At 43.2% G+C, this 288,358-nt stretch overlaps 3 protein-coding genes across 15 annotated transcripts in view; 2 read left to right on the top strand and 1 right to left on the bottom strand.

The window, feature by feature from the left end:
• The window catches only part of LOC311514991 (uncharacterized protein), a 78,630-nt gene extending 29,567 nt beyond the window's left edge, over positions 1 to 49,063 (top strand). Inside the window, exons 4-9 of one of the 2 annotated variants that reach the window (XM_084617766.1) lie at positions 33,689 to 33,781; positions 36,033 to 36,353; positions 38,793 to 38,852; positions 41,037 to 41,351; positions 46,354 to 46,455; positions 48,316 to 49,063. In XM_084617766.1, the coding sequence (XP_084473892.1) occupies positions 33,712 to 33,781; positions 36,033 to 36,353; positions 38,793 to 38,852; positions 41,037 to 41,351; positions 46,354 to 46,455; positions 48,316 to 48,341 (894 nt within the window). In that variant the 5' untranslated portion in view covers positions 33,689 to 33,711 and the 3' untranslated portion in view covers positions 48,342 to 49,063. The remainder of the gene's footprint in view (positions 1 to 33,688; positions 33,782 to 36,032; positions 36,354 to 38,792; positions 38,853 to 41,036; positions 41,352 to 46,353; positions 46,456 to 48,315) is intronic. The other variant, XM_084617765.1, reaches the window with a different exon arrangement.
• On the top strand, positions 12,887 to 22,731 carry LOC311514990 (cell surface glycoprotein CD200 receptor 1-B-like; the record flags this gene model as incomplete). The annotated part of the gene is made up of 7 exons (XM_084617764.1): positions 12,887 to 12,953; positions 14,307 to 14,621; positions 15,539 to 15,790; positions 17,613 to 17,729; positions 19,115 to 19,161; positions 20,843 to 20,961; positions 21,936 to 22,731. 7 exons carry the CDS (start codon positions 12,887 to 12,889, stop codon positions 22,117 to 22,119), a joined length of 1,101 nt encoding a protein of 366 aa, XP_084473890.1. The 3' UTR covers positions 22,120 to 22,731.
• Positions 49,064 to 78,213: 29,150 nt separating the features above from the next.
• On the bottom strand, positions 78,214 to 284,747 carry HTR1F (5-hydroxytryptamine receptor 1F). 12 transcript variants are annotated; one of them, XM_084611825.1, is made up of 6 exons: positions 272,304 to 272,635; positions 194,402 to 194,532; positions 104,203 to 104,365; positions 90,374 to 91,648; positions 80,597 to 82,910; positions 78,214 to 80,044 (listed from the first exon to the last, which is right to left on the bottom strand). In XM_084611825.1, exon 4 carries the CDS (start codon positions 91,608 to 91,610, stop codon positions 90,516 to 90,518), a length of 1,095 nt encoding a protein of 364 aa, XP_084467951.1. In that variant the 5' UTR covers positions 91,611 to 91,648; positions 104,203 to 104,365; positions 194,402 to 194,532; positions 272,304 to 272,635; the 3' UTR covers positions 78,214 to 80,044; positions 80,597 to 82,910; positions 90,374 to 90,515. The 12 variants fall into 12 exon arrangements, with proteins under 12 accessions (XP_084467951.1, XP_084467952.1, XP_084467950.1 ...); XM_084611826.1 differs by lacking the exons at positions 80,597 to 82,910; positions 272,304 to 272,635 and adding an exon at positions 284,731 to 284,747 and having other exon boundaries at positions 194,402 to 194,535; XM_084611824.1 differs by lacking the exon at positions 80,597 to 82,910 and having other exon boundaries at positions 194,402 to 194,535.
• Between the last annotated feature and the right edge of the window lie 3,611 nt (positions 284,748 to 288,358).

Below are 288,358 nucleotides of genomic sequence, written 5' to 3'. Positions count from 1 at the left end.
TTTCCAGGGTGGGGGCGAGGGGACACATTTGGAGTGTTGGCTATGGCTGGTCAAAAATTTTCCATCAAAACAGTTTGTCAATAGAAAACTGAACTTTTGAATGAATGAAATTTTCAGTGGAAAATTTCAACTTATTTAAAAGCAAGACAAACACTATCTCCCCCAGCTACACACACATATACACACACACACTCATTTTCAGACTTTTGGCTGAAATGTTGAAATTTTCAGTGAAAAATAATCCGTTTTTCTGATCAGCTGTACCATGGCCAAGCTACCTCATGCTGATAGTACCTAATTCTGCTGGAGAATTTCTAGACAGAACACACAGAGTTTTGGTCTAGGCTGGTGTTAGCCGACGGCCAAGGATGTTTGGTGAGGTGCCAGCTATGCCCGTTTATACCATCCGTGACTTTAACCGCTAGGACGCACTGTCCCTTCGCGGCGGGCAGCCCGGGCTAGGCTGACGGATGCCCCAAGGTCCTAACCACCCGTGACTTTAACTGCTAGAGCTCAGAGCTCCTTCGCAGCGGGCAGCCAGGATTGACTGACAGATGCCCCAAGAGTTTGCCCCGTGGAGGCGGCACAACTCAACGCTAGGCTCTTAGTACTCTCACCTAATGGCCAGGCTTTAGAGCCAAAACGGCTGAGGTTCTTTAATTGTGTTGGCTGCTTTACAGTAAACCAGAGAAAACAAGTCAGGCTTATGCATAAATGGTTACCAAAAATTTATTAAGCTAGATTCTAATCATGTGGTTACAAAATTGCTAGTGCCTACTTATTTAAATGTAGAGATGTTACACACACAAACAAGTTACAAAACTGAAGCCACAATCCCAAAGAAAGAAAACAAAGTATAGAGCTCTATGTCAAAATATGTGTACACTAAAGATAGGAGATCAGGTGTGGGTGCTTCTTACCCTCCTTGCATCTCTCGATTTCAGCGGTGCCAAGCCAGGATCGGTCACTCAATTCCGCGGAAAGACGAATAAGGGACAAGGCGTAGGGACCCTCTTAGCTGCAGAAGCCTTGGGAGGCTGTCACTTATCTGACCAGCAGATAGATAGTGAAAAGCACTCAAAAATCATGGTGCTGTAGGTCCCCTACTTATACCTCTGTACTCCTTTATTCTCTTTCTCCTTTCTTATGCCAAATTGAGGCTGGTCTGTCGGGGTGACGCCAGCTTTCGCAAGAGTAGTTTACACTTGCAAAGGAGAGAAACAATAAGTGTCGACGACTGGACATTTCTTTTATCAGGGTAAATATTTTCCCAACTAGGATGTTGGTGTGTGTGCATCACGCTATTTAGTAGGGGCTAACAGCCATGTCTGTCACAGGGCCTCTGCCTGCTGTGAGCTTAATCGTTGTATCTGTTCCCAGAGGCACATTGTAGCAGCACACCTGTGCTTTCACAGCTTCAAAGGCTGTGCTGGAATATATGTTAAGTGCCCTGTTCCTGCTTCCTCCTGTGTTTCCAGCAATGCTGGTCTGAGGGGGGGGGCTGGCTGTCTGGCTACAGCTGGGACACACAGAGTTTTGGTTGCTGACCCCTCTCTGTCTCTTAGTTGAGTAAACTGGTAAGTGTTAGGATATTGAGTCCAGAGATTATGGGTGAGATTTTCAAAACAGTTGGGAGACCTTTGTTAAATGTCAGTGACTCTCCCATGCAGAGATCAGAGAAGGCACCACCATTTAAAGTTACAGCACAGTTTAAATAGAGCTATAATGTAGGTAACTGTGTTATTAAAAGTGGCTTGCCAGAAGCAAGTTCTGCTAATACCTCCCAGTCCTCAAATTTATATATTTTTGGCTGTTCAGCAGTTGCAGTAACATACAGCAGAGTCTCCTCAGAAGCGAGCCATAACAATACACAGTGTAACAATCACACACAATTCAGACATTTGATAGTGGCAACTGTTCAAAAAGCCCAAAGAGCTCATTTTAATTTGTCATATACAAGCATCCACACCTCAGCAGGTTATTCTTGAGGGCCCTAGCACTGGTCTCTGCACTACTGTAGCAGGGTGGCTTGTCCTGTGGGCTGGAGAGCCTGGGGCTAAGTCACACCTGTTTACAGAATGAGCCCCACCTGAGCGGAATCAGGCAATTCCCCATGAAGAGCAGAGGTGGCTACAGCAAAAGGGGAAAGCTCAGGGAGAAAAAAGCATTCTGGTAGGATCATGATACCAGAGAGTTTGGAGGGTAACACCCAAGTGAGCAGGAGGCTTCTGAGGGGCAGAAAACCCTGCCTGTGTTTGGGACTGGATATCAGAGCCCCAGTGAGGGGGGGACTGGCTGAGAGATTGGACCAGGATGGAAGAGAAGCCCTAGCGCTGAGAGAACAGGCCAGAGCAAGTATGGACTTTTCTTTGTGTTGCTAGAATGGATTTTAGTTTGGGGCTGTAGATTGTTGTAAACTGCTTGTGGTATTAAACTAGCCCCATGCAGGGGTGCTGTTAACTAGAGAAAGCCTCTATGGGTTCTTAAAGGGCCCTGAACAGAGGAAAAACAAAGGAGGGGAGCCTGCAGAGACACCCCGGCCAGAATGGAGGCTCAGTAAGCAGCAGTCCTGCTACAACCACCACATTTCCTTCTCTAGGCTTTGTGCCCTTGAGCAGGTGCCTCCTGCCCATTCTGGACTTGATAGTCTATTTTAAGGCCTCTCCTATAGGGTTCTGGGATCTTCACAGAAAAGTTCTGACAATACCAACCAATCTGATTCATGATGCCCACATACTGAGGTGTACACATACATGAAATACAGCTCCCTTTTTAAATCTATTTTTAATGTATTTTTAAAAGCATAATGGGGGAGTTGGCCTGCCATCAAATGAGGGCCTGTTCACTGGATCCATAGCCCCAGGTATAAGGAAGATAGTGTGGGTATCTTGGTATAACTCGTGCAGGCCCAGGGGAACTATATGTACAGCAACTGGAGTGTGATGCTGCCCACCGTATACTGGTCAGCCTTAAACTGCAGCTGGCTCCTGGTGTTTCTAAGTTAAGTCTCCAGCATAACTTATCTCCAAGAGGCAGGGGTTCCCCTTAAAGAGACTTGCTGATCTGCCTCTGAAGCACAGAGCTCTAGTCCCTGAAGCGGAGGGCAATGGTGGATTAAAGCTGACTAGGTAGCAGAACCATGCTGCCTGCAACTAGATCTAGGGTAGATCCAGGTACTGCTGTGTGAGGACTCTGGCTGCAGAGAAAACGTATGGATGTTTAGGCAATGCAACTGTGTCTCATTCTTCTGGTTACCTCTACTGTTCTATACTATAGGACATGTTATGTTGTGCATTTAACAACAGGGGGCGTTAACATTGCTCTGGCCACCTTACTTTTTTTGTCTAGTTTTAAGAAGTTATAAAGATTGTATGAAGGTGCTCTATTAATAGATGACTATAATGGTCCCCCCTGCCCTCACAATGTATGGCGCTGTGAGAGAGAAGCTGCTTTGTTTTAGAAGATGAGTGTTGTTTTGAAAAATGCAATGGTGAGTGAGGCCATGATTACATGTAGACCGGTGTTGCACTGTCCTCATGATCTGCACTGTGGCATATCTAAGGATACGTCAGAGGAGCATGGAACACTTTAGATCAGTGGTTGCCAAACATTTTTTTTCCCTGCGGACCACTTGAAAATTGCTGAGGGTCTCGGTGAACCACTTAATGATCTTTCCAAAGGTTGTTTGTACTGTTAGCTAACTATTGTAAAGCGCTTTGGATAAAAGTACTATATAAAAAAACCTTAATAAACTTTTTTGTTCTACAAATAAAACTCATATTTTAATATCGGTAGTCTTACCTTTCTAATGCGATGGATGTGCCCTCTCTCCCCCGCCACAGCAGCCCCCGAGCTGGGGCTGAGAGGGAGGGGGGTCTCTCCCTGGCAGCCACAGCCCTGGAACTGGGGAAAATCGCCTCTTTCTCTGGCCGCCACAGCCCTGCACATCCCAAATTTTCCCCCATCCTTCCGATTTCCCCCATGGCTACCACCTCACACGTGCGTCTTCTCCAGGGTTCAGGCACCTAATTAGTGGAGCCATGCCTGCGCAGCTCCACTAATTAGTTGGATGGCCCTTCATTCTCTTGTGTGCTGCTGCCCAGGCTCTCACCTTAGAGGGATCTAACCGCGGACCACCTGAATGGAGTTCGGACCACTGGTGGTCCACGGACCACAGTTTAAGAACCTCTGCTTTGGATGTTATAAATTCTAATACAGTAGTTCTCAAGCTTCTGTACTGGTGACCCTTTCACATAGCAAGCCTCTGAGTGCGGCCCCCCACCCCCTCATAAATGAAAACCACTTTTAAATATATTTAACACCATTATAAATGCTGGAGGCAAAGCGGGGTTTGGGGTGGAGGCTGACAGCTCGCAACCCCCCATCTAATAACCTTGTGACCCCTTGAGGGGTCCTGACCCCTAGTTTGAGAACCACTGTTCTAATAACATTGATGCCAGTGTCTGCTTTTATTTAACTTTTTATTCTACTGCTTTGCACAGCGCAGGCTTTTGCAGCTTGTCTGTTAAATATGCACAATAGCTTATCTAAGTGGTTAGTTTTTGTTAGATTTTAACTGTGAGCCCACATCCTCCTTGGGCAAGCCTTCATGCTGAAGTCTGTTTGTAGCTGAGCTGAGTTGTAGCTGAGGGACAGTTTCTCTGAGGCACTGTTGCAAGACGTTATGGTTCTGTGAGAGGTCAGTAATCTTAATTACTTCTCCTTTAAAGTCGTGGTGATGATGGTAGAAAATACCATCTAAATCGCTGTGTGGCACACAAGCGCAGGACGGAGGGGATTGTGATGCCCATCTATGACCAGCACTACGCGGTCCAGGACTGAGATTGTTTCAGGCAGATCAGAATAGTCATAGAATCATAGAACCATTGGCTTAGAAGGGACCACAAGGGTTGTCTAGTCTACCCGCTGCCAAAATGTAGGATTTGTTGGTTAAACCATCCAAGACATTCATGGGCATCACAGTGAAAAAGAATGAGCAATGAGGATTTAGGAACCGAGTGAGAACAGAAATTGTTTCTAGTCTAGTAATAATGACTTTGAATAGAACTTTGCATAGAGTTTGATTAAAAAAGAGCACCCTAGAATATTACTCAGAGGTTCTTTAGGTTTTTCATTGTGACAATTGGATCTGGTGGGGTTTTTGGTTTTTAAAGGGGGTTGATTGAAAATGGAATTCAGAATATTTCATAGTTCAGGCTGATAGTGATTGAAAGCTTGTTCCTCTGCATTGGCTGTTTGACCTATGGCAGGGGTGGGCAAACTATGGCCCGTGAGCTGCATCTGGCCCATCGGACCTTTTAATCCAGCCCTCGAGCTCCCGCCGGGGTTAGGAGCTTGCCCGCTCCGGTGCTCCAGCTGGGAAGCAGGGTCAGGGGGCTTGCCTAGTTCAGTTCCACGCGGCTCCTGGAAGCTGGAGCAGCCAGGGGGCTCTGCACGCTGCCCCTGCCCCAAGCATCTGCTCTTCAGCTCCCATGGGCCAGGAACCACGGCCAGTGGGAGCTGCGGGGGAGGTGCCTGCCGACGGGGCAGCACACAGAGGGGCATGGCCTTGCCTCCAGAGAGGGGACAGACTGCTGTTTCCAGGAGCCTCTTCAGATAAGCGCCAGCCGGATCCTGCACCCCTGAGCCCCTGCCCCACCCCAGCCCCTTGCCCCAGCCTGATTGACCTCCACACCCTTTGATCCCAGCTGAGAGCACCCTCCTGCACCCCAAACCCCTCATCCCCAGCTGGAGCCTCACCCCCCATGCGCCCCAATCCCCTGCCCCAACCAAGAGCCCCCTCCCACTGTCCAAACCCCTCCATCCCAGCCCAGAGCTCCTTTCTCCACCCCAAACCCCACATTCCCAGCCCTCTCCAGAGTCACCCCCAGCCAGAGCCCTCATCGTGCCTCTGTGCCCCAATCCCCTGCCCCAACTGGCCCTCCACACAATTTCCATACCGAGATGTGGCCCTCAGGCCAAAAAGTTTGCCCACCCCGGCCTATGGAGATGAATTGGGGGTCTCAGTTCAGTTTCTAGTGGACAGGTATCCACATAATAAATTCCCATCACAACTAGTACCCTGATAGGGTTTTAGCAGGTGTGGGCGGGGGAGCAGTCAAGGATTGCACAGACACATCTCCAGTGGTGGTTATTTCAAAAGGCTGAAGCATAATGGTGCTGCTGCCTATGCTGCTCCTTCTCTGCGACCAGCCAACTCTACTGCAGGGCTGACAATCGGATTCATTTTTAATGAATTTTAGTGCTGCTGAAAGGTAGCAAAACAGCAGTGGCATTTTCCTACCGCAGTATCAATACAAATGGAAGGAGTAGAGCATGTGTTATAAAGGCTTTATCCGGCTGCTATGATCAAGTCTAAGTGACAGTTACAATTTATTTTAATGTTGCAGTAGCAACACATTAGTTAGCACAGAGTAAACAATACAAACCTGAATCTGAAAATAGTCCTTTTTTTTTTTAAATGGGTTCATTTCAGCTATGTTTGGTCCCCTTTTGTGTTTTGCTTTTCATAATAGGCTAAACTATTCAGGGAAAGTAAATCTTAAAAGTCACAAACAATTTTTTTCATTTAATGCCTAAACATCCAAACAAGGGGCAGAAACAATATTATCTGATTCCAGCTAAGCAACACCGTTCCGGTTTACAAGGGGTAAACAGTGAGGTGGCAAAATTTGCAGATGATACAAAACTACTCAAGATAGTTAAGTCCCAGGCAGACTGCAAAGAGCTACAAAAGGATCTCACAAAACTGGGTGACTGGGCAACAAAATGGCAGATGAAATTCAATGCTCATAAATGCAAAGTAATGCACGTTGGAAAACATAATCCCAACTATACATATAAAATGATGGCGTCTAAATTAGCTGTTACCACTGAAGAAAGAGATCTTGGAGTCATTGTGGATAGTTCTCTGAAAACATCCACTCAATGTGCAGTGGCAGTCAAAAAAGCAAACAAAATGTTGGGAATCATTAAAAAAGGGATAGATAATAAGACAGAAAATATCATATTGCCTCTATATAAACCCATTGTACGCCCACATCTTGAATACTGCATACAGATGTGGTCACCCCATCGCAAAAAATATATATTGGAATTAGAAAAGGTTCAGAAAAGGGCAACAAAAATGATTGGGGTATGGAACGGCTGCCATATGAGGAGAGATTAATAAGTCGGACATTTCAGCTTGGAAAAGGGACGATTAAGGGGGGATCTGATAGAGGTCTATAAAATCATGACTGGTGTGGAGAAAGTAAATAACAAAATGTTATTTACTCCTTTTCATAACACAAGTGTAAGCAGTGTCAGGATGAGCTCCACCCTGACATCTGGTGGTGAGGTGTGGTAAATTGTGGAAAAGAACTTTAGGGGCCGATCTCATTTGCATAGGCACACCCACCACGCCTAGAATGAGACCATAGCTGCCCAAATGGTCACTTTGGCTGCTGTGGGATCCCCAGTGTCTCTGTTATTGGGGCAGAAAGAATAAATTGTTATTACCCTGATTATGGGAACTGTGCTTGGAACTGTACGTGGCCTTTTGTTACGATGGAGGGATTCACCATCATCTAAGTAGCACTCGCTAGGCAAGGGTCATGGGTTCCAAAACTGTGTGAATGGAGAGAGGCTGGGGACAAGTATTAATACTTGGTGGCATGGGCCCCTTGGTGAGGGCCTTACATGCTGATTGCACTTCCTCCTCTCTCCACTGTGGAATATCAGAGCTAATTTTGATTTCATTAGAAGTCTAGTTATAGGCTGCTGAGCTCACTTTGGGCTGACAGTGCACCAGCACTGGGGCTCCCCTACTATAAGCTGAATTCACCTAAGAGCTGAAATCACTGAGTGTTGTGTTAAGTAGTGGGGGAGCCTGAAGATATATTGTGGAGCAGTTTGCGGGACGGCTGGTGAAGCAGTTCGACACGGAGCAGTGTGTGGATGGCAGGAGCTGCTTGTGGGCCGTGGAGCTGAGTGAAGGAGTTCGTGGGGCGGCTGGCAGAGCGGAGCGCAGCTGAGCGAAGGAGTTCGTGGGGCGGCTGGCGGGGCGGAGCGGAGCGGAGCGCAGCTGAGCGAAGGAGTTCGTGGGGCGGCTGGCGGAGCGGAGCGCAGCTGAGCGAAGGAGTTCGTGGGGCGGCTGGTGGAGCGGAGTGCAGCTGCGCGAAGGAGTTTTGTGGGGCGGCTGGCGGAGCGGAGCGCCGCTATGGAGCTATGGGGCGGTCAGCTTCAGATCACGTAAGGTGCCTCTTACCCCCGTCCCATTTCCACCCAGGTTGGGAGGTAAAGCTCCGCCGATAAACTTTCGAACTCTGGGGCTGCCCTGACCAGGGACAGAGACTTTTGGGGCATTGGACTTTTGGGGTTGCTGGACTCAAGAACCAAAGGGAAAAGGGCATGCCCCAATTTGCCTGGGGTGGGGTTGTTTTTGCTCATGGGTTGTGTTATGAATCCGGTTGGTGGTGTTTCCCCAACATAATGCCACATTGTTTCTCTCTGTTATTAAAAGACTTTTGCTACACTCAGACTATGTGCTTGCGAGAGGGGAAGTATTGCCTCTTGGAGGTGCCCAGCGGGGGTGGTATATATTTGTCCCAGGTCACTGGGTGGGGGCTCGAGCCGGTTTGCATTGTGTTATTGGAATCGAACCCCTAGATATTGAACCCGGCCCTTGTTGCTGCCAACTCTGACAGGCAGAAGGGTTACACAAGAACTAGGGGTCACCAAATGATATTAATAGGCAGCAGGTTTAAAACAAACAAAGGAAGTATTATTTCACAAAATGCACAGTCAACCTGTGGAACTCCTTGCCAGAGGATGTGTGAAGGCCAAGACTGTAACAGTGTTCAAAAAAGAACTAGATAAGTTCATGGATGGTAGGTCCATCAATGTGTATTAGCCAGGATGGACAGGGACAGTGCCCCTAGCCTCTGTTTGCCAGAAGCTGGGAATGGGCAACAGGGGATGGATCACTTGATAAGTACCTGTTCTGTTCATTCCCTCTGGGGCAGCTGGCTTTGGCCACTGTCAGAAGACAGGATACTGGGCTGGATGGACATTTGGTCTGACCCAGTATGACAGTTCTTATGTTCATTTTCAATCATTCACAACCATCCTGTCGAGCTAAAATTTATATGCATTGAATAAATTCAGGAAAAATCATCTGCTCATGATATTCCACAAGCAAATAATAAGGCTACTTTTAAAATAAATAAATAAATGATTTTGCAAATTATTAGCTGCATTGTAGCAAATGGTTAGTGAATTGAAAAGGCTGAGTTGGTGCTTTCATTCAAACTCTGGTTTTCAGGTGTTTGAAATTGTATTAAAAAAATTGCCTCATGCATGAGAAGTTTCAGCACAGGTTCTCAACCCAGATATGTGTGTGTCTTGCAGGAGAAAATTGTGAAGAAAATCCATTTAGCTGTGGTCTGAGCATGAATATTATTTTATATAAAATATATATTAAAACATGGTCGTTAAGGGAATTGGTGATATTTCTTACACTCAGATATCAGAAATGTAGCTTTATTTTGTTTATTTTTCTGTGCACCAAACGTTAGAGCTGGTCAGAAAAATGGAATTTTAAGTGTTAAATGATGCCATTCCAAATGACCTACTCATTAGTGTAACGCTTAGGAGGGTGGCCTCAGTGACATATCCCTCCCTTGACTCCAACATACCAGCACATGAGCCAGATCCTAAATCGTTATAGCTCCATTCAAATTGAGTAACCTTTTTGCCAGTTTATACCATCTGAGGCTTTGACCTACTGTGTGTGTGCTGTTATACTGATTGTTTAGTGTAAAGAGACTGTATCCTAAGCTGTTCTCTTTCCTCCATACCCCAAACTAAAGAGTGCGCTTACATTTAAATGCAAGGGTGATCATTCTCAGTACACACAGATTGCCCAGAAGAAAAGCTCTGTTGTAACATATTTGTGTTGCATCAATATCACTGTTTTTGTTTCAAACTGTGAAACTAATTCATACATTCACATACTAATATGTATACTTACAAATGTATCAATATTATGAATAAACATTTCTATGCATCATAACTGCATGGTGCCCTGCACAGATGATAAAAAACATGGTCCCTGCAACAAAGAATTTACACTGTTTTTGCCTTGATCTTGCAAATAATGATGCCCACTTGTATAGTTATGCTCAGTGTCCCACTGATGTCATATGCACAGATGCAACTATTTGCAGGATCGAGTGCTAAATTAGACAACTGTAGGCCATGAAGTTAAACAAAGGATAGGGAATGGGATGAGGGTTAAAACAGAAAATGAGTCATTGTGAGTGAATCATAAAAGTTTGATCATTTTAAAATAAAGACTTCTCATTCTAAGAGAAGCACTTGCAGCTTTTAAGATTCTCTCACCTAAGTGGCTGAAGCAGCACACCTGTGTGATTCTGGAATTAAGGTAAACAGACTGCTCCCTAATGCTGTGCTTAAACATTTGTCATTGTATTGCAAAACAAAAGGTCTTTTCAGAGCAAACACAAATCTAGTTGTTAGTTTATTGCAGTAGTGTCTGGAAGCCACAGTAGGACAAGGTCCATATTGATCAATGCTTCACAAAAACACACTAAGCCACAGTACCTGCTATAATGAGCTAAAGGGTAAGGCCTTGATCCTGCAATGACTCTGTATGGGCACAGCAGTGCAACCCTCGGGAGCCCCATCAATTTTTAACAAGCTATACAGTGGTGTGTTCCCACATAATCAGTTGCAGGATTGTGACCTAAACGGAAGTGATGCTGTCAATAGGATGCTCCATAAGTCTGAAAACTGGGACCCAAAGCATACATATATAATCCAGGACCATGTAGAACACACCAAGTCTTCCATTTAAAAATTAGTTATAGTTTTTGCATTGAGATATCACAGATATCACCAGTTTCCTTAACAACAAAAATTATGCTCAGCCACAGCTAAAAGGATTTTCTTCAAAATTCTCCTCTGCAAAACACATGCTTCTTGGCTGAAAATCTGTACTGAAAATTCTCATGCAGCAGGTCATCTTTTAATGAAATTTTAAGCACCTGAAAATAGCACATTTGAATGAAAGCACCATCTCATTCTTAATAATCAGTACTTCAGCATTTGCTTTAATGCAGTCAATAACTTGCAAAAGTAATTTCTTTAAAACAAAAGTCTCTTTATTTGCTTGTGGAATATCATGCATTGTGTGATATGTTACTAAATAGCATTAAATGCACCATGCCTTATTTCTCTGAAGAAAATAGGAAATAAACAAGACCTCATTTAAAAGGTTCTGGTCATTTGCAGCAAACTGCTGTCTATTCTGTTCTATTATGGAAATGGCAGCACTCTTACAGAAATTACAAAGAAGGAGGGCTTACATTCCCAGGGTTATTCTCATTAATGAATGTAGGTGCCCTATCAATTGATGGAAGATTAGATCCTGAATATTCTTATACATACATTTGCCTCAGTTTTCAAAATGGGATGCAAAGTGTCCAGGTTCTTACAAGCAGAGCACTCTTTGCTGCTGCTTTAGAATATTTGACTGATAAAAAGATCAAATAAAAACACAAAGAGATTTCTATCAGTGAATGGATGCATACTACTAGTACTAATAAATAAAAAAGTCAGCTGTAGAGAGATTGACATTTATTTGTGAAACAAGTTTCTTCATTTTCATGAACCTTTAGTCAAAGCTGGATATAACTTTTGCTGATATACCTTCTTGAGGGGTCAGAAAAAATATCTGAAATAGCCTGACAAAGGGTCTTTTACAGAACATTTATTTTGAAGGGAAGCCAATGATTTGTTTCATGTTCTAACTTTGCTCTTCTCTCAAAACAGGAAATTATTTGCGGGGACATACATAGTGACCCATTATTACAAGTCCTCGTCATTACCTTCATTTTGTACAGTTTCCCTGAATCCCCTCCCAACACATGTGTCATAAATATAAAGGGAAGGGTAAACCCCTTTGAAATCTCTCCTGGCCAGGGGAAAGCTCCTCTCACCTGTAAAGGGTTAAGAAGCTAAAGGTAACCTCGCTGGCACCTGACTAAAATGACCAATGAGGAGACAAGATACTTTCAAAAGCTGGGAGGAGGGAGAGAAACAAAGGGTCTGTGTCTGTCTATATGCTGGTTTCTGCCAGGGATAGACCAGGAATGGAGTCTTAGAACTTTTAGTAAGTAATCTAGCTAGGTATGTGTTAGATTATGATTTCTTTAAATGGCTGAGAAAAGAATTGTGCTGAATAGAATAAGTATTTCTGTCTGTGTATCTTTTTTGTAACTTAAGATTTTGCCTAGAGGGGTTCTCTATGTTTTTGAATCTAATTACCCTGTAAGATATCTACCATCCTGATTTTACAGGGGGGATTTCTTTATTTCTATTTACTTCTATTTTTATTAAAAGTCTTCTTCTTGTAAGAAACTGAATGTTTTTTCATTGTTCTCAGATCCAAGGGTTTGGGTCTGTGGTCACCTATGCAAATTGGTGAAGCTTTTTATCCAACATTTCCCAGGAAAGGGGGGGTGCAAGTGTTGGGAGGATTGTTCATTGTTCTTAAGATCCAAGGGTCTGGGTCTGTAGTCACTTAGGCAAATTGGTGAGGCTTTTTACCAAACCTTGTCCAGGAAGTGGGGTGCAAGGTTTTGGGAAGTATTTTGGGGGGAAGGACGCGTCCAAACAGCTCTTCCCCAGTAACCAGTATTAGTTTGGTGGTGGTAGCGGCCAGTCCAAGGACAACGGGTGGAATATTTTGTACCTTGGGGAAGTTTTGACCTAAGCTGGTAAAGATAAGCTTAGGAGGTTTTTCATGCAGGTCCCCACATCTGTACCCTAGAGTTCAGAGTCGGGGAGGAACCTTGACAACATGGCCCAGATGTGGCCAATTCTGGCTGACTTCCTTCTTTTCCTAATTAAAGTGGTTCAAGGGCCAGGTAAGCGTGGAAGATCATTAAATGAATGTAATACCATGAGTTCCAGAGGACTGCTATGTAGTCTCTTCTTTCAACAAACTGTTACTCTAAAATTGACAAGGGAAAACTACTGAATAAAGCAAGCCACAGTACAAACAAAGGAGAGGCTCTACTACAAAAGAAAAATAAACTTCACAGACAGATTTGGCCAAGGCAGCAGGAGTAATTCTGCTATTTAATGTGAAAGCAGAAGAGTGACACGAATTAGGATTACAGTACACACAATCTTTCTGCAAACAATTTATGGTCAGTTTCCACAAGAGGTGGAACTGACTTGAAAGTTATTGTACTCAGGAAAACAACCCACATCCCCTCACCTTCCAGCACGATTTAAAAGCAAAGAGGAAATTTTATGATAACAATCTCCATCCCCACTCTTGAATTTAGATATTCCAAGTTAGAAGAGACACCATCTTTGGCAGCGTTTTGATCTGTAACCACTGGTGGTAGGGAAAAGTGGCATGACTCAATTCCCACTTGTGGATGGCAGCACAGTTAATATGAAGGCCCCATAGAGTACAATTTAATGCGAATCACCAGGGTTGAAAATTTGCTGTATAGACAGGACTTTTCTGTGTCCCTGTAACTGTACTGATGCTGTGGGCAACCTGGGGTTTTAAAGATTGCTACAAGTGTGTGATTAGGTTCCATCTATATTACAGGTTGTTGGGTTTTTTTTAGCTGTGTTATAATCAGGTCCTCCAAGGAATTTCCTTCCTTTCTTGAGTGGTTCCCTCACCCTACCACTTTCTCAAAGCCCTCTATCAAGGTGAACAAAATTCCGTGGCAGTTGAGGCTTTCATTGTGACTTTAGCCCACCATCATGAATCAATAAAAGGCACCACAAGGCACTGTCTCCCAGGCACACCCAATTCCTGACGCCAGACAAGCAGGAGACTGGGCATGGAAAATAAACACATCTTTTATGTGGCAGCATAGAGCACTAACATAGAGTTGCCAGCCCATTGGATAAATTCTTGAGCAGCAAAGAAATGAAAGAAGTTAGTCTCCAACTTCATAGTGTCTGTAAATGGTGACCGAGGCCTAGGATCTGCAGTAGCAAGGTGCTTCCATAGAAGGTGGGACTAGTGAGGTCAGTCCTGGAAACTGATGTCACTCTGGCACATCTCAAGTTCTCATCTAATTTTTAAACCATTTACCATAAATATACAGAGAAGGGTCCAGGATCTGCTGCAGGAAGAGGTTTCAATACAGTATGAGAGCAGAGATGTTTGATCCTAATGAAATTAAAACTCCATAAACTATAATGTCAGCTTGAGTGATGTTTTTAATTCCACTTTTCTTCCCATGTAGCTGACAGCACAGTGCCTGCAGTGGTAGGTACCAGGGCTGTGCTGAGATGCCGTAACACCTCAGTGTCATCTCTGATTTCAGTAGTATGGAAAATAAGATCAAAGACTGGAAGTCACTGCTTGTTGGCATATAGAGCTGATACCAATAAGACAGACAAAACAAACTGCAATGAGAGGATGACTTGGGAATCTAGTCCTTATCATGACCCTGCCCTTCAGATTCACCCTGTGAGACTTGCTGATGAGGGTAATTACACCTGTGAAATTGCAACCAGCGATGGGACTTTTTGCCTAGTCTCTGCTCTCATTGTGTTAGGTAAGAAACACCTTGTGTGTCTTGTTTTTTGTGATTGAAATGAGGAAGAGCTCTGTGGAGCTCAAAAGCTTTTCTCTCTCACCAACAGAAGTTGGTCCAATAAAAGATATTACCTCACCCACCTTATCATAATTCATGTCACTTGACTTTTCCTTCTTGGTACTTGCCTCTCAGATAATGGCTAAGCTATTGTCTGTCCCCTGCCTCTTCTTAATCTGAGTTTTTTTTCTGTCTGATCAAGGGCAGAATATGTATTGCTGGTGTCTAGACTGAATAGTTCCATGTGATTCCTTCTTGCCCTGCCCACTTCCCTTTCCTACTGTCAAATTCTGAATTCTTCCCATGTATTCAAAAAAATTCCAGCTGTGATTTTTACCATGCTGTGTTCTCTTCAGTCTGTGTTTTGCTAACAGATAGTCATATCCCTTGTTGTAATAATAGACTCTAAAGCCAGAAAGAACCACTGTGATCATCTAGACTGACTTCCTTTAAAACACAGGCTATAGAACTCCCCTGAAATAATTCCCGTTTGAACTAGAGTATAGCTTTTAGAAAAGCATCCAACCTTGATTTAAAAATTGCCAGTGATGGAGAATCCCATGCCTTTCCTTTTGCTGCCTCCCCACTGCCATCATCATCATCATCTTCTTCTGTTTTTGCTGTGATCTTCATGCACAAAACAAAGGGGGTCAAGACTTTCAAAAGCAACTAGTGATTTTCAGGTGTCCAATTCAGGTCTTTTTAAGATGTCTTGACTTTTCAGAGGGTGGGTGTTCAGCACATTCTGAAAATCCAGCCCCTTTGAAGTGTCTCAGTTTGGGCACCCAAACATCGCTAGTCACTTTTGAAGGCCTTGGTAGGGGAATTTTTTCCTACTGCAATAAAAAAAACTCAACTATTTCCCCCCTCTCCTGCAGTCCCTCCTGCGGTGACTCTGACTCATGATAGCAACGGGGTTGTTGTGTGCCACGCGTCTGCAGGGAAACCAGCTGCAGAAATCTCATGGGCTCAAGGGAATGGTCGCAGCATAGAGAACAAAACTCATCACACCAATGGAACAGTGACCACACTCAGCAGTATGTCTATGATCAATAGCACCAATGCTCACGTGACCTGCTTAGTTATCCATCCAGCCATGAACCAGACCCAGACTATAGAACTATCACCCAGTAAGTACCACTTCTCCGTAACTGGTCTCTGTTACTCCATGTACATCTCTACTTTATCAGTTCAGACAAGTGCCAGTGCAAATGGTGAGGGCCAAGGAACTTTGCTGAGTTACTTTGATGTGCTACACTGAATGTTAATGGGGTAAAGCTCTAAAGAAACACTCTACAACAATAGACAAATGATGCATTTCTATACTCCACTTTCTACAGAATGTCTAGAGCATTCTAGAACGAAGCTGTTGTAATGGCCCTTGCAGCTCCCCTGCAGTGCTCGCTCTCTCCTCCTTGACTGATGTAGTGAGAGTTCCCCCTCCTGTTTCAATCACCGGGGACAGCCACAATGTCTCAAGTAGCCACAGATTTGTCACACTGGTTTTAGAAGTGGGATTTGAACCCCAGGTGCTGAATTATATCTAGCTATATAGAAAGATCAGCTTAGCACAGCCCTTGTTACTGGCTCAGCCAGGAGACATTTCCTTTGGGCTCATCTGATACAGCTGCTATCTAAGGTCTCAAGGGTTCTTGTCCAATGCTTGAATGTGGCACTGTGTAGGGTGCAGTCCCACAGCAAAGTCAGCCTCCAGACAGAGGTCACCACTAGCTGCTTAGAGTCCAAACCTGGTCTCTGCCAATGAGCTGGGCAGGTGTCCACATTGCGAACTCCCAGCACAGTGGACACCAGAAGACCCTTTGTCACAAAAGTGTCCTTGGCAGAGCACCCCCTTCAGGAGTTCCATGAGGAGCGCAATTGTGCAGGTCAAATTGCCCCCACCCCAGCAGACACTGTGAGATGTATCAGTCTAACAGGGGCCAGCCCTCAGCCCTCCAGCTGAGGCCTTTTGGCTGTTTCAGGGTTCTCAGGGTTCCAGGTGAAACAACAGGACAGTCCCCTATCAGCAAACAAGGTTAAATAAAAGGAAAAGGAAGAAAACATGCAGGCAGCTTTAGTCAGGATATTGGCCCCTCTTACTTCAGAGGGCCTTGGAAATATCACAGTCCAACTCAGAGTTGACTGGTCTCTAGTACAAGTCTGTCTCCTTCCCCTTCTTAGCCCAGGGAATCCATGTCGGCCTTCTGCAACGGCAGGACTCTGCAGGGTGTCAGACCTCTCTCAACAGCCTCTTCCCTTCCCAAGGTTGCCCCCACCTGAGTGGAGGTCCCTCCTTTTAACTCCTCCTCCAGTTCTGGCAGGATTTGCATGTGTGGAGGGGCAGGGCCACTGCAGCCCCAAGCAGCTCCTTACCCTCATCCTTGCTGGTATGGGGTTTATATAGCCTGTCATAGTTATTGTTAGAATTCACAGCAGAGAGACCAAGAACCAAACAGGACATGAAGACTGAGCTATGCTCTCCTTCCCTGAGGACAGTCACTTATCATCAGGGCTGAAACACAATGGCAGGGTGTGAGGGGAAGCTTGGTCTGGTGTCCACAGCACTAAATTTACTTGACTAAAGAGAGACACAGTACAATTGGCATTCCACCCACAAGAATGGATCAGGCTAACCCACCTGTAGGGTGATTCCTGAACACAAGGAGAACCACTGTGATTCTGGGGCTTCATCTGGATTTAACTCTTCCAAAGACACCATGTTAGGTGTCCATGTAGTTTTCAGAGGAGCCTGATGTAAGATATTGTAATAAACTGGCCAGAGGGGAGTGATTGAGAGTGTGTGTGTGTGTAGGTATGAGCTCTCTGTCTCATACACCCTAAGAGCAGAGGACAAACTCCCCTCTCCATGGCTTGGGTAAAATCCAATAGTTATATAATCTGTGGATTTCTCCATCAAGCTTTATAACTTTCATTGTATTGGTATCTTGGCAGAACTTTCTGCAGACATGACACTTTCACCCATACTCCATTATTTCCTGATATGCACCTCTTCGTGTGTCGCTGTTGCAGTTGTTGCTCTGATTTTATACCAGACTTTAAAATGCAGAGGAAAGCCATTTGGAACTTAGTCACTTACTGCTTCATAAGGGGTGGAAATGCCCCAGCATCACATTACTGACTCTGCATGTTTACAAGGAAATATACCTTATCACTGACCTGTTTGGCCAGGTTGAGGTTGAGGGAAAAGCTCAGGGCTCCAGTTACTGACGATGTCCAAGACCTATGGAAATGTGCTAAAGAAATAGTGGTGATTTTTCTACAGAACTTTTAAACCAACCCAAGAATTCCACAGCAGAGGTATAATTCTCTGTTAAATTCTATATGTGTCTGAAAATTTTTGTAGAACAGATATTCTTTATTTCAAGATGAGGGGTTTTAGAATAATTGAATAGAACCTCTATTGGTTTCATCTGCATTCAATCCTATGGGCTTTGTATTAAGGGCTGTGTCCCTGTTTAGATATACAAAAATGTTTCATTACCTCGTGGCTGACTTACCTAGTAGGGGGAAATATCCCTTTATTCTGCCACTGCCAGATGATGGAAGTGCCCCAGTGCTCTTACTAACTGGATGGGAGAAGTGCACCTATGCAATCAGTGATGGTTTTCTCGACCTCTTGTGAATGTTAGAGCTATGTCTGAGGGTATGTCTATACAGCAAAAGCTGGGCATGGGCTAGCCTACCTGAGCTAGCTTCAATCCAGCTAGCACCGGTAACCATAACAGTGAAGACAGTGCCGCACAGGCTTCAGAGCAGGCTACTGAGCTGAGTATGTATCCAAAGTCTATGCTGGGCTTATGCTTCCTGCACAGCAGTGAAGACAATGTAATTGTAACCCACGTTAGCTGGATTCAAGTTAGCTCAGGCAGGCTAGGCCATGCCCAGCTTTTGCTGTGTAGACATATCCTGATACAAGGGGGTTTAATATTTCCCCTGTATGTTTTAGAATGGGGCCAAAAGGCCATTGAATTTCACTTTCACATCCTGCCTGGGAGGTGGGTGGATGATCTGCCATTAGGTGTAGCATCTCTCTCTTCTTTCTACCATTTCCTTGTTATCGAAACTCCTGTGATAATTTCCTCCAGCCCTGGGGGCCAGATGTGAAACTTCTATTTAAGATGGAAGCCTCCACCCAATTAGACCTGTTCAATTCAATATCTGCAAGCTTCTCAGACAGCAGACTTTAACTTTCACATATTCTTACTTCTACTGGAGTATCTGAACATGTTCTAGAAATGGAAAGTAAAACAATCGCAAACCTGCTGGCAATAAAGGAATTCTAACAGAGACAATACAACTGTCAACTAAGCCAAGGAGTTCAGCTGTGTTGAGATGAAAGTTTTTCAACTAATAGCAGAGGAAGTATAGATGATAACTACAGTGTGTGTGTTGTCCCATCAAACCACTTTGATCTGATGATGTCTTATTTTCAGCCTCCTGGTTAACTGGACTGGCAGATACTGCCACAGTGCCGAATACAGTAATTAGAATTTGTTCTTATTTTGGGCTGACACATCCAGTTTCATTTTAACTTACTTGGTCTCACACAGCCCCCAGATGTCAATTTCTATGTTTTTGTGTCATTGTTTATGTGGCTATATATTAATGAAAATGTCTGTGACCTGTATGTTTGTGTCTGTTTTTGTGTTTGTTTAAAATGCACGAAGTAATTGCATAATTGTAGGCAAGGAATGTAATGCAACATCTGCCATAAAAATATCATAAATTATTTATTAGAAAGATAATGCAGCTTTAAGGTTGAGTTTTTGAATGCACTGACTTTCCTGAGATCAGAATTATGGTTCCCATGTCAACCTTAACTCTGCCCTTGTGTATGTAAGCAGTATACTAGAGTCTTTGATTCCACATCGCATTCTGCATGAGTAAACGGGTATTGCACATCCATAGCATTTTGTTTTCGTCTATAGGTACAGAAAAGCTGCACTTGCTTTCCCTTATGTTGTATTATCTGTCAAGCTGTATTATGTCACATGGGCCACTGCTGTGTGATTGTGTAGTGAAAGGCCCCGTGGTGATGCACACATTCTAGGAGAAAGAGGTAAAGTGTTTGTGGGAGCTAGCTCTCTGAACTCTCTGATTTTGTACAGTTAAAATCTAAATATTGACCTTCGCTTTTAAATATAATTTCCTTCAGTACAATTGAAATGCTAGATAGATACAGTATGAAAATACCTACCAAAGGTTTGGCCCCACTGAAGTTACTGAAGAAAACACCCATGGACTTCAGTAAGGTCAGGAACTTAAAGCAGGTTTTCACTGTAATTTTGCGGTGGTAGTGATGCCACAGTCTCTCTAGACCTTATTGTTTTTTACTCATCAGGCTGTCTAGTTTCAACCATCCTTGTTCAGCACCTCTCTCTGTCATCTTATTATCTACACAGCAGCTTCGTTACCCTCTGCAGATTAATAACATTCAGAATTATTATTGCACTTGTGCAGGCTGGCAGGGATATATTAAAAACTATGAAGCCTGATATGAACAGTGAGGAATAGAGGAAGGTAACAAACTGGCTAAACCCTGAGAGGTGAGGAGCACCTGTTGAGCTTGCAAAGCTCCCTTTGGTCAGCGGGAGTTTCAGGAAATAAGTCGGTGTTCAGCTCCTCTCAGGACCTGGCATAAAGCGAGTACATTACAAATGAAGAAATATCTCCTTATTCAGGGATGTTTGCATGCGAAAGCAAGGAGACTACCTATAGAACTAAAGGAAAATCTGGGGGGATTTTTCTTTCCGTAATAGTCCTGTATTTGTGCTGGAAATGGCCCAACTTGTTGATCACTTTAGATAAGCTATTACCAGCAGGAGAGTGGGGTGGGAGGAGGTATTGTTTCATATTCTCTGTGTGTATATAAAGTCTGCTGCAGTTTCCACAGTATGCATCCGATGAAGTGAGCTGTAGCTCACGAAAGCTCATGCTCAAATAAATTGGTTAGTCTCTAAGGTGCCACAAGTACTCCTTTTCTTTTTGCGAATACAGACTAACACGGCTGTTACTCTGAAACCTGAGAGAGAGAGAGCATTTAAGCAAAATCACCAAATATTATTTGATTACTTCTTAATGGGAACAACAATTCTGCTTAAGCAGATGCCTTTGTGTGATTTTTGTGGTTAGATTTTTTGTTTTGTCTCACTCTTCTGCAGTTTGTTTGCTCCCAGTGCCTTTCAGTAGCAGTGATACACGCTGAATTGCTTCGCTGCCTATTCCTAGCTGTTGTTTTATCTCCTTCCAGGTTGGTTACTATTGGGCCGTTACTCTGGAGGTCAATCAGCTGTCCCTGGCAAGGGCAAAGCTGAATGCACAGATCCTAACCCAGTGTAGCTAGTACCACTCCCGACTCCCTGGGTCTGATCAGTAGCACAATGGGCTGTGCAGCTTCTCAGACAACAGTGTTACTATGAAAGTAAAACAGCGACTTCTATTCATTGTAAATTCCGCTTAATGATGGCAGCGACCCATCAGAGTGTCCCAAGCAAGAGAATTTCACCATGTCCTCAGTTATGTTATACTGTTAGCGTCAGCATTTTATAAACAGCTTTGCATGTTGCTGTTGCAAAGTGAAGGAGAGTTATTGTATCTGTGAAAAGATGCCTGCTGGGCTCACCCTGCATTAAAGGTCTGTGCTCTTGACAACAATTCTAGGTGGGTGGAAGGACAATGTCTGAGTAGGAGGTGATTTGGCCCAAACCCCCCAGCAATAGCTACACCACAGTTTCATGTCCTGAGTCATATAGTCTCAGACAAGTGCAAATGTTGCTGTCCTAAACGGTGATATGGGGAAGGGGAACGAGATTACAGGGCCTGAACTGAACAGGTCTCTCATTCTTTCCTGTAATAGGTTGGTAATTTACGACATGGTGGTGGTGGTGGTTGGTATTCTCATAGTATGTAGGCAGGGGGGCTGGAACAACTTGTATAGTGGAAGTGCTGAGAGCCATTGAACCAAACAAACCCTGTATATATGATGGAAACCACTTCAAGTCAGGGGGTGCGGCAGAGCCCCTAGTTCCAACACTTATGTGTGTAGGAGTCTGAGTCATGGACCAGGTCCTCACTAAGCTGCTGTATTTCTCTCTACCCTCAAGTGTCACCATCTCTGCTCCATCTCTTCATTCAGAGTAAATTGTGATGGAACTTCACACGTCATTGTCCTGATTTCATCCATTTCACTTTGGTCTGTATTTGGGATGTTGTATAAAAATATGCTTAATGTATTGATTTTTCTTTGTATTGCAGACTGGGAATAACCTCAAACTCACATCCAGGCCTGGGACAGTTAACACAACTAACTCTTCCACCGTGGAAAGTATCTATCAGAATTACAGTGTACAGAACATACATAAAAAGGTTAATTCTCTTAAAACATAAAGGCAAAGAATCTAGTCCTAGCTCAGCTATTTTCTGTATCAAGAATATCTAACGCATCCTGGGACCGTTCTGAAATGGGGCTAGAAGTCCTGCAGCACATACATATACCTGCTCCAAAAATTCTGTCCTTTCTGTCAGGAAGACTTGGCTTTGATCCACCTATTGCAGATTCCTCTCGGAGTTGCTGAATTACTTTTCTGTGGTTGGCCTTCATAAATTGAAGGAGTTCTTATTGTCTTCATCGCTCAGGAAAATGGAGGCAGAAAGACGGGTGGGGAACAACATGTTTTAGTAAATTTTCTCCCTCTTTGGATGTCCATAAATACTTTTGTCTGAAATGTTAAGGCCCAAGCTTCAAAAACATTCATCAAAATGTCATCTGTAAGCTGGAGCCTTGGGCATGCAAAATGAATACCTGTGTGCCTAGTTGCCAGCCGACTGTGAGAACATGGGAATTGCATTTTGACAGTTGCACTACCCCTGGAATCCTGTGGTGGAAACAAGTGAAACTAAGGACCCCAAAAACTCCTAAGGATAGGGAGCCCCCCCATTACAGAAATGCAATACTTGTCTAGCTGGCAGAATTAAAAGAAGTTTTACTAGGTAGAAAAAATGGTTTACATTCAGAATTAGCAACATGGGACTGGTAGCAGCTGATCTTACATTATATCCTATGACTTTTTTTTTCTTTTTTTAATTTTTCTGATTGGCTTCTGTCATTATATATGTAAGGTCTATACAAAACAAATGCATTTGCACCTGATCTGTAAGTGGGAATGAGTGATGGGCAACACTGAAAAGTTTAGTTCAAGTAAACATCTAAAAACCATGAATGTGTGTCTGAATCTGCATCCAAACCTCTTTGGGTATACAGTTATTTGACCACTTAGAAATGAATGGCCATGCAGTGCTCAGATATTTATGTTAGGTACTCAGAGGACTTCAGGACTGAGCAACATAAAAATACAAAGGACCAGATTGTGGGCAACCTGTGCAGGGACAGAAAGGGGAGAAACTTGTTCCTTTACATCCTGGTGCAGCCTTCCTTGCATCTTGGTATGTGGAGATAGGTGGAGGTAGTTATTTACCTCCACCTATCTCTGTTTACTATTGGGATGATAATCTCCCAAGAACAGACTTTGTCATAGAGCTGGTAGAAACTTAGAATTTCCATTCTGCAGATTCCAGTTCCATTCTGATTTGGAATGATATCTAGAAAATTCCAAAATTTCCTGTGGACAGGAAACCCTGAAAAATTTTCAGTTTGGAAAAATCAGAACATTTCTCTTCAGTGGCCAGCTGCCTGCAGTAGGGGACAGCTGTGGGAATCCCGCCAGAATCGGGGGTGTCTCCTGTTGTGCAACAAGGAGCCGGAAAGCTCTGAGAGCCTCAGCTTCAGTTGGGGCTTCTTGGCTTCCATGTATGGCAGGGCTAGAGTGCCACTGCTAAAGAAACTGCTTCTGAGAACAAGTGACTGTCTGATCAGGAAGCGATCAAGATCCAGGGACAGTATTTGTCATTCGTTTGTGAAGGTATAACGGTAGCGTTGATAATGACCCCTGTCATGAGAGGTATTGCATTTGGATCTCTGACCCGGATTATGTGTTGAGACTGCACCGTAAAGTTTCAGTTGCTTGCCAGTGTTTCTGCATGTCACACTATTATTGTGCACTTGTACATACACACAGAATTATGGTGCTGTATTGGCTGCATAAGCTTATTGGCTGGGTAGTGCTCTGGTTCCTCCTGGTATGGCCTGCTGCCACCCTTGGACCAGACAGCGGAGTGGAGCAGATGCAGCAGTGGACAGAATTCCAACTATGGAACCCAGCACAAAAAGCTGGGCCCCAGGATTTTTCCAGTTTGTGGGTCTCTGCAGCCCCATCTCTGAGACATAAGGTACCAGGACTCTGCCTTCCAACTCCCTGCCTTATAGGTGATGTCAGCAGCTGCAGCCCACGAAGCTCACTGTGGACCCTGTGGGGTGATATTTAGGGGGTGGGGAGTTTCCATGAAGAAGAGGGAGTGGGAAGGAGGCACACACTGGGGGATTTCTAGGAAGGAATGGGAGATTTGGGGTTGAGGGAGTTCCTAGCAACCAAGGTGGTGTGTGTAGAAAGCGGAGACCTGAGGAGAGGTGAGGTGTTTTTAGGGTGCTGAGGCAAAGAAGGGGAAGGCAGCAGAGCTGGCTGATACCGGGGGAGGGCATTATGGGCAAGTTTAATAGGGAATGAGGGTGGCTGAGTAGTGGAGGTTCATTAACAGTACGACTAAAATGAAGTCTCCACTTTGTCCTGCCAGCCCAGCCACTGAGCTGAAAATGTGGCAAAACAACCTTTAACTTGAGTTTTGGGACCTAACTTTTAGAGCACACTCAAAAAGGAAAACAAATGTAATAATAAATATTGAACTATTTGTTTTGAAATATTTTCACATATACTTGAATGAAAGAAATTGCATCTGCTGTTTTATTCTTCTTATGGGAGAGGATCCCTTGGTCCCCTCTACATTTGTACAGGTTTGCACATTTAGATTCCTCAGAAGCAGTTGGTGGCAAAAAGGCTATCCAAGAAAATACAAAAGTCTACTTCCTGCTGCATCTGTCCCGAAGATTCTCTCATTCTCTTGGCCCCAGAGTTGGTAGTGGTGCTTTTTCAATCTGTGACTCCCAGGGATGCCTTTGTAACTCTTCATATCTAGGAATGAAACCACCCTTCCTGGAAAAGAGCCACCTGCTCCAAAAACCAGCAGCTTGTTTGCCTAGCTTCACAAGTTGTCATGAACACACCACCCTAGCTTTCTAATCTCTACATTGACTCCCCATTGAATACAGACACCAGTTCAAGATCTCGGTCATGTAACTCAAAACCCTCCATAGGATGGGCCCTAGGTACCTGAGAGAGTGCCCCCCCGTTCCTGACCACGCAGTCCGATGATAGCTATGTTCTACTGAAACCGCAAAACTGTAGAGAGAGATTCGCACATCAGAGACAGAACCTTCAAGAGCTGGACCTAGAGGATGGAACTCACTCCCACAAGCGACAAGAATGACCACACAACTAACCACTTTCCACAGCTAAATGCAGAACATATGACAGTTTTCTCTGTTTCTATACAGGCATACAAAAGACTCCCACACATACAAACACTTAAACACCATATGAACTATTCAAGCTATTTCTCTTGTAGACTGGAAGAGGGGAAAATAATGCATAATTTAAGTACTTGGAAGGCACTCAGATACTGTGGAGTTGGGGTCTGTAAGCCAACCTAGGCCTGAAAACCTTCAGAGAAAAAGCTGTACAAGAATTCCAAGATAAGATCAACTTTTCAGCTGAAAACCTAGTGCAAGAGTTACCATATTTCTGACCAGAATAAAAGATACGGGTTTAAAGAACACAACAAAGTCAGGTGTGGGAACAGCAAGAATGCCCTGCCAGATTGCCTTTGCAGAATGAGAATTCAGATTTGCCCTATTCCTGAAATACCACCTCAAAGATCTCCTCAACTCTCTGGAGGGACTATAACAGTCTGGAGGATATTTAATGCCACAAGTCAGGATGAATGTCATAAAAATAAAGGGAAGGGTAACCACCTTTCTGTACACAGTGCTATAAAATCCCTCCTGGCCAAAGACAAAACCCTTTCACCTGTAAAGGGTTAAGAAGCTAGGATAACCTCGCTGGCACCTGACCAAAATGACCAATGAGGGGACAAGATACTTTCAAATCGGGAGGGGGGAACAAAGGTTTCGTCTGTCTGTGTGATGCTTTTGCCGGGAGCAGATCAGGAATGCAGTCTCAGAACTTCTGTTAGTTAGTAAGTAATCTAGCTAGAAATGCATTAGATTTCCTTTTGTTTAATGGCTGGTAAAATAAGCTGTGCTGGAGGGAATGTGTATTCCTGTTTTTGTGTCTTTTTGTAACTTAAGGTTTTGCCTAGAGGGATTCTCTGTGTTTTGAATCTGATTACCCAGTAAAGTATTTACAATCTTGATTTTACAGAGGTGATTCTTTTACCTTTTCTTTAAATAAAATTCTTCTTTTAAGAACCTGATTGATTTTTCATTGTTCTTAAGATCCAAGGGTTTGGGTCTGTGTTCACCTGTACCAGTTGGTGAGGATTATTATCAAGCCTTCCCCAGGAAAGGGGGTGTAGGGCTTGGGGGGATATTTTGGGGAAAGACGTCTCCAAGTGGTCTCTTTCCCTGTTCTTTGTTTAAAACGCTTGGTGGTGGCAGCATACGGTTCAAGGACAAGGCAAAGTTTGTACCTTGAGGAAGTTTTAAACCTAAGCTGGTAAGAATAAGCTTAGGGGTCTTTCATGCAGGTCCCCACGTCTGTACCCTAGAGTTCAGAGTGGGGAAGGAACCTTGACAATGGAGTTGTGATAAGATCTTGTCAATTTACAGAGCTGACTGAGTGTGAAGCAGGGTCAGAGCGTCTAGCTTGTGTTCAGTTAAAGTTTGTCGTCAGAACTTGTTGGACTTTTGAGTATCCTTATTTTGTTCTGAAATGCAGAGGGAAATTGTGCTGGCTGATACTGCCTCACTTCTGAGTTCTGTCTCATACAGCTGCAGTCACACAGGCCGCCTCTGTTCCCCACTCCTACTTGCACTACCGCATGACAGCTGACAGGCAGGGGGAAGAGGAAGAAGGAGGAGGCTGCAGCAGCATCTGCTGCTGGTGCTATGTGGTAGCTGGGGAAGGTGATGCAGGGTGCAGCTTCATCTCTGTGGCATGGTTCATGTAGGCAGAGGTCTGGTTCTTCCACAATTCCAAGAAACCTCATCATCCTCCCAGAAAATTTCTCTGTAGCCCTGCGGGACAGTCCGACTCTGCTTCCATCACTGGCTTACATCAAAGCAAAAACCTGAAACACCATTGGACTCCAGCAAGTCCCTGCTCAGCTAAACTAACAGATGCTGCAAATTTTTGGAGGGATTAATGTATCTGTTTCTCAATCACTCGCTGTACCCAAGGGGCAAAGTTGACCCCTTGTGGTGTGAAGTCTATAACCTTGCTTCTCGTACACTACGGGCTAGATTCATAAAGGGAGTTAGGTGCCTAACTGCACGTTAGGGGACCAGCTTCAACAAGAGAGACCCACATCAGAATGCCCAATAGCCCAGGAGTTACAGTAATCACCTGAGAGATGGGAGACCCATGCTCTAATTCAGGGGTTCTCAAGCTTCATTGCACCGTGACCCTCTTCTGACAACAACAATTAGTACACGACACCAGGATGGGGGGGACTGACGCCTGAGCCTGCCCAAGCCCTGCCACCCCAGGGCAGGGGACAAAACCAAAGCCCTACTGCCCCAGGCTGGGGGCCTGTAACCTTAGCCCTGCTGCCCAGGCCTGAAGCCCTCAAGCTTGGGCTTTGGCCCTAGGCCCAGAAAGTCTAAGCCAGCCCTGGCAACCCCAGGTCGTGACCCACAGTTTGAGAACCACTACTCTAATTCTTTCTTCTCCCGCAGGTAGGTGGGGGAATTGAACTCAGGTCTCCCATATCCTGGCTAAGTAACCTAATCACTGGACTAACGGTTATAGAGGAGGCAGTGTCCTCCCTCCACCAGCACTCGCATAAGAAATGCCTTAGGTGCTTGGCTCTAGGAGAGACTTTACAGGTGTTTATAACGCTTGCCGATATAGGTGTCTCCCTCCAGCTCAGATTTAGGTGCCAAGCCCCCTGCGAGGGGTGGGGCTTAAGAGACAACCCTTTTGTTTGCCCCTCCCATCGTCTAGCTTAGGTGGCTCCCTGTTCAGTGTCCTGACTCTTAGGTGCCTAAGAATGGGATTCACATCTCCCTCCATTCATTGTATAGGGAGCCTGGGTATCTAACTCAGGCTTTGTGAATCCCAGTGGTTTTCTAGTTGCCTAAAAGTTAGGCATTGCAACGGTCAGTCCCTTTGTGAATCTATGTTCTGCTGTCATGCCGATGGCCAAGTGGTACAAGTTAGGTATGGCAGAAGATATATATTCTAGTCTGTCTTAGAAAACGAGACTCGGCCATTAGTTTGTTCTTGTGCTTATCTGTTGTGTGTGATAGAAATAAAACAAGTTGTGGTTAATTTTCTTTATTGTAAATTATTTCCCACATCCTGTGATGTACTGGTCAGTCTGATGTGTGTCATCTTTGAGCTGCATTAAGTAGGCGCAGTTGGTCTGGTGCAAAGTAGCAGATCAGTTGCTTTAACTTTATCTTCTCTGAAGTCATAGTGAAAAGGGAATATCTGGCTAACCAGACGGTGACTCTCAATGGACAGTCTGAATCTGTGAGCTGAGAGGTTTCTGGACAGATGCATAGAGCCGAGAACAGGTGGGTTGTCATAGTAAGAGGAACAATAGGAAGTTAGGAATCAAGGCAGAATGAGGCTTGCTTTTGGCTCTTATGATTTATTACTTTTACAATGTGATTCTGTTATATTTTGGTTTGCACAACATGTCCATCATGGTGATATCTGAGCACCTTTCAGAGATGCATGAAGTGATGTGACTGGTTTCTGTCACGTACGTTGCCGTCTATACTTCTCTCTTCTCTCAAGGTGTAAATGTGTCTATGGATTTTATTGTTATGCACTGGTATGCTTGTATTCGTTATGGCAAAGTCTAAAAGGTGCATCTTGCACTCGGGATGGAAAGTAGGGAGAATTGAGGTGTCTTAAATCAAACGTTGAGACAGCTCTGGGTCCTACACAGACTTAAACCAAATGTAATTAGGTCATTCTGTTTATTGTTCTCAGACAATATAGTTTTAAAAAATAAATATAGGTGACTCATAAATGCGCATGGAATAGTGCATATAACCCAAGTGAGTATTGGCTTAAAACAATTTCTGATTAATAGTTTTCTTGGTCCATGTACAAGGAGTTGATGGGATCAGATCAGTTTCCAGTGGACAGGTGTTAATGCCATAACAAATAATCACAGCTAACTTTAATTTGCAATGGCACTTTTATCACCAGTCTTGGTAGAAAAGCCAAGTACTGAAAGAGTACAGAGAATACTATTCTGTGATACCTTCTCAGCCATTCCCAGAGGGAGGGAGTTAGGACACGTCTACACCAGAAACTTTTAGCCAGGTAGTAATATTGCTTAGGGTTGTGATATTTTACAACATTTTTATAATGGCAAAAACCCTAGTGTAGTTATTTGGGGAAATTGGTATGAACTATACCAACAAAACTACAGTTATTGCTGGTAGAAGCTGCGTCTACCCTAGGAGGGTTTGCTGGTAGAGCTCCACCAGCCACTCTTTTCTAGTGTAGACTAGACCTCATTCATCTGTAAAATGGGGTGTCACGGGGGGTCTCTCATCACTAGGGCACCTCCTACTGGATGCTCTGGGGATTAGCTCTTTTCAGTTTTGATGCCCCCTTCTGCCACTCATTGCATGCCCTGATGGCTCTCTTTCTTACTTTCTGGATGCTCTCTTCCATGGCTTGGCCCTCCAGCCAGGTCACTAAGTGGTTTTCCCCCTTCCAGGGTATCAAAGTCTTTGCCTACAAACTGTCTTAGGCAGTCTTCCCATTCACTGCTCCAACTGTGCCACTTCCCCAGTGGCTGGTAGGGAACCCAGGCCCACCCTCTACTCCAGGTCCCAGCACAGGGACCCGTTAATCAGCAGCTAAGATCTGTATCGTCTTAAACTTTGCTGTCATTTCACTTAGCCTTTTCCTACACCCTGTCCTTTCCTCCTTCTCTCTCTAATGTTTAGAGAGTGGCTGCAGGCTCCCTCACTGCAGCCGTCTTTTGCTGGCAGCTTCCTGACTTTCTATTAGCCCCCACCTGTTCCTTCTCAGTTGGCTCCATCATGGTTTGTTTAATTCCCCTCAGCTGTGACCTAGATGGTTAATTGGCCCCTTTCCAGCCTCATTAACCCCTTCTAGGCTAGTGTGTGTGTGGGGTAATAGCACTTCCATACCTCACTGGGGTGTTGTGAGGATAAATGCATTAAAGAATTATGAGGCACTCAGATATTATGGTAACTGGGCCATATAAGTACCAGAGCTTCCAGAACAGGTTTGAGACATGGTATTGTGGTAATGTGGGGGAAGCTTTCAGAGCCAGTGCCTATTGTGCAGATAAAAGTCTTCAGTCTCCAAGGGTACCAGCCCTGCACCTTTTATCAGCACTAAATTCATTTTTAAAAAATTTAAAAGTGGCATTTTTCTGTTGAGGCATCAATGCCAATCAAAGGAATGAAATACAGAATATTTATTATTATGGCTTCAACAGTGTTCTAGCTACTATAATCAAGAAAATGTTAGTGAAATACACTGTGTAGCAGTAAATGATGCTAGAGCTAGTTCCATTGTAAAAACTCTATTTTTGGTTGCAATTTTCTCTGTGGTGGGGAAAACAGCACAGCGGCCCAAAACTGTAGCATTTAATTTCAGAAAGGGGAACTATACAAAAATGAGGAAGTTAGTTAAACAGAAATTAAAAGGTACTGTGCCAAAAGTGAAACCCCTGCAAGCGTCATGGAAACTTTTTAAAGACACCGTAATAGAGGCTCAGATTAAATGTATACCCCAAATTAAAAAACATAGTAAGAGAACCAAAAAAGTGCCGCTGTGGCTAAACAACAAAGTAAAAGGAGCACTGAGAGGCAAAAAGGCATCTTTTAAAATGCGGAAGTTCAATCCTAGTGAGGAAAATAGAAGGGAGCATAAACTCTGGCAAACGAAATGTAAAAATATAATTAGGAAGGCCAAAAGAATAATTTGAAGAACAGCTAGCCAAAGATTCAAAAAGTAATAGTAAAAAATTTTTTAAGTACTTCAGAAGCAGGAAGTCTGCTATACAACCAGTGGGGCCATTGGACGATTGAAATGCTAAAGGAACACTCAAGGACGATAAGGCCATTGCGGAGAAACTAAATGAATTCTTTGCATTGGTCTTCATGGTTGAGGATGTGAGGGAGATTCCCAAACCTCAGCCATTCTTTTTAGGTGACAAATCTGAGGAACTGTCGCAGATTGAGGTGTCATTAGAGGAGGTTTTGGAACAAATTGATAAACTAAACAGTAATAAGTCACCAGGACCACATGGTATTCATCCAAGAGTTCTGAAGGAACTCAGTTATGAAATTGCAGAACTACTAACTGTAGTCTGTAACCTATCATTTAAATCAGCTTCTGTACCAAATGACTGGAGGATAGCTAATGTGCCAATTTTTAAAAAGGGCTCCCGAGGTGATCCCAGCAATTACAGGCCAGTAAACCTGACTTCAGTACAGGCAAACTGGTTGAAACTATAGTAAAGAACAAAGTTGTCAGACACATAGATGAACATAATTTCTTGGGAAAGAGTCAACATGTTTTTTGGAAAGGGAAATCATGGCTCACCAATCTATTAGAATTCTTTGAGGGGGTCAACAAGCATGTGGACAAGGGCAATCCAGTGGATATAGTATACTTAGATTTTCAGAAAGCCTTTGACAAGGTCCCTCACCAAAGGTTCTTAAGCAAAATAAGCTGTCATGGATTGGTAACTGATTAAAAGATAGGAAATAAAGGGTAAGAATAAATGGTCAGTTTTCAGAATGGAGAGAGATAAATAATGGTGTCCGCCAGGGGTCAGTACCGGGCCTAGTCCTATTCAACATATTCATAAATGATCTGGAAAAAGGGGTAAACAGTCAAGTGGCAAAATTTGCAGATGATACAAAACTACTCAAGATAGTTAAGTCCCAGGCAGACTGCAAAGAGCTACAAAAGGATCTCTCAAAACTGGGTGACTGGGCAACAAAATGGCAGATGAAATTCAATGCTGGTAAATACAAAGTAATGCACATTGGAAAACAACAATCTCAACTATACATATAAAATGATGGGGTCTAAATTAGCTGTTACCACTCAAGAAAGAGATCTTGGAGTCATTGTGGATAGTTCTCTGAAAACGTCCACTCAATGTGCAGCGGCAGTCAAAAAAGCAAACAGAATGTTGGGAATCATTAAGAAAGGGATAGCTAATAAGACAGAAAATATATTGCCTCTATATAAATTCATGGTATGCCCACATCTTGACTATTGTGTGCAGATGTGGTTGCCCCATCTCGAAAAAGATATATTGGAATTGGAAAAGGTTCAGAAAAGGGCAACAAAAATGATTAGGAGTATGGAACGGCAGCCATATGAGGAGAGATTAATAAGATTAATTTCAGCTTGTAAAGGAGACGACTTGGGGGGATCTGATAGAGGTCTATAAAATCATGACTGGTGTGGAGAAAGTAAATAAGGAAGTGTTATTTATTCCTTCTCATAACACAAGAACTAGGGGGTCACCAAATGAAATTAATATGCAGCAGGTTTAAAATAAACAAAAGGGAGTATTTTTTCACACAATACACAGTCAACCTGTGGAACTCCTTCCCGGAGGATGTTGTGAAAGCCAAGACTATAACATGGTTCAAAAAAGAACTAGATACGTTTATGGATGATAGGTCTATCAATGGCTATTAGCCAGGATGGACAGGGATGGTGTCCTTAGCCTGTTTTTGTGAGGTGATGGTCTGTCCAAGACAGCAGCTGCATTGTGATGACTTTTATGTTGACCTGTAGGCCCAAGATCAGGTCCAGGGCAGGACTAGCTGTGTGGGATTGGATATTTGTAATTATTCCAAATCCAAGTATTAACCTCAGAAAATTCAGAGTAAAGGTTAACCTTACAAGAAATCAAAACTTGTTTAAGTTTGGAAATGCATGGTGAAGGTACCCAAACAACCTTAACACTGTCCTGTAGCGATGCCATGCAATAAACATACAATTATAGTTAATGCATATCACCTTTTGTGGTCTTAGGTAAAATGAAACTGATTTTTAAGGGCACAGCAGATTGTTTCATACAATTTTTATCCAATGATGTCACTATAGTTCAGGATAACAAACTTGTCACAGCAATCAAATGAATGAGCTAGCTGAAACAGTTGAGCTAGATTGTTCCTGGCAGTGTTTATGGTGGAGGACAAATAATATTTCTTGGTCTCGGCCCACAGCTTCACAAAGTTTCGAGTTATGAAGCAAAACTCTTCTGGGTTCATTCAGAGCCTGGACTATCATCTTTCTTTCACTCTAGCGCAATTCCTGTTCGCAGACTGTAATCCATATAGAGGCCGCAATTTTCAAAAGTGGCCTCAGGTTTTGGATGCCTTGCATGAGACACCGCACAATGGATTTTCAGAGTTCCCTGCAGCTTCTGTTGTTTACGACGGGAACTGCAGTTGCTCAGCACTTCTGAAAATCACATGACTCAGACTGGGCATCCAAAATGGAGAGGCATTTGTGACCGGGAAGTCTTAACGAGACCTCAGCGATTAACAGGAACAGGAAGTCATAATCGTAAAATAATAGCCTCTAAGTACAGAAGATCTACATTTGTTTCAGCGTGCTCATTGATTACATGGCTTCACTTCAGGGCCGAGTTAAGATTGTTTGGAAGCCTTAACTGTGGTAACATAGTTATAACCTATTGTTCCCTTCCCACCTCAGCCCCTGGATAAGCCAACAGAGAGTTCATAACTAAAGTTGCAATCCTGTTACAGAGGAAAGTTTGGGAACGAATTGCACAGTTCCCTGTGAGTCCAAGTGATTTTTCTCTATTTTTACCTCCTGCAGTTCACCCTGATCTTTCCTGAAAGATGTATGAAACACAGGCAGCTCTGGTTACTCTCCTCCCCCTCCTCCTTTTCAAACTGTTTCAAGTGGTAGGTAAGTGAGAAAGTTCACTGAGTAAATGCAATTCACTAACTACTCCTAACAACTTAGAGTCTCATCCAGCTGCCAGTGAAGTCAACGGAAAGAATCTTTCCCTGATTTCAGTGGGGGATTGCATCTGGACCCTTCTATCCAACTTTTCAAGATTGCTCAGCATGGAATAGCTCTCACTGTTCTCCATGGGAGCTGCTGGGTCCTGAGCACTTCTTGAAATCTGGCCATTACTGCTGTTACTGAGCAGTTGGCTGTGGAACAGAGGCCGGGATATGATGTATGTCTGCAGGAGTCCCCTCAGGGCTGCAGTCACCAGTGCAGCAGCTGGCTCCCCATCTAGTAGCTCTTAGGTGAAACTCTGCATCCCTGTGCTTTGGTGTCTGTCTGCCCCTTGTTCAGAGCTGCTGGTTCTGCTGCTGCTGGGGCAGCTGTTCCTTCTTCCTTCTCCTTCCAAACTTCTTGCCCTTGGTTTTTCATACCGCCTCTCCAAGTGTTCACTGACTCAGACTCTCCCCGGTGTAGGGTAACCTGATTTCCCAATTTTATAGGGACTTTGTCTTATATAGGCACCTATTACCCCCTACCCCTCTGCTCCAATTTTTCACACTTGCTATCTGGTCACCCTACCCTGTTGGTCTACAGGCAATTCGGTGTCCTTGTTTTGGATGGCACTCCGCCCCAGCGAATTAGGTTTGGTTCTCCTGAGGCCAAGTCTATACAATGGATTTCAGAGTAATGGAGGGAAAGAGAGGAAGGGCTTCATCCAGTCCCACTCTTGCAAACCTAGAGGGATATTTTGAAATTGTAACATGTTAGAGCAAGAGGTTACTGTAATTTACATGTATCAAATTAGAGTAAGGGATTTCTGTAGTTTACACATTTCTCTGACTTCTCAGCATGTAAATTACTCCAATTTGCTCTCCTAGTCCGAGTAGCTTTAAGAAAAGCCTAGGTTAATGTGTCACCAGCATGCCTCCAACTTGTCTCCTAAGAGGTTAGAGAGAGTTTAGAACAAGTATAAATCAGCATAATGTACACATTCCTCCAGTCCCCTCTGTGTGTGTTATGCTAATTTAAATAATTTCTTGGCTTTGTCAGGCCACCTAAAATAGTGGTTGAACTAGCAACATCGCTCAGGTGTGTGTGAATTCGCTCAGGGCTGTAAAAAAAGAGAGAGAAAATTGTGCCCTGTGCGATGTGGTTAGATAGAACTAAGCCCCACTGTGGATGCATTCTTCCCATTAACCGAGCTACAACCTCTCAGAGATGAATTTGCTACAAACACAGCAAACCCCTTCCATTGCTGTAACAAGGGTGTTAAGCAGCGTGGCTGTAGTGGTGCAGTTGTGCCTGTGCAGGCATATCCATAGCCTGATACTCACTTAGGGCTTGTCTACAAGGCGGGGGAGAAAAAGACAGCAGTAGCTAGTGCACACTGTGCACTGAGTGCCTTTGTGCGCAACAGCTTAATGCAATTTGAAAGTGCATTAAATTAAACCACCCCAGAGCACTTTGAGGGTGCCATCAGAGTGTCCACATGGGCAGTTCGTGAGGAGAAGCTAGTATGCTTTAAATTCACACCCTCATTTACTGCACACTAACTTGCACATGTAGTCAATCCCTATTACTCATCTCTGAGTTTGGCCTCATGTCTCTCTCCTATTTCTGAGTTTGACTGAACTTACATTGCAGTCACATCATGTTTCCACTTCCTGAATAAACTGTATTCTTTCTTATGTTTGCGCAGTGCAAAATCTTTTAAAAACTAAATTTAGGTATCTAATTGGACTTCCTTGATACATAACATGATATAAAACCTGGAATAAGTCAGAATCCGGTATTTAATTTACATAAGCATATCATAAAATCTAGCAGGTCTTTTTACAGCCCTTCCACTTCTAGTGGTAATCAAAACAAAATAATACCTTTAAAATAAGGAACTTGAGACCTAGCTGCAAGATCTGACTAAAAAGGATGTCATTCCATTTAGTAATCTACCTGCGCTACCATTTAAACACTTATATAATCCAGTAAGTTAACTAGCCCAGCGTGTTTTTCTAATTTCATAACAGCTAAAGAAATATTGATAAATAAAAACATTTGGGTTTCAGTGCAGTTATTATATTCTCCATTACATATTATTAAAACTTACACCTTGTTATTGTCCTCATACTCCCTGCTCTAAGATAAACAGCTAGAGATAAAGAGGGCAGAATTTCATAGTGTAATGTTCCTTTGTTCTTTTTTTCAGGTGATGTAACTGTTAATTGTATGGTTGAAGTTCAAGTTCCAAGAAATTACCAATATCAGGGCAAACCTGGGGACTCCCTGAGTATAGAGTGTCCAGTAAAGTACTGCACAGAAAAGCCAGCCATAAAGTGGTGCTTGATACAGGGGATGAAGTGCCTACTTCTGAAAGATGGGCCAACAAGACGCTCAGTGTGGAGAGAGGGGAATGTGGCTGTTCTGAACTTTATGTCGATTCAACAGAGTAACAGTGGATTGTATCGTTGCCGAGCTGTTGTGGGCAGCCTGAGCCATGAAAGCCATGCAATAAGGGTTATTGTTAGAGGTGAGTTTGGTACCAGGATCACGTATGCTCCTGCATATTAAATACAGATCTGCTTTTGGATGCTGTTTAATGCATCCCAGGGGGATAAAAATGGTGATGGATGTTCTACTGAAGTATGAAATCTGCACTCATCACTATCCCAGCACCTTACAAATGCACATCAGTCCCGACCTGAGAGAGGTTTGGAATTCTTTCATCTCTTTTAATCTGCATTCAGTTCGAGTGGCTAATGCAACTTGCCCTGTCTACGTTAGGGTTTTAAAGCAGGTTTGCTATCACATTTTACAAATGCACCTTTTTATCTAGCATGGATAAACCTGGATTGGGTCAGGCTCCCTTCAAAACCTGTCAGTGTTATTTTAGCTCCGTGTCCCTGTCTCGGGGGTTGACTATGCTGCCTTTTGAAGGGTCCCAGATGCTACTGGGTTGGAGATTGGGCGACCAGGCCTGAAAATTAAACCCAGATCTTTCTCATGACAGCCCGAGCATTAGTCATAGGGACAGCGCTATTTCATTAAAAACAGCAGTGTAGACATGCCTGCTCAGGCTCTGAAGCCCGGGAAGGGGATTTGGCTTCAGAGCCTGAACTGCAATGTATACACAGTTGTTTTTAGCACAGTAGTGTGAGCCTGAGTCTGTAGACCCAAGCTCTGAGACTTGCTGCCGCAGGTTTTAAAACAAAGTATAGACGCACCCTGTCGCACCAGGCACCAGAACCGAGAATAGGAATTCTTGCACCTCATTCAGGACACAAGATGTAGTATGCTTTGTAGATGAAACTCAGTTGTGTAGTGAAGGAGGCAGGGGACTGCAGAGAGAAAGAATGGTCTGGTGGTTAATGCAGCTGAATGCTGCCCTGGAGAAATGGATTCTATCCCTGCATCTGCCAAAGTTCCTGTACAATGCTAGTCAAGTCACTTAAACCACACTTTTCATGGGTGGTCACTAATTGTGTGTTCCTCATTTTTGGGTGCCCAGCTTGAGACCCTGATTTGCAGAAGTGTTGCTGAGTGCCCACAGCCACAACTGAAGTCAATGGGTTTTCAGTGAACAAAGTCCTATATGATGCTAAGAACTCTGAAATCAGGTCCTAAGCATCTCATATTGGGCACCCAAAATAGTGTATACTTTTCACCTTAATCTCTCTGTGCTTCAGATGTCTCATCTGTAAAATGTGAAAATAAATTAATGAGTGTTTGTGAAGCACTCCAATACTACAGTGATGAGCACCTTAGAAAAGCCCATCAGGAAATGACTAATTCTGTGTTCAGAGCAGGGTCTGAATAGTGAGCAGTAAATAAGTTGTGTGGCTACACATTGAACAATGAGGATAAAACAAAATATAGAATAGGTGATCGTTCAGTAAGTATTGTCCATCCTGTGCACTGAATGAGGCAGGGGCCCTGCGGCCAGATTCTTCCCTGTGTATTTTATCTGTCCTGTACTTGTCTGCCTTTCTTCTCTGTTCTTTTTACCTTCTCATCTCTCTCTCTCTTTCCCCTCCCTCTTCCACCTTTTTGTCCCCCCCCATTTGTTTTCTTATTCCCCCTCTCAGTTCCTCCGGGCAGCAACAGAAGACTACAGACTGCTTCAAGGAGGGGCATCCATTAGTGGCTTCATGAGTCTAGAGAGACACGTTCTTGTAGCTTAAGCTGAGTGCCAGATTTTGTGGCCTTGTCCCTGTGAGCTGCTCCCATGGCCACCTGCATTAGGGGCCACTGTAGGAGAAAGGAGAGGAAGTGGGTGATTTCCAAGGAGCCACCTCCTGCGTTACTCACAACCACAATTGCACAATGGGGAAGAGAAAATTTGATCTCATGGAACTTGTTCCACCACCCACTGGTGTGAATTCCTCACAAACCACTAAGCCTTGAAAACATTACAGGTGCTGAAACTTCTTAAAATTACAAGAAAGAAAATTAAAATAAACAAGAAAGGCAGTGCCTGGAAGAAAGAAAGTATTATCCCCATTTTACAGATGGGGCATTGAGGCAGAGATATTGATTGCCCAAGACCACACAGGAAGTCTGTAGCAGAGTCACAAATTAAATTCAGATCTTCTGAGTTCCAGTCCAGTGCCTTAATTGCAAGACTACCCATTTCTGTGGGATGGGACATGGGAAATTCACCACAAGTAAAAACAAATTAACAGGTGGCTGTCAGTCTTCTCTTCTCCCATCCTACATGTCACCCTCCTCTCCTCTCAGGAACACGGCCATTTCCTATGTTGTTGTCTTTCTAAATGTGTCTACTCTGGGGAGTGTTCAGCTGAGAAGGATAGGCACAAGAGCTGCCATACACCTTTCCCTTTCCTTCCTGGTAGGTAAAGTCATAATGCCAACTGTTCCTGAACTACTGTCGCACAGGACAGGACGCGTGGAAGACCAGGATAAACTGATTTACCAATAAGTCACGCTCCGTTATTTTTTTATTTTTCAGAAACCACTGACTTCATTCCCATGACTTGTGAGCCCCAGGTCCTGCCGGGCAACCTGGCTGGTAAGTGCCTCACCAGGTCCTGCAGCATCCCCTTGTGCTGGGCCACCGAGCATGGGATGCCCCCCATGGGCCTTATGCCCCCCATGTGGACCCTGGAGCTCCCACCCCAGCCTTGTGGTCTTCCTGCCTCCCCTGTCCTTTGGGGCTGGTATCCAGAGCCCTCTCCAGCCCCCTCCCTCCTTCCCCAGCTGGCCTCTTTCCCTCCTCAGGCTGCCTCTAGTCACCTGCTTCTGCCACATCCCAGCCTCTCCACACCTCCCCAGGGCTGCTGTCTCGAGTCTCTTTGGTCCCCCCACTACCCGGAGCCTCCTTTCTGCCCCTCTGCTATCCCAGTCCCCAAAGGTGAATAGTACCACTAGCTGGATCATAGTCCAATAGATTCATCTCCTGGCTCTGAGCTCAAAAGTACTCATATACTCATACCCTCCTTTGCTGCCCAGATCCCAGTCCACACCCATTCCTCTTCTCCCCCCCTCCCCCGACCTCCCATCTCTGCTACTTGGCTCAGTTGGGGGCACGGAGGAACCTTTGGGGATGGGGTGAGTGGCAATTCCAGGCAACTTGGTCCAGCTCTGTGCATCCAGTTTTCAGTTTATGGAAATATGGTCACCCTACGCACGGAGGAGCAGAGGGATTGTGTAAGTGCAGTTGCTCCCTGGGTTGCACTGGGCCCAGTGAAGGCAGGAAGAGCTGGAGGAGGACACTAGAGGTATCAAAACCCACTCTGTAATTTTACATATTGTCTCAGATGTTTCCACTAAATGACGGAATCCACAAAGTAAAATTTTAGTGCTACGTGTGCAGAGAATCATAGACTATCAGGGTTGGAAGGGACCTCAGGAGGTCATCTAGTCCAACCCCCTGCTCAAAGCAGGACCAATCCCCAATTAAATCATCCCAGCCAGAGCTTCTAGTAGAACTGGGTGGGCTGCTGAGACGAAAATAAAAACTGACTGGAACCCTGGCTCAAACCAAACGAAACCAAACCTCTTCTGAAGTTTGAAAAATTCAGTTCTTTATCCCTTTTCAGCTTTGGTTTCCTACGCATTTCCTTGTTCTCGCTGGAAGAAGAAATGATCGTACTGAAGTATTGCCAGAGGGCTTGAGTACTAAACTGCTGGGGTTGGGCTAGGATGTTTGTTTGGTTTTTTGTTATATCTATGGCAATCCAAACACACAGAAAGTATTGGAAATCTCAAGAAAAATTCAGTCCTCATAAGATTTCCAGCCCAGTCTTGCCCAGGGGCCAAATTCAGTGGGAATTGTACCTGCTTAAGATGAGGCTTCATTTAATGCATGTAATTCATCTAGATCAAATAAATTGGGGTGTTTATCTGAAATTGTCCAAATGTTGGGGTGTTTATTGGAACTTCTGAACATTTTAGAGGTTTACTTGTCACAAATTCCTTCACAGTGGTGCCACCCTGCAACAGCGTGAAGTAAACTAGTGATATGATCACTTTGATACCTGCTAGAATGAAGGAGTGACAGGTTACTGCCTCTTACCATCCTGGTTCTTATGGCAGCTTTGAAATGGCTTTTTTGGATGAGAATTTTCTAACATTTCAACATAACTCTTTATTTAGTCTTTTATGAGAGATTTGCCTTTTGCACTACCACATCATGGAGATCTTTGACTGAGGAGAGTTAGGTGGGACTCCCTTCAGAGCCTAGCAGTGTTATTCCTATTTTGATGCCCCTTAACTCTGGGGTGATCGTGCTACCTCTGAAGCGCTCTCAGATCCTGCTGGCTTTGATCAAGGGAGATCAAGCCTGGAAATTAAAACTCAATCTTTTGGGTGAAAGCCCAGAGCAATGATCTCATGGTCACCAGGCTGGCCATGATAAAATTACTGAGCAGGAGGGAAGGGAGAATACAAATCAGGCTTCATCCCAATAAAGGTCATTTAATGGTGATTATAGCCTGGCACAAAAAGAGGCTATGGGTCTGCGGAGAGATAAATCTTGTTGATCAGTATCTTTGTCCCACGCCTCACACAATTAGCTATTTAAAGCTGTGCACCGATAATACCTCCAAATGGACCTGGGATCTACTTCATGGGGAGGTTTCCATGGAGTACAAGAGCAGAAACATTAATCTGAGGGGAATTCAGAATTTGCTCATCTGTAATCGCATCCTAAGTGACACTTTTCATTTTTCTTTCCTTCTTGTATCCTCTCCAGATAACGTCGTGCTGTCTTCAGTGACTGGTTACAGGGCTGTGCTGAGTTGCTCTAATATGTCACTAGTGAATCTTATCTCAGCAGTATGGAAGATAAGACTAAGGGATGGAGCTTGCTGTTTATTAGCATACAGGGCTGATTTAAATAAAACTGTCAGAACAAATTGCAGTGAGAGGATGGACTGGGCAGCTCGACCTGATCATGACCCCACCCTTCAGATTCACCCTGTGAGACTCTCTGATGAAGGATATTACATGTGTGAAATTGCAAACATTGATGGAAGTCTCCATCAGAACTACACTCTGAGTGTGTTAGGTAAGAAACACCTTGTGTCACATTCCCACCCAGTGGAGTGCAGCCCAGAACTACAGCATGTAATGGGCAGGGGGCAACTGATGTGTCACTTCCCACGGGCTTGAGTGGAAAAATCAGGCAAAATTCCAGGGTTGGTGGGACCCAGGCAGGGAGGGAAGGAACAGCCTCCTTGCTCCTCCTGCTGCCACCTCAGCTTCATCCCCATCCCAGCCAGACCAGAGGTGGATGGGACACTCCCACTCTCTGGTGCTTTCTGTACCTGGCCAGGAGTTTCAGTCTCCTCAGTCAGAGACCTGTAGGGATACTCTGGGCTGCCTCTGTGTTTGTGGCCATTCTATTCAGGATGTATATGATCACTCTCCCTTCCATCTTGGACTCTACTCATAGAGATGCAGCCTCATACATAGTTCCCCACCCCACCCATGGCTATAGGCTTGGAGGTCGGACCACAGTAACACCGGGCAATGCCCTGACACCTCTCCATGACTGGGGGTGTCTGTGAGCTATAACCAGGGAGCATCAGCCAGAGCTACATCCCTACATGTGCCCCAGCGTTGCCAACTCTTGCAACTTGACCACAAGTCCCATGGTTTTGCCTTCGGCTGCAAGAGCTCTCATGATGATGTGAAAAGCTCCTGCCCTCACATGATTTTGGAGCTGGTGCCCTTTCTCACTTCCTTTCCACTTCCAGCAGCTACATGTTTCCTGATTCCTCCCTCAATGTTCCCAGCAGCCACCTGCTTTCCTCTTCCCCAGCCCCAGTAGGTAGCTGCTTCCCTTCGTCTCTCCCTCTCTCCAGCTTTCTGAAGCTCCTGCTCACCCGTCCTCATCACTCCTTGGCTCAAATGGGGAAGTGAAGTTTTGTGCAGCCACATTAGAGATTGTCTCACTAATAACAGCACCAATGTCCCTCACGTGGTCCCTCCAGCTCCCAAAGCAGCAGTAGGGGACATTAATGAGTTTTTCACACTAGTGAGAAATGCCACATCTAGAGCTGCACAGACTTTGGCGGCTATGGAAACAGGTACCTGCCATGGCCTGGGAGGCCGAGAGCTAGGGACAAGGACTTGCAGGCACTCAGTGCAAAATGGCATAAAGGTGACTGTGTGGGAACAGCTCTTGCAAGAGTTCCTGCAGCCAAGGGCAAAATCATCTTTGAACACATTCGCAAGAGCCGGCGGTACTGTGTTTGTCTCACACACATTGGAGGTGGGCAGAGGACAGACTAAAATCAGAAGAGAGACTAAAAAACATGATTTAATCTTTTTAAAGAATCTCATGATTTGTATGCTGGTCTCATGATTTGGGATTATGTATGGGAATTTCCAGGGAATTCAGAGACTCACTGTTCTGACATCTCGAAAACACCTATTTGGAGGGAAAAGATCTATAGAAATATTCTGGGGTCACTTCCCTGCTCTGGTACATCTGATTTACTGGGGAGTAACTACATTGATTTCAATGTAGTTACACTGGACAATCAAACCTGCTATAGCAGCTCTAAAGAAAAAGTGATGTATTTTTTAAAATCCCTTTCTTAGAACTCTACAGAGTTTCCATAAACTTTTTGATAGAGCTTCAACCAAATATTCTGTAATGATAATAAGATCTTCCCTTGGCTTTTGAGTCTTCAGCAGCAGAAACAATTTGCCTACAACTGATTTAACCAAGTATCCAGAGGTCCATAGCATCTATGTGGTTCACCAAATGCATTTTCAAGAAGCGCTCAGCGTTGCTCTAACTCTGCACCCATAGAAGTCAATGGGACTGTCACCACTGATTTCAGTGGAAACCACGTGGGCCAATGCCGAGCACTTTTGAAAATCCCACCCTTGGTGTCCAAGCATTAAAAATTCACAACTACATGAAAATTTTTTAAGGGGGCTTTGGTTATTCTGATACTCTGAGACCGAGTGGACTCAGTATTGCGTTAGTATATTTTGTGTGTATGTTTGCCCTCCTCAAGCTACATTGTTAGTAGCTCACTTGCCAAACTACAAAACAAATGGGAATCAGACTTCATTCTTCACTCCAGTTATTGCATGCCAAGAACTACACTGATGCAACAGCGAGATCTCGACGATGCAAAAGTCATGTGATTTCAGAATTAAGGCTGACAGCAAATTTGCAGAGAAACCAGATGTATGTAGTTGGGACTGAGGTACAGAATGTTTGAGTGAAGAAGAGTGGAGGTGCAGCCGTGTATGTATAGATGGGATTCTGGTTACTCTGTTTTTTAGTAGCAGCTGGCTAGACCTTGAATATCTGAGGAGGCCAATGAAGATTTATTTGCACTGTATCTTGTCATCTGTTGACAGCAAAAATATATATGTATTATACCATGACATCAGCCACTGCTGACCGCAAAATATGTCTTCACTAGGGCTGTTGATTAATCACAGTTAACTCATGCTAACTCAAAAATTAATAACAATTAAAAAAATTAATCATGATTAATTACTGTTTTAATCACATTGTTAAACAATAGAATCCCAATTGAAATGTGTTAAATATTTTTGATGTTTTTCTACATTTTCAAATATAATGATTTCTATTACAACAAAGTGTACAGTGCTTAATATTATTTTTATTACAAATATTTGCACTGTAAAAATGATAAACAAAAGAGATAGTATTTTGCAGTTCACCTCATACAATTACCGTAGGGCAATCTCTTTATCGCGAAAGTGTAACTTACATATGTAGATTTTTTGTTGTTGTTATATAACTGCACTCAAAAACAAAACAATGTAAAACTTTAGAGCCTAAAGTCCACTCAGCCTTACTTCTTTTTCAGCCAATCGCTAAGACAAACAGGTTTGTTTACATTTATGGGAGATACTGCTGCCTGCTTCTTATTTACAATGTCACCTGAAAGTGAGAACAGGTGTTCGCATGGCACTTTTGTAGCCAGTGTTGCAAGGTATTTACGTGCCAGATATGCTAAACATTCGTATGCCCCTTCATGCTTTGGCCACCATTCCATGCTGATGATACTCGTTAAAAAAATAATGCGTTAATTAAATTTGTGACTGAACTCTTTGGGGGGAGAATTGTACATCCCCTGCTCTGTTTTACCCTCATTCTGCCATATATTTCATGTTATAGCAGTCTCAGATGACGACCCAGCACATGTTGTTTGTTTTAAGAACACTTTCACTCCAGATTTGACAAAACACAAAGAAGGTACCAATATAAGATTTCTAAAGATAGTTACGGCACTCGACCCAAGGTTTAAGAATCTGAAGTTCCTTCCAAAATCTGAGCGGGACGAGGTGTGGAGCACGCTTTCAGAAGTCTTAAAAGAACAACACTCCGATGAGGAAACTACAGAACCCGAACCACCAAAAAACAAAATCAATCTTCTGCTGGTGTCATCTGACACAGATAATGAAAATGAACATGTGTTGTTGGTCCGCTCTACTTTGGATCATTATCGAACAGAACCCATCATCAGCTTGGACGCATGACCTCTGGAATGGTGGTTGAAGCATGAAGGAACATATGAATCTTTAGTGCATCTGGCACATATATATTTTGCGACACCAACTACAACAGTGACATGCGAACATCTGTTCTCACTTTCAGGTGACATTGTAAACAAGAAGTGGGCAGCATTCTCTCCTGCAAATTGTAACCAAACTTATTTGTCTAAGTGATTGGCTGAAGTAGGACTGAGTGGACTTGTAGGCTCTAAAGCTTTAGGTTGTTTTATTTTTGGATGCAGTTTTTTTTGTACATAATTCTACATTTGTAAGTTCAATTTTCATGATAAAGAGATTGCACTATAGTACTTGTATGAGGAGAATTGAAAAATATTATTTCTTTTTATACAGTTAAATATTTGTAATAAAAAATAAATATAAAGTGAGCACTGTACACTTTGTATTCTATGTTGTAATTGAAATCTATATATTTGAAAATATAGAAAACATCCAAAAATATTGAAGTAAATGGTATTCTATTATTGTTTAATCGTGCAATTAATAACAATTAATTGTTTAGTTGCTTGACAGCCCTAGTCTGCACTATATAAAAACCCACTGTATTATCTCTTCTAACTAGAAATCACTCTCATGGCCAACATCCTGAGAGTTTCACTTACCCACTCATTACTTATCTCTCACTTCTTCACCAAACAGTCACTCCTGGCTAAGTCACTACCGCTGTCACTCACCAATGTACCACTCCACAGTACTGTCTACCAGGACTTACGTTCCTGACTTTTGTGAAATATTATTAAGTACTAATAGCTGCCAGACCTGGGCAAAGGGAACAGTTGCGACCTTATGTTCTCCTGATCTTGAAAAAAAAGAAATTATTGTTCTTTTGTATTGTTCCTGATTTGCTTTCTCTTTTCTTTCTCTGGCCCATTTTTTCCCCTTGGAGATTCTTCCATGGCTGCACCTTCATGGATCCAGAGAACTGAAATTTGTATGCACATTGCTGATCTGGCCGCAGTATACCTCTAGCTTGCAGTACACCTATAATCTACTAAGATATACATGTTGCTACACAACATGTATCATCACTGGGTTCAGTAAGACAGAGATCTAATAGTGTTTTAATAAAAAGCCTGTTCATTAATGGAAAATAATAGTAGTCACCATAGGAAATGCTGCTACAAGAAGAAAATATGTTGCTGTTCATGGTGTTTTATGTAGCGTACGCATACCTATGGATGGAGATAGGAATTAACAGACAGTGAGCCTGTCCATGTCTCTAAAGTGACTCCCTTCCTTAAGCCACCTTTCTATGACTTTCGTCAATTAAAATCACCCCAGAAATGTGTCCTTGTCCGCCTAAACTTTCCGTATCATGTGTGCACACCCACTTTTCAATTGGTTAATGTAGAGATCAGGTGGATCATCTACCCATTTTATCCTGAATATCCTCTAGTCAGAGGATTTGTGACTTGATTGAGACACCATCTACCAGTGACACCACCTGTGGATTTTCTCTCCTACACTGTAACTATTAATATCTTTCTCTATCTTCCTAGAGCACGAGGGATTTTCCCTTCTACTTCACTATCTCCTGACAGGCAGCATCATTTCCTGTGTCATTATTGTGACTATTTTATACTGTACTTTACAACACAGAGGTAAGTCACTTGGAGCTTAGTCAGTGACTCCTGTCAAGCAGAAGACAACACCCTAATACCCATATGACAGGTAAGGGGAGTGGAGGAAAACACTTAGGTGCTTGGTCAAATTGTCTCTTTGTGCAGACGGTGGGGCATAGCTAGGCCCCGCAATGGAAAGACAGCAGAAACAGGGTATTAGTTAATTTAGTTGTAGACCAAACATTTTAAAAATTATATTAAAATCCTACCAAATATTCCCTTTTCTCTTTGCCTGAATAAGTTTCAGAGCTATGGGACATCTCCCTGACCCCTTTGTTTTGAAGGCAGGAAAGGTAAACCTCTAACCTCCACTAATAAAATACTATTGCTTTAAAGTTATACTACCTGACACATTGCTGAGAATGAATACAAAGTTTTATTCCTGATGGGCCATATTTTCCTTTCACCCTGGCCTTACACCAATGTAATTCTACTGACTTCAATGCAATTACTTCTGAAAGGACAATAACAGTAGTCACTGATATTCCATTTGGCATCCAATGTCATTTAGTTGAGAGTCTGAAACGGGAAGATTTTAGGAGTAAACTGTGACCATTACATACTATTGACATTTCATTAGTATTTCTGTTGGGCAGAGATCAGAGAGCATTAAATTTCATTCCCACATTCTGAAGAAGGTTGGCTTTAGAAAAGAGTGGATAAAAATAAATTTTAAAAATGTAAAAAAAATCTGATTTTGATTTAAATTAATTAAATTAATTTTGATTATTTAAATTAGGTTTATTTTTAAAAGAAAAATGTATTTATTTCAAATTATGACAACCTATGTTTTAGCCTAAATTTACTATAATCTATCAAAATCATTTAAATGAAATTAAAAAAATTAAGCAGTACATGTTTGCTGATGAAATTTTAAAGAAAGTCAAACCATTGAACTGGTGGAAATCACTGGCTAAGCACCTGGAACTAGACTTTGTTGAAGTGCTAAACCAGCTTTTGACAGCAGTAGCCGCCTCTGCAGGTGCAGAGAGAATATTTTCTTCATTTCAGTTTATTCAGCTATTCAGTTCAGTGACTAATTCACTCAAAGTTGAGAAACCGATTCGAGTTGAAAAAGCAGGGAAGTTTGTTCTACTCTTCCTATTTATGAATAAAAATGAGGTGTGGGGATGAGATCTGCTAGTTCTAAAACCTTGAAGGACATGAAAACAAGCCGTTCAATTCACTAACTACAGATATTTCCTTTGTTTAATAAATCAGTTAGTTTTAAATGTTAAACAAGTTTGATGAACTTACTTCCCCTTATGTAGCCAGCATATTTAAGGTAGTTTTATTTAACTAATAAATAAAACAAGTTTTAAATTATGTTTTTGCGCATTTTTAAATGAATTGCAATTTCCATCAGAATGCAGCTTGACAGTAATCGTGAGTGTAAAACTAATCTAGTAAATAAGAAAATCATCATTCACTATTTTCTAACATAATAAAAATGTAAAAATTAAAAATCTAAAATAAAAGTATGCTGAACTATACAATTGCTTATATAAATGTGTGTAGACATAGCTATCTTCCGGGTTAGCAAAAAATAGTACCATATTAAGTATAAAGACCATATTTACTTGCAAATCAACATGTTTTAATGGTTACCACCCAATGACAATCAGTCTTTCATTAGGAAAATAACTAAAAAGTAATAATGCAAAAAAACAATTAAAATGTATTATTTAAATAAAGGTTATCAGCTTGCTGATTTCAATTGTGATTAAAATCAGTGATTTAAATCACTTTGATTTAAATCACTCAACTCTGCTTTAGATTTTCTGTTTTGGTGGATTTAGATATGTATTTTTTAAACTTTTATTATTCTTTCCATTTCAGTGTTACCCCAGTTCCTGGTGGGGTGATGTAAAATTGCTGGCTTAATCTCTTCCTGTTTGGGTGATGCATCCTTCCCAATCAGATCCCTGACTAAAAAGATAATTGTCCCTGGAAACCCCGGTTCTGCTTCCTACTGGAAGAATTTACAGGGACTAGTTAGGTGGATCGTAAAGATGTGTTGTCCTCTGTGGAATATCCAAGGGTACTGATCTTGGGTCTGGTTCCTATCAAACAGAGAGCGTGCCACACTCAAAGGGGAAGACTGGATCTGAGATTGTATGAACATCCCATCCAGGCAGGTCCTGACTTTTGTAGTTATTTACATGGATGAAGCATATACCATAGCTCCCTCCCAGCCTGCTTCTGCCATCTGACTTCTAGTAAGGTGAAGAAGGAGCCACTTCCAGCTTCCTCCACAGGGGAAAAAGAGGAGCCAATTCCTCTACCACCTCCTTCTCCTATTCCAGGAGATGCTGGTGTACCTTACACACTCTCTTCTGTTCCCTCCTGAAGAGGACTGATTCTCCTTCTGGAGTGGAGGGAGGCGAACACCTCTAGTGGTGCCTTTTTATTTTCCACCTTCCACCCTAATAGTACAGACTGTGCGTGTAAGAGGGACCGAGAGCTACAGCATGAGATGTAATCTTTAATGGTCCCAGGTTACTGGATGCTTCTTGAATCAAAACATAGAGACTCAATGGTAAGGTAACTAGATCTAGTTGAATTATGTTTTGAATAATTCATCTGATAAATGTAGCCCTTTTTTCTGCTCATGAATGATCTATAAACAGGTAATTTTTGTTAATAATTTTGTTGTACAATGCACAGATTTTAAGCAGAAAATGTAAATTAGTGATTGCTTGCAAACCTGTCAGCATGAATATTAGCTATTAAATTTGCTATTCATGTAGTATGGTCACATGATATTGTTTCTGTTCTCTGAGTGGATGAACTAAGCTTTTATAAACAAGAGGATTTCCTTTTTCTGGTCTTGAATTACTGCCATGGATAGTTATTACAAAGTCATTTCCTACACATAATTGTTAAACAGACCTCTTGTGTGAGTGGTGGTGGTTGGGGGAGAGTATTTCCAAATGGCTCTGAGAGCACATCAAGGGTGTATATTCATTCACACATTCATTCATAAATATTCATTCACACAAGTATTCACAAATCTTTAGCTTGCTGTGAAAATTCTTGGGAGGAAACCTGACTTTTTCAAATGTTTGGAAATATATAGTAAATGGGTTGCAAATGCCAGGGAAATGAAGCAGAGTGTTTTATGTAGAAGAATATGCAATTTTTTTGCTATATTTGCTCAGAAGTAACTTTATGGGACATATGTGTATTACATGCATAACCACACTTCTGATTTGACTCCTAAATCTTGTCTTGATCCAAAATCTTGGTTAAAGATCAAGATCAGTTTGAGCATACATGATGTTTCCTAATAATATAAGTAAAATATACAGTAAAATAGGGGCAGGACTAGTATAAGAAGAGATTAGGGCTTTCTTTAATCATTTAACCAAACTTTACTAATTATTGTACCTTTTTTTTTTTATAGAAACAGAGCTCAAAACATTTACGAAGCATATTCACTTAAATGAGCTATAAAATATATAAAAGTGTAAATTAAACTTACAGGCTAAATTTACAGCATGCCATTAAAACACCTTGTGCTGATGGAATAACTCTTCTGACCTCTGGGCATTTCATTTTCAGTCCTCGAGCTCTCTTGACAGGCAGCTTCTGCTTCTGTGCTAACAAAGCTAAGTGATGTTTGGATTTGTTTTGTGCTGACAGCATCCACAGTCATATGTTAAGTCCAACCGATGACGATGTCCAGTGTCTGTGGCAGACTTGGATATGCCTTTACTGCAAGTGAAGGTGTGGTTGTAGGCTTACTCACATTAGCTTTAATCTAGCTAGCACAGGTAATAATAGCAGTGACGATATGGCAGCAGGGGCTAGCAACCCAAGTACGCACCCAGGTCCCTGGCGGGTTTGTATTTGGGTGGCTAGCCCATGCTGAAGTGCATACCATCACATCTTCACTACTGTTATTCCCCATGCTAACTAGATTAAAGCTAGCACAGGTGTGCCTACCCACACTATAAACACACCTTTGCTTTGCCATGAAGACATACCCTATGTGTACGCACTGGCATATGTGTGTGAGGCAGATACTGTGGGCCAAACACTGTAATATTTTCTAACTGATATTTACATCTGTTGAGTGATTAAAACCCACATTTGTGATCGCCCACATGAATGAGCACTCCTGTATGTACGCATCTGGTTTGCATGCACTCATTCCCATTTGTATGTGGGGTGTGTGGCACAATTCGGGGAGCCAATTCTTGAAAATTTAGACCTATGTGTTTTGCTGTTTGTTCGATCTGTACAAAGTAAACAAATGAGGAGAACTAGAATTTGGCATCAACTACGTCAGTGCAATGTTAATGCTGCTTTGTTAATCACACAAGTCAGGAAATTCAGAGTTTTGGACAGAATTAGAGTTTCCACAGCAACTTTAACTTTGAATGTCCTGCCTCTTGTGCAATCAAAATCCCAGCCTTAGTGTTTCATTAACGTCGTGTTTTCTTGAAGAAAAAGAGTCAGACCTGAATGTAGAAATGAAAATGACACCTGAAGGGTCTGAGTGGAAATAACATCTCGGTCTTCAATTTCTGTCTGGGTATTTTCAGGCACCTACACCACTGTGGTATGAGAGCACTAACACTTAGACTCATGGTGTCCATTATTCACCATCTTTGTCTAGTCTCAGCAACTCTCTTTAATGATTTACTTTGTTGATTTTAATGAGGCTACTTGTGGTATAAGAAACTACTCAATGTGAAGAAAGGGGGCAGAATCTGGCCCTTTACAAACTGCTGCACAAATGAGAAGTAGAAAAGCTAAGGGTTATTATATTGGAAAGAGAAGGAACAGTATTACCCTGAGTAAAAAGCATCCTTTTGAACTGTCCGAAAATCTTTGAAGACATGGCATTGTATGAGGGCTCTTGAGACAGGGCATTGACTCATATACTGAGTCACAGTGTCAGGAGGAAGCAGCTCCTACAACCGTATATCTCAGACATGGTTTGGTGAACAAGAAAGTGCTGCTGGACCTGAGCTTTGCAGGTACCAATGCATCCTGCATTGGCATGATCACAATCCAGCTGGTGCTATCTCTCCACCCTTGCAACTTTTACACTCATTATTCTCAGTTTTCACCTGTCTGTTTTAACTAATATTTACCTGTTAAAAAAAAAAATCTGTTCCTTTTCCCCCCTCTGTTTTTCAGACAGGAAATAACATGAGCCTGAACCTCATGGTTGCGCCAGATAACACCAGTGTGCACTCTTCAGGCATGTCGGGGGTCTTGCATGATAACCAGTCAGAGGACATTTATGAAAATTAATATTCTAACAATACAGAACCAAATGTTCCAATCCTAGGTCCACTCCTGGCTGTCTATGAAAGATGCTTAACAAAACTTTCCCTGTATTGACCCACTGCATTGGTTTAATTTGCCAAGAAGAGTGTGTTTGGAAAAGTAATAAATCCATGGCTCCATGGAGATGTCAGCCACTAGCTATATCTCATGTTTTCTCCAAAAGGCCAGAGTAACCCAGAAAACACATTATATAAAGTCATACAATTATTTAATAAACTATGGGCCAAATTGTGGGCTGGGTTATACCACATGAGTACAGTGGGGTTGCACATGTGTAATTAGCACAGAATTTAATCCTGTATTCTGAAACTAATCTATTTAAATCGCAGTTAAGGAGCCCATTTTCTAAAGTACAACTAAAGAGAAGACATAGAATTAACATATCAGTAAACACCCTGAACATTTTGAAAATATGGAAATCACAAACTAAGGTTACATAAGTAAGGATGACACCAACTTTAACACGGGATTCACACAGGGTAACCATTTAAACAGAAACATTCTCTGACCCACAGTCAAACAACCTTAACTTTGCCCCTCCATTTGTGTTATTATTTTAGGGCCCAATAACCCTTTGATAGAAGTCAATGGTAGTTTTTCTTTGACTTATAAGGTCCCACTTTAGCTCCTGTTAATGCCTTGTCAACATTGTAAATTTTAGATGATTGAGGATATGTGTATACTGTTTGTTCTGTAGTATCAAATGGGATGGTTCATGTCAACAGATAACTTCAATTATGCATTGTATCTACTTGAGTTTGTGCAGCACCAGACCCAAGGGTCCTGATCCTGACTGGGATCTTTATTTACAATAATGTAAATAAAAACCAGAATTGTTCATATCATTATGTAATGGCCCTAGATTTCTGACCTGTGTGCCCCCTGCTGGCACAAACTAAAAGGTACCTAGTTTGTATTAACATAGCCATGTTTGAAACAGGACTACGTCAACACGAAGTTGGTATTTTTAGTTCATGCTACCAGCAGGGTCCTCATGGGGCAGTTAGAGCACTCTAATGTGTTGTGCTTTACAATTCACACTCCTGTAGTGAGGAGTACTTCATAGACAAGACTAAGCTGTTTCCCTCTGACAGTATTGTTGGTCTATGGCAAATGAGTTGCTGGGCTCGGGGCAAATTCTAATAGACCGGTGTCCACATCATGCAAACTATAATCAGATAGCAGTAATCTGCAGTGGCACCTGTCTGATCAGCATTAGCAAAGGGGCCAAATATCGAATGAGTACAGATTCGCAAAAAGAACAGGAGGACTTGTGGCACCTTAGAGACTAACCCATTTATTTGAGCATAAGCTTTCGTGAGCTACAGCTCACTTCATCGGATGCAAATAAATTGGTTAGTCTGTAAGGAGGCACAAGTCCTCCTTTTCTTTTTGTGGATACGGATGAACATGGCTGCTACTCTGAAACCAGAGACTATTCTGTCACCCTGGGAGGGTAGTTTTCACACGAAGTTTGAGGCAGATTGTTGTGGCAGCATGGGGGAAATTTGCACTGCCTTTGCCAGTGCACTAGCTAGTACTATGCTATGGATATAAACTGAGGAATTCAGTCTCCAGACCTGTTAATCCAGCACTCTTTCAACAGCACTAAATTATTTTCTTTTAATTAAAAGAGGTGTTTTCTTGTTGAAGCTTCCATGCCAATTGAAGGAGTCTGGCATACAGAGTATTAGGATGACAGCAGCACTGTTTCAGATATTATATTCAAGGCAATTTTAGCTCCATGATAAAATAATGATTTTATTTATGTGCATAATATATATGCTCTATACCATCGTAGGGCAGTTATTGGAAGAAAGATAATGTAAAGAGATGGAAACAATAAAGTATTGATAATTAATAATCAATAATAATTTATCAATCAATAACCAATTGATAACTCATAACTGATAAAAATTAACTGGGATTATATGTTTTGTGAGAGGGTTTCTATCAAATCTGGATTAGTTTAATAATAACAGATCTTCGATAAATCAATGTGATTGGATGTATTGATTAACAGTTAGTAAAGACATCACATACACAGAGGGACATACAGTTACCAACAGCTGCGGAAGACCTTTCCCTGTACTTCACTGACATCCTGCATCCAGATTGCAGATGGTTTTACCTCCTCATTATCTTGTATGGTAATTATACCCTTGTCATCGTTATCGTGTTTCTTTCTGATCCTTTTCTATTTCCTATTTTTGGTACACATTCTTCTTCTCTTAGGCTGTTTCCAAGGTTCCCTGTTCCATTGCAACTTTCCAACTGTCTCAACACCTGAAGGTTAGTCACTATTTATGCCCTTTTCTAGACATATTTATTTGTTTCATACCTTAGCAATGTATTAACCACAAGATATCTCCTACACCAGTTTTCAAAATATGCTAAGGGTTACAGTTCAGTAAAATTCCACTCTCTAAAGTTAGCTTCATCTTAACTGTGAAGTGTCATGAGTATCTTGTTCCCAGGAAAGCATTAAAATCTTTTTTGGTCTATCTGAAGTGTCAGCAAAAGAGACCCTTAAAATACAAAAATGATTCTTGATAAGAGTAGCAGAAATGGTTATGATACTGTGATAATATCTTTGTAGGAATAAAAATTATCTTAGATCAGCTCATTTATACATTCATTTTTACTGCTGACTGAATGTAATTCTATAGTTTTTTGGCACTGGCAGATGTATCAGGAAGTATTTCTAATGATATCCCACCATCAACCTCAGCCTGGACCAGTCTACACAAGAGATCCACTTCCTGGACTCTACAGTGCTAATAAGCGATGGTCACATAAACACCACCACCAGAAACCTACTGACTGCTGTTCCTACCTACATGCCTCCAGCTTTCACCCAGGTCACACCACACGATCCATTGTCTACAGCCACGCTCTATGATACAACCACATTTGCTCCAACCCCTCAGACAGAGACAAACACCTACAAGATCTCTATCAAGCATTCTTACAACTACAATACCCACCTGCTGAAGTGAAGAAAGAGATTGACAGAGCCAGAAGAGTACCCAGAAGTCACCTACTACAGGACAGGCCCAACAAAGAAAATAACAGAACGCCACTAGCCATCACCTTCAGCCCCCAACTAAAACCTCTCCAACGCATTATCAAGGATCTACAACCTACCCTGAAGGATGACCCATCACTCTCACAAGTCTTGGGAGACAGGCCAGTCCTTGCCTACAGACAGCCCCCCAACCTGAAGCAAATACTCACCAACAACCACACACCACACAACAGAACCACTAACCCAGGAACCTATCCTTGCAACAAAGCCCGTTGTCAACTGTGTCCACATATCTATTCAGGGGACACCATCATAGGACCTAATCACATCAGCCACACTATCAGAGGCTCGTTCACCTGCACATCTACCAATGTGATATATGCCATAATCTGCCATGTACATTGGTCAAACTGGACAGTCTCTACGTAAAAGAATAAATGGACACAAATCAGATGTCAAGAATTATAATATTCATAAACCAGTCGGAGAATACTTCAATCTCTCTGGTCACTCGATTTCTGATCTAAAAGTGACTATTCTTCAACAAAAAAACTTCAAAACCAGTCTCCAACAAGAGACTGCTGAATTGGAATTAATTTGCAAATTCGATACAATTAACTTAGGCTTGAATAGAGACTGGGAGTGGTTGAGTCATTATACAAGGTAAAACTATTTCCCCTTGTTTATTCCTCCCGTGCGCCACCCCCCCCCCGCACATACTGTTCCTCAGACGTTCTTGTTAACTCCTGGAAATGTGCTGGAAATGGCCCACCTTGATTATCACTTCAAAAAGTTTTCTCTCCCCCCACCCCTCTCTCCTGCTGGTAATAGCTCATCTTAAGTGATCACTTTCCTTACAATATGTATGATAAACACCCATTTTTTCATGGTCTGTGTGTATATATATCTCCTCACTGTATTTTCCACTTTATGCATCCGATGAAGTGAGCTGTAGTTCACAAAAGCTTATGTTCAAATAAATTGATTAGTCTCTAAGGTGCCACAAGTACTCCTTTTCTTTTTGCGAATACAGACTAACACGGCTGCTACTCTGAAACCTAATGATCTTAGGGAATTTATTAGAAGTATTTGTAGACTGATCTTCTGCTTGGTAACTTAATGGATATTGCTTCTTTTTTATGCATACCTTTGTCTTGTGAGAGCTAAAATCAGGATTATGGATATAACTTTTATTAATTTGTTCACTTTAGGCCTTTTCCAATGACTATTGAAATAAATTGTGAGACTCCTATTTATTTGAGGGGGTTTTGGACTGGACCCATAAATTGGAACAATTCATACATCACAATGTAAAAGATGTGTTCAGAACTTCACTAAATAATAGAATTGTATGCCAGCTGACCAAGAAGAAACCATTTAACTGAATGTTATGCTTCAAGATTCATTTTTGGTTTTGTTTGGGGCCATGTTTCAGGTTAGCTGTTTTCTCCAAATCCGTTCATACATTGCAGAGTACAACAGAGGGGATGTTAATTATAATGTGCAGCATTCTGTCATTTGAGTTACAGGACACGATTATCATTGTACTGAATGTCTGAGGGGAATTTTGTTATCTCCTGTTCAGAGTGGGAGAGAAGAAAGAACTCTAGGCCTGTCAAGGTTCCTTCTCCACTCTGAACTCTAGGATACAGATGTGGGGACCTGCATGAAAGACCCCCTAAGCTTATTCTTACCAGCTTAGGTTAAAAACTTCCCCAAGGTACAAACTTTGCCTTGTCCTTGAACAGTATGCTGCCACCACCAAGCGTTTTAAACAAAGAAAAGAGAAAGAGACCACTTGGAGACGTCTTCCCCCAAAATATTCCCCCAAGCCTTACACCCCCTTTCCTGGGGAAGGCTTGATTATAATATTATCACCAATTGGTACAGGTGAACCCAGACCCAAACTCTTGGGTCTTAAGAACAATGAAAAATCAATCAGGTTCTTAAAAGAAGAATTTTATTTAAAGAAAAGGTAAAAGAATCACCTCTGTAAAATCAGGATGGTAAATACTTTACTGGGTAATCAGATTAAAAACACAGACAATCCCTCTAGACAAAACCTTAAGTTACAAAAAGACACAAAAACAGGAATACACATTCCCTCCAGCGCAGCTTATTTTACAAGCCATTAAACAAAGAAAACTTAACACATTTTCTAGCTAGATTACTTACTAACTTTACAGGAGTTGGAAGGCTTGCATTCCTGATCTGTCCCCTGCAAAAGCATCGCACAGAGAGACCAAACGCTTTGTTCCCCACCCCCCCCACCTCCAGATTTGAAAGAATCTTGTCCCCTCATTGGCCATTTTGGGTTAGGTGCCAGCGGGGTTACCGTAGCTTCTTAACCTTTTACAGGTGAAAGGGTTTTGCCTCTGGCCAGGAGGAATTTTATAGCACTGTATACGGAAAGGTGGTTACCCTTTCCTTTATATTTATGACAAGGCCTATATCACCTGTCTGGATTTATAGACACTTGAAAGGTACTCCGATCCTAGGGTTACGAGTGTGGTAGTAATACTTAGAATGTCCTCTACCAGCGTGTTTCTCCTGGGATGCATTAAGCAGCACACAATTGCATACCCAGCCCTCTCTGTAGTTAATATTCTCAGGAACAGTAACATTTATTGTATGACTCTAACTTCTCAGTGAATAACTTCTTCCTCAGTGAAAGCTTTCCCTCTGGAACCCACCACATCACGATAATCTCTCTTGGACTGAAGAGGGCTGGATGATGCTCCCTTCAGAGCCCATGACTGTTATGTCTAGCTTGGGATTCGCTCTCCCAGGGATAATGGTGCTGCCTCTAAAGCTTCCCTGGACTCTATTAGCTTAGGGTTTGTCTACACTTGCAGCGCTGCAGCTGTCCTGATGCAGCTCCGCCATAATAGCCCTTAGTGAAGACGCTAGCTATACTGACTGGAGAGCTTCTCCTATTGGCACAGGTATGCCACCTCCCCGAGAGGCGGTAGCTATCTCGAGGGTTGGCATAGCGCTGTACACTGGAGGTTAAGTCGGTATAACTGCAATTTTCAACACACCTGAGTGATGTCGTTATCCCAGCGTAAGTTGGTAGTGCGTAGACCAAGCCAAGGTGAGTAGGGGACCGGTAGTGAAAATTAAACCCAATATCTTGCATTTCAGCCCAGACCACTAACCACAGGTGCAGCAGACCAGGCCGGCCCAGTGGAAATATTCTTGCACAGCAAGGAGGTAAGAGGAATGAGAAAAAGCATCCACTCAGTAAGTGTATTAAATGGTGACTGCAGCTTGGCACACGGAAAGGCCCAGGATCTGCAGAGGTTAAGCCTGGGGCTTGGTGGATTTGTTCCAAATCTTAGTATTGGCCATCAGATATGGCCCTGTACCATACACACATAGAAATTGGTCCGGGATCTGCTTTAGGGAAAAGTTTCTGTAGTGAGCTAGAACGGGGCATGCAGAACTCCCTAGTCCAATGTTTCCCCGAGTGTGGTGAAGCTCAGGTTGGTGTTGAGGGGTCACAAAGGCCTAGCCTGTGAGGATGCAGACAGGCATCTGAATTGCTCTCCAGAGTCTCCACATCCATTTAAAATGAAAACTAACTGCTAGAGATTTATGGATGAAAATCTTTGAAAACATGACCAGATTGTACTTGATGCAACAATGTCTGCCTGAATCTGCAGGGAGTCTGAAACAATAGTGCTGAAGTGTGGCTGGCCCCATTCACTTAATAGAAATATAGAAATGTAGGACTGGAAGGGACCTCAAGAAGTCATCAAGTTCAGCCCCTTGCGCTATGGCAGAACCAAGTAAACCTAGACCATCCCTGACAGGTGTTTGTTCACCCTGGTTTTGAAAACCTCCAATAACGGGGACTCCACAACCTCCCCTGGAAGTCTATTCCAGAGCTTAACAAGCCTTATACTTACAAATTTTTTCCTTTAATATCTAACCTAAATCTCTCTTGCTGCAGATTAAACCCACTTCTCCATGTCCACTAAAGGTAGAACAAGAAGAACAACTGATCACAGTCCTCTTTATAACAACTCTTAACATATTTGAAGACTGTTATCAAGTCACCGCTCAGTCTTCATTTCTCAAGCCTAAACATGCCCAGGGTTTTTTAACCTTTCTGCTTGGGCCAGGTTTTTTATCCTTTTTGTTGCTCTCCTCTGGACTCTCTCCAGTTTTTCCACTTCTTTCCTAAAGTGTCATGCCCAGAATTGGACAATGTTCTCCAGCTGAGGCCTCACCAGTGCTTAGTAAAGCAGGACAATTACTCCAGGGTCTTACATATGACACTCCTGTTAATACACCCCCAGAATATTAACCTTTTTCGCAGCTGCAGCACATTGACTCATATTCAATTAATGATCCACTATAACCCCCAGATCCTTTTCAGCAATACTATCACCTAGCCTGCTATTCCCTATTTTGTAGTTGTGCGTTTGATTTTTCCTACCTCAGTGAAGTACTTTGCACGTGTCTTTATTGAATTGTATCCTGTTGAATTCAGACCAATTTTCCAAGGTAGTTTTGAATTCTAATCCTGTCCTCCAAAGTGTTTGCAACCCCTCCCTGCTTGGTGTCATCTGCAAATTTTATAAGCATACTATCCATTCTATTATCCAAGTCATTAAGGAAAATATGGAATAGTATCGGACCCAGGACCAACTCCCTGTGCGACCCCACTAGATAGACCCTCCCAGTTTGACAGCAAACCATTGATAACTTCATTTTGAGTACAATCTTTCAACTAGTCATGCACCAACCTTGTAGTAATTTCATCTAGACTGCATTTTCCTAGTTTGCTTATGAGGGCGGTGTCAAAAGCCTTACTGAAATCAAGGTATATCACATCTCCTGCTTTCCCACTATCCTCTAGAACAGTAGCCCTGTCAAGGAAGGAAATTAGGGTGGTTTGGCATGATTTGTTCTTGGCAAATCCACGCTGGCTATTTCTTATAACCCTATTATCCTCCACATGCTTATAAATTGATTGTGTAATTGTTTCAGTATTTTTCTAGGTTTCAAAGTTAGGCTGATTGGTCTATAATTCCCAACTATGTTTGCCCTTCTCTAGTCTTCTGGGACCTGACCTGTCCTCCAGGACTTCTCAAAGATAATTGGTGATGGTTCCGGGACTGTGTCAGCTAGTTCCTTAAGTAACCTAGAATGAATTTCATCAGGCCCTGCAGGCTTGAATACATTTACCTTATCTAAATATTTTTAAACCAGTTCTTTCCCTATTTTGGCTTTCATTCCTTCCCCCTTGTTAATATTAATTGTGTTTGAGTATCTAGTCACCATTGACCTTTTTAGTGAAGACTGAAACTTTCTTGATGTAATCAGTTATTAACTCTTCTTCCCTGTTAAGTAGAGGACCTACACTTGAGTCTTTCTCTTGCTCCTGATGTATTTAAAGAGCCTCTTCTTATTGCCTTTTATGTCCCTTGCTAAGTGTAACTCATTTGGGCCTTAGCCTTTCTGATTTTTTCCCCCTTCAGTGGGTGCTAACTCAGATGCCAGTGATGATACTTTAAATGGTGACACTCTTAACTATTTTCCTGCTCATCAAAAGCTTGTCAGAAAGGAAAGGTATTTACTTTGAGTAACATCCCATTTTGGTGCCATGGTGGGAGGGTTTGGGAGATACCACAATTCATCTCCTCCAGTCAAGAGGAAGCCAGCACACTGGAGCCCAACCCAGGGAAAACCAAACCCAATGATCCCAGTGGAACCTTTGGGAGTGAGATGCTTTGTTAGAGAAAAAAATTAATGTTGCCACTTGGCAATGACAACTATAGAGAAAGCCACTGTTAGGTAAGACTGTTACAAACTTGCAAGACAATGACTGATTTCAGTTTTAAATAATAAAATCACTCCTATTACAACATTTCTTAACATCCAACACTGAATATTCTATGTCATTCCTTAAAATAAACATTTAAGGACATGCTTTTAAAATTTCATTTCTTTTAATTCACAGGGGAGGAGATTGCTGCAAGGGGTGGGACTAGTTTCATATCCCTGATGAGGGACAACACATTGGCCAGTTAGGAAAATGCTGCCTAGTCATATATAATCACAGCTTGAGTGATGTTTTCATTTCGCCTTCCCTTCCTGTGTCCTCTCCATATAACAACATAGTATCTGCAGTGGTCAGTATTATGGGGGTGCTGTGATGCCCTCACATCTCAGTGGAGACCCTCCTTTCAGCACCGTAGAGGATGACTCTCATTGCTTATTGGCACATGTGTCTGATAAGAACCTGACAGGCAGAACAATCTGCAGTGAGAGGATGTCCTGGAAATCTGGAACTGATCATGAACTTGCACTTAAGGTTGAGCCTGTGAGACTCACTGATGGGGGGGAATTTACAGCTGTGAGATTGCAAGGAGTGATGGAAACCTACACTGAAGCTTCTATCAGATTGTTAAGTAAGGAACACCTTGAGCATAGGCCCCGGGTTTATAAAAACAATTTTGTGAGGCCCAAGGGGGTCAGGAGCTGAAGGTCCTAGCTGGGATGTAAGGGGCAAAGCCCCTACACTTGGAGGCCTGGGGGAATGAAGCCCCTCCAGTAGGTGTAGCATGACAGAGGTGTGGCTCTGCCAAATGTGAGTGGCATTGCCATCCTGTGTGCTAGGTCACAGTGCCACTCAAATTTGGGGCGGATGGGCAAGTAATGTGGGCCCCCTCCTTAGCAAAATTCTGGTTGTACCCCTCGTTCAAACATTGGTGCGATTGAGCCCACTTCCCAGAATATTGGACCCCACAGGTCCATATAACTCAGTACCTATGACCGTGTCTCACATTCTCAACAGTGGGGCAAAACCCCAAACTGGTCATGAGAATCATGCTGCTGAGTCACACCCCATGAGTGAAGGGGAGAAATTGTCTGTATTCTTTGGTTACTATCAATCACAATGGTCAGGGGAAAGAAAGAGCTGTTCACTTCCTGCTGCCTCTGCCACTGCTGCCCTCCGCCTCCCATCCCAGCTGTTTAACCCTCCCTCTTTCCCTCTGTCCCATCTGATTGGCACTCAGCTCTTGAGGAAGTGGAACTTCAAGAGGCCATAAAATTGATTTTGTAAATCTTGCAGTGGCGTTGTCCAATAGCAGAGCACTGCGCTGGTTGAGGTGGAGGTGGAGTGGTAGGAGGGATGAAAAGAGAAGAAACCTTCCCCAGAAGCAATCTTCCACCTAATAGCCAGCAGCAGCCCCCATGCTGGCATTGCCCCACCCAGAACCAATACCTCACCTGCCGAGCATGAAACTCAAAACACTGACACACAGGTCCCCCAAGCAGCACCAGCTCCAGGAAACAAGCGTGCACACCCCAGCTCCCAGAAGCAGGCATCGTTTTTGGTAAAGGCTCAAATTACATAATCACAGGATTGTGGGATTGTGTGGGTGGCAGCAAAAAGATGCTGATATATTTAGGATCCCTGGTGGAAGCAACTTGAGAACCACTAGTACAAATTACCTGATTGGCCTCTGACCAACAGAATCCCGCTCCTCCTCTGTTGCAGAGAATATTGCAGTTAGCATTTCACCACTGGAAACCTGGGATAAAATATTGGTTAAGTATTATGTGAGTTTGGTGTCTTCGATTCAGTTCCTAATAGTTTGACCCATGTTACCTCTAAAATTCAGGATGAGCACAAATGATCAAAGCTTCATCAGCCCCCTTTCCACGTAATTACACCACAGTGGAGCCTGTCTGATGAGTAGATGAGCTTTCAGTTAGGTCCATTTTGTTCCCGGAGTAGGAATTTTCCTTATTTACAGAAAAATTCTCTTGACTATTACGGTTCCCAGCTTCCTCCTTTGATGCTGTAGCCAGATCACACTTGAGTCCAAAATATGTTCTAGGACTGATGTAAATATTTATTCTCTTGGTTCTTTGCTTCTTATGTCACCAAAGAAGAGGAGCCAGAATCTGATTATGGACTCTGCAAGGCTTCATGCCCTAAGATATTATCTGATCCAGATGGGGGACTCCTGAGGTTTTCACTCATCCTGCATACAAGCACCTAAGCTTTTCACACGCCGGTGATTCTTAGGCATCTATGATATGACTGTAACACTTGATGGAATAATTCCTTTATCCCATCTGTCTGACTTCTCTCACCATCGTTATCCCCACTCCTTCCTGCACTGATCTCCTTACACAGGACATAGGTATGGGGCTTCTTCCAGGATAGAAAACTGACATGAACATTTTCCCTCTTGCCCTCCCGTACGGTCCATCCTGAGGTGACACTGACTCCAGGCAGCTGTGGGATTTCTGTGTACAAAGTTCCTGCAGGGATAAAAGCTGTACAGATCTCCTGGGTCCCAACTGGAGACCCATGCCAATGGGAGGTTGACTGTTCTAAATATATACAGGGTCAACAGCACCCACATTAACAGTGTGACTTGCTTTATCTAGCCTCCAGCAGGGACATGGAACAAGACCATATAACTCCTGCCAGGTGAGTATTTTCGCAGTAACTGGTTTTAACTTTTAGTTGGTAACTCCTTGCTCATCAACTCAGGCGAGTGGCTTTCTATTTAAGTGGCAATGTAGATTGACAATGAGCTGTGAACCCCTGTATGTTTTGAGACCTGGCTACCCTGTGAGACCATCTCTCTCCATATGCATTTTTATGGCAGTTGAGATCAGATGATTCATATTGAGTCCCTTCATGTGAATTTATGTCTGGAGGCTGCTGGCAAGATTTACTCAGTGGAGAACAGTCAGCTCTGGGACTCACTTCCCACATTTATCTACCAGATACCAAGACTGTTCTCCACCAAGGCCCAGAGCAAAACCCACCTATTTTCCAAGACATTTGTCTGTGTCAGGTGGAGGCATTTATTTATGCTTTGATCTACTATGTGGTTTTATTTAGCTAACATTGTTAGATTTAGTTGTTTGAATTGATGCATGCGTCCAGAGATGGCAACAAAGGGGAACAACGACGATACAATAAAAAGTGCCAGCTGGAACGGTGAGGCCATGCACGAGGTTGCTAGGGAATTCAGATAATTGCTGTTCCAATATGCTCCATAATACGTTCATAGATGGAATCGAGCCACAGAGCTATTCTTAAATGGTTTTAAAGAGAAGTGGAGATGTTTTAATTTGTCTTCCTGTAGAACGGCCTAGCTTTTCCATGAAGTGTTCTTTGCAAAATAATCTGCAGTGATGCCAGAATCTCCCCTTTGTTTTTGAGTCTTCATCAGCAGAAGTAATCTGCCTGTTGCTCCCTTAACCAGCTCTCAAAAGTCCACAGCAGACCTTCTACCTGAGTCACTAAGTGCATGGTCTGGTTGGAAATCTGGAGTGAAATCCTGGTCCAGTTGAAGTCGATGGGAGTTCTGCCACTGATGACACTCTGCCCAAGATTTCACCCCTGCTTTCCAAAATGTTTAAAATTCTTAACTGGGAAGAGGAGAGTTTGAGCTCAGAGCACTCTGGGGTGGGGTGGAAGTCAGCCTTACAGATGTTAATACAATGGGATGCATTTTATTTGCTCACACCAAATTCTGTTGTTAATTTATCATTATGGATACAAGTGGGAGTCACTGAATTCTATACTTTACCCCTATTATACTATGCCAAGAACTACCCTAATGCAATGTTAAGATTGACATTTTAACAGCACGAAGGTCAGTGAATTCAGAACTAAGGCTGACCCAGCATTCTTGCAATGTGACAGGATGCATGTATTGGCATCAGAATGGCTGCAGAAGTTTCAGGGAAGGATAGTGGAAATAGCTGCATGCTGGTGCACAGCATTGTTTGGAAGCAGCTGGCGAGGGACCAACTATCAAAAGTCACTGAGAATATTATTATCATTATATTCTATCATCTGCCAATGACTGGACCTCCTGGTTCAGCATTTGCTGGTAGCACAATATGTTCCTGACTGTAACATTTAAAAAAATGCTATATTAATTCCTTTTCTGGCTGTAAGTCACTCACATATATAACATCCTGACAATTACCCACACATTGCCCACCTCTCTCTTCCTTCCCTAACACTCGCTCTTTGCTAAGCAACTACCTCTCATACTCACAACTCATAGAGATCCAGCACTCCTCCTCTCACTCTGCTGTGCATCAAACACCCCGGCACCACTCGGTGTCAATTGCCCACCAGGGCTTATGCTTGTCACTTTTCTCTTCATTTTATTTCTTCCAGAAATTCTTACAGAGTTTTCAGAGGATGAGCTCGTTTCCTCCATACTCCATTATCTCCTCACAAGACTTTCGTTCTGTATTTTCATCGTAGTACCCATTTGAGGCTACAAGTTATGATGCCAAGGTAAGTCACTCGGAACCTAGACACTGACCGCTCTTGGACCTAGAGAAATGCCTCAGTGCCCTGATACCAACTAGGTCTCAACCCACAGAAATGCCCTCGTGCCTCATCCCTGACAATGTACAGTGGGAAGGAAACGTCCTGTTTCCCTCTTGCCATTTGTGCTGGGGTGCATGCTTGGGCTTTATTACACTGTCTGGGCCTTCATATGGTGGTTGTACCCTGATGTACAGTCTCTGACGTGCCCTTTTAGCCTCCAGCAGATGTGAAAGCCTGACATCATAGAGGTATTAAAGGTAAAAGAGACCAGTATGTGCTATTTGAGTATCATTTGTACTTTGGGGCTGAAGAAGAGGGAATCTGAAGTTTCTCTCTCCAGTTCCCTTCCTGGAGAAGAGCAAGAATGATATATCTGCTTTGTGTTTATAGCTTGGATTCTGTTACTACCCCCTCTTCTATGTTTCCTGGACTCCTGGAGTACATCCCTCTGGCACTGGAGGCTAGATTCACAACAAAACTTAACAGACTCTCAATTAACGTTTAGGCACCCAGAAAATCACTGGGATACACAAAGCCTGAGCCGTGTGCCTAAGCTCCCAATACAATGAATGGAGGGAGATAGGCACCTCAGAATGGGATTCACAAAAGCCAGCACACTAGGTTGTTCTTTGCCTAATTAACTAATGGGAGCTGTAAGGGACGTGTGCTAAGCCCCTCCCACCATTTGGAGAATAGGTGCCTAAGTCCAGCCTGCAGGGAGGTGACTCTTTTCGCTTGGGATTCTCAGCAGCAACCCTGGCTTGACACTATCTGTGCCATTTTTGCAAGAAGCGGAAGTGTGAGGGTAGGGAGAGAAGCCCACCTCCCTCATAATATTTAGCCTAGGGGTTAGGGTCCTCCCTTGGGATGTGGGAGACCCCTAGTTCAAATCCCCCCTGCCAGCTGAGGGAGAAAAGGGATTTGAACAAAGATCTGCTCTCTCTCTGAGTGCCTTAACTACTGGGCGATGGGATACCCACACGTAGGGTTCCCTCAGTCTCTCCTGCTGAAGCTGTTCCACTGTGGATAAATAATTTAAAAAGTAACTGGAGCAGGGGAACAGGATGCTGGGCCTCCTACCTCCCTGGTGCAGGCTACAGAGTCATTTTCATGCTTGTGTGTGCGCTCTCTCTCTGGCCCAATGATCCTTTCATTATTTATCCACAGTGGAACAGCTTCAGCAGGAGAGCCTGAGGGAGCCCCATAGCATAGCTCAGTGGCTAGGCCACTGGCCTGAGAGGTGGCAAAACCCTGTTCAAAGCTCTTCTCCCACTCAGGGAGAGGGAGGAGTTGAACCAGAGGTCTCCCACGTGAGTACTCGCAGGTGAGTACCCTAACCACTTAGCTAAAAGTTACAAAGGAAGTCAGCCTCCTCCCACCTAGCGTCTCTCTGTAAGCTCATCTATAGGCACCAGATTCAGGAGGCAAGCTCTGAGAATGCTTACCCGATTGGGTCCCCCAGGCAAGTTAGACATAGGAACACCTGTCTTCTGGTGTGTGAATGGCTTTGGGGATGAGGTGGGGTCCTGATGCCTGGAGGGAAGCAGCAGTGTGCATGCACAGGACGAGAAAACCAGGCACCCTAGGGAACTTTACTGCAAATATTTAGGTGCTGAGCAAGTTTAGGCTAGGGTGACCAGACAGCAAGTGTGAAAAATCGGGACTGGGGGTGGGTGGGTAATAGGAGCCTATATAAGAAAAAGACCCAAAAATTGAGACTGTCTCTATAGAATCGGGACATCTGGTCACCCTAGTTTAGGCACCTTCAGGGTTTTGTGGCAGCTGAATGGGAGCTTAGTGAATCCCAGTGGGGCCTGACTCTGGGATTTAGATGTCTAAGGCAGTAGTTAGGTACCTACGTTCTTTTGTGCCTATAGCTCTGGGGCTTTATGCAAAACTCCTGCTGGTCCAATGCTTTCTGAGTAGGATGATATCCTCTTCCTGAGCAGGCCTCAGGCACTTCTACTGATTTTCATAATTCAGGTCCTCTTTCTTCTCGAAAGGTGGCACAATGGCTGGTTAGGTGAATCCAAAGATGTATTACCTGTGGGATACCCCAGGCTGGGGATCAGTTCTGTTTCCTATTGTAAGGTGGTACAATAAAGGTGAAAACTGGAGTACAGCCAGACTTTAAGGTAGGTAGGTATTACCAAATGGAAGAACGGCAAAGTTACATGACACTTAAAGCCTAATCTTAACAGTTTCCTTTACATCTCCTGCTGCTGTTTTCATTCACAAACCTTGGCTTTTTGCTCTCATTGGTCATGTTTCTCAAATGACATTGTGAGTATCTCTGGGCTGGGAAAAGAGAAGACTGGGACTTTTTAAATGGGTTTCAATCAACATTAGAGTAATTAAACATTTTGTAGAAACAGGAAATAATACAATGATAAAATCTGTGGAAAGAGACATTAAAAGACTGAAAACAAAAACATAAATTAAACTACTGGGTTCAAGAGTGTTAAGCTTAGTCTTCCAGCTGGCAGTAATTGTGGGCAGGTGAGATACTAATTGTATCAGTGAAGCCAACTTCTTCCTGTCAACCCCGTCTTAGCTGTGGGGGTTTTGTTCTGGGTCCTCTAGTTCTCTGGGCAGAACGCTGTTGCTGTTGTACTGCTGGGGGAGGGTGTAGTGTGTCCCTGTTTCATGCAAAGTGTATTTGTTTTCATCTTTTTTTCTTGTTTCCAAATGTGAGGGTTGGAGTCTGTTGACTCACGTCTCTGATATTTGCTGTGCATGTGTGAGCCCAGGTTTCAAAACTGGCCACGTAAATTAGTACCTGCACCCATTGTGTAGCCAAAGTCTGTATTTTTGTAGACAAAATTGGTAAATGTGTCCACCAGTGGGCATTTCTGCATGTAAAGATTGCTGTATTTGGTGTTAGAAAGGAATTTCCCACCTGGGTCCCACCTTGGATTTAAACTTGGAGAGTGGTCAGTTTGGATGAGCTATTACCAGCAGGAGAGTGAGTTTGTGTGTGTATGGGGGTGGGGGGGGATGTGAGAAAACCTGGATTTGTGCTGGAAATGGCCCACCTTAATTATGCACATTGTAGGGAGAATGGTCACTTTGGATGAGCTATTACCAGCAGGATAGTGAGTTTGTGTGTGTGGTTTTTGGGAGGGGGGTGAGGGGGTGAGAGAACCTGGATTTGTGCAGGAAATGGCCCAACTTTATTATCATGCACATTGTGTAAAGAGTTGTCACTTTGGATGGGCTATCACCAGCAGGAGAGTGAATTTGTGTGGGGGGGTGGAGGGTGAGAAAACCTGGATTTGTGCTGGAAATGGCCCACCTGATGATCACTTTAGATAAGCTATTACCAGCAGGACAGTGGGGTGGGAGGAGGTATTTTTTCATATTCTCTGTGTATAAATAAAGTCTGCTTTTTTCATATTCTCTGTGTATAAATAAAGTCTGCTGCAGTTTCCATGGCATGCATCCGATGAAGTGAGCTGTAGCTCACGAAAGCTTATGCTCAAATAAATTGGTTAGTCTCTAAGGTGCCACAAGTACTCCTTTTCTTTCCACCTGGGTCAGATTGTCAGAGACCTTGGGAGGTTTTCGCCTTCCTCTGCAGCATGGGGCATGGGTCACGGGTCACATGCAGGTTTAAACTAGTGTTAATGGTGGATTCTCTATAACTTGATGTCTTTAAACTGTGATTTGAGGACTTCAGTAACTCAGCCAGAGACTAGGGGTCTATTACAGGAGTGGGTGGGTGAGGGTCTGTGTCCTGCAATGTGCAGGATTCAGACTAGATGATCCTGATGGTCCCTTCTGGCCTTAAAGTCTATGAGTCTATGTGTATGCAGTGACCATTTTTTTATGTTAATCCTAATGGAAAAACCCTATAGACTTTAATAGACAGGGATAACTTTTATATTGAAATTTTTAACCATCTCGTGAAATGCAATAGAAAATTACTGTATATCCCTGCTATAGAAGTCTATGGAATGGCTAAAACAACTATGGAAATGATATAATTCTTTCTTGAATTGTTTAGGTTTTAAGAGAAATTTCTGTCTGATCCTGTTGATTTTGTCCCTATTAAGGCTCAGATCCTGCAGACACTTACATAAGTGTTTAACTTGACTACCATGCGTAGTCCCACCGAAATCAATCGGCTTACTTATAATAGTAAAGATAAGCACATGGGTGTTTGGAGGATTGGGATCTAAATTGTAGGAGACATTTTTATAAGGGTGGTGAAAGGATTTAACATTTGCAGAGCTTATTGGAAAGTCCAACAAGCCTACGTTTTCCAAAGTGATTAGTAATTTTTGGTGCTCAACCTGAACCTCCTTCAAGAGGTCTGATTTTCAGAGGGTGAGTACTTCAGGTCTTTCTAAAAATCAGGCCCTGTTAAAGTGTTTCAAGTTGGAAGCACTAGATGTTACTAATGTTGTTGTCCCAGGATATGAGCAAGCCAAGGTGTGTGAAGTAACATCTTTTACTGGACCCGCTTCTGTTGGTGAAAGAGACAAGCTATTGAGTTCCACAGAGCTCTTCTATAGGTCTGGGAAACAGCTCTGTGGAACTCAAAAGCTTGTCTCTCTCACCAACAGAAGTGGGTCAGTAAAAGATACTACCTCACCCACCTTGTGTTGTCTCGCTTAAAGTTACCAGTCACTTTTGAAAATTTAGGCCACAAAATTTAGTAGGGATGAAACTAGGCCCTCTCCTTTCTTCTTCTATAAAATCAGAAGGAGTTAAGCCTAACCTGACTACTCCTACAACCAACTTCTCAAGCCATTGCTCCTTCGAATGGCATCTAGTAGGTTGGTTGGTTGGTTGATTTATTTTTTGTACTATTATTTATATTACAGTAGTGCCATGAGGTCCCATAATCTCTACAGTATGCTAGTCTCAATCTGCACCCATATTTCTGCAATATTTTATTATCACGAGTTTAACGGTGACACATTGCAGAGCATGGCTGTAGTTGCAGGGTAAAGGAGAATCATTAATTCAGAGAGAGGGTGTAATCAGAACGCACCTTAAATATGAGGGATTATTTTATAGCGCAATCCTTGAAGGATAGAAGTAAAATGTACAGAGAGATGACAGGCAGAGTAGGAGGAAGTCTGCTGCAATTACCAGACTGCTCATTCCTGAATCACAGCTTCACATGGAAGCAGCCCTCATATACATTTGGGGAACAAGTGTAGAACTTTGCAAGTACCATCCTTCCTTCACATGAGAGGTTGTTAGCATATTTCTTTCCCCCGGCCGCATTGTCTCATGGTAGATTGGTCACTCTTCTGTATTGCTACCTTGCTTCTCTCTGCCTGGCAGGGTGAGTTTTCTCTGGAATTTGTGAAAGAGGTTCTCAAACTCTCCCTGTGCGTCATTACTGTTCACTTCTCATCTGTGTTCTGACTGAGCTGGCTTTAGAGATCACAGATCTCCAACCAAGGGTAGTCAATAGACGGACTGGAGTCCAAATACGGACCGCCAGATGCTTTTCGGTGGATCCCAGGGGCAGAGGTGATGTGGGCGGGGTATGCAGGGTCATGTACCCCCTTCCCCCCTGGTTGCTCTGGATGCCTCTGAAGGGCATGCCCAGAAGCGAGGAGGTGGCAGTCCCCGTTGCAGCTGCAGTGGGGGCAGGGAGCAGGGCAACTGGCTGAGCTCCCGCCCCGCCCCACATGGGGCTGCTTCACCTTCTCTGCTCCTGGAGTCCCAGCACTGCTGCCTACTTTGCAGACCATCCACGGAGGTGAGTCGGGATGGAAGCAGAGACAAGACATGGGACCCCAGGAGCAGGGAAGGCAAAGCAGCCATAGGATCGTCCTGGAACTAGGGGTGTTGGGGATGCTGCCGCACCCCCTGGTGTGAAGTGGTTTGCATCATATACAGGGGTTACAGTTTCGGTCAATGGCTCTCAGCACCCCTACTATACAAATGGCTCCAGCACACCTGGAAGCAGCCCCATGTAGTGGGAGGAGAAGGAGGAGCTCAGCCAGCTGCCTGCTCCTTCCTCCCTCCCCGTGCTGCAGGGACACATGGAGAGCGCTGCTCCTAGGGGCAGAGCTGCTTCCTTGCTTCTGGGTGTCCCGAGAAATCGGGTGGTGGGGGGGCACGTGACCCCCCCCAGAACTTTTCATCTATGCCTCTCTCCCACTAGCCCCAGCTATGTGTCACCTCTGTGTACGGGCTTAAGCTGAGTTGGGGCTCGAGCCATGCAGAGTCATGCTTGTGCTCCGAGCAGCCCCGGAGCCCTCTGCCCCTGAGTGGTCCCCAGACTCCCCCCCCCCCCCAGCCTTGTGACCCCCACACCCAAGCAGTCCCTGGAGCCCCCCACTCACCCAGGTCTCATGCCCCCTCGCCCCAAGCGATCCCAATAGCCCCTGACCCTAGCCTTATGCCCTCCCCATCCCTGTCCTTCAGGGCCAGCCCCCCAACCCCATTGGCCTCTTTCCCTTCCCAGTCTGCCTCCAGTCACCCGCTTCTGCCACATCTCGGCCTCCCCCCATCTTCCTAGGGCTGTTATTTGGTGTCTCCTTGGTCCCTCCTGCTACCCAGAGCCTCCTTCCTGCCCCTTTGCTATCCCAGCCCCCAAAGATACATCACACCACAGGCTGGATCATAGTCCAATAGCTTCACCTCCTGGCTCCAAACTCACACCCTGCTTTGCTGCCCACACCATTCCTCTCCCCTTCAGCCCCATCTCAGCTACTTGGCTCAACTGGGGGCACGGAGAAATGTTTGGGTGGGCAAGCGGCAATGCCAGGTGGCTACGGTCACTCCCATGTGTCCCATTTTCAGTTTAGGGAAATAAGGTCACCTAACTCTCCAGGCAGGGCAGACGGGGAGCTGGCGGGGGGGGGGGGGGAGAGGCATTGGAGGGTCAGGGGATGGGAGCTGGGTGGATGTCTGGACCTTGACTAGACCTTGACCAAGAAATTTAAACCCTGACAAAAAATAGACTACCCCTGGGAGTCAGCAGTGCCAGTAATCTCCCGCAGGAGAAGTGGGACTGTTATTCTCTCGAAAGGAAACTGTATCCCAGCACTGCTCACTTGTAACACTGAAACTGAACTGAGTGCTTGATTAATGATCTTCACCTTGTGCCTCTGGAGACCGGATTGGTTCGGAATGGGAGTTTATTTGATTGCCGATGATTCTGTGTATTGCTGCTTCTTCCTTTGCTTTCATAAATGCTGATATAAAGACTGAAATCTCTGCATTGTGTAACTGGTGATGGTAAGAATCTAAATAAATGGACAGAGTTCTAATTAGTAGCCATGTCATCCATTTGAATAAGACCTGATAGGATATAGGTGTTTGTGGCAGGCAGCACAGACCCTTTGGGGACTCAAAAGGGGGTCTTTAGGGTGATAGCTCCCCTAATCCTAGTTCCCTTTGTGAAATTATGCAATATCTGTGTGAGAGTGAGATCCTAGAACCTAGAGGAACTCAGGTGCTCAAGGGGGAGGAAGCAGGGGCAGCTGGACTCAATTAATTTGCTAGCAGTTTGCCTGTAGGAAAACCAAGCAGAAAGGAACCAGCTCCTCTAGAGAGAAACAACTCTTTGTCCTGGCTTCAAATCGTATGTATTGTGTTAGTGATTTGGTTTGTTGTAAAAGTAGCTCAGAGGGACTGAGGCCCTTTATCTGGAGAGAGTTTCCTGGGTGTTTGGCTCTTTTTGTTCCAACAGGGAGTTTTCCTCAGATAATCTGTCTCCTGTGGGTAGGGTGGGGAAGTTTCTTATCTCACCTCATTGCATCTTGTAAGGGCATGAGGTCCCTCCTTTGTGTGCCCTCCCTGTTATTTTGTTAACTATAAATGTGTACAAAGTCCCCCCAAATCCCCCTCTACCCCTTTGGAAGGTTACTTTGGCCTCTGGTTCACAGTTAAATTTAAGTTAGGCCGTGTGGGTTTAGGGTTTATTTAATCTGACTTTAGTTTATTTTTAGGGAATTATTTTTTTAGAGGAGTAAGAATTTAGTTTTCCTGAATGGCTTTAAAAATGCTTTTCTAGGTTGATATAAATGAGCTCAAAAGGTCCATTCTTTCTGACTGAGCTCCCAGAGAGAAAGAAGAGCCTTCAAGAGTCTACCCACCTCCCTGCACCCACCCAAGTGACATCTTTGCAGTAATTTTAGTGTGCAGTTAAACCAAAAATTCTCAATTATTTTGCTTCAATTTAGTATTTGTGTAGTACATCTTATAAACCACTAGAGGGGACTACCAAACCAGGAAACAATAACTGTTGACTGTATGACAAGGTGTTTGAATGACACCTAGGGTGACCAGATGTCCTGATTTTATAGGGACAGTCCCAATATTTGAGGCTTTTTCTCATATAGAAGCATATTCCCCCGCCCTCCCCCATCCTGATTTTTCACACTTGCTGTCTGGTCACCCTAATGACACCAGAGTTTAGAAGGCAGAGAAATGCAAAGTTCAGCTTCTGAGATATGCTTAGCTTGGCATCTGCTTGCTCAGTCAGAAGATGATTTCCCCTTTACTTCACCAGGTACGGCTTCTGTCTATGGACTGCAACAGTCCTGGTCTGAGTCTTGGCTCTGTTAATGGAGTATAGGGTGTGTTGGTTGCACGATGAATATGTGGAGAGTATATTCATCAGAAGGAGAATCTGCTGATTTGTTCAGACTGGCTCTACCATCTGCTGATGACACCAACTCTAGACCCAGGATAGCTCTGGGGCTAGGAGATGCTGGGAGCAGGAGTCATGATGGGAGTGCATGGGAAGTGGGCAGAGAAAGGCAGAAGGGACTCTGGCTGATAACTCTCCCACTGTGTGTAGAGAGACATTAGAAAAACTTTCTCCTACCTTACCTGACATATGAGTCCTCTCTGCAGAATGATTGGTCCTGATAAACCACAGTGTTACCAAAGAGTTGCTGTTTTCTGTCTTGAGAACCGAACTAACATTAACAGAAATGTTTTGGAGCTGGTACCGGCAGCTAAAATGGGGGTGGCTCCTTTAGTTTCTCTGACAGATCTCAGAGGACAGCACAAGGTACACCCGCCCCAAAAGGCGTCTTGTGCTGTGTTCTACAACTTCGATCTCGTCATTCCTTGACTTTAATGTGCACATGATGCTCCTCGGAGAATTCGAGCAGAGGTACAGGCTGCAGTGCCTTGAGCTTGCTTAGAATACCCAGATTGACATCTTCAACTCTTCTGCCCGGGTTGGGTGAGCATCTTACCTAGCATCTCTTGGTGTAATAATTGTTCAGAGAGGAGGGCTAGCTTGCAGGTTGGGGGAAGCGATGAGAAGAAATGATGGAGGTGAAATGAGCTCCCTGGATGGAAGGAGGAAGTTTGTTGTTTGTTACTCAGACAAAGTGGAGGTCTTGTTAAGTAGCAGCAGTAGGGGAAGCTGCTTTTTTCTCTCTGAGCTTGTGTGGAAGGATAGGGCCCTTCTTTCGAAAATGGGCCCTACCACTGGTGGTCATGCTTGTGCGCTACACGGGGCTGCATGTTACAGGCGCTGCCTGTAGGTATCAGTGTGGAGTTCAAGGTGCAAAACCCTAATTGGTTTTGGAGCTGGTTACTTGAGACACTGCTTCTTCCCATGCCAGACCCTGCAGTTGTGCTCAGCAGAGGTGCTCAAAATGGAGCTTCCTTGATCTAGACAAGGGAGATGCTAGCAAGGAGGTGTTCTCTAAGAGCAGGTTCTTAACTTGGGAGGTCCTTTCCCTGTCTTGCTCTGACATAGTTCAAACCTCCTGGTTTTCAGGAGATGTGGAAAAAGTCCTCTGTTTTCCTCGGATTTGGGAGAATGAGGGGTATGGAGAGAGCTGGTAATCGTGGGTAGAGGGGAGCAGTGCCTGGGCTTGTCTTTCATACTTTGGTTGGTTACTTTCCGGTTTGGGGTGAGGAAAGACTGCTGGTTTTATCCTTGTTGGTGTGATTGGTTTATCAAAGGTCAAAAGCAGTAAGGCTCAGATCCTCAAGTTATTTAGGTGCCTAACTCCCATTGAAATCAATGAGAGGCACCTAGTGGGGTTTTCAAAAGCACCCATCTGCATCATTATCTATAATATCTTTTTTTAAGAAAAATCAGGCCCTCAAAGCCTTAAGAGGAGCTCCGTTCTAATATGTACACCCAAATACATAAAAATGAAAATCTGCACTGATGTGAAGAGAGCAGTAGAGCTTGAATGGCAAGGCAAATAGTATAGATTGTGGGGTCTGATCTGCAAAGCTATTCACTGCCAGATTGTTATGGTAAGATAGCAGAGATGTTACAGGGATCTTTCTGGGTGCTTTTTATTTTTATTTTTTTGATAGATTCACAGGTCAAACAGGACCACTGGGATCCTCTAGTCCTACCTATTTCACGTATGCTATATAGAACTTCCCTGAATTAATTCCTGTTTGAACTAGAGCATATTATTTTAGAAAAACATCCAAGCTTGATTTAAAATTTAAAATATGCCATGTGGTACCAACTTAAATGCCTTTGAGGTCTAAGTACATTACATCAATTAACTTCAACCAAACTAGCCATCTCTCTTTAAAAGAAAAAATCCAGTTAGTTTGACAAGATCTATTTTCCATTAATCTGTGTTGATTGGCATCAATTATATTACCATCCTTTAATTCTTTATTAATCAAGTCCCCATCAGCTATTTCATTATTTTGCCTAGGACTGATGTCATGCTGACAGGCTTATAATTACTCAGGTCATCTTCTTTACCCCTTTTAAATTTGAAACAAAATGAGCTTTTTTTCCAGTCCTTGTACTTCCCCAGGGTCCTAAAACTTACTGACAATTAACATTAATAGGACGGAGAGCTCCTTTTAAAACTCTTGGAGGCAAGTATCTGGGGACCTGATGATTTAAACACGTCTGACTTTAGTAGCTGTTGTTTAACATCCTCCTTAGTTACTGTTGCGTATTGGCTTTAGATGCCTTCTGAACCATTTTTAAAAAAAAAACTTTGTGAGGCCATTTTTATGCTCTGAAGGATCTTGTTGGATTTCTCTGTGGACTAGTTTTAACTCCCTGTGCAAGGTTTTGTAGTTTTTGGACCATGTTTGGTGGTCCTCGTTTCAAAGGAGGTGATGACTACAACTGAGTCTCTCTCCCACTCTCCTGGGAAGGTTGGAAGGTGCAAAGCTCCCTAGGTGTAGCAGAGTGGGGCTCTTCCCCAAACCCATTGCCAAGCATGCAGAGGTTGCCCTTTGTAAGGTCCACACCTTCAAAACCCTGTCAGAGCCCTCCATCTATTTTACTAGATTGTCATCCATGTACAACTGTGCAGTGATTCGTCCTTTCACTGCATCCTTTGGCTGTTTCTGAATCATTGGTAACTGAAGCAGTGAGATGGCGCCTGTAGAAATAGCATGGCCAGTGCAAACATGCTGTTGCTTCAGGTGCAGTTTTAGATGTCAGGGAGACTACTCAAAGAGAAAGGTACTGCTCAGCCTGAGTGAGTCAGGGTGGGGGTGGGAATCAAGCCCTAAATGAATAATCTGCTCTTGTCCTGTTGGATTGTCTCATCTTCCTAGATTATTTATATCCTCTTTCACAGCATGTACACAAATACTTAATTCCCCCACAACCCCAGTATACTCTTTGCCCCTGTACAAGTTCTACCCTCTCATCCTTTGCCATATCTTTTCTTTGATTTCCTACCCTACTTCATCCCACTAGAGATTCTTTCAAATGAGCTCTTTTGTCTAATTATTTAAAATAAATGAAATTCATGTCTCTATTTAAACCGACTCCCTTGCTTGCTCCATTGTGCACATTTGCTGTGGGTGGGAACAGCCAGGACTTGGAGCAGGGTAAATGGAAGGGATGGATCACAGAAATGTTACTCAATTTTATATTTCATTGTATGTAGGGAGAGCTCAAGTTTTTGTCTCTCCAAGCTTCAGCCTGCAAGTGAAAGAGTGTTTTCAATGATTTCTCATTACTTCAGTTGAGGGGGGGCGGAGGAATGCAGAAAGCAAAGTGAGTTTGGTTCTACTGTGTTGTAGTTCCACACCCAGTGAACTGGAGACCTGTGTAGGTTGGGCAAGAGAGGAAAATAGTTGTTGTGTGATTCTGTCTTTGTGTCCCATAACACACGTTATTGGCTGCACTGTCTCTCCTGGACCTCCTCCGAAGGTTGTGTGCATGCCGCCTATCACGTCCAATGTAGATGAGAATTTTGCCCTGGCTTAGAATTCCAGCATAATCTGATGTTGGATCTGCCTATCTCTAGGGGTGTTAATATGGGGGAAGACTTTTCAAGGGCACAGATGGCATTCAAGCATTAGTTTTCACTGGTTTTTAATGGCAGTTAGGTGCCTAAAGGCCATTTATGCCTTTGAAATTATCCCTTGGTCTGTACCCAGGCCTGTGGGAGGCCTGCAGATCACAGCACTTAGAAAGCTCCTAGGCACACACAAACAATGGACTAGCTGGGGCCAGTAATGTTATCTGAAAGGATGCAGTAAGTAAAGGTGCTAAGTGCAGTGGTGACTCTGAAGGGGATGGTGTCTGTGGCGGCTGGTCGAGCTCCCTGTTCAGTTCTCTGGAGATGTCGGCTGACTTTGGAGTGGGCCTGCATAGCTCGTACAGAAGTGTAGCAAAGTCAAGGAAGTGCCTTTGTGGCTAGTGGATCTCATTAGGAGACTCCTGCTGAGCCTCTCTCTCCCTCTTGCCACCTTCCCCTTTTCCTTGAGTCACCTCATAACAGGGTGGGTTGATCTAATCATAATTTCACCAAATGGAAAGTCTTGACTTAAAATTGATGATTTAAACCACATTTCCATTTGACTTCAGTAATTTTCTAAAGAAAGGTGCATTCTCATTGGTTGACAGAATTATTAAAATATGTTGATTTTTCAACTCAATAGAGCCTTTACACTAGCCTTGGTACCTCGTTTTGCTTCCTAGAAGGGAACACTATAACTACACACATTTATTCAAGGAATTGTATAGCTTAATATTTTCAGATTCTTATTAATTGTACATTTTTTAGTATACTAGAAAATGGTGAATGATATTTTTTTATTTACTAGAGAATTAACTTTTTGCTCATGATTTGTGTCAGGCTACATTAGGATGGAAACTAAAATGTAATTGAACACAAAACAGCATATAAAATATATTTTATTAAACAAAACAACCTTAAATGTTTTGGATACATAAATTTCTCATCAAAACACATTTCACATTTACAGTTAAATGATTTATTAAACAGAAGGATTAACTGTAGTTAGTGAATTAAATTGGTTATTTGGGGTCAGCCTGGGCAAATTTTCAAATATGCCTACGTGAAAGTGACTGGAACTTAAGGTCCTACTTGCCCAAGTCTCTTGAAAATGAGATTGTTTCCTAAATTACTCTAAACTGTCTTTCAAACTTTTCAACTAGTAGATCTCATCCTCTCCCTCCTTACTCTTATTCATAGACTAGAAGACACAGACAAGTTTTTGTGTTGTTGTTTTTTCTCCAACTCCCAATTGATTTCTCAGTTTGGAATGAATGAGTCCAAATAAAGAGAATATTTTTTCTGTACCTGCAGAAGAGGCTACCGCTGTCTAAAACTGGTTTAGCACTTCATCAAAGTCTGGTTCCAGGTGCTTAGCTAGTGATTTCCACCAGTTCAGTGGTGTGACTTTCTTTAAACCATCATCAGCAAACATGTACTGCTTGAATGGTTCACGTCCAGCCCTGAAATTTATTATTGGTATGATTAGTGATACCCCATGTCACAGCAGCTGCTGCTTCTTCAGCAGTTACATATATACCTGGTAATTGGCAAGAAAATTAAGTGCAGTAAGTGCTTGATCCATTTGTTTCTTTACTGCCTGCAATTTAACTTTGTAGTTGAGTATTTCTTTTTTTAATGTCTCAAAGTTCTTTCCAAATTTCAACAACTTCAGCAATACAGCAGTAGTCGTTCTACTGTTTGTTTAAGGCTATGAAAATAGATATCTGTATTTCAGTACATCATGTATATTCTCTTTAGTCTGATGTTGACTACTTTGGCTATAGTAGTTCCATCTGTTTTGTTGCAATTTTCTTCACAAATTGTCATCAGAATAGGACAATTCTTAATAAATAGCTCAAAACAGTCAACCACTGAATTCCATTGTACTTCATAGAGGAAAATTAGTTTAGACCCTCCTGTTCTCTTTGCTGAAGCGAACTGGTGGTGATGAGAATATTTTGCAATTTCAGCAACGTTTTCTCTTATTCTTGGAGTTGTACGTAAGTCTTTGGCTAAAAGATGCAGCAAATGAGCACTGTACCCATAATGTTGTACGTTTCAGGTTTCCTTCATTATCTTCTAGATTTTGTTTAATCTTTGCTACATTTGCAGCATTGCCTATGACAAAGGTATACACTTGAATTTTTTGTTCACAGTTTATCGATTTTACTGCTGCTTAAATATTCTGCTAAATGCATGTTTCCTGATGGATCAATTGTTTCTGTAAGATAGACAACTCCGTCTTTGTCACACAAGCACAGACTACTGGATCATTGTGTACATTGCTCCACCCATCAATTTAATGAATTTCCTGTCAATATTTATTACACACTATTCAGTTTACTTCTTATAGATTGTATCCAGGAACCTTCCAGGGATGTCTGCTCTGTTGGGTGGAGTGTTGACTGGTCGTAATGAGCGAAACTTGTCAATGAAACGTTTGTTCTAAACAAGACAAAAAGGAGGATGTGTTGCAAAAGTGAACCAAGCAATCTTTTCATCTCTGGTGTCTTGCTGGAATTTGCTGGTCCTGATTATTAAGTCATCTAGGGTGTTACCGGATGATGAAGAAAGGCTGTGTGGTGTTTTTTATTACAGGTAATTTACTGTCTGACAAATGTGTAGTTGCCATGCTGCTTGTGGTGTTGGCAGATGACTCTGAAGTTGCAGACGATGGACATTCGTAGCCCCTTATGTGTAACCTGGACTCTGGGAAAAAAAATATGGTAAAAAAAAAAAAAGTCACGGTCACTCCCTTAGTATTACTCAGTGCACTGCTTTAAAAACATGAGATTGTAAATGAAAGATTCCTCTTACTGCAGCTATTTATACCACTGTTGAAGCAATACAATTAATTCTAAACCCAGTTCATACTGAAAATAATTAATCTAGTGCAAGGATTATTTAAATCTGTTTGAACCCTTATCTCTAGCACCATACCAAACATATTGGGGGAAAAACACTTTTTATATGTTAAAATTCATAAGTGCCTAATAAAACTTTACTATTAAACAGGAAATCTTCACCTAGGATGATTGCACTATTGAGCAATAAAAAAATCACTTCAGAAGTCCAGCAGTATCAGTAAAAATGTAATTGATAAATACTCCCACAACTAATTAACTTACTAATTATATTTTGAACACAAACATTTTGAAGTTCAGAAGTAAGTAATCACCCAAAACACAAATGTATCTTTTAGCAGCATAGTAAGACATGGTGGGTCGTCCATAAGAATGGTGCAAAAATAAGTTTACTAACCAGTTGATCCAGATAGTTCAGACCTGTCCACATCTTCAAAGTCATTGCCTCTTGAAGAGCATTTTTCATGTTGTTTTATTCTGACAACCAGGCCTTGCAGCTCTTTCTTGCACTGCTTACATTTGACACATGTTCCTTTTTACCCAGAGGTACAGGAATTTCTTGAAAATATTCCCCGATAGGGGTCTTTTTTACAACCTGCCCCCATGGCAGGTTTTTTCCTTCAAGTTCCCAGGTGTTGAAATCAACACTAGAGGCTGCACTCTGAAGAATGTTGTCTCTTCTTCCCCTGGTGTCCTGCTTTGGCACCAGTTTTGCTCCTTGCTGGTTGCGCCCTCTGCTCCTGCTCCCTTGTTACGAACTCCTCTGCCCCCAGAAAAGCACACCAACTACCAGCAATTCAAGGCTTCTGCCCGTAATACCTACATGCCTTTTGCACTGCAGTATTTGATTGTTTAGAGATGGGGGGGCAGTTGAGAAATTAATGGATTTGTGTCTCTCTGCAAGCATGCAAGGACACAGACCAAGGCCATTTACTTGAAGTGACCAGTCACCCAGACACAATGTCTGGTAGTTACTGAGCAATCAGTGTTTTAACATGAGCTGGAGAGTAAGTGCCCATGGTGGTTGAAGTAAAAAAAATTGTAATTTATGAACTGAGCCAATCAGAGCTCAGGTAGGGAGCCGCTATAAAATAGGAGACTGAGACCACCCAACTGGGCTAAGTGGATGATCCTGTTGATGTCTCCTAGAGTAAGAGGCTGTCCCCCAATGCCTGTGATGACTTTGCCAATTTCTTGCACCAGCAGCACTGCCTCTGGGTCCCCTACCAGATCAAGCCCTTCATGAAAGACCTATTGTGCCCTATTTATAGAGCTTTGTTTCAAAAGTTTAGATGCTTTCCCCTGATTCTTTCTTTCTTTCGACAAGCACACTTTTCAGGCAACGTTTTTGATACAGGCTCATGGGTTCAGCATATTTTTTTTTAATTTAAATGTCTTCAGAGATTACAAGTAGAATAGGCCTTAACCCATTTTGTATTGAAATCAGGTTTCATTTGAAAGAGGTTTATTTTTTTTTAAATGTATAATAGATCTATTATTTTTTTAAAAATACACCGTGTCTCATGATGTATACATGGAACTTGGTTAGGTGCGATACTGCGGCCTCTCCACATTGCTGTCCTGCTCTCTCTCAAAAGTTGGGTATGTCAGCCACAGCCCTTTCTATCTCTTCCCGGCCTTATGTAGCCCCTGCCCTAATCCTGACTTTCCCTCCTTCCCTGTATTAATTCTATAAACCCTCACTAAATCCTGTGTTCGTTTTCTCTCTCTCTTCAGTGTGTATGTGGGTCATTGCTCTGTGCACCATCATGGTTTAAGGGTGCACAGATTGCAAGCAACCCATCAGGGCTGCTATTTAAATAGCTTTTGTTGCACCTCCTGGCATAGTCCATTCTCTTAGTACAATTAATTTTTGAGCACCTGGTGCAGACCTTTAGCATTTTCAGGAGTTCACGGGGACACCTAACTGGGTGCCTGTGCTCAAGCCATTGGCTGCTCAGTTAGCTTGGGTGTGGACCAGTCACCATCTTTCAGCCTCCTGAATGGCACCCAAATGACTATTTGCTGCTGTCCAAGCTTTTGAAAATGTTGGGCATTAAACTTTTCTTTTTTCTGTGCTTTTTCACTCATCTGTAAAATGGAGATAATACCTACCTACCTCAAAGGGAGGCAGTGAGGGTTAGTTACTTAATATTTCTTCAGTGCATTGACATCATAAAGTGAAATTATGGGGAGATAAGACTCAATAGTTGAGGTTGCAACAATCTTCTAATGTAAAGTTCAGCTTTAGCTGCAATAGGTTGCCCGCCTGGAGAATTGACTGGGGACATTGGAAATGATCAGATTTAACCTGAAGGCAAATGTGGAAGAAAAATCCATCAAACTATTCTTGAGATACAGGTTATTTAAAAAAATAGCCTAATTTGAATTTTGTACTTCATGCTTATTTGTCTTTCCCCATGTTTAGAACTGGCTGGCTGCTTTACTACCATTTCAGATTCTTCAGCATTGTGCCCCCTTAAATTGCATACTGTTTTCATTTGAAGAAAATAGGTTGTAATTTGTGGCAGTTTTTGTTGTGGGTGGCTAGAGACCCCCCCTTTGTTCCCACTGATTCAGGATCTGTGTGCTTGTGTATGCGAGTGGGAGAACATGTCCTCTTCCATCAGCTGTTTGCAGCACAGAAAGAACTCGAGACCTCCTATGGCTGATCTTTTAGCTCAAATAGTCGAGGACTATTCCTTGGAGTTCTGTAATATAATGGAAACTAATTGTAAGTAGAGTGACCGCTAGCAGGCACCACTAATTAGGTGCAGCCTTCAAATGCTGGGGTGTTGCCAATGAAGCTCTAGATATTGCAAAAATTGTCTACCACTGGTTATATCCTAAAGCATGAAGATTATTAGTTCTTCTGATTACACCTTAATTGTTTCACTAGTGCTATAAAAAGGAGTAACTGCTGTTTTTAAAAAGCTAAAGGATAAAGATTAACTTGAGTTTCAATGCAATGGATATTTAGAAAGAAGAAAGCAATGTTTAATTTTGGGATGGTGACACGTTACTATGGACCTAGAAGCCATCTTGGGCTATAAGTGGAGATGAGAACATATTTGCTAATACTGTTCATTTTTTATGTAGCAACTTCTTATATCTTCAGAACTGGAGCTAAAATTATACCTTCCCTAAAACATGGATTCAAGTGATTTGAACTATTATTGTATTAAAAATATCATCACTCAAATAACTGATGTGATTCACCACTTAAATACTTTTTTTGGCATTACTCTGTCTCGAGAATTTTAATATGCAGTTAGTATGTCAGCTATTTAACTAACCAAGCCAACTGTTCTTTTATCCAAAAATGTTTCTGTTAGAAATGTCTTCAGGGGCTCGAAGGTTTATAGTTGAAACAAAAATTGATTGGAACGTAAGAGAGAGGAGAAGCCTCTGGTTTTTTAGACTCCAGATTCAATAAGATTGTACTAGTGTTGTTACTTTGCTCCGCTAACATTATTGACTTGCTCAGCTACAAGGTTTGGCACCAGATCATTTTGACACAGATGAGTTTCTGTTTAGTGCCGCATTATTCACACTGACGTTACTGACTTCCTTCTGCACCATTTTATATGATCAAAATCTGTAACCTGGTGCCTCTTGGCAAACCTGTGCTGCATCAAGTTTCCCAAGTCTTGAAAATCTCCTAATATGTCATAAAGCCCCTGAGCCAGGTAGCTACACAAGAGAATCAAATTTCACTTCCAAAAATGTTTATAACCCTCATGATTGCACAAAAAAGCATGAAAATAAAATGTTTATAACCCTCATGATTGCACAAAAAAGCATGAAAATGTGACCTAAGTGCACCCTGTGGTTGGCAACAGTGGAAGGCTTAGAACTTGGATCTAACTATGCCCCTTTATTCAGAGACCAATCCCACCCTGTCCCATGTGGTGCATTGTGGGGTTTTGCATACCCACAGCCGGTGCATGAAGAAACACTCCAAGACCAAACCTGTACATCTACCCTCTGCGCCATGTGCTAACTCCTAACTTACCCCTCTGCTTCTCAAATGTGTGGCCATAATGGCAAGTCTGATGTGGACTGAATCTGGGGATACCGGTGGGCAGGCATCTTTGTAACATATCTGTGTCAGCAGGGATCCAGGATTAGGTATGCGTGTATTCATGTATAATTTTGCGTGCGGGGGATGGGGGAGGTGTGATTCATTGTCTTTACTTATGGCTACCCAGAAAAAACTGCCTCTGCACTCTCTCGCAGCTAGAGGAAGTGGCACAGGGCCAAAAGAGTGGGACGCCCTACACAATCCTGGTCCCTAGAATTCAATGGGTTTGCTGCTTTGGGCAAAACCTCTTGGCTGTTTCAGGATCTGACCCGTAGCAATGTAGCATTAAATGTTTGCCTTAATCTTTACAAGGTTTCTAACGGTCCTTTTCACATACCCTGTATAGGGGAAAAAAGGAATCTTCCCTCACACTGCCACAACCAGGGTTTTATACTGTCATAGTCACATGGACAGCAAAGACCAAGTGTATTCTGACAGGTATAATATGTTGAGTTTGGAGTTGCCTGTTGAGTGATTTTCCTCTCATTGTTACAAAGATGGCACTATTAATACTGCAACTAATGGCATTAAGAGTTTAGAGGATGGCTGCAGATCCTGATTGTCCAAAAGCACGCTCTGATCGATTGGATGGGGGTGTCTCTTGATGCAGTTGTGCCCCAGCTCACAATGGTATACAAGTGAGACCTCCTCACTAAAATAAACGTGCTCACAAATCTTCATGCCCTTCTAAGGGGGGTCAGGGAGACATTCAGGGAGAAAAAGAACAATAAAGCAACCTGGGGAGAGGAAAAAGTGACCCAACTGAGACTACCTGCTCTCACATACTAGGTGTGGCCTCTTCAACTACTTCATTTTTTACAGTAAAAATTAATTTAAACTGGGGACTAACTGTTCAGTATTCCAAATTGTTTCAGAATAGCAGGAACTAGTAGCACGATCTCTTAAGGTTGCCTGGCAGTTCCTAATATAAGACACTGTTTTTAATTGCTTTTACCTTTATCAAACCTTAACCATTTGGGCTAAAATGTTCCATGTGAGGTAGGTGTCTCAGGCTGAACATTTCTGGAAAACTTCACCCAAAAGGGCTCGGGTATTTCTGAGAATGAGGCTAGGAAAAATGTTGGTTTTGCACATGTTAAATTGTTGAGATTTTTTTTCTTTGAAAAGTTCTAGTGGCCATGCTTTAGGGCAGGGACTTGAAATATAGCAAGGAGGTGGCTGGTGTCAAGGATGTCCCTTTTGCTATCCCTGTGAAAATCCACCCAAATGTAGCCAAGGCATAAGGCTTGGCCGAATTCAATTTTTATTTTTTTCATGGTGTGGATAGGTTATATCAGTTGATTTCTAAGCAATCTTTTTTTTAAAAAAGATTTTTATAGATGTAAATGTTCACCATTGTGATCTGACCCCCTCCCATTTTCCACAATTGACAGTAGATGTTGAGAATCAAAAAGCTGAAGCTTTAACTGTTAAAACACAAATTGCCAACATCATATGTCAACATATAAAAAGTAAAACTGTGTTCTCAGGCAAAGAAAGAGAGAGTGGTATTTTATCTGTAAATTTCAATGATCATCAATGAAAATATTGTTTGTTTGGTGTATACACAGTGAAATGGATGTTTACCAATTAAATCTAATCCATCCCAGCCTAGTTCTAAGCCTTTGAAAAATCACAGTTCACATGTTCAGACTTCAGAGATTTTTGTCTATTAACATTAAAGATTCCATGCACATTGAGCATGCTCCAGCCTCTCATGGCTCCCATTGCTGATCAGATGGCATCTGTGCCATCCCCACAGAACTGAGCATGCTCGGGTCTCCAGCATCAAAGCTGAATTTTCCCTCTAATTAATCCTCCAGGTTGGGGTCAGGCTGGGCAGCTGCTTTCAAGAGCAGGGAGCCTGTGACACTCTCTTCCCCCAGTCTGTGCCCAGGCAGTGGTGGGGGACGAGAAAGATGCCCGATTTGAAAGCAGAGGGGACAAACAGCAGACTAGGGAGAGGAAAAGGAGATTGGGACTGCAGAAGGGGAGACAAACTGACTGAGAGTTTGGGGAGGGGGAGCGTTGGGACTAATTGGGCAAGGACACTAAGACCTGGTGAGGGAAATGGGGTGGACAGGAGGAGAGAAAGGAACTGTGAGGCAGTTGGCTGGGTCATGGGTAGAAACACTGAGATCTGAGGAGGAGGTGGGGGAAAGACTGGGACTGTTTGGACAAGGAGACTGGGCCTAGGAAGTCGTGTGGGAGGGAAGAAAGATGTGACAAGGCACTGGACTGTGGGGGGAGAACTGGGACTGCCAGGACAAAAAGCCGGGAGGTGGTGGGAGACAGATTAGATGCTGAAGGGAGACACGGACTGGAAGCCAGGGAAGGGGAGAAGGAAGGGAGGAACTGGGACTGGCTGGGCAAGGAGACTAGGACAAGGAACCAGAGGTGTGGAAGAGACAAGACAGGGACAGTTTGGAGGGGGTGGAGCTGATCCAACTGTGACCTGCTCCTAGCAGAAGGGGTCACACTTGATGGAATGGGGAGAAGTCTGTACCTATGAGAGACCACTCACCACCAGGACCTGGAATGGAACCCAAAGTTCCTGAGTCTCACCCTTTCTCTGCTGCCAACAAAGAGCTGTGAAATCCCCTGTGTCTATCCCCCTCAAGTGCTGGTCCACAAAGAGGATGATAACCTACTACTGCTATCAATTACTCCAGACAGAGAATGAGGGGAGGGGGCTATAAAAAGCTTCCTATTTTGATTTTATATATATCCATATACGCACACTTTTTCCCATTTACTAAGAACCTTTTCATAGGGGCAGGTTACAGGGTAAAATTTCAGTGAGACTTAAGTGCAGTCAAATTTTAGTTGGATGCCTAAAATCATGCATTTAAAAACAAATGAAATGTAAAACCAAGGTAGCCCATTCTGCTAGCAAAACGTCAGGCCAGGGTATGCCTACTGCTGTTGATGTACTTTTGCGTGTGAGTGAAAGCACAAGGCTGTATACAGCAGAGGTACTGAATCACGTGATACAGAACTACTTCAGTCCAAGAAGAAAAACTCTTACACACACGTACAGCATGCTGGAGAAACACCAGAGGTGAAACAAATCATGTGTGTGTATGAGGAGGGAGATCCTGGATGCTGTTAGAGAACTGGAGGTGATGGGAAGCAGCTAGCCACTAAAGAAATGGTACGCCATGATCTGCAAGTGGGGTGGTTTTTTTTTGTTTTTAAATAGGAAAATTACCCACTAATTACCATAGATTTGTTGGCGTCATATCTTTCACTACTGGTGTGTTCAATGATAAGCAGATGCAGTGCTGGGAAAACAATACAAGGAAACCACCTCTGCATCTTGTTTAGCAACTTAATTGGAGTTAGTGTATACTACTAGCAAGATGCAAAAATGACAACTCTCTCTTTATCTGTATATTGTGCCATTCTTTGAGCCTGAGCCATTGTATCTAGATCTGATAGCTTCAGGACCTTTCTCCTCAACAGCAATGCCTATTTTTGTCTGTCATCCGCTTTCACAATGTGTCACCAAGTTGCTTATAAGTGAAAGTAGTATACTCTGGCCCTCAGCACCAGCTCTGAAAACAGATGGGATCCACCACGCACTGCTCAGGTAGTAGCACTCTGACTTCTGGGTTAGCAGCTCTGGGTTCAAGACCCACCCCAGGCTATCCAAGCTGGAGATGGTGGTAGTCGGGAAGCACTGCACTGTTGGAGGTGAAATCCTTCCATTGAAATGTTACAGGGAGATGCCTTTGGTGGTGTATCTTTTTGAAAGTTGGATTCCATGGCACTGTTTGCAGAGAGTAGGGGACAAGCTATCGGGGGGAGGGATAGCTCAGTGGTTTGAGCATTGGCCTGCTAAACCCAGGGTTGTAAGTTCAATCCTTGAGGGGACCATTTGGGATCTGGGGCAAAAATCGGGGATTGGTCCTGCTCTGAGCAGGGGGTTGGACTAGATGACCTCCTGAGGTCCCTTCCAACTCTGATATTCTATGATTCTAAGTTATGTTCACTTGCAGCACAATGGATTTGGACATTACAGACTGTTGCTAAGGACAGAGTGGCTGCTGAGTCAGTGTACACTCACTGCGATGCTTTGGGTTACCTGGAGCATGAAAAGTATTTATATGCAGCCACGATCCATTCTGTCATATCCTAGTGTTTTTAAAATCTAACTCAGCTACGTAGATGGTATAGCTAAGCTTTGAATTGGATTCCTAGACAAGCTGGTGGATATATGTCTGGAATCAATAGTGAGGCAAATATGCAGTTGCTAATCTGACACACCTGAGTAACCTCAATCAAATCTTGGTGTGGAGGCAGGAACCCCGGCAATAAATTCAAAGTGGCAGAAACATAAGCTAAACACAACAAGCTTTGAATCCAATAGTTGTTTTGCAAGAAATGCCTCTTTTTTTTTTTTTTATGTTGTTGCTGTCTCAGCTGGTAACTAGCTGACAAAATACAAAAGGCTGTTAATTCTAGAGTTCAGCATACACGAAAAACAACACTGCTTTCCTTTGGTTACACACAGGATTTTTTTGTCTAATACTTTGAGTGCAATATGTCTCTTAAAATTAAAGATGAGCAACGCTTTATAGAAGCAACAGTTCTTCAAACCAAGGGTATAGGTACCAAGTACTGTACTTCAGGCTTTTGTAACAGATGCCCTAAATTACCGCACCCTGTGTTAGCTAGGAACCTCACTGCTGCTGCTTGCACTCTTGGCTTTGACATTAGGAGTAGCCCAAGTTCCAGTGGCTGTTAGAAGACACAGTTGGATGTTGTAGGCAGTGTACACAGGCTAATAAAGCCAATGGCTTAGCCTGGCAAACTGGTATATTTAGTCCTGAAAGGGTGTGAACCACTGGTCTGAAGTTTTTATAGCAGTCTAACAAGGGGCTCTGTTGTGGCTTTGAGCCATAGACCTGCATTGGGGGTGCAACCAACAGTCTTTCAGGGGTGGTAGTTTCCCTGCATACCCATAGGTGCTGGAGCGAGGGGTGCTGCTGCACCCCTGAGCTTGATGTGGATTCCATCATATACAGGGAAGATATGTATATGATGGAATCCACGTCATGTATGTATATTTTGGTTCAGTGGCTCTTGCATCCTCGCTATAAAAATTGTTCCAGCCCCCCTGGGCTAGGGCTGTACCCCAACCCCACCTTTGAGATGGCTGGGGCACTAAGGGGTATTAGCAGGGAGCAGCCCTGGGCATCGGGAGTACAAGGACTGTGCTTGTGCCTGTCATCTGAGGTCACTGGGGAAGGAGGCACAAGCAGGGAGGCATTTTACACCTTCCTCACCACTTGCACTCCCAAACCTTGGCCAGCTGCAATCTGACACTTCAGAGACTCTTCAGTTGCTGCTACTTGTCACCATTTAAACAATGAACTGTACTCCCCTCATCCTGGGTGCTCCGGCTGTTGGTTCATCTTACCTAGGTCAAGATTGCGACCATCCTCTGTGTGGGCGTGAGAGACCATGGAGAACACATAATGCTTGTTCTCACTGGACTACTTTGCCGAGGCTCGCGAACAGCTGGAGAGCCTTCTGTGCTGCAAGGGGTTAGTGGTCCCTCAGTGCATGCCCAGAGGTACACTTTATCTCAAAGGGAGGTGTGAGGAGACAGGGCAATAGCTGCACCCCAGCAGGCTCTGGTAGGATGCTGCATATCCTAAGAGTGCCCCCTACCTAGCGTGGGATAGGGTGGCTCCACACTGCCCCCACTGCAGGCCTGTGCCTAAACGGTATGATCGAGCCCTTAATGAAAACAGGTATTCTCCCTTTTCACAAATGCTTTATGGACCAAATCCTGGCTGTGTTTTACTCGATCGAAACACCCATTGATGGCGGTAAGTTTTGCCTAAGCAAAGCAACGCAGCATTTAGCCTTGTAGTATGATCAGTGAGTGATGTTTTAGGCTCCGATCCCGCAAAGACTTATGAATGAGCTTAATTTTAAGCATATAAGTGGTTGACTAAGACTACTTGTGTCTTAAAGCTAAGCAGCTGCATAAGTCTCTATACAGGATTGGGGCCATACGGAACCTCTCCTTTTCTAGCACAACATTGACCCCAGAGAATCTGTCTCTTTACAGCTTACCTTTGTATCAGTCGCACCTTGCCATGTATGTGTATGTCTTTCCTAAACACAACAAATGTCTCTCTTTAGAAGTCTTATCAATTTATATATATTTTAAAAAAAATCTCTTTTCAGGTTCAGTGTTAGAAGACCAAATACTCTGTCATTGCTTGCATTGCACAAGCTTCTGAAATGCTTTCTTGAAGTCTTCATTAAAGATTGTATAGATTAGCGGGTTAATAAGAGAATTGATGTATCCCAGCCATGTCAGGAAATTGGACATTTCTTCTGAAATGTGACATCTTTCACAGGTGTTAACAACAACTTCCTTTACAAAAAAGGGGAGCCAGCAGATCACAAATGCGCCCAAAATCAAGCCCAGGGTAGTTGCTGCCTTTCTTTCTCTCGTGCTGGAGATTCTTTGTTTTTTCCAGGTTTTCTCTTGTTTGGCCTCTGACTTAGGGCTTCGCAATGTGGTATGGATTTTATCCAAGTCTGTCGAGGGATCAGATGTTTTATCTGTTGTGTAGTGCGTCAAAGCCAATTTGGTGCTTCTCTCACTCGGTTCCAAGAGGACTTGTCCATTTACCTCCTCTCTTACAATGCGGCTTACGCTCCTTCTGTGAAATGTCTTTGCTGCTTTGTAGATTTTATAATAAAGGATCAGAATCAATGCCAGTGGGATGTAAAAGGCTCCAAATGTGCAGTAAATAGTGAAAGCTATGTGGTCGTGTTTGATGATGCATTCGTCATCTTTGCTGGTTGTCTGGTGCCTCCAGAACAAAGGAGGCATAGAGATAAAAATGGATATGATCCACACCACTGCAATCATGATGCCTGCATGTTTTGGTGTTCTTTTCCTGGCATACTCCACAGCATCTGTGATTGCTCGGTACCGATCCAAAGCAATAGCAGAGAGATGCAAGATAGAACAGGTACAGCACATAATGTCAACGCTCAGCCAAACGTCACACATTATTTGTCCCATGATCCAGGTCTCCTTCACAATATACACAATGCTGAAGGGCATCACTAGGACTGCAACTAGAAAATCAGTGACTGCAAGGGAGCAGATTAAATAGTTGGCAGGGTGATGGAGCTTCTTTGTCACAATTATTGCAGTCATCACCAGAGAGTTGATGGCCGTTGTCATTAGTGCCAGCACAGAAAGAGTAAATGAAACAAGAATCTTTGATGTCACTGTTTTAAACAGTTCTTCTGATGTGTAATTTTGTTCAGTTGAGTTTATGGGATCCATGTTTCCTTTTAAAGGTGACGTTTAACCAAGGAAGACACCTGTGGAAAAGGAAACACAATTCAGAAAGTGTGCCCATAAGGGTCTTAAGGAAAGGCAACCGGCAACATTTTAGAAGGTGCCTAAGTCCCAGTTACAAAAGCGACGTAGGAATCTGTCTGTCTGTCTGTCTACACTGGAGCTAGAAGGTCTGATTGAGTGTAGCTGTGGTGGCAGGAGCAGCTAACTGCCCTGAGCACAATCCCAACCAAGACCAGCGGTCCTTACTTGAGCGGCTACCTCTTCTACCGCTGCAGATACGCTTCTATTTTTAACTTGATCAGAGAGAGAGGGAATGTCTTTGCAAACTGGAAATGACACCTTCCAGCTCAGGTGCAGATATGCCCAATGTCCCATGGAAAGCCCCATAGGTTTTCTGAGCTCAGTCATAAACCATACCCTCACATAAAAGTAAACAAGGATTGGTTTACACACTATTAGAAGTTGTGCAGGAGAAAATTTAGCAAGGAAAATATATTGCACTTAAATACTAAGAAAATACATTTTAAAACCTACTTTAGGCTAGGTACAGTTTTCAAAAGTACCTAAATTATGAACAGAAAATTGGCATATGTATGTATAGTTCATACTTTAAACACAATGATTCATCTCTCCCTTTAAAAATATATAAACTCCCAATTTATTTTAAATGAACAGAAACATTTTTCCTTCACCATCACACCAGTATTATGTTAATACCTTCTGAAGCAATGGTAATTAGCAGGAGAAATATTATGGGGATAGTAATCTTTTAGGGACTTACTAGTGAAATAAAGTGTAGTTATTTTAGTTGAACAAAACTCATTTAATTGCTTTTAAGAACAGTTTTCTCAATATATTTCTTGGTGAGAAGATTTGAGAGAATCTGGCTTGATGATGTCCAGCAGCTAGTCTTACCTTAGAAAGCTTTAACAATCCAACATAGTCAATTATCTTATGCATTTCAGACTGCCTGATATTATTACTAAATTACCAGCTTGCAAAAAGCAATTTGTAAGTAATGAAACTTGAGTAACTGGTTTGGAAAGGTAGGGCAGGCTTTATGTAGGAGCCAGTGGAGCATGAGCGAGCTCTATCATTAAGAAAAGTGGCATAGGTAGATTCACAGAAATGGAGTCTGGGTTTTTTAAGATGACAGGCTGTGCATTCCTCCGGCTAGATTTGCACTGAGAACATACTGCAGGAGCTTTATGGGAGAATAACGACCATATGTCTCCTTACCAAAACAGCACTGTATATGCTTTTCTACTGGTCCCGTCTTGCACAGGCGTATGTGGATAGTTTAATACCTGCTAGTTTCTACAACACTACAACAGCCCTCCTACTACACTCGTGGTGCATATATACACCTTCTTGGGAGTCTTCTCTTCTGTTTAGAGAGGCATCTTCTCAGCTAAGCTAAGGTCTGTCCTTTTCCTGTTGTCCTCCTGGCAATTTACCCATTGTTTGTACTTGGTGATTTATAAGCTCTGCTATGGTTGAACTGCACTTCCATTAGAGCACTATGAATACCAGTCCAGATGTTGCTGTTGCACAACTAGGGTGTGCCAACTAATCTAGCAGCATCTGAGACAATGCGTCCTGGCAGTAAGAACTAGATTTGCCTTCCAGCTGGTGACTTCCAGCTATAGGTTAGAGATCCATCCACCTGCTCATGCCACGTGGGGTTGGATCTTTTGAAAATACCAAGCTCTGCAGGCAAGGCTTCTTGGATTTCCTAGTGTACTAGGCTGGTGAACCTGTTGTTGTGGAAAATGAAAACGAGTCACACCATCTATTTGGTTCAAACAGTCTGAAGCCCTTTTTTGAATAAAAGCATGCAGGGAGAAGGAGACAGATGGTCACATGCAGGTGCCACCCTGGTGTCTCTCTGCCCTGCCCCTATAATACCAGACTTATATAGGTCCAAATTCAAGCCAAATGATACATTTCCTTACCACTCAAGCATTATAAATAAAGCCTTATAAGGAATTAACAGAAGGGCAGTTTCATAACTGACGCACTGTATCATGAACAAGGTCAGCTCCCAGACTGCTGCACTGAGCAGCACAGCATGGGGAGGAGGTGACCAGCCCTCTGTGGAGAAAGAAGTGGTTTGGGACTATTTAGAAAAGCTGGACGGGCACAAGTCTATGGGGCCAGATGCGCTGGATCCAAGAGTGCTAAAGGAGTTGGCGGATGTGATTGCAGAGCCATTGGCCATTATCTTTGAAAACTCATGGTGATCCGGGGAAGTCCCGGATGACTGGAAAAAGGCTAATGTACTGCCCATCTTTAAAAAAGGGAAGAAGAAGGATCCTGGGAACTACAGGCCAGTCAGCCTCACCTCAGTCCCTGGAAAAATCATGGAGCAGGTCCTCAAGGAATCAATTCTGAAGCACTTAGAGGAAAGTGATCAAGAACAGTCAGCATGGATTTACCAAGGGCAAGTCATGCCTGACTAATCTAATTGCCTTCTATGATGGGATAACTGGCTCTGTGGATGAGGGGAAAGCGGTGGACGTGTTGTTCCTTGACTTTAGCAAAGCTTTTGACATGGTCTCCCACAGTATTCTTGCCAGCAAGTTAAAGAAGTATGGGCTGGATGCATGGACTATAAGGTGGACAGAAAGCTGGCTAGATTGTTGGGCTCAATGGGTAGTGATCAATGGCTCCATGTCTAGTTGGCAGCCGATATCAAGTGGAGTGCCCAAAGGGTTGGTCCTCGGGCCAGTTTTGTTCAATATCTTCATAAATGATCTGGAGGATGGTGTGGATTGCACCCTCAGCAAGTTTGCAGATGACACTAAACTGGGAGGAGAGGTAGATACGCTGGAGGGTAGGGATAGGATATAGAGGGTCCTAGACAAATTAGAGGATTGGGCCAAAAGAAATCTGATGAGGTTCAACAAGGACAAGTGCCGAGTCCTGCACTTAGGACGGAAGAATCCCATGCACTGCTACAGACTAGGGACCGAATGGCTCGGCAGCAGTTCTGCAGAAAAGGACCTAGGGGTTACAGTGGACGAGAAGCTGGATATGAGTCAACAGTGTGCCCTTGTTGCCAAGAAGGCCAATGGCATTTTGGGATGTATAGGTAGGGGCATTGCCAGCAGATCGAGGGACGTGATCGTTCCCCTCTATTCAACATTGGTGAGGCCTCATCTGGAGTACTGTGTCCAGTTTTGGGCCCTACACTACAAGAAGGATGTGGATAATTTGGAGAGAGTCCAGCGGAGGGCAACAAAAATGATTAGGGAACTGGAACACATGAGTTATGAGGAGAGGCTGAGGGAACTGGGATTGCTTAGTCTGCGGAAGAGAAGAATGAGGGGGGATTTGATAGCTGCTTTCAACTACCTGAAAGGGGGTTCCGAAGTGGATGGATCTAGACTGTTCTCAGTGGTAGCTGATGACAGAACAAGGAGTAATGGTCTCAAGTTGCAGTGGGGGAGGTTTAGGTTGGATATTAGGAAAAACTTTTTCACTAGGAGGGTGGTGAAACACTGGAATGCGTTACCTAGGGAGTTGGTGGAATCTCCTTCTTTAGATATTTTTAAGGTCAGGCTTGACAAAGCCCTGGCTGGGATGATTTAGTTGGGGATTGTCCTGCTTTGAGCAGGGGGTTGGACTAGATGACCTCCTGAGGTCCCTTCCAACCCTGATATTCTACGATCTATGATTATCAAGATCTTATCAAGATCTGCGGCTTCCTGTGGCAGTGTTTTGACTAGAGACTTTTTCAGGGTTGAGGGTGCATATAATGGACTGCTAGGGACTCTTCTGGAGGCCCTTTTGGTTCTTTTCTAGTTAGAGATTGGCCTCGTTCATTATCTGGGTCAAGTGCCACAGCCTAGCATACGTAAATGCTTTCGCTTAAGCCAAGTCTTAGAGGATACAGGCCTGTGGGCCTCTTGCGTTACAGCTTTTGCATATGTTGCATATAGCGCATAGATTTTGCCACAGAATGGGATGGGGTCAGTTTCAACAGCAAGGTTAATAGCAATTTCCCCCATACTGTTTAAGTCATTGGAATTTATACAGGCCCAGCTGGGCACTGGACAGCACTGAACAGCTAGCACACTGTATAATAGACACTTCCAGGATGTGTTAGCCTTGGGTATCAATATGCTAAATTCAAATCAATCAACTTCTCACTCTGCCACAGGCTTCTTGTGTGAATTTGGGAAAGTCACAATCTCTCAGGGAAACTAAAGCACAATGGTGATGGGTAGGCATGGCTGGGAAACAAGAATTCCATTTTGTAAAAGAGAGGTTTCAAAACTTGTTTTTATTCCACATCAGATCAGAACAAAGCCCTTTAAAAAAATTTTGTGGAAAAACCATGAATCATGCACCAAGATACCTGCCTCAGAATAGTCAATAGTCTAGTGGTTAGGGCACTGAGCTGGGAGAGCCAGGTTCAAAGTCCCTGCTCTTAATCAGGCAGTGCAGGGACTTGGGATGTGGAAGAGCCAGATCCCAGGTGAGTGCCCTAGGCTATTGGTGATTCTGGGTTGGATGTCTCCTCTCACTTGCAGCAGGAATTCCATCCTGGAACTGAGACACCTTCCTGATAATTTCATTGAAATAGAGAGGCTTTCATGAAACATAGTTTTGATGTTAGAGGTTTTTAAGGCCCGGCTTGACAAAGCCCTACTTGGGATGAGTGAGTTGGGGATTGGTCCTGCTTTGAGCATGGGATTGGACTAGATGACCTCCTGAGGTCCCTTCCAACCCTGATATTCTATGATGAATCTGCATTCTCCAGGAAGGAAAAATTCCTGACCTCCTCTGACACTATTTTCATTCTCCCACCCTTTCCTATCTATATAGTCCTTGCCCTGAAAAGTGTACGCTACCTACCACAATGAAGCTAATCTCAGTTGGTGTTTCTAGATGCTTTAATATTACTGAACATAGGGCTAAGTGCAGACTTTGTTGTTACTGCGATGGGATCACACTTGTGTGAGTAGTCAACTTCAACTTCCAGGTCTCTGCATGAAAATTTATCACAGTGCAGAGGCTGCATGCAAGGCCCTATTTATGACATAGGTCCTTACACAATATACAGAGCATTTTATAGGAGCCTCTTCATCTGTGGATGAGTCAAAACAAACCATCTGTGTTCATGCTGTATTGAAGAGGGTTCACATGGTAAAAGTGATTACGGAGACAGTAAAGCAACACACTCTATGTACTTATACAAAACTATTTTCAAAATCCAAGCTTCTTGCAAGCTTGACAAAAGTGGCCTTGAACTCCATGCTTTGAGAGGGGGACTAAGGTTACAGTATCCATTAGTCAATGGTATACTAGCTGCATGGAGAGATTTTTCACATATAAGGAACTGTGTTCCATTTTTAAAGGGCAAGGGTATAAGACAATAGCAGATATTTGAAAGACTTACAGCATCTGCTACAGGGTATTGCATTATGTTCTTCCTCAGAATCCGCTCAAGAATCCCTGCCAGTTAGCTTTGTATTTTCCCTGCCACAATAAACGTTAATGCAATTAAGAGTATTTTACAAAACCGCTATTAAAACATGAATTTGCTAATTCAATTGATATTCAGTTTCTGGCACTTAGACCAGAGCCTCTCTCAACCCTATGTGTGTGGGGAGGGGGGTGGAGAAGCTGCAATTCACTAAGAACATTCACATTTGAATCCGTTGTTACTGTGGATACTAATACTGCTGCCTGAGGAAGCATCCAGTTCTAGGAAAGGCCGTTATTATTACTTTGCACTGCAATGACTTGTAGTGTACTATGACAGTAGGTACGGTGTTTTACTATGCGAGTACATGCATTTTACCATACTGGCAATGTGTAGGATGCATATGGAAAATGCATATACAGTACAATGTAATCAAGAAAAGATGCATATAATGGGGTGTATTAACAGATGTGACATACCAAATCTGTCTATTGGGGAGCCAGAAAAAACAAGAACTGGGCAAGATTTCTCAATTTTGTACAGGAGTTCCCCTTCCCCCCTCTAGCCCCCTCAAAAAACACACCCCACCCATGTTTACATTTGATGCAGAAAACTTAACATGGTGTTAGTGGGACATGGGTTCAGGATGCCTTTGAGAAGGTTGAGCTCCACCCCCAGTGTTATAGATTAAGGTTAACCTCCAAGGTGAAGGTTTATCCAGAGTTATGGAATTATTTTACTTTCCTGCTATAAACACTAACAATCCTGGGAGAAACCTTGTTGACTGCAAGTTTTTCCCCATGATTTCATCTTGGCTTCCTGTCTGCAGGTATATTAAAGTATTGCAGTAAACAGCATGTCCAGCAATACCAAACAAACACATACACCACAGGGATATGTTGCTGGGAGAGCCATACCTCTATGTTTAACTCTGTTATGCCGTGCAAGTATTAATGTATTTTACTCCAGGAAATATTTATCCTCTACTGCATCCTTTATACTAAACAACTTGCTACATATTACAGACTAACACGGCTGCTACTCTGAATCTGCAAAAAGAAAAGGAGGACTTGTGGCACCTTAGAGACTAACACATTTATTTGAGCATAAGCTTTCGTGAGCTACAGCTCACTTCATTGGATGCATGCAGTAGAAAATACAGTGGGGAGATTTATATACACAGAGAACATGAAACAATGGGTGTTACCATACACACTGTAAGGAGAGTGATCAGGTAAGGTGAGCTATTACCAGCAAGTGGGGTGGGGGGAGATGATAAAACCTTTTGTAGTGATAATCAAGGTGGGCTATTTCATAGAATCATAGAATATCAGGGTTGGAAGGGACCCCTGAAGGTCATCTAGTCCAACCCCTGCTCGAAGCAGGACCAATTCCCAGTTAAATCATTCCAGCCAGGGCTTTGTCAAGCCTGACCTTAAAAACCTCTAAGGAAGGAGATTCTACCACCTCCCTAGGTAACACATTCCAGTGTTTCACCACCCTCTTAGTGAAAAAGTTTTTCCTAATATCCAATCTAAACCTCCCCCACTGCAACTTGAGACCATTACTCCTCGTTCTGTCATCTGCTACCATTGAGAACAGTCTAGAGCCATCCTCTTTGGAACCCCCTTTCAGGTAGTTGAAAGCAGCTATCAAATCCCCCCTCATTCTTCTCTTCTGCAGGCTAAATAATCCCAGCTCCCTCAGCCTCTCCTCATAAGTCATGTGTTCTAGACCCCTAATCATTTTTGTTGCCCTTCGCTGGACTCTCTCCAATTTATCCACATCCTTCTTGTAGTGTGGGGCCCAAAACTGGACACAGTACTCCAGATGAGGCCTCACCAATGTCGAATAGAGGGGAACGATCACGTCCCTCGATCTGCTCGCTATGCCCCTACTTATACATCCCAAAATGCCATTGGCCTTCTTGGCAACAAGGGCACACTGCTGACTCATATCCAGCGTCTCGTCCACTGTCACCCCTAGGTCCTTTTCCGCAGAACAGCTGCCTAGCCATTCGGTCCCTAGTCTGTAGCGGTGCATTGGATTCTTCCATCCTAAGTGCAGGACCCTTACTTCCAGCCCATACTTCCTTAACTTGCTGACAAGAATACTGTGGGAGACTGTGTCAAAAGCTTTGCTAAAGTCAAGAAACAATACATCCACTGCTTTCCCTTCATCCACAGAACCAGTAATCTCATCATAAAAGGCGATTAGATTAGTCAGGCATATCCTTTGTTGCAAGGATAGTCAGGCATATTTCCAGCAGTTGACAAGAACGTGTGAGGAACGGGGGGCGTGGGGGGGGGGAATAAACATGGGGAAATAGTTTTACTTTGTGTAAAGACACAGCCACTCCCAGTCTTTATTCAAGCCTAAGTTAATTGTGTCCAGTTTGCAAATTAATTCCAAGTCAGCAGTCTCTCATTGGAGTCTGTTTTTGAAGTTTTTTTTGTTGAAGAATTGCTACTTTTAGGTCTGTAATCGAGTGACCAAAGAGATTGACAGGTTTCAGAGATGGAAGTGTTCTCCGACTGGTTTTGGAACATTATAATTCTTGATGTCTGATTTGTGCCCATTTATTCTTTCACGTAAAAACCGTCCAGTTTGGCCAATGTACATGGCAGAGGGGCATTGCTGGCACATGATGGCATATATCACATTGGTAGATGTGCAGGTGAACGAGCCTCTGATAGTGTGGCTGATGTGATTAGGCCCTAGGATGATGTCCCCTGAATAGATATGTGGACACAGTTGGCAATGGGCTTTGTTGCAAGGATAGGTTCCTGAGTTAGTGGTTCTGTTGTGTGGTTGCTGATGAATATTTGCTTCAGGTTGGGGGCCAGTCTGTAAGCAAGGACTGGCCTGTCTCCCAAGATCCCAATGGCCCATCTTGATCATCACTACAAAAGGTTCTCTCCTCCCCCTTTTCCCCCCCGTAATAGCTCACCTTACCTGATCACTCTTGTTACAGTGTGTATGGTAACACCCATTGTTTCATGTTCTCTGTGTATATAAAGTCTCCCCACAGTATTTTCTACATGCATCCGAAGAAGTGAGCTGTAGCTCACGAAAGCTTATGCTCAAATAAATTTGTTAGTCTCTAAGGTGCCATAAATACTCCTTTTTTTAACTTGCTACATACAATTCATAGTGCATAGTCTTTAATGGCTTACAAATGTGTAAGCCCTGTTACTTGGCACAACATCTGCAAGAGAAGTTTACTGTGTCATTTCTTGGCAAATAAAGGGCCTGAGCTTGCAGACTTGACTCATGTGAGTCAGGGTTGTAGGATTGGGCTCCTAATACAGGTTTCAGCTTGTTCTTTTCTATAACGGACATGGTATGCCTCAAGGTGAACCAAACCACATATGCAGTCCTAGCTAAGGCAACTTCTGGTTGAGTGCCTTTATGAATGTCCTTTGATGCGGCAAATGACTGTTTTGAGTCATGGCATATCATTCAGTAGGTTGCTTGCACCTAGGGTGACCAGATGTCCTGATTTTATAGGGACAGTTTTGATTTTTGGGTCTTTCTTATATAGGCACCATTTACCCCAAGCCCCTGTCCTGATTTTTGACACTTGCTGTCTGGTTACCCTACCTGCACCTACAGGAAACCCACAGAGCATCTTACTCCGCGTCTATTTATGTACATCAGACATGCAATTTACTGATGCATTAAGAAGTTTAATCTAAATGTTTTACCCTTATAGGGGGAGTACCTATCATTGCTAGTAACTTTGGATGTACAGCAACAGATAGAATTAATCTCACTATTCCATGTGAGTTTGTATCTTCATGTTTCCCAACAGTGACCATCCCTGCTGTCTCTTCTGTTTATAATCTAGATGACTGATATTATAGAGCACTAAACTCTTTGTTTAGACTTTAACAGCCTAGAAGGGAGTTTTCAGCTTCTGATGTAGAGGAATCCCCCAGTGTTGAAAAGCACAGATGCACAGGGCCAGAAACTTGCACCACCAACTTCCCCATGCGGTGCAGAGGGAATGCTGGGGTGAGCTAGGACTGGAAGGCACTGTGCTTCAGTGTCCTGGACTGGTGGAACAGCTGGTAGAAGTTACAGAAACTGGCTGACCATTGGATCAGGGAAGGCCTCCCAACCAGCTGCACAGACTGAGGTCAGCACAGAAGAGGATCAAGCTCCTTCTCTTTGTATTTCCTGTAAAGCACCAGCTGTACTTCTGGCATAGCAACAGCAACTTAAAAAAACCCAAAGAACTAGACAGGATCTTTGTAGACAACGTATTTTGTTGACAACGTAATATGTTTAGAGTCAACATACCGTACAATAAAATATTTGCAAGTGGAACACATTTCAAATGAGTAGAAACTATCTGCAATATATTTCTAAGACAAAGGGATCTCCTCACATTTATTGATATACACTCACATTTATTGATATCACAAGGTATATGCAATTCCTGGTGGCAGGGCTCAGAGAACTATATTGCATGATATGTCACCCCACCCTATCAGCTTAAATGCAGTTGTTGGTGTGGGTGAGGGGGAGTTGAGTTTTTGTTTAAGGGATGAAGCAGGAATCAGAAAATATTTTACCGCATGGTACTAAATTGCCTGGTTAAATATACTTCAAAGGTTTAAGTCTGTCTTTTTCCCTAAAAGTAATATTCCCTATTTTCTGGCTGCAACCGATGTTATTAATGTATTAAGAAGCTGATTCAGGTATTTTTTTTTATTGGACATTTTTAGGGCTGAAAAGGCTGTAGGAGAGAATTTCTCTCTAAAATGAGGCTATTAATCTCTGCAGTTTAAATACCCCCTTTTCTGCTCCATATATTAAAAACTTACTAATATAATGTAGAAAGCTCTTGTCCATAACTTTATTTAGACCAACTTAATTTGGCCTGAGAATGATAAACTCAAACTTCTAATTGGACACCTTGTCCCTATGTCTTAAGGAAGTGTGACCTAGGGACCTCTTGGTTCCAACTGGCTTGTTTTCTTCCTTCTTAACCCTACAGGACCCATCCTAAGGCACAGCCATGTCTCCCCAATACCTTAGGAGTCAATCCTGCATACTACTCTTCCTCCAGGAAAGACTCCATACCCGTATGAAGGTCTATTCTGCCCTCCTGCTGGTCCTATTGCTAGCTTCTTTGGTCCAGGATGTAAATGAACTAAGCCTGGTTTCTGGATATCAGGTAAGTTCAATACCTAATCACCCACTGGTACCTAAACTAAGGCCATGTCTACGCTACCTGAAATCAATGCAGCGGTGTCGATCTAATGGGTCTGGTGAAGACATGCTAAGTCGATGGGAGAGTGTCTCCTGTCGACATAGATAGACTTACAGTGGTGTCTACACTGCGATAAGTTATGCCAGTTACGTAACTAAAGTTGACATAGCTTACAGCAATATTTTAGAGCAGCCCTAAAATGAGTTTTTGTAAATAAAAGATAAAATTATCAGGGCACTTAAAAGCCTAACTCACTTTTGAAAATGGGCTGATGCATTTTGACCATCCCCATGCCCAGACATCTACAAAACAAAAATCTTTGTTATCCAAATGGCAGTTGCCCAGTGAGGACCACACCCAACAGAAGGAATGATGGGAATTTACTGGAAGGCAAAGAATCCTTTTGGACTAAGCCAAGTAGGTAAACTCCTTCCTGACCTTCAGTCTGGTGCTCACTAGTTTCTGGTGTGTACCACTGTAATAGCAAAGGGGGAAGAGCCTGGCAACTCCGGAGCAAGAACACTTCCATCCTGGAGTGATCAATCCCAGAAGCAGTGGAAGCTCGCTTTGAATGTGGGGTCAGAGAGTCAAACAGAGGAGGGGAGGTTAGGTTGTCTGGGGATAGCTGCTCCCAGTTCCTGAGAATGAGGCAGGGCTTGGGCCTCAGGGGGCGGTGTGTGATTGATTGGGGGGGGGCGCAGAAACATAGAGCAGCCCCCACAATATTTCTATTGAGGAGGCACAAACCTACTCATCACTGTGTTCCCACACCTGCCTAAGACCCAGCTCCCAATGTTACGCTTAGCCAAATAGTGACAGATTGGGAGACTCTGCCATTCCCATGGTCCTCAGGCATCATGCAATTCTACCCCTGGACAAGGAGTGATAGAGAACATATGAGGTATCTGTGCACTGGGGGGTCAGGAAGCTGCCATCCATGGCATCCCGACCAGAGCCAGTCTTCTCTTCAGTGTGAACTACCCTGCTCAAAAGTAAGCTATCCAGTAACATTTGCCTTTTTTTTAAGCAAAGTATTGTAGTCTGAGGAATGTTCAAGGACACCTCTCTTGCTGCCAGTATTTCTAGAGAAACACCTTCTACGTCATCTGATTTAAAAAACAAAGATGATAACCTTTGAAGCAGCCCAAAGTGAAACACTCCACAAATAGCTTTAAAACAAATATTCTTGAGGCAGGTAGTGAAGCTGAACCTGGCTTTAACCAGATGGGGAAAACCCCTCTGCTATTAGCTTTTCTCCTGCTGGTATTTGGAGGAATGTTCAAGGGCACATCGGCTGTTGTCTGCATTTCTAGGTAGTAGATTTTGGACCTAAAATTTACTGGCCAGCTACAAGAACAATACTGCAAAACCAATTTAGCTCTCACAGCTGAGCCTCACTTAACTGGAATTATTCATCCTTTCAGCTTGCAGAAATGGGTCTATGGTGGCCTTCTAGGCCCATACACCAAAAATAACTGTAAAACCACACACGTATCAGCAGAACTAGTGTCAACTAAAGATAATAAAGAACTTCATCATCAAACCACCCTCTTGTGATAAGCCTGAGTAACAACAGCACATTGCATGGCCTCTGAAAGCCAGTGTACCAAGAGGTGAAGGTAAAGTCTAGAGTCCCCTGAGAATGCCTCCCATGCAAGATGTACAAATCCATGGGCTATTGACTTGAAGTCCGCCACACTCTGATGTCCGGGGTAATATACTAGATGTATAACAAACCTCCTTCAGGTATTTTTTGTATCTATATAGTAGGTCTGTAAATCTAGCTAACAAATTTCTCATCAATGTGTGTTGGGGCAGACACACTGTGAAAAGTGTTCCTTTTCAGACAGCTCTTTAAATGCTCACTTTCAGCCAACAGAAAAAGAACCGAGGCAGTCACAGATGGCTAGTGAACTCACCTCCATGTTTTACTGAAACTGTGGGCACTATGGAGTGATGTAACCCTGGCTGTCTTTTCATGACCGTCTTTTCTTAGTCTCCTCAGACATGTACCTCTCCGGAGTGGCGGAGTGCCTGCTGGGGTAATTTTCAGGGATTAGTGACTGCTCCTTGTTTCCCCATCTGTAACAAAAGAGCATCTTCAAGCAAGAATGTGATAACTGTGTACAATAAGCATTCTCAAACTGTTTGGTGTTTTAGCCTGGATGGGCTCTTATGAGAGCTAGTGCCTCAGGGACGCTGCCCCTCACATTTGTGATAGTCTGACTCATCTCCCCTCCCACCACGGTGGCAACGACAGCAATTGCTTACAGGGAATAATAATACTGGGAAAGTTATTTATGCATGCCTGACTGCTTCTTTTTTGGGGAAAAAAATTAGTCACGCTGTGTTTGCTCTTCGTTTCATCTCCCTGTGCCATCTGTTCTAAGCCGGCGGAGAAAAAACAAGGAGGAGAGCCAGGTCCTGTTAACCAACCAGCCCTCCATGGAAATTCAACAAGTATTCCATGGTCCACTGTTTGTGAAACTTGGATCTATGTAAACCACCTGATTTACTTTACCCTGTGTAGGAGGCTGCCCCTCACAATTCTCAACTGAACTGGAACAGGGATGGTTGAAGAGTGAACATACCATAAAACATCTTGATTTATGTTGTGAACCCTAGGGGGTCATGAAAGGCACTGAAAATTTACTATCAGCTAAAGCAAAGACACTTTTTCTTCCCACTCCCAACCTTATCCTTCATGTCCAAGTATCCTCTATCAACCTTTTGAACACACACACACAATTTCAATAGGTTTAGGATTAGTGCTACTGTACAAGAGTAAAAAAAATATGTAAGGGGGTTGGGAACACTTGACTTTGAATAAGGGGTCCCTAACCTGCAAAGGTGGTGGTAAGGAAAGATGGTCCTTTTCAGTTAAATATGTTGGTGGACCATCTACTTTGACTTTTATAAAACATGTGCACTCACTGCCTAAGCCTCTAGCAAACGTACATTAATACTTCACGGCAGCATGTCAAATGTGACCGGCTAACACTTAACTGAACACAGTGGAGTCTTGGCTCCTTAAAACATGTGTTTCTCGGTTTGATCTATAAAAACTTGGGCAGTTTAAATCATTCAAGTGGCAACAAATGAGCTCTATTAACACAACACATGGCACAGACAACCCCGTAACTGGCAAAGATCCATATATTTCAGTCTACAGAATTAGAAACCTGCACTTTCAGAATATTGACTGGCCCTCCAGAAAGATTCTATTTGCTCACCAAGATACCTTTGAGATAAAGCTGCTCTCATAAGTATTCCATTGGGGTCACAAGCAAAAACGAGCATGCCAGTATTCAACTGTTCCGTGCAAAACAGGAGAACATTAAGCAGTGTATGGTTAACCCTGGAAAACGCCAAAGTTAAAATTTGTATGTACAATCCCCACTTTGCTCCCTTTATAGACAATCATAATCCATAAGCATCAGTGATGAGCTGCCAAAATCTTAATGGGTTCCCTCCTCACCCCACGAGGGGGTCGTTGCCCACCCCCCCCCACCCGGAGCCCTGTCCCCTGAACCGGGCAGGAGGGTATTGTGGGCCACCGTAGTGAGTGCCCACCCCATCCCTAAGAGCCAGAGGCACCCGCCAGGGGGTGAGGTGGGGAGTCCCGGAGGTGCTTACCTGGGGCAGCTCCCAGGAAGCATCTGGCAGGTCCCTCTGGCTCCTGGGAGCAGTCGCTCCCACACTGATCACATCAAAAGTGGCACCTTAGGCGCTGACTCCCTGGGTGCTCCAAGACTGGAGCACGCACTGGCAGCTCCTCAGCCTGCGCCCAGGCCTATATCACCTCACCTCTGCTGAATGCGCTGCCCCACTCTGCTTCCCCCCCCAAACCACAGCTTCCCGTGAATCAGCTGTTCCGGCGGGAAGCCTGGGAGGGCTGAGAAGCAGGCGGCGGCTTCACACTTAGGCCGAGGGTGGAGGAGGTGAGCTGGGGCGGGGAGCGGTTCCCCTGCGCTTCCCGCCCCCCCCCCAACGGGTTAACTGCTGCGGCACGGGTGGCCCTCCTCGCGCTCCCCTCCGCCTCCTGAGCCTGAGCAGGAAGCCGCAGCCTGCTTCTCAGCCTGCCCCAGCTGATTCATGGGAAGCCTGGTGGGGGCAGAGAAGCAGAGCGGGGCGGCGTGTTCAGGGGAGGAAGCAGAGGCGGAGCGGAAGTGAACTGGAGTCGGAGGTGGGGCGGGAAGCTGCCGGTGGGTGCGCTTCATCCACCAAATTTTCCCAGTGGGTGCTCCAGGGCTGGAGCACCCATGGAGTCGGCGCCTAAGGCGCCACTTTTGGCTGGTTAAATTTAGAAGCCCTTTTAGAACTGGTTGTCCCTCACGGAACAACCGGTTCTAAAAGGGCTTCCAAATTTAACAACTGGTTCTTGCGAACCAGCTCCAGCTCACCACTGATAAGATTACATAACGCTTCTCAAATCGTATCATACAAGTGTGTCATCTCGTAGTTTTGTCCCTTTTTATTTACTCTAACTTCATCATTGTCTAATATCGCTAATATCATTGACTTGGACTTTTTATATGGTGGTAAGCTTTCCTCTCTCGCGATGGTGTCCATTTTACAGGTTCTGTAAACATTCATGTGAGACAGACAGGGATATGGTGATTTCAAAATGTGAACTTGCCCAAGGGCAGCTTGTTGTATTGCATTCTAGACAGTTGCTCTGCCTGGGAAAGCTGTTTGATGCCTCGCAGAAGTCCCATCAGTGAGAGCAATCTGGAGCTATAGCCTTTGAATGAGACTCACCGATAGCATTGGCTGTGAAAAACGTTGAGGTTTTGGAAAAGTCCCACCCTACCTGAGATGAAAAGCCAAAACATTCACCTTTTTGTGTGGAAGTCAAATTCCAAAATTTTGTTTCAGAAAGGATGGCATGTTCTGACACTGGGAATGTTTCCCAAATGAAATATGCTTCCCACACTCCCTGGGCTCCCGAAAGCCTGTGCTGCCAGGGAAGCAGCTGGGTGAGTTGGCCAAAAAACAGACAGGTTTCTGTCAAAAGTTTTGTCAAAAATCACCACAAACCTGTAGAGCATTTAGATTTCAGCAAATTGGCATTTTCTAACCAAGAGGGAGTGTCTGTTAAGAAATTCTTCTGCTACACCTGTGTTCCTTGTCTTTCTGCCACGTTACCCCGAAGGAGTTAAACTAGTAACCAGGGGGCCACAGCCTAGGTGCAACTTTGGAGAAGTTGTGCGTAAGCAACCAAGAGTGGGATTGGGGGAAAGCTCAGGAGGTCTTCCACTGACAGTCTAACCTACCTTTATAGTGCATCCCATGTCCCCAGGAAGGGAGTTAAACAAGTGATCTGAGCCTGGGAATGTGCCTTAGAGGGACAGTCCTAAAAACAGTGACTAGACTCTGTCTAGACCCCCATATTAGGGTTTTCTTCCTGGAAAGCAATTATTTGCTGCTCCCATGTGCTTTTTTGGTAGATTAAGGTCTAGCCTACGCTAGAAACTTGCAAGTATAATGGTGTCTGTTAGGGGTGTGATTGACTGAATTTACGACATTTCTATACTGGCAAAAGCCCGAGCGCAGAGACCGTTACACTGACATAAAGGTGCTTTTGCTGACATAGCTTATTTGTCTCTGGAAACAGGTGGGAAATGCCACAGTTAGAATGGGTAACACACTCTAATTCATGGAAATATATTTTGTACAAAAGTTTGCTTTTAAGAGGAGTAATACCAGCAGGAAATGGTATCTGAATGTAGACCAAAGAAACAGGTAAGAATTATTTTCTACAGGAACTTTTCTGTATTAATCTCACTTCTGGGTATGTCAGGCCTTCTGTTGGAGACACTTTGATTATTAAATCAGGCCTTTTAAGCTTCTAGTGCTTGGTGAACTCATTTTCATTTCTGATAGGAAAATAACAGACTGTCACACAAAGCCTTTTCCTTTGCATAATTTTCTAACATACTTGTGACACATGGCATAGATGACAGTGAAAGACTTAAAATTTAAGCTGATGATTCAGAATTAATAATGAGAAACAACTTTATTATTGTCTCGGGGATTCAAAACAGGTTGCTGATTGTCTAACACCATTTGCACAACTTTAAATGGCATACACACAAACCAGGAAACCTGTGCTTCATTAGAACTGCTAAAATCTCAAATCATATTGTAGCCATAGGATAAAACTACCTCTAGAAGTGTATTGCAAGTTTTTATACTTTTTTCTTTTACTTCAGAAACCTTACTAGTGTGATCTTTTAGAAGATATTCAGAAGAGTGCCAATAATGCTGCAATAGCAAAGCCTTTAAATACCTCAAGACAAGAAAGCTTAAATTCTGCTTTACGTTCGGACTGCCAAGGATGCCTGTAGACTGCTTCCCCACACCCTTTTAAGCCGCTGAAGTAGAAAATTCTTGGGTAGTCTGATGCTGTTATCTTTAGATCTAATGAAGACTTTCAAAGCCTGTTGCATAAGAAAATTCTAATGTAAAGGAATGATCATTTCACAAGCTTTGTTTTTTCTGGACATTAGAAGCTAAAAAGAACGGACATTTTCTATACTGCACAATATTTCTTTGAAATGCTTCACTTTGGTGCAAGACAGCACACACAAATTTCACAGCTGGGTTTGTTGACAATGTTTAAGTGAATCAGAAAGCGAAGAAAAAAAAGAAATACCAGAGATAAAGTAGACCCCGCTACAAAATGAGGGAGCCAAAAATCAGTAAGTCCAAGATGGCTAAACAACTGACCAGCTCCTTTATGATCAGCCTTTAAGAATATAAGGAAAAGAGGATTGAACATTTTGAAGTAACAAAGAGTTTGTCAACATGCAGAAGCTGCTGATTACAGAATAAAAAGATGAGGAGATGCTTGGGAAAACTGATGATTTGTAGTAAGACTTGTTTTGGGTCTTACAGTAGTACCCACTGGCCTCTGTAAGGATCAGGACCCCATTGTGCTTGGCACTGTAAGGTCATGTCTACACCACAGACTTTGGTTGCTGCAAGTTAAGTCTGCATAAAGTTGCTGCAGTCAGTATATTGCTTGTGCACACTCGACTCTTTGTGTTGGCAGTGTGTGTGCTCACTAGGACTGCTTGTGTCAGTGCACCATGGGTAGGTATCCCAGTGTGGAACCTGCCAGTGCAGTGTGGTTTGGGAAGTTTTGGCAATGCATGATGGGACAGAAGCAAGTCACGCAGGGGTGACTGGGAACAAGGGGTCAACTTCCCAGCATGCAATTGTCTCCATCCCATAATGTCCTCAATCAGTTTGGTGCCTTTGTTAAATATCTCATTAACCCGCATGGCCTTCCTTGCCGTCCACCATCTCTGACAGAAGCCTGGAGTCTGCACAGCTCCGCATGATTGTTTATAAGTGTTGCAAGCACAAGGTGTGTGATCCTCTGGAGTTTGCAGAGCCGTAAGAAGAACCTCATCAGTGTAGAGCATAACAGTTTCTTGGAGGACAGATTGCTCTGGGACCCAGCAAGAATCAATTCAAAGTCACTGGTGGCATTCTCAGAGCTGCTGCAGATGGTGGAGTGCTGCTTCTAGGCCTCAGAAACTTGGAGTAACTGGTGGGGTTACATCATAACACAGGTCTGGAATGATGAGCAGTGGCTGCAGAACTTATGAATGCTCAGGGACAGGAGAATGAGAGCTGCACTGACAATGGAGATGCGACTGGAGATCGTACTGTGGAAACTTCCACTGTGGGAGCCGTTGTTAGGCAATAAATAGTTTCCTGCTATGCAAGACAGTGATTCTTGGCAATGTGCAGGACACAGGATGGTTTTGCAGCTATGGGGTTCCTGAACTGTGGTGGAGCAACAGACAACCCATACATCCCTATTTTGGCACCAAACCACCTTGCCACAAGCGTACAATCAGAAGAAAGGGCTACTTTTGTATGCTTATTCAAGCACTGGTGGATTACCAGGGATGTTTCATTGCTGGCTGGTCAGGGAAGGGGCATGAAGCTTGCATCTCTAAAGAATACAGAAAGCTACAATCAGGGACTTCCTTTCCCCATGGGTGGATTATCATTGGCAATGTTGAAATGCCCAAAGTGATCCTGGGGACCCAGAATACCCCTTGCTCGTGAAGCCCTATATCAGCCACCTTGACAGCACCAAGGAAAGATTCAGCTATAGAAGAACCTCAGAGATACGAATACCAGAGTTATGGACTGACTGGTCAACCGGACACCATAGGGAACTGGAAGTAACCAATCAGGCAGCAGCAGAGATTTCCCCCCTGCCCCAAATACTATACTATGCCTGTATTCCATCTTAAAGGTAGGCACATCTGCGCTGCCTGTCCCCGTCCCCATCCCTTACTGCCCCTTGCACGGAGCAGCCACTTACAGGTAAGAGGTGGTGAACGCTGTTTTCCCCTCTCCCTGCATCCAATGCAATGTGGAAGAGTGGCAAGGGGTGTGAAGGGAGGCGCTGTAATGGAGTTCTCCATGGACTGCGAAAGGAGGTGAACCTGTGATTGTTGAACACGTAGGGCCACAAGAATCTGCAGCATCTGTGATTCCAAATTATGTCCTGGTGCATCTCCCTCTCCTTCTGCTGAGACTCTGGGACCTTTCTCCAGTCTACCTCTTCAAACTGTCTGCAGTATTCACCCTCCAAGCCCTTTGCGCACTGTCTTACAGGATCTCATTGAACAAGTCATCCCTCATCCTTTTCTTTCTCCTCTTTATCTGGCTCAGACATTCCATAGCTGTGGAGAGGGGAAATCCCTCAACGTTGCAATGGCAGCAGCTGCAGCTAAAACGCCTGCAGGTACCATTGTCAGTACTGTCACAACAGAAGTCAAAAGTTAAGATTTAGAACTTCCTTCCCTTGCTCCCCAGAAGTTTTACACGAGGCATGCTTATTGACACTTCTGCTTTGGAGTGCTTGTGCCCAGTGCCATGCAGAGCACCAGCCCCGCTGAGTATGGCCTGCCAGCAGTGAGGAAAATGAGGGAATTGCTCAATTGCATGAAACTATGAGTATAGGGTGCTGGCAATGAATACTGGCACCATCTCCCACAGCCCGGGATGATTCCAGCTGCTCGCTCACTCCAGAGGGTAACAAAAGCAAAGAAAGCACGATTGCTGCTAGTGCCCTGAAGCCACCCAGGCCCATATGGTGCATGCCTGTGTTCCTTCCCCTGCACTGGGACTAACTGCATTGGGGTGGAGTCTCAAACAGGTCAAGTGAGCTGTAGCTCACGAAAGCTCATGCTCAAATAAATTGGTTAGTCTCTAAGGTGCCACAAGTCCTCCTTTTCTTTTTCCGAATACAGACTAACACGGCTGCTGCTCTGAAACAGGTCCTGGTTTACCACACAGCTGCACCTCCCAATCTGCATGTCAACCATCCTCCACCTCCACACTGTTCATGCTACAGGCCCGTGACTCAGGCTCCACAGTGGTCTGTGGGATAGGAGTGGGGTCTCTGCCAAAAGGCTCAGCACTGGATTGAATGTTGGCCTCTGTAGCCTTCTGTTATATGCCTGCCGCAGTTCCTTTGTTTTCATGCAGCACTGCTGCTCATCCTTGCCGCATCCCTTACCCTGTCTCCCCCGTGCAATCTGCACTGCATTCTTACAGTGGATCCATAGTGGTGCTTGCACTGTCTCTTCTCGCCACAGGCCCAATGTCTCTTGTCTAGTCCAAACGGGAGTGTGCTTGGAGTGTGTAGCCAGCATGGTCAGCTGGGCAGCTGCACACCAGAATGGAGAGCTGCTACGTGTGCTCACCAAGCTGGGCAATCAGGAAAAGGCATTTCAAAAATTCATGGGGCTCTAAAGGAGAGGTGGCCCTTCCGGTCTCCGTGACCCTGGGGCAGTGGAGGTCACAATTGTGAGCAGAGCAGTCAGCATCGGGTATTGTGGTACAGCTGCTGGAGGACTATGAGGATTAACATCGTAATGTAGCGTCTACTCTTGCACTGTGTTGACCTCGGTACACATAGACTACGGCTCAATGCCACTTGGGGAGGTGGTGGTGCTGTGTTGCTGTAATGGGGCATATACGTTGGCAGGAGACGCATTTAAGTGTAGACACGTGCCCCAACTAGGTTGACACTAAGTGGCTTAGTCAACCTACCTTTCTAGTGTAGACCAGGCCTAAGAAACACCTAGTCCCTGCTCCTAAGATCTAACAATCTAATTTGCATGTCAGTTCCTAGGGGAGTTAGCAACTGCAGTCACTCAACCATGGCTGCTTTTTAAGAAAACAAAACAACCGAACAAGCAAAAAAAAGCCCCCAAGGCATTGGAAAAGAACAAATGTGACTCCACGTTTGTTTTTTTATCTTGTAACTTCAGTCCTTGGTAAAATAATTGATTAAATGAGAGAGAGAGCTTGAACTTCAGTATACGGGAACCATGTATAATAGACAATATGGATGTGTCAACAAATGCTGCAAGGCAAAGTTGAACGCTCTTTCATTATGGAACAGCAAAATTAGTGCACAAACAATTTAATAGGCATAGCTGCAGAAAGGAGGGTGAAGTGTTGCAGGGGGAAGACCCTGCCTATAAGCTGTGGTATGAGCCAATGCGCTGGAGAGGGAGCCAGGCCAGAAGCTGCTGCGGGGTGAGCTTCCACTCCAACATCACCCGGGACCTCTTGCCCCTGGGGACAGGGCCCAACACCTCTGCAGGCCTCCTGCCACACTTTAAATGGTGCTACCCAGCCGCTGATAGGTCTAGTACGCCTACTAAAAGAAATTATGGTTGAAAGTGCTTCAAAGGTATTAGTCTAACAGTACCACAAAATTAAACTTCACATACATTCTGCAGCTTCAAAGAATATACAATGTTAGCAAGTCTGGAAATGAGCAATTAAGGGATCCCGCCAGTTCTATGCTGCCATATCATCCTTCTTTACTCCACCTAATTTAAGCATTGCCAACCCTAAGCATTCAGTCATGAGATTTTAAAACAAAATGTTGGGGTTCTTTTAATTTGTCCTCTGGATTCTGAGCCTTTAGTATGCACTTGGGTTGCATTTTCAAGCTTTTACCCACAACTCAACTCTCCCCGCCGCCTTCCCAGAGATTCTCCTGTGATCACCTGGCTACAGGAGTTGGGGCTTTAAGAAAATTTTTTGTAAAACTTGCAATAAAATTGTTAGTTGGTAACATTGCAATTACACCACCCACCCAGCCTTAACTTCGCCCCCTTGTTTTGTTCTGTAATGGATATACCTTGTTGGATGCATTCTCCTGATTTTATATAATTATTACTGAATGTGTAGCAAAGATTTAACGGAATATATTCCCTGGGTACACCTGGATATGCCAGAGTTCTAGATGTTCTTATAGTGTGCTGTGTTGGTGGAGTGGAAAACTTGTATCAGTATAACTAACCATTTTGGTGTTTATGTACTATGCTGATTACATACATAAATCTAAAATATGTAATGTTATTCTTGAACGTTCATATTTTTAACTATACAAGCATAATTAAGTTTTATTGCAGACTCACTTAGAATTTATAAATGTTACTGTACCATATTGAAAATGGATCTCCTGCATAGAAAACAAGATCCAGGAGCTATTGGAGAGACAAGGTGAGATGCAGGACTGGATGGAAATAAGTCAGGAGTGGAGAGGAAACCCTGTATGTCACCAGCACAGAGCTGGCAGTTAAAGCCTTATGAATGGATACTGCCCTTTAGAGAGTGTATGTAGAGGAAGAAAAGGAGTGAGCAAAGGACATAGCTTTGTGGGAGGACCTACTGGAATGACTAGCGTTATAGAAGAGAACCTGGAATGAAAGAGTCCAGGTCTTCACTACCAAATTTTGCCAGCAGAGCTGTGTCACTGGGGGAGGTGGTTTAACTATAACGGCAAAAGAACTGCTTTTGCCAGTATGCACTGCAATTCTGCTACACCAGCAAAGTTATATACTGTAGCTAGCCCTGAGTCATGCAAAGCAAAGGAGGACAAGATTTCAAGAAGATGGGTATGAAACACAGTATCAAAGCAGATGGAAAAGGTGTGAGGTTTATGCAGACCACTTGAACACTGGGCAGGCACTGCCTGTCATAGATTGGCCACCTCTAAGTTAATGCACAAAGGACAGTTAGGCTTAACATTGCAACACCTAGCTGTAGGCACCGTGCCACCTAACAGAATCCACAGTCCCAAGTTAGATGTCCAGGCTCCCTGTACAATGAATGAGGCCACTTAGGGAACATCTACACCGCAAAAACAAAAAAACACCTCACCTGCGGCAGCAAGTCTGAGCCGAGGTCGATTGACAGGAGCTAAAGATAGCAATGTAGACATGGTGGGCTTGGACTGGTGGAGGGGTGGGCAAATGTTTTGGCCTGAGGGCCACATCGGGGTTCTGAAACTGTATGGAGGGCCAGGTAGGGAAGGCTGTGCCTCCCTGAACAGCCTGGCCCCTGACTCTCCCCCTCAGAACCCCAACCCACCCTGTCCCCTGACGGCCCTGACCCCTACCCATACCCCCCAACTCCTGACAGGCCCCCCGGGACTCCCAAGCCTATCCAACCGCCCCCTGCTCCCTGTCCCCTGGAACCCTCTGCCCCTTATCCAACCCCCCTTATCATGCAGCTCAGAGCAGCATGAGCTCACAGCCCTGCCGGAGCCAGCCCTCCCGGAGCCAGCCACGCCACCCGGGAGGAGCGGCGGGCCAGAGCGCGGGCAGCGCAGCAAGGTGGGGCTGTGGAGGAGCGGGGACAGCAGGGGAGGGGCTGGGGGTTCAGGGGCTCGGGCAGGATGATCCCATGGGCTGGATGTGGCCCACGACCGTAGTTTGCCCACCTCTGGGCTGGAGCCTGGGCTCTGAAGCCTGCCTCCCCCACTGGATTAGGGCTTTTCTTGAGAAAAACAACATGAGGTGGTGATGGCACCCCTCTTACACTCAGTGGTTAGAGCATTTGCCCAGGATGTGGGAGACCTGGTTGAAATTCTTCTTCTCCCTAGTTCAGAGCAGGGACTTGAAGCCACATCTCTTCCCACCCAAGTAAGCACCCTGACCATTGGGTTATGGAGTATTCTACGGTGAGTCTTTCAATCTCTCCTGTGGAAGTTGTTCTATTTTGTACAACATACACAATGAGCCAGAGATAGTGAGAATGACTCAATAGGTCAATGGTTAGGGCATTCACCTAGGAAAGCTGAGTTCCTGATCTGAATGGGGCCAACTGGGGATCTGAACACAGGTCTCTTTTGCCATGGAAGAGTGCTCTAACCAATGAGCTGTGAGACATAAAGGATTTGGGCTGCCACCACCAAAACCTCCTCTGTTTTGTGCAGGGCCCAAGCTAGTCGGCCATCTTTAAGGCAGCTTCTGAATAAGTCTAGCAGATCAGGCACCGCAGGTGAGACAGGTGGAGAAAGCCTAGTTTGTGAATTAGTCTGGGGCTTAGGCATGAGCTCAGTGTTGGGTGTGTCAGGACTTTGGGCATGCCTATCAGCAGAAATTTAGGTGTCATGGGGACTTTACCACTGGAAACGTAGGCACCTGCAGAATTTAGGTACCTACAGGGTTAGGTGGCAGCTGAGCAGGGGTTTGAAGGATATAAATTTGGGACTTGGGTACATAAAGTGGCAGACAAGAACCTAAATGGCTACGTGGAGCTTGCCCTGAGTAATTCATCCTACTGCTTTGGCTGGGTCAGACATGATTGAGACCTAGTAAGTAACACTCAGGTCTACAAGGGCTTGGTAAAGTGAAATTTCATAGGATGGGGGAACAGAGAGAAAAAAATCCTCTGGAAGAACATCTGCACAGTTGCCGTGAGGTTGCACTCACCCCTATTGTGTGGCCCTGATCTGGCGAGGGTAATGGTCAGCAAATTCACAACAAGCAGCCTAAACTCCTATCCTGCTCTCCAAATTAAATCCTGCTATGCAGAAATGTGACCGGAATCCCTATGTAACCATGCTACCTGATCTACATGGGTGTGCCCTCCCCTTCCCCATGCAAGCTCAAGAAATCTTTCACTTCTCTGTGGTCAAGTGGTTCCATTGGTGGTCAGAATATGCAGGATTTTACCTGATTTGCACATTGGCAGTCAATTTAACTGAATGTTCATAAGGAATATAAAACCACTAAACTAAGGAATCTCATAAGAATATTCTGTGTGAACCACAGGGAAGCAGCACACATGATCACAAAAAAAAAATTCTCACTAGGAGAAGACATTTACTCAAAATCATCAAACTTGCATATCAAAACACAAATACTGAACAATTAAAATACATATACTTTACCAGAAAGTTTATGTAACTCTAAGAAGAACAAAAAACAAGTCTGTGATAAATACAAAGTGATATTTTCTTGAACTACAATGATCTTATCAAAATCCCAGTATGGCTCACTTAGAGTTTTCCCTTTTGGCTCCGCAAGTGACAAGCAAATAATTCAGCGACTGATCGCACCTCTTTCCCTTTCCAGTAAATGTATGCGACTATCATTTGATGCTTTAAGTACAAGGGTAACCTACTTAAATAAATGAACAGGAGAAAACACGTTGTATGGGTGTTACACACAGTCCTATTTTGCCTCAAGTCTATCGCATATACAGATTCTTAAATGACCATTTAATATAGGACCCCTCAACATCCCAACCAGCTAAAATGTGACAACCATGATTCATTGCACATAAAATGGCACCTTATATCACAAGCTACATTAATTAACCTGTATAATTAATTACAAAATTTTATAAATATATTTTACACAGACACACCTGCAAATTTAAAATTGTAGGAATGACTCCTCTGATTCGCTACACTACCTTTCATCCTTGTTGTCTCTGTTTTTTCCCTTAAAAGTCTAACACTTGGTTTATCTAATTCCAAGCTTATTTTTTAAAATTTATAGATGATATTTTCCTATGAATGTTTTCTCTTGTTTATTTTATCTGCATTGTTGTTCTCCAGTAGTTTTACCTTAGCACTTAGAGGGGAAGGGTGGTCGAGTGGTTAGGGCACTAGGCTGGGATATGGGGTTCAATTCACTAAGCCATAGGTAAATCTTTTTGTGCTTCAATTTCTCACCTGACTGGGGGGTTGAGACTAAAAACATTAGACAATTGTGAGGTACTCAGGAGAAAGTCTTAAAAATCTCACATGATTCCTTCTTTTAACAATCTCTCCAGCTATTTGCATCAAGGCACTTCTCAGGACTAGCAATGCGCGGGCAAGAGATGAGCCTTGCAGCATGCCCTGAAGGCCACTGAATCCGGGCTTTTGTCTGAAGGGAGATCCCTCACTGAGAATGCCCTTCCAGTAGCCCTACCTTATTAAAACCATGGGACAACTAGCTTGGATGATCACAAAAGCCATGGAATCGCACAAGGAAAGAGAGGGTCTCTAAACAAGCCAAGCCTGTCTTTTGGGCTCGGTAGGGCAAAATCAACATCTAGGACTTCATTTGGAAATCAACTGGCAGCAAAAAAAGATCACAGGCAGGGCGTGCTCTTTGCATAAAACACTACTTATTATAGACCGTAGTTGTACATTTAGTATCTTTAATTTCCAAAATGGACTTATGGGGTAAGGGTACTTGCAGCCTTGTCCAAATATTCTAAGCTGCTCGGTGAGCTATTTGCTTTGTTGTTGAGTTTAGTCAAAGAATTTCTTGTTCTGGACAGAGGCAAACTGGAATGACACTGCCGTACAATTATACTGCTGCTCATCCATTTATAGTTTGAATACATCTGACATTGTTTAATTCTGCCAACATCTATAGCAACTTTGTTTTCTTTCAACTACTACTTTGTAGAATGAAGAATGAAGACAGCATAAAAGTCTAGTGTTAGACTGTGCAACTTAAGAGAATGTACTTGTGCAAGATGCAGCTATAGTTTGGCTGTCACCATTAAGCAGCACCGGGGGTAAAATTGGCACAGCCTGCAGGGGTAGAATCATAGAATATCAGGGTTGGAAGGGACCTCAGGAGGTCATCTAGTCCAACCCCCTGCTCAAAGCAGGACAATCCCCAACTAAATCATCCCAGCCAGGGCTTTGTCAAGCCTGACCTTAAAAACTTCAAAGGAAGGAGATTCCACCACCTCCCTAGGTAACCCATTCCAGTGCTTCACCACCCTCCTAGTGAAAACGTTTTTCCTGATATCCAACCTAGACCTCCCCAACTGCAACTTGAGACCATTACTTCTTGTTCTGTCATCTGCTACCATTGAGAACAGTCTAGATCCATCCTCTTTGGAACCCCCTTTCAGATAGTTGAAAGCAGCTATCAAATCCCCCCTCATTCTTCTCTTCTGTAGACTAAACAATCCCAGTTCCCTCAGCCTCTCCTCATAAGTCATGTGCTCCAGCCCCCTAATCTTTCCAGTTTTTCCACATCCTTCTTGTAGTGTGGGGCCCAAAACTGGTATTAGTCATAGAAGTTTATGGATGGGTAGGTGGCACCATAGACCCATCATATCCATTACACCATCAAATTTGTGAAGGGGGCAATCTGGCTCCACCTGTAATACAAGTATAGCAAGCCTCATTGCCCAGCATGATCCATTCTGGGAGCTATTGGAAAGCTTAATGCTCCAGGCATTGTCACATGCGTGGTGCATCTCCTCCCCAGGCCTAGCACTACTTTTCCTCATAAGGAGGATAATTGAGTCCTGAAGGTCCAGTTAATGACTCTCTTCATTAGAAGAAGCTGTTGGAACAGATAAAATTAATGCAGCAGCCAGCATCCGAAGAGATAAAATGTATTGCACAAAAGCTCTCTCCTTTCTACAAACATTTACTTCCCCATATTTTTAGGTCAAAATTTTTCTACAACAATTAGCTGCAGTTCAGAAGCTTGTCACTGCCTGACCTCTACTGCAATATTTATTATCCTTAAAGACAGTTCAAATGGATTGCATTAGGCAGAAGGAGAATATTGCTATTATTGAGATCATTTATTCCAGTGACTTTTTCCTGTTATATCTGATGGTAATGAAAAAACTTCATCACCAAGCAGATTAGCACAGCTAAATTGTATTCTCAAACCCTTTGAATTTGCTGAGTCAGAAATACAATTTTAATGAGAACACATGCTTATAATTTTTTCTCTGATCACTTTAATTTAGCTGGGGATGGCCACGGTGCTGACCTTCACTGCGCTTAATCCAGGTCAGGCGTGTACCCAGTGCTGTCCAGAAGAAAACCTCTTAAGGGAGCCATCTGCACAGCAACTAGTTGCAATTCAATTCAAATCATACAGGATGTTATGAGAGTACAGCATTATTAGCAATGTGCAAAATTTTTAATTGACAGCCAAAGAAGGGGGAAGTAGGAAAACCCCCACTGTACTTGCTGTCTTAAAAGTATTGAAAAGACTTAAGCTATGTCTACACTACTGCCAGATCAACACTCCAGCGATCGATGCACCAGGGGTCAATTTAGTGGGTCTAATGAAGACCTGCCAAATTGATCGCAGATTGCTCTCCAGTTGACCCCGGTACACCACCCCGAACAAGAAGAGTAAGGTAAAGTGACGGCAGACACTCTCCCGTCGACCCAGTGTGGTGCAGACACTGTTATTCACGTAGCTGGAGTTACGTAACTTAGGTTGACTTAGCCTAGTTGTGTAGACATAGCCTTATTCTCAATCCTGATCCTATACATTTTTCAGATAGCAATGGAGGGAGCACAGCAAATCTGGTCCACAGATTTCAAGCATTCTGAGCCCTACAACCATAGTACACATCAAACTGGATTTGAGTGCATAATCTAAAGATCATCAGTATTTGAGGGAAGCTCGTGACATTAGAAGCAAGGAATAAGCAGCTTTTTATTATGCCATTGCTATATGATTGGGTTTTAATGAAGGCAGTCTGTTTTGTCTTTTAAGAATTGCACACTGCATACACATTTGTTCCCTTTAGAACCAGTGTGTCATTTCTATACATTTGTTTCCTATCTCTATACTGGGAAATTCTTCAAGAAATGGTAACCTCTTTCAGAATGGTAGGAATTAAAGGGGCCCACTGTATACAGATAAATGTGCAGATCACAAATATTTAAACCACTAAGAGGTGGTATCACGTAGATCAATCAGAAGTTCTGTATAGTATAGGGAATAAATGTAAGCAAACACTTAAGTCAAATACAATCGGAGTTTTATTCCAACAAATCGTAAAAATAATGTGGGATATACAATTATGACACAGTAACTTCAGTTTATGATACACGTGGTTATGTATGTATAAGATGAATACTCCAGTTGCATTTAATAGGGTCACTAAACTACTACATACCAATCTTATGATATGTACTCATGTAGGGACTGCATGTCAACCTCATTTTAAATAAATGGGTACCAGACAAGACTATCTGTTCTTATTTCTGCTGTTTATGCTGGCTTTTCAATTTTTTGCTGTGCTCATGGGGGTGGGGGAGGGGGAATGCAAGGAAGACGTATCAACCAGTGAGGAGTATAAAAGTTGGGATGATTAAAAAAAATATGTTTATATGCAAATGATGCTTTGCTTCTCTCGACAGATTCAGAGAATGCTGATAGAGACAGTGATAATTTTCTATGCTGTAAATTGAGAACGAAGTCAGAAAAAGTGAGATACTGCAGTTGTCAGACTACTGTGCCCTTGTATAATACCTTTTCAGTGGCAGTTTAGGGATTCTCCTCAGTAGAGCCTTAAAAAACATTATGAAAAATATTTATCCACTGTGCAATGACATGCAGTAATAAATTCAAAAGAGATTCAGTTCACTCGGAGGGGCAGAACGCAAATCTTCCCAATGATAACTGCTCCCACATTTAATTAGGTTTTCAGTTTGGTATGGCACCCTGACAGAGGAAGGCTTTCATGATGGGTCTGGTCTTGTTTACACCACAATATATTTTCACATACATAAAGGCCACAATAAGAATATACATATTAAAATAAAACCATGAAAATTGCCCCTGTCTGATGATATGAATCAACCATGCTGCTGATCTTTTCCCAGACTGGCTGCTTGCGATTCTAGGAAGGCTCCGCAGCATATAGAGGAAGGGACTTTGGGTGTAAACTAAAAAGGTACGCATCTTACTCAAAGTAAAATGATGATTTCCACAAAAACTCTGCTGCCCTTCTATGCAAAGTGTGCCATATATATAAAACACATAATGAAGAGAACTGTCTTTATGGTCCAGTCTCGAATCATAGTAGCATTTCTGTCCTATATTCCCACAAGCAGCGCTATAAAGCTACCAGGGTGCACTACATTTCCCAGGCTCCTGGAAGAGACCAGATAGGAAATATCATGGGACATCTTCCCTCTTCCTTCAAGAGTTCCACCCGACTCCTCCAGAAAGTCCAGCATTGGGCCTGAAACTGGTGACTGCAGAATGGGCTTTTTATAGTAGCCCCATATTGCCTCCCTGAGGCCATTTCCTCCCCACAGTGACAATGACTCACCCTCCTCATCCTCTGGACCCCAGGAGAAAGGATGGGCTCTAGCCCAGGCCATGACACCGGAGTTCAATTCCTCCTCTTCCATAAATGGCCTTGGGCAAGTGACTTAGTCTTTTTGTGACTCAATTCCTTATCTGTAAAATTGGGATACCTGTGCTTTCCTACATCACAGGGGCGTTGTGAGGGTAAATACATTAAAGACCATGCTGCGCTCAAATACTACAGTGACTGGGGTCACATAAAGAAGATAGAATTCCTGAAAAGCACAGAAGCCAGGATCTGGTTCAAGTGGTCTGTCACTTTATATACAATCCATCACTCTCTCAGACCTGATCATGGTCAAGTTTTAATTTAATCAGCAGATCAATTTAATTTCAACAGACAGTACTCAGATACTTTGGTGCAAAGTGTCATAAAAATCTAGATAGTCCAACCACAGACTAGCTCTAAAATAACAAAATTTAATACTTACAGATATTGCCAAAGTAAAACGCTCACATGGTGCATGAGAATCCCTTATGGAGCTGAGTAATTATTGAAAGCCTGGTTCACGTCTAAATCTGAAACAAACCTGAGGTCCCACAGCCAGAGCCATTTAAGAACCATGGGAAGCCATTCCATTAGCACCATTTTCTCCAGTAAAGCAGCAAATACACCTCATCCCTCTCTCTCCTCCACCATCCTGGGAGCATAGATAGGTCACATGACTAAACAATAAGATGGGTTTTTCCCAAAAGAGCTGTCAGGCATTGGAAACACAAGCTGATTATTTCACAGCTCGTTCCCCGAGATAGCTCTCTTCCCAGCTAGTGAGACTGTGTCTGTTCCCTTCAGCGTTCCACGTCTATCCCATGCCCATAATAGTGTTAGTTAATCCCTTACTAACTTGCCGAATGGCTGCCAAGTCAGAGAGAGAATAGCAGAATTGTTTTTAAAGACACAAATAGTCTCTCTCATACTACTGTTACTAACCAGTCCCTTGGACCACAAAGCATGCTGCAAAATCTCCTCAAGATGGAATACCTACAAATGGTAGCATATGAGGTTTGATTGTTTCTAAGTCTTGTGCTCTGGCTAACATACAAAAATCAGAAAAATGGTACCTGAGATTCAGTCCTTACTCAAAAGAAAGCATTAGCAGAGCTGCTGAATGTTTTAGTGGGAAAAAATAGTAATAAACCTAGAATGCGGCTCAGATGCATGATGAAAAAGGAGTCATGACAAATGAATGTTTAAAGTATAATTGCTGAGATAGTGGGATGCAGACTATCAAACCAATAGTACCCTGGGCACTTGTACTATTTGCTTGATTATGTAGCAAGATGAAACTAAAGGATTTTTTCAGTCTAAGACTAAGAAGTTGTAGTTAGTAGACTAATGGACTTCTGTATGCCTTTTTCTTTAATATCAGAAACAAGAGATTATTTTGCAGGCTGCTTCAGCTGGTTTTGTTGGCTGTGCTGGAGGCTCATGATAAATAATACCTATTGGGTTGCAGATGGATATTTTCATATGGGAATATTTATTCATTTTAGTGCTCTCAATTTGTCATAGTTGATGTTTATGCACTTGTGACTTAAGATCAGTCATGAACAGCTAGCAAAAGGTACATCATGAGAAATACAACTGCCTTTGAAAAGTTTTGTAAGCAATGCTATTAAGTATTTATATGGGTTACTTTTTATCTATTATCTTCCTAAAGAATCTCACACATGTTGCTTGTGTCCCCCAGAAGTGATATTTGGAGTTTATGTAGCAAAAAAAGGGACTGTCAGCTTTCTTCTGGGTATAGTAAAAATGTCAGTCTAGGAAATTCACACAGTATGTTCATTTTTCAGCTTTTCACTTGGTGGTCCAACTGCCCTTTAAAAACATTTGATCAAAACACAAAAGACACATCTTCAGTCAGTATCCAGGGCATTTTTTACCTCCTGTATTTATCATTAATTCTTCGGCATCTGTAGGTTCAATGAAAAAAAAACAAACAAACCCCAAACCAAAACTAAAAACAGACTATTTCTTCCTCCTCCTGGGCTTAGTCTTATATGGCATAAATCAATGCTCTGCTGTATTTAAAGAGCCCTATAAACACTGTAATTATGGTAATCCAGGGGAATGTGAGAGAACCATATTTTCTAAAAAAATGACAGCCAACATTTTTCACACTTGTATTTGTTAACCTTAGCCAAAGGGAACTAGGTGAACCACTTGTTTTTGCTTGAACCTCGGTTTACAGATTCATAGATTTTAAGGTCAGAAGGAACCATTATGTCTGACTTCCTGCACAGCATAGGCCAAAGAACCTCACCCAATAATTTCTGCATGAAGCCCATAACTTCTGCTTTGAGCTAGAGCATCTCTTTAGAAAGACATTCAGTCTTGATTTAAAGATTTTAAGTGATGATAATTCGGTAACAAATTATCCCCAAACTTCAATTCTATTAATTTAATAGAATTAATAGTAATTTAACAGTGCCTTTGTCATCTGCTTATTATATACATCTGTTGACCCTCCTGTTACACTTAGAGCTTATCCACACAGATATTTAGTGTGTGGCTAACTGGGGTGTAAGGGCTAGTGTCACAAAGAAAGCTAGACGTGGTGATGCTGAGTGGCACCATGCCTAACTTTTAGGCACCTCGAAAATCACCGGGATTCACAAAGACTGAGTTTGGTGCCAAGACTCCCGATACAGTGAACGGAGGGAGACAAGTGCCTCAGAGGAGGATTCACAAAAGCCAACGTGCTGCAGAGCTCCCTGCTTACGCTAGCCAATAGAAGATGCCAAGGCAAGAGGTGTGTCCTAATCCTGCTCCTCTCAGGGGTTTGATGTCTATATTAGGGATGTAAAAGGTTAGCATTAGGCTTACCAGTTAACCAACCTTAACCGTTAACCCCAGCTGGGCCAGCGGCCAGAGCAACCCAAGCCCCAGACCACGCCATGCCAGGCCTGCCGGAGCTACCTGTGTAACTGTTAACCGGTTAAAAGATATAATTTTAATTGTTTAATGGGTTAACTTTAACCGATATTTACATCCCTAGACTAAATCAGGGCTGCAGAGAGGCATCTTCACTTGTTTGGGATTCTCAGCTATAAACACTCTCCTGGGGTTAGCAGCCTCTGACATTTTTACAAGAGGCCAGGCAGAGGAGGGGAGAGGAGGAGGACCTCCCTCATAACTTTTAAACCAATAGTTAGGGTACTCAGCTGTGATGTCGGAGACCCCCAGTTCAAGCCTCCCCTCCCCCCCCACAACTGAAGGGGAGAAGAGATTTGCATCTCTCAGGTGACTACTCTAATCACTGGGCTTTGGGATACTCTGATGTTGGGCTCCCTTAACTACAAATTGACAGAACGCTCCCTTCTTCCCCCCCCCTTCCTAGCCCTCACTAATGAGGAGATGAAAATCCAGGCTGTGGCATGATCATATATAGATCCTGAATTTAGTTAGAACAATGCACAGGTTAATTCACTGACTGTGTAGCAGATAATTCAGCATTAAATCATCTGTAAGTGTTCCCCAGTTTGGGAAACTTTAAGTACAACTCCTTCTGAACCTCAAAATAAAAGCGTAGCCTGCTTCCCTGCCTCAACAGGAGCTCAGAAAGGTTGAGGCTCCTTTTGTCAACTATTACAGTACTATCCTCTGAACTCTTTCAGGCTGTTTGATGTGGAGTCAGTGTACAGCAAAACACGCTGGCTTGGGTTACAGAGGGGATGAAAGTACAGTGGTGGGCTTCTAGAATTAGTAAGGAACACTGAGAACATAGGGACCATTTACGGAACCTGGAGAACTGAACACATAGGAACTTCAATAAGTTTCAAGGCTGCCCAACAAACCCACTGTGACAAGGAAATTCACAGTTATGGATGACTATTAATGGTTCTCTGTATTTATGTATTTCATCTCAAAGCATCTTCTAAGCCCTACAATATCTTGTGAAGTAGATAAACTGAGGCACATATAAGTGAGTTTCCCAAGGCTGCAAGTTAAGTTAGTGGCCAACTGGGACTATAACCTAAGAATTCTGCTTACTAGCCTTCTGCTCAAACCATGAGGAAACACTTGCTAAAAGAGCACCATCAGCTGTGCCATAATACTGAGTGGGATATAGTCATTAACTGTGAATTTGGTTTTCTGGATGTGTCTCACTATAGAGCTAACATTATTTACTTTCTGAATTTTAGATTTCCAGGCTTATAGATCCAGCCACCGGAAGGGGACAAAAATTACCATGCTCTAGGTAAGGCTGCAGTTAGTGACTTTGCCCCCTAAGCCAGGAGAGGGCAGGGAATGAATTGCAACTCCAGATAGGGTCTCGGTTAGACTAAAGTGGTGCATAGCTTTGTACTAGCTCTGTACACAGGTGTGAATTTCACCTTGTGGGTAGATGCTTATCGTGCAAGTACTCTCAATGATGTCAAAGGGACCACTCTGATGAGTAAATATTACTCCTGGTGAGGAAAGATGGTAGAAAGGGACTCTAGGGAAAATGGTTGTATTTTTTTTTTCTTTCTTCTTGTTATAGCTGAGGCAAAGCATACACCAGGGCTCCAACCATTCACGGCAAAGCCTGGGATAATTTCCAGCCAATAAAGTTTGAAAAACTTTTACTTAAAATCAAACTTCAACAGATTTTCCCATGAATGACTTTTTTGGTACTAAATTTGTATCAGTACCCCTTATATTGGCAACCTATGGCTGAAAAATGACAATTCACAGGGCCAGATTCTGGCACCCTTTCTTCAGTCACATCCAGCTCGGGTAAACAGGATTGAGTGAGAGCACTAAAAATAGAAGCATAGCTGTGGAGGCGTGAGTGGCAGGAGGGGCAAGCCACCCTAAGTACGATCCCATCTGAAACCCCAGGCATGGATTTGGTCTGGCTCGCCCCTCTGGGTGCTTGCATTGCTGCAGATGTGCTTCTGTTTTTGAGTTAATGTGAGCGATGTTTACCCGAGAAGGAAATTACACATCCAGATCCAATGTAGATGTGCCCTATGAGCTCATTCCTGCTCCCATTCAAATCAGTGGCGAAACTCCTATGGACTTCAATGGCCTCTGGCAGACAGCACCCCTGAAATCAATGGGGTTACTGGTGAAGGAAGGACTAGCCAATTGAAGTAACGATGGTGGAACCTGGCCCCAGATTAGGCAGCTTCCTTGTCATCCTCTTAGCAGTTATTCATCCCACACATTGTGTTACAGACAGTTACGACTCCTCTGTGGCCCATCTGCACACTTTTCTTGGCTTTAGCAAACAAATCATACACACTGAATTTAGAAAGGAGAAGCAGCCTTAAAAGCTGCACAGATTACTCTGACTTTTAAGTCACATTTAAAATTGGCAGACTCTCTCTCAAGTAGTGCTTTATCTCAGTGTTTCAGATGGAGTAGGCCTCAGTCTATCTCATCAAGAGCCTGGGGAAGGATTAAAGCAATAGCAAGCATAATTGATACTGTTTATATGTTTTGCCATTTCAGTCCCTGACATCTGTTTGCATCAGTGACTGAATACATAACTCAAACCCCATTTGATAAGTCAGCGAATATCTCATATATAGGAATACATACAAAATCTAGAAACAGACCCCCTCAAAAAGTGTTTTTGCCAGGGTAAGTGCAAAATGGGTCTTTAGGCATAAATTCCATGCAGTGGGGAAATGGATTCCTAATGCCACAAATTAATATTTAATACTAACAGTATCATAGCGCAGATTCCTACAGATCCAATAAAAATAGCCAGGTTTGTCTTTATCAATTGCTTATCACGCAAGGTATAGTCTTTTTGAAGCTCAGCTAGTTCCCAAGATGATGCCCTGTTGGAACTGGCTAATTTTCAGATGTTGTAAAACAATCAGATTAGGGGGTCAATGCTGTGGAGGAGATAGGTCTCTGGACACAGCATGTCAGAATCCTTGTTAAAGCCAATCTCAACTCAACTTGCATCCTCTTTCCTGGGAATGTCCTATTCAAGGACCTGATCCAAAGCCCACTGAAGTCCAATGGAGAGACTCTGGATCTGGATTCCGCCTGCTGGTGCCTCCTGCCATAACCCCAAGACTTGCATCTGTTAAGTCTAGGAGCAGGACTGAATCGGATCATGGCCCTGCCTCCTCTTTTGCACTGATCAGTGGGGCTGAACTAGTACAGTGGAGCAATCTATATTGTTCTTTATTAAAAAGTGTAGGAGTGGCTGCTGCGTTGTTCACTGTCCTATCACTCCTTGCATTCACTCCTCATCGCCTCCCCTACTGTAAGCTGTGGCTTGCAAGCCACCCTAACCCCCCTAGTGTCTAGTACTTGAAAGGCTTCTATCATAGCAAATTAAGTCTGACATTCGGAATTTATAAAAATAGAACAGTAGATAGCAAACTGAAAGTGAATTAAAATTTAAGATGAGCTACTAATGCACATTACTCAAACTGATCCATATTAAAATAAAATACCAAAGAGCATGAAGAAAGTTGGGCATATTATTAAAAAGAAGGCTAGAAAATGCAGAAAGACTAAAAGGCCACATCAGTCTGCAAATCCAGCCACTGTAGGCCTGCTTCATCAACAAGAGCAAATTAATGTTCTCATTGCCCGGTTGAATCTGCACTGTCAAAATGAGAGCATGTCCATAGCTGAATTATTTAGCATAGCACCAATTAAAATGCCATCCAATTACTGTAAAAGTAGTTAGCACATGATCAAATGAGAAGGGAAAATACCAAGTGTTAAACAGAAGATATATACCAAAGGTGACGAAGGGCTTCCAAGAGGAATTTTACTATGTCACCAACAGCATCACAAAAATCAATGCCATCACAACTGGCAGTTTATCGGAGAAGGAAATATACCATAGAAACATTTAGAGCCTCTGTAAACAATTTTCCAATCTAGTCTTGCCTAGCTGCACTAATGAAAAAGATAGCTAATCCAATATGAAAGTATAGTAAGGATATACAAGTAAAGGAACATACATTGATTTTTATTCTAAAACCAAAATTAACTCATCACTCTTCTGCTAGTCCTAGAACAATGCACAAATAGCTATTAAAAGTAGATCTGAGGTAAGGTTAACATCAGGGATTGTTTCTCTTGGAAATTTAATATCAGAAGAGTTTCCCAGTTACCTTTGCATCCTTACAAAATGGGTTTAACTTGGGAAGCAATTATGAGCTAAGGTTTCATGTAATTTCAGTTTATCCTCATGACTGTTTGCTTAGATCACCTGAGCTCTCCTATAACCCTTTCAACATTAAAACTTTCCTTCTCCTCCTCTCATCTAGTCAGAAAATGTTATACAATGCCACTTGGGACATGTCGTCATCCTACTTTTGGTAGTCTCTCAAAGAAAAAGAGGTATACCAGTTAAATGTGTGCTCCAATGAAAGATAACGGTCAGACAGTGGTGTACAAAATCTGCAGGCAAGTCTAAAATGAAACTACAATTTAAAATCTCAAAGAATTTACTAGGCTCATGCACAATCAATGGCATGCACTGATGATGGAGGGATTGAGGTGACAGTCTAATATTAGGAAATTGCCAAATACCTATTTAGTCAATGCTGTAAATGTTAAGGAAAAAAAAGTGTGGCATTATAAGTTGCTCTATGAGTTGCATGATTTTTCATCAACATGTGGGTCCAAAGATTTGTACAATGTAGATTGCAATTGCCCTTGACTGTGTAAAAACAATGATTCTCAGGAGATGGAAAAGCTCATGTCCCATTTTTAAAAGACCGGTAACTTTAACATGGCAGAAGTTGCTTCATATGAGACCTTTTTCATTTATTTTGTTAATTTTTTGTGACACAGAGAAACTTTTCTCTCACAGAGGAAATCATTGCCGGGGGGCTGGGCATTTGAGGCCAGGAGGTCTCACTGTGGTTTTGTTTGCAAAGCACTTGTTGCTCGTCCATAGTTTTAAGTCCACGTATACACAAGAACACTGTTTTAAAATCAAAGAAGGGAGAACATATATCCTTCCCACTGTGTCTTCATAGAATCATAGACGGTTAGGGTTGGAAGGAACCTCAGGTGGTCATCTAGTCCAACCCCCTGCTTGAAGCAGGACCAATCCCCAATTTTTGCCCCAGATCCCTAAATGGCCCCCTTAAGGATTGAACTCACAACCCTGGTTTTAGTAGGCCAATGCTCAAACCACTGAGCTATCCCTCCCCCCTCTTCCTACTCCCTATCCCAAAGGTATCTGCATAGAACTAAGACCTTGCTACCTCATTGTTCGTGGGATTTCCATGCGTTTCCTGGATACAGCTTGCTGCTGGAGAGAAACCAATGAACAGAGTCAGATGGGACAAGAAATCTCTTTCAGCTTCCCCTTATGGTGTTTCCTACCAACCATCCCTTCAAAGGCAAAGGGCATTTTGGAGTCGGGCTGAGGCCATAAGGCGAGAACTCCTAATCATAGGAATCCTTCAGAACCATAGCCCCATGGACACAGGAGCCATCTGCACAGACAGCTACCCTTTCATGCTACTTGATTGGCCCTTCTCTTGCTGACAACATAGTTCCACTAGGAGCCATGCTGCTTCTGACCTCTTAATTTGCCATTTGCTTGTGCTGCTCCGATCTCTTGCTGACAACTGCAAATGGGACACGGGGACAGTTAATACACCTCCATAATGTATTAACTCCTCAGAGAATGGCCCAGCAGAAATCCAGCAGGATGGGGGATGGCACCACTGATGTGGCTAGTCTTCTTCGTCTTGTCCCCAGCCTCTTTGCTACCCGCAAGGACTCCACCGAACTCCTTCAGCACAGGGGATCCTGTAGGGTTTTGGGGAGGAAGGGGATAGGTGGATGATGCTATAGGAGTAACACTTTTTCTGTGGGACGTCTGTTCATGGATCCCAGGCATCTGATTCAGTTCTCAGCCTGGCTTCTATTAGACTATTAGAGAACGCTGGATGCTGGGCAGACTCATCAGCACAGAATCTGTCATTATCACAGAATAACTAGGTTGACTGTTCCCAAGAGGACAGTAGGAAAAAAAGAAATCTAAATTAACTCATAGTGGTACCAATTCAACCAAATGACAGCCATGCAGATTTTGGCTTCAGCAGCCCTAACGGTTTTCTTTAAGACTTTTACATCCACAACATTTACATCCATTGCAAAAGCACAAGTTACAAAACCAAAGAAGTTACTTGGAAAAAAAATATTCTGTGCCACATCAGCAAAAAACTCACATGAGTGAGACTGGTGAAGAAGGAAAGAAAAGTGCGTTGGTACACAATGCAGAAAATGGCCAGATGATTGAGAACATAAATTGCAGAGAAGAAACTTCTCCTCGGGAACACTCATGTTTATTTATGACCTGTTTTCACAGTGTGCCAGGTTAAACGAAAAGCAGGATGAATAATACGTCCCCAACTTTCTAACTAATATGAATAAACCAAATCTCAGGTGGAGGACACTTTATTTTGTATCAACCAGATTAATAAAGTACACCCATAAATTTTAACTCATCTATATACACAGTTCTGTACAATATATTTGATTAAGTCCTGCAGGAGGCAATTGACTACATTTTGGGTGCCTAGAAGTAGATAGGAAACCACTCTCTTCCAGATTAAAAATTCTCTCCTGCCTGGTATGACTGTGGTTCATAATTCCTCTCAAAGACTTCTTCTACCACCTTCCTCTTCGACCAAACCCACATATTTTCCCCCTTTATTTGCTTACCTCTACTCTGAATCTCTATACTGCAGTCATAACTCTCCCTTCCTAGCCACAAAGTTCAATGCAACTCTTTCTGGAGATCTACAGTGATGCTCCTTGAATCAGCTGACATAAGATTTTCTCTCTCCTTTTTGAGGCTGTGTGTGTTTCTCCCAAGACTGATAAAAAAAATTCATTTTGGGGGGGAAAATAATCAAAAATTGGATTATTTTTATTTAAAACAGATTTTTTAATTTAATAATGTTTTCTTTTTAAAAATAACCCTGTTAAAATGAAAAGCTATTTTAATACAAAATATGTTAAGGCCTAAACTTATTATAATCTCTTAAAATATTTAAATTGAAAATAAATATGCTGAACCCATGAACGTCTATCAAAAACTTTGCGTTAAAGGCTGCTTTTTAAAATAAATAATCAGGGGAAAGTACGTAACTTCCGCCACCATAGATGTCCTGGATTTCAGTCTCTTTCCTAGCAGTCTAAATTTGGTCTCCAGGATGTCTCTCCTACCCTTCCCTATGTCATTGGTACTTATCTGTACCACGACCACCGGCTCCTCCCCAGCACTATACATAAGTCTATTTAGATGCCTCGAGAGATCTGCAACCTTTGCACCAGGCGGTCAAGTCACCATACGGTTCTCCTGGTCATCACAAACCCAGCTATCTATGTTTCTAATGATCGAATCTCCCATTACTAACAGCTGCCTTTTCTTAATGACTGGAGTTCCCTCCCCTGGAGAGGTAACCTGAGTTTGAGAGGACACTCCAACATCATCTGGAAGGAGGGTCCCAACTATGGGAAAGTTTCCCTCTGCTCCCATTGACTGCTCTCCTTCCCTGGGCCTTTCATCCTCCTTAACAGCACCGGGGCTGTCTGACTGGAGGTGGGACAAATCTACAGTGTCCCGGAAAGCCTCATCAACATACCTCTCTGCCTCCCTCAGCTCCTCCAGTTCCGCCACCCTGGCCTCCAAAGCCTGTATGCAGTCTCTGGGGACCAGGAGCTACTTGCACTGAACACACACATACACCACCCGCCCACAGGGCAGGTAATCATGCATACTACACTGAGCACAATAAACAGGATAGCCCCCACTCTGCTGCTGGGCTTCTGCCCGCATTCTCTCCTACAGCTACCTAGGTTAATGGCAGGAGTTTTTGTTTAAGAAAAAAGAAAAGGAGTACTTGTGGCACCTTAGAGACTAACCAATTTATTTGAGCATAAGCTTTCGTGAGCTACAGCTCACTTCATCGGATGCATACTGTGGAAAGTATAGAAGATCTTTTTATACACACAAAACATGAAAAAATGGGTGTTTACCACTACAAAAGGTTTTCTCTCCCCCAACCCCACTCTCCTGCTGGTAATAGCTTATCTAAAGTGATCACTCTCCTTACAATGTGTATGATAATCAAGGTGGGCCATTTCCAGCACAAATCCAGGGTTTAACAAGAACCTCTGGGGGGGGTAGGAAAAAACAAGGGGAAATAGGTTAACTTGCATAATGACTTAGCCACTCCCAGTCTCTATTCAAGCCTAAGTTAATTGTATCCAATTTGCAAATGAATTCCAATTCAAACAGTCTCTCGCTGGAGTCTGGTTTTGAAATTTTTTTGTTGTAATATCACAACTTTCATGTCTGTAATCGCGTGACCAGAGAGATTGAAGTGTTCTCCGACTGGTTTATGAATGTTATAATTCTTGACATCTGATTTGTGTCCATTTATTCTTTTACGTAGAGACTGTCCAGTCTGACCAATGTACATGGCAGAGGGGCATTGCTGGCACATGATGGCATATATCACATTGGTGGATGTGCAGGTGAACGAGCCTCTGATAATGTGGCTGATGTTATTAGGCCCTGTGATGGTGTCCCCTGAATAGATATGTGGGCACAGTTGGCAATGGGCTTTGTTGCAAGGATAGGTTCCTGGGTTAGTGGTTCTGTTGTGTGGTTGCTGGTGAGTATTTGCATCAGGTTGGGGGGCTGTCTGTAGGTAAGGACTGGCCTGTCTCCCAAGATTTGTGAGAGTGCTGGGTCATCCTTCAGGATAGGTTGTAGATCCTTGATAACGCGTTGGAGGGGTTTTAGTTGGGGGCTGAAGGTGACGGCTAGTGGCGTTCTGTTATTTTCTTTGTTAGGCCTGTCCTGTAGTAGGTGACTTCTGGGAACTCTTCTGGCTCTATCAATCTGTTTCTTCACTTCCGCAGGTGGGTATTGTAGTTGTAAGAATAATTGATAGAGATCTTGTAGGTGTTTGTCTCTGTCTGAGGGGTTGGAGCAAATGCGGTTGTATCGCAGAGCTTGGCTGTAGACAATGGATCGTGTGGTGTGGTCAGGGTGAAAGCTGGAGGCATGTAGGTAGGAATAGCGGTCAGTAGGTTTCTGGTATAGGGTGGTGTTTATGTGACCATCGTTTATTAGCACTGTAGTGTCCAGGAAGTGGATCTCTTGTGTGGACTGGACCAGGCTGAGGTTGATGGTGGGATGGAAATTGTTGAAATCATGGTGGAATTCCTCAAGGGCTTCTTTTCCATGGGTCCAGATAATGAAGATGTCATCAATATAGCGCAAGTAGAGTAGGGGCATTAGGGGACGAGAGCTAAGGAAGCGTTGTTCTAAGTCAGCCATAAAAATGTTGGCATACTAAGTTTTGATTATAGTTTAGTTTAAAAGGTTGTAAAGAATGGCAAGTGTACCTCGCCCCCTTCCCACTCCCCAACTCCCTCTCGAAACTCTCTGTTAGTGGCCCGTGGTCGCTTGCTCACTGCTTTATAAAGCCCTGGCTTCCTTGATAGTCTCGCCCTCTGACTAAGGCTCAGCCAATGAACAGAGGCTTCTAGATTTCAAACCTTGTTTAGAAGCTCACAGCTTCCAACTGAAATTAATATGAAAGATTAATATTAAACAGAGCTGGGACTGACCAGGATAGATAGAGAAGCCCCCAAATCTGGACCTGGCTTTAGTGCCTTTCTGCCCCAGCTGAGGGTGTGATTGTTAGTATTTTTCACTGTTTTGTGGCATTATCCTGGGGCAGCCTGGCTTGCATTTTTGTGAAGGTCACGTATTCCAGATATAGGTGCATGTTCAGAATGTAGGTTTCAGTTCAACCAATCCATTCAAACACTTACATATCCATCAGTGACCAGTACAAACTCCATCTATTTCAAAATGTATTTCCCCAATAAGTGACATGCTAACAAGTCTGAAAATAAAGTATTTGCTCCTTTATTTTTTTCAAAATGGCAGCTCAAACTAATGGCGCACATGAGTGTACAGATTCAGTTCTAACGACAGGAAAGCCCTCAACATCTGTCTTTAAAATGTACCATATGCACTATGGTAATTTCCAATATTTTAAATTTATAAGGAGTTTATTACTTCATCCATTTGTTTAAAATAACTTTGCTACTTTTGGGGATTTAAAAAAAAATCTGTGCATATTAACTTACTTTGATATTACATCCTCTGAGACAGGCTTCTTGGTAGTTTTAGTCACAATTAGCCTAACCTTCCTGACGCTGTATAAACTGTACTAATTCAAGCAGAGTTTATTTAATTATCTCCTCCAATTCATCCAGAAATATTATGCAACTTTCTCCACAGGTAATATCAGATTGACTGGTCTGAAATTTTACAAGCATCAAGAATATTGGAAAACATCTGCTTAGGTAAGATGCATCAATGTTCATCCCTTCACCTTCAGATACGTGTTGTCTTCTATATTAATTTCTTCTAATCTCAAAATACTACATAATAGTACAGCTTTCTGCGGCACCTAACATTTTCCCCAGACTTGCAGATTTGTTCTAATAATTAGAGAGATGACGACATATGAATATTTCCTACATTTGAGCGGTCTGAATGTTATTGGAAAATTGCAGACTTTTCTTCATCTTCAAATAATGTAACACTCCTATTCATGTAGCTAAGATTCTCCTGAGCATCTTAATATTCAGTATACTAGTTTATTTCTAAAAAGCCGTGGGCCAGATTATACTCCTACATGATAATAACTGCATTAAGGGACAGGGAACCTTGCTTGGCTCCCCTTGTGTAGATCCTCTGCATTCGTTAGTTGGGATTGGTGGCATCCCGTCATCAGGGACTTCTACTAGCTACAGAAGGTATTGGCTTTCCACATGTGAAGGACCTATGCCTCTACACGAGCTCTGACCACCTCTGCTGCACATCAGGCCTTGCTTCATGACTGCATAGCTCCTTTGAAGCTCTTCTACCAGGGACCTCTCTAGGCACAGCTGCCCTCAGGATCCCTTTTAAAGTGGGGGATATTCACCACATAGGAGGGGCAGCCTCTGACTGTGTTCCATTTCTGGCAATCTCCACTGAGTGCAAGAGTGATGGGAGATTATATGGGCCCCACCTGGTCTGTCTTTCTCCCTGCAGAGATTCCTTGTTCTGCAGAATGCCTTTCACAGATTCTAGAGGAAATACTGCAATGGAGGGGACTGTACCTCCTTTCAGAGTACACTTTGCAAAATTATCTGCAATATCCATATCAGAGAGTAAACTCTAGAACCAGAAACTTTATGTTGTATCCTATAACATTCATTTGTCCTCAGACAAGAGAACTGCTGAGTTACTACGAAATTCCAGCTGCAGAATTTAATTACTTGGCATTACCATTCATTTTGACTGTTATAATGCAAAACATTTTGTTTTTAAAGCAGCAATTACATAATTTATTGCATTATTTTTTGTTGCAAAAAGTATTAAAATGTGGACAATTGTATGGGTACAATGAACACACATATGAGTGAAGCTAATGCTTAATGATAGGGAAAAGCTTATTAGCAAATCTCTATTTGCCATTAAGAATCACTTATATGCAGACAAAATTATCTAAATGAGCACATTTTACTGGCTAGATAAATTCTTTCTTGATTTGTTTGACTGTTGTTTTAGGTCATTTCTCAGGTTTTTAAAAGGATTTTAAAATAAATTTTTAAATTATATTTTTAGTAATAAGCCAAGTAAAACTAAGTGTACAAATAGATTCTTAGTGTACAAAGGTAAACAGTGGAGATTATGGCATACACAGTGAATCGACCACACCCTGGGTCCATTTCTGTGCTCAGAATACATTGTTGCAAATCCAGAGTTTCAAAGCTTCAATGGAATTGCTCTTGATTTATACAGGTGTAACTGAGGCTATGTCTACACTGCAATTGGTGTAATTTGCAGGTCATATAGATGTACCAAAGTAGCTTTAATCTAGCTAGCTGGGTAAAAATATCAGTGGGGACATAGTAGAGGCCTAAGCAGGCTTGTGCAAACCATGCTGATACCAGTGTCATCATATTCTCATAGTTATTGTTACCAAGCTAGAAGGAGGATGCTTACACAAGCTGCAAATTGCACCCCCCAGTTGCACGGTAGACATAGCCTACTAATGTAAATATGGTCATTGTTCATAATACAGAATTGTTAGCCACAGGCCTTTCCACCTCCCACAAAAATTCCACCTACTGAATGCTATCAATTTCTTCCTAACCTAAACTTAATGAGTCCTTTTCCAGCTCATATGGCTGGGAGTCGAGGGCGGGGATGGGGGGTGAGGGGGAACACACTTTCCAAACACAAACTGAGGGTAAACCAATGCAATGCTGCCTTTCTAAATCTACATACTGCTCTACTGCCTTTGTTGCTATTCAGAACTTCTACAAAAGAAACATGAAATAAGACAAAATTTAGCAGTTGTAACAAAACCTAAAACCAGCTGCGCTCAGCCAAGGTCCATCAAAAGGTTCTCAGAGGTTCACAGATGCAAGCAAACTTGTATCTAATTAAATGTTGTGACCGAATGATGCAGTAAAAACAAACAAACAAACAAAAAAACCCTCATGGGTTGTGACTGCCAAAGGTCAATCATTTCTAGTAGACAGTACAAATTTTAACAGGACTTGAAAGCCTAAGTGAATGAATTGTGCTGCCTTTTTTATTGTTTTCTCCATAATATCCAGTTTGGGCCACAGAATGTACAGTTGTAGCCGTTTATCTAGATTCCTTTTTCAAAAATGAATGAAGGATTCCCCAATGAAATTTAAATCTTCTTCTTTACGTGTGGGATGAAAGTCACCTTTTCGAAGGAAAAGGAGCTTGCAGGTCTATTTCAACCAGCCCAAGAAGTGTAATATGTTTCTTCTCCATTATAACAGCAATATGTACTAATATTTATATGTTTAATCGTAATCCTACTGAGCACATGCAAAACATATAAGTTTGAAGCTTACAGGGTGGTCTCCTTGAGTACACTTCTGGAAATGCAGTCAGCTATCTCCTCCCACAAGAGATTAAAAGAAAACTTGATAAATTGTGGAAAAGCTAAATGAATTATTTGCAGTGGACTTCACTGCAGAGGATGTAAGGGAGATTCCCACACCTGAGCCATTCTTTTTAGGTGACAAATCTGAGGAACTATCCCAGATTGAGAAGCTAATGTAGGTGGTTTTGGAACAAATTGATAAACTAAACAGTAATAAGTCACCAGGATCAGATGGTATTCACCCAAGAATTCTAAAGGAGCACAAATGTGAAATTTCGGAACTACTAACTGTAGTCTGTAACCTATATCATTTAAATCAGCTTCTGTAGCAAATGACAGAAGGATAGCTAATGGCATGCCAATTTTTAAAAAGGGCTCCAGAGGTGATCCAGGCAATTACAGGCCGGAAAGCCTGACTTTAGTAACTGACAGATTGGTTGAAACTATAGTAAAGAACAGAATGATCAGACACAGATGAACATGATTTGTTGGGGAAGAGTCAACATGGTTTTTGTAAAGGGAAATCATGCCTCACCAAGCTATTAAAATTCTTTGAAGGGGGTCAATCAAGTATGGACAGGGGTGATCCAATGGATATAGTATACTTGGCCTTTCAGATAGCCTTTGACAAGGTCCCTCACCATAGGCTCTTAAACAAAGTAAGCAGTCATGGGATAAGAGGGAAAGTCCTCTTGTGGATCAATAACTGATTAAAAGGCAGAAAACAAAAAGGTAGGAATAAATGTTTTCACAGTGGAGAGAAGTAAATAACATGGTCTCCCAGGGATCTGTTCTGGGACCACTGCTGTTCAACATATTCATGAATGATCTAGAAAAAGGGGTAAATAGTGAAGTGGCAAAATTTGAAGAAAATACAAAATTACTCAGGATAGTTAAGTTGAAAGCAGACTGTGAAGAGTTAGAAAGGGATCTCACAAAACTGGGTGATGGGCAACAAAATGGCAGATGAAATTCCATGTTGATAAATGCAAAGTAATGCACATTGGAAAACATAATTCCAACGATACATAGAAAATGATGGGGTCTAAATTAGCTGTTACAACTCATAAAAGAGATCTTGGAATCATCATGGATAGCTCTCTGAAAACATCCACTCAATGTGCAGCAGCAGTTGGAAAAGCTAGCAGAATGTCAGGAAATATTAGGAAATGGATAGATAATAAGACAGAAAACATCAGAATACCACAATATAAACCCATCATACACCTGCACTTTGAATACTGCGTGCAGTTCTGGTTGTCCCCTCTCAAAAATATATATAATAAAACTGGAAAAAGTACAGTGAAGGGCAACAAAAATTATTAGGGGTATGGAACAGCTTCTACCCGAGGAGAGATTAAAAGACTGGGACTGTTCAGCTTGAAAGACACACTAATAAGGGGGATGGGATAGGATAGGATAGAAGTCTGTAAGGTCACAACTGGTGTGGCGAAAATGAATGAGGAAGTGTTATTTACCCCTTCACATAACAAAAGCAGCAGGGGATCATCCAATGAAATCAATAGGCAGCAAGTTTAAAACAAACAAAAGGATGTGCTTCTTCACACAACGCACAGTCGACTTGTGGAACTCGTTGCCAGGGGATGTGGTGAAGGCCAAATGTATAACTGGGTTCAAAAAAGAATTAGATAGGCTGTCAAGGTTCCTCCCCTACTTTGAACTCTAGGGTACAGATGTGGGGACCTGCATGAAAAACCTCCTAAGCTTATCTTTACCAGCTTAGGTCAAAACTTCCCCAAGGTACAAAATATTCCACCCTTTGTCCTTGGATTGGCCGCTACCACCACCAAACTAATACTGGTTACTAGGGAAGAGCTGTTTGGACGTGTCTTTCCCCCCAAAATACTTCCCAAAACCTTGCACCCCACTTCCTGGACAAGGTTTGGTAAAAAGCCTCACCAATTTGCCTAGGTGACTACAGACCCAGACCCTTGGATCTTAAGAACAATGAACAATCCTCCCAACACTTGCACCCCCCCTCTCCTGGGAAATGTTGGATAAAAAGCCTCACCAATTTGCATAGGTGACCACAGACCCAAACCCTTGGATCTGAGAACAATGAAAAAGCATTCAGTTTTCTTACAAGGAGACTTTTAATAACAATAGAAGTAAATAGAAATAAAGAAATCCCCCCTGTAAAATCAGGATGGTAGATACCTTACAGGGTAATTAGATTCAAAACATAGAGAACCCCTCTAGGCAAAACCTTAAGTTACAAAAAAGATACACAGACAGAAATAGTTATTCTATTCAGCACAGTTCTTTTCTCAGCCATTTAAAGAAATCATAATCTAACAAGTACCTAGCTAGATCTTACTAAAAGTTCTAAGACTCCATTCCTGGTCTATCCCCGGCCAAGACAGAATATAGACAGACACACAGACCCTTTGTTTCTCTCCCTCCTTCCAGCTTTTGAAAGTATCTTGTCTCCTCATTGGTCATTTTGGTCAGGTGCCAGCGAGGTTACCTTTAGCTTCTTAACCCTTTACAGGTGAGAGGATTTTTTTCTCTGGCCAGGAGGGATTTTAAAGGGGTTTACACTTCCCTTTATATTTATGACATAGGCCTATCAATGGCTATTAGCCAAGATGGTCAGGGATGCAACACCATGCTCTGGGTGTCCTTAAGCCCCTCACTGCCAAATGCTGGGACTGAACAACAGGGGATGTATCAATCAATAATCACCCTGTTCATTCCCTCTGAAGCATCTGGCACTGGCCACTGTTGGAATACAGGATACTGAGCTAGATGGACCATTGGTCTGATCCACTATGACCATTCTTATATGTTTAGGTTCTCAGCCCCTTCAGAGTCTTCAAACTCCACTTTCCCACAGCAATTTCTCCATAAATCAGTTTAGCACTGACAGTGCAGGACCGTGCTATGTGCATTAAAATCTTGAAGAGCTTTACAAATATTAAGTAAGCCTTGTTATAGCCCCATGAGGTGGGTACTATTCTAGTTTTACAGATGGACAAACTGAGGCACAGAAAGACTAACTGATCTGCCTGTCATCTCACTCCAAGTCAGTGGCAGAATTGGGAACAGAACCTAAATCTCCTGGCTCCCTCAGTCCTGTGCTTTAAACATTTTAACCAAACAAGGGTAGTGCTAGTTCTACAGGGACAATATCCAGATAAATGACACTTGCACTTATTTAAAATAGTTTTGTTCAAGCTGAAATAAAAAACAATTAAAATAATTGCTTGAATAGATCAGTCTATGAAATCATGTACATTATTCTGGTTCAGAAAACAATGCTGGGTGGAAAAACAACACTCTCTGGAAAACTCTCTTTCGCTACTGTAAATAATCTTGCTGACGTCAGGTAGCTAAACTGCCATGCATGCACTGGGTTACCTTTTTAAGGAAAGGCTCAACTGACCATAAAGAGGCTCTTCACTTATTTTCATTATTGGCATTTGTTACAATAGCACACCACTGGCAGAGTAAGTGTTAACAGCAGCTGGATGGAGCACCCCGATTCTGTGGAACACAATGAGTTCTGCTCTGCTCTTCTGGTCAGGACCTTTGTTTTATAGAGACCAGCTGGAAGCTAAATCCTGATGGCAGGAGCTATTCATTGTACAAATGACACAGTGAAAGGCACTTTGCAGACCCACCATTCAACTAATGGCAGCACAAAATATTTCATAAACCTGTATCTGAGTCTACTGATGTTTGACACTCAAACCCATGTTTTAACAGAATTGTCTCCTATATTCCAAGATTAGTCAGTACTGTAGCAACCCTCCCCCCCGCGCACCCTCTTACATGGAAAAATTAAATCTGCTTGTGGGAATAAAAAATGCCCCAAAACTATTAACAGAAGGGCCAGAACCTCAGCTGGTATAAATGGGCATAGCTCCAATTTACACCATCTGTGAGGATCTTGACTAGACTGTCTATTATCCTTAACTCTTGAACAATAATATGCTCCCACAAGAACAGTATGGGTTTAAAAAAAAAAAAGAAAGTTGAATCACTACTAGGTCTCCACTACTTTCTCTCCCTGACTGTAAACTTGGGGCTTTACTAAAAATCTCTGAGGTCAGTATTTATGAAGTATTAGCCAGTTACGTAGGTCTCTTTGGATGCTGCCAGTTTCTCTTAGACTATGAAAATTACTCCATTATCAGCTAAGCCTACAAACTGATTTTGCTAGACAGCGCTTACTTTCTGAAAACTAAAATGCCTCTGCTCCTACAGCTGGACTTTACTGTCTTGCCACCTCTGCTGAAAGGGTCTGTCAGACTCTGCATATCTGCAGACAAGCACATGAATTATTAGGAAAGTTTAAGTTTTGGGGGGGGCAGGAAGGCAGTGTCCTCTTTTCCTTTTCACAAAAGATGCCAGCTCTAGAGCATCTAGCATATAGATAAAGACGAGCTGACTCTGCAACAAGTAAGCACCCAAATTATCAGCAGGGTGTAGTGATCTCCGTCCAGTGGAAAGATTTGGATCCAGAGCTGCTCTGCTGGGTTTATTCATTCCCACTGGGGCAGGGGAGAGGCAAATGACACCTCCCTTAGGGAGCAGCAACTGCTACACTGGCAGAGTTGGCAACGCTGCATCTCCCTGAGGTGATCCACGTGGAGAGGTCAGCTTTAACCCACGGACAGTGCACCCAAGAGCCCTACTGGCAGAGGCTGCCTAGGGGATATAGTGAATAGGAAACATCCCTCAGCTGCTTTGGCTCCCTCTTCTACTTTGAGGTCTGTGCTAGCCACCACAGAGGAGGCTCTGGGCACCTTGTGTCAATTCAAACCAAGTCCAGCTAGATGTTTTACAACAAGGGGGCCCATAGCTATATCTAGCTCGTGAAGTCATTCAACCCACCATGTTCTCCTCTGCTGAGCTGCATCCAAACATCATGGTCTCCAATGTGGCAACCACAATGGGTGATAGCATGTGGTGATGCTACCTCGCATGAATCTGCACGCCACAAATCCATTCTGATTTATTACACGCAAACAGTCGTCACGTCTCCTTTCCAGTCCCTCACACCATGGAACTATCAATGATTTCCAGAAGTCTGAGGCCACAATGAAGTTTAATAATGATCTGGCTACCTTATTTTTTGCAGTTACCATAAGTAAACTTGTATGCTGTCTGACAATAAGACGTAAGTGTTCAGTATTAAAGATTACAAGCTGCTGTACACCTAAACAGTATTGTTTTATTCATTATTTTTAAAAGAAGCTGAAAGTCTATTTTCTATGCAGCAATGATTGCTGTCATCTGACCTTTTCACCCTCAGATTGGCCAAATATAATTAATCTTGATAGGACAAGTATTTCAAAGTAGACCAGCTGGGTACTTGAAATGACTTTCTATCTGGTTCGCACAACTGAGGGCTGTTTCCCTCTAGTGTGAATTAACTTGACTCTTATAGCATTTTGAAATGATCAATTCCAGTTCATGAGCAGTACATTTTGTGATATGACAACCTGTTGTCAATAATCTTGCAACTTCTCACTCTTTTATACTTCTATAAACAGAGACAGGACAAAATGTTTTATTCACCATGGGACAGCTGTGCATAACAGAATCTCCTCCTCTTGCTCAAAACATGTTTCAAAACAGCACTGTCCTGTTATGACATGGATGAAATGACTATTTTTGTACATCATGTTGTTCAAGTTTTCAGTGCTCCTCTCTTGCTTTATAAAAATCTCGGGCACACAGATTTTCTGTGTACTGGCAGGCCACTACTGATATAAAATGGATTACTAATATACGACTAATAGGGATACTTTGCACTTCTATAAAGCCTTCCATCACAGCATTTCAAAGCACTTTACAAATATTAGTGAACCCTAATCCTCACTGTTAAATATTATCCTCTTGTTTTCACAGAGGGGAAACTTGAGGCACAGCAAAGTCAAGTCACATAGCAGAGCTGAAAGAAAAGGAGTACTTGTGGCACCTTAGAGACTAACCAATTTATCTGAGCATGAGCTTTCGTGAGCTACAGCTCACTTCATCGGATGCATACCGTGGAAACTGCAGCAGACATTATATACACACAGAGATCATGAAACAATACCTCCTCCCACCCCACTGTCCTGCTGGTAATAGCTTATCTAAAGTGATCATCAAGTTGGGCCATTTCCAGCACAAATCCAGGTTTTCTCACCCTCCACACCCCCACACACAAACTCACTCTCCTGCTGGTAATAGCCCATCCAAAGTGACAACTCTCTTCACAATGTATATGATAAACAAGGTGGGCCATTTCCTGCACAAATCCAGGTTTTCTCACCCCCTCACCCCCCTCCAAAAGCCACACACACAAACTTACTCTCCTGCTGGTAACAGCTCATCCAAAGTGACCACTCTCCCTACAATGTGCATGGTAATCCAGGTGAGCCATTTCCAGCACAAATCCAGGCTCTCTCACCCCCCCCCCCTTTTTTTTTTCCCCCGGGGACACAAACACACACACACACACAAACTCACTCTCCTGCTGGCAATAGCTCATCCAAACTGACCACTCTCCAAGTTTAAATCCAAGTTTAACCAGAACGTCTGGGGGGGGGTAGGAAAAAACAAGGGGAAATAGGCTACCTTGCATAATGACTTAGCCACTCCCAGTCTCTATTTAAGCCTAAATTAATAGTATCCAATTTGCAAATGAATTCCAATTCAGCAGTTTCTCGCTGGAGTCTGGATTTGAAGTTTTTTTGTTTTAAGATAGCGACCTTCATGTCTGTGATTGCGTGACCAGAGAGATTGAAGTGTTCTCCGACTGGTTTATGAATGTTATAATTCTTGACATCTGATTTGTGTCCATTTATTCTTTTACGTAGAGACTATCCAGTTTGACCAATGTAAATGGCAGAGGGGCATTGCTAGCACATGATGGCATATATCACATTGGTGGATGTGCAGGTGAACGAGCCTCTGATAGTGTGGCTGTTATTAGGCCCTGTGATGGTGTCCCCTGAATAGATATGTGGGCACAGTTGGCAACGGGCTTTGTTGCAAGGATAAGTTCCTGGGTTAGTGGTTCTGTTGTGTGGTATGTGGTTGTTGGTGAGTATTTGCTTCAGGTTGGGGGGCTGTCTGTAGGCAAGGACTGGCCTGTCTCCCAAGATTTGTGAGAGTGTTGGGTCATCCTTCAGGATAGGTTGTAGATCCTTAATAATGCATTGGAGGGGTTTTAGTTGGGGGCTGAAGGTGACGGCTAGTGGTGTTCTGTTATTTTCTTTGTTAGGCCTGTCCTGTAGTAGGTGACTTCTGGGAACTCTTCTGGCTCTATCAATCTGTTTCTTCACTTCCGCAGGTGGGTATTGTAGTTGTAAGAATAATTGATAGAGATCTTGTAGGTGTTTGTCTCTGTCTGAGGGGTTGGAGCAAATGCGGTTGTATCGCAGAGCTTGGCTGTAGACGATGGATCGTGTGGTGTGGTCAGGGTGAAAGCTGGAGGCATGTAGGTAGGAATAGCGGTCAGTAGGTTTCCGGTATAGTGTGGTGTTTATGTGACCATTGTTTATTAGCACTGTAGTGTCCAGGAAGTGGATCTCTTGTGTGGACTGGACCAGGCTGAGGTTGATGGTGGGATGGAAATTGTTGAAATCATGGTGGAATTCCTCAAGGGCTTCTTTTCCATGGGTCCAGATGATGAAGATGTCATCAATATAGCGCAAGTAGAGTAGGGGCTTTAGGGGACGAGAGCTGAGGAAGCGTTGTTCTAAATCAGCCATAAAAATGTTGGCATACTGTGGGGCCATGCGGGTACCCATAGCAGTGCCGCTGATCTGAAGGTATACATTGTCTCTAAACTGAAATCTCTTGACTCCTTCTCCTGTGCTTTGATGACAAGACATTCCTCCTTTCTCCCTGGCGTCCTTTAACCCACTCAGAGGGTACATTCTCCAGTGGAGTATGTACACCAGCCTTGAGTGCCAACCACAAGGCCCACAGTCAAAGAGGCATGGAGACAGCAGCAGCAGTATCTCTGCTGGATGTACTGGACAATGGCAGGCCTAGCCATGTGGGTCAGAGGCATTTTCTCTTCTTTCCTTTTTTTCTTCTTGGCCTTTCCCTTCTCTCTTTCCTCTTCTGTCTTTTGGACTGAACCACACCCCACTAACTACTGGATAAGGTTCTTAGTGCAGGAGGGCAGAGAAGCTTGCCCCAGGGAGTGGGCCACCAGTGTGATGCCAGAATGTTTAGCCTGACACACCCTAGGCACCCCATTTTTGTCGCTCTTCTTGACTGAAAAGAACAAAAGCTGGAAGAATTCTTCCAAAAAGAAGGAAGGCGGAAGCACCTGTCTCTCAGCAGTATGAGTCTGCAGCTCTCCTTGACATTAAAACCAGCCCCTGCCCTTTTCAGTCCTCAGAGAAAGCACTTCTAAAGGACTCTCCTCTCCTTCCTGAATATTAGACGTCGTGCTTAAGGGGCCTCCCCTCATTATTACCTGGCACTTTATTCAGCAGGTATCTAACTTACACCTCCTCCTGGAATCATACTTGCTTAGCTTCAGACTCAGAGCAGCCTGACATCCCCTCCCCTCCAATGTCGCCATGAGAGGAAGGCCAAAATGAAACACTTTGAACCCTATAAGGTGTAAATACTCTAAAAAGCCAAAAAGTGTGTTTTCATTTAAAAGAATAAAGCAAATGCATTTCCCTCCTCTGAGGAGTGTAAACTTTCTGTCCTTACTCCTTTCAGTCTGCAGGAGTCTGACAGCGACAGACTCTTTCAAGGTAAAATGGTTGGATTAACATCCACTGTCATTAAGACACTGCGCATGAAGAAGGAAAAGAGAATCCTTTCAAAAGTGCTGTAGAATTTCCTATACCTGAGCCATTACAAGGTATTGTGGTCTCAGAGCACCTCAAGAAGAAGAAATCTCTCAGAGAGGCGTGCCAAAAAGCATCACACAACAAAAGGAGACAGAAGGGAGGAGTCTGAAGGACTTACAAAGAAGACCGATATCCCTATGGAATGTGCTGCCTCTCTGAAGAACCTAGATGACAAGCAGATTGAACACGACTCAAGCAAAGACTATGAAGTCTGTAACAACTTTGAAGGGCTCGCTGACTAGCATGGTTACAGCACAGGCATTGCTCACCTGGGTTAAGCTCCTTGCAAAGATGCTTACAGCAAAAGTCAAACCCAAACGCATCAGAGAGAAAATTATATCCCTCCCCACAGTCTTTGTTTGTGATGAATGTGATGTGAAAACACCCATCATTTTTCTTTCAGTCTCCTTTGTTCCACTGTAGCTAGACTGAATTATTTGGTTCAGAGCCAGGAAAGCAGACAGTGGGTCTGATTCTGCTCTCACTTATAATTGTATGAATAAGAAGGAATTTCACAGGTATAAAACCAGTTCAAGGGACCAGGATCAGACCGCACTAACCTGACAACCTGTCATAACCAAGGTCCTTTTGATGGGCAATACCTTTTTTGGAGAAACTCCGGACAAGGGAATTCAATATTCTTCTGACCTGAGAAAGAAGCACTACGAGAAGTTAAAGAGGTTGCATACAGATTTAAATCCTTGCAGGTTTCCTCACAACTCCAGAAGAGACTCTTTTCCTTATTCCAGGGCCAAGTCATATTTCTCATTCACCAACGTCCAGTATCAGGTCTCCTCCTCTGCCAATTGCATCCACAAACAGGAGCGAAGACTTACAAACCACAGCCTTGCACATTGGGACAGCCATGACTATCTTTTCACCCAAGCCTGGAAAAGAATACTCCAGACTGATGGGGTGTAGAAATTATCCAGCACAGCCACACACTGTTCATGTCATTCTCATTTCAATCCACCTCTCTCCCCACACAACCTTCTTTGACCAAAAATAAATAAATAAATAAATAAAAAATCACCCTTTCCTTTTACAAACCAAATAACCTCTTCTTTCTACTGCAGTCAGAATAAGTGATCCGAAGCATACGAGGATTCTATTTTCAGATGGGTCAAAATGGTCATTCATGTAAGACACCAGTGCCAACAAACTCACCTCCATCAGATACAAGGATTTGTTTTGCACCCAGCTCTGAACAGAACCTCTTACTTGCACTCTCCACTTGAGCTATCATTCACACACCGCATCATAAAGACAACATCCAGTCCTTAGTCAGCACGGCCTTTAGGTGCAGAAGATCTCACAAATGGAGGATCTCTACTATTCGTTCTGCTTTATCCTTCCTCCCCCACTATAGACCTACAGCCTGTTCCCTCCTTCCACAGTATCTGAACCTGTGACAGTTTTGCTATACCTAAACATTGGTCTTCTCATAATTGAGTGCATCTGCCAATCTGAAGTCCACTCCCTCCTTCACCCGTTTTTCTCTCTTGCTGTATGTATTAAAGGTCAGGAATAATCAGGTCCCTTGAAATCTCTCATTCACAGTCTCCAAAATGTCCTCTTGCCCAGCAGGAAAAACAAAAATCCCTGTGTTGCTTCTGTACCATTCTGATTATAGTCAGACCATACCTGACAGGCAGATGTACTCCTATGAGAAGACTAATTAAAAAAAAAGAAAAAAAAAAGGAGGACAAAACTGTTTTAGTGCCAATTGGAGAACATGGATAAATGAAAGTCTAAATGCTTCTGGGGAAATTTATCACCACATTTTAAAAAGGTTAGTCATTTAAAAAACATGCAATGCACCTCTCAGCATGAGACATTTCAGGTCAAAAAGCAATGTTTTGTAGCCCTTGAAAATTAAAATATCTCAACCATAAATACAACATCACTACCATGATGTGATAATAAAATATATAAATGCTTCAATGGGTTTATTCTTTTCTTGGATATTTGTTTGAAAAAGATTTTAATTATAAATAACGTTTTAAAGGCTTCAGCACAGATTGATGTAATCTTTCCACACACAAGTTTACTCTCTTCTCCGGAGGGGAGAAAGACAAATATAAAATATGTAACTGTATAACATCTTCTTGAAATGACTATAATTCATTCTAGTTGCATAAAAGCCAATATCTAGAGGTAGCCAGGAGGGAGAATTTTGTTCAAAGTAGGAAACTAATTAATTGAAATGGAAATGAGGGTTTTCCCTAGAATTTTGGCTCCAAAAGATGCAAATATCAGATGCAATTTTCTGCATTGTAGAAGACTTTATAGGTAGTCCAAAACAAAGATTTTATTATAAATCATTAGCCTGCCTGGTATTTATATGAAATTTTATTATATTAAAACCAACAGCTATCAGGATTCACCAGGGGCTAGCTCTACTGCACTCAAGTATTCCCCTTCAGAGGCTAACACAAATACACAGAAATTATTCAAAAAGATAGCATTAGCATAGTGAACAAGCAGATCCAAGTAGGTTAACTTCTTCTCCATCCCCATGTTAAAACACTGGGCTTCTAGCCCCAGCCCTGTTTCCCAAATTCTCCTCTCTCTCACAAAATCATATGCTCGGATTATCCCAATACGTAAAACGAAGAGAGTTGAATTTCTTACTGCCATTTCATCAAACTTGCTGTAAAATCAGTATAATAAAATCAATTCACTGTGGTAGATCTCCCTCTCCCCCTTCATTCTTCACTCAAATTGGGGGAGGAGGACTGGCTGCAGCTAGGAACTTATGTGGTTCCCCCCGCCAACAATAACAACAAACAAACCACAAAAAACACACTCAGTGGTAAGGGTAGGGGAAATATATATTTCATTTCTATTCTCTTGTGCTCATACATTAAACATGCTGAGTGTAGGGATATTTTTTGTTGCTGGAGTGAAAAGTCCCCAATTGTGCACTGCTACGATATCATCAAAGCTTCCTTTCCTTGAGCTTCATAGTTTAGCTAGTCCAACATGCAGACTTTACCATGTAAACAGGAAGCACCTTTATATTGTTACTTAAACATTCTTAATGAGAAACAGAATTGTGTAACATGCCTAAATGCTGGTATTGCCAACTCTATTCTACAATGCTTAAATCGCATATAACCAAATGTGGGAGATAGACAACTTTAATATGGTCAGTGGTATCATTTCCAGTGTTGTACATACTGTGTTTAAAATACCAGGGGTAGTACGTGAAGATGACGGCTAATTACCGTTTTCTAAATATTTAATTCTATGTTAAATATTATTGAAACAAACTGCTTTCACAAAACTCTACCAAAATCTTTTCTATGTGGTCCTACTGAGGAAACCATTGTTCTGTATCATGATAATCTGCTTAGTTAAAAATAATTACACAGAGTCTAACATTTTCTTCTCTATTTAAAAAACATGACCAGTCTTAAGGATATAGTTTAAAGAAGACAACATAATACAGGAGTATTTACAGATGCTTAAGTTCTAAATATCCAGAACTTAACTAATGGAAATAAGAATGAAAAAAGAATACCTATTAATATATTAAACCATATCTGAGGTAGTGTAACACACTCCTGTTCATAATAATGGAAGCTTGTTTGTCATATACCAAACTGTTTGTGTCATTAATGGCACTCGGCAATGACTTTACTGCATAGATTTGCTAACTGCTCTGCAAACAAAAGGGGGCTAGACTTTAAATAGGCATTATTTGAAAACCGTGGAGAAGAGGGATGGAGACATGTGGCATGTCTGTAAACCTTTAATGGAGACTCTAGCTGGGCTCCCAAAATAAGTAGCCACTTGAAAATTTGAGGCACTGTAATTACTCTTTGCCATGAAGTTAGCCTTCCACTTATAAGGATTTAGTAGAAATTACAGGTATTGAAGCAAAACTACAGTGGAGTTATACTGGTAACTTCAATATAATTATATTCACTTTATTTCAGGTTTCTTATGCATGAAGTATTCTTCTGTTAAAAGGGACACACAGTTTCCTGGGTTTTGTAGACTTCATATTTCAAAGCCCTTAATAACACAGATTATTATAAAGCAACATTGAAGTTGTGAAATAAATCCAAATATGCAACAAAATGCAAATGCAAAGTGGGCTTATAACTTTGAAATCTTCCCCTTTCTTCCTAGGCATTGCAGCACATATGTTCTTCCAGGTATATATTATCTGCTGGGGATGCAGGGATCCCTGACTTATTAGCTAGGCCTTGTAGGGGGAGGGGACATCAGATTTTCCTATAGCAGCAGTTCTCAAACACCCCGGGAATAGAAGTTGTTTGTAACTCTGACACGTTCGTAATTCTGAACACAGAGTTCTTTCAAAAGTTTACAACTGAACATTGACTTAATACAGCTTCAAAACTTTACTATGCAGAAAAAAAATGCTGATTTCCTTTTTTTTTTTTTTTTTAGTAGTTTACATTTAACATAGTACTGTACTGTATTTGTTTTTGTTTTTTTTTCTGGTTGGTCTCTGCTGCTTCCTGACTGTGTACTTCTGGTTCCAAATGACAGATGTGGCTGACTGGTTAGTTCATAACTCTGGTGTTCCTGACTGTAAGGTTCTACTGTAGTCCAGCTTGTCTGGGTGGTAAATGAGACTGGAGCGCTTAGGGGACTGTCTGTAGCTCCATGGTGAGCTAGTTTAGTGCTCCAGGAGCACAGTTTATTGCTGGTTTTGTTACATCTAATTATAGAATATACCACCAGCTTGGAGTGTGTCTGCCCAGTTGGGACAGTCTGACCTAATACTGGTATTCACAGTTGTAACCCACACTAGACACTGTTGACAATTTGGCATAGTTGGACCAGGAGTCGCACACCACAGTTCAATTGGGCTTAAAGATCAGAACCCAACACTAATATAAAGTTTAAATTTGATAATGGAGAGTTTCAAGGGTGGGAATACTATGACAGATACAGAGGCAGCAATGGTAATGACTCAAGTAGTGGAGGACACAATGAAGATGACTGGATGTGGAAGCTGTGTTATGTAAATGATACTGGAAGGAGTACCTGGAAAGAGTTTCGTCTGCATGAAGTGCCGCTTGGTAGAGCTGATGGAAGAAAAGATCTGAGGATTGGAGATGCAGGTGGAAAGTCTGGTTGAGTTTAGAAGGGGGTTTGAGCAGATTATGGAGCAAAGACACAAGGCGGCTGAAGGGAAAAGCTCAGACTTGCAGATGGAAGCAGGACCAAAGAATTCTGAGGGGCGACTGCTGGGTGAAGAAAATGGACAGTGTAAGCATGTGACTAAGAGAACCAGGCAGAGGAAAAGACGGGCAAGTGAAGGAGAAACAGAGCTCAAGAACAGGTTTGCACAGTTGGAAAATGAAGAAGGGGTACAGGAGGTGGACACTGAAGGTGGAAGGGTAAGGAAGAAGAGAAGAGCGGCTAGTCCTATAGGAAAAGGGGAAGAGTCAATGGGGACAACATCAAATGTGAGCCCCAGGAGGCTACAGGATGAGTTGAAGAGGATTACAAGGGAGAATAGGAATGGAAAGAACTTGCAGCCAGAGGGAACAGGGGACAGACCGGCAAATCGCACCTTCACCAGGAAAAGGCAGGTCTACGTGACTGGGGACTTCTTACTGAGAAGGATAGACAGGCCTGTAACCAGAGCTGATCCAGAGAACAGAAGGGTGTGCTGTCTACCGGGTGCTAAGATATGGGATGTGGACCTTAGGTTGAAGAGGGTCCTAAAGGGAGCAGGAAAGAATATACTGATCATCCTTCATGAGGGAACAAATGATACCGATAGATTCTCGCTGGAATGTATCAAGGGAGATTATGCCAGGCTGGGGAAGACGCTTACGGAAATCGAGGCTCAGGTGATCTTCAGTGGGATTCTGCCTGTTCCTAGAGAAGGGCAACAAAGGTATGACAAGATTATGATGCTCAATAGATGGCTCAGGCAGTGGTGCTATAAGGAGGGCGTTGGGATGTATGGCCACTGGGAGGCATTCATGGACAGAGGACTGTTCTCTCGGGATGGACTCCATCTGAGTAGGGAGGGAAATAGACTTCTAGGATGGAGGCTTGCACAACTGGGTAAGAGAGCTTTAAACTAGGAATTTGCGGGAGATGTCCAGGTGATCTCCATGCCAGATTTTGGCATTGAGAGGGAAGAAAATGAAGTAAGAAAGGATACAGCTGTGGGTAGGAGAATGGACATAAAGCAGGAAGGGCAGTGTGGATACCAGTCTAATAGGTCATACTGGCAGTAGAACGTCCGTGCCTAATCAGGTGAAGAAAGTGAGTGAGGCCAGACAGCAAAAAATAAGATGTTTGTACACCAATGCGAGGAGCCTAGGTAACAAAATGGAGGAACTAGAGCTACTGGTGCAGGAAGTGAAACCAGATATTATAGGGATAACAGAAACATGGTGGAACAGTAGTCATGACTGGAGTACTGATATTGAAGGGTATGTGCTGTTTAGGAAAGAAATAAAGGTAAAGGTGGTGGAGTAGCACTGTATATCAACGATGAGGTAGACTGTAAAGAAATAAGAAGCGATGGAATGGATAAGACAGAGTCTGTCTGGGAAAAAAATCACATTGGGGAAGAAAGCTTCTAGAGCCTCCACTGGGATAGTGCTTGGGGTGTGCTATAGACTGCCTGGATCTAATGTGGGTATGGATAGAGACCTCTTTAATGTTTTTAATGAAGTAAATACTAGTGGGAACTGTGTGATCATGGGAGTCTTTGATGGGGATCAATATGAAAACTGAAAGGTGGATAAGGAACTGGTTAAAGGGGAGACTACAGAAGGTCCTACTGAAAGGTAAACTGTCAGGCTGGAGGTAGGTTACTAGTGTAGTTCCTCAGCGATCGGTTTTGGGACCAATCTTTTTATTACTGACCTCAACACACAAAGTGGGAGTGCGCTAATAAAGTTTGCAGATTACACAAAGCTGAGAGGTATTGCCAATTCAGAGAAGGACCGGGATATCATACAGGAAGATCTGGATGACCTTGTAAACTGGAGTAATAGTAATAGGATGAAATTCAATAGTGAGAAGTGTAAGGTCATGCATTTAGGGATTAATAACAAGAATTTTAGTTATAAGCTGGAGATGCATCAATTGGAAGTAACAGAGGAGGACAAGGACCTTGGAGTATTGGTTAACCACAGGATGACTGTGAGCCACCAATGTGATATGGCTGTGAAAAAAGCTAATGCGGTCTTGGGATGCATCAGGCGAGGTATTTCCAGTAGAGATAAGGAGGTGTTAGTACCGTTATACAAGGCCTCACCTGGAATACTGTGTGCAGTTCTGGTCTCCCATGTTTAAGAAGGATGAATTCAAACTGGAACAGGTACAGAGAAGGGCTACTAAGATGATCCGAGGAATGGAAAACCTGTCTTATGAAAGGAGACTCAAGGAGCTTGGCTTGTTTAGCCTAACCAAAAGAAGGCTGAGGGGAGATATGATTGCTCTCTATAAATATATCAGAGGGATAAATACCATGGAGGGAGAAGAATTATTTAAGCTCAGTACCAATGTGGACTCAAGTACAAATGGATATAAACTGGCCATCTGGAAGTTTAGACTTGAAATTAGATGAAGGTTTCTAATCATCAGAGGCGTGAAGTTTTGGAACAGCCTTCCAAGGGAAGCAGTGGTGGCAAAAGACCTATCTGGCTTCAAGATTAAGCTCAATAAGTTTATGGAGGAGATTGTATAATGGGATAACATGATTTTGGCAATTAATTGATCTTTGACTATTAGTGGTAAAATAGGCCCAATGGCCTGTGATGGGATGTTAGATGGGGTGAGATCTGAGTTACTACAGAGAATTCTTTCCTGGGAATCCGGCTGGTGAATCTTGCCCACATGCTCAGGGTTCAGCTGACCGCCATATTTGGGGTTCAGAAGGAATTTTCCTCCAGGGCAGTTGGCAGAGGCCTTAGGGGTTTCTCGCCTTCCCCGGCAGCATGGGGCACGGGTCACTTGCTGGAGGATTCTCTGCACCTTGAAGTCTTTAAACCACGATTTGAGGACTTCAATAGTTCAGACATAAGTGAGAGGTTTATTGCAGGAGTGGGTGGGTGAGATTCTGTGGCCTGCGTTGCGCAGGTCAGATTAGATGATCATAATAGACTTTCAGGTCAGAAGGGACCATGAGTCTATAAAAGGGTTAAAGATCAGTTACAATGAGTGAGCCATGGACATATGAGGGTCTCGACAGAAAAAACCTTGAAGATTTGTGCTCACAAAGGGGGGTTACCCTGTAAGAAGAAACCCCCAGATCAGGAACTGGGAGCTTTGCTCATGAACTCTGACAAGAAAGTACGTTCTCCACCTTCCCCTGCCCCAGTTGCCAGCTACAGCAGAAGTGATCAGAGTGTAGATAAGGGCAGCCGAGAAAGGACATGATCAGGAAATGCAGATGGTGGAAGCCTGGATGAAAGAAAAAAGCAGCTGAGGAAGTAGAGAAGAGAGCTCATGAAAGGAATAAGAAAGCCCATCAAAGATGGATGAAGCAGCTGGAAGCTGAGAAAGAAGCCCACCGAATACGCAGGAAGTGGCTGGATGTTGAGGAAAGGGCAGTCTCACCTAATAGTGGCACTCACATATGTGACCCACACTAGACACCAGTGACATCCTCCATAATAAAAACTCTCTCTTTAAAGTTCAGTTAAATATAGTCAGAAGGGCTGCTGGGAAAACTGCCTTCAAAAATCACAATGCTAACTAACGGCTGCTGTGGTCTGCATGCAATTTAGCCCAGCCTATGCTGTGAAAATGCCTGTGCTTGAAAGCTATTTTCAGGAATGGCTACGGAAAGTGGTTACAAGTAGCACAGTTGTGCCAGCCACCAAGGACAAGGATATACAATTTAAAATTACATTTGAACCATGTTCCCGAATATTGGCTCTTAAAAAAGGATTCACAATCTGTTTATATCAGTATGAATGTATCCATAGACTAAAACAATAGCATTAAGCAGGGCGTGAGCTTCACCCTTTCTTTTTAATGAGATGTTAACTTGGAAACTTGATTGTGAGCATTTAATGCCGGTTTTATCGATTAAATTACTGCTGTTAAACATACAAGAATCATTCAATTAATGCTTTTGTGCAATAGGGACGGAGGGAAGCCATTTCACAGAATGAGGTTAGGGAATGATATGGTTTTTTTGCCCATGTAAGATTTTATTCTTTTAAAAACAACAATTTTGTTGAGATGCTCTACCACTTCTATTCTCCAGAACAGGACTTTTAAATCTAGCAAAGGGGCAAGGAGGGACGTCACCTTGCTATCAAGGATGTGCCTTGTGATGTTCAGGTGAAATGTGGCCAAATTTAGCCAAGTTATGAGACTTAAAATATCTGTTTGCACATGTTCAGTTAAGACGTTAAACTTTGGCCACTACATTCTCTGAAGACCCTGTATGCACTGAATGTGCTCCATCACAGGGCTGAAGGGGCTAAGCCTGATTTTCCATGCAGTTGCTCCTCAGCACTTTCAGAAAGAAGCTACGGTGGTGCATGGCACCAGAACTGACAGCAGGGAGACTTTCTCTTAGGTGCACTCAGTGCTCTCCCTGCTGGTAGCCAGAAAGCATGGACGAAAAGGGAGGAAGCAGCCTGACTGAAATGTAGAGGGGTGAGAGGCACGGCCTGGAGGGCTGGTGAGTCAGGAGATTGAGATATATGGTGGTGGGGAGACTGGGATTAACAGCCGAGGTGGTGGGGGACTGGGACAAGGACAGAAGGGTCTGTAATAACTAGAGTACAATCCCTCAGAACTTGGAATAGAACCCGAGATTCTCTAATTTCGACATTCCTCTACTGTCCAAAAATAGTGGTGAAGCTCACCAGCAAAATGTGGGTTTTGTGACACACAGGATGGCAACCTTCTATTGCCAACCTTCCACACAAACTTCCTTGTGGCTGGACTTTACAAAAACTAGACAAGACATTTACAACACACACTTTGCTTCTCTACAAAAGAAAAAGGACACTAAACTATCTAAACTACTACATGCCACAAGGGGCCACAACAGTGGTTCCCTTAACCCACCCAGCAATATTGTTAATCTATCCAACTATACTCTTAGCCTAGCAGAAGAATCTGTCCTATCTCGGGGCCTCTCCTTCTGCCCCTCCACCCCCACGAACATGATACAGTTCTGTGGTGACCTAGAATCCTATTTTCGACGTCTCCGACTCAAGGAATATTTCCAACACACCTCTGAACAACATACTAATCCACAAAGACCTTCCTACCAAGACTACAAAAAGAAGGATTCTGGGTGGACTCCTTCTGAAGGTCAAAACAACAGACTGGACTTCTACATAGAGTGCTTCCGCCAACGTGCACGGACTGAAATTGTGGAAAAGCAGCATCACTTGCCCCATAATCTCAGCTGTGCAGAACACAATGCCATCCACAGCCTCAGAAACAACTCTGACATCATAATCAAAAAGGCTGACAAAGGAGGTGCTGTCATCATCATGAATAGGTCGGAATATGAACAAGAGGCTGCTAGGCAGCTCTCCAACACCACTTTCTACAAGCCATTACCCTCTGATCCCACTGAGGGTTACCAAAAGAAACTACAGCATTTGCTCAAGAAACTCCCTGAAAAAGCACAAGAACAAATCCACACAGAGACATCCCTGAAACACCGACCTGGGGTATTCTATCGGCTACCCAAGATCCATAAACCTAGAAATCCTGGACGCCCCATCATCTCAGGCATTGGCACCCTGACAGCAGGACTGTCTGGCTATGTAGACTCCCTCTTCAGGCCCTACGCTACCAGCACTCCCAGCTATCTTCGAGACACCACTGACTTCCTGAGGAAACTACAATCCAGCGGTGATCTTCCTGAAAACACCATCCTGGCCACTATGGATGTAGAAGCCCTCTACACCAACATTCCACACAAAGATGGATTACAAGCCATCAGGAACAGTATCCCCGATAATGTCACGGCAAACCTGGTGGCTGAACTTTGTGACTTTGTCCTCACCCATAACTATTTCACATTTGGGGACAATGTATACCTTCAAATCAGCGGCACTGCTATGGGTACCCGCATGGCCCCACAGTATGCCGACATTTTCATGGCTGACTTAGAACAACGTTTCCTCAGCTCTCGTCCCCTAATGCCCCTACTCTACTTGCGCTACATTGATGACATCTTCATCATCTGGACCCATGGAAAAGAAGCCCTTGAGGAATTCCACCATGATTTCAACAATTTCCATCCCACCATCAACCTCAGCCTGGACCAGTCCACACAAGAGATCCACTTCCTGGACACTACGGTGCTAATAAGCAATGGTCACATAAACACCACCCTATACCGGAAACCTACTGACCGCTATTCCTACCTACATGCCTCCAGCTTTCACCCTGACCACACCACACGATCCATTGTCTATAGCCAAGCTCTACGATACAATCGCATTTGCTCCAACCCCTCAGACAGAGACAAACACCTACAAGATCTCTATCAATTATTCTTACAACTACAATACCCACCTGCTGAAATGAAGAAACAGAATGACAGAGCCAGAAGAGTACCCAGAAGTCACCTACTACAGGACAGGACCAACAAAGATAATAACAGAACGCCACTAGCCATCGCCTTCAGCCCCCAACTAAAACTTCTCCAACACATCATCAAGGATCTACAACCTATCCTGAAGGACGACCCATCACTCTCACAGATCTTGGGAGACAGGCCAGTCCTTGCTTACAGACAGCCCCCCAACCTGAAGCAAATACTCACCAGCAACCACACACCACATAACAGAACCACTAACCAAGGAACCTATCCTTGCAACAAAGCCCATTGCCAACTGTGTCCACATATCTATTCAGGGGACACCATCAGAGGGCCTAATCACATCAGCCACACTATCAGAGGCTCGTTCACCTGCACATCCACCAATAGTTACCCTATTAGCTCAAGTGTAGAGGTCTGGGCTAGGGATGTAAGGGTTTAGGCCCAGCTGATGGCCTATATGGGTATCAATATAATGCCACTTGAGGGAATTTCTGTGTTTTTAAAGTTTGCCTCAGCTTTTTTAAGAAAGCATTTACACAAAAAAGTACCCTACATCAAAACAAATTGCTAAGCTTGTAAAGTCAAGCACTCCAAGGTTAGGAAGTACCAGAATTAAGGTTGTGTGTATACAGGATGGATGGTGCTCCTGGGTTGTGTAGTGTAGTGTAGGAAGTAGAGGACTGCAGGAAGAGAAAAGATAGTTTTATGGCTAAGACAGTTGAACGATGCACTGGAGAAATGGAGTCTATCCTTGCCTCTTCCACAGAATTCCTCTGTGATACTTGGAAATTCACCTAAGCCAATCTTTTCACAAGTGGTCACTAATTGTATGTTCCCCATTTTCTCGGTGCCCAACATGAGACCCTGCGGTCTGATTTGCAACTGCAAACTGAAATCAATGAGATAAATATAATGCTTTAAAAATAAAGTGACATAAAATACTAAGGTAGCTGGAAAAATCAGGCCACTGGTATCCGAAAATAGGTACCCAAAATTAGTGATCATTTTTGACAATGTGTCTGGGCCTCAGTTCCCCATCTGTAAAAGGGGAATAATATCACCTAAAGTTGAATTTAGTAAACGTTTGCAAAGCACTCAAATATTATAGTGATGAACACCATGGAACAGCCCATGAGGAAATGAATAATTCTGGTTTTGGAGCAGTATTTGAATAATGTGTAGTCAATAAGTCACATGGCTTCACACTGAACAATGGGGATAAAACAAAATAGTGAATAGCTGCTCAATCAGTGGGTGCTGTCCATCCCATGCACTGAATGAGGTATGATCCTGTAGATAAAAGAGTTTATTGGCCAAAATGAAAAAAAAAGTTTTGTTTTTCTTTTGTTTAGGATCTACCTGAAACTAATTGTTTTGACTTTCCTGAAAAACCACGGGGCGGGAGAAATGGTTTCAGGTTGACTGAAACACTTCATTCATGTGACCTGAAAAATCCAAATGTTTGGATTTCAGCCACTCTCAAAACTGAGGTGGCGGCGGTAATGGTGGCCTCCTTATACATTACAACCCTGTAATTAGAACACTCACCCTGGGATGTGGGAGACCCAATTTCAAGTCCCTGCTATGAGAGTCGGGCAGACTGGGGACTTGAACCTGGGTCTCCCTCGCTACAGATGAGTGCTCTAACCCTGGGGGTGATGGGGCATGAAGGAGTGGAGGATGGTCTGTGTAGCACCATCACCCCCACCTTCTCCATTTTGTGAATGGCCCCTAATCTCTCTTGTGAATCTAGCTTCCCCCCACCTCCCCTCCAAAAACAAAAGTTCTTGGGCCAAAACTATTCAGTGAATTTGACAAGAATTTGTCAATAGTTTCAGGTTGTTCGAAATTGCATTTTTCATGACTAAGTTATTCATCCTAAAAATTGTCATCCACTTCTAACAATAATGCATATGCTCATGGGGCCTGAATTAAAGTTGCACAGGAAACTTTAATTTAGGCATTTCCTACTTTCTCAGTGCTTCATTTTGCATCCTTAATTTTCTTTTAACGCAGTTTTTTTTAATATGATACTATTAATGTAGTATACATGTACATGATGACTCTACTTCCCTTCCAAAAATAAAACAAACAAAAATCACAGTGCTATATTTGGGTGTTATACTGTACACTGAAATGCATATGTTATGCACAAAACAAATCTCAAAAAGCAATAAAGTATAAAGAAAAACTTCTTAATGGATAAGGACTAAAAAGAGAAGAGACCTCCAAGAATTATTCTTCTTCAGTTTTAACAGATTCCATTCAGACGCTGCAGTTGTGCTGGGGGTGTCTAGAATAGTTTTTTCTATGTTTATAGCCAGCAGAAACCATCTCTGCCCAAGATCAAAGAATAAAAGTAAGACATACATCTTCCTTCATTTTATGTCACATATTAAATCCAGAGATTGTTCTAAAGATATTTTTAACGGTTTTGCTTGTTAGAAACGTCAGCCTGCCAAGTTTTCTATATTTCTTGGATATGAAGCATAAAGTTAAGTCATGCAGAACTATGAAAAAGAGCTTCTGGTTTAAACTGGAACTTCACTCTGCATGAAATATTTTTTAAAAGATTTTAATTTGCTGTTTCTTAACACACACAAGTATCTGAATCCTCAGTTTATGAAGTTGTTATTGGGAGCATGGAAAAAAACTAATTAGACTGAAAAAGGAAACATAATATCCATTTAATTATCTGGGTGCCATTCATAAGCTATGCAGAAGACAATCTGAATAAGACAAATTTTCAAGTTAATTCTACCCCATCATGAAATCTTAATGCACTTCTGTTTATAGCTTTATTATTTTTGTACAGCTGAATGCCTCTATTTTAATAATTACAGATTCTATTTCTACTGCCTTTTCTCAACCTCTATCCCCAAACCAGCAACACAATAATTAATTAATCTGTCCCCTATTACTTTAAATAAGAAATACAATACAAAAATATAAAGTCATTCCTATTTACTGCCCTTTATCAAGCTGTGTGTATACATAGTAAAATCCCTGTCCCCTTGTTGGATGACCACAGCAAAAGCTTTGGGAGGACATGAACAGTGACGTCGCACAAAGCTCTAACCAAAGTTGCAGCTCTGTCTCTCTCCATCGGAGGGAGGAGGAGATGCTTATCCTGGGACTGTCAGATGCCCATATCCTGACTGGAAGAATCCCAATACATTAAGGCTGGCATTAAGGTCAAGACATTAACTGATGCCTGTTCTGCAGAGTACGTGGGAGTAATATGGGGATGCCTGCTTTTCTTAAGAGGTCTCTGTGGTAATCTCAACACCACCTGCCTTGGTATAGGTGATGCAATAAGGTTTCTCTGATTCAATTATTATATTTTCTAGATCCACAGAAATTTAATTAATGTGTTTCCTTTTTGATGCCTACATACTGATGAGGACAGGTATAACCTTCTTGGTGGTCAGCAAACAGGTTACTGCCTCAGTTCAGGTTGTTTACCTGCTTTGAGTTTTTCAGGGATTAACTATAGAGTAAGGCAAGTTAAAATCTTCAGTATTGCAAATAAATTCAGAGCTCAAGTAAAAATTGATTCGGAAGACTTTGCCATACATCCTTTGGCGGAGGGGTGGAGGGGTGATGGTAAGTCTGTAATCATTGCTTTCTCACTCCATCATCACAGAATTAAAAAATATTAACAAAACAAAGACGTTTGTGGGATCAGTTTAAAATGTGAATGGATTTCAATCAAGCTATCGGAGTGGTGTTTCAAATTGGTTTTCAGCTCTTGGGTAAGAAGATGAAAAATCATCAGTAACTTCTTTTATTCTAGAAGGAATGGGTGGAGTTATCTATTAACATAAGTATAAAATCAAACAGTACAGTTTAAAGCCTGTTTAAATTTGAAAGTCTTACAGGCAAACAAGGAACCAATACAGGTCAGTAAGGTGAAAGAAAATGGTAATGAGAGCAAATTGTTGTGCATGTCAAACGAACTATCAATGGTAGATGAGGAAGAGTACCAGAAAGTCATCTGGTGGTCTAAATAATCTATAGTTTCTCATAGCAAAACAAAAACATAGAAATCATTATTGTTTTGCAGCTTTGTGGGCTCTTTGGAGTAGCTTTGTACTACGCCTCATCCATATACTATAACACACAGTGTTCTTATTATGAAAATAGCTACCACTTATCCTTGATAATAACGCTTTCAATGCATACTTGACTGAACTATAAAAACCCATCTGGTCAAGTGCTGTTTTTAATATGCAGAGGCACAACCTCACAAAACGCCATAGCTTGTTTCCATAAACTACAATTTAACTGTCAAGATTTAATTACCAAACAGACTGTTTGGAGGGGCATAGGGATTAGAAATATCCCTCTTCGGGTACAGATGCCCTTCAAAAGTGTATATGGATAAGTATTAATGAACAAACCATCCACCTTCCAATTAATGGATCATACATTACTACTCCACCTCACTGTCCCTCTCAAAGGGCCTCAAAGGGTTAGTTAATCAAACCCCATTAGTATGCCCATTTTACAATTTCAAAAAGCTGATACACAGACTCCCAACTCCCAGTGCTGTGCTTTAACCACATGACTTTCCTCCATCCCTAACATAAAAACATCATCTTCACTAATCTATACCTGAATAAGCCTCCCTCTACTTAACCATCAAATAAATGCTCACCATGTCAAAATCCCTCCCACAGCCATTCTCCCTCTCTCGTTAAAAGTCTTTGGAGGACTTTGGTACCCCTTATCCCAGGTATACTGCCATCTGGACCACTGTTCCTCTACCCCTAAGTCTATAAGGATCTTTGGAGTAGGGGAGGGGAGGGAAGATGGAAACAGTCTACCCCCCTTTTCTTGTGGTAGCAGGTGCTACGAAATGCTCTTGCTCCAAATTATGGCCATCTCACAGAACAAGACCAGGGCAGAGACAGTTCATAATCCCTAACATGGTAGGGATGAGTTTTCTTTTGCCTAGCACTCCGTTGCTAAGGAACACATTAAGTATCAAGCTAGATGTATGGGTTCTCTCTCTTCAGCCTCACTGTGTAAACTGACTGCCATGGGGAGTATTTCCCAACTCTGCTGCCTTAAGGAGGCTTCCTGCCCCAACAGAAGATCCTGATGCAATTGGGGACAGTGGCTCAAATAAGGCAGTACCTGCAATGAATCTTCTTGGTAGATGAGGAGTAGCTACTGAGTATCCCCAAACACCCAGCTCAAGGATGGGAGGAGGTCCGTCACCTTGCCAAACCCTTAGGAGAGATCAAAAGGCATTGAGATGATCGGAGGTTCAAATGACATTTGCATGGAGGATTGGGAAATACAGCAATAGATGAACAGCATTCTCAGGTTCAGGGACCTCTCTCAGATCTCACTGGATTTTCACCAAGGCAAGACGACACCCAACTCACAATGATTTTGGATGAGTTCAGGGCTCTATTTCAAACCCTTGCACAGTCCTAATATGGATAGTTAGTCTTCAGATGTTCACTGTTCTTGTGGAGAAAGAGAACCTTCATGCCAGTGTTCCCGATGTGACCCCTAGAGCATGCACGGGGCCCAGGCTTTAAAAAGCACAGTCTTCCAGTGGCTGGTAAGACATGTAGCGGGTGAGACAAGGGCACTGGGAGACCAGGGAGTTAACCAGCTGAGTTTGCCAGTGGAGGAAGACAGTTTTTTCTCAAATGGTCAACAGGAGCAGATCTCCACAGATGGGGAAGAGGAGTCACCTAGCCCTAAGGCTGGGATGCTCATGGCCACCACCTGTGAGGAGGAGGCGGCAAAGGGTGGTAGTGCTAGGGGACTCCCATCAGAGGAAAATGGAGGCAGCCATTTGCTCACCTGGCATCCTAAGAGGTGTGCTGTCTGCCTGGAGCCTGCATCCAAGATGTTATGGAAAGGTTGCCAAGTCTCATCTAGTCCTTGGACCGCTACCCCATGCTGCTCATCCATATGGACACTAACTATACTGCTAGGTATCGTCCTGAGCAGATCAGCAGTGACTACAGGGCTCTGGAAGCAAGGCTGAAAGGGTCAGGGGCACAGGTGATATTCTCATCCATTCTGCAGGCTGAGAACAAGGACCTGGGCATGAACACACATTCTGGAAACGAATGTATGGCTGTGCACATGCTGCCATAGGGGGGGCTTTGGCTTCCTAACCGTGGGATGCAGTTCTGTGAAGGAGGACAGCTAGAAAGAGATGGAGTCCACCCAACAAAGAAGAGGAAGAACATCCTCAGCCACCAACTCACTAACCTAGTGAGGAAGGCTTTAAACTAGATTCAAAGGGGCCAGGTGATGAAAGCCCACAGGTAAGTATATAAAGAAATTGACCTTGCCAGAGGCCTGTAAGTTGGAGGTGGGAAGGAAATGGAAAATTACAACAGGGTCATAGGATCAACAAGAGGGAATACAGAGGGGGAATGTGGTCAACATCTTAGACATCTATACATAAATGCAAGGAATATGGGGAATAAACAAGAAAATCTGGAAGCCTTAGTACACAAACTAAAGTATGACTTAATTCGAACCACAGAGACTTGATGGGATAAATCTCATGACTGGAACGTTGGTACAGAGGGGGACAGCTTATTCAGGAAAGACAGGCAGGGAAAAAAGGGAGGTGGTATTGCATTGTACATCAATAATGTTCTGAGGTCAGGTCCTTTTTCTGAGGTCCTGAAGTAGGAGAGAGGCAGACCAGTTGAAAGTCTCTGGTAAAGATAAAAGGGGAAAAAACAGGTACAATGTCATGGTAGTGGTCTACTACAGATCACCAAATCAGGAAGAGGAGGTGGATTGGCATTTCTAGAACAAATAATAGAAATATCCAAAACACAAGACCTGGAAGTAATGGGGGACTTTTTCCAACAGACGTCTGGATAGTTAAAGTTCTATGGGAAAGGACAAAATATCCAACAATTTCTTGGAATGTGTGTGGGACAACTTATTGTTTCAGAAAGTGAAGGAAGTAACTAGGGGGCAGCCATTTTAGACTTGAAGAATCTAGTGGAGGAATTGTTTGTGAATCTGAAAGTGGAAGGGAACTTGGGTGAAAGTGATTATGAAATAATAGATTTCATCATTCTAAGGAAATGAAGGTGTGAAAGCAGCAGAATCAGGGCAATGAAGCTTTGTTCCCATGGGCCACTAAGGGAAAAATGGGTTAGGGAGCGTTGGCAGTTTCTCAAAAAGACAATGTTAAAGGCACAACCACAAACTATCCTGGCAAAAAGGAAAGGCTGGAGCAAGAGACCAGCACGGCTGCACCAGGAGCTCTTTAATGACCTGAAAATCAAAAAGGAATCCTACAAAAAGAAGAATCACAGACCAGTTGCTAAAGAGGAGTACAAAAGAATAGTGCAAGCATGTAGGTACAAAATGAGAAAGGCTAAGATACAGAATGAGTTACACCTAGCAAGAGACATAAAAGGCAATAAGACAAGATACTATAAATGCATGAGGGGCAAGAGAAAGATGAAGAAAACTATAGGTCCATTACTTATCAGGGAAGGAGAGCTAATAATGGATGATACGAAGAAGGCCGAGATCTTTAATGTCTATTTTGCTTCAGTCTTCATTAAAAAGGCTAATTGTGAAAAGATGCTTAAAGACATTATTAACAACAAGGGTGAAGGAACACAAGCCAAAACAGGAAAGAAAAGGTTAAAGAATCTTTAAATAATTTAGTAAGTCACCAGGGCCTGCTGAACTTCACTCTAGGATACTTTCGGAACTAGCTGAAACACCTCAGAACCATTAGCGATTATCTTTGCAAACTCATAGAGAATGGGTGAGGTCCCTGAGGACTGGAGAAGGGAAAACATAGTACCTATTTTTAAATAGGGGAACAAAGAGTACCCTGTGAATTATAGGTCAGTCAGCCTAACTTCAATAACTGGAAAGATACTGGAAGAAGTTAACAAACAATCGGTTGGTAAACACCTAGAGAATAATAAGGTGATAAATAATAGCCAGTGTGGATTGGTCAAGAAAAAAATAATGCCAAACTAACCTAACTTTTTTCTTTGACAGCACTACTGGCCTAGTGGATGGAAGGAGAGCAGTAGATGGGATGCATCTTGATTTTAAAAAAGATTGTGACACAGTCCCACATGACATTCTTATAAGTAAAGTAGGAAAATGTGGTCTAGATGAAATTGCTATAAGGTGGATGCACAACTGGTTGAAAAACTGTACTCAAAGAGTAGTTATCAAAGGTTCATTACCAGAGTGGGCGTACGTATCTAGTGGAGTCTCACGGGGTCAGTCCTGGGTCTGGTATTTTCATTAATGACTTGGATAATGGAATGGAGAGTATGTTTATCAAATCTGCACATGATACCAAGCTGGAAGGGATTACAAACACTTTGGAGGACAGAATTAGAATTCAAATGGATCTTGATAAATTGGAGAATTGATCTGAAATCAACTAGCTGCAACTCAATAAAGACAAGTGCAAAGATTATATTTAGGAAGGAAAAATCCAATGCACAAATATAAAATGGGGAATAACTGGCTAGGCAGTAGTACTGCTGGAAAGGATTTGGGATATAGTGGATCACAAATTGCATATGAGCCAACAATGTCAGAAAGTTGCAAAAAAAAAAAAGATAGTATTCAGGGGTGTATTAACAGGAGTGTTATATGTAAGACACAGGAGGTAATTGTCCCACTCTACTCTGCACTGGTGAGGCCTCAGCTGGAGTACTTTGTCCAGTTCTAGGAGCCACACCACTTTCAGAAAGATATGGACAAATACAAGGGAGTCCAGGGGAGAGCAACAAAAATGATAAAAGAGTTGAGACTGTGACCTCTGAAGAAAGGCTAAAAACATAGGATATGTTTAGTCTTGAGAAAAGAAGACTAAAGGGGGACCTGATAAGTCTTCAAATCTGTTAGAGGCTGCTATAAAGAGGACAGCAATCAACTGTTCTCCATGTCCACTAAAGGTGGGACAAGAAGTAATGGGCTAACTCTGAAGCAAGGGAGATTTAGGTTGAATGTTGTCAGGAAAAACTTATTAACTATAAGGATAGTTAAACTCTGGAATAGGCTTCCAAGGGACGCTGTGGAATTCCCGTAACTGGAGGTTTTTAAACAGGTTAGACAAAACATCCATCAGGGATGGTCTAGGTTCACTTGGTCCTAGCTCAGCACAGAGAGCCAGACTATATGACCTCAAAGTCTTTTCCAGTCCTACATTTCTATAATTTCATGTCCAAGAATTAGAAAAGCTCTCACAAAGGGCTAGTCTGAATTGGGAAAAATGTTACAACACATGGTAATTGACATGGTTTAACACTAAGTATACACAAGAACTGCCATTATTAACATCATGTCAGCTGGATGAAGTTAAGTCTAAGATCCTTGAATCACCCACTGAATGTGTTAGTTAACATGGTGTAATTTTCCAGTGTAGACAAGCCCAAGAAGCAGCTTAATTTTACTTTTCAATTCATTGTTTTCCTTCTCCAGACCCCATCCTGTAGACCGACTGCTGCTATACTAGGGATAAATATGGGAGACAGTTTGGTGCTTACTAATGCTCACATTGTTCCCATTAGCAGTACAGTATGTCTGTACTAGATTAAGTTTTTGTGCCTGGCTACATGTATGCATCTTCAGATGAATCATTTGTACTTTACACAAACATTCAAACTTTGGTATCTTCCATAAATATTGTAAATAAAACATGGAAAAAAGTTATTCCTAGAAAGTCTATGAAACTAAAAGTGTGTTTCTCCAAAGACAGCTAGGTCCTAACATACATACTGTTTCTTCGCTCACTTTTCATAGTGCACTGGACTGACAAAGCAGCACTCAGACTGCAATAGGTACAGCTCAGAATTCTACATTTTATGCAGTTCCAAGAGTGATATGTATCAATGTAATACCAGAGAAGAATGCATTCTCCCTGGCAACAAACATGGGGTTTTGGCTCCAGCACTCCATTGCGTGGCAAGGGAGTGACACTCTACAGAAGGAAAGAAGAAAAAGTATGGCAGAGTTAAAGTGTTGAGGCTGAGCAGAGAGGTTGACACAATAAAAGGCAAAAACAGGTAAGTCTGAGTTTGACCCTCTGACCACCCTCGTCTCACCAAATACTATGGTTCTATGAAGAGACATGTGAGAGAAACTCAGTCTGTGCAAATAAATACTCTGGTGCAGCTGCTATGTCCACCTCTAGTTTCCTCCCATCCCTTTCACTTGGGATCACTGTTTTCCCATAGGTGACAACGTACCATATCTATCTAATGGACACTTTTTAATACATCATAAGTTTAGCCAGACGTGGGCCCCCATTTGCTCTTTCAAGTGTAGTTTGTATAGTTTCCTGTTACGCTGTTACAAAACCACAAGCAGTAGCGTAAGTTCCCCATGATGTTAGATGCTTGCTTAAAGCTATATTGCTCTATATCACCAATTGTATTCATGCTTATGAATATGTAATCAATTAATGTAAGGAATGAGTGAGATAATGTGAACAACAGCCAATGGCAAAACAAAGAAGCAAATATCACCTTTTATGGAACCATGGTATTATCTTGGTGAAGGTATAAATCTCGAGACAGGCAACCAGGAAGGTTATCAACAAGGAAATGTAACAGCACGCTAAACTCAGGACCAGACTGGAAGCAGTAGAGCCCTCCCACAGATCCGAAGGGACTTCGGGGACCCTCGTCGCCTTGCGGCCAATCTCTGGGCAGCTGTCGCCTGACCAGCCTCAGCCACCTGTGAAATCGAAACCAACACCCGCGCCTGCAGCCAGCATGAATGTGTTGTGTGTGTGAGTATAAAATTGCGCAAATAAGGGAAGCAATAAATAAACCCTCAGTGCTGCTCTAGTTCACTCTTTCTTCGTAGTTATTTCTTGGCTGGTTCCAAGAACGGGTAATAACAAGGTAGGTACATATACCACCATGGTACTTTTGGCTCATGAGAAAAGAGACGACAAGACTTATGCCAATGCTGCTCTATGAATGGATCCCATTCAGCTGCTGCTCAAGGGACCCTATACAAAGGAGGTATCCCCAGTGCAGAAGCCAGGAGACCTGCAGAAGATTTAATGCATTAGCAGGCTGCATTAACTCTTTAGTTGGTTTGCCACAGGGCTTGAGAATAATGGAGAGTTAATGATGGATGTCCCTCCCCCAGTCCTCCTGCTCCCACTCCTTTCCATCCTGATCCTGTCGAGGAGTGGAGGGGGTGTTTCCTGAAAGTTCTGTGGCAGAAAGAGGCTGTCCCACAGAAGCAGGTGAGCTCCCCCTCTCCTTGGAGATGGGAGAGGATCCATATGGAGGGTCCCCTGTGAAACAGCAGGAGTGTTTCAGGCAGAATACAATAATTATATATGGCATTTCACCACTCTGCACTTCAGTTTCCCCATCTGTAATGGAACTAATTCTAACTTAATTCAGAGGGGTGTTGAAACAAAATTTGCTTTGAGATCCTCAAGTATGAAAAGGGCTAAATAAGCACGAGTTACTCACTCTAACATTTATCCCAAGACTGTCAGTCTGACTTAATAAATAGCTGTTAAAAAGTCAACCATGTTTCTGCTCCTGCTTTAATGGGAGGTGTTGACTGTGGAAAGTCAGTGACCCTTAGATTAAATTGAAAAACAATTTGTATTAACTGTCACCATGCAGGAGCGCTCAGGGCATTGTACAAATGTAAATACAAGTTGATACACAAAACACTCCCTTAAAAGGGATACTAATCCTCCCAAGTTGGTGCGCTTCAGTTTTTGATTTAGCTTTGAAAGGAGGCACTAGCTTCTGATGTCACAATCCCATTACTGAGATGGAAAAGGAGGGAGAGCTAGTACAGACTACACTATGCTCATCTGAGATCTATGTAGCAGATTTTTTTCTCTTTTTTGTGAATGAAAGCTTGCTTGACAAATTATATATATATTCACACACAATTTAAAGAAAAAAAGAACCACTAAAACAGACACAAATGATGATAAAATTACAACAAAGAAGCCTAAAGAGTGGTTAGACATTGTTCACTGACTCACAGTAACACAAATTAAAAAACAGTTCTACTATAAACTCAATATATTAAGGCTAATTGCTATTTACTGTATTATCCATGAACATATAATGGGAAAAGTTCATTATCTGTTTCAATAAGGCTAAGCTAATTTTAGCTGTCAAAGGTTGTAGTCAAAGACCTATAAAATAAAAATCCATTTCCTCAGTGAAATTAGAAGGGACATTTAATTTGTTTCTGCTCTATTAACCGTGCTTCCAAAGAAACCATTTTGAAACAAATAATGATTACAAACAGGCTCCAGACTCTATCCATGGCCTTTTAAATTATAAACACTTTCCTAAGATTTTGTAAAGCGGAATTTGGAAAATGGACCCAAGGTTCTCTCTCATACTTAGTAAAGGTCTTACAGTGGTTGTGTTCAGAGAAGATACATGATCCTTTAAAGCTTAAAAATTTTAATACATAAGAATATTTTTAAAGTAAACAAAATTAATTCACTGCTTAGTGCTAAATGCCAGTGTGAATGAAGCCCCAGCAAGGGATTTCAAAACACAAGTTACCGTAAATACAAAGTTTTTATTGTTGTAACCAAATTGTGTATTAAATATTAATACTTTTTATACAAATCCTATAGGGTTTTAACAGTATTGTCTCATCCCAGGTGGTTATCACTGGGAGTGTGATCATAAACTTGGATAAAGTTTAACAATTGCAACTTCTATTCTAGATGTGATTATTTGAAGATTAGTCATGTTGTATTGAGCTGTTTAATATTAAAGAGGAAAGCTATAAATAACAAAGTAGTCTGCCAGACCAGACCATTATTACTACAATATAGCATATGCTTAGCTTACTAAGCCTGAAGAGGCCAGTTCTGATCTTAGTTACGCAAGTATAAATTCAGAGAAATTCAACTGCACTACAGATGTACACTAGCATAACTGAGACCAGCTTGTGGTCCCTTTATCTGTATCCAAGAGCAGCTACCTTCCTTGTGGTGTGAATTCCTGGAAAACATTCAAGATTTGTCCCAAACAAAAATATTAAGATACTTAGTTTGTCACTAATGGTCCTTGTGGTAATGGTTATGAAGCTATGGTTACGGTTATGGTTATGGTTATGAAGCTACAATTTTCAGTGGTGCTAAGGTATGTTGAACACTTCTGTGCTGCCTATTCTCAGCCCTGCTTAGTGGTAGGGGCTCCCCTATCTCCGAGGTTGTTCCAGTTTCCTACTATCTTTGGGGAGGCAGAAATTCACCTAGGAACCACTCTGGGTAAATCTATCCCAACACCTTTATTAGAATGGATAGAACCCCAGTCTCATTGAAAAGAACAGTCAATGGGAGAAGGACATAAATTCCAGATGCCTAAATGAAACTCTACCTCCATCAGTCACAAGGAGTCTTGATAGATCGTCTTGCCTCCATTCATTTGTCCTTAAGCTACCTCCTTCCTTTTGGGCATTGACCAATTCTTACATGAGGTGCAGGCTCAGAGGGACCACACACTCAAGCTGCAACCTGGCCTGTCCCCCAACCCTAAGCTCGGACTCTTAGCCTGCTGCACCCTTGCATTGCAGCACGTGCCCTCTTCTGTAACCTACACAGTTCCTCCTCCAATCAGAGGACAGCTTACAGCACAGAGTAGGAGTGGGATTTCCTGCCAGCCAGGCACTTAGGGTGTTGAAGAGGCCAATTTTTTCCGGTCTACCCATTCCTTAGCCAATCAGGGTTCCAGGGGGCAAACCAGCCTTCACAGCACAGTTGCTGATCTATGGAGAGGGGGCTCAACCGAAGCCTATAGAACTAATCTGACTTACTTGATTGGTTAAGGTTAGCTATGTGAACAGAGAATTATTGTTGCTAAAATTCTAATTGGTGTTCAGAGTAGAGGAAAGAGCTACTCTACACTACGCTACACTACATTCATAGTGAAATGCAAAACCACTTGAAACTGAAGTTCTGGTATTTCATTATGTACTAGATTAACAGGTGAATTTTCCCAAACATTCATACTTGGCTTCATTAATTTGAAGAGTCAAGCAACTCGCTTTCTTAATATACAGTCCATCATCATTTATGCTTTTTTGACCACTACTCTGAACTGAGCAGATATTTCTACCGCAGCATTCAAATTGATACTGAAGTCTTCTTCCTGAGTGGTTAGTTAATTTAGAATCTGTAAGTCTCTGACAACACTTTCTTTCTTTACTACCAGCAAAGGATAGCTACAGGAAAGGTATCTGCTCATCATCTTCCATGGTGCAATGTTATCCTCAACTTGGACTCCTCTCCTAACTCACTGGTCGTCTAGCACAGTGGTTCTCAAAGCCGGTCTGCCGCTTGTTCAAGGAAAGCCCCGGCGGGCCAGGCCAGTTTGTATACCTGCTGTGTCCGCAGGTTCAGCCGATTGTGGCTCCCATTGGCCGTGGTTTGCCGCTCCAGGCCAATAGGGGCTGCGGGCAGAGGTGAAAGTAAGCTGGTACGCCCCGGTACGGCATACAGGCAAGAGCCAGTGCACCGTCCGGGGTGGATTGGCTTCCCCACGTGTAATTTAAAGGGCCTGCGGCTCCCAGCAGCAGCTGGAGCTCCCAGCCCTTTAAATTGCTGCCAGAGGCCCGCTGCCAGAGCCCTGGGGTAGCGGTGGCGGGGCTGGGGTGTTGATTTAAAGGGCTGGGGACGATTTAAAGGGCCTGGCAGTGGTGGCCGGAGCCCCATCCCCAGAGCCCTGCTGTCGGAGCCCCGGGGAAGCGGGGGCTCCGGGGACGATTTAAAGGGCCCAGGGCTTGGCCGTCGCTACTGCCCAGGGTCCTTTAAACTGTTGCCAGAGCCCCCGGCTGCCGCTGTTAGCCCAGGGAGTGGGAAAGAGGCACTTGCTGGTACAGGGTGGGCCAGGGCTGGCTCTGACCTCCCCCAACCCCGCCCCTTCCGCCTGAGGCCCCGCCCCTTCCAGGGGACAGAGCCGACCCCAGCCCAGCCCCGTACCGGTAAGTCCCTATACTTACTTTCACCCCTGGCTGTGGGAAGGGTGGCCAGCACATCCCTCAGCCTGCGCTGCTTCCCACAGCCTCCATTGGTCTGGAGTGGCGAACCACGGCCAATGGGAGCCGCGATCAGCTGAACCTGCAGGACACGGCAGGTAAATAAACCAGCCCGGCCCGCCAGGGGCTTTCCCTGAACAAGCGGCAGACCGGCTTTGAGAACCACTGATCTAGTAGACCCACCCACTCTTTCAAGTTTCTTACTACTGATATGCGTAAAGAGTATTGCTATTTTTATTTTGTTTGACAGGGGAAGATTCTCTACTCTGATCTTATTCCATGGAAAGGTAAAAATTCCACCCTTGATATATGTAAGATGCACCTATCCTGTTGCTTTAACAAAATATCCACCTTGCCTTTGTGTTAGAGCATAAAAACTTATTTTTAATTTGTTTTGAGTTTGGTGGGCTGCTACAACACGTCTTTTAGTCTTGACAACTAGACATGGAAAAACATGTTTAGGTCATCTAACGTATCCATTGGCTAGATTGTTTCCCACAATATATTTCTGTAGGGCTCTTTCCAGTCTTTTTATATCTTTCTTGCATGTTTTCATAGGAAGTAATTTAAGAAGTTGGAAAATAGACAGAATATCGGAAAACAGTTTTTAATAAAATACTTATTTGTAAAGTTATGTAACAAAGCTTACTGACAAGAAATACTGCTGCAAGTTTAAACCCAAGTTAATTATAAAATGGGTTATTGTAAAACATGTAGTACATTGCAGTGATGTAAAAGACCTATAACAAGAATAGAATAGGAAGTGCAATGGAATTCTCATATTTAAGCTAGAGTTATTTTTCCAGATGGTTAATAGACTCATCTGAGGTAGAGCATGGGACATGTCAGTCTTGGAGAATTGGACTGGAACATTTTATTGTTTCTCAAACTTCATTTGAAGAAATAAATGGTGTGGGTTGGGATGATAGAGACTGAAGCAAACAGCAGTATTAATTATAATATTGGCAAGCATAATCTCAGTTTCCTGCAACTATGTATGGTGTACAAAATGACCACATATAGGTTACAATCACAAAAACATGGTAAAATCAGCAGCTTTGGATTCAGTTGTAGTTTTCTCGACTGCCGTTAAACAGAATCCTCTGGCATTTCCATTCATCTCTTGTCTCAATGCCAATTTGACCCTTTCATCACTTGCCTCCAATCTAAACCTTCACCTTCCCCAATTGAGAATAAATGATACATGCTGGCATCATAGTATTATATACTGTAACATTTGAAATATGCGAAGGAAGTACCTGAACCCATACAGCATCAAGCTGTCAGATTAAGATGAGTCACTTACTGTGGTCTGTAACAAATAAGTAATAGGAAAGAGATAAAAGGGTCAGTGCATAAGGCTAGCATTTCAACCCAACCCACGGCACAAAAAGTCTCTGATGAATTTTAGTTTCCTAAGACTTTCTTCTATATGCTTTAGATGTTTATAGTTTGACTTACAAAAGAAGATGCTAAGTAATAGGGATTTTTTCCCCCATCTTTCCCTAATTTATTACTTGTACTTTCTCTAGAATGTAAGAACAAGCTGCTTACCTAGCATAACACCACTATTTACCACCATAGTTAGAATACCAAGATATGTGTTTCTGCCACGTGATATGTTTTAAATTCAGCACATTTGGAAAAATATATAAATACAGATTTTTTATTTTACTCTTAATATACTAAATGCAGAGATACAAAGCAAGCTGCTATAGTAGCACTAGCCTTGGCCATGGGATGCCAGCAATGGAAGAGGCCTAAACACACACTCATCTGGTCTTGCCCTCCTTCCGAGAGACATTCAAATAAGATGAAGAGGGAACAGAATGGCTCAGACTCCCTATTGTGATCAAGATAAGTCTGAGTGGCACAGTGGATAACTAGGAAATGCCATTCTGTAATTTGTGATAGCAAAAGAAGTTAAGGAGGAGATTTCCTGACTGAGACTGACATCCCCTTGGGGGAAAACTGAGATAAGTACAAAGAGCCACCTTTCCTTGTAAAAATCCAGGCAGGATAGGACAGATAGGTCACAAGTGAGGACCAGCAGTTCACTTACTCCATGGACAGAAGTGATCTCTATTAAAAAACTTCTTGAAGGGGGCAGAGAAAGGGAGGGACCTGAGGGGTTCAAAGGGATCTGAACACTGTGCTTTAGCTCTCAGTTTGAAATTCCAGGGAGGGACTGCAGACCTAATGGTAAGCTTTAGGTAAGATTGTACTTTTTGAAATCTAGAGATCACGATTAATATTTATTATCTTTATTGCAGTAGCAGCTAGGAGCCCCTGTTATGAACCAGGTCCCCACTGTGCTAGGTGCTGTACAAACAACAACAAAAAACAGTCCCTGCCCCCAAAGAGTTTACAATCTAAGTATAAGACAAGCAACAACAGCTGGATACAGAGAGATGGGGTGGCACAGAGAAACAATGAGACAGTACTGGTCAGTCTGACATGCTGTGGCCACAGCACATCAGCAGCCTAAACATTGCCAAGTATTTTTGTAGGCATCGCGGCACAAGTGACTGTTAAGGAAGGATGTGAAGGCCAACAAGGTGGATTTGTTCATGTTTATGGAGAGCTCCTTCCAAGTGTGAGGGACAGCTTGGGAGAAAGCACAAAAGGTACTTAACTGAAAATTGAACATGTGTTTGAAAAAAGCTGGCATTCTTAGCAGATGGGAGGCAGAAGTCTTATCCATCACAGATATGTATATAGTCCCCCATTACTGTAGTATCTGAGTGCCTCATTCTTTAATGTATTTATCCTCACAACACCCCTGTGAGGTAGGAAGTGCTATTACATATGGGGAACAGAGGCACAGAGAGACTAAATGACTTGCCCAGGTCACAACACTGAACTGAGTCCCAGGCTATTGCCTAATTACTGGACCATCCTTCCTCTCATAATCCACATCTCAATAGCATATGAGAGAACAGATCAGGGGTAGGAGGATTAGGCCAGGAGAGTGAAATTAGTTTATGTATGGCATGATGGATATGGTGGATCCACTGAAGGGATATAGATAGAGGAGTGACATGGTCAAAGCAATGAGATAGGAAAATGATGTTTGCCACACCATTTTGAATCAATCAATCTGAGTGGGCAAGAGTGCCTTTGTCAAGGCCAGAAAAGGGGGGCATTGCAATAATTCACAAAACGATGAGGGCCTGGATGAGAGTTTTGACTGTGTGGGTTGTTAGGCAAGGCCATATCTTAGAGATATTATGCAGGTAGAATTGGCAAAATGTACACAGCCTGGATGTGAAGATCTAGAGCAAGGTCCAAGTGAAAGAGAACACCCAGGTTAAAGGCCTGAGTGACAGGGAGGATGGTGGTGTTGTCCAGAGTGATTGAGAAAGGAGGGAGCATGCAGGGACCAGGTGAAAGATGGCACTTATTTCAGTTACATAAGAACTGAACTGTCTAGATGGCCAGAGTTACAGATCTCCCATATTAATTACAACAGCAAGTTCTTGGCCAATTTCCTTGCAACACACTTTAAAATATTGCCTACCCCACTTAGTCTCCGCTCATCTTGCAGGAATCATATTTCCCAAAAAAGTCTAAATTGATACAAGCCAGAAGTTAAGGAATTTAAGTCTGAATACACTTGGGTGCACACGGTTGTAACTACATATATTTCAAAACCAATTTTAGTTAAACTGGTGCAAACTGTGTGTGTAGACAAGGCCTTAGTCCCCTAGAATTTGATTTATGCTCCTTTCCCCTTTTCTTTCCTACTTAGCTCTTTGGAGAAGAGACTGCATGTTACTCTGCATCTGTACAGTGCCTAACACACTGGGATTCCCGGCTAGGTTGGTCCTGATGCACTACTGTAATGAATGTGATTAATAAGTAACCTCCAAAAGGTATTTCTATATAATGTAGTATACACGCATTCTCCTTGTACACACTCACTTGTATCTAGTCATTGTTTACAGTATAGTACTCTGTCAAAATATTTCTAGGTGTAATGCAACAATTAATTAAGCTAATCATTAAAATACTCACTTGGAGGAGCATGCAGAAGAGCTTTATTGATCATATTTATCTGCAGACTCAAAACCGCACAGCCGTTTTTGTTCCTTTAGAATGGAAATTACCAATTAAGTTTTAGGCTCCATTTCTGCTTTTTGAAATAAAAGGGGGAAAAGATGACAAACAAGCACATCAGAAATCGCAGCGTCTCTCTCTGACAAATCTTGCCCTTTCTTTCTCGTGGATGTGGTCACTTTCCATTTTCCTCTGCAGGCTACTGGCATATCAGCAATGCTGTCACATACCATGGTCAGTTTATTTTGTCTTTTTATAGTCAGGGTTTCAACTTAAACATCTGCCGCAGTCTGGTTGACTAATCCACAACAGGTTTCCCATTCTTTTCTTTGCCAGATGTAACAGACCAGCACACAACTGCTCATTGTATTAGGAGACGAATAAACAACATGGCTGAAACCAAAGGGTTCAAACAGCTTTGGCAAAATACGTATGGACAGAATACAGAGTATTTTCCCCTAGTTCTCATCTCTTTTCTGATTTACAACAACAAAATACAGACACCCTAGCAGTACAATTTACTTGATCAATATATATTACATTTTACATAAGCCATTTCTAGTGTTAGGTTCTCCTGTACTCCTCATGGGGTTTGGAAACAGTTAAAAGGAGACTGTTCACTTTTTTCCCCCTAGCCCAGCAATGTGAATGTTCAAAAGTTAAGAAACTTTTCTCAACGTGAATAAAAAATTAAAATCTCTGATAACAGACATCAAATATTTGGCCTGTTTTTGCTCCTAGTCAAGTCAATAGCAAAACACCCAGTGATTTCAGCCAGGGAAGAGCTAAGCCCATTTTTCTTTTCATGGGCAGCATAGGTAAATGCTATAGTTAAAATTGCCTGACAATTTCCATTCTAAGCTCCTGTTTTAAAATTGCTTATTAATTTGCCCAATTAATTATCTAGGCTGAAATTTTCCATGTTAGGTGTCTGCCTCAGGCTCATATTGTTTTACATATAAATACATATTTTAGCAAATATTGCTCAGCCATTTTTCAGAATGGGATTGGGGAAAATGCATTGTTTTGGCCATGTTAAGAAGTTCTTACAATTGTTTCTTTGATAAGCTCTAGCAACTCCGTGCTCCACAACAGGAACTTGAAATTTGGCAGCAGATGTTCCTGGTATCAAGGGTGTGTCATTTACTGCCCTTGTGAACTTTCACCCAAATTTGGCCAAGCTGTAAGCCTCTGAAAATTGCAGTTCATAAATGCTCAGTAATTCTCTGAAAATTCCATTTGTACTGAGCCCCTATGGGCTGCATGTGAGCCATCACCAGAGAGTGACTGAGCATGCTTCATCCTGGGGTTGCAGGGACTGAGCAGGCCTTATGCCATTGCTGCTCCCAGTAGTCAAAGGTGGCTGAGGCGCCTAGCACAGAAACTGAGATCAGGGAGACTCTCTCTCAATGCTTCACAGGCTGGTACGTAGGCAACGTGGAGAGAAAGGAGCAGCCTCACTGGAATGCAAAGGGTTGAAAAACTGGGCCTGGAGGGTGGGAAAACTGGGGCATGGAGATGGTAGGGAATGGAGACAGGACATGGAGGAAATTAATAATTTTGTATTTAGAGCTGGGTTTGGACAGTGTGCAATAAATAATGCCTGGGACTACACGTTAAATGATGATGATAAAAAGGATTACTGAATAGCTACTAGTGAGCAGTGTTCATTCTGTGCACCAAACAAGGCAGCATCCTGTAGGGAAAAATAGTACGTGATCATGTGATGGAGTGTATCATAATGCACAAGGGGGCAAAAGCATATTTGCACACGCAACCTTAAATCTGGCATTTCCTAACTTTTGATTGCTTGACCCTTAATATTCTTTTAATTATCTTTGTATGTATTATTGGTATTTGTATGGCTGTAGAGGCTAGAGGCCCGAACTGGAGATCAGATACTGCAAAAATACATAGAAAGACCCTGCCCATTCCTTGCAGAGCTTGCAATCTAAAAGACAAAACAGACAAATGGTGACAGGAGGAAGAGAGATGAAGGGTCTCCGGAGGCCATGGATCACATTACTTCCCTACTTTCCAAGTGGAAAGTGCTTCCTATCTTTGGAATTTTTCAAGCGCTGGTCTGAGCAAAATGAATATACAAGGTGGGTACAAATTTCTAAAGCGACTTAGGAGCCCAAGTTCCATTTTCAAGTGACTTAGGCTCTTAGGCTCAGCACTGCAATGCCTAACGTTTAGGTGCCCTGCTGCCAAGCGGAATTGACAACTCTGAATTAGGCACCCATAATCCCTATACAATGTATGGGGAGAGTTCGATACCAAAGAAAGGGAGCACAAAAATGAGATTGTTGAGTGAGGAGCTGTCTAAGCTAGCCAATGGGAAATGCCAAGGAGAGGGGTGTAGCATCAGGCCTGCCCCTCAAAGGGATTTAGGTGCCAAAGTCCAGGCCAGACGGAGGCCCCTATCTTCAATTGGAATTCACAGTTGTGAGCTTTCTCCTGGAGTTAGGTGCATAAACCATGTCAGCACTTTCTCACAAACAGGCCAGTGTTTAGCATACTTGCCCAGGATGTGGAAGATCCAGGTTTAAATCCCCATTCTGCCTTACATGGAAAAGGGACTTAAACACAGGTCTTTTACTCCCTGGTGAATGTCTTATGTACGTGTATATCTCAGCCTTTTCTGTTGAAGCTGTTCTATTACAGTATTTTATATGACGTGTTCATTGCATGATGGGGACTGGACCTGGACTCTCCGATATCTCAGGAAGATGTCCTACCACTGGGCTACAGAGGCACTCTCACTCACTGTCTGCCTCAATGGTTATTTAATTATTCATACAAAGTGGAACAATTTCAACAAGAGACACTGTGAGTTCCACCCCAGAATATCCTATAGGCCAGTGGTTAGGGCACTCACCTGCAAGATGGGAGGCCTGGATTAAAGTCTTCCACAACATGCAGAGAGGGATTTGAATCTGGGCCTCCCACATGCTGGTTGAGAACATAAGAATGGCCACACTGGGTCAGACCAAAGGTCCATCCAGCCCATTGTTGATTTATAAAAATATCCTCAGCTTACTTTCTTTTGACTCAAATATAAACATCCCTGTTCACATAGGGCCAAAATCATCCCCACTGGAATTCTAATGACTTCAGTGAATATCTGACATGGATGAATTTGGCCCTTAGAGTCTACATTGACTATAACCTATAGCAGTAACAATGCATTTCTTGCAATACCTGATAAAAGAAGCAATTAACAGGGTAAGCTTTTCAGACATCTTTTTGAAATGTCACTAAGTATAATCTTCTGATATGACCGTGTCAGTTTCTAAACCAAAAATCTGTAACTTTTGATATAAATAGATAACTTCTAGTTAGAATAATCTGATTTGTTTAAAATAACTTCAAGATCAAATTTGAGAAGCTAGCAGCTACTTTAAAAAGTCAATTAATAACCCCCCCCAACCCCCAAACAACTTCTTAAAATATGTGCAAGTAAAAGGGAAAAATATTCAAAATTGCCTGTTCTTGGGAGTATACACATAATTAACACTGCTAATTTGTGTTTACTAAAATTATCCCAAATATCTAAAACAAAATATTGCTGATTTAAATTATTCATTTACATAAATTGGTATAGGTCACACCAGAATCAAGCCCATCAGTGAACAAAAGGCCTATCCATATTTTAGTATAAAATTTGTAAATCTTATTTTCTTAATGCTAACTTCATTTACCATAATGGTAACCTAAAAGGCATCCGAGTGAAATATCAGTATGTCTGCCAAAGAGATACAGCTATTGAGACAAGGTCTGGCAACAAAGAATAAACCAGATGCCATACAATTTGAGAAGAATTTACGGCCACAGACTTGCTCTCAATCAATCAATATTTTAATTTGTGTCAGATGTACCTTGTTCAAAGCAGCCAAGAGAAGTGCTAACACTGACTCAGTGATGTAATACATGAACATCTATAGATCAGAGTTTCAGTCTGCCAAAATGCATGTGCAAAACAGAGAAGGTGGTCATTAGACAAACTACAGAGTTCATGCAGACAACCGCTCATGTGGACAACTACATAAAGAAAACAGCTGTGTTTTGGAAAAGAATCAGCTATACAAAAAATTGCAAGCCAGTGTCCAAATGCTGCCGGAGGTGGTCAAGTTTATTGATAATGCAGCAAAGTATTTCACAATTCTCTAATTCCACTATCAGCATTGTGGCAATTATTTAGGAAATTCCACTGAGGATTCACCACTGATCTGCTCTCCATGCGGGACACTGCATATGCGCTTGATAAATTGGCAATATAATACAGTACTTAAGTAACAGAATGCTTTGTAGAGTATTCTTGCATATTTCAGAGGATTCAGAGGCACTAAGTGATTTGTACACATTAATACCACAGAATCCCAATCTTAGAGACCTCTGGAACTTTTGTAAAAATCCAGGAGTCACATAATCATGGCTATGAGGGAGCTAGAGCACTCCAGATCTCCTAAGCTCTGGAAGGCTGAAGTTAAGCCCCTGTGGAGCTCTGCAGGACTGAAACTCCCTAGCAGATCCCCAATTGAGATGTAGAGGAGCATCAAAGATATGGGCACTGAGTGTCAGTCAACGTGACTCCTGCGGGATATTCCTAAGCTTTTGAAAACTGGGAATTTCAGAGTTCAGAAAGTCAGAGTTGCACTGAACTCAGTTGAAGGGGGTGTGTGTGGGAGAAACAGGACCCAAAATTTAAAAAAAAAAAAAAAAAACCTGAATCACATACGAGATCAGTACCAGTGACTTATAACCCAATCAGAAGATGGTTTAACATGCTGTGTTAATAAAAACAACAATAGTACCCTGAGAGAACATTAAAAAGTCCTGGCCATATTCTAACAAAAACAATGACTTGGATTTTGCTCACATTGGCTATAATGCATGTAAATATTCAAAACAAGTAGAAGAGGGACAAGATATGCCTGCCTGATGTTGAAAGATGTTAGTGTTTACTACATTGGAGAAAGGATTCAAGAACAGCACATCCCTTTGAAATATTATCCTTGTAATGTGTTCCAAGGACTGGGACTTCAAAAGCTATCTGCTAGGCACAGAACTTATGTCAATTTTGACCTTACTGAAATATAAGATATTTATGAACAGGATCTTTAAGTTTGGTCTACAAAGCTGTTAAGAGTTGAAATGCTAAAAAGTTAGTAAGTAATTTTTCCCCTCATGCCAAAACTTCACTGACAATTTTCTGTTAAAACATGCAATTAGGTGTCTACATCGTTTTATTTTGAATTGCACTTGGCAATGAAGCAATGCATTTTCACAAGAGCCTTTCCTGCATTACTTTTTAGTAAGGGTTCATTTAAAAAAATAATATTTTAAGAGAATACATGCACCGGAATAAGAATACAGAGACAAGATAACTGAAAAAATAATCATGCACTATAATCTCAACATTTAGTTTAGAAGTCCTCGACACTTTGAGGATAACGAGGAAAAACGTTGAGCCTCTTAAAGTAAGCTAATGGCTATTGCATTACTGGCTTAAATGCATCCGAAAGTAGCTACTGACACTTGTTCCAAAATGTGACTGGAGAGAATTAGATAACACAACATCAGAATCATTTTGGTATTTTCAGAGGACTACACCATGTTATAAAAAAATAACCTTTACTTTCAATTTTGCAGGAAAGGAGTACAGAGGCAGAAAAGAAAAACGTCATACCCAAAAAATACTGTTTTTCTTCTCATTAAAGTAGCCTTTGAAACAGTCACGAGCAATTTTATTAAACAAAATATTCTCCTTCCTTTCCCAGAGATGATTTCAGTTACACTTATAACAAAAAGAGTGCTCCGCAAGACCTGTTGCGGCAGTTCTCAGATTATGGGGCAAAAGAGGCATGGGAATGTGCCAAGGGAGGCACGAGCTGTGTGTCTTATGGTTGGTTTGTTTTTGAAGAGCTCTGACTGTCAGCCCCCGGTTGCTGGGCCTCATGTCGAAGGGCCATGCACACACAGGGATAAAAGGGACAGTCAGAGCCACACCAGCGGAGCTCAGTCTCTTACCCCTACCCCATCCCTCACCAGGAGGCAGCCCAGGCTTGGGCTCTCCTTCCACCTTCCTTCTATGCCTATGCTCAGGCTCTCCTTCTCCCCCCTCCCAACCTCCAGTTCCTCATCGGGAGGTGGTGGCAGGGCTCCAGCTGTCAGCCCCAGGGTGGCAGCATCAGCACAGGAGTAAGGGTGGCAATGGGGCGCTAAGTCTGCTGTGAAAAGTGATATTGAGAAGTATCACTTTTCACATTGCCACCCTTACTTCTGCGCTGCTGCCCTTTTACTTCTAAGTCTGCTGTGAAATGCGATACTGACAAATCACATTGCTACCCTTCAGAGCTGGGTGGCGGTATATATGTGTGTGTGGGGGGGGGGGAGGGGAGGGCATAAACAACTTCAGACACAAAGGAGGGGGGGCTGATCAAATAAGTTTGGGAAGCACTGACTTAGTGGGTGGTAATGAAATCAATGGCAGTTTTACCATGACAAAGTATAAAAATAGAATAGTGCTCTCTTAGCTAGAGAGAAAACAAATGTAAACAGCTTATTGTCAAAAAATTGAACTGCTGAAAGTTATCGGGGACGAATTCTCCACTAGTACAGAGGAGCAAAAGAGGAGAAAGTGGAGAGTTCAGGAAGGAAAAACAGAGCTTGAAAGATACCTCCCTGCCTTTCCTTGAGAGTACTCACACAGCCCTTCAAGCTACCACATCTCTTCCCCTTGAGTCCTGGAAAAAAGAAGAGGCAGCGTGGTGCTCGGAAGCAACCATTAGTCTCGAGGGTTTATTGCTCTGGGGACAAAAGAACTGTCTGAATGGAAATGTGCATAGGAATTAGTATTAACTTCCTTCCGCTACTTCTGGCGGACCTGTTGCGAGTACTCAATGGCAGGAAATCTAAGAGGCCTTTGCTGCCATGTATGAGATGAGCCCCAGGGTGCAGAGCAAAGAAAAAAGCCCCAGAACTTGCACATCATGACTTTGCTAGTCTATTAAACCACCAGTTCCTTCCTTCTTTTCTAGGGGAGGATGCAACTTCAACTCTGAGGTACCAGCAATGCTGGATTTATCATATTCCCCCTACAAGCCTTCGATGATGTGCAAGGAAGAGTGTCTTTGTTTATCTGAGAGACTGTCTTGTAACAAGCTGAGTACATCTGAAGTTCATGGGTTTTTAGGGCTCATGTCCCATATAAGACCAGTGCAAGAATTTCTGCCAATGATTTGTAAGAGCCTTTTCAATGTGAATCAGTGATATATTACTTTGCCTTATTGACTTATTTTTCATAGCTTCCCTTTTAGCAGCTAGGCTAAGTTCAGTGATTGAGGTACCTGGCACAATGGTCTCTGACACAGGACATCTGATCTCATCAGGAGATTGATCGGAAAGCACGCTGACATCTGTATTCTCTCTTTAAATCATGGTCTCTTTGGCCAGTGTGGGTCAACGAGTATGACCATAGCTGTTTTCCTCTACACCTTCTGCATTACCTTGGCTACCAGAGGTACTAGGGGATATGTATATATCAGTTATGGTGCATCAGAACACCAAGTCTGGATGACTTTCTGTTGACTGGCCTGGAGAAGAACACTGATATTAGGAAGTTTTCAGCTGAAGTGAATCGATCTATCTTTGGAGCACCCAAGAATCTCTCCCCACATCCTCTTTCTGGTTCAGGGACCATTCCTCTGGCTGTCAGCAGCTTTTGTTCAGGGAGTCCACTTTGGTATTTGAGACTGGCTTTATGCTCTAAGGGACGGGCTTCCATACAATGAAAAAGACTTATGATCTCTGGATGCTGTTTTATCCTTGTCAGTTCAAATACCAGACTGTGGTTACTTTAGAGAAAAACCTGAAAAACAGTAATTTTATTAGAGTCAATCTTGCATCCCTCAGCTCCATGAAGCTGATGTGACTTCTCCTATCATTTGACCAGATTTGCTGGACTGAGGCATCTCCGGAGCAGGCTACCCACCCTCTAAGGTAGGCGCTGCATTTTAGGACAGTTGCACTGGCTGCCACTAGTGGTATCTCTCTAAAGTAACCTATTTTAACTTCAGTCCACCAAGTCAGGAAATATTTTACATCTTCCTGGATTTTTATGTGAACATTCAATGAAGCTGAACTCTTTCATTTGAAAAAGAATGAACCTCTGAAAGGACCTTATTCTCCAACATGCCCACATGAAATCTTCATTAAATTATAGAACTATCCACTAGAAGGAATATGACAGATTTTCGTGACCGATTTACTGTTGGATTTGACTTAGGTAATTGTTATTCAGAGGTTTAAGAATGGTTGGTTGCTCTAGTCCATATTGATGATAATTGTCCCTGAGGGGCTAATGTGGTCAGCTCATTGAAAGACTGGGAAGAGGCAAGAAGTTTTTTTTAACAGGATTGATTCATTTTCATGCATGTTGCTCATGAAAAAAAGATTTAAATTCTAAATCCCCATCCTCCTATGATCAAGCAAAGCAGCTTTTTCTACAATTTTTTTAAAATAAAACTTGAACAGAACAATCACCACGTACTAAATTGTCCTGTACTGTTATAGTCCATACGCTCTCTCAGAGAAGACAAAAAGCAAGCATAACTAGCCAATTATGAGTTAGTCATGGATCTAATGAGCATAATTAAATAGATTTCTAATCAAAGAATCCAATATTTATTTTTTAAAAAAAAATCTATCAACCTCAGAGATGGGAGAGGGGAGCGGGGCATGTGTGCCTGCATGATCACTGTTGGAGGGGGGCGGGGCTAGATGTACCTGTGTCCCTCTACCTTGCTACTGCAGCCCACTGGCATGGAAGGGTAGGGCTTTTTATTATGCATGAGGCAGGCTAGAGGCACAAATGTAGCAGCCCTGCCTGAGTTATGTAGCAGCCCTGCCTGAGTTAATTGATTCAATCTCTGAGGCACAAATGTAGCAGCTGACTCTGTAGTTAATAACATTGTTAAAGTTGCTGTTGATGGTTAATTGAGCTCACTCTCTGAAGCAGAAATGAAGCAGCCTGACTGTTAATGTTAATGTTGCTATTGTTAGTTAACTGTTCCCATTCTTAGTCAATTCCCCCAGAAGCATAAAACCTGTGAAAGTTTTAAGGCCCCTACATTGCTAGAGTGATGTAAAGGAGTCTTATTATAAATGATGTAAGGGAATCCTCAGCTAGGAAGATCTATGTGCTTTCTTACTTTTTTCCTGTGACCAAGGGGCACAATGGGGTTAGATTATAGCTAAGGATTTAATTTACTTACCCACTTTAAAAAAAAAAAAGAGACTGAGGGCAAACAAAACATTTACTAAGCAGTCAATAAAATGTCAGGACAATCAGAACCAAGCATTTCCCAAAGTACCCAGCCAGGTCCAGATGAAGTTACCAAAGGGCAAAGAGATATTCATTCTTTTGCACAACGTGAATGTCCTTCACATCACGCATCAAAAACAGCTACTCTAGCTTCTCGTGCTCACGAATTTCCTACAAAACTGCATGCGGATGGGGACAAATTATTTTGCACATTATACAATGTTGTTCTCAATCATGACCGATGCTCTGTAATTATGGATAGTTTTCCATAAAAAAACCCCACAAACTGAAGGAAGATGCGGCTTAAGAGGAAGGCAGAAAGAAACGTTAGAAGACCATTATAAGTACACTTGAAAACAAAACACTGGCAGAGAAAGAACATGTGGAGGTGAGTGGAAATATAAGAAAATGTTATAATACAGAAAAATAAGATAAGTAGCATAGAACAGTTATAGTGATGGGGTCTCTTCACTTGCTCCGAGATCTTGAATAGATATCACTTACAAAAAAGTAGTTTAAAAACAGAGCTAACTGTGTGATCATTTACTATACTATAAATCTAAATTAAAATCTAGAAATTCAGAAATATATGAACAAATTATTAATCTAAGATTAAAGATGTTACATGGATGGTAAATATCTGTGCTCACTCAAGACTTATCTAATTTCTTCTACGTTCAGATTTGTACAGCATGGGTGAAGACACTAGCAGGTGCCAACATCCCCTTGTCAAAGACTGACCACCCACTTGTGAGGGAACTTCTTGACAGCAGGGTCCACAATGGTGGTGCGATTCTTGGTAGGACACAACTGACTGAGACATACCCTCAAAGGAAAGGAAAACTTAAAACTGAAGCTTAAAGACAAGAAAATCGCTGTTCTCTTTGATAAATGTTGTGATGATGAGGCAAGATCAGTTCTGAATGTATTGTTTGCACCATTACAACCTGATTGCAGTGGGCATGGTTAACACTGTTTTTAGACGCTGTTAATCACTCAACTGTTTCACAGGCTGTAGTCAAAGGAGTAAATGAGTACCAGATTGATTATAAAAATGTTGTAGTAATTGAAACAGACAATGCTAGTTACTTGAAAAAGGCATTTGATTCTGTGTTTTCTACACTGTTTCCAAATTCTGTGCATATAACCTGTTTGGCACATATTGTTAATTTAATTGCTGAATCATTTAGAAAGTCTTTTCAGTTGGTTGATACATTTGTAAGGTGCTTCAAAAACATGCTCTATAACTCGGGTAGTCAGAAAGCAAGGTACCTCTATTTCATGAACCAGAAACTACAAGAGGAGTCTCCAGATGCCAAAGCATCCATGCCTCCTAGTTCAGGTAGAACACGCTGGAACAGCTGGTTCCATGCTGTCCAGTATCACGCTAAGAACTTTCAGTTCTACAAATAATTCTTAATGAAGAGTGTAACAGCAGCTCCCCAGTTTCTGTGCAAACTATTCAGAAAATGCTGAATGAGCCAACTAATTATGCATTGTTGAAAGTACAGATCACTTTTCTAGCACAGAAATATGAACAAATTCTCAGTTTACATCTGGCATTTGAGAGCAGGAAGCCTTGCACAGTTAAAGCACCTTCTGGAAGAACACCACATATATTTCAGATCACACCTAGAGCTCCCTTCAGAAAGCACCTCAGAGTTCTTGAAATTTATGGAGGCAGAAAACTTATCTCATATTAAAAGATTTGCCTGTCTAGATCTCCTTAAAGAGGCATTCCATGCAGCATCTGAAAAGCCTGACAAATATTTGTAATTTGGACAACCAGGTCTAAATTTTCTGATAGCTTGTAGGTTATTTGATCCTCATTGTGTTTATATCCTGCACGAACACTGTGAATACTTTCAAGTAACACCTGGTTTCTCTGAGGTACCGGAACAGCAGCTAAAATTGTACAGGGAAAAGATTGTGCCTGAAGCTATTCAAAGTCAACCTATTTTTGTAGATCTGCAAGTGTTTTGGCTTTCAGTGACCGAGAGAATTCCAAATATTGCCAAGCTGGCCTTGAATTGCATAAATACGGTCTCAGATTCTGCAGATGCAGAGAGAAGTTTTTCACTGTACAATTTGATCTTTTCTAGCAGAAGGAAATCACGAAGTGAGAAAAAGTTGAAGGTTCTTTGTTTTCTGTACTATAATTTAAATGAAAATACTGGATTGCACTGAAATACAGGACAATGATTTGCAAAACTGTATGACTTTCATGTGAGAATGTCATTTTAAATTGATCAGACTTTCAATTTTGTTTTTGCTGTTTGATGTTCTGTAATGTAATTTAAATAAAAATCCAGAATTATAACTGAATTCAGGGTATTAGTTACCAAGTGTTTATAACTTAATTTTCATGTGTTTAGGAAATGCTGAATAGTTATTGTGACTTTTTTTTGTGCTGTAGTTTAAATAAATTACCAAAACAATTGAAACTAGTGTGATTACATTGCATTATTTTGACAAATAAAATATGCAGAATTTTGAAACTTTTGGTGCAGAATTCCTCCAGGAGTAGTATTTATAGCTTTATAGATTCTAAGGCCTGTGCAGTCCCAGAAAAGCCCTCTAACCTGGATCAGGCTACAGATGTACTTGTTGTGGAATGGATACCATTAGTGGATAAAATGGTCTGGATAAGGATTTGAAGGAAAGCATCCCTGAAGGGAGCTGAATAATGAGAGGTTGGGTCTCCTACATCTAGTACAGCAGGGAGCTGACTCGCCTTCATTTTTCATCCCCCTTTCACCTCATGTGAGGGAGGGCACTGGAGTCTCAGCAGCAGGATGTTTGGGACCAGCTTGGGGATTATGTGGAAATGGTTAAGGAAAGGATGATGACCTGACAATTTATTGCCAGGTACTTCCAGATACTTCACTTGACTAAACTGCAACCTAATTAAACCACATCCATTACTGCCTGTCTTTCTTCCTGCATGGCTGGACAAGGTGGAGTTGAGGACTGGAGACGGGAGGGGATGGTTAACTTGTGCCCCCCCAGATATATACTGTTCATTCATTAAAATCTATATGTATAATTTGTTAATTAAACCAGTTAAATAACTCCCTCTTTCAGGCATTTTACAGTAATTGTTTTTGTTACGTAACAATTTATTAAATACCAAAAAAAACCCTTTTCTTTTTGAATAAGAATTTCAAAAGGGCACTCTGCCAACTCTTTCAAAAACCACCATTATGGGCATGATCATGCAAGGGGCCAAGTACCCTAAACTCCCACTGGAGACTGGGAGCAGTCAACACCTGGCAGCATAGGGTTCTTTTTCATGCTACAGCAGGACAAGTAATGAGACTGGATATGACACTCTAGAAAAGGATGGGTTATCTAGAATATTAAAATATAGTGCAGTTCCCTACTCTCTGTGGGTACGTGCAATTTCAGGAATTTTATGAGCAATCATCTCTTTATGTGTGATTGTTGCAGACAACTGACTTGAACATTTACATTTGTTCCATGGTATATTATCCTCCATGTCTCTATATGACAAGATAGTTTTCTCTCAACAGAGTGACCTGTAGTTTTACAGTTCTGTTTTTAAATATTCTTGCATTTATACCACTGAAATACTTTAAGAAACAAGCATTTATCATTAAACTATTGCGCTTGAATCTTATTTTCTGGAGGGGTTTGTTTATTTGTTTGTTTTAAAAAATTCCTTGCAAAATGAACACACTGTGCAGGGATATAAAAACAAAACAAAAAATTACATAGACCTACAAATGCAAAATGAGTATAGGACAACATAAAAGTGATTAATCTTTGCCCAAGGAAGCTCTGTGATCTGTTAACATCAAAAGGTTTAGGAGGTCCATTTAGGCATTCTGCAGTTTGGTTGGTTAGAGTACACAGTATCACAGTACTTTTCATCTTCACAGTGCTTTACAAAAGTTAACTGATTCTTCACAACATCCCTGTGAAATAATTAAGCATTATTATCCTCCCCCACTCTTTTCTTCCCTCCCAGATGAGGAAGCTGACACTGAGAGTTTAAGTAAGGTGCTCAAAGCCATGGAGGGAGTCTTGTCAGATCTAGGAGTACAACTCTGGGCTTTGACTCCCAGTTCTGTGCCAGGCCTCAAATCCCTCCAACCTTCTTTTCAAAGATCCGTTGTCCTCCATGACCTCTCCTCCCAAGCAGGCCTACAACTTTCTGTATCTCTACATATTTTGATCTCTACCAGGTAGGCCCACCGACAACCCTATCACTAAACCTTCCCCCTACCTCTGATTTCTCTCTCTATTCCCGAAGTCACCACCTCAGATCACACTCTGGCACCACTTTCTAGCCTAGCTGATCTCACAGAGGAGGCTCAGCACAACTCTAAGCTCTGTGCTAGATCCTCTATAGTTCAGTTAGTGGGCACCCCATTAAATAGTTTAGGTAATCCCTAGCTCTGCACACAGACTAAATCCCACACTGGCTCCCAGCAGATGGCGAGGGCAAGCAATCCATCATTTTCCATGTTTAGACTAGCATGGAAATTCTACCCCTATTCAAGAAAGTTTGGGAGTTAGACTGGAAGCCGGAATTAATTCACCCTTGACTAGACTGGATGTTACCAAGTGCCTACTATAAAGCACAGGGTTACAAGTATATATGACCTCTAGGAAGCTACTGCGACAAAGAGGAAGTAAAAATCGTAAGCCTCAAATCTGTAATTTCCAGGATTTCTTCATGTACCAAACTCCCAAGAATGGATACAATGGGTCAGTCTCTAAAGGTGTCGCAGTTTATTTCAATGAAGCAGCGCAGTTCACAAGACCCTAAGCTCAGCTATCTGAAATTCTCTGGCGTGTAAAATTCAGTTAGAACTCTCATGAAAACAAGCTCTCTGGCAGTCGCCTGTACTTTGGCTGTTGGCCCCAAATAGAAATGAAAAGAAGAAAGGTGAACCAGATTTTTCTGTACTTCAACATTCAGACAAAGGAACACAGGCCTGGATTACTTTTTATTGTAGCCAAGCCAGCTGAATTTATCCTTTGTTGTCAAGGTGGGCTTGATACTAAAGTGCTTTCTGTGAGGTGCTGAGGACCCAAAACTTCCATTAACTTCAGTGGGAGTTGAGTGCTCTGTACTTTGCAGAATCAAGAACACATGCCATTAATGTGTCAGCACATGAGTTCTTTGAATTACATGATATTGTATCCTGTGTAATCAAAACATGGAAAGGTTTGTTTTTCCAGAGAGAGGTGGCTCAGTTATGCAACCATCCAATGAAGCAACGTGCAAGAAAACGTGCAAAGCAAAATGAGAAATACATCTTTTCTACAAAGAAAAGATGATTCCAATTTTTTTAAAAAAAACTAATAGCTAATGCATCTAAAAACAAAAAGTATCAGATACCAAAGATGCTTTCATTTCAAAGCATAAGCGCAATAACTAAAACAAATTAAACAAAAGAAAAAAAACACCCTGTTACCATACCAAAAATAGATCAAGGCCCTCTAGAAAGGTAAAATAAGCCATTTCTCACATGTTATCAAAGAACAATATGGTAATTAATTCAGAATAGAATTAAAATGAAAACTAACAGCAAGTGCAGTTGAATACGATTTCGCTAGGGATGAGTTTTCACAGCACAAAAGCTACAGGACCTTCTCTGGTAAAGATTTTCAGGATAGTAACATATTGTTGTACAACTTTACACGACATTAAGGACCAGATCCTGATTCTGCTGTGACAGAGTTCCTTCAGTTAGGCAAGGCAGGTTTGGACACGCTGGGCCAGATTTGCTGAACTAACTGTTAGACACCTAGATACCTTTAAAAATTTGGTCCATAATTCTTAACTACTGCTAAAAGTGCTAATGAAACACCGTGAAGGTACCCACTGAATTTAGAATTACAGACTCAGTCATGTGCATCAGTGTATTTAAGGTAAGTTCATTTTGCAAAAAAACATTATGAAAAAGTAAAAGCCATTTAAACCCTGCTAGTGTATTTGTCTTAATGTTTGTGAAATATTTTAAAAACAGTCTCCTGCCTAGTAATGGATAAGTAGCCAACAAAATGTAATTGTCAGCAATATTGTATATTTTAAAATGTAACCCTAGAGCTCCCTCTCTCAAGGCTTGAGTTCAGTGTTCAGCATTTCTGCAACTCCACAAAGACCTGAGCAAGGTAGAATGGATCAGAGAAGACTGAGGGCAGCACAGTTTAGCACTGCTGCAGAAATGTGCAGAACGTGCTCCCTCAGCACCTACTACTTATATGCAGCACTGAGCCCTGGTCTACATGGGGGGGGGGAAGGGGGGTTTTGGGGCGAGGAGAGAAGAGGATCTAAGTTACGCAACTTCAGCTACGTGAATAACGTAGCTGAAGTCGACGTACTTAGATCGACTTACCGTGGTGTCTCCACCGCAGTGAGTCGACTGCTGCCGCTCCTCCGTTGACTCTGCCTGCGCCTCTCGCAGCACTGGAGTACAGGAGCCAATGGGAGAGCGCTCGGAGATGGATTGCTGCCCGCTGATCCAGCAGGTAGTGAAGACATACCCATAGTGGGTGGCTTGCAACAGCCACAAGCCAGACGTGATCAGGCGAGTTTTATGACAACATTTACCCAGGCTTCAGCATGGAAGGTAAAACCTTCCTTTTAACCTTGGGTAAAACCTTTCTTTGTCCCCTTCCCACTAGTGTAATCTCAAAGGACAAGGGAGAACTGGGGCCTAAATTAAAATACAAGAAACAACCAGAGCCAGGATATTTTGGGGGACCCCTTAAAATAGCTGAAAGGATTTCCATCTTCAAAAAGCTGGCTTAAGAGTGCGGAAGTGAACTCTGATCTTGTCTAAGCTCCTCTATACCAAATTTCAGCCCAAAGTAAGATTTTATGGCTAAAATAATTTCTAGGCTCTGGCCAGATATTCCACAGACTTCACCTCACATTTCTAGCCAAAGTCAAAGCTCTATCCCAACCAAACTCTAGACTGTCCTCTAACAGGCCCGTCACCTGATGCCTCTGCTTCTCCCAGGTGTCCCTCTTAAACAACCCATTCTGATTCCTTGTACTCATCTTCACACCTTCTTTCACACTGCTATTTATGCCTGACCTTCCGTGTCCCAATTTGCATTGCAAGCAGCCAACTTTCTTTACTCAAATCTTGCCTAAAATCACACACACACACTTTTTTCTGCAATGATAATCTCCCTAAGGAAAGAAGGCTTTGGTTATTAGAAGAATCAGTAGAAGAATCTTCTAGATGCCATAGTTGCTCTTTGGAAATCAAACCATCAGTTCATCATCCAGTGTACGTCACATTATGACTCCGAGCGGATTTTCTTTACTAAATTACAAGGCAAGTCAGTCTCTTGGAACATGGACCAGATGTTCCAGTCTGCTGTGTGTACAACAAACTTCATCAATGATTTGTAACTAGAACACTAATAGAGCCTTACAGCTATGCTATAATAAAACAAGTCCTGGTCCATGTATCAAATCCAGGTCCACATTTCAACTCCATGTCAGATTATGACCCTTGCTAGAACAATCAGTAAAACATACATTCAGTCAGTAACCTTATGATTTAGAGTTACTAACAATCCAGGTATCAGATCATTTCTGGAACAGTTATCCCGATAACAGATTACAAAGAGGGAGACTTACCATAAATTGTTTGAATGGGGACTTTCGGAATCACAGTTAAGTGATTTACAACCCAGGTAATTTTTCTTAAGGCAGGATCCCCCAGGGTATAAGAAAAGGCTCCTTAGAAAATCTCCATTTCAAAATCCTACATATTCTTTGTTTTCTTGTTTCAGAAGGAGAAACCAACATTTTAATGGTTGATCATACTAGTTTAAACCACAACATATAATTCTATACAAACTAACCGGAACTCTTTTTATACAAAGAAAGCTCATTCAAGATCTGCCTAATATCCTGGTGTTCCCAATTAATGAATTAAGTCACCTTACCTTTAGATAGAAAGCCCAGCATAAGCACATCTGCATCTGCCTCCAACTCCAGATTGAACACATCATTTCCATGGCTCAACAAGCCTTCAAGATTCTCCTCCTTCCCATACTGAAAATGTATTATCTCAAATCTGCTAAGAAACAAATAAATAAAATCATCAGTTCCTCCTTTCCCCACCGCCAGCAAAAACGGCGATGTTGTGAGGACACTGGACCTAATGGAAAGCAAAAGAAAAAGGTCTGTGAAACGCATGCAATATGAAACGCAGGTCTTTCGCTATTTAACCATAGCAACTGCAACAATTCCATGACAGTCTGGAAGGGATTTTCTTACTCTGCAGAGGATGCTAAATGAGACTTCTAAAATGGTATCCTCCATTAAGATAATTATGGGGGGGAAAAAAACATTCAACTATACATGAAAGCTACAGCTATATTAAGACTTCAGCTGGCAGCACAATTTGCTACAGAGCAGAAGACATGGATTCAGTATCAAATACAGGATTTCTGTCTTCCCACAAAGCCAGAGGTGACACAAAGGGAATGACAACTTCTGCAGAAGGCAAACAGAACTCATTCTGTGATCCTTCTCTGAGATTGCCCATCCTGTGGCATGAACAAGGACAGTGAACAGAGGCAGGGGATTAAAAGTGGAAACAACTGCATCTTCAAATGACAGGTTGTCCTTACTAGACTGGCATGAGTTTGAGATGGGTGTTATGTTTTTCTTAATTTATACTAACCATGAAGGAAGTCTCAGAAAGTGACTGGTCAACATGATTATATAACTCCTCAAAAGGAGGCACGTGGCACATCTTTTTAATAACAATTCACAAAAGTCTACCAGGAGAAATCAAAATCCACAAGGGCAGCAGACTGAGCAGAATAAAGAGGGATTCAATATCCTGAACTCCAAGGTTGACAATGTCCAGAGGGCAAGTACAGAGGATGGGAAGCAAGAGCCTACGCTCAAATGCCAAAATACTCCCTGCCTCAAATCAGACAAAAACAGTCAGCTTTCGATACGTGCACTTTGCACAGGCAGAGGAAGCAAAAGAGGAAAGAAAAGGAGAACAGTACTGAGCATAAACATAATTTTTTACTTATAAATGTAGGATGAACTGTTAGCAGATCTCATCTGCAATCAAACAGTGGATCATTTCAGAAAACTACTTCAATGAAATTTAATTAACCCTTTAATACTTGGTGGTAAACTGTGGAAAAAATAGATATCTAAAATTTAAAAAAAGAATATAAGTGAAAGATTAAATATATAGGAGGGTTTCCTTTATGGGTGCAATTTGTACTTACATATTTGAAACTCTAAGTGAATCGCAGAAACAAATCTGACTATGACTGTTGCTCCTCTCATTACCTGATGGGGAGTACAAATAAGCTGGAGGCACAAGCAATTAATTTTGCAGGCGTAAACTGCATCCACTAACAGACTGAAAAAAGTTAATTAAAAATACACTCATTTTTCTGGAAGAAATTCTATTTAGACATAAAAATCAGAAAACAAACTACGCAGGGATCTTTCATTTCCCCTCAGCTTTATTACTAACTGCATTTGTAAGATAAAGGGATTTTTGTTCCATCTGAGCTTTGCTGCTCCTGCTGCTGATTTCCCACCTGAAATCATAATAGTCTGTTTGTGATGTCTTGGTTGGTTGTGTGAAGAGGAGCACAGTAGGTCATCACTGACTGAGGAGGAGAATTTCAAGTGGGAATATGCAGGATCAGAAAGACTCCTATAGAAACAAAGATCTCGAAAGCCTCAGCTCAAACGGCCTGTAGTTTTAACTCTATTTCGTCCATGATGGTAAACTTGATCTCTCATTTGTCTGCGTCTCTCTCAACCATTCTTTGCCTTTTTCTTTGCCTCAGCTTCCATAGGAAATACGCTCTGTGCTGAAAGACCACTATCCTGTCCTTCAAATCCCTCCTCGAGGCCCACTTCTGCCATAATGGCTACACAAACTAAGTCAATTCACAACAGCATGAGAGTGGAGCAGTTTGGGATAGCCAATATTTACACAGGTTTTACAGTGTTATATTCTGATTTTTAGAGTTTTATTCTTCTCCTCTACCATTTGAATCTTTCTGGTATTCTTCGATTGTCAACTCTTCTGAGCATATGCCCTACGTATATGTTCAGAGTTTATAGCACATTGTGTGCACTACCATGCTACAAACAGCAGTAGTTATGTACAAATAAATCCTAGCCAGCCGCAAACAATGCTTTTTGAAAAGGTAACAGTGGGTAATAATTTAACTAATATTATGTAATTCTTTTAACATTTTACAGCAACAACAAGCTGGGACTGTATGCCAGGGATGGATCACTTGATAATTGCCTTGTTCTGTTTGTTCTCTCTAAAAAACATCTGGCATCGGCTACTGTCAGAAGATAGGATACTGGGCCAGATGGAGCATTGGTCTGACCCAGTATGGCCATTCTTATGTAAACATATGTCAAGGTTCCTCCCCCCACGCTGAACTCTAGGGTACAGATGTAGGGACCTGCATGAAAAACCTCCTAAGCTTATCTTTACCAGTTTAGGTCAAAACTTCCCCAAGGTACAAAATATTCCACCCTTTGTCCTTGGATTGGCCGCTACCACCACCAAACTAATACTGGTTACTGGGGAAGAGCTGTTTGGACGCGTCTTTCCCCCCAAAATACTTCCCAAAACCTTGCACCCCACTTCCTGGACAAGGTTTGGTAAAAAGCCTCATCAATTTGCCTAGGTGACTACAGACCCAGACCCTTGGATCTTAAGAACAATGAACAATCCTCCCAACACTTGCACCCCCCCTTTCCTGGGAAATGTTGGATAAAAAGCCTCACCAATCTGCATAGGTGACCACAGACCCAAACCCTTGGATCTGAGAACAATGAAAAAGCATTCAGTTTTCTTACAAGAAGACTTTTAATAAAAATAGAAGTAAATAGAAATAAAGAATTCCCCCCTGTAAAATCAGGATGGTAGATATCTTACAGGGTAATTAGATTCAAAAACATAGAGAACCCCTCTAGGCAAAACCTTAAGTTACAAAAAAGATATACAGACAGAAATACTTATTCTATTCAGCACAATTCTTTTCTCAGCCATTTAAAGAAATCATAATCTAACACATATCTAGCTAGATTACTTACTAAAAGTTCTAAGACTCTATTCCTGGTCTATCCCCGGCAGAAAACCAGCATAAGACAGACACACAGACCCTTTGTTTCTCTCCCTCCTCCCAGCTTTTGAAAGTATCTTGTCTCCTCATTGGTCATTTTGGTCAGGTGCCAGCGAGGTTACCTTTAGCTTCTTAACCCTTTACAGGTGAGAGGACCTTTCCCCTGGCCAGGAGGGATTTCAAAGGGGTTTACCCTTCCCTTTATATTTATGACACGCCCCCCAAATCACAGCTAGGGTGAAACACTGGCTGGGATTTCTTCCTGGAGCTCTAGGAAAAACAGAGTTAATAAGACACATGCATCTCTAAATATACTACCAAGTACATAAAGACTAACAATATTTTCTACATCTCAAGGACGATTTTAACCAGTTGATTCTGGGAAACTTTCACGGGAGAGTGCATCAGCCACTTTGTTAGAAGCTCCTGAGATGTGTTGGATGTCGAAATCAAAATCTTGGAGAGATGAACTCCACCGAAGAAGTTTTTTGTTAGTTTCTTTGACGGTGTGAAGCCACTTCAGGGCAGCATGGTCGGTTTGCAGGTGGAAACGCTGTCCCCAAACATATGGGCGTAGCTTTTCCAGAGTGTAGACAATGGCGTAACATTTTTCAGTGACTGACCAGTTGCTTTCCCTCTCAGACAGTTTTTTGCTGAGAAACACTACAGGGTGGAATTCTTGATCAGGTCCTTTCTGCATTAAAACTGCTCCCACACCACGCTCGGACGCATCTGTGGTTACTAGGAACGGTTTGTCAAAGTCTGGGGCCCTTAGTACAGGGTCAGACATGAGTGTCACTTTAAGCTTGTTAAAGGCCTTCTGACACTTTTCGGTCCACTGAACAGCATTTGGCTGTTTCTTTTTGGTTAGGTCTGTCAGTGGGGCGGCGATTTGGCTGTAGTGTGGTACAAATCGTCTGTAATAACCGGCCAAGCCTAAGAAGGATTGAACCTGTTTCTTTGACTTTGGGACAGGCCACTTTTGGATAGCATCCACTTTGGCCTGTAGGGGGCTGATAGTTCCTTGACCCACCTGGTGTCCAAGGTAAGTCACTCTGTTTAGGCCTATTTGACGCTTCTTAGCCTTAACAGTTAGTCCTGCCTCCCTTATGCGCTCAAGGACTTTTTGTAAATGTTCCAGGTGGTCTGCCCAGGAATCCGAAAATATGGTCACATCGTCAAGGTAGGCGACTGCATATTCTCCTAATCCCGCTAGGAGACCATCTACAAGTCTTTGGAAAGTGGTGGGTGCATTTCGCAGCCCGAAAGGGAGTACATTAAATTCATACAGCCAGAGATGTGTGGTGAAGGCTGACCTTTCCTTGGCAGATTCATCTAGCGGTACCTGCCAGTACCCCTTGGTTAAGTCCAAGGTAGAGATGAACTGGGCCCGTCCCAGTTTCTCTAATAGTTCATCTGTGCGTGGCATTGGATAGTTGTCTGGGCGAGTTACAGCATTTAGCTTACGGTAGTCCACGCAAAAACGTATTTCCCCATCTGGTTTGGGAACTAGAACCACTGGAGATGCCCATGCACTTTCAGAGGGGCGGATTACACCCATCTGTAACATATCCTGGATCTCCCGTTCTATAGCAGTTTTAGCTTGAGGAGACACCCGGTAAGGTTGGACCCTAATTGGGTGAGCATTACCTGTGTCAATGGAGTGGTATGCCCGTTCAGTCAGTCCTAGGGTGGCTGAGAACGTTGGTGCATAGCTAGTGCACAGCTCCTTGATCTGCTGTCGCTGCATATGCCCAAGGGTCACGGAGAGGTTCACCTCTTCCACACCACCAGTACATTTCCCTTCGTAGTAGACACCTTCAGGCCACTCAGCGTCATCTCCTCCCTGGGCTGTAAACTGGCAAATCTTTAATTCTCTGGAATAAAAGGGCTTTAGAGAATTAATATGGTACACCTTAGGCTTTCGGTTGGAGGTGGGGAATGCTATGAGATAATTAACAGCTCCCAGGCGCTCCTGGACCATGAATGGCCCTTCCCACGATGCTTCCATTTTATGGGCCTGGATCGCCTTTAAGACCATGACCTGGTCCCCTACTTTGAAGGAACGCTCTCTGGCATGTTTATCATACCAGGCTTTTTGCTCTTTCTGAGCATCCTGTAAGTTTTCTCTAGCAAGGGCTAAAGAGGTTCGGAGGGTGTTTTGTAGGTTGGTTACAAAGTCCAGAATGTTAGTTCCTGGAGAAGGTGTAAATCCCTCCCATTGCTGCTTCACCAATTGCAATGGCCCCTTAACCTCACAGCCATATACAAGTTCAAATGGGGAAAACCCTAAACTGGGATGTGGTACAGCTCTGTAGGCAAAGAGCAACTGCTGCAACACTAGGTCCCAATCATTGGAGTGCTCATTTACGAATTTACGTATCATGGCCCCCAAAGTTCCATTAAACTTCTCCACCATGCCATTTGTTTGATGGTGGTAAGGAGTGGCAACCAAGTGATTTACCCCATGAGCTTCCCAAAGGTTTTCCATAGTTCCTGCCAGGAAATTAGTCCCTGCATCTGTGAGGATGTCGGAGGGCCAACTTACCCTGGCAAAAATGTCTGCTAGTGCCTGGCACACACTTTTAGCCCTGGTGTTGCTTAGAGCTACTGCTTCCGGCCATCGGGTGGCAAAATCCATGGAAGTCAGTATGTACTGCTTTCCTCTGGCTGTCTTTTTCGGAAAAGGACCCAGAATATCCACAGCTACTCGCTGAAATGGAACTTCAATGATGGGGAGTGGCTGGAGAGGGGCTTTGACCTGGTCTTGGGGTTTTCCCACTCTTTGGCACACCTCACAAGACTCGACATAGGTAGAAACATCCTTGCCCATTCCCTCCCAGTAGAATGACCCCCCCAAACGGTCTTTGGTCCTGTTCACCCCAGCATGGTGATCATGATCACTAGGGTGATCATGAGCTAAGCTCAAGAGCTTGGCCCGGTATTTAGTTGGAACTACCAACTGTCTCTGAGGATGCCAGTCTTCCTGGTGTCCCCCAGAAAGAGTTTCCTTGTATAAAAGTCTTCTTTCTACAACAAACCTGGATCGATTAGAAGAGGTGAGAGGCGGTGGGTTGCTCCGTGCCGCCGCCCAAGCTCTCTGGAGGCTTTCATCTGCTTCCTGTTCGGTCTGGAACTGTTCCCTTGATGTTGGAGACATCAGTTCCTCATGGGATTGTGGACCTAGGCTTGCTCCCTCTGGAAGTGATATAGGGGATGGAGCTGTTTCTGTTGACTGTGAACCGCTCTCCGCTGGTGCACTATGTTGGGATTCAGGCTCCGGCTGAGCCTCTTGTGTAGGGTTATCGGCTGCTGCCAGTTCAGGGTCGGTGGGGCCCTCTGGTGTTGAGGTTGCAAGTATTGGATTCAGTGCTGACACTTGGTCTGGTGTTGGTTGTTCGGCTGGTTCTGGGACTGGTTCCGTCTGGGTCTCTGGGACTGGATCCACTACTGCTGTTGCATACATTGGCCTGGGGTCCGGGTCCATCACCTCTGACCGGGTCCTGATAGAAGTTTCCGGAACAGAGCTAGGCCTCACGGCTTGTTTAGCCTGGCTGCGGGTGACCGTTCCCACCCTCTTGGCCTGCTTCACATGATTGGCCAAGTCTTCCCCCAACAGCATGGAGATGGGATCATCATCATAGACTGCAAAAGTCCACATTCCTGACCAGCCCTTGTACTGGACAGGCAACTTGGCTGTAGGCAAACTGAACGAGTTGGACTTGAAGGGTTGAATTGTCACTTGGATCTCTGGGTTGATTAAATTGGGGTCCACTAAGGAAGCATGGATAGCTGACACTTGTGCTCCAGTGTCCCTCCATGCGGTGACCTTCTTCCCGCCCACACTCACAGTTTCCCTCCGCTCCAAGGGTATCTGGGAGGTATCTGGGCCTGTGGACCTCTGGTGTGATTCCGGTGCAATGCACTGTAATCTGTTGGGGTTCTTGGGGCAGTTGCCTTTACATGCCCCAGCTCATTACATTTAAAACATCGTCCAGCTGACGGGTCACTGGGGCGAGGTGGGTTGCTGGAGAATGGGGTGGTGGGACGATAAGGGGTCTGGAGGGTTCTTTGGGAGGTAGGTGGGGCCTTGGGCGGCCCCCGGTAATAGGGTGTGGTCTGGGGTGGTTCCTTCTGGTCTCTGCTCCAACTGCGACCAGTTTTCTTCTTCTCTGCCACCTCCACCCATCTGGCTCCAATCTCTCCTGCCTCAATTACAGTTTTGGGTTTCCCATCTAGGATGTATCTTTCTATTTCCTCAGGAACACTCTCTAAGAATTGTTCCATTTGCATTAAGAAGGGCAAATTTACTGGAGATTCAACACTTGCTCCTGATATCCAGGCATCCCAATGTTTCACAATGTGGTAGGCATGTCGGGTAAATGACATGTCTGGTTTCCACCTTAGGGCTCTGAACCTCCGTCGAGACTGCTCGGGTGTTATCCCCATTCTGACTCTCGCCTTGGATTTAAACAGTTCATACTTGTTCATGTGTTCTTTAGGCATTTCAGCTGCCACCTCAGCTAAGGGTCCACTGAGCTGCGGCCTCAGCTCTACCATGTATTGGTCAGTAGAGATGTTGTACCCAAGGCAGGCCCTTTCGAAGTTTTCTAGGAAGGCCTCAGTATCATCGCCTGCCTTGTAGGTGGGGAACTTTCTGGGATGGGAAGTGGTACTTGGAGAAGGATTGCTAGGGTTGGTTGGGATATTCTGCTGAGCCTTTATCTTCTCCATCTCCTCCACATACTTCCTCTCTTTTTCCTTCTCCTCCAGTTCTTTGTCCCTTGCTTCCATAGCTCTCCTGTGAGCAGCCGCTTGGTGTTGTTCTGCCTCTCTCGCTGCCTCCCTTTCTTGTTCCTTCTTCAGCTGCATGAGTTCTGTCTGTCTTTCATGTTCCCTTTGTCTTTCCGCAGCCTGAAATCTGGCTAATTCCAGCTTGTGTCGAGCCGTGGATTTTGTCATTCTAACCTCTCTGTTTTAACTAACTTTACACCCGAGGTTTAGAAATAAACAAACAAAACTTGGCTGTAAAATTTTGCTGTGCTGGAATAGAATACCTATTCTCTGATAGTGATTGTCAGCCTACAGAAAAAGACAATTCCCTTGTCTCTGCTCTGGGCCCAAATCAAAGCAAAAAACCTCTAACTACTTGGAAACCTGCTTACCAGCAGCCCAAAGGAAAAAAAATTCCTTTTTAAACTTGTGCTCCTTGTAAAACAAAAATATCAAAATCCTAAAAAAAAAAACCCTTGCCACTTTTGTCTCCAGGCAAATGGGTAGAACACCCCCCTCCCTATTTACTTTTAGGGAAAAAAAACAACCTCTGGGTTGGAAGACGGAATTTCCCTGCAGGAGTTAAGTACCCTGCCTACAGGCAAAGAAAACCTGCAATTCACAAATATAATCCCCTTTTGTCTCAGCTCTGGCTCCAAAGCAGAGAGAAAACGAGCTTCTTTTCCAGCAGCTCCAAAGGAAAAAAAAATTCCTTTTTAAAATCTGTATTTCTAGTTAAAAAAAATCTCAAAATTGATCTCAAAATGATTTCAGGTTAATCCCACCACTGTGCCACCATGTCAAGGTTCCTCCCCCACGCTGAACTCTAGGGTACAGATGTGGGGACCTGCATGAAAAACCTCCTAAGCTTATCTTTACCAGTTTAGGTCAAAACTTCCCCAAGGTACAAAATATTCCACCCTTTGTCCTTGGATTGGCCGCTACCACCACCAAACTAATACTGGTTACTGGGGAAGAGCTGTTTGGACGCGTCTTTCCCCCCAAAATACTTCCCAAAACCTTGCACCCCACTTCCTGGACAAGGTTTGGTAAAAAGCCTCACCAATTTGCCTAGGTGACTACAGACCCAGACCCTTGGATCTTAAGAACAATGAACAATCCTCCCAACACTTGCACCCCCCCTTTCCTGGGAAATGTTGGATAAAAAGCCTCACCAATTTGCATAGGTGACCACAGACCCAAACCCTTGGATCTGAGAACAATGAAAAAGCATTCAGTTTTCTTACAAGGAGACTTTTAATAACAATAGAAGTAAATAGAAATAAAGAAATCCCCCCTGTAAAATCAGGATGGTAGATATCTTACAGGGTAATTAGATTCAAAAACAGAGAACCCCTCTAGGCAAAACCTTAAGTTACAAAAAAGATACACAGACAGAAATAGTTATTCTATTCAGCACAATTCTTTTCTCAGCCATTTAAAGAAATCATAATCTAACAAGTACCTAGCTAGATCTTACTAAAAGTTCTAAGACTCCATTCCTGGTCTATCCCCGGCCAAGACAGAATATAGACAGACACACAGACCCTTTGTTTCTCTCCCTCCTCCCAGCTTTTGAAAGTATCTTGTCTCCTCATTGATCATTTTGGTCAGGTGCCAGTGAGGTTACCTTTAGCTTCTTAACCCTTTACAGGTGAGAGGATTTTTTTCTCTGGCCAGGAGGGATTTTAAAGGGGTTTACACTTCCCTTTATATTTATGACATAGGCCTATCAATGGCTATTAGTTATTGACATTTTCGGGCAAAGGATTAATCAAACTGATGTTAGACTGAAAATTTATCACTTCTTTCTCACGTTTCCTGTTTACGGTTTCTCAGCACACAGAAAATACATGGTGTTCTTCTGCCAGAATTCTAAGGTAGAATTTATTCCATCATGTCAAGGTTCCTTCCCCACTCTGAACGCTAGGGTACAGATGTGGGGACCTGCATGAAAACCTCCTAAGCTTACTTTTACCAGCTTAGGTTAAAACTTTCCCAAGGTAAAAACTATTTTACCTTTTGCCCTTGGACTTTCACTGCCACCACCAAACACTTAACACTGGTTACTGAGAAAGAGTTCATTTGGAAACGTCTTTTCCCCCAGAATCCTCCCAAATCTTACCCCCTTTTTTTCTGGGGAAGGTTTGATAAAAATCCTCACCAATTTGCATAGGTGACCAGAGGCCCAAATCCTTGGATCTTAACAACAATGAAAAAGCATTCAGTTTCTTAAAAGAAGAATTTTAATAGAAGAAAAAGTAAAAAGAATCACCTCTGTAAAATCAGGATGGTAAATACCTTACAGGGCAATTAGATTCAAAACATGGAGAATCCCTCTAGGCAAAACCTTAAGTTAACAAAAGACACAAAAACAGGAATATCCATTCCCTCCAGCACAGCTTATTTTCTCAGCCATTTAAAGAAAACAGAATCTAACACATATCTCGCTAGATTACTTACTAAGTTCTAAGACTCCATTCCTGTTCTGTCCCCGGCCAAAGCATCACACAGACAGACACAGCCCCTTTGTTTCTCCCCTCCTCCAGCTTTGAAAGTATCTTGCCTCCTCATTGGTCATTGTGCCAGCGAGGTTATCTTAGCTTCTTAACCCTTTACAGGTGAAAGGGTTTTTCCTCTGGCTAGGAGAGATTTTAAAGGTGTTTATCCTTCCCTTTATATTTATGACACATCATAAAACTTTTCCATTGAGGTCTATGAATAGCACAAGCATTTGAATCCAAGATTTAATGCTACAAGAGCTCTGATGAAAGCAGTGATGTTATGGGCAATATGTAGACAATATTTTGGTTCCACTCTCAGATACCCACCTCTTCAGTGAAAATCCTAAAATTGGGAGAAAAATTCCCCAAGATCTCTTAATACATAATAAAAAAGGAAAAAAATGTTACCTCATGATTTTCCTTCATGGCTCCAGGCTCATGATTTCCTTGTCCTTGGGCTGAACAGAAGGCAAGTTCTTATTTGTCCATCACCATATGACTAATTCCTCCCCTCTCTGGAAAACCTCTTCTCCTCTCCCACCCCCAAAAAAGAGTTTCCAAAGCTGTAACATTGTACATAGTACTCAGGACAAACAATATGAAGTTTTACTTAAGAATTACATTTTCCTGAAATATCCTTCCATGGAACTCACCATTACTGAACTTCCACTTTTCCTACAAGGGTGAGTAGGAATAGGAAGCCTGCTACTGAAAAAAAGAAGATGATCAGGTAACAAAGTTTTCCTTTATATATTACATCTAAGCTTGCTGTTCCTACAAAAGCAAAGTCCCCATGAATGGAACTTTAACCTGTGAGAATCAGAATACTGGTATCTATGAAAAGGTGATCCCTATCGCTCAAAGCATCTTTCTGCTGTAGATGGCATGTGTCATGGCTTGGACATCCAGGTTAGTTTTTTGAGAAAGTATGAACTGATAATCAGTGTCTGCCCTGCAGATCTCCTCCTGAGAGGCAAAGGAGCATTAACGCTATCCACAATGCATTTCCTTTGAAGTCAGTAGCAGCACTGGATCTGCTCCTGGTGGCAGTGCTGGATCGGCTCCTGGCAGTACTGTTTTCTTCCTCTGCTGATACTCTGTCATAGGACTTGATCTGCCCATGGCTGTTCTAACATAGAGCGGACCAGCAGCCAGTAAGTAGTGAAGCTAGACCAGAGGTGGGCAAACTACAGCCAGTGGGCCACATCTGGCTTGCGGGACCATCCTGCCCAGCCCCTGAGCTTCCGGCCGGGGAGGCTAGCAGCCGTCCTCCCCCCCACATAGTGATGCTGCCGCGCCGCATCACCAGCGCTCTGGCCCGCTGCTCCTCCTGGGCAGCGCGGGCAGCGTGGCTGGCACCAGTGGGGCTGCAAGCTCCTGCTGCTCTGAGCAGCATGGTAAGGGAGTGGGGAGCAGGGGTGTTGGATAAGGGGCAGGGGATTATGGGGGGCAGTCAGGGGAGAGGGAGCGGGGGGGTTGGATAGGGAGTGAGGTCTCAGAGGGGCAATTAGGGGTGGGGGTTCCAGGAGGGAATGGTCAGGGGACAAGGAGCAGGGGGATTGGATGGGTTGGAAGTTCTGAGGGGGGGCAGTCAGGGGACGGGAAGTGGGAGGGGGCGGATAGGGGACGGGGGCCAGGTTGTTTGGGGAGGCACAGCCTTCCCTACCGTTTTGCAACCCTGATGTGGCCCTCGGGCCCAAAAGTTTGCCCACCCCTGAGCTAGACAGAACCCCCTCTCCCTCTTAGGCTTGTTCTGGTCAGGCGCGTCTACTATGCTGAGAAGTAGTAAGGAGGAGAAGAATACAGAGGTACCACATGGAGAACAAAGAGCCAAGGGAACTGATGATTTTGAGGCAAGAAGTACCTGTATAGATTGAAGACTCTAGATGGTCAGCATTGCTGAATTTAGAAACAAAAAGATAAATTCCTAAGAGACAGCTCTGAAAACTAGGGAGGAGTCTCAGTCCAGCTTTTTGCTGCTTTGGGAGCAGAGAAGTCTGTAGGAGGATATCCTCTAAGCTACTCCCAAAGGTCCCATATTGTCCCTCCCTCCAATTCAAGCTAAAAGGAGAGGGAACCCAGTAGGAAGACAAGTGGACAAGACTGTGCCAAGAATGGAAGAAAAACATAAATCACCATTATTCCCTTTAAATGGTTAAGGCACACACCCTCAGAAACTGAGCAGAGCACTAGCTACAATGCCCTGTTATCTTTGCACAGGATACCTTTGCATCTGATTGGTCTTGTTCAGAAAAGGTACCAAAGCTGTCAATAGACGCTTGAAAGCACTACAGCCTCAGACTCTCTTATGCTTTTTAACTGAAGGAAAAGCACAGAAGATAAGAAATGTTGTACTTATTTGGAGGGGAGGGTTGCTTTAATTTTTCACATTTTTATGTGAGCCTTAAAAGTTATCTAAATTCCAACTGCTATAAAATCAACAGTGCAACAGAACAGCAGCAACATAGCAAAGATTTATCCAGCAGCTCATCCAGCAAGAGCAGATCACAGAGAAACTGTAAAGGCTTGGAGATTTGAGAGAGAGAGAGAGAAGAAGAAAAGCTATGCAAAAGACAAAAAGAGTTACATAAAAGTTGCTTCTAAGTTGAACAAAGGAGAAGCAACACAATGAAACTTACACAGGTGAGAGATTTAAACTCCAGAATTAAATGGAAAATGTGCAAGGGAGAGGGAAATGGGCAAAGAACAGAATGTAGGGGACATTCACAAGAAACAGGACAGAAACATAATGAGCAGGTGCTTAACAAGATCTAGTTTTAACTTTTACCTCTTCACTAATCGTAAACTGCAGCCCTCTTTGCAGTTCCCCCAGGAGGTGGCTCTTTGTGGCTGTACTTTTGGTACACTGATACCCCAGGGGATTTATTCTAGTTTTTATTTCTGTCAAAGTGTTTTTAAAAAATGTTAACAGGCGCATTTGTATCTTATGACGTCTAGGCCTCAGGCTCTATGTTCTTTTGATCTCTACTACAGTGCATCACTTCCTCATTAGAAGTCTATTAAATTGCACTAGTGTAAACTCAGCATGAGATCAGAATAAGGCCTGGTATTGGTACCTTGTTCTGTTCTTTACTAGAACACCAACGGGAGGCAGATTTTTATATCTCCATGCAAACAAACTAAATCTGTCACCCAACAGTTAACAAGTCGGGCCGACTTTTTATGATCATTGCACCTAATAAATAAATGCTGTTCAATATTTCAGGTACTTCATGTTGCCTTGTGGGATCTTTGCTTTAAAGAATAAATCATTGCCTAGTGGTCTCCTCATGAGAAATGGGACAATGCATCATTTAAATGACTATCAATCATGAAAGAAATTCCCTGTTTAATTTTTTTCCTATCAAAGGGCTCTCCCCGCAAAGGCATTTGACACTGTTCCTTGGTTATAACTCTATAAAAGAAGCCAAAGATGATAGAAAAAAAAATTTTTTTTAAAGAGATTCTGTTTTAACATCATCATGTCTGAAAGCTCCTATCTGAATTTCTTCTCATAATTGGGAGTCTATGGAGAAGAAGTTATTATAAGTAGGTCTCCCTGAAAGCACCCCATTTCCTTAGGGCAGGGGTTCTCAAGTTTTTCCACAGTACAGACCACATCTTACTACAAGATTGCCTCAGTGAGCCTCTCCTCGAATTGAGCCATGATCCCCTTCAGAATCGCACTACAAAAAACGCTCAGCAGTTGCTTAAAGCAAGTCAATCCCATGAAAACAATCCCACTCCTACCTCTCAAGTCATTATGTTCAACTAATGCTATCTATCCACCTGCATGATCATAAATCTAAGTGCTTTGCTCGGACTGGCACAAAAAGAGTGTGCATGTACGTCGGAAAGAGCCTAACATTTAAAAAAAACATTTAGAGCCATAGGGAAAGCGGTTATCCCTGGAGACAGAACACTGTCCTTACTCCTGAAAGTGCTGTTCTATAAGTTTTTGACAACCTACAGTAAATTCCTCTTTGGAAATGATGCAGATTGTGATGCACTTATTACTCCAGGCCTCCAACACTGACAAATTACAACACAGAGTCATTGCCAGACTGTGTCTGATGAGTTTTTAGCAATCAAAGTTAAATCACTGTCTTCTCATGGATTATCGCACTGCAACACGGGCTGACAGCGTCACAGGACAAATATTTCCCAGTTTCAAAGCAAGACTTTTTTGGGTTTTTTTAAGCACCAAAGGCTTCATGAGTCAAAACAGCTTTTAAAGTGTCATCTCAAGAAAGTGGTCTATTACAACAACTTAGATCGGGGTACTCAGTAAGTGCATCGCGGGCCAAATCTGGACCGCCAGACACTTTTGAATGGACCGCAAAATCTTTTTATTTACTTATCATAATCATTATTGTTATTCTTTTACTCTGCAGTCTGGACCCTGACTATACCTTGACCAAGAAATTTGTACCTTGACAAAAAATTGATTACCTCTGTCTTAGATGCGCTTCCCAGGATCAAAGCCTAGAGATGATCATAGCTCAAATGCACAGAGTCCCCTGTTCTAATCACAACACTCCCTCCATAGCCTTAAGCAAGTCACTTAAATTCTGCCTCAGTTTCCCCATCTGTAAAATGTGATGACAATACCCACATATCTTGCTCTCAGAAAAACTGAAGACTTTACTAATTAGTTAAATGTTTGTAAAGTGCTTTTATGATTAAAAAATAGTGTATTTTCATCACCATCAAGGCTGCCAAGCATAAAAGCAGATAAAAACAAGGGCTTCCAAATCAAACAAAGCATCACAGAAGGGGAGTTCAATCAGTAGAACCCAGCATCTGATCCCAATCCGCAAACCTGGATAAGCAGATTATCTGCAGATTTGCAGGGCTCAATCAGTTGGAAGCTTAAGAGCAGTTTCCAGTGTTATTCTCTAAAATACCAATCCAAGTCTCTTCAACAGTCAAAGGACTGTACAGCAATATGTGGATCATCTCCCGAATTTCTTAACACACAGTAAAGTGTGAGTAAAGCCCATTTTTTCTTCAGCATTGGAAGCTAAGCAATGAAACAATGGGATCTAACAAATACCAAGTGTCAGAAACCTCTCAGCAAAAAGCCACCATAGCAACCGTATAATATTTCATGGAATGTGTCAAATATGCCTCTCAGTTGGTGAATTGACACAGCTAATTAACCTTGTAGGATGAAAGCTAGAAAGCTCAGACAGCAGAATGGGTGAGAAATCTGAAAAGAAACTAAGCAAAAGTTAATAAGAGTAAGAAAAGGTTTTGCTAATTCAAAGATGCAAAAAGAAAGCCAGCCATTGATTCTCTGTAGAGGAAGTTAGATGCAATAGACTTCAATAACAAACAATCTATATTCACCTGAAACACTTGCTGTCTTTTTCAAAGTGCACAATTTAAGCAAGCTTACCCGTAAATTAAGTTTCTGTGAATCAACCACAATGATCTAAACATTCCCATCCAGCTTTTGGTGATAAGGGCCAACTGAGGTAATGGTTGTAAAAGCTTTTCCTTCCTGTTTGGTGCTTCAATCATAATTTTTCAAGTTAAGACTAATATTGGGAGCAGCATTACTTAAATCCCTGCTCTTTCCAAATAAGAGCTGCAGTTTCCATGGGCTACGTGTCACTCACCAACTGGACTAATGGCAATGGCACTTGGAACCTAATAGCCCCCGCCCTTTTAAGAGCCTAACAGCCCCTCATTGGTCATGTTTTCTAGACCTTTAATCATTTTTGTCGCTCTTCTCTGGACTTTCTCCAATTTGTGCATATCCTTCCTGAAATGTGGTGCCCAGAACTAGACACAATACTCCAGTTGAGGCCTAATCAGTGTGGAGTTGAGAAGAAGAATTACTTCTCGTGTCTTGCTTACAACACTCCTCCTAATACATCCCAGAAGGATGTTTGCTTTTTTTGCAACAGCATTACACCATTGACTCATATTTAGCTTGTGGTCCACTATGACCCTCACATCCCTTTCCACAGTACTCCTTCCTAGGCAGTCATTTCCCATTTTGTATGTGTGCAACTGATAGTTCCTTCCTAAATGGAGTATTTTGCATTTATGCTTAGTGAATTTCATCCTATTTATTTCAGACCATTTCTCCAGTTTGTCCAGACCATTTTGAATTTTAATCCTATCCTCCAAAGCACTTGCAACCCTTCCCAGCTTGGTATCGTCTGCAAACTTTATAAGTGTACTTTCTATGCCATTATCTAAAACACTGAAGATATTGAACAGAACCAGACCCAAAACTGATCCCTGTGGGAATACCCTTCCAGCATGACTGTGAACCACTGATAACTACTCTCTGGGAACAGTTTTCCTACCAGTTATGCACCCACCTTATAGCAGCTCCATCTAGGTTGCATTTCCCTAGTTTGTTTATGAGAAGGTCATGCGAGAAAGTATCAAAAGCTTTACTAAAGTCAAGATATACCATGTTGTTGGGGACACTGGGCATGGCCACTAGGTAACTCGAGGGGATGGAAGACCACGAGTGTCGATGAAGCCCCCTGGCACTAGGCCCAAGTGTCCTTGGCCCCCCTGCCCGGAGGCACTCGCAGCAGTCATGCTGGGGATTTTACAACAATATGTTGCAAAGTCAAACTGCCTGAAACTAAACAAGGCCAAACAGGGCAAATATGGCAGAACAATGCTGAACAAAGCAGCTTTATGTCTATAGTTTAATAGATGGTACAAAAAAACAAGGGAACTCGCTGGTAACTGGATTGGCTGGCTATATGGATACTATTGCTATTGGATAAGTATGCTAAAAAAAGGATGTATAAAAGCCTGTGTAACTTCCTGCTCTGTGTGCAGGATTTGAGATTCTATTCTCCCTGTACCTTCTTTGAAGCTTCAAATAAACTTTTCCGCTTCTCCACCCCGTTGGGATTATTGGGTAACGCACACAGGGCAACGAACCCCCGCTGTTGCTTGCCTCTGGCACTGGGTGCCGGCAACAATGTCTACCGCTTCTCCCCTATCCACAAGGCTTGTTACCCTGTCAAAGAAAGCTATCAGGTTGGTTTGACATGATTTGTTTTTGACAAATCCATACTGACTGTTCCTTATCACCTTATTATCTTCTAGATGTTTGCAAATTGATTGCTTAATTATTTGCTCCATTATATTTCCAGGTACAGAAGTCAAGCTGACTGGTCTGTAATTCCCCAGGTTGTCCTTACTTCCCTTTTTATAGATGGGCGCTATATTTGCCCTTCCCCAGTCTTCTGGAATCTCTCCTGTCTTCCCTGACTTCTCAAAGACAATTGCTAATGGCTCAGATAGCTCCTCAGTCAGCTCCTTGAGTGTTCTAGCATCTACGCTATGGAGGTTATAGTGACATTGCTGCAGCTGCGCTACTGTATGTAGTGCCCATAGTGCAGACATATCCCAACAGATTTGCTTCCGTCTTGCACAGCTCAAATCACATTTAACACTGTCTTCTTCGGCTAATCAAGGAGCACCACTGACTAGCCCTTTTGGGAGTCTCGTTTACTTCACCTTATGCAGACAAAAAAGTTACCTTGATTCATGCCTCAAAAGCAGGGGTGGAAAGCTGAGGTTCACAGGGTCTGGGGAAAATATGCATTATTTAAATGACATGTGTCTGTTGAAAACATATAATTACATAGTAAAATACAGTGTCTCAGTGATATTTCCATAATGCATTTCAAATGCTTACTATGGTGTCTCAGGCACGTAACATAGAAACAGCCCAAGTGTGATTTCACATGCACGGTCGCTAGCCACTTTTCAAACTTCAATTTTTTTTTATTTTTTAATGTATTTTTTAAAAACAAACAATGTGCTGCACTAAAACCAAATCCACTACATTAAGGGCTAATTATTTTTCTGATTTAATTTTTACATTTCAGTACGTCATTCTTCACTTTTTTTTTTACTGGGCTGTTTTAAACACTCCCCTCAACGTATATTTTAATTACGGAATTTGCCCTGTTCATTTATTCAAACTTTTAAAAAGCACCTGAAAACTAATCGGAATACAGCAATATAAAGAAAAGTTATTAACATTCATACTGTTTACAAACTAACCCAATTATTACAAGAGAGAAAAATGTGATATCAGAATCAGATCTTACATGCCAAGTTCATAATTTTAGAGCTAATCTAGTTAGAGAAGAAGCAAGAGAATTATCTTCCTTCTGCCTGAAAACATTAGAAAGAGTCATGTTTAGAGTTCCCTAGGGTATATCTATTTCTGCATACAACTTACTGTTTGGAAATTAGATGTATACAAATTCTTACCTAAATCTTTCCCAGAAGAGTGGTCAGACTCTCTTTCGTCTGTAAGGAAACTACCAGCCATTTCAGAATGCATTTTGCCTGATAATAAAACTAAATATATACTTGGCGTTGCTACATTATGCACAATACTTTGCACAAGGCGAACAGCAGCAATTGCAAACATTATTCTGGAGATCCAATGGCTCTTGCCCACAGGGTGTTCTATAGTCTCACAAAGGTGTTGAGAGAAGCCAACAGAAGCTGACTGCAATGGGAATGGAGGGAATTCAGCAACTTTATGCACCAAGTCTTATTTTCCTTTAGTCAGTTTACAGTGAACTCCTTTAATGAATCACTCCAGTTCCAAAGTTAGCTCACTATTTTCTCTTGGATTTCTAAAGAAGTTATATATTTCTGTTACGGTTTAATCTCTTCCGAACCACTAAATTTGTCTCCAGCTACTGCAGAGACCTTGGTCCGTGTGGATATACTGGAATACCATGAGGTAGATTCCCCACTGTAATAGCTCCATTGAAGTCAAACCAAGTATGACAATTTACGTCAGATGAGGAGCTGCTCCCCATCTCTTTAAATGAGAGAGATGTCAGTGTATATTATGCATTTTTCAGAGAGGCTGGGTATCACAATGCACAACCAAGATTTCAGAAATCAACCATGGTGAAGTTCCCTTGGGGAACTCAGTTTCTCCTCCACTCACCAATCTAACAGGGCCAAAGTTCTAAAGACTGAACATGAAAAATTCCAGTCACCCAACTGAAGGGGAAAGTTAGAACTAACATCTCTAGTTTTGCTTTCTGCTGGGATGAAGCCACTGTTCAGGACGAAAAGCATAAATTAATGGAGTATATCTGACCAATTTAATAGAAGAGAGGCTTTAAAAAAAAAAACAACAAAAACTGGAACAAAGTTCTTCCTGTTGGCATATTTACTTAACTGACCATACCCTCCTCAGACAAGTACTTCCAGAGCTGTAGAGATTTATAGTATTACAATATAACATGAAGAAAAGCACAACCATTTGTTGCTGTACTTGTGACTGGTTAGCCCCACTTAACATTCCCTCTTATCCTTATTTAAGATTAAAGAGAATTCTATGCTAAACCATATATATGAAACTCAAGGGAATCATAAGATCTATCCAAAGCAGTGTAGCTATATTAAGAGAAACCAAAATTATATGTAAACAGTTAAATTAGGCCTCTCCCCAACAGTGAATTCTGTGAGTTATGACTTCTGCCCAGAAAGTGGAAGTAGCAAGCAGTGGCCATCATCCACCAGCCACAAAGGGAAGCACAAGTCCATGGGGTCGGATGCGCTGCTAAAGGAGAGTGCTAAAGGAGTTGGCGGATGTGATTGGAGAGCCATTGGTCATTATCTTTGAAAACGCATGGCGATCGGGGGAGGTCCCGGACGACTGGAAAAAGGCTAATGTAGTGCCCATCTTTAAAAAAGGGAAGGAGGAGGATCCTGGGAACTACAGGCCAGTCAGCCTCACCTCAGTCCCTGGAAAAATCATGGAGCAGGTCCTCAAGGAATCAATTCTGAAGCACTTCGAGGAGAGGAAAGTGATCAGGAACAGTCAGCATGGATTCACCAAGGGCAAGTCATGCCTGACTAATCTAATTGCCTTCTGTGACGAGATAACTGGCTCTGTGGATGAGGGGAAAGCAGTGGACGTGTTGTTCCTTGACTTTAGCAAAGCTTTTGACACGGTCTCCCACAGTATTCTTGTCAGCAAGTTAAAGTAGTATGGGCTGGATGAACAGACTATAAGGTGGATAGAAAGTGGATTGTTGGGCTCAACGAGTAGTGATCAATAGCTCCATGTCTAGTTGGCAGCCAGTATCAACTGGAGTGCCCCAAGGGTCGGTTCTCGAGCCGGTTTTGTTCAATATCTTCATTAATGATCTGGAGGATGGTGTGGATTACACCCTCAGCAAGTTTGAAGATGACACTAAACTGGTAGGAGAGGTAGATAGGCTGGAGGGTAGGGATAGGATGCAGAGGGACCTAAACAAATTAGAGGATTGGGCCAAAAAAAATCTGATGAGGTTCAACAAGGACAAGTGCAGAGTCCTGCACTTAGGACGGAAGAATCCCACGCACTGCTCCAGACTAGAAACTGAATGACTAGGCAGCAAGTCTGCAGAAAAGGACCTAGGGGTGACAGTGGACGAGAAGCTGGATATGAGTCAGCAGTGTGCCCTTGTTGCCAAGAAGGCCAATGGCATTTTGGGATGTATAAGTAGGATGTGACAAAGTTCCTGCTCTACCTTGGTGGGTCTTGTGCTTATTGGTGGATTTGCTCGCCTTGGAGCTTCACAGCATCCCTCAGTTTGCCGTTTTTCTGAACCCACAGTCGACTCCTCCTGTGTCTGACATGGAGTTGGGAGAATTTGGGGGGAACCCCGGCCCGCCCTCTGCTCCGGGTTCCAGCCCAGGGCCCTGTGGAATGCAGCTGTCTAGAGTGCCTCCTGGAACAGCTGTGCGACAGCTACAACTCCCTGGGCTACTTCCCCATGGCCTCCTCCCAACACCTTCTTTATCCTCACCATAGGACCTTCCTCCTGGTGTCTGATAATGCTTGTACACCTCAGTCCTCCAACAGTCTGCGTTCTCACTCTCAGCTCTTAGTGCCTCTTGCTCCCAGCTTCTCTCATGCACACCACAAACTGAAGTGAGCTCCTTTTTAAAACCCAGGTGCCCTGATTAGCCTGCCTTAATTGATTCTAGCAGCTTCTTGATTGGCTGCAGGTGTTCTAATCAGCCTGTCTTAATCGTCTCCAGAAGGTTCCTGATTGTTCTGGAACCTTCCCTGTTACCTTACCCTGGGAAAAGGGACCTACTTAGCCTGGGGCTAATATATCTGCCTCTCCTCTATCCATCTGGCCTGACGTGATCATTCCCCTCTATTCAGCATTGGTGAGGCCTCATCCGGAGTACTGTATCCAGCTTTGGGCCCCACACTACAAGAAGGATGTGGAAAAATCGGAAAGGGTCCAGCGGAGGGCAACAAAAATTATTAGGGGACTGGAACACATGACTTATGAGGAGAGGCTGAGGGAACTGGGATTGTTTAGTCTGCGGAAAAGAAGAATGAGGGGGGATATGATAGCTGCTTTCAACTACCTGAAAGGGGGTTCCAAAGAGGATGGATCTAGACTGTTCTCAGTGGTAGCAGATGACAGAATGAGGAGTAATGGTCTCAAGTTGCAGTGGGGGAGGTTTAGGTTGGAAAAAGGAAAAACTTTTTCACTAGGAGGGTGGTGAAGCACTAGAATGTGTTCCCTAGGGAGGTAGTTGAATCTCTTTCCTTTGAGGTTTTTAAGGTCAGGCTTGACAAAGCCCTGGCTGGGATGATTTATTTGGGGATTGGTCCTACTTTGAGCAGGGGGTTGGACTAGATGACCTCCTGAGGTCCCTTCCAACCCTGATATTCTATGATTCTATAGATTTTAGCTAACATTTTAAAAAAATATTTTCCAAACTGTCCCATCTGGCATAGCAGTAAACAACAATCCGTATGTTGAAAACAATGTTTGCTAAAGTATCTAATAGAAGACTAAGATTTATCCATTAATTAACTATCAATTACAGTAGGTTTGTAAACACCACAGTGTTGACACTAACACCCAGATAATTTCAAAAGTATTAAAATAATACTGGAAAGAACTTTGTAGAAACATATTTAAAGCACTCATCTTTATGTCTGAAGATATACACTCTGATAGGTTTAAGAATGTTTATCATAATATTTACTTTGATTCTCATTTATATAAAAACAGTCTGTTGAAAATGTACACATACTGAAATATAGGGAAGACATTTCCACCTAAAAGTGTAAACACCACCTGTGGGTAAAAGACACCGTGATAACTGGATGATTTTCTGAATGAGTTAGAACTAAACATGTGCTCAGACCCTGGTCAGTGACACTGTTTATTTGTTGCCCACTGTGAAATATATTAGGCATGTGCGTTCAATCAAAGCAGCCTTTTGGGGGCTTTATCGCTAGACCAATATGTACTTTGATTTTAAAAAGAAATATAAAAAAGGGATCAGAATTATTATACAATATGACAATTATTAGTTACTGCTTTACAAGAATGAAGAAAATGAGACCCTCAATTCATTGTACTGAAGAGTTCTTCTTAAATACTGAAAAGATATTGGGAAGGTTTCTGATCTCAGCTGTATCTGCAATTCCAAGTAAGTCCATTAATTTAAGATTTAAATTTAAACTGATGTAATCAAGTTTGGTATCTAACCATCTGATTTTTTCTCCTTAACATATTCATTGTGTGGTGGACAGTCTTCATATTTATTATCTGGTCTATGAGAAATTAACAGCTTGTCCATTTTAACAAAATGAGAAATTACTTTGAACTTAATACTGAATATCCCTGGCTGCTTACCATCCATGCTATTTCTTTAGAGCAACACAGTGGATCTAAACATTAAGTCTTCTGAAATTTAAAGCAATTAAAAGAAATAGAAATTTTAGAAAGTGATCTTTTTAACACTATTTAATGTGTTATTCAGTTGAAGAACAAAAACAACTTTTCCCCTGGTAAGTCTTGGTATGGTATCATAGAAACTAAAGACAATAAAAGGAATATATTTTATTTATACAGTAGAAATAAATGTGAACAGCAGCAGCATTAAATCCCAATCATTCCAAAATTTATAATCGAGAGGATAAATTCTTTCTCAAAGTCTATAGTCTGAAAAATGATTGACATAAATGGCCTCTCACTCAGGTATGTTATTTATGTGTATTTGGAGTCATACCTAACTTATTTTTAACACTAACATTTTCATAGCATTTTCTTATGTTAGCTGTATGGCGACGGACATCTGATACAGCAGACTAGATTCAAATACTTCTAGTACATCAGAATTGTTTACCAAGTTCTGGACAGTAACAGCTGAATCAAGCCTTAGCTGAATATATTAAATTAAATTAAATACAACATAGAGCAGAGAAAAACATGCTAGAAAACTTTATTCCCAGCTAAAATAGTCTGTCAATCAAACCGAATGGTAGAACTAATGATGAATTGTTATAAAGGCAAACTACATGGAGATAACTCAAGAGAACAGATAACTATACTGGTTTCTTATACATTTTATTGTACCTATATTTCTTTATTTCTAAATCAAATTATTTATTCAATCCTGAGATCCTCTATCCTTTTTCACTGAATAAACACAATAGAAATATGTATTGCTTATACAAGATGGTTTTGACACTAATTTTCAAGAAGAAAGTTAATGAGGAAGTTAGAATCAGGCTGAAAGCAGAAATCACAAAATTGAAATTTATTACATATATTTGCAATTGCTACAGAAGATAGTACATTTAGAATTAATGAAGATACCATATGCACTACAAAATAATAGACATGAAGGAAAATGGCTTGGTTAAACAGAGAAGTACAGTTTACCTGGATTAAAAATGCTAACAGAAACAGAGAATTGTTGGCATGCAAGATACATAGATAAGAGTGCAAGGGCCCAAACCTTGTAAATACCAATACCCAACTGACCTTAGCCGGACACCGCCCCCCCCAAAAACAACAACAAAAACAAACAAAACTGAAGGGTGACCAACTTCTAAAAAGCAATTCTGGAAATAAAACAGATTAACTGTACTTTTCATTCACATAGTCCCTTTCATCATAATCTCACAAAACTTTACCAATATTAAATCTCACAACAAATTTGAGCGGTAAGCCAAGTCTGAGTAAAATGAGGCAGAGATGTTATTTGAATTACCTAAACGACAGGCATCAGTAGCAAAGGATTCTTGATTCCCAGTTCCCTGCTTTAACTGTGAAGTACTCTAGACAAAAATAGCAGTAGTGTTTGCTCAGTAACATTTAGAAATAGGCCATATCTATACTACAGAGTTTACAGCTGTGGGCATAGCTGTATCGATGCAGCTGCACAACTGTAAGATCTCCCATGTAGCCGCTTCATGCCGATGGAAGAGAGCTCTCCAACCGGCAGACTTCAACTATCCCCAACGAGCGATGGTAGCTACATCAGCGGGAGATGTTCTCCCACCAACATAGCACTGTCCACACCGGCATGTCTGTCGGTGTAATTTATGTCGCGCAGGGGTGTGGTTTTTTTTCCACACCCTTGAGCAACCCAAGTTACATCAACAAAACTGCTAGTTTAGACATAGCCTTAGCTAAGGTTGCAACAGGACATCTCTCATCCACTCAAAACCCTAAAAGCATGGAAGAAAGAAGTGAAGGGAAAGACTTGTGAATTCCTTTCCACCTTCACATTGCCTACAATGCCGTCAGTAACTTCACCATTCTACAGAGTTTACACTTCCATTCCCAAACACATACCCCAAAGCAATACAGTACATACTCCAACTTCATCAAACTTGCAGTCCAATGAAAACCCTTCAGTGACCACCTATGTTTATATCCATTAGATCAACAGATCTGCCATTTGGCTATCACACATTCCATGCATTTGAGAAGTTATTCTGAGTTAATGCTGCCTAGGTCATTGTTAAGGTTTTGTATTGTTCTGATCCTGGTAGTGAATGAAGACAGACATGCGGATGAGTTTTAAGTGACAGGCCACAACTTTACTAAATTTAGCACAGGGGAGGGATGCTACCCACCCTTTCACCCAGACTCTCACGTACAAGGCATTTTAAGTGACTCCAGTGTGGTGGTTGTAGGGCTCCTTCCATGTAACCCATAACTCGGGGTAGCCTCTGCTTAGCCTATCCCAAGGAGTCAACTTGCTCGGCTGAGTCCTATCACCCTCCACTCCCACAAAGGGGACAGAAGGTACTAAAAAGGGAGAGAAGATCTCAGCCCATGAAGGCCACAAGGTTGCCCCCATCCCAGGAGCATAAGCCCCGTCAGCAAAATACCATGTCTTTTACAGCTGGGAACTGGTATTTTAACCACACTGGGAACTGGCCATAAGTTGCAACGAGCTAACACCTCTACCAAGTACTATCACTAATTACTAAATCCTATTGGTATTTAACTTAACTGTGCCTCCAGGATGCTGCAAGGAAGGTGAAGAGAAAAAAAACCAAACAAACCCCACACTGGGCCTCTGTCAACTTGGCTTTAACGGGAAAGAAAAAAATTCCTTCCTGACCTCAAAACAGGCAAACAAACAGTTACACCCACAGCATCTGCAAAACACAGCTCTGAAACTACAGTTACTTGGAGGAAATGAAACAGAGACGATTGTCATGGTCCAAGCTAAGGTTTAAATTAATGAAAGGCTAAAGCAAGGGACCAACCAGCTCCCTACCTCTTCCAGCAAGTCATCTCTGAGTTTCCCAGCAACCTTATCTCCTCCCGCTTACTACTAGGGCTGTCCCAATCACCACTGGTCCCATCAAGATTTTCACCTGTTGATGCAGGTATGTAGGATTCTGAGTACAAGACTGTTCTAAAGAGGTCTCCTTACTTGCAGCCATGTCATTTCCCCCCACCAAACACACACCACCCCCAATAGATCAGCAGCAGGGTTTGAACCCCTTGATGAAATAGTAAAGACTTAAGTTACAGGAGTAATTATCAGCCCCTTTTTAACCCAGCCACTAGAGGATGACTTGACATAGACCTTCCCAGTGGATTACACAACTATTTACTAGTCAGCAGTAGAATATGGGTGATGAGAAATCCTGGATTCTGTCTCTGGAGAAGACTAGCGTTTACAGTGGTTAAAGACAGGATAATCCAAACTGATTTAGTGACTCTGAAAAGCATTGAGACACAGTGGATAAGACTAAATTTTGTCATGCTGGAGACCTGAGCTCTGCACAGAGTGACCTTGCATTAGCTGTCTGCTAAATTACTTAAATAAAGTGGGAGAGCATTCAGCAGCCCTTCTGTGTTTTCTATGTTGGGGTTTACAGCTGTAGTTAATAACAACAGTAGTGAAGTGCATGGGAATTGAAACAGCAGTTAGAGGTGAGATTAGACTTCCTCATGTCCCTTCTTAGTCAGGGAAATACTTGTATGCAATGAAGTTGTAGCCATGTCAGTCTCAGGATATTAGAGAAATAAAGTGGGTGAGGTAATTTCTATTGAACTAATATCTACTGATTAAAGAAACAAGCTTTTGAGCCACACAGAACTCTTCTTCAGGTCTGGGAAAGGTACTCCAAGCATCACAGCTAAGTGAAAGGCGGAACAGATTGTTAGTATAAGTAGTTAGCACATAGGGACCATTCAAGGTAGAGGGGCTGTTCAGTCCATGATGGACTGAACAGACACACTGGATTTGTGTCTTAATACAACAATCTGTAACCCACTGGCCCACTCTTTCAGTACCATGAATGCAGAGGAACTAACGGGCCACTGTACCTTGAATGATCACTTAGAATGTATGCTAAATGCTTATGCTAAACAACATGTTCCACCCTGCATTTAGCTGTGCCACTCGGATTCTTACATGTTGGAGTATTATACAACAGCAGTTTAGAAACATTTAAGCAGCACGGAGCTGGTGATAGTGGCCATATCAGAGGAAAAACTAGTATAACAGTAGACTTTAAATAGCAAACTCATAAGTGAGGAGAATACATGGCTTAAATAGAATTCTTTATGTATAGAGCAGTATCACGAATTAAGAACAAAATACACACACACACACACACAAATAAAAGCTCATTTTCAGGTGAGCAATACCATGCTATAGTTCACAACTTCCAGATAAGATGATTGCAGGATGCTCCTGACAACTACTCGGAAGCTTTAGTTAGCAGAGAACGCAGCCTCTTGCTCACTTAGCAAAGCTAGCTGCTTGAAGCATGGTGGATTTGTACTCTGGTTATCAATTTTTTTTTCTGGGTGCAAATCAAGATGCTGATTTTGCTCTGTAAAGACCTACAGAGCTTGGATCTTGGATACCTTGCGTGTCAACTTTCCCTCATGCACCATCTCCTCAGTTGTAAACAGATGCAGTGCTCTTGCTAACGTTCCCAAGTTTTGAACTCAGTGGGTGGGGCACTCTCAGCTCTGGAATTCACTGTCCCTGTTGATTTGACAAACCATGAGCTTGCTGAGTGCAAAGTTAATCTGTTTTTTCTATGGGTATGTCAAGGTTCCTCCCCCACTCTGAACTCTAGGGTACAGATGTGGGGACCTGCATGAAAAACCTCCTAAGCTTATCTTTACCAGCTTAGGTCAAAACTTCCCCAAGGTACAAAATATTACCCCCGTTATCCTTAGACTGGCCGCTACCACCACCAAACTAATACTGGTTACTGGGGAAGAGCTGTTTGGACGCGTCCTTCCCCCCAAAATACTTCCCAAAACCTTGCACCCCACTTCCTGGACAAGGTTTGGTAAAAAGCCTCACCAATTTGCCTAGGTGACTACAGACCCAGACCCTTGGATCTTAAGAACAATGAACAATCCTCCCAACACTTGCACCCCCCCTTTCCTGGGAAATGTTGGATAAAAAGCCTCACCAATTTGCATAGGTGACCACAAACCCAAACCCTTGGATCTGAGAACAATGAAAAAGCATTCAGTGTTTTACAAGAAGACTTTTAATAAAAAATAGAAGTAAATAGAAATAAAGAAATCCCCCCTGTAAAATCAGGATGGTATATATCTTACAGGGTAATTAGATTCAAAAACATAGAGAACCCCTCTAGGCAAAACCTTAAGTTACAAAAAAGATACACAGACAGAAATAGTTATTCTATTCAGCACAATTCTTTTCTCAGCCATTTAAAGAAATCATAATCTAACACATACCTAGCTAGATTACTTACTAAAAGTTCTAAGACTCCATTCCTGTTCTGTCCCTGGCAAGCGCAGCATACAGACAGACACAGACCCTTTGTTTTTCTCTCCCTCCTCCCAGCTTTTGAAAGTATCTTGTCTCCTCATTGGTCATTTTGGTCAGGTGCCAGCGAGGTTACCTTTAGCTTCTTAACCCTTTACAGGTGAGAGGAGCTTTCCCCTGGCCAGGAGGGATTTCAAAGGGGTTTACCCTTCCCTTTATATTTATGACAGGGTAGGTCTATACTGGCAGAGTTCTATAGGTCTATACTGGCACCAGCAATTACAGCACCGCTCAGAGAGTGCTGAAAGGAAACTGCTGTTGTGTGTTCACACTGTCAGCTGCCTGCGCAATAGCATGTTCACACTTGCGGCACTTGAAGTGGTATTTGGAGCAGTGCACTCTGGGCAGCTATCCCACAGAGCATCTCTTCCTCTTCTGCCACTAAGAGTTGTGGGAAGGCAGAGGGGGCATCCTGGGTTGTGTGTGAGAAGAGGGTGATTGAGTGGGAGAATAAAGACTATGATGGGGTGAGGACAGCTTCTTCAGGTAGGCAATGTTTTTTATATACTGTTTATATTGTAAATATACCCAGAATTTTAACAATAGGTTCATTTGTATAAGTCAACAATAGATTTAAGCTTATATTCCCTTTTTGATGGCAACTGTACATTTTAAGCACCAGTAGACTGAATACTTATGTTTCCGTTTTCCTCTCTCTTGCCCTTTGTTTTTATCATTTCTTTAGTTAGATTCTCAACCTCCTCTCACACTCTTTTTATTCTGACTCCTCTTTATTTTATATTGCCTTTTGTTTCTTCCCATTCCATCTTTTTCTTTCATCTTTCTGGTATTCTCTCTGACCTACCTCTCAGTTTATTTTTAACTCCTGCTTTCAAACGTATTTCTTGCTTCACTTGTCTCTCTTTTGTAACACTAAGCTCTCTTTGTCTTGAATATTTTGAAGGAGAGGACTTCCAGCATTGTCGGGTCTGTATTGCCATCTCATCATTAAAATGGACTGAGTGGAAAGTCCACTTTACAGCATCTGTTGCCTAGCAATCTGCTTCTCAGGTTCCTTCAGCTCAAGAGTAGGCTGAATGATCAAAGATTTTTAAGGCAAGCGGAGAAGAAAAGTTATTGCAATCAAAAAATAGTGCTCCCTGGAAGACTTTGCATAGTAGTTTTTTAATATTACAATGACCAAACCCTGGTATTATTTTATACCCTATTCGCCACCACAAGATACCAACAGTTTTAAGATGTGATTCATTTTGCAAAGTGTACAGCAGCAGCATGTTGCACTAAACGTTCATTGCTATCAACAATTGTTCAATGGCCTATCCGTATGTGACACAAGTTAATAGTGTTAGTCCAATTCCTAGCAGGCAGGTATTTACATCACCAAAACCGTTATCACAACTGGCATCTTGGTTGGTAATCTCAGCGGAAGCCAAGGGCTTGACATGGTATGTCCCACTAGGATACTGCTAAGGCACACTAAATGGGGTAGCTTGGAAAACTGCAAGTTACACTCTTGATCTCCATATTGTACACAACACTTAACTTTGTTTTAAAAAATCTGCTGTAACAATGCTTTCTAAACCAATTTCCCATGAGAAGAGAAAGTTTTTGATACTGCTGTGATAAGTGGCTAAGTCTCATCCAAAGAGCCCACACTGAACTTGCTGTTATATGGTCCCTGACTAGTACCATTTGCCACCAAATCCAAAATTAAGCCATTAGTTACTAGCTTTGTACTACTCAGCATGCTGCTAGATAGCAAAAGAGAACAGGGAAAATCCTGCCCTCAGTTACATCCCTGCAAAACCCCACTGATCTGAGTCAGGACCCATGGATGAAATCAAAGACTGAATTCAGACAATATACCCCAAGGACATACGTTTTTTGGCAAAAATTTTCAAAAGCATGAAATAACTTAGGAGTCTAATTCTCACTGACTTACAAATGCAATTTTACCCTAGGAGTTACTCACAAGTCCACAACTATGTTCTCCCTATATAAACACACACAAAGTACATAAAGAGGAAAAAAATCATGAGCAAAATCCTAGGTGCAGACATTTCCAAAATGGTAAGAGGTCAGCCTATTATGACTAATCACATAGTTATCTTAGTGTTCTCTCTTCATAAGGTTGCATCCAGTAAGAGATCTGATCATCAGATTTTTCAAAAGCATAATATAGAAGCACAGGGGAAACAGAGATCTCAAGTTCCAACACTCCAAAGTGTCCACACTGGCTAAAACAGGTAGGTATGTATCTCCCTGTTCAGAAGATGCAGTTTTTCCTTTGCAAAATAACTTTGAAACCCCATAATGCCACTTTTACACACTCATTTTTCCCTCTCTGAGGTACACTCCTGCAACCTAAACCTGGGATCTGAAAGGACACCTGCATTCTTTGTGATTGGAAGGTGATACTACATAAATGAAATTTCAGACCAAAGAAAGTCCTCCTTTATAAAAGTAAAACCAATTTTTCTAGTTACACAAGCCTAAGGATTTTCATTCTTCTAGACCTAATTAATGGGGTCATCTGTGCTGTATCAGATTCCTTTCAGACTGAAATTCTGCTAAACAACTACTTTCTAGAAATTATTTTTAATAGCCTTTTCTATTATACTAAAAACAAGGGCTTAATTAGGTTGGGTCGTGGAGGGTCAGTGAGCCAGTTGAATGTTCACATACTGAACTCCAGAAATCTGTATATTTATTTAAGTTTATTTTTAAGTTTCCATTCTTTTGTTTGCAAAATTGGATTTCAAACTGAGAAACAAGAGTAAATCAATGCAGTGATCTTCATTTGAGTCTACACAGAAATTGAAAGTGCTCTGAGAGGAGTGTGAATTGCCTCTATTCATTTCAATGCAGTGCTAACGCCCGAGCCTAGTGATAATTTAAAATGTCAATATTTCACCACTCAAAGCATGCAAGGAAGGACAACAACCAGCTGATATTTCTGCATGCGAAGCATGGAAAAAGAATGAAGGTAATTTTATGAAGATGTGCAGAACCTATTGTGAGTGGCAAGTAATCCTGGTGTTCCACATAGGGGTTAGGGAGAGGGCTGAGATTGTACCATTATTCCCTGCCCCTCCCCACCCAGTTTTACTCGTGGCTATGGCTGAAATCCTAGTCATCTCCCCATGCAATCTTATCTCCAGCTATGGGTGAAATCCCAGGCACATCTGCTTCATAAAGCCCTGAAGACCTGCATAACCTGCTTGGGGTCCATAGGACACCTGCACAGCTCTTAAAGGGTTCATCTCCACAAGGCAGCTACACATTGCTTATGGAGATACTTAACTTTTCCCTCTTCCACTTCCTGTATCATATCAAACCTGATTCCCACCTATGGCAATTAGGCCTCTGGATCGAAGATCAGGGCAGGCAGCATGTATAAACAATTTCCTCCCTTGGTGGTTTGGTGTTTAGATGTTGCTTGTCATTATTAGAATTGGGAGCACTGGCTGTTGGGAGTCTGAAAGGACAGGAAACAGGAAGGAGGGGAGAGGAGTTGAAGAGGCTGAGGGAGAGCTACTGAGGGTGCAGCAGCAGCTTGGAAAAGAGGTTTCCACTTTAAAAAATAAAGTCCTGTTGAAGTTTGTTAGTACATTGCCTGCTACTACAACAGGTGGTCAGTTAGTAATGGAGAGACTGAATGGCTGCTTGGTCAGAAGAGAGATCTCCTGGCTAACAGTTCCAAAACAGAGCAGCAAGCCAAGTAGAACAGAGGAGGGTCCATGAGGACCCATTCCCCAACATTGTCAACAAAGGAGGAGAAGATTCACGCCAGGAATGGTCCCACACAACAAAAGCAGAGACCCTGTTTCCAGTCTCTCTCATTCTCACCTTGTCCGCATAGGATTATTATTTTTTGTTCTGCAAGAGCTTTCATATTCCCCATTAGTACAAATAAATAGCAAGACAAGCTCCCAAGAGCTAAATAGAGTCTAAGTAGACTAGAGTCCACAGAGATGCAAGAAGATGGTTCCGGGGATATCTGTCTGTCTGTCTGTCTAAGGCCTTGGTTACACTTCAGAGTTTTTTCACCAAAAGGCAGCTTTTGGAAATGAAACGGTGCAGGTGTACACACTCCAATTCCACTTTCAGTGATAAAACTCTTCAGTGTTGGTGACAAAATAAAAACCACCTTGAGGAGAGCCACAGGGCTTTTTATGCAAAAGTTTTGTTGCCAAAGTGCCAGTGTAGACAACGTATTTAATTTTATTGCTTTAATTGGCTTCTAGAAGGTGTCTCACAATGTTCATCCTGATCACTCTGGTCAGCAGTTCCAATTCTGCTGTCCTGCAGCTAGGTAAGCAGCCTTCTGCTCTCCCCCTTTAAAGCCCTGTGAATTTTTGAAATTCTACTTCCTGTTTGCTTGGCATGGAGAGCTCACATCACATATTCCCAGCTGACAATGGTGGCTCCATGTGGGAAACGCTCTCCCGTTTGGACCAATGCAGAGATTCTGGATCTGCTCAGTATTTGGGGAGAGAAGCCTGTGCAGTTCCAGCTGTGCTCCAGCCATAGGAATTTTGATACCTCTGGGCAGATTTCTTGAAGCTTGTGTGAAAAGGGCTATGATCAAGACATGCTGCTGTGCCGTGCAAAGATCAAGGAGCTGAGGCATGCGTACCAGAAGGCAAGGGGGGCAAACTGTGCTGTGCCACAGATCTGCCATTTTTATAAGGTGTTGGACGCTATCTTCGGCGGCGACCCCACCTCCACTGCCAAGAGTCCCGTGAATACTTCGGTAGGGCTGGAGCTGGCAGAAAGTGGACCTAACTTGGAGGACGAAGTCATCAATGAAGAGGTGGAGGTAGACGACAATGTGGAACCCATGGCGGGGTCGCCTGATGCTGCATGCAGTCAGGAGCTGTTTTCCACTCCAGAGGTGTCTAGCCAGTCTCGGTAGTTGCTCTCTGGCGAGCGAGAAGTGGGAGAGGAGACCCCTGGTAAGTGGTTTTGCTTTGTAAAGTGCGGAGGTGGGTTGAGGGCATAGAGATATAGAAGGCTTGCTGTGTTTCTGTGTGCTGGACATTTCCCCGTACAGCTAAGCAGTGTGGCGGAACAGGGTGTTGATGCACATCATGATTTCACAGGAATCCTCCAGAGAGAGCTCTGCATAAGAACGGCCATACTGGGTCAGACCAAAGGTCCATCTAGCCCAGTATCCGGTCTTTTGACAGTGGCCAATGGAAAACTTTCCTGGAGGTACTTGGCAATCCTCTGCCAAAGGTTCTCCTTGGAAGAACTCTTCTCCTTGGAAGAACTGTTTTGTCCCTTCCCCCATGGAATCACTTGCATAGGGACCAAAGCAGCACACAGGCGAGCAGCATAGGGACCGGGGCAGAAGCTGCAAGCATGTAGCAGATGCAGCCTTGCTTCCCTGCTTACCCTCAGGAGTGAGATATTTGCTACAATGACCCCCGCCTGTGGAAAAGGGTGGGAAACTTTAGAATACTGTCCCTAGTTGACTGCAACACGACCCTTTCATATTGCTTTTCTCCCTATGTACAATGCCCCTTGCCCCAGGGAAAATTCACCATGCTTGGGGTGTTCGCTAGCATGTGTGCTTGTTAAGGGTCAGTGAGAAAGTGACTGGTATGCTACCAGAGGTGGATATTTTACGGTACTGTTTCAGTGCTGTACGTGTACTTACTCAGGCTTCTGTACATTGTTCCTTGTGCTTCTGCAGATATGGCCTTCAGAGGCACCCCTTACACCACTGGCAGAACTCCTCTGCCAGATAAGAAAGTGCCTGAGAGAGAGCAAGGAAGACACGTTCCAGGAGGTGCTGCAATACTCAGATGCAGAAAAAGATGGAATGCAGGCAGTGGAGGGAAATCGAAAGGCAGGACAGAAAAGAAAATGAGGCATTTGTTAGGGACACAACTGAGAGGATGATTAAAATTGTGGAGCAGCAAAGCAAGATGCTGAAGTCCCTCATAACGCTCCAGACTGAGCAGATGTTTACCCACCTTCCCCTTCAGCACATTCAGAACTGTTTCCCATGCCCTCCCCAAACTCCACCTGCACATTCCTTTCTACTTTCTCGGATTTCTCACTTTCCCATTCACTCCACCCCCACAGACACCTTATCAAATGATAGTTGGTCTTATGCATTGCTCTGAAAGTCAGCCCTACCCTGACACCCCCTTTTCTCCCCAAGCATGTGTGTATATGGGGGAGGGAGGGGGAAGGTATATTTTTTTGTGCAGTAAAAGCAAAGATTTTTGAATGATAAGCAATCTTTATTTGTCTCCTGCAAACTGTGATGGCAGATGGCAGCAGCATGTAAACAAGCTGTTTGATCATCTGCTTACATTGAATCTTAGGCCACACAAATCACAAGTGCTTCCTTGCAAAACTCAGTTTCATTAAGCATTGCAGTCCCAGGCATAGTAACATATATTACTGGTTCTCATCTTCAGAGTGTTGCCTCAAAGCCTCCCTGATTCGAATTTCCCCTCCCACCCCCCAATAGCCCTGGTATCTGGCTGCTCAAAAGCAGCGGACAAGAGGTCTACACCTCAGCAGTCCCCTACTGAAACACCTTTATCACCCTTATCTTCACAAATATTGTGCAACATACAACACGCGGCTATGACCATGGGAATATTATCCTCACTGAGGTCTAACCTGCCATAAAGGCAGCACCCAGTGCACCTTTAATATGCCAAATGCACATTCCATGGTCATCCTGCACCTACTCAGCCTATTGTCGAACTGCTCATTATGGCTGTCCAGGTTTCCCATGTAAGCCTTCATGAGCCATGGCATTAAGATGTACTCCGGATCTCCCAGGATCACTGTGGGCATTTCAACATCCCCTACTCAACATCCCCCTAATCTTCTGGTCTGGAAAGAAAGCCTCCACTTGCAGCTTTCTGTACAGGCCAGTGCTCCTGAAGATACGTGCATTATGCACCTTTCCGGACCACCCTGCGGTGATGTCAATGAAACACCTGTGGTGATCCACAGGCTCCTGCAACACCATGGAGAAGTACCCCTTCCTATTGATGTACTGAGTTGCAAAGTGGTCCGGTGTCAGAATTGGAATAAACAGGCCACCTATCACCCCTCCACAGTTAGGGGAATGCATTTCTGCAAAGCCATCCACTATTTCATGCACATTGCCAAGAGTCCCGGTCCTTCACAGCAGGATGCGATTAATGGCCCTGCATACTTGCATTAACGCAGCCCCAACTGTTGACTTCCCGACTCCAAACTGATTCGTGACTGACCGGTAGCAGTCTGGAGTCACCAGCTTCCACACTGAGATCTCCACTTGCTTTTCCATCGAGAGGGTAGCTCTCATTCTGGTATCCTTGCACCACAGTGCTGGGGCGAGCGCTGCACCAAGTTCCAGGAAGGTGACTTTCCTCATCTGAAAGTTCTGCAGTCACTGCTCATCATCCCAGACCTGCATATGATGTGATCCCACCACTCAGTGCTAGTTTCTCAAGCCCAAAAGCTACGGTCCACCATGGGCAACTGTTCTGTGAATGCCAAAAGTAATCTAACGTTGCCCCTATCAATGTCAGACAGCACATCAGGCAACTATGAATCCCGTTGAGTTAGGAACTTCACTATTTGCTACTGACAGCTAGCAGAGCACTGAAGAGCAGTACAGGATCCATTCTTTCAGACAGAGATGGCAGGGCAAGCATAAAACAAGGGATGTTGAAAAATGCCACGAAACAAAGATGGAAGCACATGGAATGTTGGGACAGAAAGCAATGGATCATGGGACATTGAACCTGGACCCATGATGCGCTGTGATCTGCTCCACCTTCCCACAAGACCTAGAGGCAGAAGGTGGAGAGCTGACCTGTGGGATAGCTACCCACAGTGCATTGCTCTGTTGTCGATGCTTCTGCCTCATGTGAGGAGGCACTCTGAAGAGAGAGGAAGACAGTGTGAACAGGTAATAACGATTTTCTTTTAGTGCTTTTTGGTCGTTGACCAAACTTTTGGTGAAAAACCTCTGCCAGTGTAGACATGGCCTTAGGTACTTATCTGGCCCCCACTACCAGGATACCGGAGCACCTAATAATCTTTAATCTATTTATTCTCAACACTCCTGTGGAGTGGGGAAGTGCTATTATCCCCATTTTACAGATGGAGAACTGGGGCAAATCACTTAGTCTCTCTCTGTCTAAGATGACACAAGAGATGTGTGGTGGTGAAGGAAACTGAACCTAGGTTTCCCAAGTCCCATATCAGCATACTAACCCCTGATCCATTCTTCCTGCCTGCATTACACAATCCCTGCTAGGGGAAGAGACAGCATTGTGTTCTGCACAGGACTGGAAGTTCATTTACATAATTTCTTCCTCCCCCAAACAGTTCTGTGCTTGCTCCTTGCTGTGCCTGCTCTTGTTCTTTTCCAGCACAGCCACCCCCAGAACTGGTCAGCACATTGTGCAAAAGGGTTGAGGTCATAAAAGAGGTTACCAGGCTCCTCAATGTCATGAAACAAGGTCAGAAGTGCCCCATAGCACTTGCTGAGAGGCTAGATTACGGTCATTCTGAACACTTAAAAAGAAGCCATATATAGCTATCAGGACTAACAGTGCGTCTACTTCATCAAATTTATCCTGACTCTTGTTCATCACCAATCCCAGTGAGCTTCTTAACAACATACAGTATTCCCAGATGAAACTCAATCAGTTACTTGAGTGTTAAAGCCCGGCAAGAATGTCAATGTTATCAAAAAGCAAAATGCGAGGAAACTAGGAAGATGAAATGTATAATGGTAACTCAGTTTCAGTTTTACTTGTAAAGATTTGGTCACCTTGCTATCAATTACATACATACTATTTGGCAAAATTAAATAATGGGTTAGAAAATTCATGGCTGACATTTATTTAAAGGTTAAAAACCACACACCTAATAGAACTCCTATCCCAGTCTTGGGAGCCCTTGTTATCAGGTAAAATTTCCATAAATACAGTCGTTAAGAATCAAATCAGTACCACATTTCCCTGTTTCATACCTACAACCACCAGGCTGCAAGATGGAACTAAATCAAGATCTTCCCTCCCACAACTTCCCAAAGAAAGCCCCATTCACAGCCCCCTCAGCCTTTCCCAAACATCGCTCAAAAAAGCAGGAAACTGCAAAGGGTTCTGAAGATTAAAGAATGCACGCAGTTCTTGGACCAAGACGGAGGCGAGTGCATTCCAGAATCATGAGTTCCCTCACAGAAAACACCTGGCCAGTAGCCTCTTATCAAGGGCACCCTGCCTCCAGTAACTCTCACGTATTTAGCATTTTTTAAGTTAAAATCACCTTACACTGCACCAGGAAGCAAGTGTGCAGTCATTGCAGAGGGGCATCATGTGCTCACAGTGTGACAGTTCATTCAAACAAGCTGACATGTCATGCAGTAACTTCAGCTTTTAAAATGGCTTCCAAGTGTAGTAGAGTGTCACCTTGGTCTGGCTTGTCCTCGTCCATCCCTCCATGAACGTAAGTTGATGCCACACCATTCTGTTTTGTTGCAAGCATGTTCTTTCCATTTCTGGCCAAAGAGTTTTGTCATGGGATTGGCCCAGCATATTTCCATCTGCCCAGCAATTGCTTATGGTCTCTGGGGATCCAATCACTGATGTGGGTTTTCCACCTATTGTCTTACCTGCAGACTACATAACCCACCCACCTTAGCTTTGCATCATACATTGCCTGCACTACACTGGTCACCTCTGTATGCCTTCTGATCTCCTCATTCAGTTTATGATCATGAATGAGGAGATCAGAAGGTATAGAGACTGAAAAAACATGGACTGCAGTAGGAAGGTCTGCCCTTAAGAGAAAGGCATGCAACTTCCTTGCTGGACTCTGATAGGGCAGAAAACAAAGTCTGAGTCAATGACTCTATTTGATCCTCTTAGGAAGAGCTGGGAATCTAACCAGACTCAAATTACAAACAAATAATGATAATAGAATAACCTCCAGAGGGTAGATATATATCTCAGCCAACTCCTGCAATTGCTTCCTTCAAACCATCATGGATCCCTTCAATCTAATCTGGATTGAATCTCAGCCAGTTTGTTCATACACATGCCCCAGTCTTCCCTAGACACTGGGGAAAAGATACCAGACTACATTCTCTGGGCTGGATGAAAAACATATGGATTGCTGAGTTTCTGCAGCATGCTGAAGAGCTCTCTTCCCATCTCTCTTTACTAAATGCAAAACATTTAGGAGCATATGCCTCAAATGAGAAAAGTAGCAGCACAAATCTTTGTTGTATCCCTTACAGGAGAGGAGAAAGAGTAATTGCCCAACAAGTATCACCTTGTTTTGGAATGGGTTTGGAAGGAGAGGCATTCTCCTGTCCCCAAACAATATTATTCATTCCTCCCTCCCTTGGAGATTAGCATGTTTCATCTCCAGGCAACCTGTGCTGCCCTTGGGTGCTTCTGTTGGGTACCGCAGCTATTGACGATATGGCAGCCACCACATGGTGGGAAACGGGGGCTTCTCAGGGAAAGGGCCACCAAAATCTTAAAATAATTGAAATCAAGATTAACCACTTACCCACCCTGACCCTTATGAGAAAGTCACTGATTGCTTCAGTCCTTCAAAGGTCATCTAATCAGTACCAGCATTCAGAGGACAGTCATTAGTCCAGACAATTTGTGACAGAGGGAAGAGGAACATGATCTCTTCCGACTACCACAAAACAAGGCTGTTTTAATCAAAACTGAACATTTGTTTAGCTGATTTTCTGTCTCTTAATTTCTTTGCTAATTTATTAAAATATCCTATTTTTTCATTGTTCATATCCTTGGAATTGCTCAGGGGGGTCTCAGAATGGCGATTCCTATAGCTCATGCTGCACAACAGAAAAATCTCTGTAGATAAATGGCTTTATTTTCAGGCTGATCTTAGTCTTTATTTCTTTAAATGAAAGATGCTTCTGTGAGTAAGACAGATGAGCCTCCACTCAGTACACAAAGAGTTCTCATTTGGGTCATCATCCAATAATCGTATACAATTATAATGAGAGATTTATAAAGTCAGTGAGAGGACACATCTGTATTGCACATTAAATAATCAGTGAACACATTACAGAATGATGCAATTCAAAAATGAGTAGTTCTCATTAAGAATTCAAGTACACTCTTACAAATGGTCAGGCCTGGGATAAAGTAAACATTTATAAGTGTTCCCAGTGTGTCACGGCTTAAAAAAAATAAAACAAAAAAAATCCACACAATTCAGAGGCAGCAAAAGAAGAAAGCTCTCGTGTCTGAAGTGGTCTTCTGTATATTAGCATTGGTTTCTTCTGCTTAGCTGATGTTCAATCCATATGGTCAGTGCACTTTGTTTCAGAAATATAGAGAAAAGCCACTGTTACCAGGTTGTCACTCACTTCCAATTTTTGTGTCTCTCAGCCATTTTTTTCCAGTTGTTTTCCACGTAGAGATTCCCAAATTATAGAAATATGATTTAAAAACAAAGAGGACAGCATACTATGTTGTAGAAAATGTCAAGCAGGTCTCATCTTCAAGAATCTTAGGCTATGTCTATAATGTAATCCCATGGTTCGATTACAGCTCGAGTAGACATACCCAAACTTTCTTTAATCGAGCTATCTTGGGTCCTGGAAGCTGCAGCAGCACACGTTTCAGCATGGGCTCTACATGCCGGCCCTAAACCTTGGATAGCTACTCAATGGACTAGTCAGTGCTGAAGCACATAATATCAAAGCTTCACTGCACCAGGCCTCAAGCTTAGCTAGGGTACATCTACCTGAGCTGCAATCACACCTCACCGTTGGAGTATAGACATACCTCAGTTATTCAAGTCCTCAATACCTTTACAATTCTATGCAATATTAGTGCGCCCCTCTATCTAGATTCTTACATCACACACACATCTATGCCTCATAAGTTATTAAAGAGAAAACCTATGTATTTCTTCCTCTCCTTCCCCCTTGCTGTACACAAGCTTTTGTTGTTAAGTACTAGACATGTGAGAGTTTTTGGTGAGGTTACTGCAGGAAGACAAAGCTATCTTCATTTTTCTCTGCCTTCTGGTCCCATTCAAGAATCAGGAAAGCAGAAACGAAACTGTGGCAGAACCAAAACTGTGGCAGAACCAATTTTTCCAATAGCACCCAAAAGAGCCTGTTCTTATGAGTTTTCCAGGAAAGATGTCAGAGTTGGCTAATATTTGAATCACCAAGAAAAGATCAGTTTGAGTCACGGGTGAATGTTCAGGTTTTTATCCAAACTGATTGTTTATGCTCCATTAGTCCTGCTTACTTGATCCCCAACCCACACCCCAAAACAGCAACAAAGAGGCTATTTTGGGCCCAATCTTCTGAGCCAAAGCACTAAAGCTTCAGGGCCATTATTAGGCAATGCCACAGCTGGTATAGTTTCTATAGCACCAACTCTACTTCCTCTTACTGGTTTCTGGTATTTGAAAATTTCTATAAAAACTTCAGTGAAAATATTGACCATTTCTATAGTGCTTTACAAACATGAACCAATTAATCCTCACAACATACCTGCAAGATAGAGCAGTATTATCCCTGTATACAATACAGTGGTGCACAGACAAAGTGTAGGGGATAATTTCCTGATGCAAGTGCTGGAGGAACCAACTAAGGGCAGAGCTCTTCTTGACTTGCTGGTCACAATCCGGGAAGAATTAGCAGGGGAAGTGGATGGGAACTTGGGAGGCAGTGACCATGAGATGGTCGAGTTCAGGATCCTGACACAAGGAAGAAAGGAGAGCAGCAGAATACAGCAGAATACAGACCCTGGACTTCAGAAAAGCAGACTTTAATTCCCTCAGGGAACTGATAGGCAGAATCCCCTGGGAGAACAACATGAGGGGGAAAGGAGTCCAGGAGAGCTGGCTGTATTTTAAAGAATCCTTATAGAGGTTATAGGGACAAACCATCCTGATGTGTAGAAAGAATATGTAAATATGGCAGGTGACCAGCTTGGCTCCACAGTAAAATCCTTGCTGATCTTAACCACAAAAAAGAAGCTTACAAGAAGTGGAAGATTGGACAAATGACAAAGGGAGGAGTATAAAAATATTGCATAGGCATGCAGGAGTGAAATCAGGAAGGTCAAATCACACCTGGAGTTGCAGCTAGCAAGAGATGCTAAGAGTAACAAGAAGGGTTTCTTCAGGTATGTTAGCAACAAGAAGAAAGTCAAGGAAAGTGTGGGCCCCTTACTGAATGAGGGAGGCAACCTAGTGACAGAGAATGTGGAAAAAGCTAATGTACTCAACGCTTTTTTGCCTCTGTCTTCACGAACAAGGTCAGCTCCCAGACTACTGCACTGGGCAGCACAGCATGGGGAGGAGGTAACCAGCCCTCTGTGGAGAAAGAAGTGGTTTGGGACTATTTAGAAAAGCTGGATGAGCACAAGTCCATGGCGCTGGATGCGCTGCATCCGAGAGTACTAAAGGAGTTGGCAGATGTGATTGCAGAGCCATTGGCCATTATCTTTGAAAACTCATGGCGATGTGGGGAGATCCTGGACGACTGGAAAGGCTAATGTAGTGCCCATCTTTAAAAAAGGAAAGGAGGAGGATCTGGGGTACTACAGGCCAGTCAGCCTCACCTCAGTCCCTAGAAAAATCATGGAGCAGGTCCTCAAGGAATCAATTCTGAAGCACTTTGAGGAGAGGAAAGTGATCAGGAACAGTCAACATGGATTCACCAAGGGCAAGTCATGCCTGACTAATCTAATGCCTTCTATGACTAGATAACTGGCTCTGTGGATGAGGGGAAAGCAGTGGATGTGTTGTTCCATGACTTTACAAAGCTTTTGACATAGTCTCCCACAGTATTCTTGCCAGCAAGTTAAAGAAGTATGGGCTTGATGAATGGACTATACGGTGGACAGAAAGCTGGCTAGATTGTCGGGCTCAACGGATAGTGATCAATGGCTCCATGTCTAGTTGGCATCCGGTATCAAGCGGAGTGCCCCAGGGGTCGCTCCTGGGGCCAGTTTTGTTCAATATCTTCATTAACGATCTGGAGGATGGCGTGGATTGCACCCTCAGCAAATTTGCAGATGACACTAAACTGGAAGGAGAGGTAGATACGCTGGAGGGTAGGGATAGGATACAGAGGGCCCTAGACAAATTAGAGGAATCTAATCAAAAGAAATCTGATGAGGTTCAACAAGGATAAGTGCAGAGTCCTGCACTTAGGACAGAAGAATCCCATGCACTGCTCTAGACTAGGGATCGAAAGGCTAGGCAGCAGTTCTGCAGAAAAGGACCTAGGGGTTACAGTGGACTAGAAGCTGGATGAGAGTCAGTGTGCCCTTGTTGCCAAGAAGGCCAATGGCATTTTGGGATGTGTAAGTAGGGACATTGCCAGGAGATCGAGGGACGTGATCGTTCCCCTCTATTCAACATTGGTGAGGCCTCATCTGGAGTGCTGTGTCCAGTTTTGGGCCCCACACTACAAGAAGGATGTGGAAAAATTGGAAAGGGTCCAGCGGAGGGCAACAAAAATGATTAGGGGACTGGAACACATGACTTATGAGGAGAAGCTGAGGGAACTGGGATTGTTTAGTCTGCGGAAAAGAAGAATGAGGGGGGATATGATAGCTGCTTTCAACTACCTGAAAGGGGGTTCCGAAGAGGATAGATCTAGACTGTTCTCAGTGGTAGCAGATGACAGAATGAGAAGTAATGGTCTCAAGTTGCAGTGGGGGAGGTTTAGGTTGGATATTAGGAAAAACTTTTTCACTAGGAGGGTGGTGAAGCACTGGAATGTGTTCCCTAGGGAGGTGGTGGAATCTCCTTCCTTTGAGGTTTTTAAGGTCAGGCTTGAAATAGTCCTGGCTGGGATGATTTAGTTGGGGATTGGTCCTGCTTTGAGCAGGGGGTTGGACTAGATGACCTCCTGAGGTCCCTTCCAACCCTGATATTCTATGATTCTACAGATTGATAAACTGGGGCAGACACATTTCCTGCTTTGCCACAGTCTCTCCGTGTGACCTTGAGAAAATTACTTTGTTTCTCTTTGTGTAAAATGGGGAGAAGAGTAACCTTCCCTACCTCCCAGGAGTGTGGGGAGGATTAATATATTAAAGGATTTTGAAGCACTCAAATATTATGGTAACGAGGGCCACATAAGTACCTATGATAGAGAACTGACTCGCCCAAGGCCCTACGAGTACAGTAACAAAGACACAATTGACGGTGCCTGACTTTCATGCTAAATCCGCATATACTGGTAGACGTGAATACAAACTATTTCTAGAATTTTTGTTTACTTGGATGCTACCGACAGGGATAATTCTTCACATGGTCCTTGCTTTATTTTTCAGACATTGCATTGGATAATTTTAACAAATAGGTTTCCAAAGAGATTCATTTAATGGGCTTTTCTGAATGTATATATTTAGAAAAAAGGGGAAGACTGTCAAAAATATGTTTCTACACTTAAATCCAACTAAGGTCTGGAAGTTTTGAATTTTAGAGCATAGAACAGTGTCAAGATATTTGCTTTATATATACAGTACACATTTATTCCAGCAGAGGTCAGCTTCTGAAGGGTTGTTTCTTTTAGTTTTGTTTTTCATGGGTGTGAAAAAAATTCTACTGGAAACTCCAACCTGGTGGGAGTTGCGTATGTATGATCACAGTACACATTTCTTCCTGTTTCTCCCTTGTACTTTCTACCTGAAACCCATTTCCTTCTAATGCACAATGCTGGAGAACTGGAAATATTCACTATAACGATCGGACATGGTCATGCTGGAGAGTAGCATCTGCCAAAAGAAGTCTTGTAAAAACAAGGGATGAGGGAGCCTAAAAAGAAGAAGCAAATTAAGTCAAGGCAACCAGAAGTGCTCTTTTTCTTGATGCTCTTGTGGAATCACTATTCTTAGCAGAGGAAGAGAGAACACCTGAAATAAAGACATAGGAATGTGTAATTTGAGAATGGACTGGTTTATATTTGAATTTGTATGAAATTGGAAGTCTGCCATTCGGTGTCACGTAAGCGTTGGGGCAATGTGTTCATTCTTCTCGGAATAAGTGATGTCTCTTATGCATATAAATTTCTCTTCCTCATCCCTGCTCTGTGGTGATTGTTTAATATCTATCTTTTCCTTGTTGCATGAGACATAGTTTTCACATTCCAAATTCAAGATGCTCCTATTTTCAGTCCTTGACCTGTAACAAAGGAACAATGATGATTCACTGGATGGTGACAACAGTTAATTTCTACTGGTGGAGCCTTCCCACATTTTGAATAGGTCTGCAAATATGATTTCCCCATATACTTTCCCCATATACTTATTTGTAATCCATTTTACCCATTTGATCATCATTTGCCAGTAACGGGACTTGTGCGTAAAACATTGTGCATGCTTTCTTCTATAGTCTTACTGTCTTTATGCATGCCAGAGGTTTCTGATGGTACTTGCTGGCTTGCCTCTCTACTTAGCGCAAAAGGGATTTCACACCACAGGCAATTGGGATAGTTACAAGCAATCCGCTGTATGCCAGATCTTCAGAAAATGAATAGAGGTGATTATTTCCTTATGTGGACCCTTCTACACTCACAGAAGCTGTACTCCCCATCTGAGGCTCATATGATTAGTTTAAAAAAAAGGCGGGGGGGAGAATGGGAAACTACAGTGCTTTAAATATTTCCCTACTGCAGCATAGATTTTGTTTCCAGGAAATAAAAGAGAAGCTTGTGGTAAATCCCATGATAGAAAGCCAGAGATTTAAAAAAAAATCCAAGTCCTGCCCAAGATAGCTTTAATATCAGAAATAACATTCAAAAGTAGTGTGGAGAAAAATAAAATATATTTCTTTGTAACTGGGTTTATATTTCCTGCAGAAATCTTTACTATATTGTTGACGCGCATCCATTCTCTGGAAAAGTATGCAACAAAATAAGGCCACAATACCCTTGCCCCAGAAAAGCATTTCTTTATAGTCAGTGTATCTTTTCCTCTAAAAATTCCAGCAGCAGAAGTGACATCAATATTCTAAAGTTTCTAAAACAAAGTCAGAGTTTTCTAAAATAAAGTAAATAAATAAATGCTTCCCCATTTGATTAAGCTGATTGATCTCTCCCCCACTTCTTTTCCAAGTAGATCTTTTACTAAAAAAAGACACACAGAACTCCAACTACTATAATTCTCAAATTCCTTCTCCTCATCTCTTTCCACTCTAAGAAATAAATCACACCACTAACAGTAATGCATGATTTTTGTCATGGATTCAATGACTTTCAGATCTGGGCATTTTATGGGCAGAGTAGGTGGGTTAATAATTCTATTAAAATTCTATTAAAATTTACAGAGCCATATGGTGTTTACTAGAAGTAATTTGGTTTCTAAAAAACACATCTGGGATTGACATTTTCACCATGTGTGACAAATATTTGTACAAGTTGTAAGGTTCCACTTACTTGACCCTATAATATAGTGTACCTTTGACTACCAACAGTAGACACCTGAAATCAGAAAGACTACCTGGGACGAGAGTAGTACTTCTCATGGGAGGCTCAGGAGCAACTGCAGTTCCTATCCCTTAGGAGAGGCCACTGGCAATGAACAGCAGTCCATGCGGATACAAAGTATGTGACTTATGACTTACCCTTACACTAGGTCCCACCGCTGCACAAAGCTGCCCAGTTATATTACTGAAGAGGGGAGAACAAGCTTCGCCTTCTCCTAGAGCTTCGGCGTAGGTAGATCCAGGGGCTGCTGTGATATGACAGTGCCACTGCCAAACTAATCACTATTATCACAACACATGCGCACCTCTTGTTGTTTGCGACAAAAACTGGAGGGGAATAAAAAGGTTAATTGGGGAGAACAATTTCCACTCCTTGATTTTTCTGAGCCTTTTGCCCTTAATATGACCTTCTTGTGTCTTTTCTTAAAATCACCATGATAAACCCGTAGAGTCTTAATTGCAAGGCTTGTATTTTTGTACTTGGGAAGGGGCAATTGTTGTTCCACCCTTCAGTTAAAGAAACCCACAGGCTACACAGTTTGTATTGACCTTCCACACAGCTCTAAGCAGGGGTTCACACAACAAACTTTCTGGTAGCCTCAGAGTATATTTTTCCTAAAATACTTAATTAAATTTAGGAAAAACAAATAAATATGCACAGATATGTCCAAATCGTTGTTGTAATTTATGTAGTAGCAAGGCAGTAGGAAGTAGAGCTCCCCATTCAGCGCACCCAGACTTTCTTACTTTTCTTATGCCCATTGCTCACATGCAGGGATGTGTTTGGTTTGGTTTGACAGTGGGCTGCAGTCAAGATCTCTTGGTACATTGGTTCTACACTGCTTACAAGGGTCTCTCCCCACTCATTCTACTATATCAGGTACACCTGCAATTCTGCCTACATTTTGTACAGTGATGCTGCTGCCAGACAGGTGACCAATCAAACAAAGATCAAGAAAATAATCAGTCCCCTTGCATGCAATACCTTGATTCTAATGGATGGCAGAATACATTTTCACAGCAAAACAGGACTGAGTCTAAGCTTTGCTTTCATTTTCCTTAATTAACATTTTATTTTCCAGTGCTTGGGAATCAATTAGGTCTCACACACCCACCTAACTAAAACTATGATTAGTCAATGAAGTGTGTATGTCTCATACTGCTGACTTTGCTTTCATGAATTTCAACCTCTTCCCTTCTCCATAAATATTTTATTTCCTGTTCCATTTGATTTCATAATCTACCCTAGTGGTTCCCAAACTTGTGCCACCACTTATGAGGGGAAAGCCCCTGCCGGGCTGGGCTGTTTACCTGCCGCATCCGCAGGTTCGGCCGATCGCGGTTCCCAGTGGCCGCGGTTCACTGCTCCAGGCCAATGGGAGCTGCTGGAAGCAGCGTGGGCCGAGGGACGTACTGGCCGCCGCTACCAAAGGCCCTCATTGGCCTGGAGCAGTGAACCGTGGCCAGTGGGAGACGCGATTGGCTGAACCTGCGGACGTGGTAGGTAAACAAACCAGCCCAGCCCGGCAGGGGCTTTCCCTGAACAAGCGGCGCAACAAGTTTGGGAACCACTGATCTACCCATAGACCCCGTTCTCTCTAACCCCCACAAAAGAAGTTGTTATAATTTTCAGAATTATTTTTTGCTTCAGAATGTATAGTATAACCCTGGAAGTTAATAAGATGCAGTTTCCACTTAAAAAAAAAGAAAAAGAAAGATTTAATTATTGCTGCATTCAGCAGTTCTGCTAGCTGACTATTAATGATTGACATGCTTTACAGAATTTTCAGCTTGAAAGTTAATGTCTGTTTCTTTTCTGAAATTAAATATGTCATGCTTTCATGTTTCATTTAGTCAGTAAAGGTGCAGTACTAAGAAGCAGCAACTGTAAACTAAGGATGGCATCAAAAAAACCAAAAAGCAGTAAGAACTTCACTGTAAATTCATCATCTGGTTTTCCTTTTTCCTACCTTCTTGTTTAAACTTCTCTTTTTGATACAATTTCTGTAGGCTGAAAGCACAGGTGAAGTTACAGCCCAGCTGTGCACCCTTTTTGTTCAATTAGAGAGATTCAGCAGCTTGGAATGAGTATATGCATTATGTTCATTTCACACACATGGCTATATACAACACAGGGATGAGTAAATAGTTTTCAAATACAAGATCAAGGACAAAGCTAATGAAGGGCAAACTTGATTTGTTACCCAAGAATATAAAAATGAAACATAAGCTCACTGAGAAGGGATAATTAAGGTACATCATCATTGTGAAGTCACATTTTCTTTGACTTGGACTAAATATAGACTCTTAAAGTCTTATGAATGTTACAGAAAGTAAGGAAAATTAGTTTCTCTTTTAACTTTTGTTTCTCATATTGGAGGCATTGATTGGTCTGGAATTCACAGCTGCCATTTCACAGCCAAGACAAGCCGCCTAAACATGGCTTAAAAAAAAAAAAGTTAAGACTCCCTCTACTCAGTAATTACACTATCACCTTCTTTATTATTTTAAAAAATAGAGATTCAGAAATAAAAGTCTATTTGTGAATCAGTGTGTTACCCAAGTTATATACTAATTGTATTGATAATGATAAACTAACAATTTGAAACCAGTTTATTGTGGAAGTATTTTTTAAACTTGTAATTTTTCCTCCTTTTTCTTCTTGTAAATAGTTTTTGGTTTGTTAGTAGCTTAAGCAAATGGAGTTCACACCTTGCTCTGAACAGAATCTACATATGCTCAGTTTAGTCCAGAAACTTATCCACATACTAGTAACTCACACAGCAGCAAATATGTCAACCTGCAGAGACTTCACTATACAGACCCCAGCTTCTCTGACTTAAAGAGCCCTCACTATAGTCTTCAGTTCATTAATGAGCTACAACTGCCACAATAAGTCAACAGAAATCCATCAGCATCTTCATGCAGGGTTCCAACCTCTGCTAACAGGATGTGGTGCAAAAAATTAATTTTGTCCCCTTGTTAAACTATAAACTGAGTGTTCAATAATCCTCATTTTGCACATCAGACACTTTCCCTCTTTGTAACAGCACCACTAAATATCAAAACACACTTTGGAGACAGCCTCTGGAAAACGCCCACAAACCTAGTTTGTCTTTACTAGACTCTTCATTTAAACCACCAATCTTTGTCTTCCAATTAGGTTTCAGAGTAGCAGCCGTGTTAGTCTGTATTCGCAAAAAGAAAAGGAGTACTTGTGACACCTTAGAGACTAACCAATTTATTTGAGCATAAGCTTTCGTGAGCTCTGTAGCTATAGAGCTCACGAAAGCTTATGCTCAAATAAATTGGTTAGTCTCTAAGGTGTCACAAGTACTCCTTTTCTTTTTGTCTTTCAATTAGTATTTGCATGCAAAGATAGTGGGTTCGCTAAGGCAAATTTCCTCTACAAACAGTTCAAACCATCACTGAGTTCTGTGCCAAAAGCTCATGCAGCTTAAGGAGGTAACTGAGACAGAAAATTTTGCATCACTATTTTGCCAGCTGCCAGGAAATAGCTGGCTCACAGTACATTGAACTGAACAGAGCCTTATCTACTTCACCGGGCTTTATCCAAGGAGAAGCCTTACTTTGAAGTGGGAAATGGAAACAAAAATTTGAGGCCCAAGAAAATGTTACCAACACAACCTTAGATTCTTAATTTTAGAATTAAAATTGTTTCTTAAAAACCTCAAGGTTTTAGACAATGCAAGAGGAAGTAGACAGTGGTGATGATGGAGATGCCATCTTTGCCACCAGCACTTGCCAGTTTTCATGTGACTTCATAGAAAGTCCCCTGGATTCACAGCAAGATCATCTGAGGAGACGATCTGGATTGACTAACAGAAAAACAAACAAGCCTTAAATGGAATATAAACTCAAATGAGCTTGATTAACTCTGTTTAAAAAAAAAAGGGCCTTGTTCAAGAAGGGTTATTATACAATGATGTCATTAAGATGAATTCAAGGATAATTTATTTAGAAGCACACCTCAGGGAGGACAGAGTGGCAGACATTTCCCTTGGAATGAGGTAAAATGATTCACAGACTTAAAACACAAAACTCTCAAAGTGATCATTAAGAAGAAAAGCTTCAATGTTTTGTTAGCCTTGCAAAGTTCAACTCCTCCATTCTCCTGAGGTAAGGGTTTGTGGGAGGTTTTTTTGATGGTCAAAGCAAGCATCATTAGCTTTTGCATTATCATCATCACAGCAAGGATTGGTGAGTAAAGAGTATCTGGCATATTAAGCGTCTGTGGATGTGCAGTATGAGCAGGTTGCTTAACAGTGGAAGAGGATGAGACTACCCATTGCAGCAATGGGAGGCAGCAAGAACTTGATGTCTTTTCAAGGGACAGATCTATGTCCTATGCCAGTACATCACAGGCCTGATTTCTGCCCCCAAGCTGCAAAGTAGGATGGAGACCCAACACTGAAGGTCTGTAGGCTTGCCTGCGAGCATGCTCACCCAGTCTTTGTCTTCTCAACAGTGATGAAGAGCCAGGTATTGCTGATGTGGAAAGCTGTCCACTGGGAAATGAACTGCACCCCCCAATTTAGTCATTACAGGCTGGGTCTGAACATGTCATGGTGAAAGGCCCTGCACCACCTCCACTAGTTTCCTGAACCATACAGTTACACACACACACACACACACACACACCCCCACACACACACACACCCACCCACCCACCCAGGCAGTTTTTTCTTTAATCAAGGACTTGTGTTTCATTTGTTGTTTTATTTTGTTGGTGTGGTGAAGGAAACGGTTCTCTGTCCATTGCAGCCTGTGTTAAAAGCCAGCGTTCTTTCCACTGGCTGACTCGTGCACTGCTGAGTAGTTTTTATTTTTCCCTTTATGTAAGCAGGCAATGCGGTGAAGGGTGATTTTAAAGTTACAGCTTCACATATTGTGACACTGAAAGAAGTATTGCAACTGCCTGTTTCTGAAAACTTACAGCTATCGGAATCATAGCCAGAAAACCTGGAACAAAATGGTTCTGTAAGATTTTTTTCTTAGTATCCTCCCATATGCAGTCCATGTACAGGAGGGATAGGGACCTACGTGCATCTCCTCCTGTGGTCAGTTCCCCAAAAAAAGAAGGATGACTGTAGCAGGGGTTACTTTCTTTTCTGTACCAAGCCCCCCCCAGTTTAGGGATTGACAGTTGTTGCTGTTAATCGTGTTTTGCCTAGTTGCAGAGGAGTGCAGGGGAGTCTTCTTGCTGCTGTGTGTCAGGAGCCAGGACATACCAAGGTGTATCAAGAATCTTATTATTTTTTACACAGTTCTATTTCAAGTTTCCACATCCTGCCAGCTGCAGAGAAGTCTCCATTGATGAAAGAACACATAATCATCTTCATCCATTCTCTACAATGGATGTGTGTTATGATGGCAAGTGACAAAAGCCCACAGATAAGTCAAAAACGTGGAGACCTGGGAGAAGGGTTGGAATCGGAGGAAAGTGGGGGGAAAGGAGGGAGAAGCATGAGCCACTATCGCAGGGATCAGGGAGAGACAGGAGAGAACATAAGGGGAAAATCAAATCAGTATCTTAGATGTCTGTATACGAATGCAAGAAGTATGGGGAATAAGCAGGAAGAACTTGAAATGCTAATTAATAAACACAGCTATGACATAGTTGGCATCACAGAGGCTTGGGATACACCACTGGAATACTGGTATAGAAGGGTACAGCTTGCTCAGGAAGGATAAGCAGGGAAAAAAAGGAAGGAGGTGTTGCCTTATATATTAAAAATGTATACACTTGGACTGAGGTCGAGATGGAAATAGGAGACAGACTTGTTGAAAGTCTCTGGGTAAGGATAAAAAGGGGAAAAAAACAAGGGTGATGCCATGGTTGAGTCTACTACAGACCACCAAACCAGGAAGAAGAGGACGAGGCTTTTTATAAACTAACAAAATCATCCAAAGATCACGTCATAAATATAAAGGGAAGGGCAACCACCTTTCTGTATTCATTGCTATAAAATCCCTCCTGGCCAGAGGCAAAACCCTTGCACCTTTAAAGGGTTAAGAAGCTAAGGTAACCCCGCTGGCACCTGACCCAAAATGACCAATAAGGGGACAAGACAAAAAAAAAAAAAAGAAAAGGAGTACTTGTGGCACCTTAGAGACTAACCAATTTATTTGAGCATAAGCTTTTGTGAGCTACAGCTCAATTCATCGGATGCATAAAGTGGAAAATACAGTGAGGATGTTTTTATACACACAGACCATGAAAAAATGGTAATTACCAGCAGGAGAGTGGGGTGCAAGCCTTCCAACTCCTGTAAAGTTAGTAAGTAATATAGCTAGAAAATGCATTAGATTTTCTTTTGTTTAATGGCTGGTAAAATAAGCTGTGCTGGAGGGAATGTGTATTCCTGTTTTTGTGTCTTTTTGTAACTTAAGGTTTTGCCTAGAGGGATTCTCTGTGTTTTGAATCTGATTACTCTGTAAGGTATTTACAATCCTGATTTTACAGAGGTGATTCTTTTACCTTTTCTTTGAATAAAATTCTTCTTCTAAGAACCTGATTGATTTTTCATTGTTCTCAAGATCCAAGGGTTTGGGTCTGGGTTCACCTGTACCAGTTGGTGAGGATTATTATCAAGCCTTCCCTAGGAAAGGGGGTGTAGGGCTTGGGGGGATATTTTGGAGGAAGACGTCTAAAAGTGGTCTCTTTCCCTGTTCTTTGTTTAAAACGCTTGGTGGTGGCAGCATACCGTTCAAGGACAAGTCAAAGTTTGTACTTTGGGAAAGTTTTTAACCTAAGCTGGTAAGAATAAGCTTAGGGGGTCTTTCATGCAGGTCCCCACATCTGTACCCTAGAGTTCAGAGTGGGGAAGGAAACTTGACAGCACAGGACTTGGTGGTGCTGGGAGATTTCAACAATACAGCAGGGCACAGATTATCCAAACACGTTCTTGGAATGTATTGGAGACAATTTTTTATTTCAGAAGTTGGAAACAGCTACTAGGGGAGAGGTTGTTCTAGATTTGATTTTTACAAATAGGGAGGAATTGGTGAGAATTTGAAAGTGGAAGGCAGCGGGAGTGAAAGTGATCATGAAATGGTAGAGTTCATGATTCTAAGGAATGGTAGGAGGGAGAACAGCAAAATAAAGACAATGGATTTCAAGAAGGCAGACTTTAGCAAACTCAGGGAGTTGGTAGGTAAGATCCCATGGGAAGCAAGTATAAGGGGAAAAACAACTGAAGACAACTGGCAGTTTTTCAGAGAGACATTATTAAGGGCGCAAGAACAAACTATCCCACTGTGTAGGAAAGATAGGAAGTATTACAAGAGACCATCCTGGCTTAACCAGAAGATCTTTAATGATCTGAAACTCAAAAAAGAGTCCTACAAAAAATGGAATGTGACAAAGGATGAATATAAACACAGCATAACACAAGTATGTAGGGACAAAATTAGAAAGGCCAAGGCACAAAACGAGATTAAACTAGCTAGAGACATAAAGAGTAACAAGAAAACATTCTACAGATACATTAGAAGCGAGAGGAAGATCAAGGACGGGATAGGCCTGTTACTCAATGAGGGGAGGAAAAACAAAAAATGTGGAAATGGCAGAAGTGCTAAATAATTCTTTGTTTCAGTTTTAAGCAAAAAGGTTAGTAGCGATTAGACGTCTCACACAGTGAATACCAGTGAAAATGAGGTAAGATCAGAGGCTAAAATAGGGAAAGAACGAGATAAAAATTACTCAGACAAGCTAAATGTCTTCAAGTCACCAGGACCTGCTGAAATATATCCTAGAATACTCAAGGAGCTGACTGAGGAGATATCGGAGCCATTAGCAATTATCTTAGAAAACTCATGGAAAATGGGAGAGATTCCAGAGGACAGGAAAAGGGCAAATCTAGTGCCAATCTCTAAATAAAGAAATAAAGATAATCTGGGGAATTACACACCAGGCAGTTTAACTTCAATACATGGAAAGATAATGGCGCAAATAATAAAGCAATCAATTTGCAAACACCAAGAAGATAATACGGTGATAAGTAACAATCAGCATGGATTTGTCAAGAACAAATCTTGTCAAACCAACTTAATAGCTTTCTTTGACAGGGTAACAAGCCTTGTGGCTAGGGGGAGAAGCAGTAGATGTGGTATATTTTTAAGTAAGGGCTTGTCTACACTGCCAACTTTTTTCACCAAAAGGTATTTTTTGATGACAAAACATTGGAGGTGTACACACTGCAAAGCCACTTTTTGCAACAAAATTTTTTCAGTTGCAGTGTTGTAATGAAACCCCCTTGACGAGAGAGTCATAAGGCTTTTTTTACACAGAAGTTTTATCGCCATAGTGCCAGTGTAAACACAGTGATTGATTTTATCACTGTAATTGGCTTCCAGAAGGTGTCCCACAATGCCTGCCCTGACCGCTCTACTCATTGTTTTGAGCTCAGTAGCCCTGCAGGCATGCACCCTTCCCCTTTCAAAACGCTTCTGACAACTGAGCATGCTGCTCTGCTTTAGGAAACAAAGAGCAAATCATTAACCTGGAATAATTCCGCTCTCTCCCACTCTACCAACACAAGGCAGGCAGGCAGGCGTGGAGGTATGTGTGAAAGACTGCTGTGCAGAGCCAGGGAGGGAGGCGGGGGCTGATGTTGAGGGGTTGTTGCCCCCTATCCCACCTCAGGACTGAACTTATGAGACAGCAGGCCAACACACCCACTCTTCCACAACACACACTGTGTGACAGAGAGCATGGGGGAGGGGAGGAAGAGAGCAGAGGGACAGACACTTCCCCACCTTCCCCCCACTTCAGTTGAAAAGCATCTTGCAATCTAGCAGGATGACCATGGAATGATGGGATTGAAAAGCCTGTATCATGTGATGTTGAGCTGTCCCTCCCCCCCCCACTGCCCTGTGCTGCTCTTGCCCTCTGCCTTGGAGCTGGTCTCCAAAGCCTCCTGCTTGTTGTGTGAGGTGCGGGGAGGGGGGGAGGAAGAGGAGGGCTAATGTCAGGGTGTCCCCCTGCTCCTGCACCCCTGTCATAAATATGAAGGGAAGGCTAACCACCTTTAAATCCCTCCTGGCCAGAGGAAAAACCCTTTCACCTGTAAAGGGTTAAGAAGCTAAAGATAACCTCGCTCGCACCTGACCAAAATGACCAATGGGGAGACAAGATACTTTCAAAGATGGAGGCGGGGGGGGGGAAGGGGGAACAAAGGGTTCTCTGTCTGTGTGTTGCTTTTGCCGGGACCAGAGCAGGAATGCAGGTCAGAACTCCTGTAAAGAGTTAGTAAGCAATCTAGTTAGATATGCATTAGATTCTGTTTTGTTTAAATGGCTGATAAAATGAGTTGTGCTGAATGGAATGTATATTCCTGTTTTTGTGTCTTTTTGTAACTTAAGATTTAGCCTAGAGGGATTCTCTATGTTTGGAATCTGATTACCCTGTAAGGTATTTACCATCCTGATTTTACAGAGGTGATTCTTTTACTTCAATTAAAATTCTTCTTTTAAGATCCTGATTGATTTTTCATTGTTCTTAAGATCCAAGGGTTTGGGTCTATGTTCACCTGTGCAAATTGGTGAGGATTTTTATCAAGCTTTCCCCAGGAAAGGAGGTGTAGGGCTTGGGAGAATTTTGGGGAGAAAGACATTTCCAAGTGGGCTCTTTTCCGCTTATATTTGTTAGATGCTTGGTGGTGGCAGCAATAAAGTCCAGGGACAAAAGGTAAAATAGTTTGTACCTTGGGGAAGTTTTAACCTAAGGTGGTAAAAATAAGCTTAGGGGGGTTTTCATGCAGGTCCCCACATCTGTACCCTAGAGTTCAGAGTGAGGAAGGAACCTTGACATGGTGGCAGAGCGGTGGGATTAACTTGAAATCATTTTGAGATCAATTTGAGATTTTTTCAACCAGAAGCACAGATTTTAAAAAGGGAATTTTTTTTCCTTTGGGCTGCTGGAAAGCAGGTTTTAAGCTGAAAGCAATTACAGGGTTTTTTTTCCCTCTGCTTGGGAGCCAGAGCAGAGACAAAAGGGAATTGTCTTTTGTGAGCTGGAGTTTTCTCTACCTAAAGGCAAGGTAGTTAACCTCCTGCAGGGAAATTCACAGACCTGAAGAAGTTTGTTTCTTTGTTTTTTTAACCTAAGAACAACTCGAAGGGTTTTCTGTCTATTTGCCCGGAGACAAAGGTGTTCGCCTACAGAAAAATCCTTAAAAAAAAAACAAAAACCTGACAATCACTATCAGAGAACATAGGTATCCGGTTACAGCACAACCTTTTTTTTTTTTTTTTTGACAAGCCAAGTTTTTGTTTGTTTGTTTGATTTCTAACTCTCGGGTGTAAAGTTAGTTAAAAACAGAGGGGCAAACATGACGTAGCCCAAGGCAAAAACAGCCAAAGAGGCTGCCCACAGGAGAGCTATGGAGACCGCGAAAGAGGCAGAAAAAAACCAAGAGGCTGCCCACAAGAGAGCTATAGCGGCAGAAGAACACCAAGAGGCTGCTCACAGGAGAGCTATGGAGGCAAGGAAAAAAGAAATGGAGGAGAGGGAAAGAGAGAGGAAACATGAACTAGAGTTGGAGAAGGTAAGGGCTTAACGGAATCTACTGGATAACCCTAACATCCTTCCCCAACAATCCACAAATGGGAGTGACTATGTCCACAGTATGATGAATCTAGTGATATTTCTGAATATTTTCTCACCTGAGAGACTATGCACTCTCCATAAAATTCCTGAAGCTCACAAGATGACCACATTGGTCGCAAAATTGACTGGAAGAGCTCTGGACATATTCAATAAGATGCCTATTGATGAGGCTTCTGACTATAATAAGTTCAAGGATTTGGTTTTAAAACAATTTCAAATTACATCTGAAACGTACAGAGTAAAATTTCGAACCCTTAAGAGAGGGCCTGGGCTAAGTAATGTGGTTTATCTAAACCAGATGAAGGATCTGTTAGATAAATGGGTCCAAGGAAGGGGTGCCACTAGCTTTGATGGAATGTGTGATTTGATAGCTCAGGAGCAATTCCTGAATATGTCCAAGGAGGAAAAAAAACAGTGTTTATGGGATAAGGAAATGGACTCAGCAGAAAGTCTTGCTTCTTATGCTGATCGATACGAGCAGTCCCAGACCACCAGAGAGGCGGGGCAAGCCGGAACAAAACGGGTGGAGGGAGGAGAGAGGAACAACCCTGGTCGCAGTTGGAGTGGATACCAGAAAGGACACCCTCAGACCACACCCTACTACCGGGGGCAGCCCAAGGCCCCAACTACACACCAAGGAATACTCCAGACACCTTATCCTGCCACACCATTCTCCAGCAACCCACCTCGCTCCAGTGACCCGTCAGCTGGACGATGTTTTAAATGTAATGAGCCAGGGCATGTAAAGGCCAACTGCCCCAAGAATCCCAACAGATTACAGTTCATTGTACCGGCATCACACCAGAGGTCCTCAGACCCAGATACCTCCCAGATACCCTCGGAGCAGAGGGAAACTGCGAATGTGGACAGGAAGAAGGTCACCGCGTGGAGGGACACCAGAGCACAAGCGTCGGCTATCCATGCTTCCTTAGTGGACCCCAATTTAATAGACCCAGAGATCCGAGTGACAATTCAACCCTTCAAGTCCAACTCTTTCAATTTGCCTACAGCCAAGTTGCCTGTCCAGTACAAGGGCTGGTCAGGATGTGGACTTTTGCAGTATATGAGGATTATCCCATCCACGTGCTGTTGGGGGAAGACTTGGCCAATCATGTGAAGCTAGCCAAGAGGGTGGGAATGGTCACCCGCAGCCAGGCTAAGCAAGCCGTCACGCCTAGCTCTGTTCCGGAAACTTCTACCAGGACCCGATCAGAGGTGATGGACCCGGACCCCAGGCCAATGTCTGCAACAGCAGTGGTGGATCAAGTCCCAGAGACCCAGACAGAGCCAGTCCCAGAACCAGAACTGGCAGAACAACCAGATTCAGTGAACCTGAACCAGCAGTAGCCGATAACCCTACACAACAGGCTCAACCAGAGCCTGAAACCCAACATAGTGCACCAGCAGAGAGCGGTTCACAGTCCACAGAAACAGCCCCATCCCCTACATCACTTCCAGAGGGACCAAGCCTAGGTACACAATCCAATGAGGAACTGATGTCTCCAGCATCAAGGGAACAGTTCCAGACCAAACAGAAAGCAGATGAACTCCTCCAGAGAGCTTGGATGGCAGCACAGAGCAACCCACTGCCTCTCAGCTCTTCTAATCGATCCAGGTTTGTTGTAGAAAGAAGACTTTTATACAAGGAAACTCTTTCTGGTGGACACCAGGAAGACTGGCATCCTCAGAGACAGTTGGTAGTTCCAACTAAGTACCGGGTAAAGTTGTTGATCTTAGCCCACGATCATCCTAGTGGCCATGCTGGGGTGAACAGGACCAAAGACCATTTGGGGAGGTCGTTCCACTGAGAGGGAATAGGCAAGGATGTTTCTACCTATGTCCGGTCTTGTGAGGTATGTTAAAGAGTGGGAACACCCCCAAGACCAGGTCAAAGCCCCTCTCCAGCCACTCCCCATCATGAAGTTCCATTTTAGCGAGTAGCTGTGGATATTCCGGGTCCTTTACCAAAAAAAAACCAAACACCCAGAGGAAAGCAGTACATACTGACTTTCATGGATTTTGCCACCTGATGGCCGGAAGCAGTAGCTCTTAGCCCTGGTGTTGCTTAAAGTGTGTGCCAGGCACTAGCAGACATTTTTGCCAGGGTAGGTTGGCCCTCCAACATCCTCACAGATGCAGGGACTAATTTCCTGGCAGGAACTATGGAAAACCTTTGGGAAGCTCATGGGGTAAATCACTTGGTTGCCACTTCTTACCACCATCAAACAAATGGCATGGTGGAGAAGTTTAATGGAACTTTGGGGGCCATGATACGTAAATGAGTACTCCAGTGATTGGGACCTAGTGTTGCAGCAGTTGCTCTTTGCCTACAGAGCTGTACCACATCCCAGTTTAGGGTTTTCCCCATTTGAACTTGTATATGGCCGTGAGGTTAAGGGGCCATTACAGTTGGTGAAGCAGCAAGGGGAGGGGTTAGTTCCTTCCCCAGGAACTAACATTCTGGACTTTGTAACCAACCTACAAAACACCCTCCGAACCTCTTTAGCCCTTGCTAAAGAAAACGTATAGAATGCTCAAAAAGAGCAAAAAGCCTGGTATGATAAACATGCCAGAGAGCATTCCTTCAAAGTAGGGGACCAGGTCATGGTCATAAAGGCGCTCCAGGCCCATAAAATGGAAGCGTCGTGGGAAGGGCCATTCACGGTCCAGGAGCGCCTGGGAGCTGTTAATTATCTCATAGCATTCCCCCCCTCCCTCTAAACTCCACCCTGTAGTGTTTCTCAGCAAGAAGCTGTCTGAGGGAAAACAACTGGTCAGTCAGTGAAAAAGAACATTACGCCATTGTCTACGCTCTGGAAAAGCTACGCCCATACGTTTGGGGACGGCGTTTCCACCTGCAAACCAATCATGCTGTGCTACAGTGGCTTCATACCGCCACCAGAAATAATGAAAAACTAATTTGGTGGAGTTTAGCTCTCCAAGATTTTGATTTCGACATACAACACATCTCAGGAGCTTCTAACAAAGTGGCTGATGCACTCTCCCGTGAAAGTTTCCCAGAATCAACTGGTCCTTGAGATGTGGAAAATATTGTTAGTCTTTATATACTTGGTAGTATATTTAGAGGTGCATGTGTCTTATTAACTCTGTTTTCTCCTAGAGCTCCAGGAAGAAATCACAGCCAGCGTTTCACCCTATCTGTGATTTGGGGAGGGGGGGATGGTCATAAATATAAAGGGAAGGCTAACCACCTTTAAATCCTTCCTGGCCAGAGGAAAAACCCTTTCACCTCTAAAGGGTTAAGAAGATCCAGGGTTCTCAACCTTTTTTCCTTCTGAGGGCTCCCTTCCACCCCACAACATGCCATAAAAACTCCATGGCCCGCCTGTGCCAAAATAAAACTGGTTTTCTGCATATAGAAGCCAGAGCTGGCATTAGGGGTAGCAAGCCAGGCAAACCCCATGCCACAGGGGGCCCTGTGAAGCTAAGATGCTCAGGCTTCAACTTCAGCCCCAGGTGGTAGGGCTCAGGGCCCTGGACTTCAGCCCCATGCAGTGGGGCTTCAGCTTACTACCCAGAGAGTCTAATGTTGGCCCTGCTTGCTGGCCCGCCTGAAACCTGCTCGCAGCCCTACTGAAGGCCCCAGATCCCTGGTTGAGAACCACTGGACTAGATTACCTCTTGAGGTCCCTTCCAGTCCTATGATTTTATGATTTGTCACATCAGCTGAAGAGAAATAACGTGGTCATCAATTAGAGCGCAGATTCCCATCCTGCATTTAATCCAAACGTATCCACTTCCTGGGGTTTGGCTTTATGACATTTGAGTTACCAATAAATTTCAGCCTAAAGTCTCCCTAAACTGTTGCTAAGGTTTCTCTAGGGACAGTTTTCTGTTCTAGATTCTATATCCTCAGATTCAACATCACTTCTCTTCTTTTCAGAGTCTTACTGAGCCACACCTACCAGGGTAAGTTAGCAACACTCAGCATCTCCTGGCACCTTTCCAACACCAGCTAACAGTTGGTCAACAAAAGAACCCAGCCACTCTGAAGTTTTAGGGTCAAACACAATGTCAGATGCTTGTCAAAATAATGGACTACAAACGAGTTACAAGATTGCTTAGTAAATGCCACATCATTTGTTTCATATTAAAAGCTAGCAACCAGACAAACTTACATAGAGAATATTTAATTTAGTATAAACAAACTCAAAAAGTTTCAAGGGAGTACATCCCTATATTCAGTGCTATCATAGGGCTTGCATACGGTAATAATTCATTTAGTGTAAAGACCAAAACTTGGCAATTTTTCCTTTACATGAACAGGATTCCCCACATCTTTTCAACAGAAAAGACAAGTACAACATGAACCAGAACCTGTGCATCTGGAGTTTAAAGTATACAGTTATAACACAGCCTCTATTCCTTTAGCAAGAAAATTTTCCATTTGTTATATAATACAGCATACTTACTATAGGGATGGTGTATACTGGCCTTCAACACTGCTTAAATATAAGTGATACAACCCTCACTTAAGCCCACACAGAAGGCTTTAGAGCAGGGGTCGGCAACCTTTCAGAAGTGGTGTGCCGAGTCTTCATTTATTCACTCTAATTTAAAGGTTGCGTGCCAGTAATACATTTTAACTGTTTTAGAAGGTCTCTCTCTCTAAGTCTATATTATGTAACTAAACTATTGTCGTATGTAAAGTAAACAAGGTTTTAAAAATGTTTAAGAAGCTTCACTTAAAATTAAATTAAAATGCAGATCTTATCAGTTTAGTGCAGTGGTTCTTAACCCGGGGTGCACGCATCCTCTGGGGGTGCAAGATGCCCTTTCGGGGGTGCGAGACATGCAAGATTTTTTTAGAAGGTAAATCATCAAAAACACAAATTAAGGACAGGCACATAAGTACAACTACTTTATTTCATCAAACCTATGTATTTATTAACGTTATACATTTAACGATTACTGTAATATATAAACAAAGTTTTCAAGCTAATTGCAGTGTAATTTTTAATAAGGGGTGAGAGAACATATTTTGAGAACTCCAGACCATCAGTGAGCTAAGTGGGGCTGGGTGTAGTGTATTAAATTGCTCCCCATAGGAATGTGCTACTTACAGTTTACTATTTATGGCTGCCAGTCCTGATGCTCCCAGAGGCATGGTAAGGGGACAGGGAACAGGGGTGGAAGTGGGCCGGCTGTTTGGGGATGCACAGCCTTCCCTACCCTGGTGTAGCGTATTACATTTCTCACCGTAGGAATGTGCTACTTATGGTGTACTACTTATGGCTGGTTTCAGAGTAGCAGCCGTGTTAGTCTGTATTTGCAAAAAGAAAAGGAGTACTTGTGGCACCTTAGAGACTAACCAATTTATTTGAGCTTAAGCTTTCGTGAGCTACAGCTCACTTCATCGGATGCATTTTATGTGAGCTGTAGCTCACGAAAGCTTATGCTCAAATAAACTGGTTAGTCTCTAAGGTGCCACAAGTCCTCCTTTTCCACTTACGGCTGCCAGTCCTGGTGCTCCGCAAGTGGCACATTCCTACGGGGAGAAATGTAATACACTACACCAGCGGACAGAACCCCAGACCAGCGGCGGCGCCCAGGACCCTGGTTGGCAGCAGCGTTCCAGTAAAAATCGGCTCGCGTGCCACAGGTTGCCAACCCCTGCTTTAGAGTCAAGGTAGCTCAAGTGCATTCTCTATCAATGCAATCATTAAGACTCCAGGAAATCAGATAAACACATACATCCACAGCAGCTTCAATTCACCTGCCTTACCCATCCAAATTCTCTTATCACCATAAATCCCTTAGGCACACATTTAATTCCAACCACAGCTAGGTTTAGGTATATTCCCTAAATCATTATGTAGTTGTAAAGCAGACAAACTTGAGCTGTAGTTCTCACAGCCCCCAACTGAGCAAGAAGGGGAATTTGACTCCTATGTAGTCTAAGGGTCCAATCCAACAGGAGCAGGATCTATAACTTAGAAACCCCTCCTGTAGGGCTGGTTGAAAATTCAATGTAAAACTATTCTTCAACAGAAAATTAGATTTTCAACTAGCTTTTGTGACTTCACCTCCCATGATGCAATGCAGCCATGATATACCTTTTCTTTTCACCAATGGGGAGACAGTGGTGCAACATGGGAGATGCAGTCTGAGCAGGAACCCCACGCTATGGAGAATGGGCCTCTCTATCTCACCTGAGCTACAGCTCCCATGAGGCAGTGTAGCAGCAATTCATAATTGAAATATTTCAGTTTTTGATTTTTCCATCAAAAACTTAAAACATTTTGGAGGAGAAAGGTTTCAGAGAGGTAGCCATGTTAGTCTGTATCAGTAAAAACATCGAGGAGTCCTTGTGGCACCTTAGAGACTAACAAATTTATTTGGGCATAAGCTTTCACGGGCTATAACCTACCTTATCAGATGCACGGAATGGAAAATACAGTAAGCAGGATAAATACACAGCACATGAAAAGATGGGAGTTGCCTTACTAATTGGGGGGTCAGTGCTAACAAGGGCAATTCAGTTACGGTGGATGTGGGAATGGGCAACTCCCATCTTTTCATGTGCTGTATATTTATACCTGCTTACTATATTTTCCACTCCATGCATCTGATGAAGTGAGTTATAGCCCACAAAAACTTAAGCCCAAATAAATTTGTTAATCTCTAAGGTGTCACAAGGACTCCTTGTTGTTTCTTCAGTGGAGAAAAAAGTTCTGACTTATTTCCCTGCTCAGTTAGGGGCAAGGTCACCTACAGTCAGGTTTCAGCTTATTGTGAGGTCACTAACCCACCACAGTTCTTCTGAAGAACAGGGAAGTAAAGACGTAATATTTCTCCCCCCTCAAGAAAAGGAGCAATAAAGGGCCAAGCCAAACATTTTAAATGTTGTGCCACAACTGTTGGCAAATGCTGATCTTTCTTAATTGAGGTTAATGCAGGAAAAAGAGAGAGAATAGACTTTAGAGGCTTCACAGCATCCCACAGATTCCAATAGTTAGTTCCCTCTGGGGGTAATTTTAAGGACGCAGAGGCACTGCTGTTGGAGTGGATTCACAGTTAAATGGGATTGGCAGAGGAGGGGGAAGAAGAGGCTAAATTTGATTACATTTTTATTTCATCCCAAATCAAGTTTGGGGGATGGGGAGAGGAGAAGGTGGTGATGGTGGCGGGGGGGGGAGGGGGGGTTGGTTTGCTCTCTCAGAAGTGCTTTGCAGACTGGAAATATTTAACCACTAAAAACACAGTCTTTTCTCTCTTCTCCCCTGTGTCCAGTTTTGTTATTGCAGTACCAACAGCAGTTTCCCTATATTAGGAAAACTAATGAAAAAAAATCCTTGTGGCAAATCTGGCTATTCTGTGGCTAACAGGAAGAATATTACCAGCAGGGAGGACTTTGTCTTTTTCCTCTCCTTCCTTCTTTGATTTCCTTCCTGCTCTCTCCTAATCCCTAGTTGTTCTGAAGAAACTTAAGAATTCTGAAGTTTTGGTGACTTTTTGCTCATTCATTTATCAGTTTGTTCCAGCACTACTTCTTTGGACCCCTGAACCCTGATAATGCCTCATCTTTGCTCCCTGAAGAGAACAGCTATCTTCTCAACATTCTCTGTGGTGAAGACTAATTTCTTAACCATTTAGCTCCTTTGCCATATCCTTCTTGCTCTCTGGTGAGCCAGCAGAACCACTGAGTCTCCTGTAGGTTTCCTGCTTCTTATATATTGATATTCATGGTAAATAGGCCCAATGGCCTGTGATGGGATATTAGATGGGGTGGGATCTGAGTTACCCAGGAAAGAATTTTCTGTAGTATCTGGCTGATGAATCTTACCCATATGCTCAGGGTTTAGCTGATCGCCATATTTGGGGTCGGGAAGGAATTTTCCTCCAGGGCAGATTGGAAGAGGCCCTGGAGGTTTTTCGCCTTCCTCTGTAGCATGGGGCACGGGTCACTTGCTGGAGGATTCTCTGCTCCTTGAAGTCTTTAAACTACGATTTGAGGACTTCAAATAGCACAGATATAGGTGTGAGGTTTTTTGCAGGAGTGGTGGGTGAAATTCTGTGGCCTGCGTTGTGCAGGAAGTCAGACTAGATGATCATAATGGTCCCTTCTGACCTAAATATCTATGAATCATTGCCCAGTTTCCATTATCAAAGAAGGACAAATTTATCATAGAATCATAGAACTGGAAGGGACCTCAAGAGGTCATCTAGTCCAGTCCCCTGCACTCGTGGCAAGACTAAGTATTATCTAGACCATCCTTAAGTGTAAGCAGCCATAACTCCACTAATTATAATGGAACTGCATGTTCTTACACATGGGGTGAATTTGCATCAGCTTACTCAAAGATCATCTTTGGAGGAATTATCCAGGAGCTTGCCAAGGCAGCCATTTCTCACTGTGATAAGTCATATCTGCAACTTGGGCTGCTTGCCTTTCAAACACAAGTTTTGAAATTCATCTTGCATTTTGATGATTAAAAACAGTGCTTAAACACATTCAGCAAGGTGTGGTGCAGATGTATTTTACAAAAAGGCAGCATTGCAATGAGAGTTGTGCCAAAATTCTCTCATTCATAAGTGAAGCCAGTGTCTTTGGGTTTGTCCACAGGAAGACTTAGTGCTTGGCAAGCTAGGGTGTAAATCTACAACATACTAACCTGAAGCAGCAGTACATCAAAGAGCACTAGGGAACCTTTGGTGCATGATAGCAGGATCCACATGCCCTGTTGGTGCCTGGCTACCTAGTGCACTGTAGATTTACACCCCCTGGTTACAACACATTAACTTGCCATGTGGACAAGCCCTTGAAGTCCTTGGGGAGCTCCCCTTTGAGTGCCAAGTTTCTGGTATTTCGCAATAGGAAAAAGCCACGTTTGATATTAAAAGCTGTTTAGCCTCCTGTGGGCTCACATACTTCATCTGCTGGTGGAAAGACTACATATGTGCAGACACACAGATGCACAACTGTAAAAGACAACAATATCATCCATTGTCAACTTCTAACTAAGCCTTGTATCACCTCTTGGGTACTGCACCATACTCCCAAATGGTGATCTGACATAACTATACAATAGGCAATGGAAAACTCAGAGGTGTCAGAGCAGGATACTCTATCTTCCAACCTTTTGGGGCCAGACTTATGAAGCTTGGAAGGTCCATGGCTCACGTGCGCATTTCTTCAAGGAGACGAAGAACAGGGGAATTAAAGAGAAATAGCCATCCATTCCCTCCAATAGAGGTTTGCAGCACTCACGTATGCAACACTTAAATTTATATTTTGAAGGGCAAACACTTGTAGAATGTCTTCATTTTGGATTATAACTATAATACAAATGAAGAGTGCTCGGCACATCAGGAGCAGCAGCCTTATTCAACCATCTTACTAAGCCTACCAAATGCCAGTTGAAGGGCAGCCCTGCTTTATTGTTGCATAATAATTTCTACTGTTTTATTTCTACATTGTGTTTGCAGATTATAAATAGCAATATTATGTCTGATACATATAATTAGCTTGAAAATAATAGAACCAGGAGGCAGAGAAATGTAATATTTAGGTAGAATAGCTCATAACCAATTTCTCTTTAATAGAGTAGTTGCAGGATAATGCTGAGGAATCCTTCCTGCTAAGCACCACTGTGACATAAATGAGCATTCTTCTAGAATTACCATAACTGCTGAAGCTTCAATTAGAGATTCCATAACCTTTGTTTGCCCGAGTAAATTACCCATACAACCTGCAGGCAAGAATAAAGATTTTAAAATAAATAAGTCTAATGCACAAGAAGCCATGAGATGCCACCCACCAAATAATAAAATTGCATTATTATAAGGTTAAGTCTGGTACCTAATGTCAGTCATTTGGGTGGATAGTAATACAAGTTACTTCAGGCAGTTTAGATGGTGCCCTGTGGGATAACTAACAACTGGCGATCTAGTCCTTTAAAAAGAAAAAAAAAAAGAGCGTTGAAAGTAGTTTCAGGTACAACACCCATCCATAAAAGTAGGTTTCTTTTTGGTTTTGCCACCATGTTGTTTTCATCTCTCCCCTGTTGCTAGGTGAAAGGTTCATAAAGAACCAGTTAAATAGACTATAGTGAAACCAGCTATAGAGAAGTGTTGTAAAATGGACACAACTGAAAAAAAAGGCTTCTACTCTTTCAGTTATAGTAATCTTAGCCCTGGTCTACACTAGGACTTTAGGTCGAATTTAGCAGCGTTAAATCGATTTAAACTTGCACCCGTCCACACAATGAAGCCCTTTATTTCGACTTAAAGGGCTCTTAAAATCGATTTCCTTACTCCACCCCTGACAAGTGGATTAGCGCTTAAATCGACGTTGCCGGCTCGAATTTGGGGTACTGTGGACACAATTAGATGGTATTGGCCTCCGGGAGCTATCCCAGAGTGCTCCATTCTGACCGCTCTGGACAGCACTCTCAACTCAGATGCACTGGCCAGGTAGACAGGAAAAGAACCGCGAACTTTTGAATCTCATTTCCTGTTTGGCCAGCGTGGCAAGCTGCAGGTGACCATGCAGAGCTCATCAGCACAGGTGACCATGATGGAGTCCCAGAATCGCAAAAGAGCTCCAGCATGGACCGAACGGGAGGTACGGGATCTGATCGCTGTTTGGGGAGAGGAATCCGTGCTATCAGAACTCCGTTCCAGTTTTCGAAATGCCAAAACCTTTGTCAAAATCTCCCAGGGCATGAAGGACAGAGGCCATAACAGGGACCCGAAGCAGTGCCGCGTGAAACTGAAGGAGCTGAGGCAAGCCTACCAGAAAACCAGAGAGGCGAACAGCCGCTTCTATGATGAGCTGCATGCCATTTTAGGGGGTTCAGCCACCACTACCCCAGCCGTGTTGTTTGACTCCTTCAATGGAGATGGAGGCAGTACGGAAGTAGGTTTTGGGGACGAAGAAAATGATGAGGAGGAGGAGGTTGTAGATAGCTCACAGCAAGCAAGCGGAGAAACCGGTTTTCCCGACAGCCAGGAACTGTTTCTCACCCTAGACCTGGAGCCAGTACCCCCCGAACCCACCCAAGGCTGCCTCCTGGACCCAGCAGGCGGAGAAGGGACCTCTGGTGAGTGTACCTTTTAAAATGCTATACATGGTTTAAAAGCAAGCATGTGAAAGGATTACTTTGCCCTGGCATTTGCGGTTCTCCTAGATGTAGTCCTAAAGCCTTTGCAAAAGGTTTCTGGGGAGGGCAGCCTTATTTCGTCCTTCATGGTAGGACACTTTACCACTCCAGGCCAGTAACACGTACTCGGGAATCACTGTAGAACAAAGCATTGCAGTGTATGTTTGCTGGCATTCAACCAAAATCCGTTCTTTATCTCTCTGTGTTATCCTCAGGAGAGTGAGATATAATTCATGGTCACCTGGTTGAAATAGAGTGCTTTTCTTCAGGGGACACTCAGAGGAGCCCATTCCTGCTGGGCTGTTTGCCTGTGGCTAAACAGAAATGTTCCCCGCTGTTAGCCACAGGGAGGGGGGAAGGTTGAGGGGGTAGTCACGCGGTGGGAGGAGGCAAAATGCGACCTTGTAACGAAAGCACATGTGCTATGTATGTAATGTTAACAGCAAGGTTTACCCTGAAAGAGTGTAGCCACTGTTTTATAAAATGTGTCTTTTTAAATACCGCTGTCCCTTTTTTTTTTCTCCACCAGCTGCATGTGTTTCAATGATCACAGGATCTTCTCCTTCCCAGAGGCTAGTGAAGCTTAGAAAGAAAAAAAAACGCACTCGCGATGAAATGTTCTCTGAGCTCATGCTGTCCTCCCACACTGACAGAGCACAGACGAATGCGTGGAGGCAAATAATGTCAGAGTGCAGGAAAGCACAAAATGACCAGGAGGAGAGGTGGAGGGCTGAAGAGAGTAAGTGGTGGGCTGAAGAGAGGGCTGAAGCTCAAATGTGGCGGCAGCGTGATGAGAGGAGGCAGGATTCAATGCTGAGGCTGCTGCAGGACCAAACCAGTATGCTCCAGTGTATGGTTGAGCTGCAGCAAAGGCAGCTGGAGCACAGACTGCCACTGCTGCCCCTCTGTAACCAACCACCCTCCTCCCCAAGTTCCATAGCCTCCACACCCAGACGCCCAAGAACGCGGTGGGGGGGCCTCCGGCCAACCAGCCACTCCACCACAGAGGATTGCCCAAAAAAAAGAAGGCTGGCATTCAATAAATTTTAAAGTTGTCAACTTTTAAAGTGCTGTGCTTAAAGTGCTGTGTGGCATTTTCCTTCCCTCCTCCACCACCCCTCCTGGGCTACCTTGGTAGTCATCTCCCTATTTGTGTGATGAATGAATAACGAATGCATGACTGTGAAGCAGCAATGACTTTATTGCCTCTGCAAGCAATGATTAAAGGGAGGAGGGGAGGGTGGTTAGCTTATAGGGAAGTAGAGTGAACCAAGGGGCGGGGGGTTTCATCAAGGAGAAACAAACAGAACTTTCACACCGTAGCCTGGCCAGTCATGAAACTGGTTTTCAAAGCTTCTCTGATGCGTACCGCGCCCTCCTGTGCTCTTCTAACCGCCCTGGTGTCTGGCTGCGCGTAACCAGCAGCTAGGCGATTTGCCTCAACCTCCCACCCCGCCATAAACGTCTCCCCCTTACTCTCACAGATATTGTGGAGCACACAGCAAGCAGTAATAACAGTGGGAATATTGGTTTCGCTGAGGTCTAAGCGAGTCAGTAAACTGCGCCAGCGCGCCTTTAAACGTCCAAATGCACATTCTACCACCATTCTGCACTTGCTCAGCCTGTAGTTGAACAGCTCCTCACTACTGTCCAGGCTGCCTGTGTACGGCTTCATGAGCCATGGCATTAAGGGGTAGGCTGGGTCCCCAAGGATACATATAGGCATTTCAACGTCCCCAACAGTTATTTTCTGGTCTGGGAATAAAGTCCCTTCCTGCAGCTTTTGAAACAGACCAGAGTTCCTGAAGATGCGAGCGTCATGCACCTTTCCCAGCCATCCCACGTTGATGTTGGTGAAACGTCCCTTGTGATCCACCAGAGCTTGCAGCACTATCGAAAAGTACCCCTTGCGGTTTATGTACTCGGCAGCTTGGTGCTCCGGTGCCAAGATAGGGATATGAGTTCCGTCTATAGCCCCACCACAGTTAGGGAATCCCATTGCAGCAAAGCCATCCACTATGACCTGCACATTTCCCAGGGTCACTACCCTTGATATCAGCAGATCTTTGATTGCGTGGGCTACTTGCATCACAGCAGCCCCAACAGTAGATTTGCCCACTCCAAATTGATTCCCAACTGACCGGTAGCTGTCTGGCGTTGCAAGCTTCCACAGGGCTATCGCCACTCGCTTCTCAACTGTGAGGGCTGCTCTCATCTTGGTATTCATGCGCTTCAGGGCAGGGGAAAGCAAGTCACAAAGTTCCATAAAAGTGCCCCTACGCATGCGAAAGTTTCGCAGCCACTGGGAATCGTCCCAGACCTGCAACACTATGCGGTCCCACCAGTCTGTGCTTGTTTCCCGAGCCCAGAATCGGCGTTCCACACCATGAACCTGCCCCATTAGCACCATGATGCATGCATTGGCAGGGCCCATGCTTTCAGAGAAATCTGTGTCCATGTCCTGATCACTCACGGGACCGCGCTGACGTCGCCTCCTCGCCCGGTATCGCGTTGCCATGTTCTGGTGCTGCATATACTGCTGGATAATGCGTGTGGTGGTTAATGTGCTCCTAATTGCCAAAGTGAGCTGAGCGGCCTCCATGCTTGCCTTGGTATGGCGTCCGCACAGAAAAAAGGCGCGGAACGATTGTCTGCCGTTGCTCTGACGGAGGGAGGGGCGACTGACGACATGGCTTACAGGGTTGGTTTCAGGGAGCTAAAATCAACAAAGGGTGTGCCTGTACATCAAGGAGTATTTCAGGCAGGACTGCACGGAGGGTTCCAATAAGAAATGGTGCACCTAAGTTATTGTCCTTATTGGAACAAGAAGGTTAGCCTGGCCTCTGATTGATACACGGCTAGATTTACCTCGCTGCACCTTCTCTGTAAGTGACTGCAGTGTGATCTAGAAGAATGAGTCCCCTAGACAGGGGAGGGGGGAAGCAAATGAGTACAAAACAAATCTGGTCTATTTCTTGTTTTGATCCACTCCATCTATCTTTTACATCTTTGGCTGGCAGCAGACGGTGCAGAAGGACTGCATGCCATCCACATCTCATGGCTGCTCAGCAGAAGATGGTACAGTACGACTGCTAGCCATCTTCATCTCTTGCCTGCCTGGCATAAGATGGTACAATACGACTGCTAGCAGTCCGTATCGCCTGCCCGCTCACCATAAGACGGTTCAATAGGACTGCAGGACTAAAGAGAATGACCTGGTCAAGTCACTCCAAATTTAGTCCCTGCGCCCATGTCTGCCCAGGCGCTCCCAGCCGATGTGGCCAGGAGCACCTCGGACACGACGAGGACGACTACCAATCGTATTGCACCGTCTGCTGCCAGAAGGCAATGGATTGCTGCTACTGTGCAACAAAGCAGTACCGCGTCTGCCAGCACCCAGGAGACATAGGGTGACGGTTACCTGAGCTGGCTCCATGCTTGCCGTGGTATGGCGTCTGCACAGGTAACTCAGGAAAAAAGGCGCGAAATGATTGTCTGTCCTTGCTTTCACGGAGGGAGGGAGGGAACGGGGGCCTGACGACACGTACCCAGAACCACCCGCGACAATGTTTTAGCCCCATCAGAGTGCTCCATTGTGACTGCTCTGGACAGCACTCTCAGATGCCCGATTGTTTGCCATTGCTCTGACGCTGGGAGGGGCGCTTACAGGGTTGGCTTCAGGGAGCTAAAATCAACAAAGGGGGTGGCTTTACATCAAGGAGTATTTCAGGCAGGACTTCACGGAGGGTTCCAATAAGAAATGGTGCACCTAAGTTATTGTCCTTATTGGAACAAGAAGGTTAGCCTGGCCTCTGATTGATACATGGCTAGATTTACCTCGCTGCACCTTCTCTGTAAGTGACTGCAGTGTGATCTAGAAGAATGAGTCCCCTAGACAGGGGACGGGGGGGAAGCAAATGAGTACAAAACAAATCTGATCTATTTCTTGTTTTGATCCACTCCATCTATCTTTTACATCTTTGGCTGGCAGCAGACAGTGCAGAAGGACTGCATGCCATCCACATCTCATGGCTGCTCGGCAGAAGATGGTACAGTACGACTGCTAGCAGTCCGTATCGCCTGCCCGCTCACCATAAGACGGTTCAATAGGACTGACTGCAGGACTAAAGAGAATGACCTGCTCAAGTCACTCCAAATTTAGTCCCTGCGCCCATGTCTGCCCTGGCTCTCCTGATCGACCTCACAGAGGCGACCAGGAGCATCTCAGACATGACGATGACGGCTACCAGTCGTACTGTACCGTCTGCTGCCACAAGGCAAGGGATTGCTGCTACTGTGTAGCAATGCCGTACCGCGTCTGCCAGCACCCAGGAGACATAGGGTGACGGTTACCTGAGCGGGTTCCATGCTTGCCGTAGTATGGCGTCTGCACAGGTAACTCAGGAAAAAAGGCGCGAAATGATTGTCTGCCCTTGCTTTCATGGGGGGAGGGAGGGAACGGGGGCCTGACGATTTGTACCCAGAACCACCCGCGACAATGTTTTAGCCCCATCAGGCATTGGGATCTCAACCCAGAATTCCAATGGGCAGCGGAGACTGCGGGAACTGTGGGATAGCTACCCACAGTGCAACGCTCCGGAAGTCGACGCTTGCCTCGGTACTGTGGAAGCGCTCCGCCGAGTTAATGCACTTAATGCACTTAGAGCATTTTCTGTGGGGACACACACACTCGAATATATAAAACCGATTTCTAAAAAACCGACTTCTATAAATTCGACCTAATTTCGTAGTGTAGACATACCCTTAGATGTTGCCATTTTTAAAAATGGCATGTTAATCAGGGCTTGAATTCTCAAAGTATTTCCCAGCACTGCTGGGGCTTGGGGCTTCAGCCCCGCATGGGGCTGCCGGAGCTTCCCAAGGTTTGAAAATATTTACCGGAGCTCTGCTCCAGATGGATCCAGCTGAATTTAAGCCCTGATGTTAATAAATTTACAAAGAAGTTTTCTATTTAATTAACTTTAAATTTCACAAAAACAAACAGTAGTATGACACCCATTGGTGCGGACACAACTGCTGATTATAACTGGCTGAAAAGTGTCATATGGCATGCCCCTCCCCCGCCACGTAGACAGTGCTATGTCAACAGCAGAGCTTCTCCTGTCGACATAATCCACCTCCCCGAGAGGTGGTAGCTAACTCCACTGACAGGAGAAGGTCTCCAGTCTGCATACTAGTATCTTCACTAAAGCGCTGCAGCTGCTTTGCTGTAGCACTGTACAGGAAGACAAGCCCTTAATCAGAGTGTCACAGCTAAATACACAGTGGAGCAGACTGTTTAGCATAAGCTGAAGTGGCCTATTAACACCCCTCCAGTAATTCCAAAAGAGGAGCATGGGAGCTTAAATTCATAACTTTGCTAGATACTAAAAATCAGGGACTAAATAAGCAATGGTCTCAAGTTGGGGTGGAGGAGGTCTAGGTTGGATATTAGGAAAAACTTTTTTACTAGGAGGGTGGTGAAGCACTGGAGTGGGTTACCTAGGGAGGCGGTGGAATCTCCATCCTGAGAGGTTTTGAAGGCCCAGCTTGACAAAACCCTGGCTGGGATGATTTAGTTGGGGGTTGGTCCCGCTTTGAGCAGGGGGTTGGACTAGATGACCCTCTGAGGTCTCATCCAACCCTAATCTTCTATGAATAGAGATACTGGACTGTCTATGGTTTATTACAACAATCTGTAACTGACTAACAAACCCCAGAGCTCCTTCCCTAGCCCTCTTCCTTTCCTCCTTATGACTGGAGGGGTGTTAATGGGACTGTTCAAGGTGAAATGGCCCTTGAAACATGTGTTAACTACTTATGCTAAACAATCTGTTCCAGCTTGTATTGAGCCGTGTCACTCTGATTAAGTTTCCGAGACCTGAGGAAGAGCTCAGTGTAGCTCAAAAGCTTGTCTCTCTCACCAAGAGAAGTTGGTCCTATAAAAGATATTACCTCACCCACCTTGGCCTTGTCTACATTACAAAGTTTTGTCAACAAAAGTTATGCCGCTTTAACTAAAGCATTTTAATTAAAACCGCTGTCGCACATCCACACTAACTCCTTGTGTTGGCAGAGTGCATCAACACTGGCCACAGGGTGCTTTGGGAAGGGTTTGCAATGCCTCATGGGGCAGGTACAGCATCACATGATGCAGGTTTCTCAATCCCATCATTCCAGGGGCATCCTAGTAGATTGTCAGCCACTTTTTCAACTGAAGGGGGCGGGGAGGGGAGAAGGAGAGGAGAGTGGTGTCTGGGGGAGAAAGCAGGCTGACCACCCTATCCTGAGGCAGCAGGAGGGTCAGCCCCCGGCTCTGCTCGGCACAGCAGTCTCTCCTGAAACAACCCGCTCTGCCTGCCTGCCTATGGTTCTGTGAATCCCTTTGAGTTCTCCCACAGCCTTCTCAGCTGCCAGGAGCAGCATCCTGAGCAGCTCTGCGATTCCTCAGCACAGAAAGCTCAAAGCAGCACACCTGCCCATGAGGAGACTTAACTCCAGAGGCCTGGAAGGGGCATGAGGGCATTACTGGGAAAAGTGCACCTTTCTATTCCTGGAAAACAGTGAAAGCAGGTGAATGAGCCATTGGGGGAGGCTAGCCCCGATCCCTCACCAGAGCCAAGGTTGCACACATACACACCCCATGGCCGCCGGATCCCCATGCACCCCCAGCCCCGGAGCACCGGGCAGGCAGAGTGGTCCCAGCACCCCCAACCCTGGAGCACCGGGTGGGCAGCATGACTTGGCTCCAGTCCCAGCACCTCCTGCCCTGGGCCTTACAAGCACTGACCCCAGCCTGCCTGCCCTAGCCTCTCTGCCACAGAAGAGCAGGAAGGGAACTGGAAGCAGGCAGCAGGGGATCTGGGGGTGGAGCGTGGGCAGGGCCGCACCAGGCTGTTCGAGGAGGCACAGCCTCTCCTGTACTAGGATACCCACTGCCCACGAGTGAAGGAGTCACAGCCCTAGCCTCGCCCATCCAGCAATACCCACCTCAAGTCACTAGTGCTACCCACCTCAGTCCTTCAGCCCTCAGAAGGGAGAGCTAGATTACACCCAGTCCCTATGTTGTGGAAAATGAGTCACACCATTGGTTTGGTCCAAACAGTCTGAGGTCCTTTATTGAATACAAGCATGCAGGTAGAAGGAGACAGAGATGGTCACATGCGGGTGCCACCTTGGTCTCTCTCTGCCCTACCCCTATAATACCAGACTTCTATAGGTCCAAATTCAAGCCAAATTCAAGCATTATTAATAAAGCTTTATAAAGGAATGAATGGAAGGGCAGTTTCATAACTAGCACAGTGCTGACGCACCATGTTATTATTAAGATCTTATCAAGATCTGCGGTTTACTGTGGCAGTGTTTTGACTATGGACTTTTGCGGGGTGGACGGTGCCTATAATGGACAGCTAGGGACTTTTGGTTCTTTTCTAGTTAGAGATTGGCCTAGTCCATTATCTGGGTCAAGTGCCACAGCCTAGCACACGTAAATGCTTTATCTTAAGCCAGGTCTTACAGGATACAGGCCTGTAGGCCTCTTGCGTTACAGCTCTTGCATATGTTGCATACAGTGCATAGATTTTGATGCAGAATGGGATGGGGTCAGTTTCAACAGCAAGGTTAACATCAATTTCCCCCACACCTCCACGGAGGGAGAATCAACTTCCTACACTTCCCTCTCTAACACACCCATGCAGGGGGACGCATAATTCAGCCCTCAATAGACATGTAACAGTGACATATGTGGTGATTCTTGTTTTGGAGAACAAAACGACTTGCTGTCCCCAAAGGCAGATATTTACCACCTGGGTCAATAGATTTGGATATTCAGCTCAACATCTACTACTTATTCCATGCTGCATCATTGCTTATTCTCTATTTTTAACAATAAGGGGGCAAGTGATGGGTGATCAACAAAAGCTTCTTAAGATATGCTTGTATTTGAACCTACTTGGTTTAAATAGCTATAGGTTCCAATATAAGCATAAGGATGGCTGTCCATGTTTCCAATCCTCCATGGTCTGGATATTGGGTTGGAAACCTCCCAAGAACATACTCTTAACAAGGCTGCCAATGATCCTGGGCTCCATTCAGGTTACAAAGATCAAAAATAGCTTTTCTTGTAGTTCTTTTCCTCCCAAGTGAAGAGATACAGCGCTTTTAAACTAATAGTCTTGTTCTTTAAAGTAATTTTTTGTAACAGGTTACCACTCCCAGTGCATGACTGGGATAAGACTATGAAGAGTTCAAAGTTCTAAGAAATCAGAGTGTGTAACAAGACAAGGATATACCCGAGAAAGAATACAAGGAATATTTAACATCTCCCAAAACAGGATACTCATACTCTATAGAAAGGCATGTTATGCCCAATCCAGTAAGGCCCTCGACCACTATAAACTTGCACCTAACAGCCATTGCATATAGTTCCTAACTTCTGCATTCCTGAATTCCTTTTCTCAGAGGAAACTCCACAGGAACATGAAGTTGGAGGCAGATTTCATTATGATTCTGAACCTTAAATGGAATCCAACTTCTTATAGTGTGGAGGAATACCATTTACATTGTAAGCTGTTTTGGGCAGGGACTCTCATTGTTCTGTGTTTGTACAGCACCTAACACAATGGAGTCTGATCCATGACTGAAGCTTCTTAACACTATGATAATGCAAACAATTTGATTTGTTTGGGATGATTTTGTAAATCAGTGGAGGATTCACAAACAGAATTAAGATGAAAGATTATGATTTACCATTGTGAAGACTCAAAATTTACTTGCACTTCAGATGAAATTTTTTATATGAAATCACACACACTGAGACCTACAAAAATCCATCTGCACTGTATACACAAATATCTATGGTATGTGTATATCACGCAAACACAAAAACAATGTAGGGGGGAAACAAAACTTCCTTACCAGATCAAATCTGACCCAAATTTAAACTCATTAAAACAAGCTATACAAAAACTTAAGAACTATATATAATGTTTCCAAAACATCTTTTTAAAAAACAAGCTTTTATTAGAATATTTTTAAACACACATTTTCCTGCTGTGATTGGGATCTAAACATTAGTTTACTGTGCTAGAGCAGGAGCACATTAAAACGTGAAAATAACTAAAACCAAGCTGTGACCAAAATGAAATTAAGCTAAATTTTACACTTCACTTAGTTTGAACAAGTATACAACAAAGAAAACAGTGAAAAGCCAACTAGAGCTACAGTTTTAATAATTTAAGATAGTTCCTATGTTTCAAATACTATATTTGTAAGTATTTCCCCCCCGAATATACAGGCATCAATCTATAGAGAAATTAGAGACACAGACGACTAAATTTTAATTTCCCCCATGCAGTTTATTTTCCTTTGCATTTCACGAGGAGTTAGCCAGAAATCCGAACACAGACGGGAGAAAGGGCGAGATGAATTAACTCAGTATTAAACTAGTTCTTATAGCCCCTGAGAGGCAGCAGCACACTCAGGCTCCGCTATTGTATGCAACAGCTGAAATGCGGATTGTCCCTGCAGGAGGCACAGCGGGCTGCCCTGCTTCCGAGTACACAGAGCGCAAGATAAGCAGCATAGACGGAGAAGGCTCGAGACCACCACTTTCCCAAGCAGCAGCAACTTTTCGTTTAGATTCAGAGCAAGGGGGTTGGGTGGAGATTAAAGGCTCGCCAGCAAGACTCCGATACCAAGAAGTGGGAAGGAAAATCTCTTCAATTAGAGTCTTCTCCTTCACTCACCCTCGCTCTCCTACTAGATAAACGGGGGAGGGGTTCAAACGGTGTTAGAAACATTATGGATTTCTTGTTGTAAATGGCACACGAAGGTAACGGTGCACAAATGCACTTCGCCCTCCACGCTGCTCCTGCACTGATCTCCCGGCACGCAATGAGTAGCGGAAGGCAGGCAGAAACAAGAACCCGACCGTTTGCAGAGGCGAGGGGCTTGCACGTCTGCAGGTATAACCGAGGGGCATGCAAGCCAGCCCATGTGGGCGCAGAAGGAGCCAGGGGCCCAGCGCCCGCGCTCCACCGCCCCCCAGCCAGACCAGGAGCCCCTCTCACGCCAGGGCTGGCTGCACTTCAAAGCAAACCGGCTCTCACCTGTGCTGCGGGACACCCGCGTCCTCCTCTGCTTCCCGCCAGCTCCCGGGAGCGGAGCGGGGCGCTCGTCTAGGCTGCGGAGCCCCCTCGGATGGCAAGGGGAGCAACGTGCAGCCGCCGCGGCTCTGAGTCTGGACGGGGGCTGAGTCTGCAAGCGGCGGCGGCTGCTCAGGAAGGAGGCGGAGGCTGCTGCTCTGATCGGCTGCTGTCGGGGGGGGAGGCCTGGAGCTCTTCATCCGCCCACCGCTCCTTACAGCCAGCGGGAGCGGGGACAGCAGCCCCCTGCCTGCCGAGCACCCGGGCTCTCCCACCCCGGTGAAGGGGGGCCCTTTCCCCCACCTGGCCACCCCGCCCTTTCCGAGCCGTTCCCCCTTCCCGCCCTTTATTATTCACTCACCCCCCCACACACACACACACACTTCCCTTCCACCGAGCCGGTCCCCAGCTCTTCCTCCTTCAGTTTGTTCCTCTCCTTTTGCCATGCGTTGCTTCCTTCCGCTGCTAATCTTCCCTGCCCCCTTTTCTTTGTGGAGTTCCCCACTCCCTGTCCAGCCAGAGGAGTTGGTCCCCTCCCCTCCTGGGTTCTCCTTCCCCCATTATTTTGACTGTCTCTGCTTGTGTTTGCCCCCACTGCAGGGGGGAAGAGCCTTAGCTCCCCCCGCTCCCCCCCCCCCCAGCACACCCTGACACAGCCAGGGCTGAGGCTGCTGCTTTTATTGGCGGGGGGGGGGGGTGTAAGAAGGATCAAATTAAGGGGGGGCAATCACCATTGCTGTACCCCTCAGGTTTTGGCCCCCGCATGGTCCCAAGTGCCTTCATAACACCAATAGCAGGTACAAGTGGGAACTTTATAGCTGCCACCACTTGTGCGGCCACCTCAGCTGGCAAAAAGGGACTGGATAGGGCCCTGCCTGGAAGCCCCCTTCCACAACAGCTGCCCTGGCTACGCCCCTCCTTTTCCATTCCTTCCACCAGCTGTGGGGTTACAGCTCCTCCAGCTGCGGGGGCATTCACCCACCTGCCTATGGCTGGGCCTGCCATACCATCTGCCACAGCCCCTCCCCCCACCACTGCTTCTTCCTTCATGACTGCCCTACCCCACACTGAGACCTACGTGGGGCAGCGGCATTGGCACAAGTAGCGGGGCTCGCAGCTGTGGAGATGGTCTGCCCAGACATCTTGGAGGCCATCTTCCCCCTGGCAGTGGAGGTTGCTGCCCAGGTGGATGTGGAGAAAGGCACCTCAGTGGAAGGTGTCTTTGTCCCCCCCTTAAGACTCTGGAGGATCTGGGCCTACGGGTGGTTTTCCCCTCTGTCCCACCCTTCCTTCCTAACACTGCTCTTCTGCTTCTTCTCTCTGCCATGGGAAAGCTGGTCTCCCATAGCACCTTACTGCCACAGGGCTGTGAGGACCCTGCCCTCCTTCAGCTGATCTTCATGCTGAGAGGATACCTCCAGCTACCAGCAATGGCACATGGTAGCGATGCGGCCTGGAGGGGTCGTTCATGGTGCCCATCAGGGGTCTTCTACATTATTTGCCGGGGAAGGCTCTTTGCTTCCCCTGGCAAGCACCGAGGCATGTCCAAAGGTAGTCCCCCTTGGGCCAGCAAAGAGGGGGCACTGGGCCTTCCTGGGCCTCAGGACAGCAGCAGCACCACCACTGTTGGCAACCTTTCCCATCCAGCTCCCCTCCTCCATCTAAAGCTGACATCTGCCAACTCCCCTTGGGCATCAGGAGGAATCCTTGTCCTGCCTGGCTGAGCAGGCAGACCCAGCCTTCGATAGCCATCTGGCAGGGTCCTTGAGGGGTGCATGTGTGATGATGGGCAAGGGAGAGCCCCTCCTCCCCCTTAGAGGAAGGCCTTCCCTCTCCCTGGTCATGTTCTCTTTCGCCCCCATCCTGCCATCCTTACCTGCCAAGCCTTCCCCTGCTAGCCCTCCTTTTGTTATCACCAATGAGGGCTGGGTGCTTGTCTCAAAAAGTAAGTGTGATAAACATAAGTCACGGCCCAGCTCCTTCCCTCCTTTCAAGAGGAGGCCCCTGCTGAGCTTGCTTCCATGCCCCCAAAGAAGGTATGCCCCACTGAGAGCTGTAGGTGAGTGGCCTCAAGTGTCAGGTACTCTCCCATGTTTGGGCAGAGGGTACTCTGATCCTCCTGCAGGAGACTCCGGAAACCAGCTAGTGCACAGGAGGTTGGCCCTGGGTGGTGTCATCCAAATTAGAGCCCATCTTGAGTATGGCGAGTGGGACTGGGTAGACCCCCATAGCGCTCACCTAGTGCATGGTGCTATTCACCCTGTGGGTTCCGCACTGTTTGCTCTAGAAGGTGAAGGCTGCTCTGCCAGCTGCCTCTCTCACTTCTCTCCCTTTGCATAAAGGAGCATCTGGTTCACCCAGTGTTCTGATGATGAACATGTTAAAAGTATTTAAATAGATCACATACTTCTCTCCCTTCACTTCAGCCTGAAATTGTTGTTCACAGAGGCACATAAGTATTTATAACAGCCTGCATTTAAAAAAACAAACCAAGCCATTGTTCCAACTAAACCAAGCACTAGCTGTCATCGCAAGCAAGCAAGCAAGCAAGCTTTAAAAGCTAGAGGTGCTGAAAGTTGAATTTCACTTAGAAAGTGTTTTACACGAAACACCTGTCTACACAGAAAGCTGCACTAACAACCACATCCACTTTGTAGTTTCTCCCAGGTTTCCAGGAAAGTGTTTTTTAATCCGTTGTTAAAGGACACCTCCTTGGGTGGTCACGAAGGACTATTGCACATTTTAAATTCCAGATTTAAATTGAATCCAATCTTTGTCTTGCAGATTTTGCCATTAGCTAATACAGTTTTATCCATGCTAATAATGTAACCCCCACCCCTTCCTCGAATGAGTGGAGGTTTAGTTCTGACATGAACACAAATGACCTTACATGGCGCACTTTATGCGGCTCACTGCTGCCCTGTCCACACCTGCTGCTAAACAGAAATAATCATTTATTATTAAACTGTGGTAATTTTGTGGTCTCCTCTTGGCTTCAAATTGAAGCCATTACACTCTTTTTACTTGTGAATGTGAAAGTGCCTCTCTGGAGATGTTGATTTAGCATGATTTTTTTTTTGCCACACCTTGAGTTCTTTTTCAAACAAAGAAATTTGATGCTGGTAAAAAGTGCTTGACTGACAATGATGGTGATAGAAACTCTCTAGTTATCCCCCCAAAACAGGTATAGGATAGGCAATGGTAGTCAGAGTCCAAGCTAGGAATCTCTACAGTTCCTTCTTCAAATCTTTTCCTAGAGTACCTCCACCCATAGAACGATGCCTACAAGTTACTTGACAGCAGTGTGTATTGACCAATGCTTATTACACCAGTCATAACTGCCTCACTGTTACTTTGTTTTTCCTTCTGTCTTTTTGCTTTACTCACATATTGTCTCATCTTATATGTAGATTGTACTACAGAAGCAGCTAAAAGCCGTAATAAGAATTTAGTACAGTGCCAAGCACAACTGAAGTAATGGTCTCTGCTCCATAGAGATTACAATTAATAAGAGGATCCCCCTCTCATTAACTATATTAGCCACCAATTTATGACTAGGCTTTTAAATAGTTATTCCTGAGCATAGCAGTACACAGCCTCTCTGCCCCCTACTCCCAGCAGGTGCGGTAGATGTTTTAGAGGAACTCATTATGGCTGAAAAGAGATTCCAACTCACCCCAAGGAAGGTTAGTAGCAACTTTTACTCTTTCCCATCCCATACTTACTTGCCTCCTAGCAACTTGTTTTCCTCCCCACAGCAAAGGAGAACAAAGTGGAATAGAGGTTGCAGCTAGTCTGCAAGCTACAGTCCTTTGGACGCTGTCTTTTCTCTAACATAATGCCCAGTAGGCTTATATGCATACTCCAGGGATGCAGGCTTTGCAGGTTTATTTTCCAAATTTAAAACCTATTTGGGAAAGAAAAAAAAACCCCAAGTTATAATCCATTAGTAGTATATATCCCCCCGAAGGAGAAGGTTTTTACTACTCCGGCTACAAAAGCCTTCTCCTAGGATATGTTTCTTTTTGTATGGTCCAGGGAGACTAACAAGCTTCAGCTGTTTGCCATCCCCCCTCCATACACTTGGACAGCTGGTGTCTAGGGTTCTCCTCAGTCACTTCTGCCCCTCCCAGTGCCTTGGCTGATAGCATGCCCCTTCACGCAGGACATGGGGATTGGTCCAGTGGGGCTCCTACTTTTTCATCCCATTCCATCTTCTTACTTAGGCATTAAGAAGGGAGAGCTAATACTGGTGCTTTGGCATAAAAGAGGGACTAGTTGCTCCCGCTGGGTGGGCTAGCAAGCTCCTGCCAATTCCTGCTGCTCAGCTGAGGCTAGGCAAGAAGCTGACAGGTGGTTACTCCTCTCGCCTCAGCCACTGCTCATTCCACTCAGAGATGCCAAACAGCAGCAGTGTGGGGCTACTGAAACAAGGAGTGAGAATAGACACTATATCAACTGGGTCAGCCAGACCGCCACAGGAGGGCCCCAGCAGGGACAGGATGAAATGTGTGTGATATTTACTGTTCAGCTGCTGGTGCCATAGGGAGTAGAAGCTTTTTTACTACTGAGCCTTGTTGTGACAATATGAGCCCTCAGGGATCAAGGATGTCACTCCCTTTTTGATTGCCCTTGCTGAGAGCAACACCAGTTCCTCTCCATCTTGTTTAATAGGAAATCTCCATCCTCCTGCAAACATATCCCTGTTCTAGGCACATTAACTCATTCCCCATCAACTCCTGTGGGAATGAATACCAAGCCAGCATGATAGAGGGATTTGGAGCAGGTGCAGCTATAGGAAGAAAGTTGAATACTACATTTTGGTCCCTAGAGCTAGGAAACATAACTGAATGGCTGTGTGGGTGAAAACAGATTTTCTTGAATCAGTTAATGGGATTAGCAGATGCTCAGCATCAGGTCCACAGTTTGGAAATACCCGGGCTGATATATTTTGTGATCCTTTCAGTTCCTGCCTTTGTGTTTTCTGCATCATTGTACATATCTATATACTGGGGAGCAATTTCTCCACTAACACCCCAAATTAACTTCAGTAGAATTGGACAAACTGTAAAGTTAATGAAGAATTTAGCCTCACTGAGTCTCTCATGCCTTCCTCATAATGAATTAATTAATGAATTCATGAGAGCAATTCAGCACAGGTGGTAATAGACCAGCTGTAATGGAGAGTAGCAGGTGCCCAGCACTACTCCAAATCAGACCAGTTGTTTGCATTTTTTTTAATTAAAACACTGTTAGGTCTCTAATTATGACTAATACATGAGAATTCAACCAGCTATTTAGAAAAGCCACTGATTATTTTGCTTAATGAGATGAATGGAACATTTGCTTCAAGCATTATTCAGCAAGCTGCACTGTCAGCATTCCGTACGTAGGGCTACACAGAGGAAGTGCTAAGTTTAAAAAGGAAGTCTTGCAGTAGGAAAATCAATGCAAATTTTCTTATACCTATTTTCTATTTATATTCCATGAATATTCACCCACACACACACCCCCTTCTCACCAGGAGCATAAAGATTAAGAGCTAACATGCCCCATTGCAGATATAGGAAGGGTGGGAAAACTCCTTTTGCCCAAGGCGAATGAGCTTGGTGGGGCTTTTCAGTCACTTGCTCCTCACTGGTGACCAGCCTAGTCAAGACACTTTCTTGGAGAGGGGGAGTCAGGGATCAGAGTTCATAGATTTGCAACTCTTTATGTAATAAGGGGGAAAAGTCTGTGCTCAGATGAATATCTGTGGGTGGTAGGGGAAAGAGGGAGAAAAGTGGGGGGAAAAAAAGAAAGGACATCATCAGACAGAGAAGGAAAGAGGGATCAGACAGAAAACCGTGCAGGAAAAATAGTTCCATTATCTATGTTAACAAAGAAAATTTGGTATGAAGCCAGGAAGAAAGAGAATAAGATGGAGTAAGTTACCTTTACAATTATTAAATAGAAAGTGGATTGACAATGTTACAACTGAATAAGAGGGGGAGTGAAGCTTTGCAGGGTGTGTGTATGTTTTTTAATTATTTTGACTTGCAGAGGACCGGATTCTGCCACCCTCATGTTTAGTACTTTACACTACAATAAGCCATTAAGCTTTCTTACCAACCTCAAACCTTAGCATTCTTTTAGAAATCTCCCTATTGCACATATATTAATAAATATCCCCACAAAAACCAATAGAATTCATACTCCTTCACCCTTCCTGAAATAAGGAGATGGGACTTCCCTTAATTTCTTCAAAGGTTATTGCCTACAATGCTACTCTCCTTTATACAAATAGGTAGTTGCATGAGAGATGTTTTAGAAAGAAGCGACCATCTCAGCAGCAATTAAGCATCAAATGCTCTTACAAAGAATGTCATTCATCAAGCAATTTGGGTTCTTCAGACTGAAATTTATATAGTTCCTGTGATACTCACTGCTAAATTAGTGACAGCTGATCCACAAAGGTACTTTGACATCTAAATCTTCATTTTAGGTGCCTAAAGTCCCACTTTTCATCTCTATTCTGGTCCTCACAGCTCCTGCCAAACTCTATAGGTGGCTAAACTCACTAAGTTTTCAAGGCAAGAGGTTCTGGGCAGCAGATTTGTAGAAATTTTGGTGGTGCCCAGAACCTACCCCCTCAAACTCTGCCCCCAACCTGCCTAAGGCTCTGGGAGGGAGTTTGGGTTGGGGGAGGAGGTCTGGAGTGCAGGCCCTGGCCTGGGGTATGGGATTGGAGAGCAGGAGGGGTGCAGGCTGTGGGAGGGAGTTTGGGTGGGAGAGAGGGTCTGGGTTTCAGGCTCTGGGGTGGAGTTTGGGTGCAGGCTCAGGGAGGGCGTGCGGAGGGCTGGGGTGCAGGCTCTGGGAGGGAGTTTTGGGGCAGGAGAGTGTGTGTGGGAAGGGAGAGAGGGTTCAGGCTCTGGGAGGGAGTTTGGAGGTGGGAGGGGGTGTGTGGGAAAGGGGTGGAGGTGCAGACTCTGGGAAGGGGTGCGGCGCTTACCTGGGGCTCCTAAGCCAGGCAGGCCAGGGGGCCTCCATGTGCTGCTACCCCCAGGCACTGCCCCCGCAGCTTCCTATTGGCAGCAGGGGCGCTTGGAATGGGAGCAGCACACGTAGACGCAGGCCCACCCTGCCAGGGGCCAGCAGCCACATGGAGTAGGCAGGCAGGAAGCCACTCAGCTCTGCTGCGCTGCCGGTGGTGGGTGGGGGCCCCAGACCATTTTAAATCGCCTGGGGTTGAAAGGTGTGGCCGAGGAAGAGACCCAGCCTCAAACATCCTCGGACCAGGAATATTCCTGGTGCCCAGGCACCACGGGCCCATAAAACTTGCCACCCCTGCCTAAATTTCTGCCTCTGGATGTGCCCACTGTCGGTGTCTAGACACCCTTCTCTTCTCTAATCCTAGTGCAACTCACAAATTGAGGGAAGATAGGCAGGCAAACACCTATGTTGCACGTGGGACCAAATCTGGTAGGCATTCTCAGAGGCCAAGGTCCCATTCAAAATGGGCCTGGAAGAGGTGGTGGTGGTGATGGTGCCCACCATATAACTGCTAGCCCACTGGGAAGAGCACTCCTCTAGGATGTTGGAGATCTAGGTTCAGGGCCCTGTTCCTCTGCTGGAGGGGGAGAAGGGAGACTCCTGTTCAAATCTTACCTTTCATGAGAGTGCTCTTATGCATATGCACTACTGTACAGTAGGTAAATACATATTATTTTGTCTGCAGGAACCCTGCCTTATTCTGTGGACAGCTCTAGTGGCATCTCTTATACTAAATATATTTCATTTTTATTTTTCAGTGTGGCTGAACCATTTTTTCCTCACACTTTCCAGACATCTTTGTTTCCAGTCTGACAACAAGTATGCTAAATTTCATCTTAGAAGGTAAAAGTTTGACAATTAGTGGTGCTTGAAGCAGATTGAAACAGGTAGGGGAGCTCTCACTTGCACCAGCTGAGAAGGGAGGAAAGTCGAAGAGATCTGTGGAAGGGAAAGTGCTGGTTACCTAGAAGCAGAGAGACCTCTCCCTGGCTCATCAGAGCAGTGTAGCAGTGATCTTCCCCTTCCTATAAGCAGGGATTACAAGTGTTTGAAAATAATCCTTTAGAATCCTTAACTGCAGGAGTCAGTACATGCTATACCTACCAGTATAACAACCAGCTTCCTCTTTGGCTATTTCTTTTAGCATTTTACTCTCCAAGGTTCAGACAATAAATGATCTTTGCATCATCCCCTCTTAACAGGTTATCAGATCTGAATTTTTCTAGGAGGAGTGCCTTCACTCTGTTCCTAATGGGACCACCCTGATGTGCGTGCTCATTTTGCTCCATTCCAGCTAGGGGTGTATACCTTCCCTATTTTGTATGACTCCAACATGTGAGAAACGTTTACTGATGCCCTGGAGTCAGACTCATTCTCAATGAAAAGTAAAATAGGGACTTTGTCACCTAATAGACAATTTCAAAATTAATAAGTAGATTGATAAAGCCAGTATCTAAGTTTTGCATCCTTGCCGGTATTAAGAAGGGCCTAACAATCTAAGGAGTAAATAGGCAATTCAGGGTAGAACAAGGGAATGGGAGTCATGGAATCTGTTATCAGAAGGGCAGAGGAGGCAAATATACAGTGCATTCAAGGCACACCTATGCTCCTTGCTGGAGAAAGGATGGGAAGGGTAAAAAAAAAAAAGTGGGAATGAGCTAAAACAAGAAAAAAGTCAAACGCATTTGGGGTGAACAGTCATTGGTCCCAATTAAACTCAACTATTTCACTAAATCCTGCATTCTTTACCAACCAAGATTCCTATTGAAATTCCATGTTCATTTTTTGCGTAAGTAATACCTATCTCACCCAGAGCTCAGCACCTGTGACTCCCATTGGAATTGTGAGTGCTCAACGCCTCTGAAAGACATTCTATACCTGTGCCGAGATCCAGAAACACGTAAGTCATTCCTTAGGGTTTGTGTACAACGCAAAAATCGTCCATGACAAAGGGTCTTAGAGCCCAGGTCTATGGACTCAGGCTCAAGCTAAAGTGCTAAAAATAGCACTGAAGATGTTTCTGCTCTGGCTCTGACACGTGGTTTCAGAGCCTGAGGGGGGAACATCTACACTGCTATTTTTCACACCGTAGCGCAAGCCTGAGTTTGTGGACCCAAGCTCTGAGATTTGGGGTGTGGGAGGGGCTTAGCGATGGAGCAGAGGGTTGGGGTGAGGGCTGCAGGGTGGGGCAGGAAATGAGGGTTGGGGGGAGGGATAGCTCAGTGGTTTGTGCATTGGCCTGCTAAACCCAGGATTCTGAGTTCAATCCTTGAGGGGGCCATTTAGGGATCTGGGCCAAAAACTGGGGATTGGTCCTGCTTTGAGCAGGGGGTTGGACTAGATGATCTCCTGAGGTCCCTTCCAATCCTGATATTCTATGATGAGGGGTGTGGGAGGGGGCTCCAGGTCGGGGCAGGGGGTTCAGGTGCAGGAGGGGGTTAGGGCTCTGAGCTGGGGGTGCAGGCTCTGGTGTGGGGTGGGGTCGGGGATGAGGGGTTTGGGGTCCAGGAAGCAGTTCTGGGTTTGCAGAGGCTCAGGGCTGGGGTAGGGGATTGGGGTACAGAGTTGTGGTGCGGACTTACCTCCGGCAGCTCCCGGTCAGCAGCGCAGCTGGGGTGCAAAGGCAGGCTTCCTGCCTGTCCTGGCACCATGGACTGCGCTGTGCCCCAGAAATGGCCAGCAGCAGGTGCGGCTCCTAGGCGGAGGCACGCAAGTGGCTCCGCCTGGCTCTTGCCCACAGGCACCCCCTCCCCTGCAGCTCCCATTGGCCGGGAACTGGCCAATGAGAGTGCAGAGCCGGTGCTCAGGGTGGGGGCAGCGCACGGAACCCTGTGGCCTCCCTATCTAGAAGCCAGACCCTCTGCTGGCTGCTTCCAGGGCACAGTGTGGTGTCAGAACAGGTAGACACTAGCCTGCCTTAGGTGGGCAGCACTGCCGACGGGACGTTAAAAGTACCAGTTGGCAATGCTGACCAGAGCTGCTAGAGTCCCTAGGTGCTGAGCAGGGCAACCCAGTGCCTTACATGCCACGTCCCATTACTGGGTCGCGACCCAAACTTTGAAAAAAACTGTTCTGGGGGTCACAATATCCAAGAGAAAGAGGGGGAGTATTATTGAAGATGATTACCACTTCTGTGAGAGGAAAAACAGCAAGAACTTTACTTTGAAAGCTTATCTTATTATGGCTCACAAAATTTGCAACACTTTTGTATACACCACACAAAAAACGTGACAGAGCAGCAACATGTAACATATAGCCTCTATTCACAGACATAACTTTCTTTGCAAGTAGCTAGTTCTTACTAACTCTACCTACTCCAATACTGCCCATTTTATAAGAACTTCTTCTCAGGACAAGTTGGTGAGGGGATGGGACTGGCCCTTTACATTTACAGATACAGAGAGGTGTAGTTCTAAAGTGACCATTTTGTAACTGAACCCTCTCACCCTACACTTAGATCCCACTACACTAAGCCCCTCTATACTTGGTTCCTCCTGGGCTGTGTGTGCCTGCCACAGAGGGGCAGGGCTCCAGGGTGTTTCTGGGGCAGCCCCGGCCCTTGCACTGTGTCAGGGTCAGGTGCAGCCTCACTGTCAAGTCCCTGTCCCAGGTGAGGGGAGTCACAAGCGTCGACTCCATGGGTGCTCTGGGGCTGGAGCACCCACAGGGAAAAATTAGCAGGTGCTCCACACCCACCATAAGCTGCACCCCCAATCCTCCCTCTCCCTCCCAGTGCTTCCCGCCCCCCCACCACCTAACAGCTGTTTGGTGGCACTTAGGACTTTCCAGGAGGGAGGGGAGGAGCGGGGATGCAGTGCGCTTAGGGAAGGAGGCAGAGAAGAGGCAGGGCAAGGGTGGGGACTTGGGGGAGGGGGATAGAATGGGGGCAGGAAGGGGGTGGGGCTGGGGTGGAAAAGGCAGGGTGGGGCGGGGACTTTGGGGAAGGGGTGGGGTGAGGGCAGTGCAGGGATGGGGCCAGAGGCGGAGGGGAGTCGAGCACCCCCCGGGCAGAGTGTAAGTCGGTGCCTATGCGGGAAGTCATTGCAGGGTGATCCCAGACCTCCATGCAGCCAGTGGCCTGTGCTCCCCACTGCCATGCTGGAACCTCTACATTTATTTATTGACAAATAAAATTTGCAGAATTTTGCAGAATTCTAAAATATTGTGGTCTGCATTTTTATTTTTATTTTTTGGTGCAGAATTTACTCAGGAGTAATGAAATTGATATGTACAGTTTATGCTTCAGTGCCAAATTCTGATGCACTGGAGATAACGTTTGTACAAAGTTTTATGAAGTTTGAATTCTGAAACAGGAATAAAATTTTGATTTAGCAAAGGGTATAATGCTGAATGGCAATACTCAGTTCCTCAATAAAAACTGGCAATTGCAGAAGTTGAAAGTCCCTAATGAAATACTTCTTTCAAATTTCTCCATGCTTACCTATGGGAAGTGTAGTCTCATTGTCTCCCTGCTTTAAGCAAAAATAATGATAATTTGTAAGTTTTATCACTGAACAAATTATTTACATATATTTGTTAGATTAGAATTCCTGCTTTGAATAAGCATTTGTATAGCATTTGTATGCTGCTTACTGTCCTTTACAGGAATTTTAATGTGTCAAGCAATAATTTGGAATGCAGATACTTTATATCACTTTTCAAGTTTAATCAAAACCCTGCCTCCTACATATTTTATTTAATTGTAATTGTTAATTGTATAAGGCCTGATTTTTCATAACTATGGTGCAAATAGCAGACTTCATTGGCTTTAGTTTTTTTCTTCTGGTGTCTAATGGATAGTATTTATTACACAGTTTTTCAGTATATGAGTAGTACATAAAATGTGCCATTATACAGAGTAGAAATTGCACAGTCATTTTGATTATAACATTAAATTCCCTGTTCAAAAAAAATAAAGAGGAAAAAATGTTCTTAATTTTTCTAGTTCAGTATCACAATAATCAAAGATGCTTATTCAGAATGTTAACTCATGTTAAGCTTTATAAATATTTCTAGGTGCTTTTACAATGTGTAGCACCCTTTTATGGCTGCTAAGGGTTATACATATGTATTCACACAGTCGGTAGTAACATTTACTATGCTGTTAAAATATGTCTTCATACCAGCACATCAGTTGCACCTGAAAAGTTCAAGTCCAGTTCCAAATAAGAGTCTACCTCTCTTTGTTAAAAAATTCAATAAGAGTACCCAACCACGCACAGAACAAGCCAGTTGAAAGGAGATTTGAGGGTAATTTTCTTGATTTGCAAAACAGCGTAGACTGGGGTGAAGGGCAAGGGAATTCTGTTTAGTGATCACTCTTCAAAGCAGCCATTCAGCTATGTGGCTTAAATCTTACCTTTTCTATTGGTGCGGACATGTCTGACCCTTTCTTGAGGTGCCATCTGCACTATATATCATTAATGGGTTTGGATCCTTGTTACAATGCTGCAGTGACATCCTTTGCCCAGCAGCCAGCTGGAATGCAGTTTACCCACCCTGGGAGCTCCCTGAGGTTGTTAAAACATTGTTCAGTCCTATCAACCTTTGTTTTAACTATGTTCTTCAAATGTGCTGCGGCCTCAGCCTGATCCTATAAATGGTTAAACAGATGCATGACTTTTTGCAGGCTCAAGGACATGGACATTAGCAGGGCAGTGGTTCAGGGATGTGGTTAAAATCTCCACTGCTCTCTGATCTTGGGGAACTATGGGTCAAATCCATCCAGGGTGTAAATCCATTACAGCCCAGGGAAATATGTCTGGAATGAGGTTAGCACATACATTTCAAGGGGGTAGATGCGGCACAATCAGATCACTGATTGCTGCCTGGTTACGAAGCCAGAGTTCAGTGTTGTTGTGGAGGAGTAGTTCCATGGCTTAATTAGTCATGCTAAGGAGGACGAGGAATACTTTTTAGGGAGATGTTTTCCGTCAGAAGATGGGGGGGAAAAAGTGGCTTCCATTAGAAGCGTATAGCAGCACTATTTTCTGTAGAGTTTTTAACTGTACTTTTGTTTTAAGCAACGTTAAATCTGGGACAAAAGTATCCCAAGTTAATCTCCGTGTGTGGTTCTGTGCTTTGGTGTGGTGCCTGGAAAGCCTTTCTCTACTGCACAGACCCAAGGAAGGGAATGAAAGGTAATGGTGGAATAAAAGATTACCTTGGGAAGGGACATTGTTAGGGGAAGGCAAATTCCCTTTGTTTCAGCTGTTCCACGGCAAAAAAGCAGCGTGCTGTTCTTAGCTGTGTCTTTTGATCTTCACTGGAACCTGTAAAAAGAACAGAAGGACTTGTGGCACCTTAGAGAGTAACAAATTTATTTGAGCATAAGCTGCTACACTGGAACCTGTGAAATTGACTCATACATTTCTAAATATAATGCTGGCTTTGTTGGCCTTGCCTCTCAAGATACAGGTTTTTGTTTCTCACGTTTTACAGGGCTGTGCAAAATACTATAACATCAGGGGTATCTGACTGAATGAGGCAAGATCCCATTGTCTAAAACACAACAAACTTTTAATTTAGCCAGAGTCCTAACGAGAGCTGAGTGGGAATTTTTCAACCAAAAGTTTTTTCTTTGGAAAATGCCAGTTCATCACAATAAAATATTTTGGTGGGGAAGGGTTGGCTTTGATTAAACTTATGTGAAGGTTTCTCAAGTCCAGGAAGGAATTTCTGGTCAAACCAGAGAGAGAGACACCCACCCCAATGGTCAGGACACTCACCTGGGTTGTGGGATACCTAGGCTTAAGTCTCTGTTCCATCTGATTTGGGGCAGGGACTTGAGACCAGGTCTCCTCCATCTTAGGTGAGTGTCCTAACCACTAGGAGCTGGGCTATTCTGTGGTGAGCCTCTGTCTCTCTTGTTAGTGCTGTTCCACTTTATATAAATTTATATATATAAATGTAATAAAGCAGTGGATGTGTTATTCCAGTGGACTTTAGCAAAGCTTTTGACATGGTCTCCCACAGTATTCTTGCAGCAAGTTAAAGAAGTATGGGCTGGATGAATGGACTGTAAGGTGGATAGAAAGCTGGCTAGATCATCGGGCTCAACGGGTAGTGATCAATGGATCCATGTCTAGTTGGCAGCCGGTATCAAGTGGAGAGCCCCAAGGGTCGGTCCTGGGGCCGGTTTTGTTCAATAGCTTCATTAATGATCTGGAGGATGGCGTGGATTGCACCCTCAGCAAATTTGCAGATGACACTAAACTGGGAGGAGTGGTAGATAAGCTGGAAGGTAGGGATAGGATACAGAGGGACCTAGACAAATTAGAGGATTGGGCCAAAAGAAATCTAATGAGGTTCAACAAGGACAAGTGCAGAGTCCTGATTTAGGATGGAAGAATCCCATGCACCACTACAGACTAGGGACCGAGTGGCTAGGCAGCAGTTCTGCAGAAAAGAACCTAGAGGTTACAGTGGACAAGAAGCTGGATATGAGTCAACAGTGTGCCCTTGTTGCCAAGAAGGCTAACAGCATTTTGGGCTGTATAAGTAGGAGCATTGCCAGTGTTAGGGGGCTTATTCCTTCATCCACTTACTTCTCTAGTCCTTCTCGCAATAGCAGAGAGCAACAATACCCAAAGTCCAAAGGTGCAAACAATTTGATGTTTATTGGGATGAACTTCCAGCAAGCATGATTCCCGTTTCCTTCCTTAGTGTCCTCCTCCCCAGCTCTGACACCACAGAGTCTTACACCTGTATCCCTGTTCCCATTCCTGCCCTTAGCCAAAAATGATTCTGATTTCCCCACCCCCATTCCCTGTTCCCATTTCCCCCTTTATCAAAACATGATTCCCATTCCCCCCCACCCACTCACTTCCTGATTGACTGTAGACTATATAGTAAAACTTGAGTTCTGCATTGCTATACCTTAACCAATCATTTTCCTGAAATTTAACTAACCAATCCTAACATATTGTAACATGATTATGTAACCAATTATATCCCACCACCTTAATCAGTTTACACCCAGCAAAATTAATTATACAGTAGACAGGAACAAACACAGAACCAGACAGAGATTATACAGACAAACAATAGCAAAGTGGGAACTATAATGACAAAACAATACAGAAGTGAGGATTTCACTTCCCAGCTATTGATAAGTGAGTTCTTGCCAGACAGAATGCTATCAAACTAAGTTTCCTTTTACATTTTCTAGGCACTTCCCTTTCTCTGAAGGCGATAGGTGTTATCAGGACAGGATTATATTCCTAACAGCCCAATAACACCTTATTTCAATGTAACTAGTTTGGAATGTGAGGATGTGACCGTTCGCTTCCAAGCTTATGGCTGCCTCTGTTGCTTAGCCAAAGGCCTTAGCCTTAGAACAGAGCCTCAGACTGTCACAGTAAGAGAAGGACCTTACACTGGCAGACAGTGATTTTAATTCTTTCTTTTATACCTCTATAACTAGCCAAGTGATAAAAATACACCTAAATTCTGAGAGTATAGGCCTTTACAGACAGGCCTGAATATCTATATCCTAACAGCCAGCAGATCAAGGGACATGATTATTCTCCTCTATTCGGCATTGGTGAGGCCTCATCTGGAGTACTGTGTTCAGTTTTGGGCCCCACACTACAAGAAGGATGTGGAAAAAATTGGAAAGACACCAGCGAAGGGCAACAAAAATGATTAGGGGGCTGGAGCACATGATTTATGAAAAGAGGCTGAGGGAACTGGGAATATTTGGTCTGCAGAAGAGAAGAATGAGGGGGGATTTGATAGCTGCTTTCAACTACCTGAAAAGGGGTTCCAAAGAGGATGGATCTAGACTGTTTTCTGTGGTAGCAGATGACCGAACGAGGAGTAATGGTCTCAAGTTGCAGTGGGGGAGGTTTAGGTTGGATATAAGGAAAAACGTTTTCACGAGGAGGGTGGTGAAGCACTGGAATGCGTTACCTAGGGAGGTGGTGGAATCTTCTTCCTTAGAGGTTTTTAAGATTAGGCTTGACAAAGCCCTGGCTGGGATGATT

The sequence above is a fragment of the Lepidochelys olivacea genome (assembly GCF_965140295.1).
Source record: "Lepidochelys olivacea isolate rLepOli2 genome assembly, chromosome: 1".
Lineage (NCBI taxonomy): Eukaryota > Metazoa > Chordata > Testudines > Cheloniidae > Lepidochelys > Lepidochelys olivacea.
This window is presented reverse-complemented; position numbering and strand designations above follow the sequence as displayed.

Bases quoted from the DNA above. Each gene is read 5' to 3' on its own strand.
- HTR1F (XM_084611826.1), bottom strand. From the start codon at position 91,610: ATGGATCCCATAAACTCAACTGAACAAAATTACACATCAGAAGAACTG.